The 250,930-nt window shown below is 49.6% G+C and overlaps 14 protein-coding genes, 3 long non-coding RNA genes, 1 other non-coding gene and 2 pseudogenes across 69 annotated transcripts; 16 read left to right on the top strand and 4 right to left on the bottom strand.

Annotated features, from left to right (window-relative positions):
* Positions 1-21,418: 21,418 nt before the first annotated feature.
* On the top strand, positions 21,419-27,581 carry Fxyd3 (FXYD domain-containing ion transport regulator 3). Its single transcript, NM_008557.2, has 8 exons — positions 21,419-21,495; positions 24,481-24,534; positions 25,903-25,935; positions 26,018-26,041; positions 26,750-26,824; positions 26,918-26,954; positions 27,227-27,264; positions 27,396-27,581. The coding sequence occupies exons 2-8, from the start codon at positions 24,495-24,497 to the stop codon at positions 27,413-27,415; spliced, it is 267 nt and encodes an 88-aa protein (NP_032583.1). The 5' UTR covers positions 21,419-21,495; positions 24,481-24,494; the 3' UTR covers positions 27,416-27,581.
* Lgi4 (leucine-rich repeat LGI family, member 4) lies at positions 27,181-39,207 on the bottom strand. 5 transcript variants are annotated; one of them, NM_144556.2, is made up of 9 exons: positions 37,926-38,181; positions 37,494-37,565; positions 36,967-37,038; positions 34,941-35,012; positions 34,760-34,831; positions 34,387-34,556; positions 30,857-31,021; positions 30,268-30,773; positions 27,181-29,239 (listed from the first exon to the last, which is right to left on the bottom strand). In NM_144556.2, exons 1-9 carry the CDS (start codon positions 38,093-38,095, stop codon positions 28,925-28,927), a joined length of 1,614 nt encoding a protein of 537 aa, NP_653139.2. In that variant the 5' UTR covers positions 38,096-38,181; the 3' UTR covers positions 27,181-28,924. The 5 variants fall into 5 exon arrangements, with proteins under 5 accessions (NP_653139.2, XP_006540022.1, XP_006540021.2 ...); XM_006539959.4 differs by lacking the exon at positions 37,926-38,181 and adding an exon at positions 38,188-39,207 and having other exon boundaries at positions 27,194-29,239; XM_006539958.4 differs by lacking the exon at positions 37,926-38,181 and adding an exon at positions 37,794-37,864 and having other exon boundaries at positions 27,194-29,239.
* Positions 39,208-40,401: 1,194 nt separating this feature from the next.
* On the bottom strand, positions 40,402-61,273 carry Gm38984. Its single transcript, XR_881944.2, has 3 exons — positions 60,960-61,273; positions 60,568-60,699; positions 40,402-40,422 (listed from the first exon to the last, which is right to left on the bottom strand). It is a non-coding gene; the product is annotated as a predicted gene, 38984 (long non-coding RNA).
* Fxyd1 (FXYD domain-containing ion transport regulator 1) lies at positions 42,243-46,438 on the top strand. Of its 12 annotated transcripts, none has more exons than XM_030242809.1 (8): positions 42,406-42,565; positions 43,746-43,810; positions 44,191-44,223; positions 44,642-44,716; positions 45,055-45,091; positions 45,939-45,988; positions 46,129-46,183; positions 46,336-46,438. In XM_030242809.1, the coding sequence occupies exons 1-7, from the start codon at positions 42,561-42,563 to the stop codon at positions 46,149-46,151; spliced, it is 288 nt and encodes a 95-aa protein (XP_030098669.1). In that variant the 5' UTR covers positions 42,406-42,560; the 3' UTR covers positions 46,152-46,183; positions 46,336-46,438. The 12 variants fall into 12 exon arrangements, with proteins under 12 accessions (XP_011248952.1, XP_030098669.1, XP_011248951.1 ...); NM_019503.4 differs by having other exon boundaries at positions 42,460-42,565; positions 46,301-46,438; NM_052992.3 differs by having other exon boundaries at positions 42,460-42,565; positions 43,682-43,810; positions 46,301-46,438.
* Positions 46,662-55,601, top strand: Fxyd7 (FXYD domain-containing ion transport regulator 7). The gene is made up of 6 exons (NM_022007.1): positions 46,662-46,760; positions 50,714-50,743; positions 53,089-53,163; positions 53,366-53,408; positions 53,505-53,545; positions 55,212-55,601. Exons 1-6 carry the CDS (start codon positions 46,730-46,732, stop codon positions 55,232-55,234), a joined length of 243 nt encoding a protein of 80 aa, NP_071290.1. The 5' UTR covers positions 46,662-46,729; the 3' UTR covers positions 55,235-55,601.
* Positions 55,785-65,393, top strand: Fxyd5 (FXYD domain-containing ion transport regulator 5). 4 transcript variants are annotated; one of them, NM_008761.4, is made up of 9 exons: positions 55,785-56,026; positions 56,659-56,719; positions 57,859-57,933; positions 59,022-59,078; positions 60,188-60,295; positions 61,600-61,680; positions 62,701-62,730; positions 62,833-62,907; positions 65,098-65,393. In NM_008761.4, the coding sequence occupies exons 2-9, from the start codon at positions 56,659-56,661 to the stop codon at positions 65,145-65,147; spliced, it is 537 nt and encodes a 178-aa protein (NP_032787.1). In that variant the 5' UTR covers positions 55,785-56,026; the 3' UTR covers positions 65,148-65,393. The 4 variants fall into 4 exon arrangements, with proteins under 4 accessions (NP_032787.1, NP_001274146.1, NP_001274142.1 ...); NM_001287217.1 differs by having other exon boundaries at positions 60,185-60,295; NM_001287213.1 differs by having other exon boundaries at positions 56,647-56,719.
* Mir7050 (microRNA 7050) lies at positions 57,799-57,858 on the top strand. Its single transcript, NR_106017.1, has one exon. It is a non-coding gene; the product is annotated as a microRNA 7050 (primary transcript).
* Positions 65,394-69,260: 3,867 nt separating the features above from the next.
* Positions 69,261-108,377, top strand: Gm42377. The gene is made up of 3 exons (XR_881943.2): positions 69,261-69,500; positions 74,419-74,488; positions 108,124-108,377. It is a non-coding gene; the product is annotated as a predicted gene, 42377 (long non-coding RNA).
* Positions 108,378-108,389: 12 nt separating this feature from the next.
* Fam187b (family with sequence similarity 187, member B) lies at positions 108,390-124,322 on the bottom strand. 4 transcript variants are annotated; one of them, NM_001377036.1, is made up of 2 exons: positions 123,841-124,322; positions 108,390-109,136 (listed from the first exon to the last, which is right to left on the bottom strand). In NM_001377036.1, the coding sequence occupies exon 2, from the start codon at positions 109,058-109,060 to the stop codon at positions 108,773-108,775; it is 288 nt and encodes a 95-aa protein (NP_001363965.1). In that variant the 5' UTR covers positions 109,061-109,136; positions 123,841-124,322; the 3' UTR covers positions 108,390-108,772. The 4 variants fall into 4 exon arrangements, with proteins under 4 accessions (NP_001363965.1, NP_780449.2, NP_001229576.2 ...); NM_175240.5 differs by lacking the exon at positions 123,841-124,322 and adding an exon at positions 120,336-121,056; NM_001242647.2 differs by lacking the exon at positions 123,841-124,322 and adding an exon at positions 115,486-116,209.
* Positions 111,776-112,627, top strand: Gm18196 (predicted gene, 18196; annotated as a pseudogene).
* Positions 124,323-124,646: 324 nt separating the features above from the next.
* Positions 124,647-140,346, top strand: Lsr (lipolysis stimulated lipoprotein receptor). Of its 6 annotated transcripts, NM_017405.2 has the most exons (10): positions 124,647-125,036; positions 125,904-126,248; positions 132,028-132,147; positions 135,249-135,305; positions 135,872-136,018; positions 138,802-138,963; positions 139,082-139,141; positions 139,235-139,366; positions 139,496-140,127; positions 140,215-140,346. In NM_017405.2, exons 1-10 carry the CDS (start codon positions 124,943-124,945, stop codon positions 140,248-140,250), a joined length of 1,785 nt encoding a protein of 594 aa, NP_059101.1. In that variant the 5' UTR covers positions 124,647-124,942; the 3' UTR covers positions 140,251-140,346. The 6 variants fall into 6 exon arrangements, with proteins under 6 accessions (NP_059101.1, NP_001157656.1, NP_001157657.1 ...); NM_001164184.1 differs by lacking the exon at positions 135,249-135,305; XM_011250631.3 differs by lacking the exon at positions 140,215-140,346 and having other exon boundaries at positions 124,652-125,036; positions 139,496-140,208.
* An 818-nt stretch (positions 140,347-141,164) lies between these two features.
* Usf2 (upstream transcription factor 2) lies at positions 141,165-152,868 on the top strand. Of its 2 annotated transcripts, NM_011680.2 has the most exons (10): positions 141,313-141,420; positions 141,688-141,734; positions 141,849-141,967; positions 142,116-142,316; positions 142,676-142,826; positions 142,923-143,010; positions 143,314-143,372; positions 151,057-151,151; positions 151,237-151,365; positions 151,447-152,868. In NM_011680.2, the coding sequence occupies exons 1-10, from the start codon at positions 141,359-141,361 to the stop codon at positions 151,534-151,536; spliced, it is 1,041 nt and encodes a 346-aa protein (NP_035810.1). In that variant the 5' UTR covers positions 141,313-141,358; the 3' UTR covers positions 151,537-152,868. The 2 variants fall into 2 exon arrangements, with proteins under 2 accessions (XP_006539796.1, NP_035810.1); XM_006539733.4 differs by lacking the exon at positions 142,116-142,316 and having other exon boundaries at positions 141,165-141,420; positions 151,447-152,121.
* A 1,218-nt stretch (positions 152,869-154,086) lies between these two features.
* Positions 154,087-155,748, top strand: Hamp (hepcidin antimicrobial peptide). The gene is made up of 3 exons (NM_032541.2): positions 154,087-154,219; positions 155,392-155,451; positions 155,535-155,748. Exons 1-3 carry the CDS (start codon positions 154,133-154,135, stop codon positions 155,637-155,639), a joined length of 252 nt encoding a protein of 83 aa, NP_115930.1. The 5' UTR covers positions 154,087-154,132; the 3' UTR covers positions 155,640-155,748.
* Usf2-ps1 (upstream transcription factor 2, pseudogene 1) lies at positions 170,970-172,183 on the top strand (annotated as a pseudogene).
* Hamp2 (hepcidin antimicrobial peptide 2) lies at positions 173,935-175,744 on the top strand. Its single transcript, NM_183257.4, has 3 exons — positions 173,935-174,070; positions 175,361-175,420; positions 175,504-175,744. The coding sequence occupies exons 1-3, from the start codon at positions 173,984-173,986 to the stop codon at positions 175,606-175,608; spliced, it is 252 nt and encodes an 83-aa protein (NP_899080.2). The 5' UTR covers positions 173,935-173,983; the 3' UTR covers positions 175,609-175,744.
* A 7,449-nt stretch (positions 175,745-183,193) lies between these two features.
* On the top strand, positions 183,194-198,941 carry Mag (myelin-associated glycoprotein). 14 transcript variants are annotated; one of them, XM_030242190.1, is made up of 14 exons: positions 183,216-183,297; positions 183,795-183,847; positions 185,237-185,292; positions 185,831-185,923; positions 186,153-186,225; positions 186,347-186,715; positions 188,844-189,140; positions 189,494-189,751; positions 190,950-191,210; positions 196,180-196,467; positions 196,957-197,053; positions 197,379-197,478; positions 197,720-197,764; positions 198,418-198,941. In XM_030242190.1, the coding sequence occupies exons 5-13, from the start codon at positions 186,180-186,182 to the stop codon at positions 197,750-197,752; spliced, it is 1,749 nt and encodes a 582-aa protein (XP_030098050.1). In that variant the 5' UTR covers positions 183,216-183,297; positions 183,795-183,847; positions 185,237-185,292; positions 185,831-185,923; positions 186,153-186,179; the 3' UTR covers positions 197,753-197,764; positions 198,418-198,941. The 14 variants fall into 14 exon arrangements, with proteins under 14 accessions (NP_001333015.1, NP_034888.1, NP_001333016.1 ...); XM_030242189.1 differs by having other exon boundaries at positions 185,831-185,927; NM_001346086.1 differs by lacking the exon at positions 183,795-183,847 and having other exon boundaries at positions 183,194-183,297; positions 198,418-198,936.
* Positions 198,942-211,695: 12,754 nt separating this feature from the next.
* Positions 211,696-216,163, bottom strand: D7Ertd128e. Its single transcript, XR_881941.3, has 3 exons — positions 215,978-216,163; positions 212,386-213,471; positions 211,696-211,897 (listed from the first exon to the last, which is right to left on the bottom strand). It is a non-coding gene; the product is annotated as a DNA segment, Chr 7, ERATO Doi 128, expressed (long non-coding RNA).
* A 1,610-nt stretch (positions 216,164-217,773) lies between these two features.
* Positions 217,774-232,712, top strand: Cd22 (CD22 antigen). Of its 12 annotated transcripts, none has more exons than NR_102722.1 (16): positions 217,774-217,880; positions 218,099-218,187; positions 218,776-218,921; positions 220,009-220,066; positions 220,199-220,677; positions 221,943-222,261; positions 224,697-224,981; positions 225,117-225,380; positions 227,513-227,770; positions 227,997-228,260; positions 228,343-228,606; positions 230,057-230,153; positions 230,259-230,334; positions 230,536-230,654; positions 231,014-231,098; positions 231,454-232,712. NR_102722.1 is itself a non-coding variant. In NM_001043317.2 (16 exons), exons 4-16 carry the CDS (start codon positions 220,030-220,032, stop codon positions 231,583-231,585), a joined length of 2,607 nt encoding a protein of 868 aa, NP_001036782.1. In that variant the 5' UTR covers positions 217,774-217,880; positions 218,099-218,187; positions 218,776-218,921; positions 220,009-220,029; the 3' UTR covers positions 231,586-232,712. The 12 variants fall into 12 exon arrangements, 9 of the variants coding, with proteins under 9 accessions (NP_001036782.1, XP_006539556.1, XP_006539553.1 ...); NR_102723.1 differs by having other exon boundaries at positions 218,085-218,187; positions 220,273-220,677; positions 221,943-222,263; positions 224,697-225,000; NM_001043317.2 differs by having other exon boundaries at positions 220,273-220,677; positions 221,943-222,263.
* Positions 232,713-236,645: 3,933 nt separating this feature from the next.
* On the top strand, positions 236,646-237,548 carry Ffar1 (free fatty acid receptor 1). The gene has a single exon (NM_194057.3). It carries the CDS (start codon positions 236,646-236,648, stop codon positions 237,546-237,548), a length of 903 nt encoding a protein of 300 aa, NP_918946.2.
* Positions 237,549-241,937: 4,389 nt separating this feature from the next.
* Positions 241,938-243,786, top strand: Ffar3 (free fatty acid receptor 3). The gene is made up of 2 exons (NM_001033316.2): positions 241,938-241,987; positions 242,212-243,786. Exon 2 carries the CDS (start codon positions 242,223-242,225, stop codon positions 243,180-243,182), a length of 960 nt encoding a protein of 319 aa, NP_001028488.1. The 5' UTR covers positions 241,938-241,987; positions 242,212-242,222; the 3' UTR covers positions 243,183-243,786.
* The last annotated feature ends 7,144 nt before the right edge of the window (positions 243,787-250,930 follow it).

Raw genomic sequence — 250,930 nt, 5'->3', positions numbered from 1 at the left:
TGAACTTGTTGCATTTCCCTGTACCCAAAGTGGTGCCTGGGGCTGGGGGCTGGGGACGCGGGCTGGGCCTTCAGGATCCACATGAGCTGTGTGTGGAAGACTCTTCATAAGAAAATGAGGCGCTGTTTCCAGAGAAAGTGGACGTCAATGTTCGAGGGACAATAAATATGTCTGCTTATGGGCAACAGAAAACAAAACCTTGTGGGGCAGAGAGGGGTGAGTGGCAAGCCTTGTAAGTGCAGCTTGAAGGGCCGTCCCCTCAGAGACCCACCCCTTCCTGCTCTTCCCCTGCCTGCATCTGCAGACCTCTGTAGCAGTGTAGATGGCCACCAGAGGGAGCTGCAGCCCTGGCGCTTGAGAACTTAAGGCTCTTCCCAGACAGGCTGAAAAAGGCCGGCTCAGCGGGACAAAACACTCAACCTATGCCACTTCTCAAAATTTTAAACATTTCTAAATTTATTTTTGCTGGTTTTTTTTTCTTCTTCTTGTTTTGAGGGGGGGGGCTTTTCTTTTTCTTTTTCTTTTTTTTTTCTTTCTTTTTTTTTGGGGGGGGGGGGACAGAGTCTCACTATGTAGCCCTGGCTTTCCTGGAACTCACTGTGAAGATCAAGTTTCCTTTGAACTCACAGACATCCATTTGATTTAGGATTAAGGGCTTTGTCACCCGCATTCAGCCTTTTGGGGGGATTTGGTGGGTAGGAACCCTAACTGGTCTGGAACTCTATGTCACCCAGGCTGGCCTTCAGTGTGTGACAAACCAGCCTCAGGTTTGCCAGTGTGGGTTCCCAGCCTTACCACTGCCAGCTTAAGATCTTAACTGATAAATGTTAGAATACCACACAGCCTGTTAGCCGCAAACAGAAATATCTTCAAAAACACCCTGGAGGGACTCACAGTCCATTTGTCTGGGAAACATTCTAGCCATGAGCACCTGATCCCCCACAGCCTTAGTAAGGTCGATCTTCAACACTGTATTGCCTGCAAAGAGCCCCCCAGTCCTGCATGTCACTCACAGAACACCAATCCGCCACTGCCCCTCAGGGTTTTCCAACATTGTCTCGTCTGTGGCATTTTGGCGGGTCAATCAAATGTTGGCTTGCCAAAAATGCACAAGACTCCCCTAGCATGCTCAAAGTCCTGGGTTTGAATCCGAGCAACACACACACACAACTGTATACAGAGTTGGAGGGAGGCGACCATAAATGTCCCCTTCGTAATTGTCAGCTGAAAAAAGACACCATTCCTGTGCATGGTGCCCTGTGAAGGGTTTGAACAGATTTGTTTTGGAGGAAGGAGAATGCTTGTGCAGAGGGGACAAATGGAGAGGGCATGGCATGGCCCTGAGAGGTGGGAGAGGATTGTGGCCCTCCCTATTCTAAGGGATCTGGTAGAAATTTAGGCATGTATTAATTTATTTTCCATTGCTACAGTGAGACACCCAAGGGTGAATACTTTATTCAGAAATGGGGTATACAAGCTTGGGGGGATTGATCAGTGGTAAGAGTCCTTGGTGTTCTTCCAAAGGACCTGAGTTCAGTTCCCAGTACTCAGACTGAGAACTCCTGTTAACTCCAGCTCTGGGGGATACAGCGCCCTCTTCTGGTTCCAGGAGCACATGCACTCATGTACACACACACACACAAACACACACACACAGAATTAAGAAAACAAATTTTAAGAGGTGTAAGCAGGACAGGATGCAGCACTCAGGGTATTGAAGTAGAAGGATCAGGAGTTTGAGGCAAGCCTGGGATACATAGAACCTATCCCAAAACAGAGAGGGGAGAGAAGACTGTCTTCCGCAGCACAGTAGGCTGGAATTCCAATAGCAATGAAGCCCATGAACACCCACAGTGACCAGTAATGCTTCAGAGGGGCCTGTGGGGAAAAGATCACAGGAGTAGACTGCACTCAGCAGGGGCTAGTTCTGCCCTTTCTGGAATAAGCATTCTCTTGGGCCCCATCAGAATATATTGATTCCACTTCTGCTGGCTAGTGCTATGTCAACTCCACACAGGTTAGGGTCATTTGGGATGTGGGAACCTCAACTGAGAAAATGCCCTTATCAGACTAACCTGTGGAGAAGTCTGCAGCTCATTTCCTGGATTGATAATTGATATGGGAAGGCCTGGACCACTGTAGGCCATACCCATCCCTAGACAGGTCGTCCTGGGTGGTATAAGAACGAAGCTTGGGCAAGCCATGAAGAGCAAGCCAGTAAGCAACATTGCTCTGCTTCAGGGGCCTCAGCTTCAGTCCCTGTGTTCAGGTTCCTGTCCTGACTCCCTCGGGGATGGAGTATGAGCTGAGTGTTGTAAGATGAAGTAACCCTTTACTCCCCAAGTTGCTTTTGGACATGGTACAAATAGGAACTACTGCAGCAATAGGAACCCTAAGACACCTTTCTCCCAAACCCTTGCTCTGGGCTCTGCCTTTTTGTTTGCTTGTTTGTTTTTGTTTCTTCAAGACATGATCTCACTGGGTAGCCTTGGCTGTCCTGGAACTCACTCTTTAGATCAGGCTGGCCTTGAACTCACAGAGCTCTACCTGCCTCTGCCTCCCAAGGGCTGAGATTAATTGTTTGGGTTTTTTTAAAGATATATTTATTTTATGTATGTTAGTACACTGTAGCTGTCTTTAGACACACCAGAAGAGGGCGTCAGATCCCATTATAGATGGTTGTGGTTGCTCAGGACCTCTGGAAGAGCAGTCATTGCTCTTAGTCACTGAGCTATCTCGCCAGCCCCAAATGCTAGGATTAAATGTGTATGCCACCAGCTGGAAAAGAAGCTGCTGGCTGTCAGTTGCCATAAGTCAGCTGTCCTGGCACAGCTCTGACACTTGCTGTGTCCCCAGCAGCTCAGCCCTCACAAAGAAGCAGGCAGACTCCCTGGTTTGCCAGGAGAGATGGAGCCTAGCTGACAGAGCAGAACCAGGGGCTTCTTGGATGTAGCCCCTGCCTCTGAGAATGACACCTAGGGACTGAGCAGGGACAGCATCCAACACTCACCTCGCCGGGCCTCCCAGCTCAGGCTTCCTGAAGTGAAGCCACATCACATCTCACCCCATCGGGCCAACAATGCCAAAGCTATACACAGCCAGGTGAAAAGGCTGAAGAAGTTGATGATGCAGGCTCACGGTGGCGCTGTGTCTTAAAGGTTCTAACCCTGGTGACCAAACTTCCAAGGGACCACAAAGGGGCGCACTGGGGCGGTGGGGGGGGGGGGGCGGTAAACCGCAGAGGAACACCAGGCCCAGTCCTGTGTGGCAAGAGACTGGGTCTTCACTCTGGGTCTTCACTTCCCCCAGCGCTTTTACTCTCCAGTGCTTCAAAAGACCCCAGTGGGCTCACCTGACAGGAGAGGGGTTCCCTGTCTTGCCTTCTCCGCCTCCAGGATTTTTTTTCTTTACTCCTTTGTTTGCATTGTTTAGAAAACAGACAATTCAGGGTCCCATGTAGCAGAGGCTAGCTCAAATTCTCTATGTAGCTGAGGATGGCCTTGGCTCTTTTTCTGCCCGTCTCAGCCTCCTGAGGGCTGGAGTGACAGACATAAACCCACCCTGCCCTTTCTGTCAGACAGAATCCCTCTGCTTTTGTGAGTTGCTTTTCTCACTGCTGTGACAAAATCCCTGCTATAATTTACGGGAAGGTTTATTCTGGTTCATGGTTTTGGGGTGGAAGATACAGTCTGTCATCATGGGAAGGCATAGTTGGTTGGGACAGCCAATCACGGTGGTGGGAGCCTAAACCCAAAACTCTTCATATCTTGCAAGATCAGGATGCACACAGACAAGCAAACTGGAAGCAGAACCCAGCACCGGCATCACCCCCAGTGGTGTCTTCTCCAGCCACTTCCTCACGAAACGTCCTACAGCCTCTGAGAACAGCGTCACCAACTAGGGACCCCGTATCCAGACACAGGAGACTGTGGAGGACATGTGGGATTCAAACCTTGACTGTAACTCAGGCTGACCTAGAATTTACTACCCTTTTGCCTGGGTTTCTGGGATTACAGACCTGCGCCTCCACACACAGCTGGAACAGTGGGCTCGGAGCAGCGTGATTGTTAGAATCCACCCAGTCAAGCAGAGAGTAATGTGTAGTTTCTTTCTCTCCCTAGCTCTTTCTCAAGTGCAGAGGCTGCCATGATTAGGGAGGGATGTGACGGCCATTAATTTTACATTCAGAAGTAATTGCTGGGAAGGTTCAAATAGTGCGGGTGTGTAGGGAGACGGATTTTTGGTTTCTGCATAAAACGTGGTGTTATTGCAATAATGCGAGTTAATCAAGGAGCTGCTATGCTGCCCTGTGCCAAACAAAACGCCCAAACCTAGCAGGGAGTAATAACCCTCCGATCAGGCTCACTGGATGAGTGGCACAGAAGGTTGGACAGGGATAGCTGTGTCTGCTCCGTGATGCTCTGCCCTTGGTTAGCAACAAAAAGGACTTGATAAGTAGGGACTGTAGAGGCTTCCTGACCCGTGATCTGTGTCTAGGCTGGAGGGCTGGCCTCCATTGGGATGACTGACTCTTCTGAGTAGCTTGTGCCCCTCTCCCATCATGACTGCCTCAGGACATTTGCACTTCTTAAAAGGTAGCCCAGAAGCCGGGCATGGTGGGGCACACCTTTCATCCCAGCACTTGGGAGGCAGAGGCAAGCGGATTTCTGAGTTTGAGGCCAGTCTGGTCTACAGAGTGAGTTCCTGGACAACCAGGGCTACACAGAGAAACCCTGTCTCGAAAAAAAAAAGTTAGCCCAGGGCTCCCAAGTATTTCGGAAGTCTTTGCCTTTGACATTGCAGCCCTGCCTTTGCTTTTCAGCCGCCAGTCTACCTGAATTCTAAAGATAGGGACATAGATCCCACCTTTCAGTGGAGAAGACGTCAAAAAGTTAGGGGCCGTTGTTTTAGAACACCCACTGGATCCAGTTGGCAGCTGACAGAGCCAAGAGATAGTCTCTTTAAAGGTCCAGCCTGAGAGAACTGCCTGATGTGACCCAAAAATGGTTTGACAGGAGAAACAGTTGTCATGTGTGATGGTTTGTATATGCTCTGCCCAGGGAGTGGCACTATTAGATAGTGTGGCCCTGTTGGGGTAGGTATGGCCTTGCTGGAGGAGGTGTGTCACTGTGGGCATGAGCTTTAAGACCCTTATCCTAGCTGCCTGGAAGCCAGCATTCTATCAGCAGCCTTCAGATGAAGATGTAGAACTCTCAGCTCCTTCTGTACCATGCCTGCCTGGATGCTGTCATGTTCCTGCCTTGATGATAATGGACTGAAGTTCTGAACTTGTAATCCAGCCCCAATTAAATGCTGTCCTTATAAGAGTCATGGTGCCTGTTCACAGCAGTAAAACCCTAACTAAGACATCACACAAGTGTGAAGTCCTCAGTTCAAGCCCCAGAACACAGCTGACAAGCTGGGCACAGCAGTGTGCAGTTGTAACCTCAGGGCTGAGGAAGCAGAGAGGGGGATCTTTAGGGATCACTTCCAGACAGTCGGTGTGTTCCTGGTTCAACAAGAGACCCTGTCTCAAAAAGTATGGTGAAGGTCGACAGAGGAAAACATAAGCACGCATGCTTATGTGAAGATCTGCCTTTTAAAGTTATAAGTAACAAAATTGTGGCCATAGTAAATTCTCAATTGCATCTATTTAATTATAAATGTTGTGTGTGGAATGAGTCGCCTGTGCCCAAGGTGTGTGTATGGAGGTCAGAGGACAGCTTTCAGTATCCCAGCTCCCTCCTTCTGTCACATGGGTTGTTGGGACTGAACTGGGCTGTCAGGTTTGACAGCAGAGGCCTTTACCAGCTGAGCCATCTCACCGGTACTTCCAGATAACTCTCTCCTGTGCCTCTTGGTCCCCCCCTGTAACTGTTTCAAATGCTGGAGGACAAGTGTGTGTCATAGCACCCTGTTCCCATTGTCCTCTGCAGATGCATGCCCAGTGCCTGACCCTGGGCAGCCTGCAGCCATGTACCCCTCCATCTGTAACAGCAACGACTCCTGCTCTGTTCTATGCATAGGCGTCAGACCTGTTTCAGGATCCTGGGTGACTTGGAGTGTATCAGGTACCTCTGTGGGCACCAAAGCACCCCAGATTATGGGGGAGCCAGAAGGCTGTTATTGGCATATTCGGGGGGAACAAAGTATCCTAGACAACTCTGATCTGAGTCAACTCAAAGGAGCTTCAACAGCCGGATAAAGGAGTGGCAACTTGGGCACGCTGGGGTTCTGGGTAGCTGAAACATCTTCATAGGGGTCTTAGGTGCTGGGTGACCACTCTACCTTACAACCTGAGGGGTGGACTCTGGGAGGGTCAGGGTGGGACAGAGGTGACTGGTGTACACAGGGGCCTGGGAAGCTCCCATGAACTGCTATTCCCACCCAGTCTGGCTGCTACTGGTCTGGATGTGGACAGGAGAGGTAGAAGAAGGAGGAAGGAAAGAGACAGTATGTCTGGGGCTTGCTCACTAGGTAGCACTATCACAGGCACCCAGGACCCAGAAAGAGGTCAGATCCCTACACACAGGACAGTGCAGGAGTCCAGCTGTTGTTACAGACAGAGAAACTGGGGTGTCCTATACCGTTTACATCACTGAGGCCATGGGGATCCTGCTCTCAGGTTCAAGCACACTCAGCAGATCCAGAGGGTGGTTCCATGGTTGTCTCAATCCATTCAAGTTGGCAATGAAGGTGAACTACCACTGTCAAATGCAAGGCTCTGGGTTTAATTCCCAATACTGGAACAAAACAAGGACCCATGAGATGGCTCAGCAGGTAGGGGGGCTTGCTGCCAAGACTGATGCCCTGGGTTTTATCCCAGGCTCACACTATGGAAGGAGAGAGCCAACTTTCTGTAAGACATTTTCTGACCTCCATATATGCACCACGACACACATACACACACATGCACACTGGGGGCGTGGCACAGTGGTAGAGTCCCTGCCTAGAATCCCCAAGTGAGGGCCTGGGGGCGTGGCTCAGTGGTAGAATGCTTGCCTAACATGTGTCTTAGTTTAATCCTTAGTGTCTCTGTTTCTCTATTTCTCTGTCTCTCTCTGTCTCTCTGTCTCTCTGTCTCTCTCTCTCTCACACACACACACACACACAATGTAATAAAATTTAAAATAATTTTAAAAGATTAGGCATCGTAGTGGATATGTGGCAATGGTTGGTGAGGGTCATCGAACCCTCAGAGACCCTCCCCTAAGCTGTCAGTCACCCTCACCCCTGCCCTGCTGCTGCTGATGTTAGAGAAGAGGTAGAAATACACGCTGTGGGGCTGCCCTGGTGTCCTTCTGGGTTGATGTTAGCCAGCCCTAGAAAGCCTGACAGCCCCAGAACTTAGTTATTTGTCTACCTTGTGGTAAGACACTAGGACCAAAGCAACTTATGAAAAAAAATGTTTAATCCATGACCCACAGTTCCAGGTTAGAGTTCTTGACCATCATGGTGGGAAGCGTGGCAGCGGGCAGGTAGGCAGGCAGGCATGGCACTGGAGCAGAAGGTGAGAGCTTACATCCTGATCCAAAAGTAGGAAGCAGAGAGAGCTAACTGGAAAAGGCATGGTGTGTTTTTCTTTTCTTTTTTGAGATTTATTTTATTTTTATGTGGTGTGTGTGTGTGTGTGTGTGTGTGTGTGTGTGTGTGTGTGTGTGTGCATATGAGTGCAGTGCCTAAAATGGTCAAAAGAGGGCATTGGATCCATTGGAGTTAAAGTTGCAGGCAGTCATTCACCGCCCAACTTGGGTGTTGGGAACAAATTCTGGTTCTTTGCAAAAAGCAATGCATGCTCTTAACTGCGGAGTTATCTTTCCAGCCCCTTCCTTTCCTTTGAGTCTCACTGCATGGCATAAGCATGCGCCATCACAATTGGGGGGGGGGTGGCAAGATACTAGGGATGAGATCTGAGACCTTGTGGGCAACTAGGCCAGCAAGAGCTTTACCACGGAACTACGCTCCCAACCAAAAGCTTTCTTGACAAGATTTCTGTTTCCTTCCTAACACACATAAGCAAAGCCAGTCTAAAGAAGGCAGGGTCACAGCCCAAAGGCTCTAGGGGAGTGTGGTGGTTTGAACGAAAAGTCCCTAATTCTTGGGCATCGGAATGCTTGGTCCCCAGTTGACAGTTTGGGTAGATTTAGGAGAGGTGACCTTGCTGGAGGAAGTATGTCACTGTAGGGCAGGCTTTGAGGTTTCAAAAACCTTGCCCTGTTTCCTGTATGTGACCTGTTTCCTGTTTTCAGTGTGAGCAGTGAAATCTCAGTGGCTGCTATTCTGATCCCTGTTGTCACTCTGTCTGCAACATTAAGGGCCCTAACCCTTTAGAACCCAGAGGCCCAAATTAACCCTGTCTTCTACAAATTGCCTTGGTCATGGTGTTTTATCACAGCTTAGAAAGGTAACTAAGGCAGGGAGTGTCGGGCCTGTCCCAGGAGTCTGATAAGGGCACAGCCCTATCCTCTACATTCTATTGGTGGCTGTGGAGGGACGAATAGGTTTGGTCCCTATAAATTTATATATTTGAATGCTTGGCCATAGGGAGTGGCCTTGTTGGAGGAGGTGTGACCTGTCGTAGGAAGTGTGTCACTGTGGGGGGTGGGTTTAGAAGTCTCCTATGCTCAAGCTAATCCCAGTGTGGGACACAGTCTCCCTCTGCTGCCTGCAGATCATGGGGTAGAATGCTCAGCTACCCCTCCAGCACCTCGTCTGCCTGTGTGCTGCCATGCTTCCCGTCATGATGATAAGAGAATAAACCTCCATTTCCATCATAAACCAGCCCCAATTAAATGTTTTCCTTGATAAGATTTGTCTTGGTCCTGGTGTCTCTTCCCAGCAATAAAACCCTAACTAAGAGAGTGGCCTTGATATGTTCACCTCGGTGCCTTGAGGAGAGTGTTGCAGACTGACACTGGCTTTTTAGTCCTCTGTGACTATTGTCATGCCATATCTGCCATGAAATATGATACCTATGTTCATGCCCAGTTTTGCCTGGGTAGGGACATGGGAGATGCCCTCTGCTCCCATACGGGCTATCTCTATCATGTACATCTCCAATACCCCCAGCTTCACAAGCCAGTTGCTTGCACAGCCTAATCCTCTGAGCTCCACAATGGGGAGGATGTGTATCACTGCCTCCCTACCCAGGCTTGCCATTGAGCTGGCTGGTACATCGGTCCACACGGCAACCTGTATCTATGACCTCTGTGTGCATCCCACTGTTGGGGGTTGGTGTGCTGGTAGAGATTCTGGGCATGCCCAGTGGGGCCAGTGCACAGCCTCAGCATGCAGCCTAGGAGACACCTGACAGCTTGTGGCAAGCGGTACCTGCTCTGGATTCCACCATGCCTATTGTCTCCTTCTACCTGTCAGAGGGGTTGACACCTCTCATGGATGGGGGTGGGATTTCAGCCCTGGTTCCTTCAAGGGCTCCAACTGTACCATCGGCTGCCTTGGTGGCTCTGGATTGCTTCCCATCCTGTTGGCTCCTCCTTCAAACAAACTCTCCCAGAACATGCTTGGCAGAGCCTCAGTTTCTCCCCAGCAAGAGAAAGAGTCCTGAGGAACTCCAAACGTCAGTTCACTGTACCCGGGCTGTTTTGATTGGTTCCTTCTTGAATTTGTCCTGTGGCCTGGGAACAAGAGACTCCAATTGGTATCTGCCTGCACCAGTCTTGGCCTCTGGGGAGATAGCCTGACAGAGGTTGGGATGAGGTTAGTGGTGGCAATAGGTACTGGCCAGTATCCAAAGGACAAATGTCCACTTTCCCTGTTCTTGTCTTGCTGCCAGGCCATCTTTGTCAGAGCATTAAGCAGTCTCAGCAGTCATTGTGACCACAATGTCCAGCTCCAAGGATTAAAGCTAGGGCTGTGTGCATGTAAAACAAGACCTCTACGACTGAACTATGCTCCAACCCCTCACTGGAGAATTGTAGGCAGGGGTGCTACCACTGAGCCATGCCCCCAGACCCTCACTGGGAGATTCTAGGCAGGGCTCTGCCACTGAGCCAGGCCCCCCAGCCCCTCACTGGGGGATTCTAGGCTTTCTACTAAGCTACTTCTCTAGCCCTTTTTGTGTTTTCTATTTTGAGACCATCTTTGCTGATTTGTTCCTGCTGGTTGTGAACTTCCCATGTTCTCTCCTCAGCCTCTGGTGTAGCTGAGACTGCACGTCCACACTGCCAGGATTGGCTATGCTATTATTGTCTCTTTGGTCCCAAACTATGCAGCCCAAGCTTACGTTGATCTTATATCCTCCTGCCTCAGCGTATCCCAAGTCCTGGGACTGTGGTTCGTTCTATTCTAGCTCAAATAAGGAATGCCTCTACTTGCCTGTGTAAGCACTGAGGAACACAGATCCCAAAGCCAGGCTGCCTTAGTGAGAACAAGCCCCACCGCTTTCTGTGTGCACTTGAGAAGCTTGCTTCATACTGCCTGCCCTTTTTCCATTAAAGAAGTGGAGGAAGAGGATGTCACACCCACCTGTGAAATTGTGAAGGCTCCAGGTACCATAGAGAATGTGGGACAAGGGCTCATTGTTGGTGTGAATGACACTCTCAGATGACAAGATACCAAAACACAGGACAGGCAGCAGGTAAAAGCCTGTCTGAAATGCTCCCTTCTGTCACCTCGAGAAGGGGACAGGAAGTACACCACTACCCACAACTGGATCCTGCCACAATGAAGCATGGGTGACTCTTTAAATCAAGTGGAAGTGTAGGGGGTGGGGGGAGGGGTGAAGGCCTGTCAGCCTAGTATTTGGAAGTTGGAGAAAGGAGCTGAGTTTAGGCTACATAGCCCTCAAGGAAACATCAAACCTGAGCATGAAATAATTTCGGAGAGCATGTGGTTTCTCAGCTCCTGAGGCCACAGGGCTGCCCTGACTACTGGATCCAGTGGCCAGAGTGTCACATAGTGCAAACTGGGAGACCTGCCCAGGTCGCTGAGGTGAGATTTGAAGTCAAACAGATGGACTGTAGAACCTATGGATGGGTACTCACACTGAGACAGGTTAAAAACTGTTTGGGACTTGGGCCTGAGGTTCTTAACTATTTCTGACAAGGCAAAGAGTCCTGCAGTGAGAGCCAGGACACAGGCAAGCAAGCAGGCCAGAGGCGGCCCTGCTAAGGAGACCCTGTGATCTCCCAGCTGCTGGCAGGACATGTGGAGTCTTCCAGAAACAGGCCCCACACGATGCAGCCCTACAGAGTTCCTGTCTGTCTGTCTGTCTCCTTCAATTGTGACATTAGGTGCAGCATTGCTCATTTACTTTTACAGCACTGAGGACTAAATCCATACCTCCTGCATGTTAGGTGAGAGAGTTACTGCTGAGAGAGCCGCACCTGCAGCCCTGAAGAGTTCTAACAAATAGCTTTGGACCCTTTGTCAGAGCCCCTGGCACAAGAACCGTGGGGCCATCAGCACCACTGTACTCATTACCATGATAACAACTAACACCACCACCAAAAACAACCCTCACCCCTATCACCACCATCACTGACATCACTATCATAATCACCACCACCACCAACACCTCTACCATAGCCTCCTCCAATGCCTCCACTGTCATCATCACCCTCACCATGGCCACCACATCTTCACACCAGTCCCTCTGCTGCCCTCAGCCCTTTCAACTCCTCTCTGCTCCTGTGGTCCTCTTCTGGTTGGAACCGCCTCCAGCAGAGCCTGCTCACAGAGTCACATAGCCCCAGCTGCCTTCCTCTAGAGCCAACCTGTTTTTCCCACGGCCATTGCTCTGGGACTTGTGTTCTGGCTTCGGTGAACCTTTGATAGGTGCCTGGCACCATATCAGGATAGCCGTCAGTGTGACTTGCGTTTCGTCTAAGTGGCTCGGTCTAGCATGGCTGCCCCATGGGAATGAGTCTACATTCCCACTGACACCTTCTGGCGGTGTGTGAGCCACTCCACTGCTGTGGGCCTTCTGCCTGTACTTACTACAGCATCTGTCCTCTAGCAGACCAGGATAGAGGTGTGGAACTCTTAAGGCCACACACCCTCTCCTGGCACCTGTCATACAACCAGGTGCTCCAACCTCACCATAGTGGTGGGAGGACACTTGAATCCTGGGCCCCTACAAAACTGTCTTTGTCTCATGGGTCCTCTTGCTTGCTGGGCTTTAAGGGAGAGCATGGCAAACACTCCACAGTGTTCAGTGTTGATGGAACCCCGTCTGTCTGTAGAGAGAAGGAACCCTGACCTCACTGAAGCAAGCATCACGGTGCTCAGAGACTCGCCTGCTGACTTAAGCCCAAATCATGCAATGGCTCAGACTCCTGGAAAACCATACATTATACCTCCGAGTGAAAAGCCTCCTAGTGAAAATGCAAAGATTGAGGGTCCACAGAACCCCTTGTATACCAGTTTGGTTGACCAGAGGTACAAGTAACTGTAAACATCATTAAAACAAAACCAAAGGAGTCAAAATTTTAGATTCGGTAGCTGAAAATTGCAGTTCGGGAACCAGGCATGGTTTGATCAAGGTACTAACTTGGTTTCTCAGCTTTTCTCTTGGTCTGTGGCCTTCTGTAATATTAGATCCATGCTCTGGTTGGTAGACAGTGTCTTCCTCTCCCTCAAACCAGAATTTCTTGTTACAATCTTCAAAGAATGTAAACACCCCAGTACTCCTCACTGAGACCTGGGACTTTTGTCCAGGACCCACAGGGCTGGCTGTTTTCCTCCCTGCAGGGCCCTGCCCACAAGGGTTTCTTTGTTGACTGTTGAAAACCCCTACAGCCCCACCCCTCCCACTCCACCCCCTTCCAGGAAGGGAACCAGCTTCCAGAATTAGTCACGCTGTCTGTGTCCCACACAACAGCCCCATTGAAGCCAAAGGGCAGCCTTGCGGGAACTAGCTATTATTATCCCGGATGCACAGAAGGGGAAACTGAGGACCAGGGTGAGAAAGTGTCAGAGATGCCTGGCTATGAGTCCCTTCCTTCCCTCTCCACCTTACTTACCAGACTTCCTGTGTTCTCTCTGAGGTGCCTGACTTCAGGAAGATGGAGGCTTGAGTTACATGCTGTGGGTCTGGACCATAGTAATTCTTAAGTGTGGCTCTCGGGTGCCTAGGAAATAATTTCTGAGCCTTCTCAAACACCTATGCTTCCTATGGGGCAGGTGGCAGCTCATGAGACAGCCAAACCCTGCCTCAGCCCCTTCTAGAAGGAAAAGAGACACAGACAACAGTCAGATACTAAACTGTGTGCCCGGAAGTGATGTCTTAAGCAGGAACATGGTTTTAAAGGCCGGCGAGAGATGGCTCCATTATGGGAATCTAAACATGAGTTCTGTCTACAGCACTCATGTTTAGACAAACAAACAGGGGCTGGAGAGATGGTTCAGCGGTTAGGAGCACTGACTGCTCTTTCAGAGGTCCTGAGTTCAATTCTCAGCAACCACATGGTGGCTCACAGTCATCTCTGACTCCAGCTCTAGAGGATCTCAAGCCTTCATAGGGTCTCTGTGAGCAACGTACACACGCATAGTGCACAGGCATATTTGCAAGCAAAATATACACACGCATACACAAAGGGAAAAAAATCTCAAAGAAAACTTAAAACAACAATAGCAACAAAATAAAATAAATTAAAAAAAAAAAAGCTAGACGAGGCGTTACGGTCTAGGTATCTTGATTTGTTTTTCTCCAGCAGTTAAAGAGTTAAAAGAAATGAAAAATCTCATGCTCCAGAGTCAGAGTCAGCGACAGACAGATCTCCAGCCCCGCAGAGTAGCAGAGTCAGCAGTTGAAGAAAGGCTCTTACTGGGTGTGCGGAAACACCAGTGCAGCAGGAGCGCAGAGTAAAGGGCCCTCTGCAAAGCCTCTCTTTTAAGCCTCGGACTTTTTAAGTCTGAAGCGTCTTCCTCCCTTGATTTAGTTAGTGCCAGTGGGTTTGAAGAAAGACAGGCTGGCTGATTTGGTGCAACTCTTGTGTAAACTCTCCTGATCTGGCCTTGAACTTGTTGAGCCAGTCCATCCTACTGGCAGGAGGAAAAAGCCCCGCCAGACTTTTGTTTTAGAGGCCATCTTTAGTCTAGGGTCTGGAGGAAGGCAAGGAAGGCAGCCATCTTGGAGGTTCATCATCTTCCTTAGCTAGCTCCTCTCCTTATCTGTCTGCCTCCCGGGGAGTCTGCCTCCCGGGGAGTCTCAGTGAGCACCTACGGTCTGAGCCGGGAGAGAAGAAACGAGACAAGAACATCCCTTGGAGGTCACTGGCCAGCAAGTCCAGCAGAATTTGTGGGCTTACGATACAAAGTTAAGTTTCTGATGAAGACAACCAGTGTTAGACAACCTCTAACACACACACACACACACACACACACACACACACACACTGTGATTGATCAAGTGGCCTCACTGGGAAGGTGGTACCTGAGTGGAGTCCAGGAGATGAAAATGAAGGAGGGATAGAATGAAAGATGCTTCCCTGACAGACCCGCAAAGGGCAGGGGACCTGGCTGAGTGGCTGGTCAGGTGTGAGGAGGAACAGGGGAACACCAGGGACGGGCTGGAGTACCGGACCTGAGTTGGTTGGTGGAGATCACGGGTCCAGAGGTGACAAGGGACTAAATGCGGGACTTGTACATGGCCACACTAAAGCCTCAGCTTTTAGCTGGAAGGCAGTGCCTTTGGGGCAGGCCCGTGGGACCTGACTCAGCAGTACAGGTTTCTTCTGGTAGTAGCTGAGGATAGAGTACTCGGGCTACAGACAGGAGCAGGGTGCCAGGCAAAGGCTGTCGTGCCACCGGGGTTGGGGGTGGGGTAAGACGCTGGGTCTTGGTGACAACCTCTGTTGTTGGTGCTGGAGGCAGGAGCCTGCTTCCAAAACACTCCCCCTCTGACCCAGCTGTCTGGGGGGATGGCACTCAGGGCTAAATGGCACTCTGTTGTCCTCTGTCATCTCACTGCTTAAACAGAAGACCTGGGTCTTCCCCTCCCTTCACAGTGGGACTTGGCCCTAAGTGACAAGTCGCTGAGCCAGTCACAGCTAGCCCCAGAGCCACAGTGACTGGGACAATCCTTTGAAAATGCCAAGATAGTCAACAACAACAGGGTGTGCCTCGCTCTGGCTTGCTCAGAGCTCAGGATTAGCCTCTGAGGTCAGTACAGGAGGCCCGGAGTGACTGAGGGTGCTGAGGTGGGACCCAGGCTGCCAAGAGGCAGCACCAGCCAAGCCTCATGAGCTGCACGCTCAATGTTCCCGCAGCCTCAGGCTCTGGCCACATATGCAAGAGGTTAAGTCAGGACAGGGAGAGTTTGTAGCCAGGGGTCACTGGCTGGGAACTGATCCCTGAGCAGACTATGAGACACAGTGGGAGAGCAGGAGAGAACAAAGGCTTTTATCGAGGGGAAAATCAATACATAAGATATTTAATATAAAGAAGTATATTTAATATATAGATCACACATAAATATGATTTCTTATTCTCGATTAAACTCGTTTTAACTTTTAGGTTATTCTAGTCTTCTTTTAAAATACATTTACATTACTTAGTGTGTTTGTGTGTGTGTGTGTGTGTGTGTGTGTGTGTGTGTGCATGCACACTGTGGAAATCAGAGGGCAACTTGTAGTAGTTACTTCTTTCTTTCCACCATGGGGGGCTGGGGATTGAACTCTGGTCTCCAGGCTTGGCAGCAATCACCCTTTCCCCAGGGAACCACCTCACTGGCCCAGGTTACTCCAGCCTAAATGTCTTTGTTCCCACACAGTGTGTTAAAGATGGGCCTTCTCCTCTCCCTCCCCTTCTTCTTCCTCCTCTACCTCCTCCTCATCTTCCTCCTCTTCCAGAAGACTCTCCTGATGAGGACACTGCCTCTGCAACAGAGAACAGCTGGGGCAGCTGCTGCATGCCCTTGTGCCTACCTAACAGAATGCAGTTAAGACATCCAGGCCACACCACTTTGGAAAGCTTCCCCCCCCCCCACCCCACCCCCACCTTGTTGCTTAAACAGTGCAATGCCATCAAACTGAAGATTCTTGTTTTTATACCCTCCCTTGGGAGACAAGTTACGTTGAAGTTTGCTCTGTAGATCAGGCTAACCTCAAACTCAAGGAGATCCACTAGCCTCTGCCTCCTGAGCGCTGGCAGGGCGGCCCCAGTTTCCTAAATGCTTGCCTTTCTGCACTGTGGTTTTGGGTAATGGCTGGTGTGAGAGGTGTTCATCAGAAACCTAGAATTCTATAATTCACCACGTACTGCTTTTCTCTGCCTACACCTAGCAATGGCCAACCGAAGGCTAAAGAGAGAAATCTCTGGTTCCCTTCCCCACCTCGCTCTCTAACTATCCCCAGCCTATAAGTGGGTGGCAGGCTTTGTTTTTTATTACCAGAGACCCTCTCCCAGGTGCCCCCCTATAAACTCTTTGCTGTAGTTACTGTTCCTCCCTTTGTCTGTCTGTCCTTGTTGCCTTTATGGAAAGATTTGATTGTGTGTGTTTATATATTTGTGTGGGTGTAGAGTACACCTTGAAATCTGTTCTCATCTTTCACCATGTGGAGCCTAGGATTTGAACTCAGGTCATTGGGCTTGGCAGCAAACACCTCTACTCGCGGAACTACCTTGCCTACGCTGTTCGATTTGGGGGTGGGGGGTGGGAAGGGGCATGGTCTCACTATGTAGCACAGGCCTGTCTTGAACTCTCCATCTTTCTGTCTCAGCCTCCCCAGAACTGAGATGATAGCCTATGCAGACCATGTCCAGCCCCAGGCATTTTTGTCAGTTAACTTTCCAAGGCCTTTGGGGGTGGGGAGGAAACCCTTATTATTTCCTTTTTTCCTTTGCACTGTGAGCAGACATGTCCTGTTTTCCAGGGCTCCAGTGACATCCTGTGGGGGTTCTGGCTACACAGACATCCCTGAAGATGTACCTGGGGGGGGGAGGGAGGAAGAGGAAGAGGAGGAGGAGGAGAGAAAGCCGCCTCTCTGGCAGTGGGGGTCTGCAGGCAGCTGCATGGAAGAAAAGGGGGAAGCTTCAGAGAAAGGTGAAGAAACCCAAAGTGCCAGGGAAAGACAGCAGGCTTAGAATTTGTGACGGGTATATGAAAGAAAAAGATTGTAAATAAAGAAAAAGGCATGGTTTTGTTTGGTTGGTTTGTTTTTGTTTTGTTTTGTTTTGTTTTGTTTTGTTTTGTTTCTTGTAACTTAGAAAAACTGTCAGGCTGCAGTGTTCACAATGAACCCTTTCAGGCATCCCTACTGAGGAGGGAGTTCTGTGAAGGATAAGCACATCATCGCCTTAAGGGGATAATTATTCCTCCATCTCCTTAGCAGGGCTTTAGTGAATCCACTTTCGAGGGATGATCCAGCCAGGTGATTGACAGGCCCAGCTGGATTAACTCTTAAGGGAGCTGTCCTAGTTAATTTTAACTGTCAACTCAACTGTAGCCTAAAGTCACTGGAAAGTGGCGTCCCAGTTGAGGAATTGCCTAGATCAGATTGGCCTGTGGGCATGTCTGTGGGGGAATTGTCTTGTTTGTTTAATGATGCAGGAGGGTCCACTGTGGGTGACACCATTCCCTAGGCAGCTGATCCTTGGTTGTATAGGAGAGCTAGCAAAGCCTGAGACTGCGGGCGAGTCAAGCAAGCAGCATTCCTCTGTGGTTTCTGCTTCAAGTTCCTGCTTTGATGTCCCTCAATGCTGGACTGTAAGCTGAAATAACCTGTTTCCTCCCCTAAGTAGCTTTTGGTCAGAGAGACAGAGTAACAGCAGCAAAAGCAAGCTGGAGCCAAGCAGGGATGGCACACACCTTCAGTACCAGCACTCAGGAGGCAGGCAGGAGGATCTCTGAGTTCGATGCCAGCCTGGTCTATAGAGTGAGTTCCAGGACAACCAGAGCTACGAAGTGGGGGTAGGTGGGGTGGGTGAAAGGAAGAAAGAAAGATGTAAGCCAGGGTAGGAGGAGACAATGATGTGTAATGTTCTAATCTTTGGAGCAGATCAGAATGTCATGTCTCTACCCAAGACTACAGGTAGATTCCATTCTTTTGACCAGGAGGACCCAGGCTTGGAATGAGAGCCTATGACCCATCCCCTGTGACCTCTAAGGCCAGTTCACTGATACCTGTAGCTTTGACTCTACTTTCATTGCATTCCTGAAAGTGTTGTGATGCTGAGACCAAACGGGTGGTTGATTTTTTTTCCCCTGTTAAGTTAGAATTCCCACAGTATTGAGAAATCAGAGCCTGTTCCAGGCTACAAAGGTTGCTCTGGGCCAGATGACCTCAAAAAGGCAACAGGAGGTTGTTGAGCAGATGACAGCACTAGGAGCCCTTCCTGCTCTTGCAGAGGACCTGAGTTCTTTCCCATTACCCACGGTGGGCAGGTCACAAAAGCCTGAAACTCCAGCTTCAGGGGATCCAATGCCCTCTTCTGGCTTCTGAGGACACTGTGAGCATGCACGCATGCACGTACGCACGCGCGCAGATAAATAAAAATGAAAAAAAAAACATAAAGGAAAGATACTTCCAATAACCTTGTCATCTATATTAATGTATGTTGTTATAGAATATATTGTACATATAATCACCCCTCTACACCTGTCTGTTCTGTGTGGGAGGAATCCATCAACTGTAACAAGTACTCTGGGGGAAAAATGTGTTCTCTGGAGGATGTCTGACCTTCTGACCTTGCAACATGGTATCTGCTACAAATGTGTAGGGCGGCTCTTGTCTTGTGCAGACAAGAGTCTTGGGCAGACACAACTGCCAGGACAACTCTGTATTGTTGAATACAGAGTAACAACTCTACCTAACATTTCCACTGTACTGAGTGTTACAAGTACTGTGTAGGTGATTTTAAATCCATAGCAGACATGGCTAGGTTCTGGGCAAACACTATAGCATTGCAAATAAAGGACTTGAATAGCCAAGCATTCAAGGCATCCTGGCAATATGTGTAGACACTGAACAATGACTGTACGCTCATTTTAGTTTACTATTTTATTTTATCTAATATTTTAAACAATTGAGATAGGATCTTGCAACATATCCTGGGCTAACCTATGACTTGCTTTGTAGCCCAGGCTGGACTCATACTCAAACTCTTTTGGCTTCAGCCTTCCAAATATTAGGGTTACAGGTATGTACCAGACTGCCCTACCACCTCAACAGTTTCAACCAAACTTTTAAAACATACTTAAAATTTATTTTAAATTGTGTGTCTTTGAGAGGGTATGCTGTATGTGTGTGCAGGTGCACTCAGAGGCCAGAGGCATCGGATCTCTGGGAGCTGGAGTTACAAGCAGTTGTGGCGCTGAGGGTTCCTGGAACACAACTCACGTCCTCTTCAAGAGCAGCTTGCACTCCTAACTGTGGAGCCCTCTCTCCAGCCCCCTCACGTAAGCTTTTTAAGAAACAGCACATTTCTCAGTAGGTAAAATGTCAAAGTACAAGTGGGATTACCGATCTCTCCTCTGTCTTCTTCCATATGGGTGTGACTCTCTGGGGATATTTTATCCCTATACAAGTACATACACACACACACACACACACACACACACACACACACACACACTCCACTCCACACCACACCACACACAGACACTGTCTCTCTGCCACAGTGGTATCACCCCCCTCCACACATACACCTCACACACCTCACTTTGGTCCCTTATCAAGGAGACTGAAGACTGCTTACATCTAACCACAGGGTGCCACTTATCTTAGACAAGATAGTCATTCTCACACTCATCCTGCCTCACAATCTGCTCGCGATTCTCACCTGGTCCCTCTAGCATCTGGGTGCACACCCAGGAGGGATGAAGGACAGAAACCCAAGCTTTCCCACTCCCACCCCACCTAGCTCCTGCTCTCTGATGCATGTAGTTCTATGATGTCCAGCAGAGGGAGACACTCTCCTACTCTTAGGACCACCAAGGGTTTTAGATGTTTTCCCCAGAGGCAGTCGAGCTTCTGGAAGATGTGGCTAGGTACAAAGATGCCCTAAGGGGACCTGGAAGTCTCTTCCCTCCATCCCAGGCCAGACCACTGCCAGGCCTGTCCTTCCTCTGTTTGTATCTCTAGCTGTGCTTCTTGCTTTGGTACTGCCCTGAGGGAGGGCTCCGCTCCTTTATGGGAGGCAGGATGCCTTGTCCTGGCTAGGGCCTGAAGATCAGGAGCTACCAACAGGGAACACAGACTATCATAGTTAAGTGAGCTACATCAGGGAGGGAGGCCTTGGCGAGAAGTGGGGAGTCCTTTTCCTTGCCCCACAGACCCTTGGCCCTAAGTTCCCTTAAACTTTCCTCTCCACACCCACAACAGCAACCTCTCCCAAGCCTGGTGCCTCTGGGTCTCCACCCTACCGCCTTCACCATAGTGTTGGGGGTCGTCTGGAGTCCAGCTGGTGGCCGAATAGAAGCCACCCCTTTCCTGGCCCTGCCCCTCCCGGTGACCCCAATCCTCTGCCAGCCACTCAATGGTGCCTTGTTCTCCATCCAGACCCCGGACAAAAGTTCTTCTGTGTAAGGAGGAAGAATTTTGGGGGAGGGGGCACCTCCAGCAGGGACCATGTGGGAGCCTTACAGACCCCAGGCGGAAGGAGTGCCATTTGGACAGGGGGCAGGGAAGGGTGGGGGCTTGTAGAGTACAGGGAACTCATCTGCAGTAGAGGAAGACAACTTTGACATCCACATCCATGCCCACACCCACTCCGTAGATTGAACGTCCACCCGACATCTCCTCATCTCTGAGAGAAACGTTGAAAGTCAGTTCGGTTTTCAGTCTTCTGGGGCCTGGTCTATGAACCCCAAGAACCAGACCTTCCCCAACTTCTACCCACCACTTGAGTGCCTTCTTCCTATTACAACTTTGGCCTTGTCAGTGTCTTTTATTAACCCCTGCCAACAAAGAATGCAGAATGGAGAGTGGGCTTTAGTTCCCTACAAATGCCAGTGGGTGCATCCCCAAACAAAACAACAACTGGTGGTGCATGCCTTAAATCCCAGCCTGCGAGACAGAGATGGGTGACTCTCAACAAGATCAAGTCCAGCCTGGTCTGTAGTGTGAGTTCCCAGGCCAGCCAGAGCTACATAGTGAGAGCTTGTCTCAAACAAATAAAGAAAAAGCCCCACCCCCACTACAACCTAAATCAGAAACAGATTACATGTATGTTCCACGTTCTCCCACATCGTTCCAGGATGATGGGCGTCTGTCATTAAGGACCCCAGAATCTTCCCCGTTCCCAGTCTCCTTTGATGTTTGGGAGATCAGACACACCCTCTTCCCTCCAATCCTCAGCCCACCCTGGTCCCCTTCCACTTTACCTGAGGCTACTATAGTTAAAGAATGAGTAGAACTGTCTCTTTAAGGGAGGAATGGAGTGGGGGCGTCCCTCGCCTCAGGGAGACCTGACTTGTGCCTGCCTGCCCAGGTTTGCTCAGGGCGTGGCAGTGTGGATAAAGGCTGTCCCGGCTTGGCAAGTCCATACTCTGCTTTCTCCCGGAACCACCTCTCAGCCTGTTGAGCTACTCAGGTGAGTGGCCTTGGGGGCCCCTTCCTCCCTGAGCCTCTGCTCCCCCACTCTCTCTAACTCTCCTCTAACTGCACCTATTACATAGAAACTGGGGTTAAAGACCCCTAAAACTTTCCTGCTTAAAGATTCTTTTATGGGGACAGGAGACTACCCGCCTCTGTCAGCTGATTGTCCCAGATGGCTCACCTCTGTGGGACTGGATTATACAACTGGGGGGACTCACCTGATATTCATAGACGGATTGGGGAAGCCTGGGGGAGGTCTGAGAAGATGAGAAGTCTGGGTTTACCTGAGGTATCTGAGGTGTCAGGGTGTACAGGAAGTGACTACATCGTAATATCGTGATTGAGGGTTTCTCAGTGGATGAGAGTAGAGGGGTGTCTAGGGGTAACTAAGTAGATGAAGAGTAATTTAAGTGCCCTGGGGGGAGGAAGCAGATGGAGGTGTGTGTCTGAGCGGCCAGGTATTATTAGGGCACAAGGAAGATAGATGAACACCAGGAGAGAGAAGTCTGATCCAGGGAAGCTGTAAAGCGGGACTTGGTTAGGAGATGGGGACTCAGATGACAAGGGTGTATGCATCCTACCCTGCAGATATGACCATCCACCGTCCTGGAGTAGGGGAAAACACGGAAGCTGCCCTCTGACTAGCACAGGCAGGAAGCAGATGAGGGGTGCTTAGTGTCCCAGCAAGGCTGGTTCTCTCTGTGCTGGCTCCCACTCTGGTTCACTCAGAGATTGTGGTCCTTTGGGGTCTTGGAAGAGTCTGGAGAGAGAAGTGTAAGAGGTGAGATTCAGCAGCCATATTGATAGAGCACACAGCGTTAGGATGAATTCCCATGTGATGGCTGTGTGGGATAAGAACAGTGTCAGCTTCATCAAGCTGAAAAGACAGTATGAGGGAGTCAGGCTGGAACTGAGAAAAATGGCCGCATAGGCTGGGCACTCAGCTGCAACCCATGCATGTGTGACAGAGTATCAGGGGGCAGCCTTAGACCACAAGCATCCATAGCTGAGACCCCTAACCACTACTGGAGCTCCCCAAAGCTTGCTGGGGCCCTAGACATCTGAGAAATAGTCCCCAAATCAACTACAAGAAATATATGTCTAATCTAAACAAATGGGTCCAGGGTATGTGTGTGCATGGTATGTGTGTGTGTGTGTGTGTGTGTGTGTGTGTGTGTGTGTGTGTGAGTGATAAGTGTTAATTAAGTCCAGGGCCTGAAGAGCAGGCTAAGCAAGCCTCCATTGCTAGCCCCTCTCTGAGGGATTCTAAGCAGTGGCTCTACCACTGAGCCACGCCCCCAGCCTCTCACAGGGGGATTCTAGGCAGGGGCTCTACCACTGAGCCACGCCCCCAGCCTCTCATAGGGGGATTCTAAGCAGGTACTCTACCACTGAGCCACACCTCCAGCCCTTCACTGGGGGATTCTAGGCAGGGGCTCTACCACTGAGCTGTATCTTATATCCTTTTTTTTAAAAAAAAAAAAAAACTTTTTATTTTGTGACAATATCTCACTAAATTGTTCAGTCTGTCCTTGCACTTAGTCGTATCCCAGGCTGGCTTGGAAGTAGAATTTCTCCTGCCTCGGCTTCCCTAGTTACTTGAATGGCAAACCTGTAGCATTGATTTAGATTACTAAAGAAGCTGAAGGATTTCTCGGCCTCTGGGATTGGTCCCAGAGAAATGGCAACGTCTGTGTGAGCATGTGGGACTCCCCTGCACCATCGGTGACTGGTGGCTCCATTCCCAAGTATGTGCTTTGGTGTGAATGAAAAAAGGTTAGTTCTGAAGGGTGACATTGGGGCTGCTGGGGATTAAAGAGAGGAGTCACTGTAAAGTCACTGGACAGTGTCCAGCAGGTGGGGAGCCGGGATGAGTGTTTGTGTGTGTGTGTGTGTGTGTGTGTGTGTGTGTGTGTATGTGTGTGTACACGTGCTTACGAGCTCAGGACAGTTGAGCAGGGCAAGCAGGGGAGGTTCACAGGCAGCAGGACTTTTATTACAGGCCTCCAGGGTGATAGAAAGACAGATGGTCACAGCCAGGGCTGTATGGAAAGGGCTCTGTGCTAAGCCTCACTGGAGAACCTGTAGTGTTTGCTGTCAAGAGGGCTGGGGGGAGGAGTAAGCAGGGGCTGAGCAGAGTGAGGGCTAGGGTAGGGGGCAATAACTGGAGTAGAGTTGGGACTGCAGAGAACGCTCAGTGGGGTCTCAAGGGACAGACCCAGGGGTGGGGCAGAAGACAGAGGTCCCTCTGGACATATCCCACCAGCTTGACATTATTTCCCTCATACACGCACCCAGCAGCCCAGGGGGTCAGCTCAGGCCTCAGCTAGAAGCCTGCAGTGTGTGGGCAGAGCCTGGCAGGCTCCAAGCTGTCTGTGCGAGCCACTCCCAGAACCCGGGCCTCCTGCCACCTGGCTCCTGGCACCCTCTTCCCCAAAACACCCCGGGGCCCTCACAGTTCTGAGTTATGAACAGCTAGTTGGGAAAGAGGCATTGTTTAAATTCTGCTTTCTGGATCAAGTCATCCAGGGCATCAACTTTCTTGTATCAGAGCCTCAGTTTTCCCATCTGTAAGATGGGGCTAACAAGCTGGATTTGATGGTGCACACCTATAATCCTAGCCCTTGGAGACCTGAGGCAGGGGGTGGCAAATTCAAGGCCATCTTAGACATAGCAAAACACTGTTCTACCTCCTCTCTCAAGGAAAAAAATCCATTCACAGTAAAACCTAATATCACTGCCAGGAAAATGGCCTCTTTGCACATAGGACCTGTTCCTTCATGGAACCTGAATGCTCACCCAGCCCCCACTTGACTTTGGGGCTTCTTATCTTCCTGCCCAGTGAGCTTCAGGTTCACTGCCAGTCTTCCTGTGTGTACCCTGGGCTGTGTTCCTGGTGAGCAACAGGTGAGACAGAGGTACAAAGCCTTACATCCTGGTCACCCTGCTGAGGTTAGGCCTGTTTTCTGGACTCCTCTAGGTCAAGGCTTTGACATGCAAGAGGTTGTTCTGAGCCTGTTGGTCCTTCTAGCAGGTGAGTATCTGGCCCCCAAACTGCCTTTTCTCAGAGCCTCTCAACGGGCAGACTCTCTCTCCCCCCCCCCCTCTCTCTCTCCCTCCCTGCTTTCTCTCTTCATCCACTGGGGAAATGCCATTTAATCATCAGTGACAACAAGCAAAAGGCTCAGTCCAGTACTGTTGTGCTGTGTGTCACACCCTCCCTACACTGCCATCCCACAAGCAACCAGGAGGCTAGCAGTGATGGAGCAGGTAACCTGAGTACCCTGTGCCTCAGTTTCTCCATCTGTGAAAACACAGAGAAGAATGTCACTTAGTCATAGGGGCTTTGTGAGCCCTAAATGAGTTAATGTTTGACCAGGGCCTGGGTGGAGCAGGCTCCAAGCGTGTGTGCCTAAGAATTAAGCATTGTTTTTCTCCCATTAGCAGAACTCAGGCCCGGAATGAAGCCAGATGAGCTTTCAGCCAGAATTGAGTTCTTCCTCCTTGCTATTGGCATGCTTTTCTCCTTCCTCACCTGCTCTGCCTCTTCTTTGCATGTGTATGACTGTGTGTGTTCATGTGTGTGCATGCATGTGCGTGTTTATTCATGTGGCAGCCAAGGACACCTTTGGGTGTCATACCTGAGGAGCAAGCCACCTTTAAAAAAAATTACTTATGGATATGATGGTTTTGCTTACTTGTCTGTGCTTGGTAACTGTGGAAGCCAGAAGGGGGCATCAGAACCCATGCAACTGGAGTTAGAGATGGTTGTGAACCATTTTGTGGGTGCTGCAGACTGAACCTGGCTCCTCTGCAAGAGCAGTCATTGCTCTTAACCACTCAGCCACCTCTCTCCGGCAGCCCCCACCCTTTTAGATCACTTTTTACTTTACTATTCTTTGGGCACAAGTAGTCTTCTGTTTGGGAAAGGGACGTGGGACTGCTCTCAAGTTGCTGACTGTGAGTCATTTCAAAGGGGAAAGGTCAGAAGACCCGATAACTGTGGGCTGTAGCCATGCTGGGGCCAGCAAGGCGGTTTGTAAGCAGTGCTGGTGTGAAAGAAACAGTCCTGGGAACAGGAGCCATCTGCTCTCTTGAAAAGCAGGCTTCTCCAGCAGGAGGCGTGGCCCGGCCCCGCCCGGAGGCTGGAAACAATGTTTCTGGTGGCAAGTCTCAGGGTCGGGGTGGGTGGGCGAGCCCATAACTCCAGGAAGGTGCAAGCCTGTATCTCCAGGAAGGTCCACCTCCAGATGGAACCAGGCAGAGGTTAAATCCTTTGCACTGTGAGGTGGGGCTGTTCTCCCATGGAACATTGCTCATAGGCAAGGAACCTCCATGGATCCGGCTGAGGGCTCTGCTAAGGCCACCTTAGTCGTAACCTGTTCTTTCTTGTCCCCTGCAGGCCTGCCTACTTTGGATGCCAATGACCCTGAAAGTGAGTCGAAGCCCACCCCCCACCTCACTTTCCCAAGACCCCTACTGTCTTAGATTCATGTGTGTGTCCTTTCTCTTTGCAGATAAAAATGATCCTTTCTACTATGGTAAGAACTGAGTCCTCTCTTCCATTCTTCCTGTCCTGCTCAGTATTTTATGCATGGGAGGATGACTAACAGTTCACAGTGACCCAGGGACCAGGATAGGAGAGATTTTGAGTTGGGTCACTGAGCACCCAGGTTAGGTGAAAGGTATATCAGCTTTGCGGAGAAATACAAGACAGGCACAAACATGACCTGAGTCCATTTCACAAGAAACGTTAGTTTCAGATCAACCACCAGAAAGCTGGTCATGAAAATCTTTCTAGAGAAGATAGGGAATTCTATACCTCAATCTTTTGTGTTTCCAGCTTCCATCAGGAGCTGCACCTTGCCCCATCCCCTCTCTTTCTCCACTGGCCCTCATCCCTGTTCCAGCTCAGGACTTTCGCACCTACAGGTCCTTCTCCCTGGACCGTTTTCTTCCATGTTTCCAGGACCACCTCTGCCTTGCTGCAGATCTCTGGTCCAACGGGACCTCCTCAGAGAGCCCTTGGCTGATCACTCTCTCTAACGACCACCCCCTTGACTTCCCATCCTGATCCTTCCCCCCCCCCCCCCCCATGGACATGAGATATCTTGTTTGCTTGGATATGAACTGCAATGCTTGCACAAAGGGCCTGGGTTTGCTTTTCTCTTTTACTGCCGTCAAGTGAGTTGGGAGATAGGGAAGAAGGAGCTGGGCTAGCTTTGAGGTCCCCTTTGTCTCCCTCTCAGATTGGTACAGCCTCCGAGTCGGCGGGCTCATTTGTGCAGGGATTCTCTGTGCCCTGGGCATTATAGTCCTTATGAGTGAGTACTTGGGAGCTCTGGGAGGGAGGGAGGGAGGGAGGGAGCAGGGAAGGGGCTTCTGTTCTTTCCTCTAACCATGCCTCTCTCCTATAGGTGGCAAATGCAAATGCAAGTTCAGACAGAAACCCAGGTGAGATGGGCTCTGGGCATGCTCAAAAAGGCTCAGCCTTGTGCAAGGTCTGGTGCTTAGGCCTGGGTACTCAGCCCTGGGGCCTCCTGGGCTTATCTATGGCAAATCATCCCGAGAAAGCTTTGGTCCTTATTGGCATGTTTAGCTTTACATAGACATACAGTGGGAAACCAGCCAAGAAACTGTCTGGGCAGCCTGAGACTCCTTTAGCCCTGAGGGAGAGGATAGACAGAAGAGGATTTATTCGGACATTATCTCATTTATTTCCTTAGTCACCGCCCAGGAGAAGGGCCACCTCTCATCACACCAGGTATGACACTTAGGATGGTTGGGGGTGCACTCGGGGGTAACAGTCACGAGTGGAAGCCAGGTGGGTGCGTGCCTGCATCAGAGAGAAGGAACGGGGAGATTCTTGCAAACTGACCCCATTCCCTCTATCAGGCTCAGCTCACAACTGCTGAAGATGGACCAGTTAAAAGAGCACAGGTCCTGGCTCTGAAGGTGGGCTTGAACTCCGAGCTGGCTGTTCTCCTCCCCTCCTGACACTGCCTTCCCCGAGCCTCATCTCACCCCTCGTGGTAGCAGGCTCTTTGTTCAGTTTTTAATATAAAATGATTTCACATCATGCTCAGGTGCCAGAGACTCTGTGTGGAGCTTGGAGTGAGGCTGCGGGCGGCAGGGAGGTGGGCAGATGCTGGGGCAGGCACTGGCATGCAGGAGCTGGTGGCTGAATCTCGCTTAGACCTGCACATCATGCCCTATGGTGGGCATGGGATTTGCCCCTTCCCTCCATGGGCAGCCTTCTGTGCCACTTAAGTTCTAGTGGCAAACTAGGGACACTTCTGGGAGTGAAAAGGAGCCCTAATAGCATGCAGTGTGGGTACACTGGGTGACACTGAGAATAACTATATAATAGGGTCATCACACCATGTTGGGGCCATCCAGATACTTTAGCTGCACCCCCACCCCTGCACTGGTCTCCTTGTTTATGTTGAGCGGCCCCCACTTTATCACCAGACCTTTCCATTCACCCGCTGTCCCTGTAAGACCTGTAATTTCCCAGGACACCACTGATACTCTACAGTGGCCACACAGCGTGAGACCCTCCAGTGACCCCCTAGCTCTCTTGAGACTCCTTTGTATCCATCAGGGCCTCCAGAATGATGCCCATGTGCCACCCTAGAAAATGCTTTAAACCTTTCAAAACAAAATTCCTATCCAGGATCCCATCCAGAGTCATCACCTGCCACTCAACAAGAAGCTCCTGCCTTGAGCCCACAGAGCGGGCAGGTTGTGTGCGCAGGGCATTGATTAACCTCGTACATTCTGTTCTTGCCCCCGTCACATTCTGGAAAGGGGTACCCAGTGATCTCTGTGACGCCTCCAGACTCCTCTTTCCTGCTTCACTTTTACTGCGCACGCGTAAAAGCATTCAGCCTTTGGAAGCAGACATGCGCACAGGCAGCTAAGTACCGGGCCAAGAAACTGCCCAGCAACTGTGACATCACAGAGACCCGTATTCCTCCACGATAGCCAATGGCCAGATTGGGTTTAAGTGGAAAGGAATGCTCTCTCTCGGTACTTTATATGCAACAGGACCAAGGGACGTTGAGGGTGGGGTGTCCAGACACCTTGGAGCTCAGCAGTTTGCCCTTTTGGTTTCTGTACCCCAGCTCCAAGCTGTGTACCAGCCTCAACACCCAAGACGTTGTCTATGGGAGTATCTGTCCTCAGCCAAAATGTGGCTTCAGACTGGAGGGGCCCTAAACATAGCTGGGAATAAAGCCACCACCCACTTGCCCCTAAGGTACAGATCTTCCAAAAGGTGGGCTAAGCCTAACCCAGGCTGATGCACTTGGCTAGTGGTCTGTATCACACAGGACTGGCTGTGACAGCCAGAAGGCCAGGCTGGAGAGGTTACCCAGATATCCCAGAATACCCCACAGCCACTTCCAGGGTCTTTCCCAGCTTCAGGCACTGAGATCCAATTCATGGTGCTGGTAGATCTGCGTGGGGCCCTTGAAGCACGCTGCGAATAGAAAGCGTCTTCCTGCTACGGTGACTTGGGCAAAGGCTCGAGGGGCCACCAAGGCCGGTGGGCCCAACTCCTGTAGTGGCTCCAGGATCCCTTTATCGGACTCAAAGCGGAAGACTTGGCTGAAGGCGAAGTCGCTGCCCAGGATAGCCAACTGGTCTCTGGCAATTAGTAGTGGCTGGAAGACATGGGACCCTCGGGATGGAAGTTGCTGTAACAGTCGGAACATGGAGCCGTCCCAGCGCATGACCTGCAGGATTTAGAAGCAGTTAGAACCTGGAGCCCGCCTGTCATCCTGGATGCTCTGGTGGATTGTGAACGAGAGCTTATAGGTTCTCAGTTTACCCGTAGCCCCTCTCCCTTTTTGAGAGCCTTGCTAGCCTGGCACTGACTGATCTTTCTGCCTCAGCCTCCCTGGTGCTGAGATGACAGGCCTCTGTGACACCAACACTATGCCCGTAACTTTCTTAACTTACAGGTAACATTTGTGTGCTTGGAACGGGGCATTGTTATAGACCTTCCTCTCTGCCTCACAGGTCACACAGAATGCCCATCAATGGTTTGTCAGTCTTAGCAGTCATACGTTATGTGTTTATCCCATATGCTCCAGCTACACCCTGACCCAGCTTCCACCTTCTCTACTCTTGTATCTGTGATCCCTGATTCCCATTCTAATCTCCACTGCTCCCTCCTGGAGACCCCTTGAATAACTGAGTTGTGGGGTGGGTGGGGGGGGGGAGGGTCTGTCCCTGACTGTGCCTTACTCTGAAACGATAATCCTGGAGACGATGAGAAGGTCTTAACACTAGCTTAACCTGTCCCGACAGGAAGTGTGTAGATGGAGTTAACATCCTGGAATGTTCTAAAGACAGGGCCAAGCTTAGCAGAGTAAATTCAGAATCTTGGAGCAGGTCATGTTGGCTTGAAGCCAGCCTGGACTATATATTAAGATTCTAGCTGAGTCTCTGCCTCATAAATCCAAGGGCTGTAGTTTAGTAGGTAAGCTCTCACTTAGAATCACCAGTGAGAGTTGGGAGCCTGGCTCAGCTGCAGTGCTTAAGCCCGGAATTCACTAGAAAGGGGTTGGGGGCGTGGCTTAGTGCTGTCTGCTTGCCCAGAATTCAGCATGGATTCGTCGTGGGTGAGGCTCAGTGGTAGAACCCATTCCTGGAATTCACCAGTGAGGGGACATGCTGAAACAGTGGTCCAGCCCCCTGTCAAATGAGGGTTCAGCTGGTGGGATCAGGCCTGGCTTCCACTGCCTGCCCCCGGCCTCACCATGGAGTCCCCAATGTATCGCGTCAGGCACAGGAACACATCTCCTCCAGCCTGAAAGTGTTTTGTGGCATAGACGTCCTCTGCCTCTGGGATGTCCGTGCGCCTCTCGAAGCGGCCACCAACCCAGTGAAAGAGCACAGGCCTCTGGGAGGCTGAAGCAAGCAGCAGATGCGGTCGGCCATCCAGCTCCAGGGCCTCCGCATCGGTATCGCGGTGCCAGGCGTGCAGGCTCTGGCGTGGGTAGAAGCCCGGCCCATCACGACACAGCAGCGTGGTGCTGCCAGCCTTGGAGGCATCAGCCACCACGAAGCAGGGCTGCCCATCCAGCCAGAGGAGCTCGGCATCATTGGGTCGCAGCAGCCGTTGAGGGGCTAGGACCTGCACGGGGGTCAGACGCAGGTCGGGGCTGGACCGCGACCACAGCTGTGAGCCTCCCCACAGGCGGGCAGCCAGTATGAAGAGGCGTGGGCCCAGCACCAGAGGCTTGCAGGACACCACTGAGGGCGCTGTAAGGGAGAGTGGGACACAGTCAGGCTCAGTGGCAGCCTGGGGATAGGAGGGAAGAGGCTGGGACAGGAGGGGAGCTCACCAGACAGCTCCTCCTCAGGCCTGAAGCGTTGCAGGCTGTAGTCCCACACCAGGATCAGGCAACGGCCAGCGAAGGGCTGGGCCAGGACCATGTGAGGTTCCCCCTGATAGGAGAAGGACTCCACGCTCAGTGCCGACTCCCCAACAGTCTGGAGCCAGGACAGTTCTAGGGGCAGCAAGAGAGTCAGGGGTGCCTAGGGGTGGGCAGGGGACCACATTGCTGAACTTTGGTTTAGCACATCTTTGACATCAGAATGAATAGTGTTCTCCACATAGGGACCTATAGAATGCATAGGGACCTAGAGAACACATAGGGACCTATAGAAGGGAGCCTTTCCCTCTATAGATGTGTTAACTCTCAAAAACTCGAACATCTTTCTTTTCAAACGCTGTGTGGCGTCATCAAATCGTCCCTCGGAAACTGTTTTAGTTAGATGTTGTGGCATATGCTTGTGACTGTAGCCTTGGGAAGCTGAGGCAGGAGGATCTCTGGTTGCTGGTCAGCCTGGGCTACAGAGTGTGACCCTGTCTCAAAAACACAAAACAAAGCAAATGACATGTTTAGTCACTCAACTAAACTTGACAACAGCATTCCTGTGAGCTACACTGTTACTATGAGAATGTGAGGTTCAGTAAGCCAGGCAGTCATCTATCAACAACTTTCATTCTTCCCAAAAGGAGCTGGGGCAAGTCTGTTAACCCAGCTGCTCAAGAGAATGAGGCCTGAGGACTGATGGCTCAAGGCCTGTCTGGGAAACAGGAATCAGGGCAATTTAATAGAGACCCTATCTAAAATAAGTAAAAGGAGGCTGGAAATGTAGGCAGCTCATTGGTAGATTCTCCTGACCAGAGTTCCTCAATGAGGGCCTGGGGGCGTGGCTCGGTGGTAGGGCCCCTCCTTAGAACCCTCCAGTGAGGGGCTGGGGGTGTGGCTCAGTGGTAGGGCCCCTTCTTAGAACCCTCCAGTGAGGGGCTGGGGGCGTGGCTCAGTGGTAGAGTCCCTGCCTAGAATCCCCCAGTGAGGGGCTAGGGGTGTGGCTCAGTGTTAGAGTCCCTGCCTAGAATCTCCCAGTGAGGGGCTGGGGGTATGGCTCAGTGGTAGAGTCCCTGCCTAGAATCCCCCAGTGAGGGACTGGGGGTGTGGCTCAATGGTAGAGCACAGGCCTAGCATACCCCAGTGAGGGGCTGGGGATGTGGCTCAGTGGTAGAATGCTTACCATATATGTGGAAGGCTCTTAGTTTAATCTCTGTCTCTCTGTTTCTCTCTCTGCTCCTCTCTCTCTCCCTCTCCCTCTCCCTCTCCCTCTCCCTCTCCTCTCCCCCTCTCTCCCTCTCCCTCCCCCCCCCCTCTCTCTCTCTCACACACACACACACACACACACACACACCACTTTTTCCGTGAAGCAGGGAAATGACCACCAGGCAACCTAGTTAGAACGTTCCAGCACTCCTACTAACCTACTCCTAAGATATCATGATCAAGTTCACACCAAGACACAAAGTGTGATGTTCACCTCACTGTGTGAACATAACATCCTCGACCTAGCCTCCCTCACCTCCTTTTTGCTGTACCCGAAAGTACAAAGATGTCACAACCTGGCTTGAACCATGAAAACAAAGGCATCAACTAGGGGCTACCCCATCCATGCAGATAGCTCATCTGGCTCCATTTGTGTTCGTGTATGGGGTTGCATGCATGATGCATTTGTGGTCAGAGAACACATGTATGAGAGCTGGTTCTTTCCTTCCATCATATGGGTCCTGGGCATTGAACCCAGGTCATCAAGCTTGGTAGCAAGTACTCTTGCCTACTGAACTACTAGCCTAGAAAATTCTTTTGGGTGGCAGGGGTGAGTCAGGGTTTTTCTGAATAGCCCTGGCTGTCCTGGAACTCACTCTGCAGACCAGGCTGGGCTTGAACTCACAGAGATCTGCCTTTCTCTGCCTCCCTGAGTGCTGGGATTAGAGGTGTGCATCACCACCAGAGACAGTCACACAAAAGGAATCTCTCTCATCTCTCTCCCTCTCCCTCTCTCCCTCCCTCTGCCCGCCCCCCAGATGGAACTTTGCTATGTAGCTCAAGCTGGCCTCAAGTTCACAATCTTCCAGCCTCAGCCCTTCTAGTGCTGGGATTACAAGCATGAGCCACCATGCTCTGCAGAATCTTCTTAAATTTTCCTTTTAGTCATGTCACTTCCTGGGCTGCTGAGATGGCTCAGTGGGCACTTGCCACCAAGTATGATGGAGTTGAGTTCAGTCCCAGAACTTAATAAGATGGAATGAGAGAACCGCCTCCCACGTGTCCATCCTCTACACATGTGCCGTGGTGCATATGCAGCCCCTCGAAACATACAATTTTGAAAAAAAGTGTCACCTGATGTTTAAGCCCTTCCTCACTTCCTTAGTCCCAGCTCTGGGCTTCCTCCGATGCTATGCCTTCTCCAGTTCTGACCGGATGCTTCGTCTGTGCTTCTAACTCCCACACCACCCACTGCCTGCGTATCCTAACCCTGTCCCCAGCCTCTGCCTGCACCTGTCCATTTTGGAGAGATCATTTCTGGACTATTTGGGTTCCCTGACTTTTCCTAAACAGTAGCCTCAGGGAGGGCAAGACCCAGGGTCATCCAAGTTACTGTGGTCCTCCCCTAGGACCCAACACTCAGAAAAGTGTCACAATATATTCTATATATTCGTGGAAAGGCAAAAAGAAGGCAAGCTTCAGGGAAGAGGGAGGGGAGGTACCCACAGCTCCCCGCACTGAATGGGTGCAAAAGAGGGATTCCCAAAAGTGGATGCTTACAGCGTCTTGTAAGGTTGTGTGATGGTGCATGCCTACCAACCCCCACTATCACCCCCACCCCACCCATGCATGGGAGCCTGAGACCAGAGGATTGCTGCAAGTGTTGAGGCCAGCTTGAACTTCATAGTGAAACACTGTCTCTGAAAACAAAACAAAAGTAGCAACCAGTAAGGGTTAGAGAGATGGCTCTGGGTTAGGAACACTTCTGTTCTCGCAGAGAAATGGAGTTCCGTTCCAGTCAGAACCCAGTCAGAACAGTTTGCAGCTGTCTATAACTCCAAATCCAAGAGATCCAACATCTCTGCCTTTAAGAGCAGCTGCACTTGAATGCACACACCCATACACAGACATACACACATACATATAACAAAAATAACAACAACAACAACAATAAAAATAGCCTCTTGTCCCAGGACCGGCTTCAAAAGCTGTGCAAAGACCAAGTGTGATCGTTCATGCTTGCAACTCCAGCACATAGAAGGTGACAGAGGCAGGAGGATCACACGTTCAATGCCAACCTTGTCTGTGAATTGAGATCCTGACAAAAAGAGAAAAAGTCTCGCCCAGTGTTGACCCCTCCCAGAGATCTAGGATTACTGCTTTACAAACGAGGAAACAGAGACACAGGAGTTTACCTCCTCAACCTCATGGCTACCTCCTCCACCATTTTCTATCTGGGGACCTGTTGTCCCTCCCACCCCTGGGAGTTGGGGAGGGGCGGAAGCCTTTACCTGTGGCTCTACACTTGAACTTCTTAGGGTCAAGGTGATTCAGTTGTATCTGAGCAACGGCAGGGGGACCCGCACAGGCCCCTGTGCCCACACTGGCATTCACCGTAGGCATCCACTGTAGCAACCAAAGTACTCTGCAGTCGCACTGGAACGGGTTACCACGGAGGTCCCTGGGGTGAGAATCCAGGAGGAAAGCTGTGACCCGGTTTCTGTGGTTTAGGGGCCGAGTCATCTGAAGGTCGAGGATGGCACCCTCGGATGACAGCAAAGTATAAAAGAATCATACTCACACGATCTACCCAAGAAAGCCCAGATCTCCCCCATGAAAGCATTCCCAAGCCTCACCCTGCCGTCCCCCTGAGACTGAACTCACACATGAGTCAGAGTCTCCAAGCCTCGGAACAGGAATCTGGGTAGAGCCTCGAGGTGGTTGTTGGCCAGGCTTCTGATGGAGCAGGGAGAAGAAAGAGTGTCAGCCAGGGCCAGGAGATGCTATGGCCTTGCGGGCGGGTGGGGCTGCCTATGGTGGAGGGCTGGACTATGGAGATACACACAGGTGGGTGAGTGAGCGAAGTCCCCTCAGGGCGTTCTTGGAGATGGAGCCAATCTTGTTGTCCTCAATGAAGCTGTGGAGAGAGGGCAGGGTGAGGATGAGGCCCACAGAGCTGGATAAACTGGCCCTAGGAAGCCACTGCAAGGCTGGTTTGCCCTCGCCCACCCTGTGTGACCACAAGGAACCAGGGCCACTCTCACAGTAGCCAAGGTCTTGGCTCTCTGGTCATTGTCAAGCTTAGCATAGACACGGCCAACATCACCACCACCACCGGGCACCAGTGGCACCAGGTATGCTCAACGTTACTGCAGGCTTCCCCTGCATGTGTGCTACTCATCATCACTGAGTTCAGTACCACTAATGCCATTAACCCCAGCACCATGCTGTCATCTTGCTCCATCAACACACACTACCATCCCCCACACCGACAACACTCACAGTGTCCCCAATATCACACCTTCATGACCAGAACCAAGACAACTGCCACGACACCAACACTGCCACCATTGTTACACACCTCAGCGGGCACCGGCAGCATCACCATCACCACCAACATTCACACCATTACCACTGGTACAGCCACAGTTTTCATGAATACCACCAGCAGGAGTTTCATCATCCTTGATAAACCCAGAGCCAGCAGCAGCATCAACGCTAACGGCAGGGCTGAGACACAGCTCAGCTAGTAGAGGCAGTTTTGCCCCAGGTTTGATTCCTGGGGTCCACGTAGTACAAGGAGAGAATCTACTGCTGCTGACTTGGGCCACAGCACATGCACTGTGACTCTACCCCCAAAATAAATGCAATTTTAAAATATTTTTTAAAAAGCATGCCACCTGGGCTGAGGTATGCCTCAGAGATAGTGAGTGCTTACCTAGAATCTCCCAGTGAGGGAGGGGCTGTGGGTGTGGCTCAGTGGTAGAGCCCCTGCCTAGAATCCCCCAGTAAAGGGCTAGGGTCGTGGCTCAGTAGTAGAGCCCCTGCCTAGAATCCCTCAGTGAGGGGCTGAGGGGATGGCTCAGTGGTAGAGCCGCTGCCTCGAATGCCCCAGTGAGGGATATGGAACTACTTTCCCAGCTTGCCCAGTTTCCATTCCCAGCACCACAAAACAAACACCACAAACAAATAAAAAAAAAAGGCCCCCAAAACACAAACCTAGAAAACGACCCACATTCCATCTATAGCCATGATCAACATCAGCACATACTATATCACATACCTCTACACTTATAATATGCACAAGCACCAGCCCCATACACCTTGTAGATATTTCTAATAACACCAACACTATTGTGGCAGTCATTTTGGTCGACGTCCCTCCCATTTCATCAGTAGCAACATAACCACCATTTCTCCTCCAACAGTTACCAGGGACAGACCATCATCCCCTACAGACCATCATCCACACCAGCGACACCAGGCTACCAGCAGGACCTCAACCTTGTCCTACAGTCACCCGCTCTGCCATCTGATCCAGCCTCGACATCCCCTACTGTCACATGGTCAATGCATAAGTGGTGTCCCAGTAATTTGACATGTTTGCTGCTGCTGACCTCTCTGTACACTGCCTTCCTGGAGTGGCCCTGCGTCAGGAAAATGGAGTCTGGTCCTTTGTTGAATCTTGGTTTTCTGGGCTAGAACTGAAACCTGGGGTCTCACACATGCTAGGCAAGCACCTTCTCCTGAGATACACTTCTAGTCTTTTAGTTTATTTTATTTCTTATTCTTTATGAGACAGGGCCCAAACAGGCCTTGAATTAGCCATCCTCCTTCCTCGATCTCCTGAAAAAGCTGGGATTGCAGGCCTGAGTACCAGGCCCAGCTTTCTTTCCAACTCTTGAAATACACAGAGGTGAGATTTACTTCTGACCTGAGCTGCCCACACTGCAGACTTCCTCCTAGGAGCCTACCATTGTCCAGGTGGCTCCATCTGCAAACCACCTCCCTCCTTCCCATTCCTCCGAGAGTCACAGAGAGGCTCTCCCATACCTCCAAGCCCACCCTTCCCAACCTCTGGCTATACTCACAGGTACTGCAGGTAGGACAGGCCGATGAAGGCATCACCCTCAATTACAGAGAAGGTATTGGATGTGAAGAGGCTGGGGAAGGGCAGGGCAGTGTTGTCAGAGTTGCAGACCTGTATCTTACTGTACCCTTAGTCCCATCCAACCCAAAGACACACATACAAGCGTGGAGCTATCTGAACTGACACACATGATGCACACACGTCCTCACAGGTGTCTGAAAAGCCCCATGCATATATGTGTGGGAACACACACACATACATGAGCACACACACATCCCACATACGTGCACACACCCCACACACATGTATGCATACGCACCACACACATGAGTGCACGCATATACACACATGTGCACACACACATGCATGAGCACAACACACCCCAAAATACATGCAACACACACCATACACATGCACGCACGTGTACACACACACACAAGTGCATGCATGCACACAGCCTCCCATCCCCAGGCAAGAAAACCTATTCTCTTAAGCAGTGTGTTGTGAGCCCAGCCAGGCCACACTCACAGCAGGTGCAATGACGGCATCTTTAAGAAGCTGCCAGCCTTCAGCCGGGAGACCCCCATCCTGACGAGAGAGCTGGGGACACGATCAGAGATTAGTGAGCAGAAAAAAAAAAACATTCCAATTCTCCTCTCTCAAATCAGAGGCCTTGGCTGCTCTGGAGGCCTTGGCCTGCCATGTTGGCCTGGGGTGTCTCCTATTCCCCCCTACACATGTGGCCAAGGTCCCTGGCAGCATCCAGCCCCTGGATAAGTGCTGCCACTGCTCCCCCTTGCCTTCGGGAACCCCCCCCCCAACCTGCACCTTTCCAAATCTTTCAGACAGGCTGGAATTCTTTGGTGTCCAAGATTCTGAGAGACCTTGGCACCCCACCCCAAATCCTGGAGTCTCAGGTCTCCTCCCTCCCTTTCGGCCCACATAGGGCCTGGCACTCACAGTGACAGGAGCGTGGTGGAGAAGCTCTCAGGCAGCTCGGGGGAGCCCTCACACAGGGTGTTCTCCTTGGAGCAGGAGCAGTGTGGAGGGCACTTTCCTTTGGGGGGACTCCAGGCCACTCCTGCCCCAGCCCAAGCCAACAGGAACAACAAGATGCCCGCCCCTCCCATGCCCCTGCCCCAGCCCAGGCTCCCTCTGTCCCCACACTGCCAGACCCAAATCACTACATCTCCGTGGGATGCCTCTCGATCTTGCTACTGACCAGGCTGTCCTGTGGCTGGCTGGCCTTGTTCCCTCCTCCAGCCTGTGCCTCTCTTCCTGTATCTGGAGTGTGCGATTTTCTATCAATATCTTTCTCTCCCTATCTTTCTATTATTCTATTTCCCATCCTCTGTGATCTCTGCCTTTCTGTCTTTGTCTCTCTGGTTTGACCTTTAGGTCTCTGGGGTGTGTGTGTGTGTGTGTGTGTGTGTGTGTGATGGTCTGTCTGTCTGACTGTCCTAACTCTCACTTCCCTTCCCTGTTTCAAGTTTCCAGTACTTTCTGGGTGTCCTCCCACACTGATCTCACTTGCTGTGGCCTGGGATGTGCCTAGCAGAAGGGTAGGAAGGAGGAGGTCAGAGGCCATCAGAAGAAAAGGCCCAGGAAAAGAATTGAATGGCCTTTGAGGGGGCGGGGCTGCCAAGGCTGCCACCCTAGGCACTTCCAACCAACCCCCTCATCAGAGTCCCCACTCAACCCCAGTTGGGGAGAGTGGGAAGGATGTCCCCAGGGTGGAGACCAGATGGCTCTGCAGACTGCAGATGGGAGGGCTAAGAGGAGAAGCCACTGGGGGATGGGGGATATCCTAGCTGTTCCTGGCCAGCCCCTTCTCTTGGAGGGTGTGGTCCACCCACTCACCAAAGCACCACCAGGCCAGCACCAGGCCAGCTGCTCCCCCTGGTGGTCACCATCGGTAGGACAGCTGCCCTGCCCCAAAGCCAGACCTCCTCCAGAAGATCCCTTGTAATTAACTCTATGAAATCCAAGACTGGATACAAACACTAATGCCACCTCTCTCTTCCACATCAAATCTATCGAGCTTCGTCCTAAAGCTTCAATGTCGTTCTCATGACTAACTTACAGCCCCAGGACGTTGGCTCAGGGCCCCTCCGTATTGTTCTGTGTCCTCTCCTTGGAGGTTGGAATTCAAGGATTTGTGGATAACTGGGTGTTTTCATCCTTTTAGAAACTAAGACAGATTCCCTCTGTCTGGTTTTTTATGTTTTTTTTTCTTTTCTTTTTTTTTTTGTTTTTTGTTGTTGTTGTTTTTTTTTTTTTTTTGGTTTGTTTGTTTGTTTGTTTTTTCAAGACAAGGTTTCTCTGTATAACCCTGGCTGTCCTGGAACTCACTTTGTAGACCAGGCTGGCCTCGAACTCAGAAATCCGCCTGCCTCTACCTCCCGAGTGCTGGGATTAAAGGCATGCACCACCATAGCCCGGTCAGTTTCCCTCTGTTAAACAAGAAAAATTTGTAACTCACACATAACTCACCTAACATCCTGGTCCTTCCCATGCCCCTGTGTTTGTTTGTTTGTTTGTTTGCTTGTTTGTTTTTTATTGTTCTTTTTCTTGCTTGTTTGCTTTTGAGATTGGTCCGTGATTCATTTTGTAGCCCAAGCAGCCCTCAAGCTCAAGGTTCTCCTAGCTTAGCCTCGTAAGTGCTGGATGACATGCCACCACATTCGACTGTGTGCCAGGTTTTCTGTGTGTTAGCCCACTGATGTCACAACAACCTTGTGAGGTGGGGTGTTGCCATCCCTGATTTACAATCCTGGCTCCTAAAATGGGGCAAACTGAGGCATGAGACACATGATCAGCTTCATAGGGCCTGTCGGTTCTAGCTCAGTAGGAGCGGCAGCTTCATTGCCTGGAGTTAAAAGGCTGAGGAACAGGTAGCCTCTTGCCATTGAAGTGCTGTCGGAGGACAGCAGCCAAACAGATCTGGGGTCCTGCCCTGTCCTGTGTTGCCTCAGTAGAGTTACTTAGTCTCTCTGGTCCTCAGTTTCCCCATTTGTCAGTGGGATAATTCATACTATTCATCCATCCCCAGACTGAAGAGAGGACTCAGTGAGGGAACAAAACAGCTTTGAGGATCAGTCAGGTTTGGGGCCAACTTTTTTTTAGGCAGGATTTCATGTAACTCAGGCTGGCCTTGAGCTTGGTACATAGTCAAGGGTGACCTTGATCTCCTGACCCTCCTGCCTCCTCCTCTGTGATATCACTGCCAGGTTCTGTGATGCGGAGGACCAAGCTCAGGACTCCAGGGGTGCTAAGTAAGCACTCTGCAAACTGAGCCACATCTCCAGCCATACACAGGGACACGGATTGAGGTTCAGAGCGGGGATGGCAGCTGTAGTCCCAGTCGTCAGCCGATGAGGCAGGAAAGGTCACAAGTCAGAGACAGACTCAGTTACATAGTGTGTTTGAAGCCAACGACAGGGTGCAGAATAACAGCCTGTCTCCAAACAAACAGGAGAGAACAATTAGAGAGCTTTCTGCTAGGGCCACAAAGGGGCCAGTGACAGGCCTGACCCATTCCAGCAGCACCTCACTCCAGTTTGCCATGAGAAAGATGAAGTGGAAACCTGGAACTTTGTAAATGCAAACAGAAGTTTACTGTGCACCAACCAGGGTTCTTGCTGCTTCGCACGGATTGTTCTAGATAATCACACCACTTCCCTCTGTGGCAAATACTTTCCATTTTACAGAAGGAACAACTGAGGCACAGAGAGGCTAAGTCATCAGCCTAGCGTCACACAGCAATAAAGCATTGTGCTGTCACACCCTGGGGGCAGTAAGCTCTTCAGAGTCACTCTGGCTGGACTGGTCTGGAATTAGCTAACTGCCTGTCTCGCCTCCCTGGCTCTGTGTAAACTCCAGGGTTATCTTTAACCAGGGATACTGGGACACAGGGATCTCTGAGACTAGTGACAGGGTCTGTAGAGCAGGGTCTGGGCTGCTGTTTGCTTGCTTAAGACTGGGGACATTTGGTTGACCAGTCAGATGTCTTAAGGAAAATCAGTTCTGGCTACCTAGACCTCAGTTTACCAATCTCTAAAATGGAGATGACAAGAAAATGTCAAGTTCATGGACCTCTGAGCCTGGCCAGGAGTTGTAGATACGGTATTAGCAGCTTCTCCATTTTGTAGTCCAGGACAGGAGAAGGGATAGTGAGGTATCAAGATCAGTCCAAGGTCACATAACAAGAACCTTGAACCCATGCTTGGCCCCTGGTTTCTCTGTCTCTAAAGCCTTTGGAGTGGTCTGGCCTGGGAGAACATCGGAAGTGATTCCCCACGGTGTTGACACGGCTATCTGAGCTAAGGGCATGGGGGTTTCAAGATGAAATGTAAGTCTGTGGCCTTTGAGGGTATGGTCCTCTGTCTGTGACAGTATAGACAGCTTTTTACTGTGTGCCAGTTTACTGGTGACCCATGCACGGGGTATGTATACAGTGTGTGCACTGCAGACAGCCATGTGGAAGAGGAGCCGCCACGGTCAATTTGTTGTTGTGCTTGTGTTCCTATGTGCTCAGCTGTGTGTTCAAGCTCACAGCCCTCACCTCCTGTGGTGTGGGAATGGGAGGACTGGGTGAGTCTGTCGTTGATGTGTTCCTGCGGCCTGTGTGTGATAGTATCTCACTGTGTGTCATTGCAGACAGAAGCACGGCAATGTAATTTTTTCCTTCTTTTTTTCTTTCTTTCTTTCTTTTTTTTTTTTTTTTTAAAAGAAGGGTTGTATATCTCTCTATGTAGCTCAGGCTGGCCTCAGACTTACTCTACAGGCCAGGCCGACCTTGAACTCTCTATCCTTCTGCTTCTGGTTCCCGAGTCTTGTTACAGCCCAACTATATCACTGCACAGATAGCCTGTGTGTGTGTGTGTGTGTGTGTGTGTGTGTGTGTGTGTGTGTGTGTGTTACTCCTGGTGACTTTGAGTCAGCACAACATACATGCAAAATAAAAGCACCACACATTTAAAATCAAAGAAACAAAACAAAACAACACTCTAGTTATCAAAGGCTGGCAGAACACTGGGTCAGAGGTCAGTGGCCTCGAAAGTACTTAGGCTGTGTGACCTTAGTCCCCAGATGGGCTGATTCCCAGGAAACCTAGCAGAAAACACACTCTGACCCTGGTCTGGCGCTCACGCTCTCTCTCTCTCTCTCTCTCTCTCTCTCTCTTGTGCTCTCTCTCTCTCTCTCTCTCTCTCTTGCGCTCTCTCTCTCTCTCTCTCTCTCTCTCTCTCTCTCTCTCTCTCTGTGTGTGTGTGTGTGTGTGTGTGTGTGTGTGTGTGTGTGTGTCCTCTCATAGTCCAGTCCACACGCAATCACATGCTGCTCCTGGGACTGTGCTGAGAGAGTTAACCTAGCTAGCGGGCCAGGGCAGTCTGGGCTGGGGGCCGCCCCCTGGCCCCCCTCCAGCCTGGGCTCCAGTTTCAGTTGCTCGTTGGGGAGGGCAAGAGTGGGGTGTGGCCAGGAGGGGAGCCTGCGGGGGTGGAGCATCCAGTTCTGGGCCAGGGGGTCCAAAGTGCTTAGCTCCTAGGGTGCACAGCTGGACATTTGGGGGTCTTCTGTCAACAGGGGACAGCGTGAATGGGGTGAGCGTCCCCCAGCCCTCCCTCCGGGCCCCTCAGCTCCCCTAGCTGGGAGGCCTATTTTGGGAACAAGAGTGGCCAGCCTGTGGCTTCTCAGGCAGGCCTGACCCAAGAGGGAGGAGAGAGTGTGGGGACAGGGGTTGCACAGGGGCGGGAGAGTTAGAGACTCCTCCCTTTTTCAGCGGCCACTGCGAGACCCCTGGCAGGGGGTGAGGCTCAGATACTCATTTGTATAGGTCTGTTTCTGTCTCTGTTTGGGGGGCACAGAAGGCCCAGAGCGAGAGAATGTGCTTATGTCTAAACCCTGCGCTCTCTAATCAACAGTTTGGGGAGAGGGTGTTGTTTGCTCCTGTTCCAGCTACACCCACTCTGTGTGTGTGTGTGTACCTGTACATAAATGTGTCTGTGCCCGTATGTGTGTCCCTGAAACAACATCTGACTTCTCTCAGGCATGGGCCGCCTGTCACTCACTGGCCTAAAGTCTTGTTGTGAAAGATGTCACCCAGAGGTGGACAAAGAGAGGGATGTTCCCCCTTTTCTCACAGCTTCAAGAAAAGGAGATGGGGTGGCCTGTAGGGATGTGGCTCCTGGCTGGGCCTCACCCCAGCAGTGTTATACAGGACCCCCTGAGTCTTTGGGGGGGGAGCTGTTGCCATGGTGGCCCGTGTGCAGCAAATTCCTCCCGGGTGAAGTGGGAGATATTTATACCCAGGGTCAGGGAGAGAGCGGGCAGGCGGCCGAGGGCAGGAGAGCTGGGACGGCCTGGGTACAGAGAGACCACTGGTTGAGGTGTGTAGGGGCAGGTGGGGCTGGGCATGTCCTGCTGTATGTCGCCTAGTGTTCCCACCTATGTCCAGAGGCAGCTTGCTTCCCTTACAAGGGTAGGTTTTGAGACTCTGGGACCAGCTAACGGATGGGAGTAGCCTGTGGGAGCCACCCCATCCCCCCAGGACTCTGCCTCTCCCCATCTGTCTTGCTGCTGTGTATGCTGTGGTCTCCTGGTCCCTATTATTGAGTTGTTTTAGGGACATGGTTTTGGGTGAAGCAAGGGAGCCATTCAACTTGAATGGCTGACACTTAAGTCCTTAGGCCGTCCTTGACTTAACCCCACGGGTTCAGATCCTCTTTAGGAGGGAAAGAGAGCAGGGCAGAGGACATTTCTTGACCCTGGCTGACTCCCTAGGGCAATGGCATCTCCCGGCCACATCCTGGCTCTGTGTGTGTGTCTCCTCTCCATGGCCAGTGCAGGTGAGTCCAAAGGAGGTGCTCAGCATCTCAGCCATGTGGGTGGCAGAGGTAGGGAAAAGCCCCCCAAGAAAACCCAGTGAGAGACCCCAAACTAGACACTATGTAACAGGAAATCAGGGGTCTCCTAGGCAACAGCGGGGGTGGATGGAAGGTGGATTCCCGGGGTGACGGAAACATGAACAATCTGCAAGATATCAGGGTGCCGGACCAGTGCTGGAGGTTCCAGGACGCAGAGCAGGCTGGCAGCCTGCCAGTGGCTCAGTAGCACCTAAACTCCCAGTCCAAGAAGATCAGTGGTGCCCCTGAAGGGCTCCCTTATACTTTCCCCTGTTACAGACCCCAGGAGCTACTCTAACGCTGCTCTTTATTTCTCTTTCTAGAAGCTCCACAGGAACCGGATCCATTCACCTACGGTGAGGGGAAGCTACTGTGGGGTTTGGAGAGAGGGCCTGCGTGTTTCTATTCCCTCTCTCTGTCTCTCTGTCACTGTCTCTGTCTCTGTCTGTCTCTCTCTCTCATACACACACACCACATCCTCCACTCTCTCCTGCTCTAGTTGTCTTAGACCCCCTTGCCTGTTTGTTTGACCCCCCCCCCGTCTCATTTGAACTGGTTTATCAGTATCAGGTACCTCAACCTCTACGACCCCCACTTTCAGCAGCATCCTCCTCTCCATCCTTTCCCTCTTCCTACCACCTCCTCCCTGCCTCCTTCCTCTAACCTGTCCTCTCCTCCCCTCTCACATCTGTCCTTTCCCCTTCTCTCTCCTCCTCCTTGAGCTGCATACTATACTCTTCCCCGCTGGTCACCCTCCTCCGGGGCTGTCCACAGATTACCACACCCTGCGGATCGGCGGCCTCACTATCGCTGGGATCCTCTTCATCTTGGGCATCCTTATCATCCTTAGTGAGTGTCTGCACCTGTCTTCTCCATCCCGCCTCCAGCCTTCCCTCCCCAAACCCCACTCCCAGCAACACATGCAGCCTGTGCGCTATTCACGCCCAACACAGGCTCAGTCTCCAACCACTTCTCTTAGGTCCCACCCTGACTCCAACCTCTCACCGCACAGACCCCACCCCCACCTCAAACCACGCCCCTCACCTCCCACCCAGACCACGCCCCCACACCCTACCCTTCTTCAGCCGCGCCTCAGGCCCCACCCCCTGCGGCCTCCCCAGTTTGGAGGAGAGCCTAGGGATGCGGGAGCGAGAGGGAAGCTCAGCCTATACCCTCCCACTCCACAGGCAAGAGATGTCGATGCAAATTCAACCAACAGCAGAGGTGAGTGGTCCCTCTGGGCCTCCCTCGCTCCTTCCGCAGTGGAGAGGCGGTTGGGGCGAGGCAGCAAGTGCACCCATCCTGCAGTGAACATGTATTAAGCGCTTAGTGTGTGTTAAACCCTAAGACAGGCTCCTGGGCCGGAGCGATGGTCAAGCTCCCTCTCTGCCTGGCCTAGCGCCCAGCCAGTGGGGGCGCTGGGCTCCCACCAGCCCCGCAGATGGAAACTCAAGCGTGGTGAGGCGAAGCTGGGCAGAAGCAGCCGCGCTGAAATGAGATCACCTCACAGGGCGGCCCAGTTTAGCTCCAGTCCCGATCCTCGCGCAGGATTCCTCTCGAAATAAACCTTTAAAGCGCAGAAAACGTAGGCATGCCTTCTGCGTGCTAAGATGATCACAGATGCCTCCATGCCGACCCTCTGGCATGCTTGAGTGCGCACTACGCGCCAGGTGCCCGATTCCTTCTCTATTATGTACTCCTTACCCCACCCGGATGAGGTGCGCTCCATCATCAATCCCATTTTGCATATGAGGAAACTGAGGCACGGGGCGGTAAGGTGACTTAGGGTCACTCACTGGACCCAAGTCCCAAGTCTCCCAAGACGCTGTGACCGTCCCTCTCCCAACAAAGTCAAGTACCTTCCCCAATATCCCGGAGGCCTTCACCCGTGACAGGCTGGGAGCACCTCCTGCCGCACCCCGAAACAGCAGCCGGGCGCTCTTGTTTCTGACGGACCGCGTTCATATCAAGTCCACGGTGGGGGTCGGGAAATAAGGCCTGCATTAGGGGGCTTCTCGGAAGCGGCTGCCTCTCCTGGTCCATCCGAATTCCTCTATCTGTTCCTTTTTAGAACTGGGGAACCCGACGAAGAGGAGGGAACTTTCCGCAGCTCCATCCGCCGTGAGTTCGGGGATACTGCGGGGTTTGTGGGGCAGCTGTTTTCAAGAGCCCCCTCTTCTTGGACTCAGAATGGGTTTGGCGGAGAGTTAGCCCTGGTTGCAGACTCCCCCTTACCCCAGAACTCTCTGCGTCCCTCTCAGGTCTGTCATCCCGCAGGCGGTAGAACCTCCACCTGACTCCAGGAAACTCAGCCAGGTTCTGCAGTTGATGGGAGGAAGGAGGGAGAGGGGTTTGGAGGGAGGGAGGCAAGGGGCCCAGTGCCAGGGTGGGATAGTGGCGAGAGCTTGCCACTTACTCTTTTCACCCCCGCAGAGCCCCCTTAGCACCTGACACCTCTCCCCACCCAGATGCTCGCCTGTGACCACCCCCAGCGTTCCCTGCATCAGCCCTGCCTTTCGGACACCCCTTGCTGCTCAGACCTCTAATAAAACTCGGTTTTCCTTCTTGATAGCGCTTGGTTGATATCAGTGCCTCTTGTGCGAAAACTCGGGAGCCCCCTTGGCCCCGGCAGGGGGCGCCCCCACCCTTGGGGAAGGGGCGGGGACGTCAGCAGTGGGCGGGGGCGGGGGCGGGGGGATGGCTTGGACGGGGGCGGGCTCTTCGGGCCCCCATTGGCTATAGGCCCCCACTCTACCAGGGCTCCCCCCACCTTACCCCACCACATCAGTCTGTCCTGCTTCCAGCTGCTGCAGCCGCGCCTTCGCTGCCTCAGCATTCAGCAACCCCCTGCTCAGGCTCAGCATGGCCACCCCAACCCAGAGCCCCACAAACGGTGAGCGTCGCTTGGGGAATGGGTGCTAGGAAAGAGGTGGGGGAATCTAGGAGCTTAGGGGACAGGATGTAGGAAGAATCCCATACGGAAAGGAAGACGAAGGGGAGAGAATCTGCCCCTATCATGGGCGGAGGCCCATGAGCACATTCTTTGACATCCCTTGGGGTTTCTTGAGCACCCTCTCCCAGGAGATATCCTCCCTGTGCGGGACCTATGATTAGAGAGTGACAGTCCCAAGAGAAAGGATGCGCGGACAGGTTGCCATGGCAACCGGGTGCCTGGTCCAGCACAGCGGTGGAAGAGATGGGGTTTAAAGGTGGGAGCTGAGGGATCTGCAGCCAGAAGAGGTTCTGGAAGACTTCAGCACTCCGAGATGGGCCAGCTAAGGGGGGATTCATTATCTCATGTTTGCCTAGTATAGTGTGGATATTTACTAAATTCCTTGACAGGCAGACATGCTAAGGGACAGAGGGACGATTAAAGGGAGAGAGAAGAGGGTGATGGTGGTGGTGGTGATGGTGTGACCAGAGATGGACTAAGAACGCCTGAAAGAGACAGAGACCAAGAGATACAGGAGAGACAGAGGCACAAAAATCCAGGTAGCAAGCTTTCAGAGACGCATAGTTGGGAGGAGACAGACAGACAAACAGATGGACAGACAGAGGAAGGAAGAAGGGCTGAGATAGAGGAACATAGACAAGTATGGAGGGAGGGGGAACGGGTGGGGCTGCAGCACTGCAGTGAACCTGCATGGTGGGGATGGAATGTTGGGGACCCCCCTCCCAGCCCACATGCACTTATGGTTTCATCCTGGAGATACATTTGTCTCCCCGCATCCAGCCGCACTGGGTTTACACTTCACACCCATTAACCCAGATTTGCGTTCATGTTCACGGGCTTAAACACTCTCTGACTCCGTGGTTTCCTGATCTTCCCCCTCTGTGTGTGGTCCTCTGTGGACGAGCTAGGGGGATGCTTGAACGAGGCTGGGTGGGGGGCAGGGCAGAGGACTGGGGGTTGCTGTGGAGTCCCTGATGATGGAGGAAACCCTAATTCCACTCTTACAGCACCTTTCCTCTTTCCCAGCAGGCGGGGTTGGGGGAGGGGGACTGCTGTGCGGAGCCCTAGCTGCAGATTCCCAGGCAGGGCGCGCGGGGGGGGGGGGGAAGAGGGGCTGCAGAGTCTGGGAGCCACCCCAGAGAGAGGGGGTAGGGCTGAGCCAGCAGGTCTGGCGGGAGCCCAGGGCTTCTTTTCGCAGAGGTGGTGGTTAGCAAGATCGATGGCAGCAGACGGGTAGAGGTGGGAGGGCAGATGCCTCGCCAATCCCCTTCTCCCTGTCACAGGCTGACAGGGGACCGCAGGACTTGGGAAACCCCGGGGGAGGGAAAGCTCGGGTGCATTCTTCTTCCCCAGCTTACAGAAACAAATTAATAAATTGTTGAGGGAAAGAAGGGAGATGCGGCTCTTGCCAGAGAGCGGGAGAGAGAACAGAATGGGGATGTGGCCATACCTGGGTCTAGGTCCCTATTTTGGGGAGTGAAAACACTCAGGTTGGCCAGAAGCCAGGTCTCCAGGTGCAAAGAGGGGAGGTAAGATTGCCCAGTTCCAAAACATCACACAGGACCCCACCCAGCCTGGAATACCAGGACCCCACCACCTCGAAAGATGCCCTGGTTTCCATAGCAACCACCTCCTTCCTGATCTCTCCCTGGCAGCTCGCCAAGAGTGGTGTACATTGCTTTTCCTGCCTCCTGGCTCCACCCGTTACTCAGCCACACCCTAAAGACTGGGACTGCTGTGGACAGGGGGATCCTCAGAGGATTTTTGGAGGAGCCCAGCAAGATGCTGGGACAAGCATCTACCTGGACAAGGAATGTATGGGAAAACAACACCTCCATCTTTGGTGCAAATACCTGCAACCTAGGAGGTCCTCTCATTCATTCATTCATTCATTCATTCATTTGCTCACTCATTCATTCATTCCAGAAAACTTCTTGCGAACCAGACTGAATGGCAGAGACCAATTTGCCCACCCTCTGGTGGTGACACTAAGGTGCAGCACAGGTGACTCTCAGACACTGGGTACCAGCTGTATGCTTCTGAGGTTTGCCCTACTAAAATGTTCCTTTTGCTGATGTTTATCTAAGACTTTTCCTCCAGAGAATCGACTTCTTAAAAAAAATACTAGTGAGTTTTATTTTTTTACCACCACTATAAGTGGAAAATTTAGTATTTTTTTTCTCTCTTGCCCTAAAGTGAGGCAAGAAGCAGGTGTGGTCATCCATGCTTGTAATCTCAGCACCCTGGTGGCAGAGGCAAGAGGAATATGAGTTTAAGACCAGCCTGGATTCCATAGTAGGACCTTTTTACAAAGAGCAAAACTAAATCACATTCCCCAAACAACAACTCATTTGGCAAATATTAAAGAGACATCAACACTAAACCAGGAGACCTGGGAAGACACACCATACAAACCAGAGCTAGTTTTGGTCTTGTGTCATACCAGACTGTATCAGTCAGTTTAGGCTCCAGGTAGCACTGGTAACAAATAGAACCAAAAGCCCAGTGGAGGCAGGCCACTAATGTCATTGCTCACTTATGAATGTGCAGGAGGCCTCTACATCCCTAAGACAACTAAAGCACTCACAATCTTGAAAGTTCATTGGTCAGATCCAAAGACAAGGCCCCACCCAGCCCCAGTAGAACCCAGAAGTGGGGGGGGGGGGCAACAAAGCCATTACCCAGCTCCCTTTCTTGTGGCACAAGCTGCAGAATTCTGCTGTCACAGGACAGAAAGTGATACGAGCTGCAGGAGGAAGCTGACAGCTACAGGGTGGATATCCATGGTACCACTGTGTAGTCCTGGCTGGTCTAAAACTCACTTATGCAGATCAGGCTGGCCTCGAACTCACAGAGATCCACCTTCTTATGCTTCCCTAATACTGGGATTAAAGGCATGTGCTCCCGTGACTGGCCAGAGTGGGCATCTTATACGGGAAGGATTTTTTGAGTTCCCCCTCTTCCTGGCAGGGTCTCATTGTAGCCCAGGCTGTCCTTAATATCACTCTTATCTCCTTCTTCCTAGAGCTGGGGTATAGATGTTGGCCACCAGCTCTTTTCGGGGCTGCTGGAAGGGATTTAAAGCAAAGGTGAAAGGTGAAAAAGGGTTACACAGGCACTCATGATTGTGCTTGTGCATGTTCACGCGCGTGCACACACAGTTACTTTCTAAGGTTAGTGGGAATCCACTAAGGGTCTTCTGTTTCACATGATGGAGAAGATTCATTTACAGAAGAGAACAGAGTTGCCACAAGATTGATCCCGACTCACATATGTTTCAGTATAGCTGCCCATACTGCATTTGGTAACAATCAAAGCAGGTAGGAGAGCAGGTGGCAGCCTCATGACCTCAGGGGCCCTTGGACTAGGAAGGTTGAGGGAGTCTTCATGGAAAGCCAATGCATCTATTGGTAGTCCTTTTGTGAGACTGGGCTATCATAGGTCCAGCATGGTGTGTGTGTGTGGGGGGGGGGTGTGTGTTGGTTGTGTTGTGTGTATTTGTGTGTTGTGTGTGTGGCATGGCGTGTGGAGGTGTGTGTAGTGTGTGTGGTGTGTATTTGTGTGTTGTGTGTGCTTCTGTGTTTGGGGGGGTGCGTGCGCATGTGGTTCATAGAATGACTCTAAGGCACGTACCAACTCTCCTAGGGGTCTAGGAGCAGGACAGCTGGGTGGGTTGTGCACCACACAGGGCAGGGTACTGGTTGATGGAGTTAATGGGCCTGATGAGCATCCTATGAGCTCTACGGAGAGGCGGTACTGTCCAGCAGCAAGGAATCTCCTATGCCAAGTCCTATAAAGCAGCACTTGGTCCATCTTGCTCCTCAAAGATGTTCAGAAAGCCAGTGCTGAAACATGTTTCTCCCTGTTCTCTTCCCCTGTCTTCTTCCCCACAGTTCCTGAAGAAACAGATCCTTTTTTCTATGGTGAGTGTTGGGTCTTGTGCCTGGGATAACCTAATGCTGGGATGGAGGGGTGGTTTCTACTGAGACTACCATACCACAGCTATGTGGCTGTAGCTAGGGCTCACTGAGAAGGGGTCTGTGGAGGGCAGAGGCAGACTGGGGAATGGGGTTGGCCTCCTACCTTCTGCAGCCCCTGATGAAGGCTGTGAACCTCATAAAGCCTGTTTTTTCCTTGGGTTCAGGGTAGAGATTAACTGGGGTTTGCAAGACTCCCTCTTTAGAGACTAACAAGAGACCTGGGAAGGGCAAATGCATTCGTTATATCAGCGCTCGATGGACTGTGACAGTCAGGCTAGGCTGCTGCCTGCCTCAGTAACAAATAGTCCTCAACATGTCTGTGGATTACGACGAGGACTATGCACTCGTGCACCGGAAATAATCAGAGAGCAACTTGGAAAGAGTTATAAAACAACTCTGGGGTTCAAATATTGATTTATCCATTCCCTAGCTCTGTGGACTAGGGCAAGCAACTTTTCCTCCATGGACCTTCCTGCAAGTAAGATGTAGTAACGTTTTCCACCACTGAGGAATATGGAGAGAGTTACAGCAATGGTGTCTTTCTGTCATTCCCAAGACACTGAAGCCCTGGGTCTGACAGATCTGAGATCTAGCTTGAATCTTCTTCTTTCTGTTCCCTTGACCCCATCCATCTTTGCTTATGCGTAAGATCCATCTCATAGGCCAAGGTCTTTACTACCTCAGGGCCTTTGGGCTTAACTGTTCTTTCTGCCAGGAACATGACCCCCCTCCCCCCAGCTCTCTACACAGTGAGCTAAGACTCCTTTCCTTTCTGGCCTTAGATCAGATATTGATTGCTCACTAGGAAGCTGTCCCTGAGTCCCCCAGCAGAAGCAGCCATACCTCACCCTGCCATGACTTGGGGATTTGTGTGTGTGTATGTGTAGTTTTGGTTTTTGTTAGCAATTTTTGTTTGTTGATGAATGGTTGATCACTACCTTGGAGCCAGCTGCTGAAGTGGCAGATGCAGGGTGCACTCACCAGGTACCCCAAGTCTCCTCCCTGCAAATATATGCAGTGCCTGTCTGCTGGGTGCCAGGTGCTGCGCCAGGCTCTGGAGACAGCATGGAAGACCAGACTTTTTTGCCCTGGCAGCTCACATCACACATGTATTGGAGACAAGAATCATTCCTGCTAGCATTCAGAAGCCTGAGGCAGGGTCATTGTGAGTTTGAGGTCAGTTCACATTGTGCAGTGAGACCCAGTCTCAAAGCTATGCATTCTTTTATTTTTTTTTAAAGATTTATTTATTATATATAAGTACACTGTCACAGACTTCAGACTCACCAGAAGAGGGCATCAGACCACATTACAGATGGTTGTGAGCCACCATGTGGTTGCTGGGATTTGAACTCAGGACCTTCAGAAGAGTAGTCAGCACTCTTAATTGCTGAGCCATCTCTCCAATTCAAAGCAATACATTCTTATGAAGGAAACATAATGGGTTAGAGAGAGCTGGGAGCATGAGACTTTTAATTGGGACACTTCATTTAGGTCCACAGGCTGATGAGGAAGTCACATATATGGAACCTTTGGGTAGAGAAAGTGGCTGGTGCAAAGGTCCTGAGGCAGGATGGTTGGTATGCTGTAGGAATAGGGAGGCTTAGATGGCTAAGCAGAGGACTGTGGAAAGAGAGGGGTCCCTGAAGCCTGAGTAGGATCAGGATTAGGTCATTCACTGAAGGACTCTCATTTATTACATCAGTGGTAGATAGACTGTGTTAGTCAGGATAGCCTGCTGCCTGCCCCAATAACAAGAAGTACTCAATGTCTCCATTGGGTATGAACTCCATTGACTCCAGGACTATGGGCCTGTGTGCTGAAATAACTGGAGAAGCAACTTGGGGACAGTCGTAAGATGACTCTGAGATATGAATCCTGATTTACCTTGGTTTCTGCTTGGAATCCTGTAAGGGCAATAGAGAGGCCTCAGGGGGCTCCTGCTCTGACTGGAAGCAATGGAGTTCTCATGGCCATGGGAGGGAAATGGAAACAGGGCAGCAGGACCAGTGAGAGGTCTGCTGGGATAGTCCAGGCCTTGATCATAGAGGGCAGGATCAAGATGAGGATCTGGGAAGAGGCAACTGATAGAACTTAGTGTGGAGGTGAGAATCCAGAAGGGCAGCATTGGGGGAGGGGGTGCACAGAGGTTCTGGCCCAGGCAGAGTTTGGATTCTTATTCCCTGATGGAATTGGTGGCTCAGGGACTAAAGGCATGCTCTCTTGTTCTGCTGAGGCACGGACTTGGCTGGGGCTGTGCTGTCCTGAGCTTCCCCTGTCTCCCTTAGACTATGCCACTGTGCAGACTGTGGGGATGACCCTGGCCACTATCATGTTCGTGCTGGGGATCATCATCATCCTGAGTAAGTGCCCTCCCCACCTGTGGGTCCCCACCTTAGAGGCTTTCCTGCCCACCCCACCCTATCCCCACTGGTAAAGATCCTGATCTTTGATCTTTGAGGGTTTCCTGCTGGTCCCACCCCATCCTTATCCTTGAAGGTCCTCTGCCTGCCCTGCTCTGTCCTCTCACACCCCGATTGCTCCCTGCTGTCTCTCTCCTAACAGGCAAGAAGGTGAAGTGCAGGAAGGCGGATTCCAGGTCTGAGAGGTGGGGCAGCCTGGGGTCCTGGGATGGAGACCCCTAACCTAGGGCTCGGGAGCATCCCCTGAAGCCTGTTAAGCTTCCTCTTCTCTCCCTATACAGCCCAACATGCAAATCCTGTAAGTCGGAACTGCCCTCCTCAGGTGAGCATGGTTCTGGGGGACACTTAGAAGTAGCAGGATCCTTAGAGGGCTACGTGGGTGGAGGCAGTCTGGGGGTTGGATTCCAGGTCCCTCGGAGGTTGGGGTCACAGAGGGAGAGTTCCAGAAATATCTCAAGAAGGTCCTAAAGAAATGCAAGCCTCGGAAAGCTTGGTGGGGTGTGGCTGGGGAAGTCTGAGAAGTTGGAAGAGGCTAGCACCTGAGAAACCCACACAGGGAAGGGCAGAGCAGGGGAGAGAAGGGAGAGGGAGGGCAGAGCGCAGGCTGCTGAATAAAGACAATCAGAAGCATGGAATACACATTTAAAGATGGGAGTGAGGTGGGCAAGGAATGGTGGTACATACCTCTAATCCCACCACAGGAGGGTTGGAGTGAGAGGGGATGGAGAAAGGGTGAATCTCTGTGAATCCCATACCAGCCAGGATACATAGTGAGACCCTGTCCTAAAAGGGGGGCGGGGGAGGATGCTGCTGGGGAGGATGCTCGAGGCCCCAGGTCTAGTCCTCAGAAATACCTAAACTGCCTGCCCATAATCTCAGCACACTGGAGGTGGAAACAGGAGAACCAGGACTTCGAGGTCAGTCCTAGCTATAGAGAGCATCTGAGAGCAGCCTGGCCTACACACAAGACTGTGTCTCAAAAACAAGCAGAAGAAAGGGTTCTGTCTGGAAGGAAGTGCGGGGAGGAGGAAACTGGTGCAGAAGACAGAAGGGAGGGTCAGCGCATGGAGACAGGAAGACGATAAGATGGAGTGAGAAGGAGGAAAGTTTCGAGGGGCATCCATGGGAGACTTGTTTAAATTTTAGAGTTGTTTCCTTTCTAAGGACTTTTGGGGAGTAAAAACTCTCTTCCTTTTACAGTGTCTTACTGTAGTTCTGGCTGTGCAAGAACTCACTGTGTGGCCCAGGCCAAGCTTACACTCAGAGTCATCCTCCTGCCTCAGCCTCCCAAGTGCTGGGGTTACAGGTGTGAACTATTGAGGTGGCTTCCCATTAAAATCTTATGACAGCCAGGTGGGAGCTGTGCATGCCTTTAGTCCTAGTAGGAGACAGAGGCAGGCAGGTCTACAGAGAGTCCCATGACAGCCAAGGCTACACAGAGTAACCCTGTCTCAATGGGAGAAAAAAAATAAACTTATGACAACGAGTAGTGCTTAAAGAACTAAGTATAAATGGGGGAGACTTCATGAGAAAACTACATCATGTTTCATATATTCTTAATGAGATTTAAGAACATCACGGGTATCTCTCTGTGGTGCTGGAGCAGGATGGAAGGAGGTGTTTGGTCCAGCCTTAGCTGGGCAGAAGAACAAAGGTAGCCTGTCCTGGAGGACACCTGCTAGATGCCTAGGTTGTCTGGAGCATATGTAGAAAAGAAGCCTGGAGTATAGCATGAGGTGGGGGCTCTTCCAAGGAGACTTTAAGCCTCCCAAAACACTCAGGTCAGCCTTGGGTGTCCACCACAGCTGGATTCCCTTTCTCCATTGCTTGAGATGGGGCAGACAGTAGCTATGAAGATTTCCCTGCAGTGACCAGATATCAGGAGTCAGGAAGACATGAGGATCCCCCAAGAGCTAAAGGGCAGCCATCCTTGGACTCTGATTCTTTCCCTCCTTAGGTCAGTAACTTGAGTTCTCTTCTGTTCCTAGCCCCTGGAGGTGGCGGTGTGTAGGATCCTCTGCAGATTTCCACTGCTGTCCCTGGCCAGAGTGCAGGAACCAGAGGACCCAGAGAAGGCGGTGGGGACCCAGCCTGGCGCCAGGGAGTGTGCCCCCAATCAGCCGCCAGACCCACCCCAAGGCCGGAGCCAATGCACCCCGCTCTCCCTCCCCAGGCCTTGGCAACAACGATCCTATTTGTACCCTAGACCCAGAGACTCAGGCCTCCAGCTCCTGGGATCCAGGAGTCCATCCCCAGTCCCCTGGGATCCTAGTGTCCCTCCCTCCTGCATCTCCTGGTCTCCTTCTCCAGGACCTTCCCAGCTTCCCCTCAGGGTCCACATCTTGAGCTTAATAAATGTGCATTCGTTTTTTCCCCCCGTTCTGTCTGTGTATTGTCGTCTGTGGGCACCAGAGGACTGGGTGGGAGGCTGAGTTGATTGTCCTTTTCCCCCCTCCCCACTCCCCCCTCCTTCTCTTCCTCCTCCTCCTCCCTCCAGGGTCTCCTCCCTCTCATTACATCCTTCCTTCCACACCTCACCCAAGGGTCTTCCCTTCTCTGCACCTTGCCCCCATCTGCGTCCCTCAGATCCTCGAGTGGAGGCCACCGCCTTCAGTCCCCCACCATCCTCCTCCTCCCCAGCTCCCACCCCTGCCTGTGGGGCCTGGAAACGAGAGAGGAAATGACTGGGACGCTCTGGTCCCCGCCTGCCTGCGTCCGCGCCCGCCCGTGGCCACACCCTCCACCCTGAGGCAGCTCCCACGCGGTACTCTGACACTTCAGTCTGGAGATCTCCGGCTCAGATGTAAGTCCCTCTTTTGCTCTATTGCTCTGGGCCACACACGCAGGTGGGAAGCTGCTTGGGAGGAGAAGAGAAGGATCTCGATGCCTCTCTGCCTCGTATTCACTCTGTGGGCACCTTTTCTGCCTCAGTCTCCCTAGAGCGCCTCCATTGCGGGCAGACAGGTCCCTCTATGATCTGCCCATCACGGGTGCTGGGCGCGGTGGTGCCTGCAGGGCAGCCGGACACCAGCTCACTTTTTCCTTTGAGAGCAGCCCTGCGTTAGTCACCCTTCCTGTTCCCCTCCTGGCCCCGCTGCTCTGGGCTCCTGCCCTCGAGGGAGCAGACACAGCGGGCCACTGGCTTCCTCCACTCAGGAACCATGGGTCGGGAGGATCAGTTCCAGCTTTAGGAGGAGGGAGCGGCATCTTTGCCTCAGGGGTGTCAGGAAGCCAGGCTCGCCTGATGCTTCTGGCTTTCTTTGGGGATCAGCTCCTGGAAGAAGGGGATGGTGGCCTGAGACGGAAAAAAAAATCTCTCCCCAAAGGCAGATACCAGAGGGTCCTTGAGACCAGACGCCTGCTCCAAAGAGGCTGCGAGGGGGTGGGAGGGTGCGGAGGGGCTATGCCTTACCTTTGCCTCAGCTTGTCCCACAGATGTCACTGTCCAGTCGCCTGTGTCTCCTCACTATTGTCGCCCTGATTCTGCCCAGCAGAGGTAAGACACCACCACCACCACCCCTCGCCCCAATCCAGCTCCAGGAGGCAGCTAGATGGGTGATTGCAAAGCTCAAATACTGGGTACCATCTTCTCACTCTACTCCCTCGCCAACCCCCACCGAGTGAGCGAGCACCAGGAAGTGGGATTGGCGAGGCAGGCTCTGGGTAGCACCCTCTTTGGACACTTTTGAGCTCGGGTGATCCAGAGGGTCTGACTGGAGCCTGTCCTGCTGAGCATCCTCCCTTTCACCTCTGAGAAGAACTTGCTGAGTTTGACTTGGCTGGGAGATTGGTGTCAGTTTTCTACTCGGCCGCCAGGAAACCCCAGGCTCCAGGCAAAGCAGAACTGATGGGTTTTCTGAGAATACAGTTGGGCAAAGGGGTCCAAGCTGGGGCTCAGAGACCCTCACTCTGGCCTGGAAAGTACTTGTAAAAGTGCCCAGGTGGGTGGGCAGTTAGTTCTGTTCTGTGCCTCGCCATGCCCATTTTGTGGATGGAGAGAACTGTTGTTCAGTGAGCACACAAGGCGGGGTGGGGCACAAGAAGAAGAAGGAGCTGCTGATAAGCCCAATGAATCTGAGAGTCAGTAGAAGACTGGGTTGGGGTGAAATCGATAAGAAGATGTGGGACCAGGTAAAAATTGTGGGCTCTGAGCCTGCAGGGTCTGTCTGTCCTGGCATGGGTGTTCACGGGTGACTTCTGGCTGCAAAGGCTGCTAGGCATCTCGGGGGGGGGGGGGAGGAGACAGGGTCTAGCCCATGAAGCATGAGGAGCAAGCCCGTTCCCTCCTTAGCTGTCTGTCTATGGGGCAGAGAGCCCTGCTCCTTTACTAGCTCGTGCTTTTCAGATGAGGCAAATGAGTGGCTCAGGTCACGGAGCGAGGAGGAAGTGGTCGGGAGTGGAATGTGCTCCAAGGCCCTGGTTTACCCCAAACACCTGCACTCTCAATGAGGCTGTCCTGCAAGGGTGTGCAAAGGTCCTGCGGCAATAGGAAGACTTCAGTCACACTCAAGACTGTAGAGTGACCCAGTTAAAGCTGATTCCCCTGGGTCTTCAGTGGGTCTGGCGAGGTGGGACAGAAGACAGGAGAAGGGGGTGAGAGACTCCCTCCTGAACTCTCAGCCTTTATCTCCCCAGGGCAGACACCAAAAAAGCCCACATCCATTTTTACAGCGGACCAGACTTCTGCGACTACTCGTGACAATGTCCCAGGTAAGAAAAGTGATCGAGGGCTGGAGAGATGGCTCAGTGGTTAAGAGCACTGACTGCTTTTCTAGAGGTCCTGAATTCAATTCCCAGCAACCACCCAACCATCTGCAATGAGATCTGATGCCCTCTTCTGATGTGTCTGAAGATAGCTACAATGTGCTCATTCCCATGCATAAAATAAGTAAATCTTTTAAAAGAAAAGAGAGAAAAGGAAAGGAAAGTGATCAATGAAATTCTCACCGTGGACAACACCACCACCATGCTTAGACCAAAGAGGGAAATTTACATTTGTGTAACTGGGAGGAAAAAAAAATAGGGATAAAGATTCAATAATGGCTTGATCTAGGTGCTTAAAAGCTACTACGAGGAACCTAGTACCAACTCTTGCTTCCAGTTGTTCTATGTGGGGTTCAGTCATCCCAGCCAGCTAAAGCTCCATCTTGCTCTGCCATCAGTTGCCCTGTTTGATGTCAGAGGAGGAGGAGGAGTCTCCAACCAGGACCCAGCCACTGAGTGCTGGGCTGACAGGCACCCCTCCATGCCTGGCCCAGGAGTCCTGATTAGAGCAGGCAATAGTGGTTTGTGGTCAGGGAGGTTTGGGAAACTGAGTCAAACACCTTTTTTCCAGGGAAGGCGTCTGAGTCCTGCTAATGGGTGTGGAGGCAAGGGAGATCCAGGCATCCTACATGAGTGCTTATCAAGGAACCTGAATTCCTCTCATGGCCTCAACATGGACCATGTTCAACCATGAGGACCCCAGTTCAATCCCCAGAGCTGTTATATAAGGCCCGCCATAATGGCATGTGGTTGTAAACCCCAAGGTGGGGAGACAGAGGCAGGTGGATCTCCAGGGCTTGTCAGCTTAGCGTACTTGGTGAGTCCAAAGAAGATGAGAGAGCCTGTCTCAAAGAAGGGAGGGCAGGTGGCTCTTCAGGAAAGACACCGCAGAGTGAGTGCCTCTGCCCACCTTGCACACTGTATAGGCAGTTAAGAAAAACATCGAGTTGCTATGGAAACTCTCCAGTCTTCACCTAGGGAAACTCTCTGCTGCTCCCTTCTCACTTCTCTCTCTGACCCTGTTTTTACCCCAGATCCAGATCAAACCAGCCCAGGAGTCCAGACCACCCCTCTCATCTGGACCAGAGAAGGTGAGTGGAGGGGGAGGGGCAGAACCCACACTTGCATCCTTACCCCTGACAGCTGCTGGTCCTCACTCCCTCCAGCACACCCCAGCTCTAGACCCTTGCCAGCTGCACTCTATCCCTTACTTATTTTGTCCAGACATTACTATTTTGTAGCCCAGGGTAGCCTAAAACTCAGGGCAATCCTTCTGCCTCAGCCTCTGGAGTGTTGGCATTGCAGAATGTGCTGCCTGTGTCTATCTACACCCAATCCCATTGACTTAAAAACAAAAATCTCTTTTTCATTGACCCATTTTTAAAAGTTGAGCACTAGATGTTTATAAACACTTCCGGTGAGTGCTCAGCCATAGCTTCTGTTCAGGTCTGGATCTCTTTAGATTTTTTTTTTCTAAATAATAATTATACTTTTTCTTGGAGTATAATATAATTTAGAGTACTTCTTGTAATTTCTTCAGTTAATGATTAGTGATGCTGAAGGCATGGCTCAGTGGTAGAGCCCCTACCTAGAATCCTCCAGTGAGGGGCTGGGGGCGTGGCTCAGTGGTACAGCCCCTGCCTAGAATCCTCCAGTGAGGGGCTGGGGGCGTGGCTCAGTGGTACAGCCCCTGCCTAGAATCCTCCAGTGAGGGGCTGGGGGCGTGGCTCAGTGGTAGCGCCCCTGCCTAGAATCCTCCAGTGAGGGGCTGGGGTGTGGCTCAGTGGTAGAGCCCCTGCCTAGAATCCCCCAGTGAGGAGCTGGGGTGTGGCTCAGTGGTACTGGGCTTATCATGTACAAGATTCTGAGTTCAATCCCAGATAACATAAAAGTTGTTTTATGCCAGCACAAGGAGGCTCTGGCAAGAGGATTAAAAGCTTAAGATCAGCCTGAAGAGACCCAATTTTATCTCGTTTTGTTTTGTTTTTAAAACTACCAGGTGAAGACTGGTAGTGGGCGCACATTTAATTCTCCTGGACTGTTCAAAGAGAGTCCCTACTCCATCCCAGCAAGGTGTCACCTGGTATTTCAGCCTGGAATACCCCCATGTGGAGGGAGCCCTGGCAGGCAGGTCTGGGGAGCTGAGCACATCTCTTCCCCTCAGTGCTCACCCTCCCCTCCTTTCCTTCCACCAAAGCAGAAGCCACAGGAAGCCAGACAGCAGCCCAAACCGAGACCCAGCAACTGACAAAAATGGCCACCTCGAATCCAGTGTCAGATCCAGGGCCACATACAAGCAGCAAGAAAGGTAGAGCCCCAGCTGGCAGTGTTTAATTTCCTCTGTTTGTTCTCTCTCTCTCTCTCTCTCTCTCTCTCCCTCTCCCCCTCTCCCTCCCCTCCCCCTCCCCCTCTGTGTGTGTGTGTGTGTGTGTGTGTGTGTGTGTGTGTGTGTGTGTGTGTAGATGTTTGGAGGATTCTGGGTTAAAGTCAGTGATTCTTTGAGAACGACCTTCTCGGGTCCTTGGTGAAGCTAACTTCATAGCAATCAACTCCACGTTGGAACATTCTAACATGCCTTACCCTAGTATAATAGTTGAGCCGACTGGCCAACTGGCCATCCGTTTCTCCATTGCTGGGCTGGTACTGAGAAGTGGAGTTGTGGGTTTCCTTTGTGTCTTTTTTCTGTTACAACAGGAGCTTTTTAGTTGCAACCTTTAAAAAAAAAAAAAAAAAAAAAAGATGTATTGGCTCAATTCTGTAAAACCTGAAGATAAGATGTCAGGCATAGCTAGATAGAGGAAATTAAGCACAGTCAGTATGTCTAAATTGCTTGTTGTGCCTCTTTTGTCTTCTTTCACTTTTCTTCTTGGTAGTCAAAATGCCCCATGGTCGCCCAGCTCAGAGCCACACAACTTTCCCATAAGCCCCGCCTAAAACCTGGGCTTGACTTTCATTGGCCCGGTTGAGCTCACATGTCCTTGTATGATCCAATGGAAGCCTGAAAGCAGGCTGTTCTGATTGGTCGATGAAGCCTCAATCCTCACTGGAAAAGTCCACACAGCCCAGAATCAGGAAGGAAGTAGTGTCCTCGGGACAAGTAGGTTAGTGGTGGCAGCAGGTGTGTGGAAAGAGGCTGAGCTGAGACTAAGGCAGCAGATGACCCCTTAACCTTTGTGTGACGTCAGAGCTCAGGAGTGAGAACATGAGGCCGGCGTGGGGTACATGGCAGACCCTGTGTCCAACATTTTAAATTAAATTAGAATTAAGAAGAGAATGCCCCGCTATTTTTTGGTCCAAAAGTAGAGAGGATGTTCAGGATATTTTAAATAAGTATCTCTAGGCTGGAGGGACAAAGTCGGTGTAATCCTGTCCCCTGCTCTCGGGTTGTTAGCGGAGGTCCAAAAGAGGGACCCGCCTGGGCTGAGCAGCTGGTCCAGCCTTGGGGGGCGGGGGGTGCAGGCAGGTGCTTGTTGCCATAGTGTGGGTGGGAGGTGCCTGTGCTCTGCACCCCAGATGTAGCCCTGTTATTATATCCACATCCCTGGGTCAGCCCCTGATGCTCCTCCTGCCTTCCACTGTCTTCTGACCATTTTTTCTGCCTATCACCTGAAGGTACCCCTGCAGTCTCCAGGATCGAGCCTCTCAGCCCATCCAAAAACTTCATGCCTCCATCCTACATTGAACATCCACTGGGTTAGTACCTCTTCTTCTTGACCAGAAACAGGCACTCTGTAGTTTCTTTACCGTGTGGGTAAATCTTCAGGGCTCGTGCTATGGAGGAAACTGTGCTGTCAGACTGGGTGGTAGCACATGCCTAAGTGCCATGGAGCCAACCAGGTCATCATGTGGATGGCTAGGAGGTTGCTTTCTGAGCTCTAAATTTTCAAAATTGAAATTAAGGCTGGGCTCAGTGGGGCAGATCTTCTGGTCACTATAGATTCACTTATACAACTTAAGAGCAGTTGTAGACCAGCAGGGGCTCCATTTGGTCATCCTGATTCTTCCCCTCTGATATCCCCCCTTCCTGCTTATTGAACCCCCACTGATGACATAGACATGCCCACATCACCCCTTCAACTGTGTATTCAGCGTGGATTCATGCGTGTGCCAGACAGCCATGAACAAGACAGACAAATATCTTTGCTATTGATGGGTGTGGTGATGTATTCCTGTAATCTTTGCACCTGGGAAACAGAAGGAAGATGGCAGCAAGTTTGAGGCTAGCCTGGACTACATAGCAAGTTCCATGACAGCCCAGGCTACATAGTGGGACCCTCTGAAACTGACACTGTAGTGGAGGAAGACAGCAGATAATAACTGGAATACTTACATCAATCATCAGATGATTTTTAGTTTGCTAGCAAGAAAAATAGAGCAAAACTCAGGATTAGAGAATGCTCATGTACAGAATCAAAGAAGACTTCCAGTGAAGGAGGTGACTCTCCTCCGGGAGAGGGAACGGCAGTATAGAGGCCCTGAGATGAGTGGCTGTCGAGATGGACTCAGGAGCAGGGAGGCAAGTGGGTGCTGAGAGAGGCAGATTGAGGAGAGAAGATCTAAAGACTTTGTAGCGTGTCACATTGAGGACTTCCACTTCTGTTCTGAGGTCTTAGGAGATGAGGCTCAGGTGTCCCCAGCCCTACTTCTGCATTTCACTTATTCACTCCACAAATGTCCACCCAGCTCTGACTTGCATGTATCTGTCCTCTCTAGATTCGAATGAGAACAACCCCTTCTACTACGGTAAGTTACCCCGCTCCCGCTCTCCCCTCCCCACCCCCGCACCGCTGGAGATAAGTGGGGAGAAAAAACAAAGACCCCGCCCCTCCATTTCTCTCTTCACAGATGATACTACCCTCCGGAAACGGGGACTGCTGGTGGCTGCGGTGCTGTTCATCACGGGAATTATCATTCTCACTAGTGAGAGTCGGGCATGGGCAGAAAGGGCAAGAAGGGGCTGGGGGCGGGCTGGGCTGCATGGTGACTGAGGATCAGGGTCTTGAAACCCCCTGGGCAAAGCTGTGCAAACTCAGCACCCCTACAAACCACCCCAGGGATGATTCTCGGCCTAGCCTGCTGGTTGCATCCAGCTGGGCGGTTGTTCTGGTTGCAGCAGGGGGCGCTGTTCCTAGAGTGCACGTCTCTTCCTCTGTTGTCCTTTTCTTCCTGGGCTCGGTCACGTGGTAGTGCCCCGATGAGCGATACAGAGACACACAGGACAGAGATATGCAGACTCAGATGACTGCTAGTGGATACTACGTTATGCTTCTTTACAAGCCAAGGGTCGGCTTCATTTGTGAGAAGAGAAAACAGGACTTCATTCATCCTTTTAAGACAGGGTCTCACTGTGTTGCTCAGGCTGGCGTCAAACTCACAATCCTCCTGCTTCAGCCTCCTGAGGCTTGAGGTTATAGGTGTGCCAAGCTGATCAGCAGTTTTTGGGTTTATTTTGTTTTGAGACAGAGGAGCATGTCGACCAAAGATGGCCTTGAATCTGTGTGTGTGTGTGTGTGTGTGTGTGTGTGTGTGTATGTGTGTGTGAGTGCAGAGGCCATGACAGATGGAAGAGAGTTGGATACCCTGGAGCTGGGAGTTTCAGACGATGTGAGTCTCCTTAGATAGATGGTAGGAGCTGGATGTGAGTAACCACTGAACCACCTCTTCCACCTTAACCTTGAACTTCTGACCCTCCTGCCTCTACCTCCCAAGTGCTTAGTTATAGGTATAGGCAGTTAATGCAGCACAGGGAGTCAACCCCATCACATTGTACATGCCAGGCAAGCACAACCGAACCACAGCCCTCTGGACCTGACTTCTTTTATTCACGAGAGCTCTGCGGGTTGCTGTTCTCATTGTGACCAAATACCGGACTGGAATCAATTTCTGGAAGCGTTTATAGCTTAAGAAGAGATCCATGGGTTTAGGAGGTATTGGTGGGCAAAGTGCTTGCTTGAGGACCTGAATTCAGAGGCTCAGCCTGGGTATCTGGGTGACACCCACCCATGCTGAAGAGAGAAAGGAGCCAGCCCAGCTGCATCAGTGTGTGCCAGGTTCAGCAAAGAAGACAGAGTCCTTTGACTCTGAAATACAGTGCAGCCCAACCGAGGAAAACACTCCACGTCTACCTCTGGTGGGGGAGGATGTGTGGTCAAAGAGGCTGAGTAACAAAACAGGAAGTAAGAGAGAAGGGAGGAGACTGGCTGGTCTTTCTATGACAGCACACCCTCCCGAGGGCTAACTGATGGGCAAGCAGAGCTATAACTTCCTAGGTGACCCTAGACTCTGCCTCTCAAAGGCTGCCCACCCTCTCCGTCCCAACCCTGAGTACTAAGGACCCAACATCAAAGACAGACATTGGAGGGACACACCCAAACCACACGCACTAACAGTGGGAAAAGCCAGGGAGACACAGACAGGGAGAGCAGAAGGGGAGGCCTGAGAGGCAGGTGGCTGCCATCTTCTCATGGCCCCGTGCCTTTTTAAACTCTACGCCATCTCCAATTGACTCTAATCCAGGTCCCAGCTTCTCTTGCTCATGTTCTTCCATCTCACGTCCGCCCTTTACCACAGGGATGTTTGCACAGGCTGCTCTGCCCCACCACAGCCCTGCATTTGTTCATCTCAGTGTGTGTGTGTGTGTGTGTGTGTGTGTGTGTGTGTGTGTGTACATGTAGAGATCAGAGGACAATTTCCATGAGTTGGTTTTCTCCTTTTTTAAAACAAAGATTTATTCATTTATCTTATGTATATGGGTGTTTTATCTGCATGTATGTCTGCACACAAGACGAGGGCATTGGATTCCATGGGTCTGCAGTTATAGACAATTATGAGTGTCTATGTGGATGCTGGGAATTAAAACCAGGACCTTCTGAAGAGCAACCACTGAGCAGTCTCTTTAGCCCCTGGTTTTCTCTTTTTGCCCAAAACTCAGGACATCTGGCTCAGCAGCAAACACCTTTACTTGTTGAGCCATCTTGCTGTCCCCCTTCACTGGGAGCTTCCTGAGGTCCAGATTGATCCCCCACCCCCACCCCCCAGCCGGTCTCCAGTGACTATGTGATAATTAGTACTGTTTCCAGCTCATGGGCAAACTGGTTCTTTTTCTTCCAGGTGGGAAGTGTAGGCAGTTGTCTCAATTTTGCCTGAATCGCCACAGGTGAGTGCGGGCCAGCACCCTGATGGGCACCCCAGCTGGAGCCTCCAAACTACACCAACTCACCACCCCCTGCCTCCTCCCTCTACCCCAAGAGCCTACAGAGTGATCAACATGAAAGAATCCTGAAAGGAAGAGGCCACTGGAGGGAGTCAGGCTTAAGGCTAATGGTCTTCCCACCCTGGGGAGAGAGGTCTCCCTAGGCACTGCTGTGGCTGTTCAGATAAATCCACATGGTCTCTCTTCCATGGCCTCTGTCTTCTGTGAATTTGTGACAAAGGAGTGGGAGGAAGAGGCAGGGCTGGACTTGGAACCCTAGGGAGTAGGGTATGGTTGTTACACACTCAGACAACAGGACAATATGATGGGGGATAAGGGGAGGCCTGGTGTGTTCACGGAAGGAGGGTGTGTTTAGGGTCTGTCACGATTAAGAGACAGGACCTCTGTCCAGGAGCCTGGCTTACAGCATACCTTGGTATCGATCAGAGCATGAGTAAGCATGATGTGGGGACCCCGGTGCAGTCACCCCTTTATCTTCACATGGCCAGTCACTCTGCCCCTCAGGATACCTCATGCATAGCTGTGAAAATGCAGCCCACACTCTCAAGCTCTGTCTCCTGCAACAACCCACAAGTTGGGCTTCAGGAGGACTGCTTGCTTAGGGCATGTCCACCAGGGAGGCTGTGGGGCTCGGGGATGGGCTCTGAGCAGAGAGGGCCTGGGAGGAGGGATGGGCTCTAGCAGGCAATTCCTGGAGTTCCTTGGACTCCTCCTTATTGGGAGGGAGCAACCTAGTGCAGCTATGCAGGCCTTTTCAGGCTCAGGGTGCTGTGGGGAAGGATAAGTGTCTTCTCCAAGATTATGGGCAGGGTCACAGCACAGACAAGAGACCAGGTCCCAGGCAGCGGGGCGGGGGGGAGGGGGTTGCATAATGCAGTTGCAAGAACTTCAGGTCAGAGTGAACTGGGGATTACAAAATCATTTCATCAAGCCACAAAGCACGTGGAAATAAGGGGAAAATACGTCACAAGAAAGAAGAGAAGCTCTTGGGTGGGGTGTGCAACTGAACCGCATGCCTTCCCAGTACGAACAGAAGTTTCAGTTTGAACTGAGCATGCCCAGAATCTCACGACTTGTAAGGTGGAGGCAGGAGGATCAGAAGTTCAATGTCCTTGGCTTCATATCTCAAGTTCAAGTCTAGCCTGGGCTACAAGACTTCCTGTCTTAAAAATAACTAAGTAGGTGGGATGTGGTGGTGCCCCAGATCTGGGGGGAGGGGAGGTGCAAAGGCAGCAAGATCTCTGTGAGTTAAGTCCAGCCTATCTATATAGCAAGTTCTAGGCCAGCTAGAGCTACACACATAGTGAGACCCCGTTTCAAAAACAATTTTAAAAAAACGAAACTAAATAAATATTAAAAGAAAGAAAATGTCAGAATGCTTCATATAATAACTAACTCAGCCTGGGAAGATGGTTTAGTAACGGGCGTGTGCTCACTGGAGGACCTGTGTTTTAGTCCCCAGAAGTCACAGAAGAAGCCTGGGACAAGCCAGGCAGTGGCATTGCATGCCTTTAATCCCAGCACTCGGGAGGCAGAGCCAGGCAGATCTCTGGAGTTCGAATGCAGCCTCGTCTACAGAGAGAGTTGCAGAACAGCCAGGGCTACACAGAGGAACCTTGTCTCAAAAAGCAAACAAAAGAGCCAGCTGTGGGAGCTCACACCTGTAGGCAGAGCATTGAGGAAGGGGGTACAATGGCAAGCTAGTCTATGGGAAAAATAGGCCAGGCTCAGTGAGAGATCTGTCTCAAAAAAAAAAAAAAAAAAATATATATATATATATATATATATATATATTAGAGAGAGACAGAGAGAGAGAGAGATATGGGACCACCCAACACAGGTATTGGGAACTGAATCTGAGTTCTCTGCAAGAGCAGTTAGTTCATGCTCTTAACTGCAGAACCAGCACTCCAATCTTTTTTTTTTTTTTTAATTCACTTAAGTGTATGTGTCTGTGCATTTGGAAAGAGTGCCTATGGAGGCCAGAAGAGGGCGCCAGATTTCCCAGGAGATGAAGGTAGAAGAGGTTATGAGACACCTGGATATTGAGGCTGGATTCAAACTCCAGAGATCTGCCTGGCTCTGCCTCCCGAGTGCTGGGATTAAAGGTGTGCACTGCCACTGCCAGGCTTATCCCAGGCTGCTTCTGTGAGTGCTGGGGACCCAAACACAGGTCCTCCAGTGAGTACACACAGTTACTAGACCATCTTCCCAGGCTGATTTATTTATTATATGAAACATTTTATATATATATATATGTATATATGTATATATATATATATATATATAAAATTTAGTTTTTGTTTCAGAATTGTTTTTGAAACAGGGTTTCACGATATATTTATCATAAACTCAGGAAAATATATACAACCCCCACCCACCCACCCCCACCCCTCCGCGCGCCCACACACACACACACACACATAAAATCAAATCATCTGAAAATGTTTTTTTGTTTTTATTTTTGTTTTATTTAAAGGAAGACCTGTCTCTGAAGCCCAGGCTGGCCTCCACCTCCCGAGGGCTGGGCTTACAGACATGCGCTGACTCACTCAGTTTTATATGGTGCTGGGAACAGAACCCAGCATCTCCTTGTGCTTGCCAATCACATTACCAGCTGAGACCTATTTATTATTGTCTTTTTATTATTTTCAGTTCTGAGGCAGACTTATTCCTTAGCCCAGGCTGGCCTCATACTCAATGTCCTCTGTCTCAGTTTCTCTGGGATTATAAGTGTGTACCAACTGTGTCTTGCTGACTTAAATACGTTTAGCCTTAAAAAGTTAATATGCAATGATAATGAGATGAAGTGTATTCCCAACTGTGGGTCACTTTATTTTATTTTATTTGAGGCAGGGTCTCTCTATTCAGTCCAGCCTGTCCTGAAATGCACCCTGTAGACCAGGCTAGCATTGAACTCACAGAGTTCCACATACTTCTGCCTCCCGAGTGCTGGGATTGAAGGCATGCACCACTACAAACAACTATGGGTCACCTTTTAAAAACATTGCACAGCCCTAGGGGAGGAGCATGCATATTGTCACAGAGAGAAAATGCCCCACAGAATTGGAGAAGCTGGTCCTGGTTTTGCCCCTGGCTGAGCAATCATGCCAGAATGCAGATGTTCTAGGATGTTCATAAGATGGTATTTCCCGAGCATCAGCCATCATAGCCCCTCCTCCAACCTTACCCCATTCTCACACCACCTGTACAGCAAGCACTTTTCATGTGAGGCCCAATTCCTCCTTTTATTATTTTTTTTTTATCTTTCTTTTTAGTTTATTTTTTATTTTTATCTATTTATACTTTTACATCCTAATCGATGCCTCTGCTCCCGGTCCTGCCCCCCCCCCCCCCCCAGTCACAGAGCTCCACCATCCTTCCTCCCTTCTCTTCTGAGAAGGTGGGGCCCCCATGGGTATCCCCTCACCAGGGTGCATCAAGTCTCTGCAGTGTTTGGCACATCCTCTCCCACAAGGTAGCCCTGTTGGGGAATGGATTCCACAGACAGTTAAAAGCTTTAGGGACAGCCTCCACTCCAGTTGTTGGGGATCCCACATGGAAACTGAGCTGTACATCTGCTGCTACATATGAGCCGGGGACCTCAGTCCAGCCCGTTGCATGCACTTTGGTTGGTGCCTCACCAACTCCTCCTTTTAACTTAATAAATTTATTCTAAAAGCCAGTCCTGTGGGAAGTCGATACTGTTCGATATAAATAGAAGATAGCCATTAAGATAACTGCAGTAAAACCATATGAGGACAAAGAATTGTATCGCCTTCTCACTGTGTATCAAGTTGCTGACCAAGGGCTCTGGGCCAGAGGCCGTTCTTCTCTATTGGATGGGGACCATCAAATATCAGGGATGTGATTGTCATCCTGATATCCAAAGGGACAGCAGAGTTTGGAGGCTCAAGAACACCCACATTTCAGGTACCAGTTGCAAGTTTAAAGGTGCCTGAGAAAACCACTGGTCCTGTGGTTTGTGGAAAAGTCATGTGGGTTGAACGTTTAGTCACAGCTATTGACGCTGCTGAGAGGTAATTGGATCCCAAGGGTGTCAATTTCATCAATGGATTAAGCCCATTGGTGTAGTCAGTGCTGGGCGGGGCTGTTAGGGGGTAGGGTCTGAGAAAGTAGATTTCCGGGGGTGTGGCTTGCCCCTGCATCCTTCCTGTGACTGCTTCCTGACTTCACTGATGTGAGCAGCCTTGTTTGTATCACGTTTGTCATGTTCTGCTGTGCCACAGACCCATAGCAAGGTGGCGGCTGAGGACACCCGGTTAACCCCTCTGAAATCGTGAGTCAGAGTCAATCTTTCTCCTGGAAGTGTTACCCTCTGGTAGCTTGTTACAGTAACAGAAAGCTGACATCCATGAGTCTGACCACTCAGGAATCACAGAATGCACTGGGTAATGTGAGCCTTACAGTCGCAGAGTTTTTATGTAATTACATTACAGGTATGGGTATTTTGCCTGCATATATGTCTGTGTACCATGTCTGTAGTGTTGCAGAGGCCAGAAGAAAGCATTGGATCACCTGGGCCTGGAGGTTATGAGACACCATATGGGATATTAGCCTGTTTTTCTGGAAGAGCAGCCAGTGCTTTTAACCTCGGAGTCACCACACCAGACTGTGGTCACAGATTCTTACAGCAAAAAAGAAACATGTTAAGATCTGCTAAGGAAACACTCTAGGGGTCCACACACAACACTTCCAAATGGCCATTCCCGATGCAGTCGTTTGTGGACAGTGTTAACTTCTTCAAGTGACAGAATGTGCCAGGACTCATGGGATACTGCCAGTTCTCATGGTGGAGATATCATATGTTCCCCCCCACAGCCTTATGCTTGTAATGGCATAACTCTGGATGGTTCTAGAAACACAGGGCCACATTGGAAGGAAGCTGGCATCAGTTATACTTTTCAAAGTGATGTGCTGTGTGCTGGCCCCTCCCTTAATCTCTCTGCTTCCTGTCCACAAGGAAGTGAGCAGCCTTGGGCACACAACTGCCACCATCAGGATGTCCAAGCTCATGGGGCTGAGTGACCAAGGACTGATCTATCCGAAATCATGATCCCAAGTGACCCTAGCCCCTTTAAGTATCTTCTCAGTTTGCAACAGAACGAACTAACTAACCAACCAGGGATACCACCTCCTCAGCAGCTGGAAGCTAATACCAGGCATGGTGGTGGGGTTGAGACTATGTAGCATATAGTTTTGTGCTACCCGGCCTTTAGCTCTGGGAAGTGGTCACACTACCAGCCCCCTCCCAGCTTCCCTTGAATCCATGGATAAAACACACACACACACACAGAGTTTTCATTTTCAACTTGCCTTCTTGGCACAATTGCTGGACACTACTATCTCCCATCTGGAAAATGAGCCCTTATCATTACTCTTAGCTCCGCTCCTCCCATCTGCCCTGATCTTAGTTGGTCAGTTGAATCTAGTCCCTGCTAGACATCTCCGACAACTCACCTATAGAAGCAGCCAAGGCCACAGCTCCTCCCAAGACCTCACATGGTTGCCTGATTCTCCTCTCTCCAAAGCATGTTGAACCACATGTCCCTCCTTCCTTGGGTCTCTTTTTTCCTCCAGGGACCCAGAAGTACTGCCTATACCTTCTACCTGGCAATTGGCCCATGGCTTTCTTAACTGATAGATTGAGAAGCAATTGTGGAACAAGACTTCAGCATCAGAACTACCCTTACAGATTGTGTGACCCTCACTACAAACGACACTGTTACAACCCCTCTAGTGACATTCTTACCCTCCCCCTCCCAACCTTCCCCATCCCCAGACAGCGTTTCCCTGTTTTTCTCCAGTTGTTCTGGAACTTACTCTGCAGACCAGGCTGGCCTTGAACTCATAGATCCATTTGCTTCAGCCTCCTGAGTGCTAAGATTAAACACATGAACCACCACTCCTAGACAGACCATAGACAGCTTCTTTTGAGCATTTTGTACCCTGAAATTCTTCTGGTGAAATGTGAACAAACATCTATTCGCTCAGATAGGGCACTGCCGATAGACCAAGTAACGATTCCTCCACCTGAGTCTGGTTTAGTGACTCTGTGAGTTTATGTAGGTTGCTTACAGGAGTAGAGCAAGAGGCTATGAAGAGCAATATGGGTGATTTAAAAGCAGCCAAATCTCTGACAAGCCTACTCAACCTGGGTGGCAACTCCTTGAAGCTGCCTGCTTTACTTGTAGGCAGCTTAGGGCCCTGGAAGAAAACACTCTCCAGCTGTTGTTACAGGCTCTTTAACCCTAGGAGAGAGGCCCTGTGAATCTTGTAAATTTCAGGAGTTTCTGAGATGTCTGAGTTGATTTTACAGAAGCAGGAAGCAGAGAGCAACTGTAGAAGAAGCGGCTGGGCTAGAATCTTTGCCTATGTGTTGGGAGCTGGGAATGGAACTCAGGGCCATGCACATGATAGGCAAGAACTCCATGCTTAGCCACACCCTTGCCCCTCACTGGGGGACTCTAGACAAATGTTCTATGGGATATAATCCTCAAGGGCCTTCGTCTGCCAAACAGGCTCCACCTTCTGATGGGCTCAAAGTCTCCTACAATAGCTCCACCACCATTTCAGATGGTGAGCCTGGTGTGTGTGTGTGTGTGTGTGTGTGTGTGTGTGTGTGTGTGTGTGATCTCAGATTCAGACCACAATAACAGGAAAACATAACTTTCTTGTATGGAGCGAACCAGGCATTGATGGACAATAGTAAGACCTGCTGACCATGTCATGTGGCAAGAACTCTGCAGTCACAATGGCTGCTTAGAGATGGCATTTATTTCTCTGACACATCACAGAAATTGAAGTATGGTTGGGTCTATAGAAAGGTGTTCTCTCTCTCACTCTCCCTCCCCCTTCCTCTGCCTCCCCACCCCCTCCCCTTCCCTCTTCTGTATGTGCAGAAGATGGGGGCTTCCTTTTATTCAAATGTAAAAAGAAAAGTATATCTTGACACTGCAAGTTCTTGGGACTTTCAGGGCTCAGCCACACAGAATCTCCAACTTGGAGAACTTCCAGAAATCTCTCCTGGGCTTCCCAGAGGGTTCTCAATAGCCACCCTAATGCTTCAGAGCATAAAGCACCTTTTTTTTTTTTCTGTCGCCCTGTGGTCTGCCCTCCTCCTCCAGTCTGAGTCGAGGTGTGCTGAGTGGGACTCTTGCCAAAAGTTAATGGAGTTGGTCTTGTCATTCATCCAGCCTCCTGCATACAGTCGTCAAGGCATTTGCTTGGGAGGACTTAAGGCCAGATTGCACTAGCTGGAAAGAATCTGTTTAAAGGGAAAGGTGACTTTGTCACTGTGCTCTCTTGGGACTTTTGGGGCTCAGGCACATGAGCCTAGATGTTCCCATGTGAAGTATGTATGGACCTCCCACACCAGCCTTGGTGCAGGATGCTAGGTCTCTGGCAGGCTGGTGAATGACTCTGGCTCTCAGTGATGAGGGATAGGGTAAAGGATTTGAAACAGAGTATAAGCTGTGTGTAGTGGCTCACACCTAGGCTGGGAGACAGCTCAGTTGGTAAAGTGCTTACCCTGTGTCTTAGCTAGGGTTTCATTGCTATGAAGAGACACCATGACCACAGCAACTCTTATAAAGGAAAACAGTTAACTGAGGCTGCCTTATAGTTTCAGAGGTTTAGTCCATTATTATCATGCCGGGAAGCCTGGCAGCATGCAGGCAGACATGGTGCTGGAGGAGTTGAGAGAGTTTTACATCTTGTTCTATAGGCAGCAGAAGGAGATTCTATGTTATACTGAGCATAAACTTGAGCATAGGAGACCTCAAAGTCCACCCCCACAGGGACTCACTTCATCCAACAAGATCACACATATTCCAACAAGACCACACCTCCTAATAGCTCCACTCCCTATGGGCCAAGCATTCAAACACATGGGTCTATGGCAACCATTTTTACTCAAACCACCACACTATGCAAGTATGAGGATGTGAGTTCAATCCCCAGAACCAAAATGAAAAACCTGGATGTGGTGGTGGTGGTGGTTTATAAACTTAGCACTGGACAGTTGGTGGCAAAAGGATCTCAGGGGCTCCTGGCCAGCCAGGCTTGCTGGAACAGTGAGTTCCAGGTTCCATAAGAGACTGTCTCTTTTTAAAAAGCCACACATTATTTAAGGTTTGCTCTCTCTGCTTCCTGCTTGGGTTTTAAGATGAGAGTACCCAGCTCGCTGCTTGAGTCAGGTGCTTTCCTGTGTCCAAGCTTCCCAGACACCATGGTCATGGACTCTAATTCTCTGAAACTGTAAACCCAAATGAACTCTTCCTTCTGTAAGTTGCCTTAGTCATGATGTTTATCATAGCAGTAGTAAAGTAATTAAAACACAGGGGCATGCACACACACACAGTCTACACTGACAACACAGCCATTCCATGGTACGGTTAAGAGGAAGGTTTTCACATCACAGTTGCAGTACAAAACAAAACCAGGTAGATGGTACCTGGAGATACAAGTCAAAACTATCTTCTGACATCACATGTATTCACATGCAAATGTATATCTGCACGTGCATGTGCATGCACATACATGCACACCCAAGGAAAGCAAGCAAGCAAGCAAGCAAGCAATTGAAAACCATTCCAAGTACCATCACAGTAGTAACTTGGCTATTTTAAACTACATTTCCCAGAATTCTCTCCACCCAAATGGTGTTCTTTCCCTTGATCCTCCTTCAAACCTTTCCAATTCCTGAGTGTAACTTGTGTACTTGGCCATCTGATTGCTCCAGCAAGACACCCACACTGTTTGTTAGTTGTATAGGACACTAATGTGTCCTAGGCCAGAAGCCCAACTATGAGTCCAGACTAATCCAGGGCTAGCTCCCGACTCTGAAAACACAGACAGGAAAAATTAATGATCCAGGACTAGAGAGTTCATCAGCAAAGGGACTCCAGAAAGTCAAACACACAGGGGTCCTCTCCTTTGTGTTCACAGGCCAGACAAAAGTCCTGCAATTATATGGCCACCTGGGTCATTAGCTGATGTTGGTCAGGTAGAGCCTTTTCAAGATAAGCAGTTATTGTTGCCTAGGGGTGATTTAGGCTCTAGTCTCAAGCCATTGACTTGTCAGACCTGTTGCTCCCGAGATCCCCGTGAGAGCAGAAGAGAATGAGAAAGAAGAGTCTCAGACCCAAGGAACAACTGGCACTTGAATAACAGCTGCCTCTTGTGTCTTGTTACAGCACTCTAAGGTCAAAGGCATCGCAAACTGACTGAAGTGGCCGGCTCAGTTCATCCTGCCTGCTCTAGTTTGTATGTGTGGGTTCTAAGTCATTCTTCACTGTCCTTGACCCCACCTGCCTGATCTGCTCTTGGGCTTTGAACTCTAACACCATCCCAGGGGGGCACAGCTTTAAAGAGTCTCACTAACTCCAGCTTGTTCAAGGCTAAACTGTGTATGTGTGTGTGTGTATGTGTGTGTGTGTGTGTATGTGTGTGTGTGTGTGTGTATGTGAGTGTATAGTGTGTGATATGTGTGTGTGCATGTGTATGTTGTCTGTGTGCATAGTATGTATATACTTTTGTATATATGTATTGTGTATACATATGTATGTGTGTCTTTATAGCATGTATATATGTATGTGTGTGTCTGTGTATATAGTATGTGTATGGTTTTATATATGTATATTATGTGTGTGTCTTCATGTGCAGAGTCTGTGTATACTTGTGTATTTATGTACATGTATGTGTACATAAATATGTGTGTATCTGTGTATAGTGTGTATATAATGTGTATGTGCATGTATGTATCTGTATCTAGCATGACTATATATATGTCCATGTGTTTATCGGTGAATAGTGTGTATATATTGTTTGTATCTGTTTAGTATGTATATATGTGTGTGCATGTTTGTATCTGTGTATAGTGTGTATATATGTATGTGTGCATGTGTGTATCCGAGTATAGTGTTTATGTGTGTCTGTGCACGTGTGTGCATGTATCTGTGTGTGAGTTAAAGATTAAGTTTTGCTGATACAGAATTTGGTATTCAGAATGGCTCAGAAGAACAGAGTTTCACTGGGGGTGGAGCTCGGTGGTAGAATGTTTGCCTAACATGCATTCCTGGGTCCCAGCCCCAGCATCAGCAGAGGGAGAGAAGGAGGAAAAGGAGGAAGAAGAAAAAAAGGAGAAGGAAGAGAAGGAGGAGGAAGAAGAAGGGGAGGAGGATGAACAGGAGAAGGAGGAAGAGGAGGAAGAAGAGGAGGCAGTCAGAGAAGAGAAGGAAGAACTCATAGATGAGCCTTGGGCTCTCTGGGACTGCTCTCTGACCTAATTAGATTTAAAGGTGTTCCTTCATTGCCCTGTTTCCAGTGAGAAAGGGGACGTTAATGGCCTATGGCAGGAGCTGGCTAATTGTTACTCAGGCACCAGTACTTTCCTCTATCAGGTTCCTGTAGACCGCAGGCTTTATATGACAGAGTTTTTGCCCCCACAGACACCTCAGTGAGAAGTGACATATGGGAGGGGGGTCTCACAGTGTGGCAGAGTTGAGGGATGAAAATGATGAGTCCGGAGCCTTAAGGCTCTAGTTCAAGTTCTCCCAGCCCAAGCCTGCTTAGCTTTGGGGACCAGATGAGGTCAGGGACATATGCTCCAGAGCTGCATAAGGGATCTGAAGCTCCCTGTAGACTTTCTACCTGCGCTGTGTTTCCCAGAGTCATGTGATTCCAGGTTAGAATAAGAATGGCTCCACAGGCTCATATATCTGAATGCTTAGTCACCAGGGAGTGGAACTTCTTGATGAGATTGAAGGATTAAGCTTTGCTGATAAAGAATTTGACACAGACTAAGAGATGTGGCCTTGTTGGAAGAAATGGGTTGCCGTTGTGAGACCTTGAGGTTTCAAAAGCCCCAGCCAGGCCCAGTCTCTCTCTGTGCTCATGGGTCAGGATGTAGCTCTCAGCTACTGCTCCAGTACTGTGCCCCCCACCCTGATGGTAATGGACTGACCCTCTAAAACTGTAAGCCAGCCCCCGAGATTAAATGCTTTCTTTTATGTGTTGCCAGGAGTATGGTGTCTTTTCTCAGCAATAGAGCACTGACTACGCCAGCTCTGAAAAGCAAATACCGAGTCTGATTTCTAGAATGGTTCACTTACAACAAAACCTGAACTTCCAAGCTTACGTATGCTATTTGTCAAAGTCTGGGCATGGGCTGAGAGGAGATGTGATCCTGACTAAAGCATGGGAACATGGGATAAGATTCCAGTATACCTGGTATCTTACTTAGCTACTGTGTATTATGGCTGGGAAGAGACACCATGAGAGAGGCAACTTTAAAAAGAAAACATTTAGTGCCGGGCGTGGTGGCACACGCCTTTAACCCCAGCACTCAGGAGGCAGAGGCAGGCGGATTTCTGAGTTCGAGGCCAGCCTGGTCTACAAAGAGAGTTCCAGGACAGCCAGGGCTACACAGAGAAACCCTGTCTCGAAAAAACAAAAAAAAAAAAAAAAAAAGAAAAGAAAACATTTAATTGGGTGCTGGCTTACAGTTTCAGAGGGTTAGTCCATCATCATTGTGGTGGGGAGCATGGTAGCAGGCAGCAGGCTTGGTTCTGAGGCAGTCACTCACATCCTGAACTGGAAATGTTGAGGGAAGAGAGAGGCAGAGGTGAGGGGAGAAGGGGATGAAAGTGGCTAGTTACTTAATCACCAGTATCTTTGGAAATGGGGGCCATGTTGATGTGAATGGCCAGTGTGGCCACCATGCTGGTGTCCATGATCTATGCTGCTGCCAAGGGCCATGTCTAGGCCTGTAGCCCTCCTGTAGCCAGGGCCGTATTGGTGTCCAAGGCCCGTGTTACAACCCAAGGTCATGTTGATGTCTATGGGCCATGCCACTGCTGGGGACCATTGTATGTTCATGTGAGTGGCCTGAGCTGCCACCTGAGGTCAGGTTGATGTTTGTGGTCTGTCTGCTACGAGGTCCATGATGGTCCATGGTCCTGGGGCAGCTGGGGGTCGTGTTAGTGTTCATGGCCCATGTTGCCACCGGGAGTCAGGCAGATGTCCATGGTGTAAGCTGCTGCCTGGAGCCATGTGGGTGAGTGACTGTGGTCTGTGCTGCCACCTAAAGTCATGTTGATGTCCACGGGCTGGGCTGCCATGGGGGACTCTATTGGTGCCATCGTCCATGTTGCCCAGGAGGCCACGTTGATGACCTTGGCCTCTGTTGCTGTTGAGTACTAGGACGGTATCTGTGTCCCATGCTACAGCAGAGAACTGTGTTGATATGCATCGTCTGTACGGCCCTGGAAACTGTGCCGAAATCCATGGCACATGCTATCGCCAGAAACCACGTGGAAGTCCATGATTTGTGCTCCTGCAGATTGTAAAAGACAAGGAAGCTACTTTGACAGTGACATTGATGACCGCAGATGCACAGTTGAGAAAGAGGGACATGGATGGCTTCTGTGACAAGCCCTACTCTTACCCTACCCCCACCCCCAAAAAGAAACAGTCTAGACAGAAAGCTGTCAAAGAGAACTCTTAAAAATTGTGATAAGGATGCTGAAGTGTATCTCTTCAGAGTTGATGGCTCCTGGAGGGGTTGTGAGTTGGGAAGAATCTGATTTTTTTTTAAGGGGTTGGCCCCTGGGAGTTTGACCGTGCTCCAGTGAGTATATGAGCAACACAAATTGGACCTTCTCCTACTCTTCCTCTGCAATCTCCCCCTCCTCCCCCTCCTCCCCCTCCTCCTCTCTGTCCTTCCTTTGAGAGATGGAGGTCACAGTGGTGGATGATGGACCTGGGAGGACTGGGAAGTGAGTGTGATTGGGATGCATGATGTGAGATTCCTAATCAATAAAACTATTATTTTGAAGAAAAAAAGAAAAAGAGAAAAAAGAAAAAGAGGGACAAAAAGGAAGAAAAAAAAAAACCTTAAAGTCCACTCCCAGTAACACATCTGCAACAAGGCCACACCTCCTGATCTTTCCCAAACAGTTCTACCCACTAGGAATCAAGCATTCAAACATACACACCTGGGGGGGGGGCATTCTCATCCAAACCACCACACCTGGGGATCACAACATCTAGGTCCTTTTGGGGGGGGGAGGTTTCCATCCCCACATGCAGGTGTGCCTTCCATTGCCTGGAGCTGCTGGCACAGTTGGTTTCCTGGAGTGGTTGCCTTGTGGGGTGCAGATGATGCTCTGGAAACACCCCTTTACTTCTTCTCAGACCTGCTACTAGACTCCAGGCTCAACCAAACTCAAAGGCTGAGGGAGACTCGAGTAAATGATGGTGACTCTGTTGTGTTGTAGAAACTTACTCCCAATCCGTGGTTTCTACCCCTCCTTTGGACCATTGAGTTCCCAGATAAAAGACACACACACAACCTTAATTATAGGAAGCCTTAAACATCACAAGAGCTGGGCAGAGGTCTACCCTCTATGTTACTAAAATCTCCTTCCTATTGATAACCTCTAGTTATTACTTACTAATGCTTTATCTGGACTACTCTTTACTCCAATTGGCCAGCCCTCAGGGCCAGTCTTCATGACTTCCCCTAACCCATGGCAGCTTCTCCATTCTCCTTCTTCTTCCCCATGGTTCTCCTCTGACCCACCAAGCCCAGGAACTGTAAACCCCACCTATGTCTCTTCTGCCCAGCCATTGACTGTTGAAATCTTTATTCACTAATCAGAAATAATTTGTGGGCAAGATCACATAGCATCTACCTGCAGACTCTCTTGTCTCTAGTGTAACCAGTCTTGAGCAACTAATATCAGCATTAGAATACAAGCATCATCAGGCCAACCCACTAACTGTATTGTGGTGTTAGACTCACTTAGGCACACGCGCCAGAATGGCTAAGGGGCCACTTTTCACTGTGGGCTTAGAAATAAATGTATGAAGTGACTCACAGGCATCTTTGACGTGCTCTGAAGAGGTCCTTTTGTAGGTCAGAAACTCTAATAAAAGGACAACCATTAAACTGGAATTTCCATGGGGGGCAGTTATGGGTAGGTATGTGCACGTATAAATGCACATGCATGTGTGAGTGTGTGAATGTACATGTATGTGTGAGTATGGAGGTCAGAGGTCAACACTGAGTGCCATTCCTCAGGAGCTATCCACTTGTTTTTAGTTTTTTTTTTTTAATTGTATTATGGCCAGGTATGGTGGTGCACACCTTTAATCCCAGCATTTGGGAGGCAGAGGTAGGAGGATTTCTGTAAGTTTGAGGTTTACATAGTGATTTCCAGGCTAGCCAAGGCTTTATAGTGAAACCTTGTATTTTAGTTAAAGGTTACTATTGCTGGGAAGAGACACCATGGCCATAGCGACTCTTATAAAGGAAAACAAGTAATTGGGGCTGGCTTACAGGTCCAGAGGTGTAGTCCATTATCATCATGGTAGGAAGCATGGTGGCATTTGGGCAGACATGGTTCTAGCGATGGAGTCAAGAGTTCTATATTTGCATCGGCAGGCAGCAGGAAGAGAAGGACACTGGGCCTGACTTGAGCATTTGAAATCTCAAAGTGCACCCTCAGTGATACACTTCTTCCAACAAGGCCACACCTCCTAATAGTGCCACTTCCTATGGGCCTATGAGGACCATCTTCATTCAAACCACCTGGCTCAAAAAAAATTGTTTTTGTGTGTGTGTCTGTCTGTCTGTTGTGTGTGTGTCTGTCTGTCTGTCCTCTGTGGGTCAGAGGACAGCTCTTTTTCCACCTTCATGTGGGTTCTGGAGGGCAAGCTCAGGTCGTTAGCCTCACCCAGCACTTTATCCACCAAGCCATTTCTCCAGCCCTTTGAACGGAAAATTTTAAATGGAGACGTATGTAAGGAGTCTGGGATACCAAGGGTGCTGTGGAACTCTGCTTATTGATTTGTTTACTTAGTTATATGAGACAGGATTTCACTGTATAGCCCTGGCTGGCCTGAGAACTCACAATGTAGACCAGGCTGGCCTCGAGCTCACAGATCTGCCTGCCTCTGCTTCCCGGGTGCTGGGATTAAATGGGTGCAACCACAGTGCCAGGCTGCGTGGTGCCTCATTGCAGAGACAAGGCGAGCAGGTTCCTACAGAGGGTAGTGAAGCCAAAATAGCAAGACGAGCTCTCTGACTCACAGGTGCAGTTGGCGTCTGTGGGTTTATGTGAGATTCCTAGAAAGGAAACACTCCATCCGAATGGGTGGGTTCTGGGTCCAGAATCCTGAAATACTACCCAAACCACAAAACAGAAAAAAATCAGAGCCTCCAATCATTTCCCACAATTGGATCTGTGACTGGAGAAGAGGCTGGGTACCCGTGAGGAAGGAATTTGGCATGCTGCCAATACCTGTCATGCTGTCTGCCTCTCTCAGATACTCTTTCTCCAGATAGAGCTGTAGGCATATAGGGTGGAGCTGTGCAGCGGAGAGAGGGAAATAAGTCAGCTTTCCAAAGTTTATTGCACTCGGGGCCTGAACGCCACTTATTCCCAGGGAGTCAAGTGTCACTGTGGTCTGCTAGTGGGGGCACTGGGGAGTAGTGGGGGTGGGGTGGGGAAAGCCTATCTTACAGAGGCTCCCCTGAATCCACTCTGGTTATTTACACACACACACACACATGCACGCACACTATGGTTATTTGAATGAGCAGTCCCCACTAGTAGCAAACATTTGAATATTTGGTCATGCTCTTTGGGGAAGGCTTAGTAGGTGTGGCCTTGCTGGAGGAAGGTGTGGCCTTGCTGTGTCACTGGAGCAGGCATTGATTGTTTAAAGGCTTTTTCCTATTTGCTCTCTCAGCTCCATGCCTGTAGTTCAGGATGTGAGCCCTCAGTCTCCTGTTCCTGCTGCTAACATCTCTGCTCCTCCATTATGGACTCTGACCTTCTGGAACTATATGCTCAAATAAGCTCCTTCTCTTGTTAGTTCCAAAGGAAACTGGATTCTCTAAACTCCAAAAGATAGCCCAAATATCCAGAAATGAGCTCAACCTGGGCTGCAGGAGAATTTCTGTGGGTGTCCCCACTCTAATGAATCGTTGGCCAATGCTGTCCACAAGGGCAGTGGGAGCAGAAACGTCAAGAGGGAGGGGGTGTTGGGAAGCCCTGTGAGTATGTATGATGAATACATCACACGGGGATCCTCAGTCAGAAGGCAGATCAACTTTACTTAGGGTGACTGAAGGCTTATAACATTTTGGGGGACTGAGGGTAGGGACATCCAGGATGGGCACAGGTCATTGGCTGGGGGCTGAGGGTCCCTGGAATGCTTCATGGGGAAGCATTTCAGAAACCTCAGGTGATGGCTGCACAGGTTTTGTCAGGAGAGAGAAAACTGATCCTATAAATTGAGGTTACACGAGGTGTCTCGGGAAGAGGTGAGGATGGGAACTCAGAACGCCTAGACAAGGTCAGAGGAGGAGAAACCCTCCTAATGAAAGGAGTCCTCCAACACTCGAAGAGCTCCAGAAGGCTGTCTGGTCAGTGGTAGATTATGGAGAGCCTTAACTAGCAAAGTTTTCCCACAGATTTTGATAGTTAGATAAAAGCCAGCATTCCTCAGAAACTGGTTCCCATCTACCAAAAGGAATCATTACCTCTAGCAGAGGGGTGGATGGCTATCTGTGGGGCCTATCAGCAAATCAAAGAGCTTGCTGGGCTCCAGGCTCCCTCTGTATCACAAGTACCTGTTACACATCCTAACCCTTCTCAGCCCCCCTACTAACACACCTAGCTTCTTGCAAGTTTCTCTTCCCATATAATTCTAGTATTCTCAATGTGTTCTCTCTCTCTCCCTCCCTCCCTCTCTCCCTCTCTCTCTCCCTCTCTCTCTCTCTCTCTTCCTCCCTCCCTCCCTCCCTCGCTCTCTCTCCCTTGCTCTCTCGCTCTTTTTTCCTGCTTCTTTCACTATTTTTTTCTATTCTCTATCCCTCACCCCATTCTCCCTTTTCTCACAGATATCCCTGGCCTCACCCATCCAGTCTGCTGGCCATGCACAGTCCACTTCTTTCTTGCTCTACTCTGGACTCTTCCAAGTGCCTCTGGCTGTTCCTTCATAACTACAATAAAAACTTTCCCTTTAACCATTCAATGGAACAGTCATATCATAAGTTTATGCATCTATAAGTTGTCTTGGTCATGGTGTTTATCGCAGTAGAAAGGTAACTACACATGGGCGGGGGGGGAGTCAGGGGGAGGGGAGAACAAATAAATAAATAAATTCAGAAAGACTGTCAACATTGGTCCCCTGACTCCTGCAGTGAGGGACGTTAGGGTAGGAAAGGACTGGCGAAGAAGCCATTCTGATGCTCTCCACCCACAAACACAGTGAAACAAAAGCAATGCCACACTCCTAGTGGGGCCATGCATGTTGGTGCCACCACGAGGGACTGGAACCAGTTGGTAAGCTCTCACAAGCAAGTCAGCCGGGATTCTGATGGGTGTTTGCAGCCCAAGGCCTCTGGAGAGAAACCAATGCTCTTAACTTCTGTGCTGACCCTCCAGTCCCTCTCCAAAGAGTTTTAACTAACGCAAAAATATAGCTTTGAAGGTGAGTTAATGTAGGAGTTTGCTTCTAAAGGGTACAAACTAAACTAAGATTTGAGGACCTACAAAGTCTGGGGCCCTGATTACATTCTACACTGGTCTTAGTGAGTTAGTCAAATCATGGACTTATCCTGTTTTAGTTTAAGATGCAGAGCCTAGCTGTTAATCCAGTCAGAGTGAGAATAGAAGGCCCAGCCAGTGCTGATAACAGACTCGTTTGCCAGGGTGACCAAGAGAACAAAAACTGGTGCCAATTATGTCCCCAACTATGGCAAGGTTTTTTTAATTACTCCTGATCAATTAGCATAGAAACAACAGGTTCCTCCCAAAGCCATACGGTTTTCTTTATCTCATGAGAAGCCTTAAGCCTCTCTGGTTTTGTAGGGCCATTTCTGCGAGGAAATTTAACTTGTTTTCAGTGAGAAACAGAAGCATAAGCCCTGCTTTGCCTGTTTTCTCAGTTTAGAAAGCATCAGAAGAGGTACATTCAGTCTAACCATCAGTACACATCCACCGGGTGCTCTCAGGGACGCAATGATGTTGTCCAGACCAATTCACCCAGAGTAGCAGGTATCAGAATAAGAGGAATGCTTAGGTTAAAAGTGTTGGATACTAGACCTTTGTAAGTCCTCTAATGTGTATTTGGGCTGCCCTGAGTCAGTGAGTTTCGTCAGTCAAAGGGCTGACAGTGCGGTTAGTTCCTATCCCTGTATAGCACGGGGACCACGTGTCTAAGCATAACCAGAAATCCTAGCCAATTTTGTACCAAGTGCTTTAGAGGGGAAAATTGGCCAAGGTTTTGCCATGGATAGGAAATCTCTAATAAGACCCTAAGTCTGGGGACCCAGAAGGGCAGGGGTTTTTTTTTGGGGGGGGGGGGTAATAAACCTGTCCTCAGGTTATTCCAATGGATATAGAGTCTATTTCCTCAGGTTTTTCTTGTTTCCCAAAGGCCAGACTCTTCCTTCCAGACCTTTAATTTTATCAGCATTGGATTACATTGGCATTGAACGAGCTGAGGCCTGATGAGAGACCTTGATTTTCCACAGTCCATTTGGCGTTGGCAGCTGTCTGTGGCTTCTGCTTTCTTGACCTGGTCCAGTGGATTCATGGTGTAATGCCAGCTACCTTCATAGCCATAGGAGTGGAACAACATCACCATGTAGGGCCCTTTCCAAGTCAGTTCCCTTTGCTTGATCCAGACAGCATCACGGGCCTCAAACAAAGGGATACTGCTGGTGGACTCAGAGATTGGCTGGGCCTCTCAGAGAGACGAGTGCCAAGCCTTTATGAAGGACTGGAGGGCCTTAGTGACTTGAGAAAGAAATGGTTAGAGTTCTGCAAACTGCTGGTCTCCAAGCCTAGGAAGCAGTGGGGGAGGTCTTCCAAAAATAGGGGATAAATCCCTTGCTATATGGGGTGCCGTGGGTGGAAGCAAAACAAGACCTGTCTATCTACTGCTGGACTCTAATGAGAGTTTTATAGAGGGGATTTTTGTTTTGTTTTTTGGTGGTGTTGTGTTGTTTTATGCCCTGTTCATTTTTTACCCCAGGCCAGGACTTTGAGGCCTATATGCACAATGAAGTTTTTACTCTATGTCAAAAGCTTTAGCTATTAATTAAGAAGTTTTTCCTATGAAAGCCAGGCTACGGCCAGACCCCATTGCTAGGGGGAAGCCTAGTCAGGGGATCAGTTCCCGGAGGAGCTTTCTAGTTACTATCTGAGCAGTGTCTGTTTGGGTGAGGAACACTACTACCTACCTGAAAAAGGTATCTTTAAAAACTAGCAAGTACTTTTATCCTCCCCTGGCAGGCTGATCTTTGTGAAGCCAGTGTTCCCAGAGTTGGCAGGTGTGTTGGTCTCTCATTTGGACCCCTTCCTGGGTAAAGGTTCTATGTTTAAGTTTCACTTGAGTACAAGCCTGGCATCTGGCTGAGACATCCTGGGCTAGGCTGACTAAGTGCAGGTGTAACAAACATACTGTGATCTGAGTAACTCAGTTCTGTGGACCCCAGATGAATAACCTGGTGATAAAGGTCAGTTACCAGAGTCCTGCCAGTTGTTCCTGGGAAAATGGTCTTTCCCTCTGGTGTTCTCCATCAACCTGTGGGTGTGAGTTGTCCATTTCTTTACCAGAGTCTCAGGCAGTACCAAGTAGTATGTCATCTGAATATCAACAGGCCTGACTGGTCTTAGGACTGTTTGTCAGACAGCCAAGTCAGCAGCCTGGCAATGGACGACAGAAGCCAAATAGCCTCTAAGAGGGCCAAGATTTTTTTTTTCTTAATGTCCTTTTACCCAATGGTGAGAAGCCCTCTTTCTTTATAGATCATACCCCTTAGTAAAAGCACTGAACGTGGTGTATATGGTGGCCGACTTTCCTTTTCGCTATCTGAGAGCCTGTGTCAGATCGATCAGTTCTGCTCTCTGAGCTGAGCCACCTGGCTTCAGCCCAAATCATTTCAGTTAACACAACAATTGCAGCTCCCATGCAATTGAAAGTTTTATCTTTCATCCTCTGACATACCTGACCAAATGGTTGGACCCTCTGGCCACAGGATTGGCCCACCTGTCTAAGAGCTATGGTGGCTACTGTTAGTCTAATGAAACTAAGGGTCAGGATCTTATAACTCATAGCACCCCATATGGTTGGGACCCTCCTCCGGGGAACACCAGAACACCAGCTGTCTAAGGACTGCATGACCCAATACTCTTGGACCACCCTCGAGTCTAGTTTGAGAATTCCACCACCATTAATCCTGCTACCCTCTTTCCTAATGATGACCCACAGGTGTTCATCCATGACCGTCACAAGCAAGCACTTCTGCTCCCAGACAATAAAGGTCCCCCTCCCTCAACTCTGGGTGACCTGGCAGAGCCAAAAGGATTCAGGTCCCCAACAGGAGGAGGCACAGGTCTTAAGCAGGGTTGTGGAGGGGTCTCACACCAGAAAAAGACACTGATCAATACAAGTGTCTTAGTGCCCATACCCACAGTGACACACCCATTCCAACCAGGTCACACCTATTCCAACAAGGCCACACCTCCAGATGGTGCCACTCCCTGGCCCAAGGATATACAAACCATCACAACAAGGAAACAAAATTGGCAGAAATACATAGACACACACACACACACACACACAAACACACACCCCTGGGGGGGGGGGGCAGAGAATAGGAATGGCCCTTATAGATTCCTGTATTGAATGCTTGGCCATAGAGAATGGTGTGGCCTTTTGTCAGAATTGCATCACTGTGGAAGCGGGCTTTGAGGTTGTACATGCTCAAGCTCCACTCAGTGTGGCACACAGTCTCCTTCTGCTTAGAACACTCGGCTCCTCCAGCTCCATGTCTGGCTGCATGCTGCCATTGTCCCGCCATGATGATAATGGACTAAGCTTCTGAAACTGTAAACCAGCCCCAATTAAATGATTTCCTTTATAAGAGTTGCCGTGGTCATGATATCTCGTCACAGCAATGAAACTCTTTTTTTTTGTTTGTTTGTTTTGTTTGTTTGTTTGTTTGTTTGTTTTCGAGACAGGGTTTCTCTGTATAGCCCTGGCTGTTCTGGAACTCACTTTGTAGACCAGGCTGGCCTCGAACTCAGAAATCCTCCTGTCTCTGCCTCCCAAGTGCTGGGATTATAGGCATGTGCCACCACTGCCTGGCAGCAATGGAACTCTTAACTGACATACACAGGATGGGGGACAGAGAGAAAAAGAAAAAGAGGGGGAAGAAGGAGGAGGAAGAGGAGGAGGAGGAGGAGGGACAAGAGACTGGCTAATAAAGACTTTCTATTGGCTTAAACCTGTGTCTAGGCAGTCTTATCAGGTAAATACCTCACAACATTTTTGGAGGTCCCACTGAGGTCCCAGAGCAAGTTCTTGAGACACAGTGGGAGGCTTGGGGGGGTGTGTCTCAGAGAAAGAGAAAGTAAGCACAACGGGGGTGGCTACCACACTTTTATATACCCGGACAGAGGAATCCAGCAGCTGAGGCTGACCTCTATGTGTAGAGACAGAAGGTGTCTTAACCAGATTTACCTCTGGAGGTGACAGAACAGGTGACTTCTTTTTAGTTTAGTTTTGTTTTTTGGTGGGGTGGTGGTGAAGGTGTCAGACTCCTCCAAAGTGTTAGGCAGCAATTGACTAAAAGAAATCTTTGGGACCTGGACCTCAGGTTGCACGCCCCCTAGGGGTCCCCTGACCACTGCACTCATCCTTGCTCCAAGGGGTTCTGAGACACCATCCCTCCCCCCAAGCCACCCACTGTGTCTCAAGAACTTGCTCTAGGACCTCAGTGGGACCTCCAAAAATGTTGTGACGTATTTACCAGGTAAGACTGCCTAGACACAGGTTTAAGCCAATAGAAAGTCTTTATTAGCCAGCCAGGGACTACAACACTCTGTGCTTGGGATCCCAGTATACCAACAAAAACCAAATCCTAAGTTGACATACTTATTAACAACAGTTAGCCAGAAGTAGAACTTACAGAAGCCAAAAAGCAAGGTTACTACATTTGGAGACTTTCCCAGAACTATGGGCTTTGATGGACTAGGTATTTTAGTTTTGGTAGGTGCTGCTGTCTGCGTGCTGAGCTTTACAGCCTGAATGGCTCTTCCATCATGGAGTCAGTTGTGCTAAGGTCTGGGGTCCTGTTACACTATCAAGCATAGTACTTTTAACCCTGAGCCATCTCTCCAGCCCTACACCTTATTTTAACTCATTAAGGTTTAGAAAAGGTCTCTCGATGGCCGTGGAACTCATTGATTTGGCTACACTGGTTGGCTAATGAGCTCAGGGAGCCCACCTGTCCCTGCCCCCTGAGGCTGGAGTTAGGGTGCATGCTGCAGTGCCTAGTGGTTATTAATGTGCTGGGGTCAGGCTCTGAACTCAGGTTCTCAGGCTCATATGGCAAACGCTGTATAGGCGTATCCTCTCAGCCCTTTTGTTTTTTGAGATGAGGTCTTATATAGCCCAGGATGGTCCCATACCAGCTATCTAGCTGAGGATAACCTTGAACTCCTGATCCTGAGTGTTGGGATTGCTGGTATGTGCCATCACCCCTGGCTGCCCTACATTCTTTATCCCATTAAGTCTCCTCACTCTAAAGTCCCCAGTGAATTTCCTGTCCCAGGGAAGCCTTGGGGCGGGGCGAGGCGGGGCAGGGGGGGCTCTCCAGTATCTGTTACAGCTTTACTGAGTGGGAAATGAATGAATGAATCCCAAGTGCTGGGATTAAAATCATGAGCCACCATGCCTGGTTGAAATTAGATTTTCAAAAGCAAAGATACAGCCAGGTGGTGGTGACACACACTTTTAATCCCAGCGCTTGGGAGGAAGAGGAAGGTGGATCTCTGGGTTTGAGGCCAGCCTGGCCTACAGCACAAACTCCAGGGCTACAACGGAGAAACCCTATTAAAAAAAAAAGTCAACCAACCACTACCATGAACAAAACCCAAAAAGCTTAGATACAGCATTGTCACCAAGTAATTGTATTTATGATGAAGTAGATACTGGCCCTCCATGCACTCAGACAAAATGTGGTGAATTCTAGTTCCTGCTTTAGGTGGTAAGAAGCAAGAACAGAGGAGGCTAATGGGAGACAACAGGGTGGAGAAGCAGACAGATCCACACAGGGGTTAACACAGTCACAGGGCTGATGGGTAATCAGCTCCTGGGAGATTGAGGCGCCTCAGCTGTTTAAGATGCCTGCTGCCAAGCCTGGTCAACCCCGAGTCCAAGCCCTGGATCCCACATGGCAGAAGACGAGAACCAACTCCTGAAAGTTGTCCTCTGACCTCCCTTATGTACACAGGAACTTATGCTCTCCCCCCTAATCCCAGCACCTCAAAGGCTGGGGCAAGGAGAGATCACCAGTTTGAGGATAGCCCGGGTTACCTATTAAGAACCCATCTGAGGGGTAAGACCTAACAAGTTTGAATGAGAGACTTGGGAGTCCATGTCTCTGATTCTCCATCATGAAGGCCTCACCCAAGATTCTAAGTTTCTGGGAAGGAAGGTGTCCAGAGAGGCAAGTGAGGAGACCGTGGATCTCCCCCAAAGCGCCGGCAGCCACATCCCCAGCCTAACCCCGAGATGAGTGTTCAGCCTGGAGCTTCTATCTAGCTGTCCTTGTCTGAGGACATCTCGGTGGGCTGGGAAGCAGGCAGGGGACAGCCCTTAGCTCACCCTTGAGTCCAGAGGTTGGACTTGGCTGGAGGTGAAGGCAGGCAGGCTCAGGCCGTGGGTGAAGTCACATAGCCTGCCGGGAACTCTCTCTAGATTGTATTTAGCTGAACTAATTACATCATAAATCATTTTTATATTCCACCCAGAATCTTGCAGCAGACTAGTGTCTGCATGAGCTCATTAAGCCTGCACCACAGCCTGTGTAAGTGAAAGAGACAGACACAGGGTGTGTGCTTGTGAGTGTGCTGATGCTGACCCCCTTTTGACTTTGGGTCTAATGAGGGGTCTATGCTTCCTATTGAAAACAGCTTCTAAATGTCTGTTATAGAATGGAGGAGGGCTGGCGAGATGGCTTAGTGGGGAAAGGTGCTTGCCGACAAGCCTGTCGACCTGAGTTCAATCCCCGGATCTCACACCATGGAAAGAGAGACCTAACTCCTGCATGTCATCCTCTGACCTCCACATGAGCACAGTGGCACGCGTGCACATGCACACACAGAATAAATATAACCAAACAATAAGTACAGTTAAAGGGCAGGAAACCGAGGGACAAAGGGCAAGAAGTCACATGGGAAACAGCATGGGATTAGGAGTTTGGTGTGGAGGAGTTCTGAGCTGCTGGAGTCTCAGCCCCAGACTCTGCCAGACCCTGAGGTGACAGCTGACAACAGCAGGTCCCCCCATACAGTAACTTCCAAGAGAGGATGAGGAGAAGTAGGGTGCTGTGACCTGCAAAGTAAGTGCTGCTGGGGAAGGGGCGTGGCTCTGAGGAAGGGGTGGGGGGAATGGGACAGAGCCAGGCTAATTTGAAGGGGGGTTGTTCCAGACAGAGGGAAGAACAACCACACACTGTACAGAGGCCAGAGGCCAGGAGGAACTTGGTGAGTTTGAGCCAAAAAGAGGAAGAGAGGATGAGGTGGCAGGGAGAGGGGAGGGAAGGGGAGGAAGGGGGAAGAGAAAGGAAGGGATGAGAGGGGAGGGGGGAAGAAGGTTGGGGGAGAGAAGGATTTACAAGGGATGTTCTTCAGGTAGCTCAGCTACCTCTAGGTGTGATGCCCACTTGTGACCCTAGCACATAAGATGATAAAGGCGTGGCAGTGTGAGTTTGATCCCAGCCTGGGCTGCATGGTGAGACCCTGTCTCAGAAAAGGGAAGGAGGGGGGAGAATGAAAAGGACAGAGATAAGGGAGGGAGAAGGAAGGAAGGGAGGGCAGAGAATAAAGGGCATCCCTCTCCTTCCTGTCCTGGCAGATGACTTTATCTGCCCTGACCACTTCTCCTTTAGCTTCTCTTTATACTCAGCTCATCATGAGCACCTTCTGAGTAGTCAAGGGTCTTTGCACAGTCCCAGCCTATGGCATTTATCAATCCAGCCATAATTCATTTATCTGTTTATCATCCATCCATCCACCCACCCACCCATCCATCCATCCATTATTCATCCATTCACCCACCCATCCATCATCCATCCATCTGTCATGCATCTATCCATTCATCCATGCTGCCCACCCTGTTTTCCGACAGATCAACCCTTGCTGATTTTCTACAGGTCTTTTGTCCCATCCTTTTTACTTCCTGTGATGGCTCTCTGAGAAGCCTTCCTCGACCACTTCAGCCACATAGTCCTATGTTCCTGCCAGCTCTTCATGGTCAAACAGGACACAGCTTGTGCTGTTTCTGTGAGCAATCTGCTTGCCTCATGCATTCAATTCTTCCAGCCTCTCCTCTCCTTGATCTGTGTAACTTGCACACAACCAACCCCACTCTCCAAATCTCAAATAAGCATGTTGTCCAAGTGAAGCCAATGGGAGAGATAACTGCAGGAAAGGTCAGAAAAGTGGCCCTTTCCTTATGATGCTAAAGTACGGTTGGGGTTGCTGGACGCCATGTTTGCCTCTAGGAGGAGATAATATGGATGGATGGATAGATGGATGGATGGATAGATGGATGGATGATGGATGGATAGATGAATGATGGATAGATGGATGATGGATAGATGGATATCTAGGAAGCAATCAATATTAAAGACAGGAACAAGAGGGCTGAGAAGGACAGCAGGGAGGGGAAGGAGAGGGCTCAGTGAGTTACATAAACATTTGGATCCAGCCATTCCTGAAACCCACACTCCCTTGAGTTTTCCATAAAAAACAGTAAATTCTCTTCAGTGCTGCATTTCCATCACTTCTGATAGAAATCCTGATTCCTGGTAAAACCTCAGAGATCTGCAGAAGCTGTAGCTGAGGCACTCTCGCCTGGAGGGATGTGGACAGAGGCTCCCTTCTCTCAGAAACCACTCCGACCCCAGGGACTACAGCTCTCTCAGACCTGAGTAGTTGACTTTCACTCAGCCTGGGGCTGCAAGTCAGAGCTGAAGTGCAAGTTCAGAGGTCAAAGCCTGCAGAAGCAGCCGGAGTAGAGAGCTCAGAGCTTTCCATCTTTCATAAGCACGTCCATTTCCCTTTCCAGGGATAGCCCTAACTTTATTAGTATGCTTATTAATTCTGGCAACTATTCAGGAAAGGTAACCTCTATCCCTATGTGGTCCACCCCACCCCACACCCCTGCCTCCTTAGTGGTGATTTATGCTGGAAAAGGTTGTCGTCCATGCTGGTCAAGAAGATGGAAAAAGAATCCTCCTGGGGCTGGTGGATAAGAGGCTTTAGGGGAGACATGTTTTTGTGTTTGAAAAGTAGTGTGGCAAGGGGTAGAGAATGGGTGGTGCTGGAGAGATAGCTTAGCCCTTAAGAGCACTGGCTTCTCTTCCAGAGGACCGAATTTGGTTCCTGGCAACCACATAGTGACTCACAATCATCTGTAACTCCAGTTCCAGGGGATCTGATGCCTTCTTCTGACTTCTGCAGGCACTAAGCATGCATGTGGTGTACACACACACATACACACACACACAGAGTTAAAATATATTTTTTAAAGTAATATAAGAGAGATTCAGGTGTGGTGATACATATCTATGATCCCAGCACTTTCAAGTTCAAGACAAGTCCAGGTACAGTGTGGGCAACTTAGTGAGGTTCTTCCTCAAAAGAAAAAATAAAAACATGGCTGAAAGCATGGCTCAGTGTTAGAGTCCCTGCCTAGAATCCCCCAGTGAGGGGCTGGGGTGTGGCTCAGTGGTAGAGCCCCTTCCTAGAATCCCCCAGTGAGGGGCTGGGGGTGTGGCTCAGTGGTAGAGCCCCTGCCTAGAATCCCCCAGTGAGGGGCTGGGGGTGTGGCTCAGTGGTAGAGCCCCTGCCTAGAATCCCCCAGTGAGGGGTTGGGGGTGTGGCTCAGTGGTAGAGCCCCTGCCTAGAATCCCCCAGTGAGGGGCTGGGGTGTGGCTCAGTGGTAGAGCCCCTGCCTAGAATCTCCCAGTGAGGGGCTGGGGTGTGGCTCAGTGGTACAGCACCTGCCTAGCAACCACCAGGCCCTGGATTCTACCTGCAGTACTAAAAAAGAAAAAGAAATCTCCTCTTTCCCTCCTTCCTTTCCTCCCTCCCTTCCTCCCTCCCTCCCAGCAGCCATGTGGGAATCAATAGCTTCTGTGGAGCTCTCTCCAGCTCCTCCTCTACCTCAGACTGACATCTTTTCTTTTCTCCCATCTGTGTGGGAGGTGAGAGGATGGTAATAACATTCTTCTGATTTAGCAGAGGAAAAAGAGACACTAATATTTACCCCTCTGAGTCTATTCGCCAATTTCAATATTACTCTGAGGGCAAGAGGAAGACAACTGTTCCCAAACACAGCTTTGTAAAACTCAGTTTCATTTCACAAGATGAGCTGATCTCTCTGAAGCTCCTGAAGAACAAGGTTGTGTGGGATGTGGGCAGGTGTGTTTGCAGAGGCCAGAGGAGGACACTGAGTATTCTCTATCACTCTCTGCCTTACTCCCTTGAGACAGGGTCTCACTGAACTTGGAGCAAGGGTAGAGGTCTGTCAGCTCCAGCCATCTTCTCTCTATACCTTCATTTTGTGTAGTGATTTTCTCTGAGTTGAAAACTCCTTAAGACTCAAGAAGGAAACAATTCAAAATTCTTAGGAAGTTCCTGAATGTGAGCAGGCACAAAAGTTCCCTCCCACTCCACAGGTAATAAGCAATAAGAATGCTGAGGAAAGGAGACTCTCTGACCTATTGAATTCTCTGTGAGTCCCAATGGGAGCCTCAGGGATGCAGCTTTGGTAGTCATCACCCCATGCAGTAAGCATGGTGATGTGGCTGCTTCTGAGTCTTGCATGCTCGTGTAAGTAACTCCAATCAACTCCCTACTTCACTAAGTTGGACTTCTTAGTGACGGCTACTTTGGTCTGTGTTGGTGTGGAGGTTTGAGTAGGAATGGCTCCCATAGACTAATGTGTTTGAATGCTTGGCCCACAGAGAGTGGCTCTATTAGGAAGTGTGGCCTTGTTGGAGGAAATGTGTCAGTATGGGGATGGGCTTTGAGGTCTCCTATGCTCAAGCTCCACCCAGTGTGGCAAAAGCTCCACCCAGTGTGGTAAACAGTCTTTTTTTTACCTTCTGTGCATCCAGATGTAGAACTCTTAAATACCTCTCCAGCACCATATCTACCTGCGTGCCACCATTCTTCCCACCATGATGATAATGGACTAAACCTTTGAACTGTAAGCCAGCCCCAATTAAATGTTTTCCTTTATAAGAGTTGCCAAGGTCATGTGTCTCTTCACAGCAAAAAACACTAAGCCAGTTGGGTTCCTTATCTGGGTTGAGTAGATGTTTGTTGAGGTCTCCCCCTTAATTACCTACCATGGAGAGAAAAATCCAAGAAAGTGAACATTTAGAAGAAGGAGAGAAGATGGACAAAGTAAAGTTTGTGCAATAAATGGATAAATATGGTTGTAGTATTTTGCATCCATGCAAAATGATGACCTGGAACCATGAGAAACATTTTGCCACCTGAGGGACAACATAACATGTCAAAGAGACTGAGTCCATAAAGATGTGTCTCAGTCAGTACACCCACCAGTGGGAGCTTCCTCTCTTCCCTGGGACCATCTGTATTGTAAAATAAAAAGCTCCTTAGTCCTTTGGAATTTGTTCCTCCCTCATTTACAGACACGAGTTTCTCACATGATGTAGGCAGGTGGGTGATGCCCGTGAAATGTGGATAAACTAGCATAATGAAGGAAATTAAACATGTGGCTCAGATGAGTGACCTCTTTGGGGATGCTCTTTCCTGGCTCCTTCCTGCACTCTAAGCCCAGTCATAGTTGTGGATGATAAAGGGGACCCCATATAGAAGGGAACTGTAAATGTTTTTTTTTTCTCCCTAGAACTGTCCCAGCTTGTTTTCTATTATTGTGATAAACACCATGACCAAAGGAACTGGGTGAGGAAATAAATTTTACCTCACAGATTATAATCCATCACTGAGAGAAGTCAGGGCTAGAACCTGGAGACGGGAACTGATTTAGAGGCCATGAAGGAGTGATGCTTACCAGCTTGCTCCTCGTGGCTTGCTCAGCCTGCCTTCTTATAGAACCTAGGAGCACTTGCTTGGGGATGATACTACCCACAGTGGGATGAACCCTCTCAAACCAACCACTAACCCCCCCCCCCAAAAAAAAAAACAAAAGAAATGCACACAGAACTGTACACAGGCCAATCGGACAGAGGCATTTTCTCAAGTGAGGCTCCTCTTCTCAGGTGACTCTAGCTTGTGTCAAGTTGACTGGAAACAACCAGGTAAAGCACTAATCACAAAATCTAATCATGATTGCTGCTACCACAGCTTATTGTCAACCCCGATAGTTAAACAGTAAAGTTATAAGCATAGCAGAACCTCTGGGGTGCACCAGGGTTGGGGATGACCTTGGATGAAACATAAGACAGCTTTATAGCTGATGGAAATATCATTACAGGGTTTAGATTATGTAAACGGTTGCTAGGTCAGAACTCAGACAGCGTGTATGTTTTTTATTGTTTTATTTTTGTGGTGTTAGGGATTAAACACAGGGCTTTGCACATATTAGGCAAGGACTTGGTCACTGAGCCATGCCCCCAGCCCCTCACTGGGAGATTCTAGGCAGGGGCTCTACCACTGAGCCACACCCTCTGAGTCCAATTCTGTCCTTGAACATGACAAGGATAATTAATAGAAAAACATAAGTAAGATCACCTTCAAAGAGCCATTGCCAGCCCACTAGCCTGGTGGAGCACAGCTGTGGGCACTATGGTTTGTGTCAATTACCTCATTTCTCCTCTAACTTGAGAGGTACGTGTGGGTCTTCCACCGATCACTGTGCCCCAGCAGGGTACACGGGACGGGCTGGGCAGTAAATGGAAACCTGCCTTTGGAAACAGGAAGTCAACAAAGAAAGGCCTTATGGGTAACAGATGAATCACACACCACCAAAGGCGTAAACATCTTGCTACAAAAATCACTCACCACAGAAGCCGGGCCTGGGAGGAAGGAAGGGGTGGTTAGGGAAGAGATGGAGTGGCATGCACTGTGATAAGGACAGAAGGCCGAGGTCGTGAGGCCTGGAACCTGCAGGGCCCCCTGTTTGTGCTTGGCCTCACTTCTCAAGCATCCATATCCTCCTTACGATGGCTGAAGCCAGGGACATCAAAGTCAGAGGTGAAGAACGAGGCTTGGGGACTAGCCTGGGCACTCAGAAACAGGGCCTCCTAAGACCTGGAATATTCCATACCCATTGTCTTGGTAGGGTTTTACTGCTGTGAACAGACACCATGACCCAAGGCAACTCTTATAAGGACAACATTTAATTGGGGCTGGCTTACAGGTTCAGAGGTTCAGTCCATTATCATCATGGCAGCATCTAGGCATGGTGCAAAGAGTTCTACATCTTCATCTGCAGGCCTCTAAGAGAAGACTGACTTCCAGGCAGCTAGGATGAGGGTCTTAAAGCCCACGCCCACAATGACACACCTACTCCTAACAAGGCCACACCTCCTAATAGTGCCACTCCCTGGGCCAAGCATATGCAAACCATCACACCTATTCAGCCAGGTAGAGCTCTCCAGAGGCAGGCTGAACAGCCACAATTCACCAGCTATAGGAACCATCTACTAGGTCCATGCCCACGTGTGTCCATCCTCTCCTTCCCCAACATAAGACAGTAGGAGCACGAACCTTCCTTCACATCCGGAAACCCAGAGACAAAGAACGACGATGCTACCAAAAGCCTTGTACCAGGGACCCCTCCATGTATCCCGTCCCTGAGGACCAACCAGCATCAGCCCCTCCATGGTTGAGGACTGCTGACTCATTCGTTTCTCATGCCGTCTCTTGACGTTGAGCCACACGGAACCTGGCACGGGTAAGGGCACCAGAGACACCAAGGATGGACCACACAGTCGCCTGGTTGCTGTGTGTGCCTGGCCTCCATCTGTAGACTGGGGCTGTCAGTGCTGCTTACTACAGAGTCCAGCAAAGCCTCATGGGAACCTCACCTGGATTTTTTTTATCATGGGAGCCCCTTAAATACCAGCTCTTGTGACAAACAACATGTTGGCCTCCATAAGAGAAGTAAATTGAACAGAGTAACCCGCATCTGTAGTTGTAGCTACTAATCTGGAAGCTGAGGCACAGGGGACATGGTCGGGGGAGGGATCACTTAAGCCACAAGGTGGGTGACCACATTGGGCAACATAATTAAACCCTATTTAAACAACCATGGAGCAAGGAACAATCTAGGTGTGGAAATATACATCAATAATTCCAACATTCCGGAGTCTGAAGTGGGACATTCTGAGTTCAAGGCTAACCTGGGCTAACATAGTGGGATCCTGACTCAAGAGGGGGAGGAAGAAGGGAGGAAAAGAGGGAGGGAGGGAAGGAGAGGGAGGCAGGCAAACAGACAGACAGAACTAGAAAGTAGTGAAAGAGGAGGGAAGACCATGAAGAGGTAGAAAGGGCAACACTTTACCAACAAAGAGGAAGATGTTGAGATGGGAGGGAAGCTGGAGATAGGTGAAGGAAAACCAGAAAGCCTGGCAAGGATGGAATATTTCCAGAGAATTCTGGGGAAAAGACTTCAGTTGCCTAAGGAGTTGATGGCCATTTGGTGATTAGAGGCTTTTTGCTCGTCAACTGTCTCTATGATTTCTGTTTTACCCACCTGTGGCCATGTGGCTAAGAGGAAGCAACCGTGCCTCTCTGAGACCCAGTCTCCCCACTGGAAAATGGAGAACACAGTCTCATCCACATCTGCAGGGTGGCTGGGGAAACTGAGCCGTGCAGCCAAACTCCATCTTACCTCTGTGGAGCAGCAGGCAGCTTTCCACATGGAGATGCTGCTGCGTCCGTCCACCAGCTCACGCTTGGCAGACAAATCAAAAGGCTATAAATAGACACGTCTCAGTTCTCATAAATGGGTTAAATATGACTTGGCTTCCTGCCCAGGCTTCCTGTCAAGGCAGTGGGCAGGGACTGTTCCCTGCAGGGGTCTGCTAGGCGCCAAGGTCACTTGCAGTGGAGGAGGCAGGGACTGGAACAATATCCAGGTGATGTCCCTCCTAGACACAAGCTGCTACTAGCCCTCTGAGCCCTGACCACAGCCCTGCCCAGTGACTCAGGCTGGGCCACTGGCCCGATTGCCTGGACTCACCTCTCTGGCTCAGCCTGCATTAGGTCAGCCTGTCTGCAAATGAGTCCTGGGACTCTGAGCAGGCACTGGGGGGAGGGGAAAGAAGCAGGAGGCAGCACAGTGGTCTTAGAGAGCCTGGACTGTCCTGGGACCCCCTGCCCATCTGACTGCAGGAGTATCTCAAAAGTGGAGCTCGCCCCTAACGCCCTGACATGCAGAAGTACGTTCTGGACATGGCACTGGCAGGTCCCCAGTGCCTGGGTTCAAGTCTCAGCTGCCTCAGTTTCCCCATCTGTGGAAAACAGAAAATAACAGTACCTCCCTAAGAAGGCAAGGGCATTCCTGGCTCTCGGCATCGAGTTGGGGCAGAGTATCTGCTCTGGATGGGAGAGGGGTATGCCACTACTATTTGTTTTGTTTAAATTTTGAGACACTGTCTTACAGTGGAGCCCCTTGCTGGCCTGGGGATCACTATGTAGCTCAGGCTGGTCTCAAACTCATGAGGTCCACCTGAGCGATTAGAATAAAGACATGCACCGCCATGCCCTGTGCTGTTGTTGTTCGTTTATTATTTTTTTTTTGTGTGTAGGTGTGTTTGTACATCTGCTTGTCTGTATATGCACCACATGCAAACAGTGTCAGAGCACCCCAGAAGAGGATCTTTTGATCCCCTGGAACTAGGGTTATAGACGATTTGAGCTGCCCCGTGGGTGCTGGGAATCAAACCCAGGTCTTTGGCAAGAGCATCAAATGCTCTTAACTGCTGAGCCAACTCTCCAGTCATTAATTTGAGACAGGGTCTCACTGTAACCTAGGTTGGCCTTGGCCTTGAAATCCTGACCCTTCTACATGCTGGGAATATAAGAATATGCCACTCTGCTTGGGTTAATATGACTGGTTTGTTTGTTTGTTTGTTTGTTTTGGCTATAACTACATGTAACTCAAAAGCAAGGACCATAACATGGATAAAGTGAAGGCCATGTCTGTAATCTCGGTGGTTGGTAAACATAGACAGGAGGGTCAGGGGTTTAAACTGTCATCCTAGTCTACATAGCAAAGTCAATGCGGGGCTATCTCTGACATTCTCTGAAGCAGAAAATAAACAAATGAAAGTAGGATTCTAAAGCCACCAAATTGGGTCCAGTACCCAGACCCAATACTTCCAACTAGTGTCCCCTTAGATGTGGATTTAATTTCTCCATGTTTCTATTAATCATCTGTAACGTTAGAATGCTAGTTATTTATGATGTGCTATGAAAATTAATAATGTGTACTAGTTAGGTTTCATTGTCAACTTAGCACAGCCAAGACTCCTCTGAAAGGAAAAACCTCAACTGGGAAATTGCCTGGATCAGATTGGCCTGTGGCCATGTCTATAGGGGGTCTGCCTTGATTGTTAGTTGATGTGGGTGGGAAAAGCCCACTATGGGCAGCACCATCCCTAGGCATAAAAAGATCTAGCTGGGCATGATGAGCCTGGGAGCAAGCCAGCAGTGTTCCTCCATGGTTTTTGCTTCAAGCTCCTATTCTGAGTTCCTACCTTGACTGTCCTCAGTGGTGAACTGTAACCTACAAGTGTAAGCCAAATAACCGGTTTCCTCCCCTAAACTGCTTTTAGAGTGTTTTGTTACAGCAACAGAAAGGAAACTAAAACAATCTGTACTTAAAACAGTACTTAGCACACAGTACCCAGATATGGTTATGGACCCTGTTGGTCATATTGATCTAAAGGTTTGCTCTCTCTCTCTTGAGACTGCCAGGCTGTGATGTGTCAGGAGCCATAATGGGACAAGCTAATAACTAGCAGATGATCATCCTGAAGTGGCCTGCTTCGGATTATTATATAATCTGCAACAGGTGAGCCTTCATTAAGCAAGGCTGTGATGAGGGACTCATTTTAGGAAAGATTCCTGCTATTAATATGCTTGTCCTGTTATTATTAAACATATATAACAATCACTAAGTACTAGCACACCCCTTTGGCACAGAACTCTGCAGATCCACAAAGATGTACTATCTTGTAATGATGCTATATAGTCAAATTAGATGACTTAAGTCTGTGTTTGTTTGTTTGTTTGTTTGTTTTCTCTGTGTAGCCCTGGCTGTCCTGGAACTCACTCTGTAGACCAGGCTGGCCTCAAACTCAGAAATCCACTTGCCTCTGCCTCCCAAGTGCTGGGATTAAAGGTGTGCACCACCACGCCCAGCTGATGACTTAAGTCTTGATGATGATCCTTAAGAATTGCTAAAATTATATCTGTGGTTATTAAGCTCTTTCATTTATGGGACTGCTATTAGGTCCCTTTCTGATAGTCAAAGCTGCAAGGAGAACTCAGTCTCCCAAGCGTCACCAGTTAATTGCTCTTAGAGAGTAACCAGACTTTCTCCTACTCAGAGCATATTCCAAGAGGTAACCAGAGGTCACAAAAAGGGAACTAACGATTTATTATAGGTGCTAGGGCAGAAGATAAAATATTGACTGGGTTTATCTATATAAAACTTCACTAATCACTTAGTTCTGGTTTTAACCCTTCAGTGAACCTGTGGAGCTGAGACAGGTGATGGATGTTTAGCCAGATAATTACTCCTAATGGATATGCATGTAAACATTCGCCATTGTAAACTTCTATTTCAATTTATGATTTGATTTTTTTGTGTGAATTTGTGATGAACTTTGTAACATATGTGTGATGGCCTGAGTTTGAATCCCAGCACCCATGTTAAAAAGCTGGATTAGGCTGCCCGTGCCTGTAGTCCCAGCATAGAGGACAGAGACTGGTGGGTCCTGAAACCTCACCTGCCAGCCAATGAGGCTGAAACAATCTGGTTCCACCATCGATCCTGCCTCAAGGCAGTATGGAGGAAGAATGATAGAGAAAAACCCCAAATTCTGCTCTGGCCTCTGCATACGTGCAGAAGGTTGTGCACACCCACATACTCACAATTTATGACATCATCCACGGATGAATCCACTCATCAGCTCAGGCCCTCATGACCCAGTCACCTCCCTTGGGTTGCATCTGAAAGCTGGAGACCAGGCCTTCTTGGAGACACTTCAGGTCTAATGCAAACTATCAGCTGAGCCCAGCCTGTAACAAGTCAGCCTGCACCACAATGGGGAAGCACTTTCCTACTATTTGAAGGGGATAAATTTGGGCCGGACTCTTACATGGTAGTGGGTAATTATTACATCTGGCTCATTCCAGTGTTGTCAGATGTTAGAAATATCATCTGATGCCAGGTGGTGGTGCACACCTGTAATCCCAGCACCTGGGAGACAGAGGCAGGGGAATTTCTGTGAGTTTGAGGCCAGCCTGGTCTACAAATCAGGTGTCAGAACAGCCAGGGCTGTTACACAAAGAAACCTGTCTCAAAAAGAATTTTTTAAAAAAAGTTAAAACACATACACCCCCTCTAATGGTTTCTTTTCAAAGGTGTCTGTAGCCAATTTAGGTCCAGCTCCTAGCAATGGAAACATTAGACTGCTGCCAGCACCTCCTAGTTTGGCTATTTCCCACCATCCAAACTTTACTGAGTAACACCCCTCTCCCCTTACCTCCCTATCCCCCCCCAATACAAACTAGAAGTTGAGAATAGAAAAAAAGGGGGGGGCAGGTGGTGGTGGTGCATACCTTTAATCTCAGCACTTGGGAGGCAGAAGCAGCAGATCTCTGTAAATCTGAGGCCATTCTGGTCTACAAAGTGAGTTCCAGGACAGCCAAGGCGACACAAAGAAACCCTGTTTTGGGGGGGAAAAGTCTTGCCTACAAGGTCATGTTTCTGATAAATGTTAAAATAAACACGGAACTGGAAATTTTCTCAACAGCTAAGAGTAGGCATTGCACTTGCAGAGATCCTGAGTTTGTTTCCCAGCACCCACATAGAGTTGCTTACAACTGCCTGTAATTCCATTTCCAGGGGAGTAGATGCCCTCTTCTGGCCTCTGGGGGCACTGCAAGTATGTGGTGCACATAAATTCCTGAAGCTACACATACACGTACACATAAAAATAGACAAATCTTTACAATAAAATAGTGGGGCTGGAGAGACAGCTCAGTGACTAAGAATACTGGCTGCTCTTGCAGAAGACCTGGGTTCAATTCCCAGCACCCACATGACAGCTCCCAACCACCTCTAATTCCAGTCCCAGGAGAGCCAGTGTCCTCAGCTAGCTTGTTTGAGCACTGCATGCACGTGGTGCACAGACATGCATTCATATACATGAACGAAAATAAAATAGAGTGCAGTTGGCACACACTCTCAATCCAGCACAGGGGAGGCACAGGCAGGTGGAGCTTTGTGAATTTAGGGCTAGCCTGATCTACATATTAAGTTCTGGGTCTCCTAGGGCTACATAGTAAGATCCTGTCTCAGGAAATAGAATAAGGAATCTCAAAAGAAAGTTTAAAAACAAAATAACCATGAGGCTGGGAAGAAAGCTGAGAAATTGCAAGCCCACACTGCCAAGGACCTGAGTTCAGTTCCCAGAACTCAAGCTGGGTTGCTTACAACCACCTGTAGCTCCTGCACCAGAGGGATCCAATAGCTCTGGTGTCTGCAGGCACCTGCACTCAAGTGCACACACGTAGGCTTAGATTTTTCAAAATCTACTTTAATAACAGTTCTCAAATGTTTCAACTCCCCCTACCTCCTAGCCCTCCATCCAAACAAAGGTAGGGGAGAAACGATGGTAAATAGGACAAGGGGATGTGGACCTGTTTAGAAGTAGTTCTTTGGGGCGATTCTAATCTCTGTTCATCACAATACCAGCAGTCCAGTTCAGCAGTGTCAGGATACCAAACACAAATCAGCACAATCCAGCAGAAACAGCCAGGCCTCTGCTGAATCAGCAGGACTGACCAGAACCAGCCAAGATGCCAGGAGAAGTTCCCCACTGTGCTTCTCTCAAGGAAGTGAAGATCAACGAAGACCAACAAAGAGCCGCATAGCTCAGGCGCCATGCAAGTGCGCCATCACTGTCTGTTGAGTCCTATTTATGCTCTCTCTAGACATCACATGTCTTCCCTCTGGGCTAGCCTCAGCAAAACACCATGTGTACTGGCTAGTTTTGTGTCAACTTGACACAGCTGGAGTTATCACAGAGAAAGGAGCTTCAGTTAAGGAAATGCCTCCATGAGATCCAACTGTAAGGCATTTTCTCAATTAGTGATCAAGGGGGAAAGGCCCCTTGTGGGTGGACCATCTCTGGGCTGGTAGTCTTGGTTCTATAAGAGAGCAGGCTGAGCAAGCCAGGGGAAGCAAGCCAGTAAAGAACATCCTTCCATGGCCTTTGCATCAGCTCCTGCTTTCTGATCTGTTTTTCAGTCCTGACTTCCTTTGGTGATGAACAGCAGTATGGAAGTGTAAGCGGAATAAACCCTTTCCTCCCCAACTTGCTTCTTGGTCATGATGTTTGTGCAGGAATAGAAACCCTGACTAAGACACCATGTGAGTCTGCATCACATGACACAACCAGAAACTTCCATTTCACCTACACAGACATATACACACACACACATAAAAATAATAAAAAATAAATATTTAAAATCACAGTAAACAGGACGTAAAGTGAAGCCACGCATAGATTTTTGTTGAGAGAAAAGAAAACTGTAGGCTACAGAGGGACAGGAAGCTCTCGTTGGTGATGCATAGGATTCCCCTGGCTACTCCAAATGGGGAGCAAGGACCCTGTGTTAGGGCTTATTACCTGTTCTCTGTGCTCAGTCATCATACATGCCATTGTAGGCTGATGCCTTACACCTTCCAAAATCCTGAACTTTAGTCCCAGGCCCCACCCTGGAGACGCTGTGTTAGGTTGCACTGAGTCCCCGCTCCCCACCTCATATGGCCTCGAAACTTTTAATTTTCTTGGATGTCTGCCACCACATTTGGACAAGTCTGGGTTGCCCTGCTAGAAAGACCACATGAAAACTCAGCGAATGGCATTCAGCTCCCAGATGAGGACACCCTGCCAAGCTCAGGGAGAGCCAGCCTATGAGGGCTAACTTACCAACTTGATTGGATAAAAACCTCTTAGGAGATTAGTGGGCCCACCTCTGAGTGTGTCCGTGAGGATATTTCCAGGGACAGACTGTGAAAGGTCTAATCGATGGAGAGATTCAGCATTTAAAAGGAGGGAGCAAGAGAGATGGCTCAGTGGTTAAGAGTGCTGGTTCACCTTCTGGCTCAGCCACCCACACTGGACAGCTCACAACCACTTGTAAGTCCAGTTGTGGAGGATTGGGCACCCTCTTCCAGCCTCCTCTGGCACCTGCACGCACATGACATACATTCAAAGGCGTACACACACTTTAAGAATTAATAGACTCTTGGGAGGTAGTGTGTGGGGCCAGCGGAACCGTGTCACCAGACAGAAAATCTGGGAAAGTCAAGCAGATTAAGAAACCCTGGCAATTCTCATAATTGAGAACAGCAGGTGGTTGAATCTCCTCCAAACCAGATTCCTGCTGAAGCACATGATCGAGACACCCCACTAAGAGGTCCTTGGCAACTGGTCACATAGCAGAGAGCCCAGAGTTCTCCATCCCAAAGAGGTATGTAGATTGGCCCTGAGGGTTTGGCCTATAAGCTTCTCTTCCCAGACATCCCTTCCTCTGGTCCACCCTGAATAAGTCATATGCATCCATTTTCCACCATGAATAAACAGTTTGGTCAAGCAAGGACTGTCTCTCTCATCACGAGAACCACCTTGGGGGCGGGAGCCGCTGTTACCTAGCCTATCCTCAATGACCTAGGCTCCTGGCACTCACCCTGTGCTAAGCCAAATTCTCGCCTCACCCCCACTCATCTCAGGCCTGTGGGCCTGTTCTCAACTCCTCGTGGTTCCCAGGCGCCTGCCCCCCCCCCACCCCCACCCCCGTCTTAGGCTGCATTCTGCCTCCCAAGCAGTGTTGGCCTGCCATGAGCTGGTGCCCCAATTGCGGGGAGGAAGGACATTTTGTCCCCCACAAGCAGTGTCTCAGCACCGCAGTGACCAGACCAGGCAGAACACAGACCCCCAGTAGTGTGACTGTTGACATTGGTGCTTGGTTAGAGGAAATGAACAATGGGAGTGGGGGGTGCTTGAGGGGTGGGTGTACCCTCCCTGTTCTGCTTTACTTCCTGGCTGGCAGGAGGGTTACAGATTTCCTGTGGTACCCTTCTGTCATAATCTCTCTGCCGTGCTATTTGTCCTCACAGCAATGGGGCCAACAAGCCATGGAACCTCCGAAGTCAGTAGCCAAAATAAACGAGATAGCTTGTAAATTCTCTCAGGTATTTGTCTCCATGACAGAAAAATAGAAAATCTACCCAGAGCTGCTGATCAGAGAAGTGTGCACATTCCCAGAGGGCTGTCCCAATGACTTGCAAATGTGTAAAGTGTATTTTTATTATTATTTGAAATCTCAGAGGTGTGTTTGACTTTGCAGCCGCAACTGATACATGGCCCATTTACCCATAGGAAAAGGAATTCACCTTTCTGGGTCTCCACTTCCTCCCTAGACTCTCACTGTATGCTTATTGGGTCCCTATGTTCCAGCTCTTTCAAAAGTTGGGCATACCATAGGGAAATAACAAATTTCTGACCTAGAACTCTGTTTAGCTAATTAGTGAAAAAAAAAACATTAATTTTATGAAAGTAGTAAGTTTTGGAAGGAACATGTATCAGTCAGGATGAACCAGGCTGTGCTGTGGTAACAAACATCTCCCATGTCTTAGTGGCTTACAATCACACCAGGTTACTTCCTGGGGGCCACATCTGTTGTGGGTTGGCTGCAATTCTGGTGGATGGTTAGCCTTTATCTCCAGCACGGGGGGGGGGGGCTCTGCAGAGAGCAAGAGAACCCTGGGTTCCTGTCCCCTCTCTCATTCTCTCTCTCTCTCTCTCTCTCTCTCTCCCTCCCTCCCTCTCTCTTAGTCTGAAAGTGTCTCATGTTAACCCTTCTGTACCTAAGGAGATCAGAAATCACCTTATCCTATGCTGAGGATGTAGAGACAGGAATTACGGGAGCTTCCCCAACTGTTCTAAAATTATCTATGTCCTGGGAAGACTCCATGGTGTTGACAGAACTCATTTCTTGCTGTCTGTATAGCTGAGAGATCAGGCTAATTGCTGGCCATCAACTAGAGGCCATTGTGAAGTCCCAGAGGCCATTTACAGAAGTCCCTATGGTCCCTAGCTCTGCAGTTCCTTGTCACACAGTTGATGAGGGAGTTGGCCTTCTTACTGTGACAAAATGCCTGCCTGAGATTATCAGCTTATCAGGAGAGAAGGTTTATTTGTGACTAACAGTTCCAAAGGCCTGGGTGCAGGGTTGGCTGCTTCAAAGGCACGTGACACAGGAAGTTGCTTACTTCCTAGCAGCTGAGAAGCAAAATGATGGAAAAGCACCAACAGCCCTTCAAAGACGCAATCCGTTCCCCTCTAAAGGTTCCGTTTCCCAGTGGCGGCACAGGCTGGGTACCAGGCTTGGCCAGGTGACTCTATGGGGGGCATGGATTGAAATCACAGCAGCTGTGCATGGCATCAAGCCATCAGACACTCTGCAAAAGTCTGAGACGGAATTATGTGCTGCCACCTCATTGTGACAATGACGGCCCAACACCTTTGTCGGAAAGTCAGAAGCAAGGGGCCCAGAAAGACAGTTCAGCCGTTATGCACACTAGCTGCTCTTCCAGAGGATATAGGTTTGATTCCTAGTACCCACATGGCAGCTCACAACCATCTATACTATAGATGTGCAGACATACATGCAGATAAAACATGTATAAAATAATGCATAGTATAGTTAAAAGATACAGCCCATCATGTTGGGAAAGGCACAGGGACAGCAGCATGTGGCAGCTGGTCACATTGCATCTGCAGTCGGGAAGCAGAGAGGAATGACCACTGGCACTCTGATTGCTTTCCCCTTTTATGGTCTGGAAACTCGGCCCCTGGAGTGGCAGCTATCCACAGTTAGAGTTAGGTTTTACCAGAAATCCCTTTGCAGACTCAACACAGAGGTACGTCTCCTAGGTGATTCTAAACCCATCAAGTTGACAGCCAATCTCAGCCATCATGTCTAGTCCACACTTAAAGCCCCACACAGAGATGTGGGCACCAAGAGGTGGAAAGTCACAGGTCCCATTGGGGTGCTAAGAGCTTCCACTTTGGTTAGGAACCTTCAGGGCTGTGTAGACAGGCCACTAACTCAATGAAGAGGCTTCAGTTGGTTGTCACTTATCCTTCTCAGGCTACCACAGTGGGGGCTACTGCAGGTAGAGGATACCTAGGGGTAGATAGAGGTTCCTGCTGGGGAGGGTGCTGGTGTGTGTGTGTGTGTGTGTGTGTGTGTGTGTGTGTACAGGTGAGTGTGCAGGTGTGTGTACAGGTGTGTGTGTATACAGGTGTGTATGTACAGGTGTATGTACAGGTGTATGTGTATAGGTATGTGTTCCCATGTGTATAGGGCAGTGTCCCTCCCTCCCTCTCTCCCTTCCTCCTTCCCTCCCTCTCCCCTTTCCCTCCCCCTCCCCCTCTCCCCTATCTTATTCCTTTGAGACATGCTCTCTCACTGAACCCAGAGTTTGGCAGCCAAAACCCCATACCCTCCTGTATAACCTGAGCCCCAGTTCTGAGGTTATAGGTACACAATGGACACACCTACCTTCCTTTTTTTTTTTTTTAACATAGAACCAAACCAAGTCTTCATGATCTTACCCATTGAGCCATCTCCGCAGCCCCTGAGGTCTCTTGAATAACCCATCTATTAACCGCCCTTTCCCCAAGCTCACTGTATGACCCCAGGCCTTAATGTACCTTCTGTGCCTTAATGTTCCCAGCTATAAAACAAAAGGCGGCTGATAGTAACAGCTGACTAGTGGTGGCTTGCGGGGACACGATGTTTATGGAAAAGTTTATGTTTTGGCACATGAAGAGGACCAAAAATATTGACTATTTTTATCATTGTTATTCTCAGCTTCTGCTTCCCCAGCCAGTCCCAACAGACTCTTGGGAACCTTCTCTCATTCTGCAAGAACCTTTGAGTCTGGTGTGTCATGTGAAGCCTTTGGTGTGTGGTGCACAGAGGGAGCTTAACCCTGATTTCCTGGGCCTACATTTGGCCCTGGGAGCCCTTCCTGTGTGCCCTGTCAAGACTTCACCATGTGAATGTAGGGCAGTGAGTCTTAAGAGGCATTAATATTTCATGTCTTGCTCTTGGGTTCTGCTAAACCGTGCGTGTAGTTTCTGGGAACAGCCAAACCCAGCCGTTCCTGCTGTTCAGCTGAGCAGGGCCCAGCATCTTGTCCCAGAGCAACAATGAAGGTTCTTCCCTCCCAAGAATATGCAACAATAGCATGTGTCTAAGCTAAGGGGATGTGTGTGTGTGTGTGTGTGTGTGTGTGTGTGTGTGTGTGTGTGTGTGTGACAGCGGCTATGTCTGTGATGTAAGAGGAAGGTGCCCTGGGGGCCAAGCAGGGAAAAGCACTAGGGATCCATTGCAGACCAAGATGGGGAAGAGGTGGGGCTGGGAGATGCCCATCTGTGTCCTCCATCTTGTCCCTGGAAGAGAGGGCTGAGTGATGAGGACACAATATGCAACAGAGACACCTGTTGTGATGTTATCAATATCCCTTTCCAGCTGGCATGTTCTTTTTAGGAGGAGGAAGGAAGACCCAGACTCAGGAAGCTTGGACCCCCTCCCTGTGGCTGCACAAACAGCGACCATTCTCTGGGGAAGAGCAGACTCTTCGATGGAGCTGTCTACAAGTTGTACAGAAAGTCTAAGAAAGCAGTTTTCATGTATGACATCACCTATGCTGGACCTTTGGGTGATGCAACTACTTTAGAGTCACCCTTGCTCATATAAGCACCCCTCATTCTCCTGTAAGGAACTCCAATAAAGTCACTACTTCACCAAACCAGTTTCATGTAGTCATTTCTTTAGTCTGTCATTAGTGTCTGATCTGGGAAGAACAGATGGTTGTTCACAGCTGCCCAGAGAAAGTCACACCACACACCCTGAGAAGGTTCCCTCCTTCCCTTTCTCCTTCTAAGGAACCCGAGAATTCCAAATCTCCAATCACTAGACAGACTTCCCTCAGTTTTCCTATCTGTACAATGGGGGTGATCAATAGGTAAGCCGAGCAGGGCACAGAACAAAGAGTGAAGTGGCCACTAGATCTTAATCCAGGTCTTTGTTGGCTCACACACCTCCAGTGGCTCATGTGGTGCCACTTATGGATGGCTAGAGCTAAGGATGGGACAGTGGAGAGATACCAGGTCCTCTTGGCTACAGAAGGCTCAGTTTATTTCACCAGGAGGACCTGACTCCTCTTCTTGCCGCAGACAGGACGGAAAACCACCTTACAGAGAAGCCCTCCAACGGCCAGTACAGAGATACTCAGCACCATCAACTTCAATCTCCTAAGAACGGAGTCTGCCTTGTCTGGCTGGATTCTGGGCTGCCAAGGGTTCTGGGCTTTGGATTGTCTCTCAGTGGGGTTGAACTGGGCTATGAGCTCCTGCTCCACAAAACATCTGTAAGTGGCAGGCTGGAAGACCTTCAGGTGCTGGCCACCACTGTGCAGGTCCATGATGGTGCTGACCGTCTGGCCAGAGAGCTGGTCCTGCCATGTCAGAGGGCTGTTGTCAGCTTCCCAGTGGACAGGCCTGCATGGGAGGAACATAGGGTCAAAGTTCAGGGTCCTGGAGAGAACAGCTTCATGTTCCCTCTACGGAACACTATAGAAGTTACCATGGGTGCTCAGGAAGTATGGCCTGGGAAGCGTCTACCTCTGACTGGCTGGGTGGCCTGAGCCAAGGACACTAGTTTCTTGAGTAGCCCTCCTAAACATCACAATTTGTTCACAAGGCCCATCCAAACTCTATGCATTTCCCAGAATCTCAGAATGAAACCTTATTTCGAAACTGGGTTATTGTCAATGTGTTGCAATGACATCATATTGGGGGGTAGACTGGCCTTGAGGTCCAATATGCCCAGTGACTTTTTAGAGCCAAGGCAGATAAAGACTTCCAGGATGAAAGCCAAGAAAAGATGGAAGAGAGATGAGCAATGAAGCCTCCAGCCCAGGAACATCAAAGAGCCTCTGGTTCTCACAGAAGCTAGAAAAAAAAAAAATCAGGAATGGATGCTACTCAGCATCTGAGAGTGTGAGCAGTAGCTACTCCCCCAGTGCAATCCCTGAGACAGCTTGCTTCTGACTTCCAGGCTCCAAAGTGGGGAGAAAATACAATTATTCATTATTGTTGTTGTTATATCATTATTTGGTTTTGAGACAAGGTCTTATTATGTGGCCTTGGCTAGCCTGGAACTCACAGGGATCCACCTGCCTCTGCCTCGCAGTGCTGGGATTAAAGGCATGCACCCCCAAGCCCAGCCAAGTTTTATTATCTTAAGCTGCAGTACTTTGTGCTAGTAAATGAATACAACTCAGGGTCAGTCCTATTTCTCATTGTGGGGCCAACATATCTGAGAAAACAAATTAAGGAAGCCAGGAAGCAGAGAAGAATGGGAAGGCGGTAGAGACAAGTCTGTCTCTCTCAGGCACACCCTACTGACCTACTTCCCCCAGCTTAGTCCCCACTTTTTCTACCATCTCTCAATAGTGCCATTCAATTATGACTCCATCAAGGAATTAGTCTCAGAACCCAATAACTTCTCTAAAAACCTGTCAGTTGGTAACCAAACCCTTAACACATGGGCTCTTGGCAAGGGGAACCCTTAATATCTGAACAATAACAATTCACATTTGCTCTTCACCAGTTCATGCTCACCTTAAAGCCAAGAGTGTTCATTTAATCCATACCCAAGAGTCCCCAACAGTTAAGTGTGTTCATGGATGTGTGCATGCAATTGTGCACGTACATACATACGTGTGCATACATGAATGTGAGGCCAAGGGACCATGTCTGGTATCTTCCTCAGTCTACTTTTATTTTCTTTTAGGGCTTCATTCATTCATTCATTCATTCATTATTTTTATGTGTATGAGTGTTTTGTCTCCGTCTATGTGTATGCACCACATATGTGCCTGGTTTCCACAGATTCCTGGGTCTTTAGATCCTCTGGAGCTGGAGTTATAGACAGTTTTGAGTAGCCACGTGGGTGCTGGGAACTGAGCCTGGGTCTTATGCAAAAGTACCAAGTGCTCTTAACTGGTGGGCCATCACTTGTGTCATGTCTGTGTACACGTGTGCAGAGTGCAGGTGGCCAAAGAGCAAGGTCCCTCTGGAGCTGGAGTTACAGGTACTGGTGAGCCACCAGACATGAAGAGTCAAACTCAGAGCTGATAGAACAGTAATCATTCTTTACCACTGAGCCCATTCCTCCAGATCCTCAACCTTTATTTCCTGAGATAAGGTCTCCAAAACTCTGCCAGGTTGGCTAGCCAATGAGCTTCAAAGATCCACCTATCTCTATCCCACCCCCTTCCAGAGCCATTGTTACAGATGTCTGCCCTCAGGCCTGGTGAGTGTTGTATGGGACAAGTATGGGGCGGATCTCAAACCCCCATAACCTGTCCTGCAGGCATGTTATGGATAGACGTGGCCCTAATATGGATCTTTCAGACAGCAAAGCTGAAGGCAAAGGAGCCAACAGAGGCCAATCCGTGGCTGTAAGTGTAGCAGCAGCCACAGGGGCAAAAGAAAAACTTACTCTGCTGAGACTCCCCTCCCCAATATAACTGACAGCCAGAGGCAGGAGCAGGCAACCCAAGGGTGTCATCACTGGAACACTGATAATTTTCCACACCTCTGTAGAGACCAAGACCAGAGCAGACCAGAGCAGACCTGACTTGAAACTTTCAGCAATTTTTGCTAGGTCCAGGGTTCTTCATTCTCTAACCAAGTCTGACAACTCTACCCTGATTAGTCCTATTCCCACCTTAGTTGCATAGGCACACTCAGCCAATTGAGACCTACCTAGCTGGTGCCCTGGGGCCTCTCAAAATCAGCCTCTCTGCAGTTTTACCAACAGCATGGCTACAGGAGTCAACAGAGGACAGAGAGAGGGAAAACTGTCTCTCCAAGACTCCTAGGAGCACATGAGCTCACTTCAAGACTCTGGTAGTAGCTGCAGACAGAGGGGCTATTGCCTGCCTCTGCTTCCAAGACGCCCAGACTCCTTTGGGCTACAGAACTGAATTCGTGCCTGCAGTGGCTTCCCATCCTCCAAGATCCACTACTGAGGCCAGCAGTGCAGTGCTTTGAGAGCTGCTGCTACAGAGACCTGCAAGTGCTCTAAACCTCCTATAGGCTCCTCTGACCTTGCTGGCTGTTTCTCTGTCTATATTCTGACACTGACAGATAACACCACAGTTAGAATCAATTATTCTTGAACCACAAACTCCATACACCCATGTCTTCCTTCTGCTTTGGTCTCTCTATCCTGGACCTCTGTTTTACTCCAAGCACCTTCCACCAGACCACCAGATCCTTGGGAATCCCTAGGGCCCAGAGAAGTTAGCCATACTTGTGTGAGCAATCCAGCTTTCTGTGGCTTTAGGATTTGAGCTCCACAGTGTGTGTGTGTGTGTGTGTGTGTGTGTGTGTGTGTGTGTGTGTGCACGCGCGCGTGTGTGTCCAACACTGGAGGTTGTGATGCTATTTCTCAACCTTTGCATTATGGAGCCATCACACACTCAGAGATCCTCTGGCACTGGCTACCGTGGCTCAGATCAGTGGTTTTGTGGAGTTTAGATCACCTCTATCTTCCAATTGCCTCGGGTGGGGGGGGGGGCGTGGTATGTAAAGCCTGAAATTACCTGTGCAGGCACAACTTTCCTGGAAAATGACTCTCCACAGTTACTGCCTTGTGTGTGGTCACACTGATGGGACTTGTTTTGGTCTCTTATGTCAGCATTGTTAAGGGTGTGCTGAGGGGAGGACCCATAGAGGACATGGGGAAGGCCTTCGGGACTTGTGGGTATCACCTCATTGCTGGGCTTTTATTCTTTAAGGCTACATATCTGTCTACACTCACCCTCGAAACGAGTTCACAGGGAGTCACGGGAAACCCTTCCTCCTGGCTCTATCCTGTAGTGATGCCCTCACTCGGTCCTCTAATCGATACCTTGAGGAGTCAAAGTCCAGTGGGTGATAAAAAGGTTGGTGGCCAAAGACTCAAGTTAAGCAGAAAGAACACCTGATGCACATCAAGGTCTTGGGGGGCGGGGGTTGATGCTTTTAGGCCTTATCTCATTATTATGGTTTCGATCAGCCTGAAGAGACGGCTCAGTATGTAAGAACACTGGCTGTTCTTCCAGAGAACCTGGGTCTGGTTCCCAAATCCACATGGCAGCTCACAGGCATCTGTAACTTCAGTTCTAAGGGATCCAATGCCCTATCTGTCCTTTTTAGGCAGCACACACACACACACACACACACACACACACGGCACACATGCATACATGCAGACAAAATACTCATACATATCAGATTTAAAAAAAAAATCACTATGGCCTAAGAGTTTGCTGCATTTCAGCGGTATCTATTCTTGCTCTCCAAAGAAGGAGGTGTCAAAGTTGGAGAGATGGTTCAGTGGTTAAGAACACTGGGTGCTCTTTCAGAGGACTGAGATTAGGTTCCCAGCACCCTCATGGCAGTTTAAAACCATCCATAACTCCAGTTCCAGGAGACTTGACACTCTTCTGGCTCCCAAGGGCGACACACACACATACACACACACACACACACACACACACACACACACACACACACACACTGAACATACATAGATGCAGGCAAAACAACATATAAAAACAATACGTCTTTAAAAAAAAAAAAAAAAACACCAGAAGTGTTTTCTGGGATTACATTAACTTGGGCCTTCTTCTGACCATTCTCATATACAAAGGAAGTGTGACCACTGATACACAGGAAGGATCAATCTGCGAGAGAGAGGAGCTGAGTCTCTTGTGCATCCTTCATCAGTCCAAAGTAGGTTTCAATCCCCCTCCTTTTTGAGAAAGGGTCTCACTATGTAGCCCCAGCTGGCCTAGAACTGGCTATGTAGATCAGGATAACCTCAGACTGAGAGATCTGCCTGGCTCTGTATCCCAAGTGCTGGGACTAGACACATATACCATCATACTGACTCAGCTTGCAGTCCCTTCTGATCAGCCTCTTTGGTATAACACTGTACTCTGACATAGTATACACACACACATACACACAAAATGTTGCTACTAATTCTGAATATTTAAATATCACACAATACATTAATAAACAACAAAAACGTTTCTCTTTGTCACCTAGGACATATTTTAACATTTTATAGTTTGAGTGAGATTGTTTTTCTTTGTGTTGACCACAATGACTTTATTTGTTCTAAGAAAATGCTTAATATATCCTTAGCATTTTTTTCCTTTTCATGTGTACGTGTGTGGTGTTTGTGTGTCTGTAGGTAAGTACTCACCTGTGTGCAGGTGCATGTGTGTATGTGTTTGTGTGTGTGTGCCCAAAATTGATGTCGGAAATCTTTCTCAATTTTTCTCCTGCTTTGTTCATTGAAGCAAGGTCTCCCAGTAGAACCCAGAATTCATCGATATGAGAACTTTCTCTAGCCAGGATAACTAGGCTACTCTTCTCCAAGTACTCCCTGTCTCCACTTTCAAAGGCTTAAAGAACAGGCCAGCCACCACACCACCCGACATTTGTGTGGGTTCCGAGGATTTGAACTCCTTACAGATTGCACAGAAGATGATTTAACTGTTGAGATATCTCCCCACCTCCAGTTTTGGCCAGATAAAAAATGTAAAACATTAGTCTTATGAGATATGAACTCATGAGGCATAGGTAGGAGGTCTCGATGCATCTGAGGCTAGTCTGGTCTATATTAGTTCCAGGATAGCCAGGGCAACATAGTGAGTCCCTGTCTCAAAAAGAAAGCAACCCCCCCCAAAGAATACTAAACTAACAAACAAATAAAACAAACTATTTGCTTTGGGGACCACAGAGATGATTCAGTGGTTAAGAACACTTCTGCTCTTGCAGAGGACCCAAGTTTGGTTCTCAGCACCCATGGCAGGGGGCTTAATATTGTCTAATTTGAGCTCCAGAAGACCTGACCTCTGCAGGTACCTTCAACTAATGTGCACATAACCCCAAACATACAGACACATACATGCAATTTAAAAGAATAGGAAATAATAGTAAATTTAAATCGTCACACTGCTTTCAAAACATTGTCAATCTTAGCTCACAAAACTCGCTCTTAGTGACATTGCATATAACCACGGACTATTTCGTAAGCAATGTTCCATTTAAAATGCTTTTAACAGAGAGTAATCCTATAGATTCCTTTATGTGAATATTATAAGCTGAGTTAAACTACCAGAGTTAAGCAGAAAAGCAGGACTTAACTGGAAACCCTCAATGAGGCAACGGGAGCCTCGACAGAAGCCTGCCCTTTGTTTAAACCAGCATCATGAATGATGTCACGATGCTGTCACAGTCCAGAGAAAACTTCACTGGTTTGTCTGGAAAGCCACGTTGCCAGTGAGCAACACAGTTCCCTTAATCTTTGAAGAACCTTATCATTTCAAACAATAAATAGAGAAATTAGTAAGTGTGAGACTCTTAAGAAAGCAAAGCAAAGCAAAAAACCCTATTCCCCGGGCTGGGTTAAGATCACTGACTGCTCTTCCAGAGGTCCTGAGTACAATTCCCAGCAACCACATGGTGGTTCACAACCATCTGTAATGGGGTCTTGATGCCCTCTTCTGGTGTGTGTGAAGACAACTACAGTGTACCCATATACATGAAATAAAGTAATAAATCTTTTTTTTTAAACCCTCCTCCCATAGTCTGTATCCTTTCGGACACACATTCTTGCTCTATGTTTCAGACTAAAGGGATGCATCCAGCATCCCTAACTTCGTCATTGCTTTCAATGGATTGACCTACCAAGATGCCCCTACTAGCCTGGCACAGATTCACCATGAAGAACCCTGGGGACAAGGGACCAGGAACAGAGCTGGTGTAAAGGTCCCATCACCTGTAGATGGATGCGAAGGGACAGGTAAGCCGTGCTGATCCGGACTCCTCTGTGAGCTTGAAGTTATCGAAGATGACGTAGTCTCCACCCGTCAGATGACCTTGGCACCCCACAAAGCAGATTTCCACCTGCATCTCAGGCCTTATTCGGGCGTAAAACATATTTGCACCCCACAAGTAGAGCCCACAGGGTACAGGCTCCTCTAAGGGCTCCTTGATGTAGCAGTAACCCAGGCGTTTGCGCTCTCCCTGTCTCCCACAGTTATTGCATCTCTGCCAAGGTCCCCATTGGGTATACACTACCTCTCTGTGACTCAGGTTCAGTGTCTCATTCATTAGGGGCTTCTGACCCAGGTTTGTATGCGTGGCATGCAGCTTGGTGATATCTTGGAAATCAATCTTGTAACTGGTCACTTGGGTTCCATACTTGTCCAGGCATTGGTAGAGGCCCGTGTTGGAGGGTAATGGGTTGTGGATATGGAGACCACCTTCTGGGCTCTTTCTTATATTGGAAACACTGGATAGGTTGACGGGCTTACCACCTCCACTGAGCCTAGAGAATAACCAGTTTGTATCGGAGATAGTGCATTCCAAGAGCACATCATGGCTGGAGAGGAGAGCCAGGAAACATTCCTTGGCCTTGGGACAGCTGACGGGAGTGTGGGGCCCCAACACTGGGAGAGCAGAGCTGAGCAGTGTCCACAGGATGGTAAGCATGGTGGACTGGGAAGATGGCTGTGTACTGGCCACCAGCCTGCACATTGTGACAGCGGGGTGAACTGAGAGGCTATGAAGCCACCAGCTCCCTTTGTGACAAGTTGAGATGTAATTTGCTTAGTTGGGTCTTTCTCTATTACCTGCTATCCTGAGAGGTGAGTTTCAGGCCCAGGTACTGGTATATGACACATGTGAACATTAAGCAACTGTTCCTATATAGGTAGACTGTGTCCCAGACACAGCCTTACTGTAGCCCTGGCTGGCCTGGAACTCACTGTGGAGCCCAGGCTGCCTTGAACTCTGTTTGGCTCAGCTTCGCTGGAACTTGAGTTACAGACAGTTATGAACCTCCATGTGGGTGCTGGGAACCAAACTCAGGTCCTCTGGAAAAGCAGCCAGTGCTCCTAACCACTGAGCCATCTCTCCCTGACACACTTCTATTTGTTTGTTTGTTTGTTTATGTTTTTTTTTTTGGACAGGGTTTTCTATGTCGCCCTGGCTGTCCTGGAACTCACTCTGTAGACCAGGCTGGCCTTGAACTCAGAAATCCACCTGCCTCTGCCTCCCAAATGCTGGGATTAAAGGCATGTGCCACCGCTGCCTGGCCCTGACACACTTTTTAAAAAAAGATTTATTCATTTAGTATACAATGTTCTGTATGCACATATGCCTGCACACCAAAAGAGGGCACCAGATTTTATTATAGATGGTTATGAGGCACCATGTGGGTTCTGGGAATTGAACTCAGGACCTTTGGGAAAGCAGCCAGTGCTGTTAACTGCTGAGCCATCTCTCCAGCCCAACAAAGTTGTACTTCCTAACCCTGGGGATGGAGCAGTAACCAAATTCTTGCTGGTCATGGTTCTGACTTCCTATATCTCTCTGACCACCCCAGCCATATTAACTTCTGTCCTGTTTTCCTGAGCATTCCAGCCAAGCACAGGCATGCCTGCTTTAGGACCTTCACATAGACTGGTTCCTAACTCTTCCTCCAAGATACCTGCAAAGTGCATCTTAAATAAAAACTGTTTGTGGTTTCTTCCACCCCCAATCCTTTTTCAAACATCTTCTCAGACTAGCCTAGATCAGTGCCATGGATCAACTCTGACATGACCCAGACATGATTGCCTTTGGTGTCTCCTATGCACAGGTGTTCGGTGACTATCAAGGGCCAGCCATCACTCAAAGAAGCAAGGCACCTGCCACCTTTGCCACACACAAGATCACACACTACCAGCTATGTCAGCCATGGCAGTGACTTTTTAGAAGGCTACCAGGCTGATGAATGTGGACTAACCGTTCCTAAGGCAGACAGGCCCTGGTCATCCTCATGGCTTCAGCTGGTCCATACAGAAACGTGCTTTTGTGGAGATTTTTTGTTGAAAGCTACCTGATTTTTGTTTTCATTTGTTTACTTTGGATTTTGTCATTTTTTATTTGTTTTCACGTATTCATATGTGTGTGTGTTGTATGACAAAGCTTTTCCTGGGAAGTCACCATACACACATGTCTCCTCATCCCAGACAGGGAACACACAACCAAAGGGCAGATGCCACCAAGCTGCCTCCTTAGGATTGGGGTTGCTTACAGGAGCTGAAACAGCTCAAAGCCCACCCCAGTGTGGGTGACAGGTCACAAAACTGGGAGACTGGTGAACTTAGCAGGTTGGAGGGTGTCCTTTCCAGGTGCCTCAATTGGCTTAAAGCTCTTCCAGGCTGCTCAGCTGGTTTCTGTTTCCTCCAGGCAGCTGGTCCAGTCTCAGAATCTTCTTTGCAGCTTTTATCGTTTACTCTGGCAGGAAGGGGCCTAGTGAATCTGGTCAGTTTCAGGGACTTCCTGAAACTATTTTTGAGCTTAACGAGCTTCCCTGCAGGATGGCATGTTTCAATCTGGGGGGGAAACTGTTGCGCAACAGCTGTTGTGTATGTGTGCCTCCACAAGCATGTGTATGATTCCAGACACACACACGTGGTGACTGTGGGCAGGGTGGGGGGGGGGGCAGAAGACAACTTGTCAAAGACATTTCTCTTTCTCCACTATGTTCTCTTTGGGGACTAAAATGAAGTCACTGGATTTGGTGGCAAGTGCTTTCACCCACTGAACCATCTGGAAGTTCTTGTTTTGGTTTTTGAGACAGAGTCTCACTGTGTAGGCCTAATTGGCTTGGAACTCTCTGTGTAGACCAGGCTGGCCTCAGAGTCACAGAGATCTGCATTCCAAGTGCTGGGACTAATTTAAAATAACTTAAAAGGAGATATTAGTACTGCTCCTAACAATATAAAAAGATAATGAATGGAGCTAGGAATGGTATGTGTCTATAATTTCAATACTTAGGAGGCAGAAGCAGGAAGATCCTGAGTTCAAAGCAAGTCTGAGCTACATAATGAATACAAAGGGCTGGGGATAACTTAGTAGTAGGATGTTCTCATAGAATGCATAAAGCCTTGAGTTCCGTAGCCACAGAAAAGAAAGCAAAAACAAAACCATACTATAGCTACATACACGTGTCTTTTCTATTCTACATTCAGGTGTCAGTTTCCATTACTGTGACAAGACACCATGGACACAGCAACTCTTATGAAGGAAAGTACTTAATTGAGGCTTACTTAGTCCACTGTCATCATGGCAGGGACCAAGTGTTCAAACACTCAAGTCTGTTGGGGATATTTCTCATTCAACCCCTCCAGAATAACAATAAGGAAACACACAGGCCCTGGAATAAACACCCACTGGAAAGTGGGGAGGGACCTTCCAACGACCTTCACATGCCTAAGTAGATATATACAGTCAACATTTTCATTATAAAGGAACCATTTAGGGCAGTGGTTCTCAACCGGTTGGCCCTAACCATCAGAAAACACATTTCCAAAGGTCTTAGGAACTGAGACGCCACTCAGTAGAAAAAAAAAAATCTACAGTTATAAAGTAGCAATGGAAATAACGTTATGGTTGGGGAGGGGGTCACAACATGAGGAACTGTATTAAAGGGTCACAATGTTAGGCAAGTTGAGAACCACTAATTTAGGGGCTAGAGGGGTGACTAAGCCATCAAGACCACTAGCTGATCTTCCAGAGGACCTAAATTCAATTCCCAGCACCTGCAGGAAGGGTCACAACCTCTGTAACTCCAGTTCCAGGCAACCCAGTGCCCTCTTCGGGCCTCTGTGAGCACTGCACACACGGTGCATAGACATACATGCAGGTAAAAACACCGATACGCATAAAAGACAAATATATAAATCTTAAATAAAAAATAAAATAACTGTGATTCTTATGAGAATTAAAAGGAACAATTAAAAAGAACTAAAATATCACCCACGGTTGTGAAAACCAAGGACATTCAGCAGGAAACATCTGACGAGCTGTCTTCCAAAAAGTTTTCTAAGTCTAGGTTTGGGGACTGATTTTAGTTCGTTTTGTTTTGCTGATTTGTTTGTTTGGGGCCTTATTCTTTACACAGGGTCTCAGTACATAGCAGATTCGTCTACGTTTTTGCCAATAGTTTCTGCACGCAATACCTATAGCTGTTGCAATTTTTGTCCAATTATTATGATGTCATGTCACCACCCTTTGCCATGGACAGTCAGAGAAACAAACTCGTGCCAGGTGTGGTGGTTCACACTCTTAATTTCAGCATCCAGGAGGTGGAGGGAGGCAGATCTCTTGTGAGTTCAAGGTCAGCCTGGTATATAGCCAGTTCCAGGCCAGCAAAGACTACACAGTAAGACTCTGTCTCAAAAAATAAAAAGAAGGGAAGAAGCCTAAGACACCGTGCCATTGGTGAAGGACAGAGGGACAAACCACACCCCTCGGGATCCAGCAGCAGGACCTCACATCAGTGTTTGCATTGGCTAAGTCTCAGGCTCCAGACTGCCTGTGTGGACTGGTAATAGGTCTTTCTCAGTCACCACCTTTCTCTGCATCCTTTGCCCAGCTCCCAGCTCAGACATTATTTCAGGTGTGGAAATATCTAAGCAAACCGATCCCTCTAGACTCTGACCATGAAGGCTTCTGGGTTGGGAAGAAGTGCTGGCTTGTCTATTAACAGAGACCCCTAGCACCAGATAGCTCTGGAGACTGGGTTTAGGTGAGGACCAAGAGAAGAGCTGTGAGCATCCTGCGCCTGCTCATTACCTGTAGATGGAAGCCAAGGGACACTTGAGTCGAGCATTGCTGTTGGGTTTGTCCAGCAGATATGTGTCAAAGACAAAGTACGGCTGGTTGGTCTCCGTGGCGGTGTCACAGGGTACCTGGCAGGCTTGTAGCTGGAGTTCAGGCCTCAGGCGGCTGTTGGTCACCTTCTCCTCTCTCAGGTAGAGCCAGCAAGGCATGGGCTTTTCTTGGGGCTCCTCCACATAGCAGTAGCCTAGACGTTTGCGCTCACCTGGCTTTTGGCAACGGTTACAATCTTGCCAAGGATCCCAGCGGGTAAAAACAAGAACCTTGCCTCCCAGGTTCATGCTCTCATTTCCCATGGGCTCTTGGCCCAGGTCTTTGTGAGTGATGTGCAACAGAGCTATGTTCTGAAAGTCAATCTCATATTCTACCAAACGGGCCTTGTGATTATCCAGGCAGCGGTAGAGGCCTGTCTGGGAAGGCTTAGGGTCAGACAACTGCAGGTCGCTCCCAGGCAGTACCCTCCCATCAGGCTTGGAGTTGACCAGGGACAGTTTGTCCTCTAAAGATGAAGAAAAATACCAAAGTGCTTTGGGGTAGTTACACTGCAGTATCACGTCACTGCCTGAGAGCAGGGCATACTGACACACATTCTTGTAGGGACAGCTGATTAGTCTCTGGGCCCACAGCATGGGAAGAGAAAGACCAACCAGCCACAGAGTAGCCAGCATGGCTGACTAAACTAGACAAGGAACTTCAGAACCTTCTTGGGTACTGTGACGTCACCCACAGAACTTGGGCACCACCGGCCCTGTGAACTGTGGTTCAGCGAGTTTCTCCACATGTACATCAAATATAACAACCTGGGCTGGAGAGATGGCTCAGCGGTTGAGAGCACTGGTACCTTCTCCTGGGGACCTGGGATGGACTCCCAGCACCCACATGGCAGCTCATAACTGTAATTCCAATCCCAGATCTGATACCCTCTTCTGCTTCTGCAGGCACCAGATACACCTGTGATGCACAGACCTATATGCGGGCAAACCGGTGACTATAAAATAAAAACTCAATAAAGGTGTGTGCTATCTATATAACTTAAAATGTCCCCAGGAAATAGAATTATTTGCTCTCCACACATCCAGTACACAAAGACACTGGTGTGCTTTCATATAGACATCCTCTTAAGTTCATATTTTTGGATCCCAGATGGTGGTGTGAATTTATTTATTTATTTATTTATTTATTTATTTATTTATTTATTTTGGTTTTTCGAGACAGGGTATCTCTGTATAGCCCTGGCTGTCCTGGAACTCACTTTGTAGACCAGGCTGGCCTCGAACTCAGAAATCCACCTGCCTCTGCCTCCCAAGTGCTGGGATTAAAGGCGTGCACCACCACCACCTGGCCAGTGGTATGAATTTTGCTGGTACTGGAAACCTTAATGTTGATCTCACCGAACAAGAATAAAGACCATTACCCAAATTCTTTGGTCAAATGAGGCAAGTTTTATTTTCTGTCAGATGGGGCTATAGGTCTCTAAAGTGGAGTTTGAGAAAACCGCATCAAACCCAGGAAAAGGTGGGCTTTATACTAGCTCCAAAACTTCAAGGCCAGAGGGCTTTCAAGGGGTTTTGGTTATGTAGGACCTCAGAGGAACAGTTCAAAATTATTTGGCAGAGCATTTCATCAGGGTGGAGGTCACAGTATTTATAAGAGGTGGAACATGCACAAGAAATGTGTCAAATCATGATCAAACGCCAGTTTTATAGAAATCGGGAATGACCTTGTAACAAGATGGCTCTTAATTCTTTTCTGAAGATTTATTTATTATATGTAAGTACACTGTAGCTGTCTTTAGACACACCAGAAGAAGCCATCAGATCTCATTACAGATGGCTGTGAGCCACCATGTGGTTGCTGGGATTTGAACCCAGGAGCTTCGGAAGAGCAGTCAGTGCTCTTAACTGCTGAGCCATCTCTCCAGCCCAGCTCTTAATCTTAAGATGGCATCATGCTGGTCCACCACTGGGACATGGGACCCAGGTAGCAGGACTACAACTGTGTCCTTAGGTCTATATTGTCCCTGTCCTCTTCCTGTCTGCCTCTCTGTGTCCTGGCCTCCATGAAGCAAGCACTGAACTTGGTTCTGTGCCTCTCCCACCATGCAATGCAAGCCCCAGATGATGCAGCCTGCCAGCCGTGCCCAGAAACCTTTGAAACCATGAACCAAGATTTAAACAAATAAGCAAACAACACCCGTTTCTCACCGGCTGGCATGTGTCACAGAGATGGAAAGTACCTGACATGGGAATGGGACAAGGGCTTCATGTCCATTGGAAGGGGGAGGGAGAGGTCCTGGTCTCTACTGTTTCTGAAGTCCAGTGGGAAGCCATGATGAGGGCCTCCTCTCCTGTAGTAATAAAGACTCTCCAGTCATCAACAAACCGTCCCCTTGGTGTAGCTGGGACCTACTGACTGGGACAGCCTAGATCCCATAACCTAAGAAACCCATTCTGGAATCTTAGCTTCGAAACTCTATTCTTTTCTCACTCTTTTATGCCCAGCATTGGCTAGTGGAGAGTGCTCCTCCTCAAGGGCCCCACAGATGCCATCTGAAATATTTGCTGTGGCAGGAGAAGGGGGCGGGGTCTTGTTCCACACACTGGCTATTAAATGTTCTGGCCTGGGAGGGGGGACCCTCCTCACTTTTGCTTATATGCTACTCGGTATAACTGACAGGATAGCCCCAGCTAACTGCAGAAGGGCCAGGAAATGGAGGGATGGAATATTTGCTAAGCAATGTTGTCTTTGGGACGGAATAAGATAGGTGGTAAAAATCTTATTAGTAAAATATCAGATGACAGTAAATGGTTTGAAGGGAGGAAAGTGGGCGAGAGAAGTTGGGGATAAGCCTGCCCTGGGGTATATGCTGAGATTCTACTCTCAAGAGTTCTACGTGGAAGACGTTATCTTTGGGGATGGTAAAAATGTTGAATGAAAGTGATTAGTGTGGGTTCTAATCAAAAACAGATTCTTTTTTTCCTACGTTGGAGATGATGACCAAGTTTTAGGTATTGATAACATATTGATAATAATGACATCTACAAAACACAAAGTAACACATGCAACTGGTTTAGGATTACAAGTGGTAAAAATGACGGCAGTGGCGATTTCCTCTATTTTTTAAACCATGATTTTTAAGCCACATGGGAACAGGGTGAAATTTTATGAGACGCCTTTGCCTTTAAAAGCGGCCGTAGGGGAAATGGTAGCAGGTGTCCGCAACAGGAAGGGAATTCTGGTAGCTAAGCCTGCCATATGTGAAAACCTGATCCAGGACCAGCTAGGCCAGTATGGCTGAAGTCAACTAAGAAAAGTTGGCTGGGGAAAGTCAATCAGGCCAATGTACTTTGAATTTTGCTTGAGAGGGAACACAGCAAAGTTCTGAGCAGAAGAATGTGACCTGACACCATTTACAAAACAGAGAAGAAAATGGTAGGAAAATGGTAGGTTCCCAACTCACCAAGCAGTGGCCAGTTCAGTCTCCCAGAATGCGTTTCCTCTCGGCGCCACCAGGGAGCAGCAGTGTTGCGCTGAGAAGGAGGAGAGCTACGGGCCGCGCCCGGGGTGCAGGTGAGGCCTGGGAACCTTTGATCCGAAACAGATCTGTTGGTCTCCAGTCTTGGCTCAGAGCCTTTAATCATCAGAACTTCGAAGGCCTGACCAAGAGCGAGGGATACCCGAGCGGGAGGTGGAAAAGAAACCACAAGTTAGGAAATAAGGGAAGTAGGGAAACTGCCTAAGTACGACTGCAACTTTTTAAGAGGTGCAGTCCCCACGAGCGTCCCCTAGGGGGCCAGAGCATCTTTTCTAGTGCGACCTCATTGATTCCTCGAATCATTCAAATGTGGAGCCCAGAAAGACCGCAGCACTTCCCCCACCAGGGCGAGAGTGGGAAGGCAGGCTGCGTCACCGACATTCCCCTGGCAGCTGGGACCTGGCTCTGCTTGGCACCTCCCTACAGGGCGCACCTAGGCGGGTCCATCGGCTCCCGGGACAGGGGTGTGGACCAGCAGCGAACAGGTGCGCACAAGGCCCGGCCCCTCTCGGCAGGTGGAGCACGCCCAGAGGGTCTCTGTCCTCAGGGAGTTCAGTCCTTTCAACTTTGACTAGAGCAACAGGTGGCTGCACAGGTCGCCTATGGTGCAGACGCCCTCCTGGCAAAGCGGTCACTTGGTTCAGGCCCTGGAGGCAGGAGCGCACCTGAGTCAGCCCACTTCCGGGGAGGGAGGCCCGCAAGGCCCGCCCCCGCCGCCCACCCCCAAGTCCAGCCCCCGGGCTCCCACCCTTGTGTACCTGGGCGGTTCCATTCCCGGGAGTGCGCAGGGGGTAGAGTGACCCAGAGAGCCACCGCGCGCCGGGTCAGTTGTCTTCGGGAAGCCGAAGGCATGAGCTTCGTCCAAGTTCATTTTGTAGGTTAGAACTCCCCCAGTGCGAGGAAAATGGACTTGGAATAGGGGCCGGGCGCAGCACGCACCCTTCTCGGCCCTGGTGCTCGCCGCGCCCCCTACTCTCTGGATACTTGGGAGGGGACGCGCGGGCACCGTCGCTGCTAGACGGCCGCGATGGCGCCGGCGGCCAGCGCGTGTGCTGGGGCGCCTGGCTCCCACCCGGCCACCACGATCTTCGTGTGTCTTTTTCTCATCATTTACTGCCCAGGTAAGGATTGGGGTCCCTGGTGCTGTGGGACGGCGGGAGGGCGCTACCGGAGGTGGATGGAGGGCTGTGGTTCTCACCGGCCTTGGAGGACCCGAAACCAAGTGGTGGGGAGTCGTGAGTGATGGTTGGTGCGGGAGTGCAGATTAAAGATCTCCAGAACCCGCCTGGTTGAGGAGACCCCTGTGTGCCCAAGGAAGGGAGTTTCTTGTGGCGCCCAGTCCGGTCCTCCGCCTTTGTCGGAGATAACAGGAAGTGAAAACTCTGGGGATCTTAAGGCTGAGCGCTGTATGGAGAAGGGGACCCTTTGTGGTCAGGAGCAAGGCCTCCCGATCGTGAGATAGGCCTGCCATTGGGATCTTGGACGCACCTCAAGATTTCTAAGTGTTGGGGTAACGGGGAGAGGTCATTCCCGGACTGGATCAGGCCAAGAGCTCGAGAAACAGTGCCCTGGCTTGGAGTGGGTGTGGAATTGGGGACTCCCCACCCCACCTACATCCCTGGTATCTGTAGAATGGACTTTTGAACCTTAAGTCATCTTCCGCCTAGATTGTTGAATGTTAGCTTAAGTGGGGGCCTAGGGGTTCCATCTACATTTGGATGTGCATTTTGAAGAGTCTCTGGGTAGGAGGATGTGGACAGAATATTCTAGGGACCTAGCCCGGATGGCTACATACTTACCACTTTTCAGCCCCGGAGGTGTATAAAATGGGCATGATTATCAGATCTGCCTCGCCAGTCTCGGGGATTAAGGAACAATATGCTAGGTGCTCTGAAAGACTGCATATACTGTCTAAGTGGTGTGGCTCATTGCTGTTGTGGTACCTCCCTGGGTTTATCTATCCCTGCTGACTATACTCTTCTTCTCAGACCGTGCCAGTGCCATCCAGGTGACCGTGCCTGACCCCTACCACGTAGTGATCCTGTTCCAGCCAGTGACACTACACTGCACCTACCAGATGAGCAATACCCTCACAGCCCCTATCGTGATCTGGAAGTATAAGTCGTTCTGTCGGGACCGTGTTGCCGACGCCTTCTCCCCTGCCAGCGTGGACAACCAGCTCAACGCCCAGCTGGCGGCTGGCAACCCCGGCTACAACCCCTATGTGGAGTGCCAGGACAGCGTACGCACTGTCAGGGTGGTGGCCACCAAACAGGGCAATGCTGTGACCCTGGGAGACTACTACCAGGGCAGGAGAATCACCATCACAGGAAGTATGTGGGGCAAGGCGGGAGGAGGCTCTGTGGGTGGTGGGAGTGAGACTGTTTGAGGGTCCTGTCCTAAATGGGCCGATGAAGGAAGGGATCCTTCCATTTACCCACCTGGCCACCCACTCACCCATCCACACATTCATGCATCCATTCACTTGCCTACCCACACATCCATCTACCCACATATCACCTATCCATCCATCTATATCCTTCCATCCCATTATCCTACAATAAAGCCCAGACTGTATACCAAGTTTGTTCTAGGCTCTGGGAACATAGAAATAAAACCATCAAATAACCCTCTTACAGAGTTTAGGGTGTTATAAAGGAGACGGACTAAATACACAGTGTCAAAGGCTTGCAGATAGAACAACAAAAACTGAGTAGAGATTAAAGTGAGGATTTCCTTTATAATACTAAATTGCCAGCAATAAGAAGTAATACTTTAACCAGCTGTTATAGCAAACCTATAACCGCAGCACTTGCAGGGCTGAGGCAGAGGATCTTGAGTTCAAGACCAGCTGTATGCAGTGAGACCCAAGGCCTGCTTTAGTTTGGCCTGGAGTGGGTTAGCTCAGATAGACCACACAGTAATTGAGTAACTCCATTCTATTATTGTCATTTTTTTCAGAGGTCCCTAGAGTCAAGCGTCTTGCTGGAAGTTAACAGCTGAGTTTGAATGCCACCACTGTAGACCCAGTCTCCAATCATTCATTCATTCATTCATTCATTCTTTCTTTCTTTCTTTTTGTTCTCTAATGGTACTAGATATGGATGGAACTCAGGGCTTGTCATGTCCTAGATAGAGTTACATGGCTAGCTCTACCTCTAAGCCACGTCCCCAGCCCCTCTCTGGGGGATCCTGGGCAGGGGCTCTACCACTGAACCTCACCCCCAACCCTTCGGGGGGTGGGGTGGGGGTAGGATTCTAGGCTGGTGCTCTACTACTGAGTTATGTCCATAGCCACTGACTTGATGTTTGTCAAGGATCGACTGTGTCCCTGGTGCTCTTAGAAGCATTTAGAAAAGGGTGGTGAGTAGAATAGCCCAGACCCTGTCTCTGCCCCAGGTTGCCTTCTAGAAGTGAGACTGGCGGTGAGAAGACCTAGGAAGAGCGGGCACACCTCTGATCCTAGCATGGGGAAGGTGGAAGTAGATAACGCATTAAAACCACCTTCAGCTATGTAGCAAGTTGGAGGCCAGTCTGGCTACATAAGTGCTTAGCTCAGGGGTTTATTTAAAAAAAAAAAAAAAAGGTTTTGGAGATTTCAGATAGTTTTTACAAGCTACGAAGAAAATAGCTTTGGGTGATGTGTGGAATGACTGGGTGCGCCATCTTCGCCAGCATGATTTTTGAAGAATCCCAAGGATGGAGGAAAGCCATAGAGACAGCAGTGAGCCAAAGATGCAGGTTTCCCTGGGTAAATGGAGGTGTCCAGGATTTGCCTTACATGATTGGTTTTAATTCTGTGTGGGAGCACAGGAAGCGGGTGGCTCTTGACTGTAGAATGTTCCCTCTGTCCCTGGCAGGGCGCAGGTGAAAAGCAGGGTCCCAAGGGATCAGACTTGCCTTGAATCCCCATGGAAACTCAGCTCTAAGCTTCCGCTGCCTGTGAAGCTGGGGAGAGAGCGGGCTTCTTGGGAACTCCCACTGGGCCTAATAATGATCAGGACATCATCAATACAGAGAAGTCCTTGAAGGCCGCCTGCAACTAGATGTGCAAAACTCAATAATGTTCGTCAGGATATATCCTGGGGGAAACCTCATAGCCCACAGCCTTCTAGCTGGCTTATCTCAGTAGTGGTACTTAAGTTCCAGTAGCCAAGAGAGCCTCCCTTCTCTTCAGCTTTAAGGACAAAGTATTTAAGAGGTTAGTATCCCAGAGGCCACCTGCTCTCCTACTTTTTAAGAGTGAAAGTAAGTGTAACCTGTCCCCAGCTACTCAGGAGGCTGAGACAGGGGTATGTATGCATATGTGTAGAAGTTCAAGGTTCAAGGCCATCATGGGCCACTTAGTGAAACTTTGTCTCCAATAGTGAAAAGAGGATTAGGATGTAGCCGGGTGGTACAGTGCCTGTCTAGTATGGTTGAATGGCTGATAGAAAAAAAAGATACCCATCTCCCAGGGTCTCCTTTCCACTCCTCTTGCTTTGGGAGCTGTGGGTTATTATAGCAGAGGGCCTAGTGTTAACTTCCGCCGGCTGCTTGGAGCTATTCCCCCCCCCAACCCCCTTGACCCCATTCTGAGCTGTCTGAACAGGACCCTGAGGGCCTCTGAAATCATGAGGCATCCCTTTACTGTGTGTAAATAAGGAGTCAGGACATAGGCCAGGCTCTGTTCCCACTGGAGTATCTTGGTGTATCTTGGCCTCTCACCTCACACATGGAATCATTGTCCAGCCCCTGTGATCTTGGGGGCCAGCAGGGACCAGGAACAGGGTGTGCCCCACAGGAAGGAGGTGGGCCCAGGCCTCAGGAGTGATCAAAAGAAGCCGGAAAGCCTCCCTTTTCATGGGTTCTGCAAACATCTGACGGGCCAAGTACAATATAGCAAGGCCCAGATCTGGTCCTGGAGGTCCCTGGTTTTAATGTCTGGCCTATGTAATCATTTCCCATGGCAGGGGGTTCCTGTTCACGCCTTCGGCTTTGGGAGAGGTCAGGAAGGAGTAATGAAAACCATAGGCCCATAGGAGAAGAACAGTTGGGTGAGCACCACAGCCAAAGAGCTTTCCTACCAACCAACCCGTAGGTCCCGGGTCCCCTTGAACATTGAGCATCTTGGTCCTACAAGAGCAGTGCTCCAGTTCACAACACCCGACACCCACTGTTGGACCGTAGACACCTAAGTGGGAAGTCATGAGTTCAGAGAGCAGTGCAGCAGAAAAAAAACAGGAATATTTAGGGCAGTCTTAAGGGTTCTGTGAAAGGCTGGTGTCTACGATAGAGGGGGATCTGTGCATAACACAACCGCAATCAACAACGGCTTGAAGCCTGACCTTGGGCTGGGAGTAGTCTTTGCCTCGCCAAGGTTACCCCGGGCAGCTTTCCCAGAGCTGTGCAGCCCCCGCTTCCATGCCTGGCACTTGCTGTCACTCCTAGGGCATTGCCCTTTACACTGCTCCTCACCATTTGATAGGCAATACGTGTTTTAACTCCAGGAAGGTTCTAGAATCTTCTCAGGACTTCTGAACTGTCTGACTACTGAAGAACTCTGCGAGCTTTTGGTGTCTCCAGGAGTTCACTCTGCAGCCCAGGCTGGCATTGAACTCACAGTCTCATGCTTCAGCCTCCTAAGTGCTGGGGTTAATACATCTGTGCCATCACATCTGTGCCACCACATCTGGCTCAAACTTTTGTTTTTATAGTTAACAAACTACCCTGAGTTCTAGGCCAGCCAGTCTCAAAAGAGAAAATCAGCCAAAGAACTGAACATACCTTTTATGAAAAAAAAAAAAATCCAAAACTAAAAAAAGAATTATTTAAATGAAGTAAGAGGTGGCATTGTTTTTTAATTTTATGTGTCTCCTTGGCCTAGCGCAGTAGAAGCAAGATTTTCCAAGCAGCTTTGGTCGGCTATGAGGTCACATGTCACATGGAAAACTCTTTTGAACGTTCCTGAGAGGTTGAGGGGGAAGGCTGTAAAATAAGTGTGGCCTTAGGATCCCCTGCAAGGGCCAGGGAACTCCAGGGTACCACCCCCACCCCCACCCCACCCCCTGCCACACTGTGAGAATCTCTGCTTTCTAAGGAGGGTTCGTTACACGCTTCCTAGAATATTCAGTGCATTCTCTGGTTTTTGTTCATTGCGGTCCAGGGGTTGAGGTGATCTCACTGTAGTCCAGGCTGGCTTCAAGCTTTCTGTCTTTCTACCTTAACCTCCCCAGAGCTGGAGACATCTGCCGCCATACCCTCAGCCATGTTGAATGCCGCATGAATAGATCTGGTGTTTATTTGATAACCAGGTGGCTAGAATCTTGGGACAAGCAATGCAAAGCTAAGGAGAGGGACAGCCTTCCACAGAATCAGAGTTGGCTGAGGCTGACTCCGTTCTTCTGCCGTAATGTTTGTCAGAGGTGAAGACAGAATTAGCATGGGAGCAGGGTGAACGAACAGCTTCAGTGGGCAGGAGATGGAAGTTGAGGTAGCCAGGGGGTGCTTCTCCAGGTTTAAGCCTGACTAACCAAAGGAACCTACCTGGAGGGACACAAAAGATGAGCTGAAGGCCACTGAGATCGTGGGGGTGACATTGACTAGCTAGTATCCAGAGAACCTGTTGAGGGCTTTGCGGGCCTGGGGACTGTGCTTGCATGATCTGGGTAGAGTCTGGAAAGGGCTTGCTTTCTCAGGAAGCCTTAGCGCTTAATAGCTGGTGTCTCAGTGGGTACCACGGATTTAGGCACCCAAAGTTAACTGCTATCATGGGTGTGGTGGGCAGGTTGTCATACAGGCTCCTGGGCCCATGGGATCAGGTGGCGGCAGGCAGGCCATCAGGAGCCTGTGGCAGAGAAGACCAAGGTTATGACCCTCTGGGATTCTGTTGGCTAAGACACTAAGATAGAGTCTCTAAAACAGAGGCTTCCCTGTCCCGGCCTTGCTAGGTTGATTAAAGGATCTAACTAATTAGGGCCTGAGGAGTATAGAGGAAACCGGATGTGCTAAAAGACTTTCATTAGTGGTGTAATTAGCAGGCACCTTGCCTGGGGCTGCTTCAGACCAGAGCGTCCCCAAGCCCTGGGACTGACCTGGAATGTGGGGACTGAAAAGGAGGAGATGGGCTTGAAACTGGGAGTATCTGGGAGTGTCGCTGGCTCTCCCACACCCACTCCTTGGTGCGCAGGCATCTCCTATCTGGGATCTGGCCTAGTTAGCTTGGTTGCCTAGCTTTGCACACCACCCTCAAGGCCTGATGATGGGAGATCAGACTTGGCTTGGTAAGAAGCAAGTGTCTAGGATGAAAGCAACAGGTTCTGGAGGCAGACTGTCCCCACCACTGGCTGGATTATGTCATTGCTCCACACCAGATGTCTCACCCCCAAAACCACAATGATCGTTATGTTCACCTCCTAGACTTGGTTTGGGTTTCTTTGTTTTATGTCAGTCCTGGGGATCTAAGTCAGGCACTCTGTGTGCTAGGCGAGCATTCTACCACTGAGCCCCAGGCCTAGCCCATGTTTCTTTATTTTGTGATAGGACCATAGTACATAGCCCAAACTGTTGTTCAGCTTGAGAATACACTGCCTCAGCCTCTTGAGTGCAGGATGAGCAACCTGTGCCACTGTGACGAGCACCCAGACAGAATAGTACATAAAAAGTAGTGTGCTCCTGGATGAATGGTTTCACTTTAGCTGGTAGGTACTTGTCTGAAATCCCAGCACTTGGCAAGTTGAAGTGGGAGGGTTTTTCGGTTCAAGGCCAGCCTGGGACACAGAGTGAGATACTGTATCAAACAAAGAAAACCTAATGATTTGATACTTATTTCTGGGTATAAGTGGTTTTTTGCCTGTTTATGTCTGTGCCTGCCTGGTGCCTGGGGATGTCAGGGAGGAGATTGGATCCCCTGGAACTGGAGTTAGAGATGGTCGTTAGCATCATGCGGGTCCTGGGAGCTGAACCCTGGGTCCTTAGCAAGAGCAACAAGGGCCTCCTAACTGATGATCCATCTCTCCAGCCCCAACCAATGATTTACTTTTGATCCCTCCTTAAGATGTAGGGGGCTCAGCCCCTGATGATCTTAAGAGTACCCTCCCTGAGCTGCCTTTACACTGTCTCCTCCTGACCCAGATGCTGACCTGACCTTCGAGCAGACGGCCTGGGGAGACAGTGGAGTGTATTACTGCTCCGTGGTCTCAGCCCAAGATCTGGATGGGAACAACGAGGCGTACGCAGAGCTCATTGTCCTTGGTGAGTGAGGCTGGGCTCAGAGGGCGCTGGGAGCAGGGGAGCGGGAGCTGGTATGCCCTTTGTCCACTCTTGTGTGTCCACCCTCTGTCATCCAGCTGGGCCCTGTCGCCTGCTTTGCTCCTTCCCTTGCGGCACTGCCAGTCACTTGGGCTTCTCCATGCCCTGCACCCCAGATAGGACCGTTCCTAAATCTCAGGCATTGTAAACCAGCCAGAATCAAAGTTAGAGTGAGCTGAGGAATCTACCTCTAGCCAGTCTCTGGTTCTAAACCACACGGAGGCAGGCGTGGCGGCTTATGCTTTTAATCCTAGCACTTGGAGGCAGAAGCAGAGGCAGGTGCATCTCTGAGTTTGAGGCCAGCCCAGTCTACATAGCAAGTTCAAGGACAGACAGAGCTACAAAATAGAGAGACCCTGGGCAGAGTTAATTGGTAGTAAGAACTTCCCTGATGTGGGGGTCTGTTGTTTTGGGTCCCTATGGAAAGTAGTGGCCTGCTCACATGAAATCAGTAACCTTTTCACTGTCCAGGGCTACTTAGAATACCTGATAAAAAGTATGTTATAGTGCAAGTTGTTATATTGTCACTGAGGAGATAACAGCAAGAAAACAAGTCTGTACATGTTTATTAAAGTCACATATTTTGAAAGGGTGGTGGCCCATTTGAGAGGCTGAGTCAATACAATCAAGAGCCCCAGGTCAGGGGCTGGAGAAGTGGCTCAGCGGTTAAGAGCACTGACTGCTCTTCCAGAGGTCCTGAGTTCAAATCCCAGCAGCCACATGGTGGCTCACAACCATCTGTAATGGGATTCGATGCCCTCTTCTGGTGTCTGAAGACAGCTACAGTGTACTCATATAAATACACCTTTAAAAAAAAAAGTTCTAGGCCAATCTTGAGCCACATAGTCCCTTTCAGAATGACCTAGGCTACACTGAATTTCAGGCTCATCTGAGCTACACAGTGACTTTCTAGCTAGCGTAGGCTAGCTGTTTAAAAAGGGAGTAGAGGGGAATTTTCTTTTTAATATTTCCAATGTATTCTGGTTCTGGAAGTCTAGCTATATACCTGAGGTTGGACCTACCTTCCTACCTTCTGCCACATCTCCAGGGTCACAGTATACCCTGAGTCCCTTGTCCAAGCACAAATTTGTCTTTTGCCCCGGGGGGTGGGGGGGAACGGTTGTAGGCGACTTAAGCAGTGTGTGAAAGTTTTGAGTGTGTCTAAAATGTGACAGGGGTAGGGTAGAGCGTCCTCAGGGTCTCCAGTCTGGCCAGGTGGCTTCCTTGCCTGGGCCAGTCAGAAGCCAGCTTGTAGTCTTTCATGCCATGTGCTGGATGCCAGAGAAGCTTCAGCCGTGCAGTGCCATCCTCATATGTAAACAAGTGCCTGGTGGGAACAGGTCCAGAGGGCTCAGGCCACAGCCCAAAGGGCAAATGGTGGGGTCGTCCCTCCGATGACCTCGGGACCTCCGTTGGCATGTACTTTCAGCAGTTCTTGGAACCACTGAGGACCTCATGAATTCTGTGCCATGTTTGTAGTTTCTACCTAGTTGTTTTTAGTATTAAAATTGAACTAGGATTTTTTTTTCCTTAAATGGGGTCTCGCTGTATAGCCCAAATTGGCTTAAAGTGGCAACCCCCGTATCCCCAGTATCTCGACCCTCTTGAGTGCTTAGATTATAATTATAGCACGTGTCACTACAACTTGTTGAAACTCAGAAGCTTTTAAAATCCCAAGATAATTCAACTGGGAGATGGTAGTTATCAAGGTGGTAGTGTTGGTGTGTGAGGGAGGGAGCCTGTGCAAAACCCAGCTGTGCTCTCCAAGGAAGAGGGAGTATACCTACTGTCATGATACAAAGTTTTGGCTTCTTGAAGGAAGTTTTTGTTTCTTGTTTATTGTGAGCCAGAGTCCCATGTAACCTTCAATTCATTATGTAGCTAAGGCTATTTTAAACTCCTAGTGTTCCTGCCTCACCCACCAAGTGCTGGGATTAGAGATATACACCGCCACGCCCAGCTGCCAAGGGCACGTATTGGTGTGGAGTGTGAGTGTGAATTTGTGTGTATATGCACACTCTCCCGATACAATGCTTGTTGGGCACAGGGCCTCTACCATGCCCTAGAGAAGGGTCTTGAAACTTACGTGTGTGACCTGATTTGTGAACAGAACTCAGATCTTCCTGGGTCACGGAACCAGGTCCATCTATGATTTTAATGTGCCTTCATGGCCCTTTACTCCACTGAAAATAATACTGTGGGCTGGAGTGTAGCTGGGTAGTGAAGTACATGCTTAGCATTAATGAGGTCTTGGGTTCAAGCCCAAGCACTTCAAAAATAGATACATTGTATTTTACAATTGTGTCACTATAAAGAATTCATTGTGATATACTTGGTATCATTTCTTTGTACTTTACTATTTAACTTTTAATGTTTATTCTTTGATAATTTCATACAGGTATGTTTTGGTTACATGCATGTACATAACCCACTCCCTACCTCCAACTTGCCCCAGATACCCCGAACATGTTCCCCTTCCAAATTCATTCCTTTTTTCTTTTTTTTTAATAGCCTACTGAGTCCAGTTATTATTGACTCTGTGCTCACGGGTATGGGGCCACTCACTGAAGTATGGGCAAACCTACAAGTAGCCACAGATTCCCCTTGTAGCCCTAAGTTGCCCAAAGTTCCTCATTTTGAGCCCTGAGGGGTGGCTCATGCCTATAATCCTAGAATTCAGGAGACTGAGGCAGGATCGCTTCAAGTTCAAGACCAACCTGAACTACAGTGTGAGACTGTTTAAAAGAATAACTTTTTGGTGGGCTCTAGGGTTCACATACTTCGCCTAAGAGGACCTGTGTACGTGGGAGAGATGGAGTGCCAGGCTGAGGTCAAACCCTTAGCATCCATGGTGTATGTGATGGGGCTCCTGTGGCAAGGTGGACGGTATACACCTCTGGCCTGGACTGTCCTAAGTCACCATTGTCTCCTTTACTGTTTGGGACATGTTTTCCACTGACCAGTTGAAGCTAGCTGGTCTTAAGGGCAGTGGCTTGGGCTGGCGATGGCCAACATAATCTTGTTTTCTTTTTTTGTCCCTCCAGGCAGGACCTCAGAAGCCCCTGAGCTCCTACCTGGTTTTCGGGCGGGGCCCTTGGAAGGTATGGGGTGGAATCCCTGGTGGGGCTTCTCTTGCCCCCCCCCCATAGACTGCTTCTGTTTCTAGTTACCCTCCCTACCCCCCTAACTACTTCTCGCTGGAGACCTCCACTAAACCTACCCCATTCTGTGACATCTAGTGGCCTGGCTGTGGGCTTGGGGTGGTCTGGGCTGGTTGAAGAGGTTCTGGGGCATAGGCAAAGGACTCGAGTGACTGGTGCCTGCTGTGTTCTTCTGGGTATGGGCTGTGGCTCTTTCCCCTCCTGAAGGCTACTGTTTGTGTTGCTCCAGCCAGACTCCCTCTTGCTCTGCGCTCTGTCTATTTAAACTCAAGATAAGGTCTCTGATGTGGGGACTGAAGCAGGCTGTCCCGGGGTATCCCTCTGTTGCTATGCCCTAGTCTTGGGCACAGAGAACCAAGCTGTAGTTGCAGGTTCTCTGAGGAGCTTTGCAGATAGTCCCCTGTCCCAGCGCTGGCTCCATAGCACCCTGTGAAGACTGGGGGCCCTGTCCATCCCTGTTATTCCTCAGCCCACCCAGCTCAGGGACCATTCTTCTTCTTCTGCAGATTGGCTCTTTGTGGTCGTGGTCTGCCTGGCAAGCCTCCTCTTCTTCCTCCTCCTGGGCATCTGCTGGTGCCAGTGCTGTCCCCACACCTGCTGCTGCTATGTCAGATGTCCCTGCTGCCCAGACAAGTGCTGTTGCCCTGAGGCCCGTAAGTGCCCCTCACCTGCTACCCCCACTGGAACTCTGCTGGGCACATTAGCCCGCCTTCCAGATTTGGAGAGTAAGGCAGTGTGCACAGCAGACCGTGTAGAACCTGTTACTTTCCATCACTGTTCACTTACTTTAGCTTTTAATTTCCTGTGTTTTGAGGCTTCTCTTATTCTTGTGTTGGGGATTGAAGCAAGGGCCCTGTGCATAGTAGGCAAACACTGCCACTGAACTACAGCCCTAACTTGTGAGGTTTTTCCTTTGAGAGGCTAATTTTATGGCTGTGGCTCAAAAACAAGACCACCAAAAATAATCATGCCCAACATTCCAAGATATTATTGTAGATAATATCACAGGAAGGTAGAAGTCTGAGGCTAGCCTGGGCTACACAGGATCCTGTCTCAAACAAAGCATAAACCTCACGTGGAAAGGTAAGTTTGTAAGCTAAGCAGCACACAACCACTCAAGCTGCACATCTTGTGTAGAGCCTCTGTATTAGATATATTCCTCACATCCAAGTGGATACCTGTGGAGGGTTGGGAATAGGAACTGGGTAGAATGAAGACGTAGATACATAAAGCAGTGGAAGAGAGGATAAGAAAATGGGTAATTCCATCTCTCGGTGCCCTTTAATTCCCCCCTGGGAGGCTGTCTGGGTACCCCTGTACCCTGGTACATAACCCACAGAAGAGAACGGGCCAAGTGGGGCTTGGAGGCCAGCTAGGTACCTGATGGGCTGATGAGGTTATAGCAGAGCTCTGCACAACAGGAACTTGGAGGTTTGCATGTGGATAGCATTTGGTGGGACCCACATAACAGGCACCACACCTGCCCCTGTTGGACAGTGCTGTGAACTGATACACAGGTCGGGGGGTTTGTTGTACACTCTGTGTGTGACCTGAAAGCCAGGCTCCCATCTCTATTAGGGTCCCAACTTCTTGGCTTCCAAACACTAAGAGACAACTGTGAAGGTGCCAGGATGAACCAGCCAAGCTGTATGCTTGAACCACTACTCTCAAGGAGAAGCCTTCCGTGCTCTGACTGTCCTAACATGGGCTGTGGGTCCATATTATAGATGTGGATATAGAGAACCCCAGGAGCTGTGAGCACTAAGACTGGAGCTGGGTCCATCTAGACTCCATTGTCACATACCTAGGAATCCAGTGCTTCCCCATGGGAGTTTCTTCCTGTCTTCTCTGCCCCAGTTCCTTACTGCCTTATTGGAAGTATTAGCCTGCTGCTAATTATAACCCAGCCAGTCAATTAATGAAGGGACTCCTCGTGGAGAGAGCTGAGCACTTAAGTTTTCTGCTCCCAAATTAGAGGAAGCCTGTAGGGTTCCAAGAAGAGTCCAGTAACTTTTGTATTGAACAAGCATGCTTAGCAAGCACTCTGCCACTAACCTATATCCCAGGTCTCTTTTTACTTATTTCAAGACTGTCTTCCTAACTCAAGCTGGCTGGTCTTAAAACTCTGGAGCCCTTCAAGACTGGAGAGATTAGCTGGGTGTGGTGGAGCACACCTTTGGCCCTGGTGCTCTGTGCGTTCGAAGCTAGCCTGGTCTACAAAGCAAGTTCCAGGACAAGCCTGGGCTGTAACACCGAGAAACCATGCCTTGAAAAAGCAAATAAAGAGCTCAGTGGTTAAAAACAAAACAAACAAAAAAACCAACCAAACAAAAAAACACTTGCTCCCATAAAGAGGGCCAGAATTTGATTCTCAGTTCAGCACTTCCCACTTCAGAGCTATTGTATTCCTCTGGCCTCCACAGGCATCTATACTCAAATGCACATATCCACGTCCACAACCCCCAACACACACACACACAAAATGGAAGTCTTAAAAAAAAAAAAGTCCAGGGCTAGTAAGGTGGTTGGTTCAGTTAGTAAAGGCAGCAGCTCCAAGCCTGCAGCGGAAGTCTGATCCCTAGGACCCCTGTGGTGGATGGAGAGCAAATTTCTGCAAGTGATCTTCTGACTTGCACACACACAATGAATGTGAATGTGAATGATGGGGAGAACACCCAGCCTCTAGCCTGAGGACAGTTCACCCTTGAACTGTCAAGCGAGACTCAGCCGGGTGAGTAAGGCCAGTAGTTAGAAACCCGCAAGGGACTGCATTACTCTAGGGTGCAGGCAAGGTAACTTCTGGGGCTCCCGTGTGTCTGCCTTACTCCACTTACTACATCTGGGAGGTGACAGGATGTTATGGACCCAACAGACTTGACTTTCCCACAGTACAGGCTAGGCTGCCCAGCTTATGGGGACAGTAGCTAGCCCAGAACAGGGGCTTTATATAATGACAGTGACTTTGCCTACTAATGCCTTTAGATACAGACCTGCCCTTCTTGGTTTATATGACGGCTGAGGCAGGAGGACCTCAAGTTCAAGGTTTATCTTGGCTACAGAGTTTAGGGTTCTTCCTCAGCCACTTAGGAGTCCTTGTCTCAAGAAGGGGGGAAGGGGCTGAAGTTGGGAATGTAGTTCAGTGGAAAGACACTTAGTCCTAGTACCCAAACACAGACTACTGCTCTGGATTTTCACATGAAATCTTTCCCTTGTCAGCTGTTGGCAAACCACCATGTATGGATTGGGCCTCTGATGTATCAGTGTACACCGCTGTTCTCAACTCCATGAGAAGTCAGATAGAACGTAGGGTGAAGGCTGTGTCCCTAGTCTAGAGTACTGCATGGGTGGTATGGAGGGCAGAACCATGTCCCAGAATCCCATTCCAGCATGGGGCCACACAGCTTCTGATCATGCTCATGCCATTCTGCCTTCCCAGTTTATGCTGCTGGCAAAGCAGCCACCTCAGGTGTGCCAAGCATCTATGCCCCCAGCATCTATACCCACCTCTCTCCTGCCAAGACTCCGCCACCTCCGCCTGCCATGATTCCCATGCGTCCTCCCTATGGGTACCCTGGAGACTTTGACAGGACCAGCTCAGGTGAGGCCTTGGGGAATCCAGACAAGAGGTGGGATGGGGCTGGAAGGGAGCATGGGAGATTGGGAGTGCCCAACTCTGCTCCAAATGGCAAGTGTCACTGATAACCAGTCTCTATTAGTTGGTGGCCACAGCTCCCAGGTGCCCCTGCTGCGTGAAGTGGATGGGAGCGTATCTTCAGGTAAGATGCTGTGATTTTGAAGGGGTCGTTGCCTGGAGGGTTGATTCACATGCACATCCCCTCCCAAACCAATCACCTTGTTCCTCTCTTCAGAAGTACGAAGTGGCTACAGGATCCAGGCTAACCAGCAAGATGACTCCATGAGGGTCCTATACTATATGGAGAAGGAGCTAGCCAACTTCGATCCTTCCCGGCCTGGCCCTCCCAATGGCCGAGTGGAACGGGGTGAGCTGCAGACCTGAGTCTAAAGGGGATGAAGCATGCTTGCCTGTGGTGCTCCCCGGGGAGGGTGTTAGTGTATGGGTGACAAGATTGGACCTGTCTTAGTACCAGTGATATCTCCCTTCTCTACAGCCATGAGTGAAGTAACCTCCCTCCATGAAGATGACTGGCGATCTCGGCCTTCCAGGGCTCCTGCCCTCACACCCATCAGGGATGAGGAGTGGAATCGCCACTCCCCTCGGAGTCCCAGAACATGGGAGCAGGAACCCCTTCAAGAACAGCCAAGGGGTGGTTGGGGGTCTGGGCGGCCTCGGGCCCGCTCTGTGGATGCTCTAGATGACATCAACCGGCCTGGCTCCACTGAATCAGGAAGGTCTTCTCCCCCAAGTAGTGGACGGAGAGGGCGGGCCTATGCACCTCCGAGAAGTCGCAGCCGGGATGACCTCTATGACCCCGACGATCCTAGAGACTTGCCACATTCCCGAGATCCCCACTATTATGATGATTTGAGGTCTAGGGATCCACGTGCTGACCCCAGATCCCGTCAGCGATCCCACGATCCTCGGGATGCTGGCTTCAGGTCACGGGACCCTCAGTATGATGGGCGACTCTTAGAAGAGGCTTTAAAGAAAAAAGGGGCTGGGGAGAGAAGACGCGTTTACAGGGAGGAAGAAGAAGAAGAAGAGGAGGGCCACTATCCCCCAGCACCTCCGCCTTACTCTGAGACTGACTCGCAGGCCTCGAGGGAGCGGAGGATGAAAAAGGTGAGCCTAGACCCTTTGACTTCAGATCTTCAGGACGCCTCTTCCTCCAGCCCGTACAATTAACACTTTTTCTTTTCTCCTTTGCAGAATTTGGCCCTGAGTCGGGAAAGTTTAGTCGTCTGATCCCACGTTTTGTTATGTAGCTTTTATACTTTTTTAATTGGAATATTGATGAAACTCTTCACCAAGCCTAATAAAATTCCTGATCACAAGATCTAAGCCTCTTGTTTTGCTGCACGAGTTGAGAGGAGGGGGACCAGCAAAAGAAGCGGCCAGACAGGCCTTTAGCCTTCTTCATAGCCAGCCGCCTAGAGTACGTGCCCCTTGCCGCCTCCGCCCTGCCCCGCCCCGACGTGCGCATGCGCCTTCGGGAGCGCGCGAGCGCGCAACCCGGCTCCCCAACCTCCGGGCTCCTATACGACCTACTTTTACAGTCTTCAAACCCTGTGCCCCGGCGATCTGAGCCCCGCATCCGTGTTGCCGGCCTTCCAGCCGGGCCTGCGTTCCAACCGGTGGTGGTCCCGTGTAGAGTCCCCGGGCCTATGTGTGTGTACGCGCCCGGCCGTCACCAAAGACAGACAGCGCGCGCGTTCCCTAGGGCCTGCCCTCTCCCGCGCGCGCGCGCGCGCCCGCCCGCCCCGGGATCGCGCCGTCGCCGCCACCGCGCGCGCGCAGCTCCAGTAAAGGAGGAAAAAAAAAAAAAAAAGGAAAAAGAGAAGGGGGGGGGGTGATAGAAAGCGGCGGCAGCTGCAGCCACAATCCGCCGCCGCCGGACCGGGCTAGGCCGGGCGGCGGGCGCGGGAGCTGGCGATCTGGGCAACAGGGCGGCCGCCATCCGGGCAGGGCCCTGTTGAAAAAAAAAAAAAAAAAAAAAGCTCAAGTCGCGGCGGCGGCGGCGGCGAGCGCTCAGGGAAGCAGGCCCCAGGCCGCGTGCGGCGGGCCGGCGGGCGGGGGGCAGCTGAGCTGTGGCCCGGAGCCTCGCACCGCCCGGAGCCGGCGGCGGGCGGAGGCGGCAGGAGGAGGCGGCAGCTGCAGGAGTAGCGGCGGCGGCGGCGGCGGCGGCGGCGGCATCTCCTCCTCACATGACCCCACTGTTTGTCCCCGTGATCAGCGCAAGCGGCTCCCGTGTCTCCTCCGTCCCCTCCTGCCGCGCGGCGTGAGCGCCGGGCTCGGGCCCCCCCGGCCGCCCGCCCCCTCCCCTCCCTCCCCTCCCCTCCCCCCCGCCCCCCCCATGGACATGCTGGACCCGGGTCTGGATCCCGCTTCCTCGGCCACCGCTGCTGCCGCCGCCAGGTAAGCGCGCCGACAGCTCGCGCCCCTCCGCGCGCCCTGGGCCCCGGCCCCTCGAGCCCCGCGCGCAGGGGCCGCCATGATCCCGAGCGGCCTCTGGGCCCGGCTCAAAATGGAGGCCGCGGGGAGGGGATCCGGGCGGCCGGGGCTCGGCAGCGGTGCTGACCCTAGCGGGGGCCGGGCCTGGAGGGCGGGCGGCGGGCCGCTGCGCCCCGGCGAGGGGTGCGGGCCTCGCTGACCCCGGGCCCTGCCCCTGGTGTGCCCCCGCAGCCACGACAAGGGACCCGAGGCCGAGGAGGGCGTTGAGCTGCAGGAAGGTGAGTGTTTGCGGGGGCCACGGGGGCTGCGGCCCGCGCCGGGGTTGCAGGCCGGGGACGCCGGGAGGCCCCGCGCGCCCGCTGAGCGTGCCCCCTGCCCTGCTGCCCCCACAGGCGGGGACGGCCCGGGGGCTGAGGAGCAGACGGCGGTGGCCATCGCCAGTGTCCAGCAGGCGGCGTTCGGCGACCACAATATCCAGTACCAGTTCCGTACAGAGAGTAATGGAGGCCAGGTGAGGCGGCCGTGGGCCGGGAGCCCGGAGGGCCAGCGCCGGGGTGAGCTGAGGAAGGGCAGACGCGTGCGGCGGGACAGGGAGAGGCTCCGACCTGTCCCCCACTCGGGCCCCAGCGTCGGTCTCGTCGCTCTGCCGCCCCCTGCAGGTGACATACCGCGTAGTCCAGGTGACTGATGGTCAGCTGGACGGCCAGGGCGACGCGGCCGGCGCCGTCAGCGTCGTGTCCACCGCTGCCTTCGCGGGGGGGCAGCAGGCTGTGACCCAGGTGGGTGTGGACGGGGCAGCCCAGCGCCCCGGCCCTGCCGCTGCCTCTGTACCCACAGGTCCCGCAGCACCCTTCCCGCTGGTAGGTGGCCCGCGACTTATGGGGAGGGGCTGGGGAGGGGGAAGGCCCAGGGGGTGGGGTGTGTGACACACACATGATGTTCTCTGGGCTGGCCGGCTGTGTAAGGTCTGGTCAGAGTTTTGCACAGGCGTTGGATAGGGTCTTTTGGAGTTACTTTTCATTGCAAAACTGGAAAACTTCTTAGAGGAAAGAGTAGAGCTAATGATGGTTGAATGGTGTCAGAGACGAGATTCTGTACAGAATGGCACACACAGTAGGCTACGCCCTTGCCTCACCGTATAGTAAACAAACACCGATACCAGTAACAAAGATGGCATAGCAGGGGTGGCTAAGGATGGCCTATGTGTACTCCTCCCTAGGCTGTAATTCAAAATCCATTCAGCAATGGTGGCAGCCCGGCGGCCGAAGCTGTCAGCGGGGAGGCACGATTTGCTTATTTTCCAGCATCCAGTGTGGGCGATACCACAGCTGTGTCTGTTCAAACTACAGACCAGAGCCTACAGGCCGGAGGTAAGGGGAAGGAAGGGTTCTGAGGTAAAGCTAGGGAAACCATTTAAGCAGTTCCAGCTTGACCCATTACTGATGTTCGCTGCACATTCCCTGCAGGCCAGTTCTATGTCATGATGACACCCCAGGATGTGCTTCAGACAGGCACACAGAGGACAATTGCACCCCGGACACACCCCTATTCTCCGTATGTGCCAGTCCCATTGTTGGAGCCAGAGGGAAGGGAGGGTTTCAGGGCTGGTCAGCATACAGCAGGAGTGGGGTATGGGTTTTATGAGCTTCTGCTTCGGAAGTATCAGTTTAAATTTTTTTCATCTATTTCCACCCTCTCTTCACGGGGATTTGCTTTGAAAGATAACTGTGAAGAGCTAACCCAATGGTAGCCTAGCATTCTGCGAAGCCCTGGGTTCAATCCCCAGTACCTTAAAAACAAAGGTGTTTGTCAAGTCTGATAGCTTGGTAAATGCTGTCGTTTCCCCTTCTGCTTTAGGAAAATTGATGGAACCAGAACTCCTCGAGATGAGAGAAGAAGAGCTCAGCACAATGAAGGTAAGGATGGCGGAGTGCTCCTGGGTGCCTTGAGCCCATTGCCTGACATGTCCAGATGCTGGAGACGTGCATGCTGAGTGGTTAGGTCAGTGCTGATTGGCGGAGGACGGCAAGATGTTGGGAAAGATGGAGGGCGTGCATTCAGTTTGGCCAGATATTTCCTCTTGCCCGCCTATGATTTTGATTTGATTTGTTGGCCATCCTCTTGAAGTGGTGGACCCCAGATCTGCACATGGGGTTTGACCTCATGAGCAGGCTTCCATTTCTACCTGGGCAGCCTCTGGCCAGCTGAAGCCAGAGCCTCCTACCCTTCCCGGAAGCTCCATGTTCCACCCTGAGGTCTTTTGTCCTTTAGTGCTGTCCTTTGGTCTCCCAGCCTTGATAGGTCACCACTGCTAAGCACATAGCAGCCCTCAGTGTAAGGTAGTTCTAATACCCAAACAGCCATCACTCAACAAATATTTACTGACCCTGGATCCCAGGCAGGGCAGGGCAACACAGCACAGGCCCTGTGCCAAGTCTGCAGCCTGGCCTAGGGAGTCCGTCAGAATTGTGAAGGACAGCTTGTGGCTAAGGGATTGCTAACGTGCTGAAGTGAGGTCACCCCAGGAAGATTTTTCCAAGAACTTGGCCAGTAGAGGGACACACAGGCTGATGAAGAGTCAAGTTCTTTCAAGGGGATTGTTTGCTTGTTGCTAAACTTCTGTGCACACTCTTTAAGAATGAGCCAGGGTGAAGCCTCAGATGTCTAGACAAGGCCCTAAGACTTAGGAGTGCTTTGATGTCAATGGTGGGGGCCACTGCTGTTCTAAGTGGCAAGTTCAGACTTTCAGCCAATAAGTACATACCTATACCAGCTCCCCATCTAGACCTCAAGTACACAGAGAGACAAGGTCTGGACTCTCACCACTCCTTGGTAGGAGACAAGCTGCACATATTGCCATGTGCCCCCAGCATGCCGGAGTACTGGAGGAGAGGAAGCTAAGCAAGAGGAGCAGACTTGTCAACACGAGCTTCAGAGGCCTCTCTCGGGGATCTGGGGACAGCACAGACAAGTGTCTAGGCCAGGGGCAGACACACTTTTAAGTTTGAGGAAGAGCAGAATGGGGAAGGGAAAGAGGAAGCTTCATCCTAGTGCTGAGGGGAAACCTACCAGGCTGGCTCACGCGGGGTCTCTAGGAGCTCTTCCCTAATTGGTTTTCCTGATCCTGGGGATGTAGTCTGACCACGGGGAAACCCTCATGGGGCCTGTGTGTGGATGCAAACTGATAGGATGATGAGGAACCGAAACCCAAGAAGTCTGTATTAGTCCTGTATCTGGGAAGGGAGAGGCCTGGTCTGAGGTGTCGGGATTCAGAGGATGGGCATACGGAGCCAGATTCGGGGGGATCTGCTAGGTTGAGGCCTAATGCCTAGGTCAGGTGGCTTTGAAGGAAAGGGTAAACTGAGCCTTGAGGTTGTTTTGGATGTGATTTGGGGACAGTTAGATGTTTCTCTAGTGGGTTATTCAGGCTGTGACAGCTCCTCCACCCAACTCAGGTCTGGTTTTCCATCTTTGCAGCTGTGTTGTCTGATGTAAATGATAGTAACACAACCCTCAGTTTCCACAAACCCTGGCCTCACTGCAGCTGCCCGCCTCGGAGTGGCCTCAGGCTGTGGCAGCCTGGCTAGCAGGCCGGGAAGGGTCACTGTGCCTCACCCGGGGTTGTTTTTCACCCATAACCTCGCCTCTCAGTCCAACCCTCTGGCGTCTAACCTGTAAAAGGTTTGAACCTCCACCTACCTGTCCTCCGTCCTCCTTGGAGCTTGGCAGTCTAGCCTACCAGGCTGGCCCCATTGAAGGTCACCTGTGACAACGTCATTGCCAAATCTTCTAGCTTCTTTTCCAGTCTGAGCTCCACACATCTGCTGTGACTGCTAGCCTCACCCCACCTCCACCCTTGGGGATGTTCATTGTTTGTCCCTCCCTCCATCCCTGCAACAGCCTGATATTCCTCACAGGCTTTCCAGGCTGAGCCTGAGGGTCACCGCAAGGTCCCTGGGCTGTCTTTACAGAGAGGTTCTCATAAATGAGGAGCAGCATGGAGTGTTTCTTAAGGCCTGGGCCTGAGTTCTTTTCCATTTATTGTAAGCGCCGGCCGCAGGTGCACCGAAGCTCTAGTTGTCACACCCCTAACATCCCCGGCACCAGAGTCTTTTGTTCCTTTTATCCAAAAAGGTGATAGTTGCTTCTTCCCATCCTCTTGGGGCTTGGCGCGGTCCAAAAGATGCAGTTTTTACTTCCTGGTCATCTGAAATTGCCACTCAGAATCTTGGCATGTCTAGCTGTCCATGAGACTTCTCATACCTGTGTTGTCCTTATAGCACACACTGCCTGCCTTCCTGAGAGGCCCCAAAAATGCTCCCTGCCAGAAACAAGGCAGGGTGACTTTCAGAGCTCTACCCTTTCCTTCCCAGGGCTCTGTGCTGACAAGAGTCTCCATGTAGCTTCTCCGTCTTTTTCCCCTGTGGTTTTTCTGTAGGGTGGGTTGCAGAGGGTACTAGCAGGGGCCTGAGGAAACTGCACATTTGTACCAAGGGACCTGTCGGGAGCCTGAATGAAAGGGGTGGCTGGGGAGCCTGTTGTTAATGGTGATAGCAGTGCAGGTCTTGCCATGAAACCTGTCTTTAAGTGCTGGGCTGGACAGCTCTTTCTGCTTTATTGGTTTTCACTGTAAGAGGGTCCTGCTTGGGTTCTTCATTATGGTGGTGCATGGGGTTTTGCCTTGTGGTTTGTTTTGTTTTGAGTTCTTTGTTTATGGCGCTGGGACTATAACCTAGGGCCTGGAGCATGCTAAGAAAGTGCTCTGCCAGCAACTATACCCCTAGAGTCTCACTGTTTATCCGGACTGATCTTGTACTTAGAAGCCTCCTGCTTCCGCCTGCCTAGTAGCTGGGATTACCAAATCTTTCTTTTAAAAGATGAATATCATGGTATGCTCTTGTAATCTCAACACTGGTGAAGCTGGGGCAGAATCCAGCTGGGCTGCATAGGAAGACACTGTCTTAAAGAAAAAATAAACGAACAAACCTTTTCCTGATGCAAAACCAGAGCTACAGACTTCTGACTGTAGACTTCAGGCCCATTTGGACAAATAGGTTTTTTTATTCTGTTTTGTTTTTTTTGTTTTGGTTGTTTTTCTAATTTGATTCTCGCTCTCTTTTTTTCTTGTAATAAATTATTATTTATATTCACTTTATATCTAGACCACAGTCCCCCTCCCTCCTCTGCTCCCAGATCCCTCTTGGCAGATCACACACACACACATTGCCCCTCCTTGGGTACCACCCCACCCTGGGGCATCTAGTCCCAGCAGGACTACATCCTCTCTCATTGAGGCCCAACCAGGCAGTTCAGGTAGGGGGAAGGGACCCAAAGGCAGAGAACAGAGACCAAGACAGCATCCCCCCCCCCCCCGCCCCCTACACACACACTTGTTAGGAGGCCCGCCTGAAGACCAAATTGCACATTTGCCACAAATGTGTAGGGGATCTAGCTCCATGCTCCCTAGTTTGTAGCCCAGGCTCTGAATTCCCATGGTCCCAGGTCAGTTGACTCTGGGTCTTCCTGTGGTATCCTTGACCCCTCTGACTTGCTCACTTCTATCCCCTACTCTTCCACAAGACTCCCCAAACTCCACCTGATGAGTGTGGCTCTCTGCATCTGCCTCCATCCACTGCTGGATGAAGTCTCTCAGGAGACAGTTATGCTAGGCTGCTGTCTGCAAGCACAAGAGTATCATTAGTAGAGTTAGTTAGTTAATTAGACTCTCTCACATGGGATGGGTCTCAAGTCAGGGCAGTCATTGGATGACTGTTCCCTCAGTCTCTGCTCCATCTTTATCCCTGCACATCTTGTAGGCAAGACAAATTTTGGGTTAAAGGCTTTATAGATAGATGTCCCCCTGCCTCTTCTGGAAGTCCTGCCTGGCTACAGGAAGTGGCCCTTTCGTCTCTACATCCCTCTCTGGTAGGAATCTCAACTAGAGTCACCCCATAGACGCCCTGCATTCTCCCAACGATTCCCATTCTCGCTCCCAGCCCTTGCCTGCCCACTCCTCTCCCCACACCTGACTGCCTCCTTGCCCCCTCTCCTACCCAGTTCTCTCTTTCCATCCACCTCCAATGACCATTTCATTTCCCCGTGTGAGTGAGATTCACACATCCTTCCTTGGGACCTCCTTATTATCCAGTTTCTTCTGGTCTGTGGATCATAGCTTAGTTATCCTGCACTTTATGGCTAATGTTCACTTATCAGTGAGTACATACCGTGCATGTCTTTCTGACTCTGGGTCACCTCACTCAGGATGATGTTCTCAAGTTCCATCCATTGTCTGCAAAGTTCATAATGCCTTTGTTTTCAGTAGCTGAGTAGTACTCCATTGTGTAGAAGTGCCACACTTCCTTTCTCCACTCTTCAGGTGCGGGACATCTAGGTGGTTTCCAGTTTCTGGCTATTGCAAATAAAGCTGCTATGAACACATGTGAGCAAGTGTCCCTGTGGTATAGTAGAGCATCTTTTGGGAATATGCCTAGGAGTGGAGTAGCTGGGCCTTGAGGTAGAATTATTCCCCGTTTTCTGAGTAACTGCCAAATTGATTTCCAAAGTGGTTGCACAAGTTTCACTCCCAACAGCAATGTAGGCGTGTTCCCCTTGCTCCACATTTCACCAGCATCTGCTGTCCCTCAAGTTTTTGATCTTAGCCATCCTGACTGGTGTGAGGTGGAATCTCAGGGTCATTTTGATTTGCATTTCCCTGATGACTAAGGATGTTGAACATTTCTTTAAGTGCTTCTCAGCCATTCAAGATTCCTGTTGAGAATTCTCTTTTAGCTCTGTACTTCATTTTATAATTGGTTTATTTGGTTTGTTGATGTCTAATTTCTTGAGTTGTTTCTGTCAGATGTAGAGTTGGTGAAGACCCTTTCCCAACCTGTACACTGCCGTTTTGTCCCAGCTGGCAGAGTTGTTTGCCTTACAGAAGCTTTTCAGTTTCATGGGATTGAGCAAATGTTGATATTATCATTTATATCAAAATATTTTCCAGTTCTGTGATTTTCTCTTTGACCCTAGGTTGTTCAGGAAGCATGTTGCCCAATTTGCAGACATGTAGTAGAGCTCTGGATCTCATTTTTGTTTGATTTCTCAGTTCTCTGTAGTCAGAACACAGCAGACATGGTTCCAGTTCTTTGAGAAACTTAACCTGGGCTCTGTGAGAGGACAAGCCTGGAGAAGGAGCCACGTGAACCATGGTGGGTGGTACCTGCCGCTGTGAAAGGGCCTCTCCTCTACAGGGAGGCAGCTTGACTGAGGGAGCCAGGGGGACCCAGCCTCCTATTTTCTTGCTTTTCTTGGTGATGGAGAGAGGCGTGCTAATGGCTCCTGCTCCTGCTCTTCCTTTGGTCCTGGAAGGTTGTGCTATGAGGTGTGGGGGTTGGTTGGTTTGTTTGTTTTAGAAACAGTTTTTCTATATGGCCTTGGCTATTTTAGAACTTATTCTGTAAAGCAGACTGGTCTCAAACTCACCAATATCCGCCCTGCATCTGCCTCCTGAGTTATAAGATTAAAGGTGTGTGCTACCACACATGGCTGTGAGAAGTGTTTTAAGTGCTTTTTTCTAACTACAGCGCTTCTCTGATCTAACTGGCTTCTGCTGGTCCAGCTTGTCCTAATGGTTTTTACAAGCCAGGGACCTAACAATGTTACCACCTGGACACAGGCTATGAACACACACATACACACACACACACACACACACACACACAAGTGTTTATTGTCTTTCCTGTGGTCCTGATCTTACTTTCCATCTGCCTTCAGGTCCCTTCTCTCTGAAACCCAAGTATTTCTTGTCTCTGGGAATTCTGATTGTGGGCTGTATCCAGAAAGCATTGCTGCACCCTGCCCTTCTTTGGGCATGTGTACTGTAGGTACAGGGTCCCTATTGTATATCACTTCACAGTGGCATCATGAGTACCAGCCAGGACAGAGCCAGGATTGAGTCCACTGGATGCAGCCACACACCTCTACATTTTGCAAAATTAAATGTACACAAAGGAACTCTGCCTTGCACATCTACTCTTAGCCTGAGGGTTGAGGTGTGTCTGTCAGAGGAAGGTCCTGCCTGGGGCCCAAGCCCTAGAAGAGAGGAAGGTGGAGAACTACTCAGTGAGGCCTGTAGAACCCTAGAGATAGAGCACCCAGCAAGGGACTACAGTGGGTGTGCTTCTAGGCCTTGACTAGACTCAACTATGCTGCTGCAGTCCTCCACCAAGTTCCCAAAGGATGGTTCCAACTTGGTGGTGACATAAGTGAGTTAGCCCAGAGCATAGTGGACACATACCACAGCACTTATGAATTCAGCATGACCAAGTTGTTGTCAGGACATTGGAAAGATGGCACAGGAAGAATCATTGCTGTGAAAAGGATAGGGCAGAGGAGAAATATGAAGTCACTAAGGCCAAATTGGGAGGCACCTGACAGAGTGACCAAGCAGAGGCAGTAGGCTCCACCTGTTCCCAGACCCTGAAGTCCCTTAAGGGAATGGGCAAGGTGTGAGGACAGTTCTGAAGAGAGAGGTGACTGCCCTCACCCACCCCTCTCACTTAAGGCTGGGCCAATTTTCCACTTTTCCCGACCTCATGAGGAAATGCCACTTGCTGTTTCCCACAGCCCATCAGGCTCAGGGCCCAGCTCCCCTCAGACGTAGCCAGCCACTGCAGCCCTCCTGACAAGAGGATGGAGGGCTATGAGATTTGGGGTGCCAGGTCTTGTATATCCCAGCAGTAGGAGGACTGTGCCTGGGGGTGATGCAGGGCTGGGAAGCCTTGCTAGAGCGAGCTGTGGAACTGGCTCCAGTCAGGAGGCTCCTGGCAGGTCTCCTGAGCATACAACAAGCCAGAGGAAAGCACAGCTGTCTGCCAGACAGTTGTCACTCAGCATAGCTAACAGTAAGAGGTATGGCCTCTAAGGTATGGTGTTCACATTCCTGGGCGAGGTGAAGTCCCCTGGGTCAGGGACTCGGGCATAGCTCTTGTATGGAGACTGGAGCTTGCCAAGGCTGTGGAGAAGGATTTGAAACAGGGGCGAGCCATCGTCGGATTTTCACATTAAAGATGAAAAGGAGCTGGGATGGAGCTCAGTTGGTAAAGTGTGGCCTTCCTTCCCAGCACTGAGTAAAACTTCGCAATGGTGGCTGCTTAAGGAATGTAAGAAGTTCAGATCACCCTTGGCTACATACTTTGTGCCCGACCTGCCCTACATGACACAATTCCCAAGGGAACAAAAAAATAAAAAAGAATGAAAAAAGCAAAATTAGAGAAGCCAGAGTTTGTGAACAAAGAGAAATGAGACATAAGGGTTACAGGGGCCGTGGGGGTGCTGGATCCTGCATAGGGGGTGATATACAAGTTCCAGACCTACATTTTCAGTCTATGGTGTGACACTGTGTGCAGCAGTCCTCGTGGCTTTCTGTCCTGACAGCATGGCACTTGAGGGTTGCCACTTGACTGGGCTCCTCAGGAAGCAGTGTGGCCCATGAGGAGACAGCAGCCGGGGTCCTCGCTTAGCAACATGACTGGGCAGCCTATGCCATCCTAGTTTCAGTGAGTCTGTCCATAGAATGCTGATTTTACTGTTTTCCTGCAGTGGAACGGAGAAGGAGGGACAAGATCAACAACTGGATCGTCCAGCTTTCCAAAATCATTCCAGATTGTCATGCAGACAACAGCAAGACAGGAGCAGTAAGTGTCCTCAGTCTCTTCCAGAAGTCGGGCACAGGAGCCGAGCTGTTCTGTCCTCCTGACTCTTGTCTGCCCTCCACTCCAGAGTAAAGGGGGCATCCTGTCCAAGGCTTGCGATTACATCCGGGAGCTACGCCAGACCAACCAGCGCATGCAGGAGACCTTCAAGGAGGCAGAGCGGCTGCAGATGGACAATGAGCTCCTCAGGCAGCAGGTGGGTACAGGCCTGGAATCCACGGGGGCCCAGTGTGCCAAGGCCTAACCCTGGCTCCCGTGTCCCCCATGGTGCCTGCAGATCGAGGAGCTGAAGAATGAGAATGCCCTGCTTCGAGCCCAGCTACAGCAGCACAACCTGGAAATGGTGGGCGAGAGTACCCGGCAGTGATGCCCGCCGGCTCACCCTTCAGCTGCTGTCGGCCTCTGCTGCCCCTCCCCCAGCCCTTAGCACAGAGAGGGAGATGCCCCTCCCCAAGCTGCGTTTTTTTATAGTAGATTTTTAACAAAAACAAGGAGACATAATGCATTTCTGTTGATACGTTGCCCACTACCCTCCTCCATGCGAAAACGATGCCCACCTGCCCATCTGTCCATCAGCCTCCCTTCTCGGTCCTCACCAGCCCATCACTTATAGTGGGCTCATCAGGAGGAGCAGGGGAGGAGGACAGAGGCCCCGCTGCCCGCTGCCTCCTTGGTCTCTAGAGGTATTGAGACAGGGTGCTCATGGGAAGGAGGGAGCTTTGGGGATGCGGGCCTTCCCTGGGGCTTGGACCTTTGCAGGGAGGCCATGCCCGCCACCCCTCTTGTTCTGGATCCCTGCTCCCCTCTGGGTGTGTGGGTGTGTGTGTACGTTTGGGTGTGTGTGTATGCGCGTGTGTGCGTGTGTGTGTTTTAATTTTCTTTATGGAAAATGGACAAAAAATAGAGAGAGAGGTATTTAACTGCAATAAACTGGCCAGTGTGGCCCCGCCTTGTCTGTCTGTGTGTCCATGTTGGGCATGGGGTTGGGTAGGGTTCCTAGGGTCTCCCTGATATCTAAGCTACAGTTATACTGTAGCTGTGTGACAATGGCTGGGGGCATTAACTGAGGCCCTGGGGTGCTGATTAGGGGTGTGGGAGCTGAGGTCAAGGACATACCCCTGCTGTTAGAGGGGAGGCTGGAGTATCCCTGGGCTCTGGGGCTGAAGCCCTCCCTCTGTACCAGCCAATGATGAGGGCTGGCCTTGAGCCCCCCACCCCCAAGAGAGGGCAGATGGCCAGAAAGCCAGGCTTGGCCCGGCAGTCTGTCGCCTCAAATTGTAGCTCTGGCGCCTGTGCTGTGACCCTTGTGGCCCTTGGCTGATGATGAAACCTGTCCTGAGAAGCCACAGTGATGGTTGGCGGGGTCGGGGAATACCATCATGTCCCCAAGAGATTGGCTCACCATTCCCAGGATGGAGGCCTGCGCGTCAGGTTCCCTTTGCTACACTTTGTACCTTGCCTCAATCTAAGTACTCCTGTTGGCCCCTGGTGTCTTGAGAACCCTGTCTCGAGCTGGAGAGATGGCTCATCAGTTAAGAGCACCTGCTGCTCTTCCATAGGTCCTGAGTTCAATTCCCAGCAACCACATGATGGCTCACAAACCTCTGTAATGGGATCCGATGCCCTCTTTAGTGTGTCTGAAGACATCGACCGTGTACTCATATAAATTAAGTAAATAAAACTTAAAAAAAAAAATGAACCCTGTCTTTGGCCTTACCACTTCCAAAAGTCCTCTTTGAGGAAGCATGTGGAACACATGAACAGCCCAATGAGCAGCAACAGAGGGGTAGAAGCCTTCCCAGGTTCTGGACAGAACTGACTGGATGCTCCCTGTGTAACTCAGGAATGCCGTCCAGTAGTTTATCTCTGGAGTCAAAGTTTGATAATATCTCAGGCTGCTCATACCAAGGGGTCCAGGTAATAGAAAGAGCACCACACAGGCTTTAGTAGTACTCCAAGAACTAGCTATAAAAGCCCTGGTGTAGGCTGTGTACCAATCTCTGTGGTATATGTTGTCCAAGTGGCATGGGGAGGTTCTGGCATAATCCCACTGCACTTGGAGCTGAGAGGGGGCACAGTCTGTTCCTGCTAAGCCAAGTGTCACACAATACTGTGTCCCCTGTGCTTAGAGGGAAACCATTTGAGGAATACATCGTCAAGCCAGACCCCTGCATCAGTGACTGGAAGGCAACTTTCAGCATAAACAACTGTAGAGCCCAGGAGGGAGTAGGCAGCCACTTAGAGGCCAAGTAGCACCAGCTGTTAACACAAAAGTGAGTTGGCACCGGTGGTAAAGACACAGAATCAGTACTCACTGCCATGTGAAACCAGTGTGTTTTTTATACACGAGCTTGTGAAATGCATTGGCTCTGCCTATGATTAGTGACTGCTGCCTCGGGAGGCAGAAGGGGAATCCAACATGACAGCTACATCATATGGTCTTCACAGTGGTCTCCACGGTGGACTCCAGGGCTAATGCTGACACAAACTCATGGGCCTAAAATGCTGGGATGCACCCTGCACATGTGTACGACATTGCTGGGTCCTTCTGAGAAACCCAGTGAGTAACAGCCATACTGAAGGCACTGATAGGGGTAAAGGTACAGTTCTTCCACTCACCAATCCAATCACTGTTTAGGGGAAAGAAGGGGAATTTTTCTGAGAGCCACAGTGTGACATCACAGGTGGCTGGCTGCAGGCTTGTGTCCCTGGTTCTGTCTGCCCCACCCTCTGGATGCACCTCTGCTGGCTGTAGGTGACACAACCCTGTCCCCTGTCACTGTTCCCGCTTATCTCTCCCGCCTGTTTGGCGCCACTATTTTCTTGGAAATGAGTCAGAGCAAAATGGGGGTGGGTGAGGCGCAGGTGACCCTCCTCCCACTAGTCCCATAAAAAGGACTGGGACTGGCTCCTAGACAGCCACCACACAAGTCCTTAGACTGCACAGCAGAACAGAAGGCATGATGGCACTCAGCACTCGGACCCAGGCTGCCTGTCTCCTGCTTCTCCTCCTTGCCAGCCTGAGCAGCACCACCTATCTCCATCAACAGGTGAGCACCCCAGGCCCATTGTGGTGGGAGAGCCAGGTCCCAGGCAGGCAGGAGCTGCTCACCACTGAGTAGTTAGAATGGCTCAGGAGTGATGGCAGCTGCTGACAAGGAAGAGGGTGGTCCTTAGTGGGAGCTGGGAAGCTGCACAGGTGTCCTTGAATAGCTACTCTGTTGTCCTACTGTGGAAAATGAAGCATGGTGGGAGCCAAACAAAAGTGTTCCTTGGCTGTCCCACCCCGTCAGGGCATTCTTTAAGCAGCCTTTACATGAGTATTTTATAAAGAATTACTGTGGATAGTACAAAAGACAATGGGCAGAAAAACTCTAATGAGGAAGGACCAGAGGTGGGGCTAAGAGGCTGACAGCCAGGCAAAGTATTCTATGAGAAAATGATACAGAAGTCGGGCAGTGGTGGCACATGCCTTTAATCCCAGCATTTGGGAGGCAGAGGCAGGTGGATTTCTGAGTTTGAATCCAGCCTGGTCTACAAAGTGAGTTTCAAGACAGCCAGGGCTACACAGAGAAATCCTGTCTGAAAAAAAAAAAAAAACAAAAAAAGAAAAAAAAAATGATACAGAAGGGTCTGGAGAGATGGCTTAGCTGTTAGGAACATTTGATGCTTGTGCATAGGACCTAGAGTCAGTTCCCAGCACCCATGTGGTGGATCACAACCATCCTGAACTCTACTTCCAGGGTACCTGATGCCTTCTGCCCTAGATGGCAGTCAGCAGTAAGCATGCATATGATACACATAGGCACTCAAGGCAATCACAAGACCCTTGGGGACTGTAGGGTCTGATAAGTGAAGCCAGTGTTGGCAATAAAGGGCTGTAGAGGTTCTGCTGTGCCGAGCTTTGTGGACAGCTGTGCAGATGATGATCTGTCCTGGAAAGCCACAATCCAGATGAATGTGCTATAAGCCTTTGTGCTATGGGGTGACCTGGTTATAAGAGATAAGATGCAGGGAAAACTGTCCGGAGTGTGCAAAAGCAAAGAAAGTGGGTGCTTTTAGGAGCATCCAAGGAATGGTGAGGGGACACAGGGCAGTAGGAGCCCTTCTAGAAATTCTGTCTAAGCACAGTCCCTAAATCTCTGGGGAGAAGCTGGCAGAGAAAAGTCAGGAAGCTATGCCGGGTACTCCACAAGATTCAATACCTCTTCTGCTTTCACAGATGAGACAGACTACAGAGCTGCAGCCTTTGCACGGGGAAGAAAGCAGGGCAGACATTGCGGTAAGAGCATCTGGGACTCCCTCCCTGATCCCCAGCCTCTCCCATGCCCAAGCTAGGCTGCTTACCTCTCTTTCTTTACACAGATACCAATGCAGAAGAGAAGGAAGAGAGACACCAACTTCCCCATCTGCATCTTCTGCTGTAAATGCTGTAACAATTCCCAGTGTGGTATCTGTTGCAAAACATAGCCTAGAGCCACATCCTGACCTCTCTACACCCCTGCAGCCCCTCAACCCCATTATTTATTCCTGCCCTCCCCACCAATGACCTTGAAATAAAGACGATTTTATTTTCAAACCTAGGTGTCTAGGTTTTTTACCCTTTTTTTTTCTTGCCAAAGAAATGGACTTTTTGCAAGCCCTGCTGAGGACAGGCACTGAGCTGGGTTTACAGGTCTATGTACAATGAGGCTGCTGGAACGCTGGGGAACAGCATTTCTTGTCTGTTCTTCACTTTGCTTCTTATTTCAAAAGATCTGGAGTTTATGTAGCAGCCTGGAAGGAACCTGAAAAGACTTTCCTTAGTCTTTTTCTGTCTTTCATTCTTCTTAAAAGTTTTTTACAAATGTGTGTATGCATGTGTGTGTGTGTGTGTGTGTGTGTGTGAGAGAGAGAGCACATGGAAGAGCCAGAGTAGCCCCAGCTGATATGAAACTTGCTTTGTCAAACTCAGAGATCATTTGCCTTTGCCTTCTAAGTCTTGGAATTTAAGGTGTGTGCTATATCTGCCATCAGTTTATCTTTCCTGGTTTTTTGGATGTTTGTTTGTTTGTTTGTTTGTTTGTTTTGAGACATGGTTTCTCTGTATAGCCCTGGCTGTCCTGGAACTCACTCTGTAGACCAGACTGGCCTCGAACTCAGAAATCTGCCTGCCTCTGCCTCCAGAGTGTTGGGATTAAAGAGGTGTACTACCACGCCCGGATCCTTTCTTTTTATTGATTTATATTTAATTCTGTGTGTGTATGTATGTATATGTTTGTATATACATGTGTGTGTGTGTGTGTGTGTGTGTCTGTGTGTATCTGTGTCTGTGTGTGTGCATGCTTGTGCACGTTTTGGTTTTTGATACAGGGTCTCTCCCTGAACCTGGAACAAATACCCCATAAACTGTATAAGCATGACTCTAGGATCAATCTGTCTCTGTCACAGCTTTGTAATGTGGATGCTAGCACTCAGCCTACACAGCAAGTAATTTACCCACTGAGCCTTCTTTCAATCTACACTTAATAGGGACACTGATACACAATTCCCTATCGTCCCGGCTTGTACAATTTCAACAGCCCTAATGATGAGAAAAAACATTGGTCACTTGGCCTCTGTTGGATCCTGGAAGAGATATATTAGTCTAAATACATGACAACTGGGAGCTGGCCACCATGTCCAGAGGCATGCAAAGAAGGACTTCTAATTTTGTCACGATAGTCTGGAAAGCCTGTTTGTGAGATATACTAGTACTTTAAATATTAGCAACTAAGCCAGGTATTGTAGTTCAAACCAGTAGCAATGACATTAAGGAGTTCTTCTATCAAGTGCTCTTCTGTCCCCCGAGGACTGATAATCAAACGCAGGCCTCACATAGAACAGCCAGATACTTACACAACTGACATACACCCTAAGCAAGGAGAGAGAGATTTATTTATTTATTTATCTATCTATCTATTTATTTATTGTAGGCAGGGTCTTGTGTAATCTAACCTGGTCTTGGACTCCCTAAGTAGCCAATGATGACCTTAAACTTCTATCTTTCTGCCTCTACCTCTTGAGTTCCGGGATTATCAGCTAGCTTTCGTGCAGTGCCTCGACACACACCCAGGGCCTCTTGATTTCTAGCAACCGCTCTACCATCTCTATCCCTATATCTTTATCCCTGGTTTGTGTTTGAGAAAGGGTCTCCCTCTATATGTATCCCAGGCTGGCTTTTCAAAACTTGCTGCAATCCTCCTGCCTCAGAACAACTAGAATTCAAAAAGTCTATCTTTGGGACCAACTTAACCAAACTAGAAGCCAGCAACTACCTCCCCACCACATCCTTTTACATCAGAGGCTGATCATCAGAGGAAGCTGAAAAGAACAAAGACACCCCACCTTTGCCTACTCTTTTACAACCTTGAAACTTGGTTTCAAGGACACCCTGGTTTCTCTTGGTGGCTTTGTTTAATGGAACAAACATGGGCTTGATTGGGCACTGTCAAACCAGAGGTGCTGATCATAAGGCTAAGGCTGTTAGGGTTGAGTCCAGAGACAAGGAGCATACACATTATGGCAGAAGCAAACCCTCCCCCAACAACAACAATGAGGTCATAGCCCCTGATTATATGCGAAGACACTCACACATAGCACAACCCATGTTCTGGAAAATATTGGACCTTATGAAGAGCTCAGCCCCCTGGCTTGCTCCACTCCCTATCTTGCTCTGCCCCCTGACTTGCTCCACCCCCTGTCTTGCTCCACCCCCTGATTGCTCCACCCCCTATCTTGCTCTGCCCCCTGGCCCTTTCACACTCTTCAGAAGTCCCTCTCCTCTCACTTACAGTTTTAGGATATGACTTGAGTATTTCAGAATGAAGGTGATCCAGAGAAGCCAGTCAGTCACCCCTGGGTGAATACCGGTCACCATATTACCTAGATTCGCAGTTTGCTCAACCCACTGGAAGGTCCTTTTTCTTAAGACTCAAGCAGCCTGGGAGTTGTAGGAGACAAGGGCCAGAAGCAAGTTAGGGGGGTCCTGAATGAAGTCAGAGGGGCATGGAGAAGACCCTGCTATGGTCAGCTTGGCTCTCCACAGCACTGGTGGGTGCTTCTGCCTGTTGAACTCAGTCAAGGAGAAGAGTGTAGATTTGTTTTGAAAACTAACAAAATGCTCCCAAATGTGAACAATCAGTACAGACAAGGGGGAAGAAAAGGTCTCTCTCACTCCTTATTTTGTTTTGAAAATAGTTTCACTGTAGCCCCAGCTGTCCTGGAACTTGCTAGTAGATTAGGGGGCTGGAGAAATGACCCAGCAGTGAAGAGCCTGTACTGTTCTTCCAGGGTCTGGAGTCAGGCTTCCAGCATCCAGGTCAGGCAGCTCACAGCCACCTCTAACTCCAGCTCCAGGGTGTCTGAAGCCATCTCCTTTGAAACTCCTCTGCCAAGAGGGCATAGTGTAGGAAGAAGGAAATGTACAGACTGAAGCCCAGGAGAAGAAAGATAAGGCCGAGGGAGATTAGCTTGTGCACCTGCGAAGGCTGGAGGAGCAGGCATAAGGGATGTTAAGACCAGGAATCTGAAGGCCAAGGGCTGCTTCAGGTTGTTGGACCCTCTGCTACTGTTGGTAATAAGTCTCAGTGCATCTGAGACGTCATCACTGTTCTTGCTGAGACCACCCGAGAGACTGACTTCCTTCCTCACAACCAAAACAGTCCTGCTGGCCCTCTGCCCTGCACTGCGGGATTCTGGAGTCGTTCTGTTCTCACTTGTGGCCGAGTTTAACTTATGTATAATAAACCCTCTTCCTCACTGTCTCAAAAATAAAAGGGAAAGAAGAGAAGAGAAGAGAAGAGAAGAGAAGAGAAGAGAAGAGAAGAGAAGAGAAAGGGAAGGGAAGAGAAAAGAAGAGAAGAGAAGAGAAAAGAAAGGGAAGGGAAGAGAAGAGAAAAGAAAGGGAAGGGGAAAGGGAAAGGGAAAGGGAAAGGGAAAGGGAAAGGGAAAAAGAAAGGGAAAGGGAAAGGAAAGGGGAAGGGAAGGGGAAAGGGAAAGGGAAAGGGAAAGGGAAAGGGAAAGGGAAAGGGAAAGGGAAAGGGAAAGGGAAAGGGAAAGGGAAAGGGAAAGGGAAGGGAAGGGAAGGGAAAGGAAAGGGAAAAAGGAAAGGGAAAAAGGAAAGGGAAAAAGGAAAGGGAAGAAAAGGAAAGGAAAGAAAAGGAAAGGAAAGAAAAGAAAAGGAAAGAAAAGGAAAGGGAAAAAGGAAAGGGAAAAAGGAAAGGGAAAAGGAAAGGAAAAAGGAAAGGGAAAAAGGAAAGGGAAAAAGGAAAGGGAAAAGGAAAGGGAAAAAGGAAAGGGAAAAAGGAAAGGGAAAAAGGAAGAGGAAAGAAAAGGAAAAGAAAAGGAAAAGGAAAGAAAAGGAAAGAAAAGAAAAGAAAAGAAAAAAAGAAAAGAAAAGAAAAATGAAGTAGGGCAGTGGAGGTCTGCCTTTGAAGGTTCCTGGTCTTCTAAGATTGATGGTGGTGACCAACCATTCACAGGGACCTCTGAGACCATAAGCTAAAACCTATCCTTCCTCCGGTTAGCTGTCATCAGGGGTATTCTGTCACATCGGCCGTAGTGACCACTATATAGCATTACTGATTACACTCAATACCTATGGAAATTCCTCTCTCACTTCTGGACACAGTTCTCCAGAAGGTCCTAGAAGTGAGGATATGAAGGAGAGGGATTACAGTTTTAGTGTTCAAGCCTGGGTAGTGGTGGTGCACACCTTTGAACTAAGCATTCAAGAGGGATAGTCATGCAGGTCTCAGAGTTCCAGGCCAGCATGGTCTTCAGAGTGAGTTCTAGGCCTGCCAGTTCTACACAGAGAAACCTTATTTCTTGAAACAAACAAAACCAAAACAACAACTTTGGTGTGTATCAAGGGTGGATCTTATACAAACCTATTCAAATGTTTACTGCTGAGCCCCAGCCCAGCGTTTCCCATTCAGTAGATGGGCGAGGCATAGAAGTTGTTGGTTTTGAGAAAAGGTCTCAGTCTGTATTCCTGGCTAGCCTGGAACTCACTATGTACACCAGGTTGGCTTCCAATTTATATTGATCCTCCTGCCTGTACATATTGACTACTGAAGTTAAAGGCTTGCGCTGCCATGTTCGGCTTGCTTTATTTTGTTTTATAGGGTTTCTTTTTCATTTTCGTTCCGATGTGTATTTGTATGAGTATCTGCAGCATGTGTGAAGGCGCCTTCAGAGAGCAGAAGGCGGCACTGCGTTCTCTGGAGCTGGAGCTACAGGAGGCTGTGAACTGAATAGCTAACGTGGGCACTGGGAACTGAACTGGAATTCTGTGGAAGAGTGTTACATGCTCTTAAGCACCGCACCACACACACACACACGCACCACACACACACACACACACACACACACACACACACACACACACACACACCCCACAAGTGTTTATTGTCTTTCCTGTGGTCCTGATCTTACTTTCAATCTGCCTGGGGTCCCTTCTCTCTGAAACCCAAGTATTTCTTGTCTCTGGGAATTCTGATTGTGGGCTGTATCCAGAAAGCATTGCTGCACCCTGCCCTTCTTTGGGCATGTGTACTGTAGGTACAGGGTCCCTATTGTATATCACTTCACAGTGGCATCATGAGTACCAGCCAGGACAGAGCCAGGATTGAGTCCACTGGATGCAGCCACACACCTCTACATTTTGCAAAATTAAATGTACACAAAGGAACTCTGCCTTGCACATCTACTCTTAGCCTGAGGGTTGAGGTGTGTCTGTCAGAGGAAGGTCCTGCCTGGGGCCCAAGCCCTAGAAGAGAGGAAGGTGGAGAACTACTCAGTGAGGCCTGTAGAACCCTAGAGATAGAGCACCCAGCAAGGGACTACAGTGGGTGTGCTTCTAGGCCTTGACTAGACTCAACTATGCTGCTGCAGTCCTCCACCAAGTTCCCAAAGGATGGTTCCAACTTGGTGGTGACATAAGTGAGTTAGCCCAGAGCATAGTGGACACATACCACAGCACTTATGAATTCAGCATGACCAAGTTGTTGTCAGGACATTGGAAAGATGGCACAGGAAGAATCATTGCTGTGAAAAGGATAGGGCAGAGGAGAACTATGAAGTCACTAAGGCCAAATTGGGAGGCACCTGACAGAGTGACCAAGCAGAGGTAGTAGGCTCCACCTGTTCCCAGACCCTGAAGTCCCTGAAGGGAACGGGCAAGGTGTGTGGTCAGTTCTGAAGAGAGAGGTGACTGCCCTCACCCACCCCTCTCACTTAAGGCTGGGCCAATTTTCCACTTTTCCCGACCTCATGAGGAAATGCCACTTGCTGTTTCCCACAGCCCATCAGGCGCAGGGCCCAGCTCCCCTCAGACGTAGCCAGCCACTGCAGCCCTCCTGACAAGAGGATGGAGGGCTATGAGATTTGGGGTGCCAGGGTCTTGTATATCCCAGCAGTAGGAGGACTGTGCCTGGGGGTGATGCAGGGCTGGGAAGCCTTGCTAGAGCGAGCTGTGGAACTGGCTCCAGTCAGGAGGCTCCTGGCAGGTCTCCTGAGCATACAACAAGCCAGAGGAAAGCACAGCTGTCTGCCAGACAGTTGTCACTCAGCATAGCTAACAGTAAGAGGTATGGCCTCTAAGGTATGGTGTTCACATTCCTGGGCGAGGTGAAGTCCCCTGGGTCAGGGACTCGGGCATAGCTCTTGTCTGGAGACTCTATCTTGCCCAGTCTGTGGAGGAAGATTTTAAACAGGGGTAAGCCATCATCAGATTTTCACATTAAAGATGAAAAGGAGCTGAGATGGAGCTCAGTTAGTAGAGTGTGGCCTTCCTTCCCAGCACTGAGTAAAACTTCGCAATAGTGGCTGCTTAGAGAATGGAGGCAAGCAGGTCAGAAGTTCAGAATCATCCTCGGCTACATAGTTTGAGCCAAGCCTGGTCTACATGAGACTATTTCCAAGGGGACCAAAAAAAAAAAAAGAAAAGCAAAATTAGAGAAGCCAGAGTCTGTGGACATAGAGAATGAGCCATAAGGGTTACAGGAGCCGTGGGTGTGCTGGATCTTGCATAAGGGGTGTTTTAGTAAGGGTTTCAATTCCTGCACAAACATCATGACCAAGAAGCAAGTTGGGGAGGAAAGGGTTTATTCAGCTTACACGTCCACAGTGCTGTTCATCACCAAGGAAGTCAAGACTGGAACTCGAGCACGGCAGGAAGCAGGAGCTGATGCAGAAGCCATGGAGGGATGTCCTTTACTGGCTTGCTTCCCCTGGCTTGCTCAGCCTGCTCTCTTATTGAACCCAAGACTGCCAGCCCAGAGATGGCACCACCCACAAGGGGCCTTTCCCCCTTGATCACTAATTGCGAAAATGCCTTACAGCTGGTCTCATGGAGGTACTTCCCCAACTGAAGCTCAACCCCAGCCTGTGTCAATTTGACACATCAAACCAGCCAGTACAATTGACCCCTTGTCAACTTGACACACAAACACATCACTAGTAAGCCTCAACTCTTAGTTCTTATTCATCCCCAAGATCTAAACAACTTTAAAAGTCCCACAGTCTTTACATATCAAAAGTTCAATCTTTTAAAAAAATCCATTTTCTTTTAAAATTCAAAGTACCTTAAAATTCAGTCTCTTAACTCTAGGCTTCACTAAAAAAACTTCCTTCAAGAGGGAAAAACATCAGGGCACAGTCACAATCAAAAGCAAAAATTAAACTCCAACTGTCCAATGTCTGTGATCCAACTCACGATGCTCTGGGCTCCTCCAAGGGCTTGGGTCACTTCTCCAGCCATGCCCTTTGTAGCACACACCTTGTCTTCTAGGCTCCAGCTACCTGTACTCCACTGCTGCTGCTGTCCGTGGTGGTCATCTCATGGTACTGGCATCTCCAAACACTGCTATCTTCCGCAATAACTAGGCTTCACCAACAGCCTCTCATAGGCTCTCTTCATGGTGCCAAGCCTCAACTCCTTTGCATGACCCCTTCAGTCCTGGGCCATCAACTGCAACTGAGGCTGCACCTTCACCAATGGCCTTCCGTGGCCTCTCACAGTGCCTAGCCTCAGCTGCTCTGTGTGATCCCCTCATGCCTTCAAAAACAGTACCACCTGGGTGACTCTTACACATTACCAAGTCCTGCTGCGGCACGAGGTACAACTTTGGTTCTCTCTGGAACACAGCCTCGGTGCTCTCAGAAAACACTTCCAAGAAGATGTCACCTCAATGATGCTGGTCTCTGCTTAATCACCGCTAATTTCTTAGCTCCAGCTAACCAGAATCAATAGTCCCAGTAAGGAAAAGTTTTCACTTTAGTAGTTCTGGTATCTTGTTAATCACAGCTGATTCTTCAGCCCCAGCTAAACAGAACCACAGAATCTTCACAATCCAAAATAGCAATGGCCCTGAAAAGAGTCTTTAATTTTCCCTCTGAGATTTCACAAACCAGACCTCCATCTTCTGCACTGTTCTCAACATTAACATCCAAGCTCCTACACAACGTCTGACAGAGCACTTAATACCGATCTTCTAGCCCAAAGTTCCAAAATCCTTCCACAGTCCTCCCCAAAACATGGTCAGGTTGTCACAGGAATACCCCACTATGCTGGTACCAATTTGTCTTAGTCAGGGTTTCTATTCCTGCCCTGTTGGGAGCCGCGCCCACATTCGCCGTTACAAGATGGCGCTGACAGCTGTGTTCTAAGTGGTAAACAAATAATCTGCGCATATGCCGAGGGTGGTTCTCCACTCCATGTGCTCTGCCTTCCCCGTGACGTCAACTCGGCCGATGGGCTGCAGCCAATCAGGGAGTGACACGTCCTAGGCGAAATATAACTCTCCTAAAAAAGGGACGGGGTTTCGTTTTCTCTCTCTCTTGCTTCTTGCACTCCTGCTCCTGAAGATGTAAGCAATAAAGCTTTGCCGCAGAAGATTCTGGTCTGTGGTGTTTTTCCTGGCCGGTCGTGAGAACGCGTCTAATAACAATTGGTGCCGAATTCCGGGACGAGAAAAAACTCGGGACTGGCGCAAGGAAGATCCCTCATTCCAGAACCAGAACTGCGGGTCGCGGTAATAAAGGTTCCCGTAAAGCAGACTGTTAAGAAGGATTCAACTGTATGAATTCAGAACTTTTCAGCTGGGGAACGAGAGTACCAGTGAGTATAGCTTTACGAGGTAAGCCTGGCCTTGAACTTTCTAAGGAAATTCAAGACAGTCTATCAGAAGTAAAGTGGAAAATGTTTGGCCTTGAATTTTTTCTAGTGTTAGAAGCCCTTTTGTTCCTTTTCACATGTTATCAAGTGGTTAAGGCAGGGAAAATTCTAGAGGAAATTCAGGACAAGCTATCAGAAGTAAAGTGGGGAGAGAGAGTAGGAACAAAGAGGAAATATGGTACACAAAATAAGTATACAGGCCTTTCCAAGGGTCTTGAACCCGAGGAAAAGTTAAGGTTAGGTAGGAATACCTGGAGAGAGATTAGAAGAAAAAGAGGAAAAAGGGAAAAGAAGAAAGATCAATTAGCGGAGGTCTCTAGGAAAAGGAGCCTGTGCTCATCGCTGGATGGGCTCGGGGAGCCAGCTCTTAGTAGCTCTGAAGCAGATGAAGAATTCTCCTCTGAGGAAACAGACTGGGAGGAAGAAGCAGCTCATTATGAGAAAAAAGGGTACCAGCCAGGTAAAGTGCTAGCTAATCAGTTAAGGAAGCCAAAAGCGGCTGGCGAAGGCCAGTTTGCTGATTGGCCTCAGGGCAGTCGGCTTCAAGGTCCGCCCTATGCGGAGTCCCCGCCCTGCGTAGTGCGTCAGCCCTGCGCAGAGAGGCAGTGCGCAGAGAGGCAGTGCGCAGACTCATTCATTCCCAGAGAGGAACAAAGGAAAATACAACAGGAATTTCCGGTCTTTGAAGGAGCCGAGGGTGGGCGTGTCCACGCTCCGGTAGAATACTTACAAATTAAAGAAATTGCCGAGTCGGTCCGTAAATACGGAACCAATGCTAATTTTACCTTGGTGCAGTTAGACAGGCTTGCCGGCATGGCACTAACTCCTGCCGACTGGCAAACGGTTGTAAAAGCCGCTCTCCCTAGTATGGGCAAATATATGGAATGGAGAGCGCTTTGGCACGAAGCTGCACAAGCGCAGGCCCGAGCAAACGCAGCTGCTTTGACTCCAGAGCAGAGAGATTGGACTTTTGACTTGTTAACGGGTCAGGGAGCTTATTCTGCTGATCAGACAAACTACCATTGGGGAGCTTATGCCCAGATTTCTTCCACGGCTATTAGGGCCTGGAAGGCGCTCTCCCGAGCAGGTGAAACCACTGGGCAGTTAACAAAGATAATCCAGGGACCTCAGGAATCCTTCTCAGATTTTGTGGCCAGAATGACAGAGGCAGCAGAGCGTATTTTTGGAGAGTCAGAGCAAGCTGCGCCTCTGATAGAACAGCTAATCTATGAGCAAGCCACAAAGGAGTGCCGAGCGGCCATAGCCCCAAGAAAGAACAAAGGCTTACAAGACTGGCTCAGGGTCTGTCGAGGGCTTGGGGGACCTCTCACCAATGCAGGCTTAGCGGCCGCCATCCTTCAATCTCAGAACCGCTCCATGGGCAGAAATGATCAGAGGACATGTTTTAATTGCGGAAAGCCTGGGCATTTTAAGAAAGATTGCAGAGCTCCAGATAAACAGGGAGGGACTCTCACTCTTTGCTCTAAGTGTGGCAAGGGTTATCATAGAGCTGACCAGTGTCGCTCTGTGAGGGATATAAAGGGCAGAGTCCTTCCCCCACCTGATAGTCAATCAGCTTATGTGCCAAAAAACGGGTCATCGGGCCCTCGGTCCCAGGGCCCTCAAAGATATGGGAACCGGTTTGTCAGGACCCAGGAAGCAGTCAGAGAGGCGACCCAGGAAGACCCACAAGGGTGGACCTGCGTGCCGCCTCCGACTTCCTATTAATGCCTCAAATGAGTATTCAGCCGGTGCCAGTGGAGCCTATACCATCCTTGCCCCCGGGAACCATGGGCCTTATTCTCGGCCGGGGTTCACTCACCTTGCAGGGCTTAGTAGTCCACCCTGGAGTTATGGATTGTCAACATTCCCCTGAAATACAGGTCCTGTGCTCAAGCCCTAAGGGCGTTTTTTCTATTAGTAAAGGAGATAGGATAGCTCAGCTGCTGCTCCTCCCTGATAATACCAGGGAGAAATTTGCAGGACCTGAGATAAAGAAAATGGGCTCCTCAGGAAATGATTCTGCCTATTTGGTTGTATCTTTAAATGATAGACCTAAGCTCCGCCTTAAGATTAACGGAAAAGAGTTTGAAGGCATCCTTGATACCGGAGCAGATAAAAGTATAATTTCTACACATTGGTGGCCCAAAGCATGGCCCACCACAGAGTCATCTCATTCATTACAGGGCCTAGGATATCAATCATGTCCCACTATAAGCTCCATTGCCTTGACGTGGGAATCCTCTGAAGGGCAGCAAGGGAAATTCATACCTTATGTGCTCCCACTCCCGGTTAACCTCTGGGGAAGGGATATTATGCAGCATTTGGGCCTTATTTTGTCCAATGAAAACGCCCCATCGGGAGGGTATTCAACTAAAGCAAAAAATATCATGGCAAAGATGGGTTATAAAGAAGGAAAAGGGTTAGGACATCAAGAACAGGGAAGGATAGAGCCCATCTCACCTAATGGAAACCAAGACAGACAGGGTCTGGGTTTTCCTTAGCGGCCATTGGGGCAGCACGACCCATACCATGGAAAACAGGGGACCCAGTGTGGGTTCCTCAATGGCACCTATCCTCTGAAAAACTAGAAGCTGTGATTCAACTGGTAGAGGAACAATTAAAACTAGGCCATATTGAGCCATCTACCTCACCTTGGAATATTCCAATTTTTGTAATTAAGAAAAAGTCAGGAAAGTGGAGACTGCTCCATGACCTCAGAGCCATTAATGAGCAAATGAACTTATTTGGCCCAGTACAGAGGGGTCTCCCTGTACTTTCCGCCTTACCACGTGGCTGGAATTTAATTATTATAGATATTAAAGATTGTTTCTTTTCTATACCTTTGTGTCCAAGGGATAGGCCCAGATTTGCCTTTACCATCCCCTCTATTAATCACATGGAACCTGATAAGAGGTATCAATGGAAGGTCTTACCACAGGGAATGTCCAATAGTCCTACAATGTGCCAACTTTATGTACAAGAAGCTCTTTTGCCAGTGAGGGAACAATTCCCCTCTTTAATTTTGCTCCTTTACATGGATGACATCCTCCTGTGCCATAAAGACCTTACCATGCTACAAAAGGCATATCCTTTTCTACTTAAAACTTTAAGTCAGTGGGGTTTACAGATAGCCACAGAAAAGGTCCAAATTTCTGATACAGGACAATTCTTGGGCTCTGTGGTGTCCCCAGATAAGATTGTGCCCCAAAAGGTAGAGATAAGAAGAGATCACCTCCATACCTTAAATGATTTTCAAAAGCTGTTGAGAAACAGTAAGAAACCCACTTAAAAATGGGATTGTGGTATATACTGATGGATCAAAAACTGGCATAGGTGCCTATGTGGCTAATGGTAAAGTGGTATCCAAACAATATAATGAAAATTCACCTCAAGTGGTAGAATGTTTAGTGGTTTTAGAAGTTTTAAAAACCTTTTTAGAACCCCTTAATATTGTGTCAGATTCCTGTTATGTGGTTAATGCAGTAAATCTTTTAGAAGTGGCTGGAGTGATTAAGCCTTCCAGTAGAGTTGCCAATATTTTTCAGCAGATACAATTAGTTTTGTTATCTAGAAGATCTCCTGTTTATATTACTCATGTTAGAGCCCATTCAGGCCTACCTGGCCCCATGGCTCTGGGAAACGATTTGGCAGATAAGGCCACTAAAGTGGTGGCTGCTGCCCTATCATCCCCGGTAGAGGCTGCAAGAAATTTTCATAACAATTTTCATGTGACGGCTGAAACATTACGCAGTCGTTTCTCCTTGACAAGAAAAGAAGCCCGTGACATTGTTACTCAATGTCAAAGCTGCTGTGAGTTCTTGCCAGTTCCTCATGTGGGAATTAACCCACGTGGTATTCGACCTCTACAGGTCTGGCAAATGGATGTTACACATGTTTCTTCCTTTGGAAAACTTCAATATCTCCATGTGTCCATTGACACATGTTCTGGCATCATGTTTGCTTCTCCGTTAACCGGAGAAAAAGCCTCACATGTGATTCAACATTGTCTTGAGGCATGGAGTGCTTGGGGGAAACCCAAACTCCTTAAGACTGATAATGGACCAGCTTATACGTCTCAAAAATTCCAACAGTTCTGCCGTCAGATGGACGTGACCCACCTGACTGGACTTCCATACAACCCTCAAGGACAGGGTATTGTTGAGCTTGCGCATCGCACCCTCAAAACCTATCTTATAAAACAGAAGAGGGGAATTGAAGAGATTTTACCCCGAGCACCAAGAGTGTCTGTGTCTATGGCACTCTTTACACTCAATTTTTTAAATATTGATGCTCATGGCCATACTGCGGCTGAACGTCATTGTTCAGAGCCAGATAGGCCCAATGAGATGGTTAAATGGAAAAATGTCCTTGATAATAAATGGTATGGCCCGGATCCTATTTTGATAAGATCCAGGGGAGCGGTCTGTGTTTTCCCACAGAATGAAGACAACCCATTTTGGATACCAGAAAGACTCACCCGAAAAATCCAGACTGACCAAGGGAATACTGATGTCCCTCGTCTTGGTGATGTCCAGGGCGTCAATAATAAAAAGAGAGCAGCGTTGGGGGATAATGTCGACATTTCCACTCCCAATGACGGTGATGTATAATGCTCAAGTATTCTCTTGCTTTTTTACCACTAACTAGGAACTGGGTTTAGCCTTAATTCAGACAGCCTTGGCTCTGTCTGGACAGGTCCAGACGACTGACACCATTAACACTTTGTCAGCCTCAGTGACTACAGTCATAGATAAACAGGCCTCAGCTAATGTCAAGATACAGAGAGGTCTCATGCTGGTTAATCAACTCATAGATCTTGTCCAGATACAACTAGATGTATTATGACAAATAACTCAGCTGGGATGTGAACAAAAGTTTCCGGGATTGTGTGTTATTTCCATTCAGTATGTTAAATTTACTAGGGCAGCTAATTTGTCAAAAAGTCTTTTTCAGTATATGTTACAGAATTGGATGGCTGAATTTGAACAGATCCCTTCGGGAATTGAGACTTCAGGTCAACTCCACGCGCTTGGACCTGTCCCTGACCAAAGGATTACCCAATTGGATCTCCTCAGCATTTTCTTTCTTTAAAAAATGGGTGGGATTAATATTATTTGGAGATACACTTTGCTGTGGATTAGTGTTGCTTCTTTGGTTGGTCTGTAAGCTTAAGGCCTAAACTAGGAGAGACAAGGTGGTTATTGCCCAGGCGCTTGCAGCTCTAGAACATGGTGCTCCCCCTGATATATGGTTATCTATGCTTAGGCAATAGGTCGCTGGCCACTCAGCTCTTACATCTCACGAGGCTAGACTCATTGCACGGGATAGAGTGAGTGTGCTTCAGCAGCCCGAGAGAGTTGCACGGCTAAGCACTGCAATGGAAAGGCTCTGCGGCATATATGAGCCTATTCTAGGGAGACATGTCATCTTTCAAGAAGGTTGAGTGTCCAAGTGTCCTTCTCTCCAGGCAAAACGACACGGGAGCAGGTCAGGGTTGCTCTGGGTAAAAGCCTGTGAGCCTAAGAGCTAATCCTGTACATGGCTCCTTTACCTACACACTGGGGATTTGACCTCTATCTCCACTCTCATTAATATGGGTGGCCTATTTGCTCTTATTAAAAGGAAAGGGGGAGATGTTGGGAGCCGCGCCCACATTCGCCGTTACAAGATGGCGCTGACAGCTGTGTTCTAAGTGGTAAACAAATAATCTGCGCATATGCCGAGGGTGGTTCTCCACTCCATGTGCTCTGCCTTCCCCGTGACGTCAACTCGGCCGATGGGCTGCAGCCAATCAGGGAGTGACACGTCCTAGGCGAAATATAACTCTCCTAAAAAAGGGACGGGGTTTCGTTTTCTCTCTCTCTTGCTTCTTGCACTCCTGCTCCTGAAGATGTAAGCAATAAAGCTTTGCCGCAGAAGATTCTGGTCTGTGGTGTTTTTCCTGGCCGGTCGTGAGAACGCGTCTAATAACACTGCCCAAACATCATGACCAAGAAGCAAGTTGGGGAGGAAAGGGTTTATTCGGCTTACACTTCCACATTGCTGTTCATCACCAAGGAAGTCAGGACTAGAACTCGAGCACGGCAGGAAGCAGGAGCTGATGCAGAAGCCATGGAGGGAGGTCCTTTACTGGCTTGCTTCCCCTGGCTTGCTCAGCCTGCTCTTATAGAACCCGACTACCAGCCCAGAGATGGTCCCACCCACAAGGGGCATTTCCCCCTTGATCACTAATTGCGAACATACCCCACAGCTGGATCTCATGGAGGTACTTCCCCAACTGAAGCTCAACCCAAGAATGTGTCAAGTTGAAACATAAAACCAGGCAGGACAAGGGGTGATATAGCACCACCCCCAAAATACGAGTCCCAGATCTACATTTTCAGTCTATGGTGTGACACTGTGTGCAGCAGTCCTCGTGGCTTTCTGTCCTGACAGCATGGCACTTGAGGGTTGTCACTTGACTGGGCTCCTCAGGAAGCAGTGTGGCCCATGAGGAGACAGCAGCCCGGGTCCTCGCTTAGCAACATGACTGGGCAGCCTATGCCATCCTAGTTTCAGTGAGTCTGTCCATAGAATGCTGATTTTACTGTTTTCCTGCAGTGGAGCGGAGAAGGAGGGACAAGATCAACAACTGGATCGTCCAGCTTTCCAAAATCATTCCAGATTGTCATGCAGACAACAGCAAGACAGGAGCAGTAAGTGTCCTCAGTCTCTTCCAGAAAGTCGGGCACAGGAGCCGAGCTGTTCTGTCCTCCTGACTCTTGTCTGCCCTCCACTCCAGAGTAAAGGGGGCATCCTGTCCAAGGCTTGCGATTACATCCGGGAGCTACGCCAGACCAACCAGCGCATGCAGGAGACCTTCAAGGAGGCAGAGCGGCTGCAGATGGACAATGAGCTCCTCAGGCAGCAGGTGGGTACAGGCCTGGAATCCACGGGGGCCCAGTGTGCCAAGGCCTAACCCTGGCTCCCGTGTCCCCCATGGTGCCTGCAGATCGAGGAGCTGAAGAATGAGAATGCCCTGCTTCGAGCCCAGCTACAGCAGCACAACCTGGAAATGGTGGGCGAGAGTACCCGGCAGTGATGCCCGCCGGCTCACCCTTCAGCTGCTGTCGGCCTCTGCTGCCCCTCCCCCAGCCCTTAGCACAGAGAGGGAGATGCCCCTCCCCAAGCTGCGTTTTTTTATAGTAGATTTTTAACAAAAACAAGGAGACATAATGCATTTCTGTTGATACGTTGCCCACTACCCTCCTCCATGCGAAAACGATGCCCACCTGCCCATCTGTCCATCAGCCTCCCTTCTCGGTCCTCACCAGCCCATCACTTATAGTGGGCTCATCAGGAGGAGCAGGGGAGGAGGACAGAGGCCCCGCTGCCCGCTGCCTCCTTGGTCTCTAGAGGTATTGAGACAGGGTGCTCATGGGAAGGAGGGAGCTTTGGGCATGGGGGCCTTCCCTGGGGCCTGGACTGTTGCAGGGAGGCCATGCCCTCCACATTTCTTGTTTCTGTATCCCTGCTCCCCTCTGGGTGTGTGGGTGTGCTTGTGTGTGGTTTAATTTTCTTTTCTTTTCTTTTCTTTTTTTCTTTTTGGTTTTTTTGAGACAGGGTTTCTCTGTGTAGCCCTGGCTGTCCTGGAACTCACTTTGTAGATCAGGCTGGCCTCAAACTCAAAACTCTGCATGCCTCTGCCTCCCAAGTGCTGGCATTAAAGGCATGTGCCACCATCACCTGGCTTAATTTTCTTTATGAAAAATGGACCAAAAAATAGAGAGACAGGTATTTAACTACAATAACCTGGCCAGTGTGACCCTGCCTTGTCTGTCTGTGTGTCTTTGGGCATGGGGTTGGGTAGGGTTCCTAGGGTCTCCCTGTGGTCTAAGCAACAGTTATACTGTAGCTGTGTGACAATGGCTGGGGGCATTAACTGAGGCCCTGGGGTGCTGATTAGGGGTGTGGGAGCTGAGGTCAAGGACATACCCCTGCTGTTAGAGGGGAGGCTGGAGTATCCCTGGGCTCTGGGGCTGAAGCCCTCCCTCTGTACCAGCCAATGATGAGGGCTGGCCTTGAACCCCCCACCCCCAAGAGAGGGCAGAAGGCCAGAAAGTCAGGCTTGGCCCAGCAGCCTGTCGCCTCAAATTGTAGCTCTGGCACCTGTGCTGTGGCCCTGGTCACCCTTGGCTGATGATGAAACCTGTCCTGAGCAGCCACAGTGATGGTTGGCAGGTTCGCTGAATACTATCATGTCCCCAAGAGACTGGCTCACCATTCCCAGGATGGAGGCCTGCCTGTCAGGTTCCCTTTGCTACACTTTGTACCTTGCCTCAATCTAAGTACTCCTGTTGGCCTCTGGTGTCTTGAGAACCCTGTCTTTGGCCTTACCACTTCCAAAAGCCCTCTTTGAGGAAGCATGTGGAACACATGAACAGCCCAGTGAGCAGCAACAGAGGGGTAGAAGCCTTCCCAGGTTCTGGACAGAACTGACTGGATGCTCCCTGTGTAACTCAGGAATGCCGTCTAGTAGTTTATCTCTGGAGTCAAAGTTTGATAATATCTCAGGCTGCGTACACCAAGGGGTCCAGGTAATAGAAAGAGCACCACACAGGCTTTAGTAGTACCCCAAGAACTAGCTATAAAAGACCTGGTGTAGGCTGTGTACCAATCTCTGTGGTATATGTTGTCCAAGTGGCATGGGGAGGTTCTGGCATAGTCCCACTGCACTTGGAGCTGAGAGGGGGCACAGTCTGTTCCTGCTAAGCCAAGTGTCACACAATACTGTGTCCCCTGTGCTTAGAGGGAAACCATTTGAGGAATAGATCATCAAGCCAGACCCCTGCATCAGTGACTGGAAGGCAACTTTCAGCATAAACAACTGTAGAGCCCAGGAGGGAGTAGGCAGCCACTTAGAGGCCAAGTAGCACCAGCTGTTAACACAAAAGTGAGTTGGCACCGGTGGTAAAGACACAGAATCAGTACTCACTGCCATGTGAAACCAGTGTGTTTTTTATACAGGAGCTTGTGAAATGTGTTGGCTCTGCCTATGATTAGTGACTGCTGCAGAAGTGACTCCAACATGAGAGCTACATCATATGGTCTTCTCGGTGGACTCCATGGTGGACTTCAGGGCTAAGGCTGAGACAAACTCCTGGGCCTAACTCATGCTGGGATGCACCCTGCCCATGTGTACGACATTGCTGGGTCCTTCTGAGAAACCCAGTGAGTAACAGCCATACTGAGGGCACTGATAGGGGTAAAGGTACAGCTTTTCCACTTACCAATCCAATCACTGATTAGGGGAAAGAAGGGGAATATTTCTGAGAGCCACAGGGTAGCATCACAGGTGGCTGGCTGGAGGCTTGTGTCCATGGCTCTGTCTGCCCCACCCTCTGGATGCACCTCTGCTGGCTGTGGGTGGCACAACCCTGTCCCCTGTCACTGTTCCCACTTATCTCTCCCGCCTGTTTGGCACCACTATCTTCTTGGAATTGAGTCAAGGCAAAAGGGGGGTGGAGGAGGCTCAGGTGACCGTCCTCCCACTAGTCCCATAAAAAGGACTGGGACTGGCACCTAGACAGCCACCACACAAGTCCTTAGACTGCACAGCAGAACAGGAGGCATGATGGCACTCAGCACTCGGACCCAGGCTGCCTGTCTCCTGCTTCTCCTCCTTGCCAGCCTGAGCAGCACCACCTATCTCCAGCAACAGGTGAGCACCCCAGGCCCATTGTGGTGGGAGAGCCAGGTCCCAGGCAGGCAGGAACTGCTCACCACTGAGTAGTTAGAATGGCTCAGGAGTCATGGCAGCTGCTGACAAGGAAGAGGGTGGTCCTTAGTGGGAGCTGGGAGGCTGCACAGGTGTCCTTGAATAGCTACTCTGTTGTCCTACTGTGGAAAATGAAAGGAAGGAACATGGTGGGAGCCAGACAAAGTGTTCCTCCAGCTGTCCCACCCCAGTCAGGGCATTTCTTAATCAGCCTTTAAGTGACTATTTAGTAAAGACTTACTGTGGATAGTACAAAAGACAATGGGCAGAAAAAATTCTCATGAGGAAGGACCAGAGGTGGGGCTAAGAGGCTGACAGCCAGGCAAAGTATTCTATAAGAAAATGATACAGAAGTCGGGCAGTGGTGGCACATGCCTTTAATCCCAGCATTTGGGAGGCAGAGGCAGGTGGTTTTCTGAGTTTGAATCCAGCCTGGTCTACAAAGTGAGTTTCAAGACAGCCAGGGCTACACAGAGAAGCCCTGTCTCAAAAAACAAAAACAAACAAACAAAAAAACAAACAAAAAACAAAACAAAAAGAGAGAGAGGAAAGGAGAGGAGAGGAGAGGAGAGGAGAGGAGAGGAGAGGAGAGGAGAGGAGAGGAGAGGAGAGGAGAGGAGAGGAGAGGATATAGAAGGTTCTGGAGAGATGGCTTAGCCATTAAGAATTTTTGATGCTTGTGCATAGGACCAAGAGTCAGTTCGCAGCACCTGTGTGGTGGATCACAACCATCCTGAACTCTACTTCCAGGGTACCTGATGCCTTCTGCCCTAGATGGCAGTCAGCAGTAAGCATGCATATGATACACATAGGCACTCAAGGCAATCACAAGACCCTTGGGGACTGTAGGGTCTGATAAGTGAAGCCAGTGTTGGCAATAAATGGCAGTAGAGGTTCTGCTGTGCCGAGCTTTGTGGACAGCTGTGCAGATGATGATCTGTCCTGGAAAGCCACAATCCAGATGATGGTGCTATAAGCCATTGTGCTATGGGGTGACCTGGTTATAAGAGATAAGATGCAGGGAAAACTGTCCAGAGTGTGCAAAAGCAAAGAAAGCGGGTGCTTTTAGGAGCATCCAAGGAATGGTGAGGGGTCACAGGGCAGTAGGAGACAGAATTCTAGGAATTCTGTCTAAGCACAGTCCCTAAATCTCTGGGGAAGAAGCTGGCAGAGAAAAGTCAGGAAGCTATGCCGGGTACTCCACAAGACTCAGTACCTCTTCTGCTTTCACAGATGAGACAGACTACAGAGCTGCAGCCTTTGCACGGGGAAGAAAGCAGGGCAGACATTGCGGTAAGAGCATCTGGGACTCCCTCCCTGATCCCCAGCCTCTCCCATGCCCAAGCTAGGCTTCTTACCTCTCTTTCTTTACACAGATCCCAATGCAGAAGAGAAGGAAGAGAGACATCAACTTCCCCATCTGCAGATTCTGCTGTCAGTGCTGTAACAAACCCTCCTGTGGTATCTGTTGTGAAGAATAGAGAGCCTAGAGCCACATCCTGACCTCTCTACACCCCTGCAGCCCCTCAACCCCAGTATTCATTCCTGCCCTCTCCAGCAATGACCTTGAAATAAAGAGGATGACTTTATTTTCAAACTATGATGTCTGCATTTTCACCTTTTGTTTGTTTGTTTGTTTGTTTGTTTGTTTGCCAAAGAAATGGACTTTTTGCAAGCCCTGCCGAGGACAGGCACTGAGCTGGGTTTACAGGTCTATGTACAATGAGGCTGCTGGAACGCTGGGGAACAGCATTTCTTGTCTGTTCTTCACTTTGCTTCTTACTTCAAAAGATCTGGAGTTTATGTAGCAGCCTGGAAGGAACCTGAAAAGACTTTCCTTAGTCTTTTTCTGTCTTTCATTCTTCTTAAAAGTTTTTTACAAATGTGTGTGTGTGTGTTTGTGTGTGTGTGTGTGTGTGTGTGTGTGTGTGTGTGTGAGCACATGGAAGAGCCAGAGTAGCCCCAGCTGATATGAAACTTGCTTTGTCAAACTCAGAGTTCTTCTGCCTCCTGAGTCTTGGGATTAAAGGGGTGTACTGTATCTGCCATCGAGTGTTTCTTACCTTTTTTTATTTTTTTATTCTCTCTCTCTCTCTCTCTCTCTCTCTCTCTCTCTCTCTCTGTGTGTGTGTGTGTGTGTGTGTGTGTGTGTGTGTGTGTGTGCCTGCGCATGTGCATTTTAGTTTTTGAGACAGGCTCTCTCCCTGAACCTGTAGCTAATTCCCCATAAACTGTCCAACCATGACTCTAGGATCCATCCATTTCTGTCACAGCTCTTGTAATGTGGATGCTAGCACTCAACCTGCAGGGCAAGTACTTTATGCACCGAGCTTTCTTTCAGCCTGATTGCTCTACGTTTAATAGGGACACAGATACACAATTCGCTATCGTCCCAGCTTGTACAATTTCAACAGCCCTAATGATAAAAAAGGACATTGGTAACTTGGCCTCTGTTGGATCCTGGAAGGGATATATTAGTCTAAATACATGACAACTGGGAGCTGGCCACCATGTCCAGATGCAAGCAAAGAAGGACTTCTAATTTTGTCACGACAGTCTGGAAAGCCTGTTTGTGAGATATACTAGTACTTTAAATATTAGCAACTAAGCCAGGTACTGTAGTTCAAACCAGTAGCAATGACATTAAGGAGTTCTTCTATCAAGTGCTCTTCTGTCCCCCGAGGACTGATAATCAAACGCAGGCCTCACATAGAACAGCCAGATACTTACACAACTGACATACACCCTAAGCAAGGAGAGAGAGATTTATTTATTTATTTATCTATCTATCTATTTATTTATTGTAGGCAGGGTCTTGTGTAATCTAACCTGGTCTTGGACTCCCTAAGTAGCCAATGATGACCTTAAACTTCTATCTTTCTGCCTCTACCTCTTGAGTTCCGGGATTATCAGCTAGCTTTCGTGCAGTGCCTCGACACACACCCAGGGCCTCTTGATTTCTAGCAACCGCTCTACCATCTCTATCCCTATATCTTTATCCCTGGTTTGTGTTTGAGAAAGGGTCTCCCTCTATATGTATCCCAGGCTGGCTTTTCAAAACTTGCTGCAATCCTCCTGCCTCAGAACAACTAGAATTCAAAAAGTCTATCTTTGGGACCAACTTAACCAAACTAGAAGCCAGCAACTACCTCCCCACCACATCCTTTTACATCAGAGGCTGGTCATCAGAGGAAGCTGAAAAGAACAAAGACACCCCACCTTTGCCTACTCTTTTACAACCTTGAAACTTGGTTTCAAGGACACCCTGGTTTCTCTTGGTGGCTTTGTTTAATGGAACAAACATGGGCTTGATTGGGCACTGTCAAACCAGAGGTGCTGATCATAAGGCTAAGGCTGTTAGGGTTGAGTCCAGAGACAAGGAGCATACACATTATGGCAGAAGCAAACCCTCCCCCAACAACAACAATGAGGTCATAGCCCCTGATTATATGCGAAGACACACACACATAGCACAACCCATGTTCTGAAAAATAACTGGAGCTCATGAAGAGTTCAGCTCCCTGGCTTGCTCTGCCCCTGCCTGCTCCACCCCTGACTTGCTCCACCCACTATCTTGCTCTGCCCCCAGGCTTGCTCCGCCCCTGACTTGCTCCGCCCCCTGACTTGCTCCACCCCCTTTCTTGCTTTGCTCCTTGGCTTGCACTTTCACACTCTTCAGAAGTCCCTCTCCCCTCACCTACAGTTTTAGGATATGACTTGAGTATTTCAGAATGAAGGTGATTCAGAGAAGCCAGTCACCCTTGGGTGAATTCGGTCGCCATAATACCTAGATTCGCAGTTTGCTCAACCCACTGGAAGGTCCTTTTTCTTAAGACTCAAGCAGCCTGGGAGTTGTAGGAGACAAGGGCCAGAAGCAAGTTAGGGGGGTCCTGAATGAAGTCAGAGGGGCATGGAGAAGACCCTGCTATGGTCAGCTTGGCTCTCCACAGCACTGGTGGGTGCTTCTGCCTGTTGAACTCAGTCAAGGAGAAGAGTGGTGTAGATTTGTTTTGAAAACTGACAAAATGCCCCCAAATGTGAACAATCAGTACAGACAAGGGAGGGAGGGGTAAGGTCTCTCTCACTCCTTATTTTGTTTTGAAAATAGTTTCACTGTAGCCCCAGCTGTCCTGGAACTTGCTAGTAGATTAGGGGGCTGGAGAAATGACCTGGCAGTGAAGAGCCTGTACTGTTCTTCCAGGGTCTGGAGTCAGGCTTCCAGCATCCAGGTCAGGCAGCTCACAGCCACCTCTAACTCCAGCTCCAGGGTGTCTGAAGCCATCTCCTTTGAAACTCCTCTGCCAAGAGGGCATAGTGTAGGAAGAAGGAAATGTACAGACTGAAGCCCAGGAGAAGAAAGATAAGGCCGAGGGAGATTAGCTTGTGCACCTGCAAAGGCTGGAGGAGCAGGCATAAGGGATGTTAAGACCAGGAATCTGAAGGCCAAGGGCTGCTTCAGGTTGTTGGACCCTCTGCTACTGTCGGTAATAAGTCTCAGTGCATCTGAGACGTCATCACTGTCCTTTATGAGACCACCCGAGAGACTGACTGCCTTCCTCACAACCAAAGCAGTCCTGCTGGCCCTCTGCCCTGCACTGCGGCATTCTGGAGTCGTTCTGTTCTCACTTGTGGCCGAGTTTAACTTATGTATAATAAACCCTCTTCCTCACTGTCTCAAAAATAAAAGGGAAAGAAGAGAAAAGAAGAGAAGAGAAGAGAAGAGAAGAGAAGAGAAGAGAAGAGAAGAGAAGAGAAGAGAAGAGAAAGTAAAAGGAAATAGGTCAGTGGAAGCCTGTCTTTGAAGGTTTCTGGTCTTCTGAGATTGATGGTGGCAACCAACTATTCACAGGAACCTCTGAGACCATAAGCTAAAACATACCCTTCCTCCGGTTAGCTGTCATCAGGGGTATTCTGGTACATCGGCCGTAGTGACCACTATATAGTATTACTGATTACACTCAATACCTATGGAAATTCCTCTTTCTTTTGGGCACTGTTTTCCAGGAGGTCCTAGAACTGAGGATATGAAGCAGAGGGATTACAGTTTTAGTGTTCAAGCCAGGGTATTGGTGGTGCACATCATTGATCCAAGCATTGAAGAGCCAGAGGCAGGCATGTCTCAGAGTTCCAGGCCAGCATGGTCTTCAGAGTGAGTTCTAGGCCTGCCAGTTCTACACAGAGAAACCATGTCTTGAAACTAACAAAACCAAAACAACAACTTTGGTGTGTATCAAGGGTGGATCTTATACAAACCTATTCAAATGTTTACTGCTGAGCCCCAGCCCAGCGCTTCCCACTCAGTAGATGGGCGAGGCATAGAAGTTGTTGGTTTTGAGAAAAGGTCTCAGTCTGTATTCCTGGCTAGCCTGGAACTCACTATGTACACCAGGTTGGCTTCCAATTTATATTGATCCTCCTGCCTGTACATATTGACTACTGAAGTTAAAGGCTTGCGCTGCCATGTTCGGCTTGCTTTATTTTGTTTTATAGGGTTTCTTTTTCATTTTCGTTCCCATGTGTATTTGTATGAGTATCTGCAGCATGTGTGAAGGCGCCTTCAGAGAGCAGAAGGCGGCACTGCGTTCTCTGGAGCTGGAGCTACAGGAGGCTGTGAACTGAATAGCTAACGTGGGCACTGGGAACTGAACTGGAATTCTGTGGAAGAGTGTTACAGGCTCTTAAGCACTACACACACACACACACACACACACACACACACACACACACCATTCTTAATCTCTCCCTCGATTCCTTGCCTCTTTTTTTCTGAGACAAGGTCTCTCTTAGCCAAGGCTGAACTCTCACTGGATTTTATGCATACTAGGGAAGCATTCTACCAAATGAGCTGTAATCCTTTGAACTTGCTCTAAGACAAAGTGCTGCTGCTGCTGCTGCTGCTGCTGCTGCTGCTGCTGCTGCTGACCTGAGGACCACACTGTGGTGAGCTTGACATGAAAGAGCCAGTCCTGATTTCATGAGCACAGCAACTCTGGGCTGGCCAAGACCCAGGCCCTGGCCCAAGATGGGGTTAAGGGATAAAGTGACTAACAGGACCATATTATCTGGAGATGCTTGCTCTAGTTTGAATGCTATTTTGGATAAAATTTGGCTAACGAGCAAAAATCATTACACTATACAAAATTTCTATGACCACATTTATATACGGATGTCTTAAAGCCCAGACTGTACCTTAGTTACAGATGGGATCTTTTTTGAGGGAGTGGGGGGTTAGACAGGTCCAATGTAGAAGAAGATGACCTTGATGTGATCCTCCTGCCTCCACCTCCGGAGTGCTGGGATTACAGGGGTGTGCCTCCATGCCTGGCTTTGGTGGTAAGTCTTTACTGAGGCTAACAGTTTTAATGAAATCCTTGTAATGGGTCCTAATCCAATATGGTTGATGTCTTGGTAAAATGGGGAGATTGGAACAAAAGCAGATCCGGTTAGAACAAAGGGCAAATATTCAAAGTCCAAGTCCAAGGTTGAGGGGGGCTGGGGGAGGGGCGGGAGTAGATCCTCTCCTCGAAGCACAGAAGGAAGTAACCCTGCTGCTACTTGATTCTGAAATTGAAATTGAAGCCTGAAAGGATGTGATGTAATACATTCTAGTTTGGACATTTGTCCCCAGCCCTCAGCCCGCAGCCCTTGCAGATCAAATACCTACTTTCTTGAAGGCATCAGCTGATTTGTGTAACAGGTAGCCCCTCTTACCCAGCTCCCCTCTGGCTCTCAGTCCATCTGACCCTCCCTTATGGATAGGCTCCTCCTAATCCCCTGGCTCAGCCACAGACTCTCAGTGGGACTCACCTGCCCCTGTTTCCCCTCTCCAGGGACTGCCTCTAGTTCATACCTGGAACTGACACAGTACCCACTCCACACCAGGAACACCAGCTCAGTGAGACTGGTGTGGTTGGACATCTGTGGCACAGGGCACCTCAGAATCTTCCTATTCACCCTCAAAGTCCAGGCACCAGGTCCCTCTCTTCTCCGGAACCCAGGCTTTCAAGCCCCACCCCACTTTCAATGGACCATTGTCTCAGACTGGGAAAGGCACGGGCAGAGTCTGACATCATGAAGCCTGAGGTGGGGGGTGTCACTGCTCCCCAGCCCCAGTCTTCCTGACGCCTGATCCACTCCCCGGTCTAAGGGATTTCCCTGCCCTCACTCCTGGAATAAAAGACTCCCCGACCCCCAACCTCTGCTTTGGCCTCTGCAGGGCCATGAAACTGCTCAGTTTCACCTCTAACAAACACCCTGTCCACCTTGCAAAGCCCGTGCCTGGATTCCACCCAGAGAGTCCTCACTCAGCTCAGAAAACCACCGTGGCCCCGTGCACACAAAACCTAGCTTTAAAGATCCCAAGCAAATACCTAGGCAGGCTTCTGTGGGAAGCACTCTCTCAGAGCTCCAAGCTAGATGTAATATTAGGCAGGGACAAGACAGGATCCCCAAGAGCAGGGTGGCCAGCTTCAGTCATGTTGAGTTCTATAGAAAGAAAGGACTGTTTCTAAATGGAAGGGCAGGGACCACACGTGGTGGCACGCATCTATAATATTAGCCCTTTGGAGACTTAGGCATGCTGTAGTCAAGGCTAGCCTGAGCTGCATAGTGAGCTGGAGGTCAGTCTGAAGAGAGTCACAGAACAAATTAAAAAGAGGGGAGGGGGCATGGAGTGGGCCAGCAAGATGGCTCAGTGAGTAACAGTATCAATGCCAAGCCTGATGACTGAGTTAGATCCCTGGGACGTTCAAGGTGAAAGAAAAGAACTAAGGTACATTTGCAAAGTCACACATAGACAGAAAGAGAGAGACAGAGAGAGACAGAGAGACAGAGAGAGGGAGAGGAAGAGAGAGAGAGAGAGAGAGACAGAGAGACAGAGAGAGGGAGAGGAAGAGAGGGAGAGGAAGAGAGGGAGAGGGGGGAGAGAGAGACAGAGACAGAGAGAGACAGAGAGAGGGAGAGGAAGAGGAGAGAGAGAGGAAGGGAGGAAGGAAGGAAGGAAGGAAAGAAGGAAGGAAGGAAGGAAGGAAGGAAGGAAGGAAGGAAGGAAGGAAGGAAGGAAGGAAGGGAGAGGGCAAATGAGAAAAAAAGAAGGAGCTGGAGAGATGGCTCAGTAAGTAAAAGCACTGACTGCTCTCTCACAGGACCTGGGTTCAAGTCCCAGCACTTACATGGTGGCTCACAACCCTCTGTAACTCCAGATCCAGGGGATCTGATGCCCTTGTCTGGCCTCCATGAGCATCCGAAAGTGGTGCACAGACAAGCATGCAGGCAAAACACCCATACACATAGCACAAATAAATCTAAAAGAAGTAAATCAATAAATGTATTTTTTTTAAAAGAGGGGGAACCGCTGGCTCCAGTGTTAAGTGCTATGCTTCTGGAAGAGCAGGCTGGGGTCGGCAGGATGGTGTGAGGACAGCTTTCCAGGAATGAGAGTTAAGAATGACATCTCTGAGTGCCAAGGTGCCACAGGGCATTAGAAGAATAGACATGAGCACTTATTTTCTGCTTAACAGGTGGAGACAGACTCAGAACAATAGACAGCGTCCCTGTCCTTACCAAGGGAAGGTCGTGATCTCAAGGAGACAGCAGCTAATGTCATCTCAGAGGACAAGAAGTGTTAAAGAGAAAACAGACCAGGAAGGAAAGCATTTGGGGGGGGGGGCAGTGATTCTCAGCAAGGTGGAGGTGACTTTGGAGCAGAACTAGGAGAGGGTGTGTTTCCTCTTCCTGACAACCAGTCTCTACCTATCTCTTGGGACCAAGGTCACAGTGTTGCCACCAATTAATTCCTCCAAGACAACAGGTTCCACCTTTTAGCCTGGAGCTTTCAGAAAGATGAGGCCACTCCTCCCTCCTCAACTCCCAAATTGGGGTGTATATTAATGGAGGAAGGGAGGAGCAAGGCAGACCCCCATCTTTTCTAGGAAGGAGCTAGTAGGACCCAGGAATCAAGCTGCCCAGTCCCAGCCCTAGCCCGATGGTGACAAGGGCCCCTTTGTGCCCCCCTCCCCCGGGGGCAGGGAGGAGCTGGGCCCTGGAGGCAGGCGGCCCCTGGCACCCAGGGGGCAGAGGAGGGGCTGGCAAGTGGGGGCCTAGACCCTGGGAGCCCAAGGGACTGTAAGCCCGGCCAGCCGAGCAGAAGGTGCAGAAGTCAGATCGTCCAAGTGAGTACTGAGGCAGAGAGGGCTAGGGTGAAAGACCCCCAGGGGGTCGGGGGCGCTGGACATCAGGGCATGTGCAAGGCCAGGTATGCCAGCAAGCAGAGGAGGGCCACCGTGAACCGGAGGGCCACTTGCTTCGAACAGGGCAGGGTATTGCTTTGGAATGGGCTTCCAAACCAACCAAAGATCTTAGTGGAGGCAGTGGGGGGGGGGGGGAATCAGAGATAGCAATGAGGCCTTGAGAAGTGACAGAAAGAAAGGACAAGGGGACCTCATTCCTGGACCTACCTCATCAATGGTGGGAACTTCTGCAAGGCCAGCTCCCCTGGGGTTTGCAAAATTGGGAGAGATGGAACAGTGATCTGGATTGGGGGAGAAGGGGTGGTACAGAGCCATCGGACACGGGGATCCACCACATGGATGTGGATGAGGCCAGCAGGCTGTGAACACCTGGGCACACAGTGAGGGTGACAGTGTGTGTGTCCTCCTCCCCTGTGCAGCCTTCTGTGTTAGCGTTCCTCAGCTCCTCATTGCAGTTCCCTGAAGAGACTTGGTAGGTGTGTTTTTCCCTATCTCCACCCCTTCGTTGGATTTGTTTGTGTTTGTTGAAGTAGGGCCACTCATAGCTCAGACTAACCTCCAACTTGTTAATGTAACCAAGGCTGATTTTGAACTCTTGATCCTCCTTCCCTCCCTTCCCAAGTTTGGGGGCGACAAGTATGCAGTCACTGCTCCCGGATTCTCCAATGGAAAGCTAACATGATGGATGTGGGATCTGTTTGTCTTGCAGATAATTGCCTTGTGGCTCTTTAGAGGGCTTTTTTTCCCGTTGTCCTAGCTGAGATTGCTTAGGCCCACATCGCAAGATCAGAATTTGCCCCAGAGGAGAATGCACCCTGTGCATGACTGTATCACCCATCTGCTTGTGCTGAGTTGATTGGTCCTTACCTCTGGGTATCTCCCGTTGCTTCCAGTCACAGATGCTAGGCCCACAGCTGCCCTGTGCCCACAGATGTGTCTGGGTAGAGCTCTCTGTGTGCGCAGGTTCTTGTGACTTGCACACTTGCGAGCAGGAAATCCAGAGCCATGACTACCCAGGTGTGCATGTCCAAGACTGAGGACAGTCAGGTGGTCTCCGCATGGCCTGAACCAGGATGCTTCTCTGTAGACACAGGGGTCTCAGGGTAGGGGTGTGTCCTCATGGGTCTCCAAATCTCTGTTCTGTAAGTCTGCTCTTGCTGGCTGTCACATTTCCTACTAGCGTTTGCATGTTTCTGGGCATGCGTCTGCATCTGTGGGAAGAGGGCAGCCAAGGCCGGGAAAAGCAGCTACTTCAAAATCCTGGCTCTAGTCCAGATCGACCCACAGGGCAGCGGGGGCCAAGGGGCCATCGCCTCTGGCTTCTCCTGGCCCCTTGCAGACCCCAGTCAGGAGCAACCAATCTCACTCACACTCCACCTACCCCTAGGAGGTCTCTAGGATGGGGCACCCACACCCCCAAAGGAACAGGGCTCTTTTGTATTGGCTACTGGCCTCTGGTGAGGGTGGGGACACCCTGAGCCTGCTGCGGGTGGGAGAGGGCGGCAGGAATTCACACGGCATGCTGGGAATGCTGATGTTGTGAAACCCAGTCATTGATGGGGCTGGGTCCTTGCCTGCCTGCCACCCCCAGGCCTCATCTGCTCATGGACTCACCACTTTCTGTTCCCCTCATCTTAGAGCTACCATTCCCTTCCTTCCCCATGGCACTCCCACGCCCCAGCTGGGGCGTGGGGTGTTGTGGTGGTACAGTATCTTTGAAGCTGTGTGGGAGCATCCTGGGTATCCACGGGTACCAGAGACTGTGGGGATGCCCTTACAACACGGACACCGCCCATAGTATACATGGAAGAGCAGGGTGGTGGGCTTTCACCCCATAACCCCTGACTGACTTATGTTCTAGGTTGAAAGGCCACTTCAAGTGGAATCAGGAGACATCCCCAACTCAGGGAGACTAAGGTGAGTGGTGAGATACCACTGCTTTCCTTATCCAACTAACCGATTCTTATCTCAGGAGGAGAGCTGCTTCTGCCTTTGCCTAGCACTCTCTGAGGGACGGAGAAGCAGGAATGCTTACTTAGATCACTACTAACCTGCCCCAACCATGCAGCGACAGCACAGCTTGGCTGCTAAGTCTGTAGACCAGCTATTTGACCTTAGGCAAGCTATGCACCCTCTGGACTTTAGAGGCACACAGTCAAGCTCACCTACCTCAATGACATCAGAGTTGTAACCCCAGTGCCCACTTGAGACACAAGAATGACAGACACAAGGCAAACATCCCTAAACCACCTAGCTGAAGAACGGTGACATCTATTACTCTAAAGATCTCTGCAGTTACAGGCAGGGGAGATCTGGGGTCAGGGATGAGGTGTCCGGGCCCGTGTTTGGGCTGGGTGACTTGGAGAAGTTTATTTAACTTCTGGTTTCAAGCCTGGGGGCTGTGCCTGGCTTGTAGCACCCAGCTCTGACTGATGGAATGTGGGGCTCATTGCAGAATGAGAAGGATGACATTTATAAATGACAGCAGCTAACCTTGGCCCAGTGTCCTCCACCTCCTGCGGTCTTCTAAAGATTTTATTTATTTCATGTATGTGAGTACACTGCAGCTGTCTTCTGACACACACCAGAAGAGGGCATCGGATCTCATTACAGATGGTTGTAAGCCACCATGTGGTTGTTGGGAATTGAACTCAGGACCACTAGAAGAGCAGTCAGTGCTCTTAACCACTGAACAATCTCTCCTCCCCCCCCCCACCCCCCCCACCCCCGGTGCAACTCCTGTGGTCTTCTAAAAGCCTGCTCTTGTCCCTCTGCAGCCCTAGCTCAATCACTTGCTAAACAAGATGATATTCCTCGCCACCCTGCCGCTGTTTTGGATAATGATTTCAGGTAATGGCTGGGGAGACGTGTCCCAGCCCCAACATTCCAGGCCAGTGGCCCACGATGGGAACTGTTGGAGATGATGGGGTGGGCTCTGTCCCTCAGCTTCTGTGCTCCTGCCCATCTACAGCTTCTCGAGGGGGCCACTGGGGTGCCTGGATGCCCTCGACCATCTCAGCCTTCGAGGGCACGTGTGTCTCCATTCCCTGCCGTTTCGACTTCCCCGATGAGCTCAGACCGGCTGTGGTACATGGCGTCTGGTATTTCAATAGTCCCTACCCCAAGAACTACCCACCGGTGGTCTTCAAGTCCCGCACACAAGTGGTCCATGAGAGTTTCCAGGGCCGCAGCCGCCTATTGGGAGACCTGGGCCTACGAAACTGTACCCTGCTTCTCAGCACACTGAGCCCCGAGCTGGGAGGCAAATACTATTTCCGAGGCGACCTGGGTGGCTACAACCAGTACACCTTCTCGGAGCACAGCGTCCTGGACATCGTCAGTGAGTCGGGTCCCTCAGGGTTGGGTGGGCTCCAAAGAGCTACAGCAGTGCTGAGAGGGAGGGTCTGATGGGTGTCCTCAGCACCTGGGCCACCAGCTCTGAATGACAGACCCAGAAATGGACAATTTAGCTGGGTGCAAACCCCAGTGCCCACGTGGGCCATATGAATGACAGATATAAACAAAGTGGGCCCTAAGTGGTCCGGCTGCCCTCTGAGATCACCCTTATTATTCTAGAGTCATCTAGAGCTAAAGACGGAGGGCTGGGGTCAGGAATGAGGCTTCTCGATGCCTGCTTTAGATGGGTGACTTTGGGTACCTTGATTAAGTTTTCTGGCCCTTTGTTTCCCATGCACAGCCAGCAGGTAAATGGCTTTAAGGCTGGGAGCTGTTTGCAACACCAGATCTGAGTTCTGGCTGGTAGAGGCAGGACCCCTCCTGTGCAGGCACACTGTTTGCAGTAGAAACCAACACTGGAAATTTGGGGCTAACAGCTGAGTTCATGCACTTGCCTTGCATGGTTGTATTCCTAATAAGACGGGGGGGGGGTAGGGGGGGTATCACTAAAATGGCGCAGTGGGTAACGGTGCTTGTCCCCAAGTCTGACAACCCAGATCTGATAAGTGGAACTCACGTGGTAGAAATGGTGGGAGAACCAACTCCTGCAGGTTGTCCTCTGACCTCCACAGGACATGCACATACACACACATATATGTGTGTGCTCACACACACACACGCACAAATGTAAAAAGAAAGAAAGAAAGAAAAAGAAAAGAGGGAAGAAACAAAGAAAGGCAGACAGACAGACAGACAGACAGACAGACAGACAGACAGACAGACAAAGAGAAAGAAGAGAAATAAAAAGACAGGGCCTGATGGTGTAGGCCTTATTCCCAGCCACTTGGAAGACTGAAGCAGGAGGACTACAAGCCTATCTGGGATACTGAGTTAGTTAGAGGCCAGCTCTAAGAACTTAATAAGACCCTCAAAATAAAGAGTAACCAGAGGGATAAGGATGTATCAGGTCCAAGAATTGATCATCAAAGTGGGTTAGGGGGAGGAATGGGGGGAGGGGAGACAGATAGCTGTGGCCAGGTTTGGCAGTTAAAATAGAGGTCCCTGCCCGGCCTCAGGGACTCTCAGTGCCTGATTTCTGAGAGGCATCCCTAATTAGAGACCTTAGATTAAGTTTCCCAGCAGCGTTTGGTCTTTGTGAATACGCACACTCCAGCCCTGCCGTGGAAAGAGACCACATCACACACCTCATGCCCAGCACACCAGAGTGTAATGGAGCACACCCCCAAACCACACATGTGCACCCACAGAAAACATGCAGCTCCCCACCCCTATACCATACCCGGCTTAGCTTGCTTTCTATAGCTGCGGTAAACACAGTAACCGAAAGCAACAGGGCAGGACAGGGGATAGTTCAGTTAAGGCTCAGGTCAGAGTCCATCACTTAGGGCTGGGACAGAGGCTCAAGGCATGAACCCGGGGCAGGAACTGATGTAGAAACCACAGAGGGATGCGGCTTCCTGGCTCACTCCTCAACCTCACATTCAACAACTTTTTTTATACCTCCCAGGACCACATGCCCCACAATGGCTAAATCCTTCTGCATCAATCATCAGTCAAGAAAATGCTCCGCAGACTTACCACTCGGGCCAATCTGATAGAGCCATTTTCCCAATTGAGTTTCAGTCTTCCCACATGACAGGTTGATACAAAATCAAACAGGACAGTATCACATACCTATACATATACGTCACACCCTGACAACTGTCCCTCCTCCCCAACACAGTGGCCCTCCCAGGTTGGGGATATATACAGGGACCACAGAGGAACTTAAGTGAAATAGAAGGTCCATGTGCCACAGAAGCATCCTGATAGGCTGTGTGAAGTGCTTGGGGGGGGGGGGATGTGAGTGTGTGTGTGTGTGTGTGTGTGTGTGTGTGTGTGTGTGTGTGTGTGTGTTGGGGGGCCGTGACCAACACCTGGAAAGGGTGTAGCTGATGCGGTGCACTGGGCATTCAGAGGGATAAAGTCCCAGGAGTGGAGCCGGACAGGTGGGCCAGACGACAGCCTGAGACTGCTCCTAGAACCCTTCTTTTTCTCCTCCTCCTACACAGACACCCCCAACATTGTGGTTCCCCCGGAAGTGGTGGCAGGAACGGAAGTGGAGGTCAGTTGTATGGTGCCGGACAACTGCCCAGAGCTGCGGCCAGAGCTGAGCTGGCTGGGCCACGAGGGGCTGGGAGAGCCCACTGTGCTGGGTCGGCTGCGTGAGGATGAAGGCACCTGGGTGCAGGTGTCGCTGCTACACTTCGTGCCTACTAGAGAGGCCAACGGCCACCGTCTGGGCTGTCAGGCTGCCTTCCCCAACACCACCTTGCAGTTCGAGGGTTACGCCAGTTTGGACGTCAAGTGTGAGCCTGGGTGCGGGTTGGGACAGGGGCGGGGACTGGAAGAGACGGGACAAGGAGTGGTAGGACAGGGAGACTGTGGGCGGGGCTTGGATGGCTAGGACTTGGGGGCGGGACTCTGGAACAGGACCCCGTTCGGAAGATGGGGGGGGGGGTACCTAGAGGGAGGGGCTTGGGGCGGGGTCTACGCTGGTTGAGTTAAATTAGGTCTGGTGGGTGGGTCCTGGAGCGGTAGGACCCAGGGAAGGGGGCCTGGAAGGTGGGACGTGGGGCGGGGCCTGGGCTTCTGGCGCAGTCCAGGATTTGATGCACCCATTAATCAGCCGGCTGACCCTTCGCCTTATCCCGGGCCTCAGACCCCCCAGTGATTGTGGAGATGAATTCCTCTGTGGAGGCCATTGAGGGCTCCCATGTCAGCCTGCTCTGTGGGGCTGACAGCAACCCGCCGCCGCTGCTGACTTGGATGCGGGATGGGATGGTGTTGAGGGAGGCAGTTGCCAAGAGCCTGTACCTGGATCTGGAGGAGGTGACCCCAGGAGAGGACGGCGTCTATGCTTGCCTAGCAGAGAACGCCTATGGCCAGGACAACCGCACGGTGGAGCTGAGTGTCATGTGTGAGTCTCCACCTGGGGCATCCATACACTCCTGGAGGAACTACTAACCTTAAACTATAGGAACTTACTTGCATTTTGCAGTGGTAGTTTAATGGAAGAGCTGAGGACACCCCAGGCATCAATCAGCCTCATTGCGAGGACCTGGCTGTAATAGGAGAAAGATGCTATCAGAGCACGACCCTTAACTGAAAATCTAACACAAGCCATTCATGCATGTATTCATTCATTCATTCATTCATTCACAAATATGTATCGAGGCACAGTGCCCAAAAAAGACAGTCGCAGCCAGTGTTCACTCAGCTCTCCCTGACTGGCTTCCTCTACGCCTCCTGCTCAGCTCCCAGAAGCCTTCCCTCACCATCCTTCTTAGAACCATGACCACCCGATTCCTCCTCCCTAAGATTTTGGGTTTTTTCCATAGCACAAATCTCTGGCTGAAAATGTATTTTATTTCCTTGCACAGCATCTCTCCCAAAAGGGACTTGCTCAGCTAGAATAGCTCTTGTCACTGGGCAGGGTCTTGTCCCATGTTGAATGATCAACCCTATTCTATGAGGCTGGAGTTATTAAGCCCATTTTCAAGATGGAAAAAAAATGATTCCAGCGTTAAGACACAGGGTCTGCATAACTAGGATGGGGTAGCGCCAGCATCCAAAGACAAGTTCCTAGACCACACACATAATTCCAACATTCAGGAGGTTAAGGCAGGAGAATTATTTGCCATGAGTTCAAGGCCAGTCTGGACTATATAATAAAATAAAAGAGCAGCCAGGGCTACATGGCAAGAACCTGTCCCAAAAGAAAATGAACAAATAAACAAACAGCATTAAAAAGGAAAAAAAGATAGGGTGGCAATTCACATAAATAAGACAACCAGGACGGGGTGGGATTGTCGGGGTCACATTTGGTGGTGGTGGGGTGGTTGACCAGCAAATCAGCAGGTCCCATGGGTTCTGATTATTCTTAAGACTTGTGAGTGCCTCTTTTTCTTTTAAATAATTCATTTGTTTTTATTTACGTGCATTGGTGTTTTGCCTGCATGTGTATCTGTATGAGGGTGCCAGATCTTGGATTTACAATCATGAGCTGCCACGTGGGTGCTGAGAATTGAACCCCAGTCCTCTGGAAGAACAGCCAGTGCTCTTAACCGCTGAGCCATCTCTCCAGCCACAGGTTATGATATTTCGTCTCCCCGCAGATGCACCTTGGAAGCCCACAGTGAATGGGACGGTGGTGGCCGTAGAGGGGGAGACTGTCTCTATCCTGTGTTCCACACAGAGCAACCCGGACCCCATCCTTACCATCTTCAAGGAGAAGCAGATCCTAGCCACGGTCATCTATGAGAGTCAGCTGCAGCTGGAACTCCCTGCAGTGACCCCCGAGGATGATGGGGAATACTGGTGTGTGGCTGAGAACCAGTATGGCCAGAGAGCCACTGCCTTCAACCTGTCTGTGGAGTGTGAGTGCCCCTCCCCCTCCGCTTCTACCCATGTGTTCCAGCCAGGGTCAGCTTTGTCTGTGGCTGATGAGGATGGGGAAGAGGAGGGGAGCTGAATCCATGCTAAGAATATGAATCTCCCATCGAGGATACTGTGTTTCGGTGTTGTGGGATTGAAAGGAGCTTTGACCAAAGGAGTTCAGAATCCTGTGGTTACTGCTCTTTTACAGATTTAAGAAGGGAACTCTGGTACTTGTCCCTTGGAGAGCATTGCTAGGTACCAGATGTGGTTGGATGTGCTATATGCAGGGACCCATTCCATCTTCGTTCCATCAGTACCCTTGTTACAGAGAAAGAAACAAACTGAGGCCCAGAGAAATTAGGACACTTGCCTGAGGTCACACGGCTAAAGAGTAGCAGGTTTTAAGAATCAAACCCAGGTAGTGTGGCTCTGCTCTGCACAGCCTAGAGTCGATCACCCTGAGCTCATACACTGAGCTGTTGCGGTGTGCTCCTGCGGGGTGGGGGATGGGACCAAGGAGATGCCAAGCTTATTAGCAGACACCACACAGTCAGAGGAATGTTGACACACACATAAGCTAACGTCCTAGAAGTAAAAGCAACTATACACTGCCAACTAGCACCTGGCCTGAGCTCTCTGTGGCCGACTACTTCACCCAAACCTACTCCCGCGTTCACTGCAGGTGGTAGCAGCCAAGTTCCAGTTTTGTTTTGTTTTTTTTTTTTGCTTCTTGTGCTTTCTAAGAATTTCCAAACAAAAAGTGCTATCTCCTTGTTTCCAGTTCCCAGGTTTCCTTCTCGGCCTTGTCTGGCATATAGCACTGACCTCTAAACGGTTCCTCTTACAGTGCTGCCAACGGAACTCAGGGCTTTATGTGTGTCAGGGAGAGGCTCTACCACTGAGCCACGCCCCCCAGTCCCTCACTGGGGGATTCTAGGCAGGGGCTCTACCACTGAGCCACGCCCCCAGCCCCTCACTGGGTGATTCTAGGCAGGGGCTCTACCACTGAGCCACGCCCCCAACCCCTCACTGGGGGATTCTAGGCAGGGGCTCTGCCACTGAGCCACGCCCCCAGCCCCTCACTGGGGGATTCTAGGCAGGGGCTCTGCCACTGAGCCACGCCCCCAGCCCCTCACTGGGGGATTCTAGGCAGGGGCTCTGCCACTGAGCCACGCCCCCAGCCCCTCACTGGGGGATTCTAGGCAGGGGCTCTGCCACTGAGCCACGCCCCCAGCCCCTCACTGGGGGATTCTAGGCAGGGGCTCTGCCACTGAGCCACGCCCCCAGCCCCTCACTGGGGGATTCTAGGCAGGGGCTCTGCCACTGAGCCACGCCCCCAACCCCTCACTGGGGGATTCTAGGCAGGGGCTCTGCCACTGAGCCACGCCCCCAGCCCCTCACTGGGGGATTCTAGGCAGGGGCTCTGCCACTGAGCCACGCCCTCAGCCCCTCACTGGGGGATTCTAGGCAGGGGCTCTGCCACTGAGCCACGCCCTCAGCCCCTCACTGGGGGATTCTAGGCAGGGGCTCTATCACTGAGCAACATGACCAGTCCCAGTTCCTTTTCTGCAAAGGGAGATGACAAAACCTCCTCAAGAGTAAGATGACTGTGAGGACGAAAGGAACATGTCCTGTGCATTCTTAGATATCTGTGTCTTGTCCCATTAGCCTTTCTTTGGGACTCAAATGGGTGTTTGTCACTGCAGCCAAAGATTTGTCTGCTCCCTCCTCTATGCAGAGGTAAATATTTATCTGGGATGCTAAGCATTTCATACCTGTCTTTGGAGTCCCATAGCCTCTTAAGATTTATTTATTTTCATGTATTAGTGCTTTATCTGCAGATACACCTGCATGGCAGAAGAAGGTATTGGATCACATTATAGCAGGTCATGAGCCACCATGTGGTTGCTGGGAATTAACTCAAGAGCTCTGGAAGAGCAGTCAGTACCCTTAACTGATGATCCATCTCTCCAGCCCAGAGTCCCCTAGCTTCTTGTGAGCTAGCAGCACCTCTCCCTTCTCCAGGAACCAGGAAGGTTGCTCAGTTGGTGGAGTGCTTACCTAATATGTATGAAGCCTGGGTTCCATCTACAGGGTCGCATAAACCCCACATGGTGGCCTGGGCCAAGCCTGAGTGTCTTGTTTGTTTGTTTGTTTGTTTGTTTGTTTATGGTGTTGATGATATAGTGTCCATCCTCTCATGAAAACAACCTAAGGGAGGCATGTTTATTTCACTCATCTTTCCAGGCTACAGCCCATCATTTTGGGGATAGCATGTTGACAGGAACTTGTTGGAGCTGGCCATATCACATTCACAGCCAAGAGCCTGGAGATTAATTGGCTAATGCCGAGCTCAGCTTTCTCCCCTTTTCATTCAGTGTGTGTGTGTGTGGGGGGGGTATGAACTAGTGTTGTTAACATTCAGGATGGGTCTTCCCTCCTTAACTCAATTAAGAAAAATCCCACTCTGGCATGGCCAGCCTAATCTAGGCAGTCCCTCACTGAGACTTCCTTCCCACAGTGTTGAAAATTAACACCATGACACTGGGGTACCCAGGACTCTGACTCCCAAAACCCAAAACCCCAAACCCAAAGTCTCCCCTCCACCTTTCCGTCTCCATCCTGAAGGCTCACCGGCCACACTCTGCCAGTAGATGGCAGAGTTGGGATGCCAATGCCAGGCACCCCCAAACTCCCCATTCTTTGAAATTATATCAAGGGATTGTATACTTCTTCTGGAACTTCCTGGAAGTTGGAAAGATACTAAGTACGAGCACAGGCTGGGTACCAGCACTCGAGCATCTGGAGTGGACACTTGTCACCAGTGTGTTGGTTGTGATGTCCTGAGTGGGAGTGGTTCAGAAATGTTCTAGAATGGTCTTTTTAGTTCAGATTTGGTGCTACTCATGGCCTCTGGGCTGAGCTGACTGCTCACCCCTACAGAGAGCAGAGTGTGTATGCATGGTACCTATTTGCTTTGGCTTTGCAGAGACGTGCACTGAGACTCCAGCCAGTTACCCAGCTCCGGTGCACACTTATCTGCTCCTGGGACTTGCTGCCTACCATTGTTACTGGCTCACTCCTCTGGGCTTGAAAATGGGTGGAGTGAACCAGCTGATGGTCTTTTGCCTGCGTGAGTGGATTTAGGTCAGAGTTCACTCAATACCAGCGCTTTGGTCTAGAACCAGCAGAGAAGCGTTGGATAGCTTAAGACTGATAAAGAACATAGTCTTAAAAGCATAATTTAGAGGCTGGGGAGGTGGCTCAGTGGGTTATGTGATTCTGTACAAGCAGGAGGACCTGAATTGAAATCCTATGCACCATGTTAAAAGAAACATGCACCTGTAATCCTAGTGCTGGGAGCAGAGACAGGATTCCAGGGACTGCTGGCCAGCCAGCTGGTGGTGAGCTTCAGTGTTAGCGAGAGACACAGTCTCAAAATGTAAGTGTAAAGTGATAAAGAAATGCATCCAGTGTCACTCTCTGACACCCACATGTGCATTCATCTATACATGCACAACTGTACAGAACTGCACATATATCATAACTCTCTCTCTCTCTCTCTCTCTCTCTCTCTCTCTCTCTCTCTCTCTCTCTCACACACACACACACAAACACACAAATGCATCATTTAGCTGAGCATGGTGGCTCAAGCCTATAACCCCAGCACTTGGGAGACAGAAAACCACAGAGAGTTCCAGGCTATTCAGAGTTATATAACAAGACTCTGTCTCAAAAACAAACAAACAAAAGCATCACTCAGTGTTCTAGCGTAACATCTATTCTGGGGAAAAGAAGGACAGAAACCCATTTTAGACGACATGTATAATCAAAGCTATGAGTGCAAGGCTTGGTGGAGGGGGGGTTGGAGGTAATGAAGAAGGGGCTCAAGATTAAGGGGTCTCCAGGAGGGGGCATCATCAGGGCCAGGGGAGAAGGAAGGAACTTGCCAAAGGAGGCTGTAGCTTGGATGGGTCAAATGGATAAAGCCCATTGGTCCCTCTGGAAAACAGTACTCCAACCATTGTGATCAGAGGCCATGACCAAAGTTAGAGATGGTGCAGATGGGAAAACACAGCTATTTTGTCCCATATGGAGGCTGGGTTCACCTCAAAAGCAGAGGCAGGAGAGTCTCTCACAAGGAACATCCCAAGTCCCTGAGCTAATATGGATTGGGATTCCAAAGAAGAAAGAATCCTTGCGCCGGGCGTGGTGGTGCACGCCTTTAATCCCAGCACTTGGGAGGCAGAGGCAGGTGGATTTCTGAGTTCGAGGCCATCCTGGTTCATAGCATGAGTTCCAGGACAGCCAGGGCTACACAGAGAAAGCTCATGTCAAAACCCAAAAGGGGTGGCAGGGCAGGGAGTGGAGAAAGAAAGAAAAAATAGAAAGAATATTCAGATGGTACATTGGTGGATGTTGGGTGTCACAGTGACCCGTGTAAAGCGTCTATTAGGAGAGCTTGTGTGCAAAGGGGGCTGTGATATCCTTGTTAGGTACAGAGTGGGAAATGAGTGTCCTTCTGAGGTCCCGCCATGTTAAATTCAAGTCTATCTCTTGAATCTCCCTATGACTGTCCTCAAGCCCAGAGGCCCTGGTGGTATGTAAGAGTATAAGTATGTTGGCTTAGGCTGATGGATTTCTCTGTTTGAGACAGGATCTTACTATGTAGCCCTGGCTAGCCTGGAACTCTCTAAGTATACCAGGCTAGCCTTGAACTCACAGAGATCTACCTGCCTTGCCTCACCAGTACTGGGATTAAAGGCATATACATACTATCACATCCAGTGCTTTGCTGCAGGGTTGTATTCGGTCTGACAATACAAAGTGGGCAGGGTTACAAAGTGGTTGAGAGTTCCAGGTTCCTGGGCCAGGACCCATATAGAGCTATCGCACCACCTGGCCTTGCCCCTACCCAGGAGTCCTGGAGGCCCAGCTTCACTCTTAGCCTTGGTCTTAATTTTGCAGTTGCCCCCATAATCCTTCTGGAGTCACACTGTGCAGCGGCCAGAGACACCGTGCAGTGTCTATGTGTGGTAAAATCCAACCCGGAACCCTCTGTGGCCTTTGAGCTGCCTTCCCGCAACGTGACTGTGAATGAGACGGAGAGGGAGTTTGTGTACTCCGAGCGCAGTGGCCTCCTGCTCACCAGCATCCTCACGATCCGGGGTCAGGCCCAAGCCCCACCCCGCGTCATTTGTACCTCCAGGAACCTCTATGGCACCCAGAGCCTCGAGCTGCCTTTCCAGGGAGCACGTGAGTGATGTGATCTGGGGGTGGGAGCCACAGGAAGAAGGGGGACCCTCTTGGATCCGCCACACCCCTACTTTTGCTTCTGATCCAGCCACTGAGTATGGGTCAGCTATGTAGATGATAAAAGAGAGAAAGATGTTATCTAGATTTGCCATCCCAGCTACATGGGAGGCTGAGTTCTAAGCCTGTTCAGGAAACTTAGGAAGACTGGAATTGGCTCAGTGGTAGAGCCTCTGCCTAGAATCCCCCAGGGAGGGGCTAGGGCCCAGGGATGAATCATTTACTTAGTACTTAGGAGGCCATGGGTTCAAACCCCAGCACTAAAAAAAAAAAAAAAAAAAAAAAAAAAAGAGAGAGAGAGAGAAAATAAATAAACTCTCTGTTTGTAACTGATGAGTCAAGGCTGCCTAAAAATTTGGGCTCTGACTCCCTGTGCCATCCTCATGCCTACCAATATCCCTGAGGGCTCCTGGTCTCGTTCTCTACCCTTAGACCGACTGATGTGGGCCAAAATCGGTCCTGTGGGTGCTGTGGTCGCCTTTGCCATCCTGATTGCCATTGTGTGCTACATCACCCAGACGAGAAGAAAGTGAGTGCCCGCCAGGCTGATCTGGGGACGTGGAGTCTCCAAGTGGGCTGGTAGGAGAATGTGGAAGGCTGGGGTGAGGAGCAGGGGTAGATCTGTATGTGCAGGGAGGGCAGTTGCCATACGAGAATGTCTCCCTGGGGACACATGTCCACGTTCTATGCTCCAGGCTCCTTGAAGTTTCCCACCTGGTATAAACACCGGAGCCCTGGAAGCAGGGAAGAGAGGAAGCCTTTCGTGTGTGTGTGTGTGTGTGTGTGTGTGTGTGTGTGTGTGGAGAGGGTGCCCGGAGTCCCCAGTAAAACTGATGTTTCATGCCTCCCTGCAGAAAGAATGTCACGGAGAGCTCCAGCTTCTCAGGGGGAGACAACCCTCATGTCCTGTACAGCCCCGAATTCAGAATCTCTGGGGCACCTGATAAGTATGAGGTGAGAGGGCCACACCCCTGTGGCTCCCACTTAGCTTGGGAAGGACAGGATGGCAAGGTTGCTAAGGGTGGGGGTGGGACAAAAGGGAGGCCAGACTCATGGGTGTTTGTAGGGCTGGGCTGGGGCTAGAGTTTGGGGAGGAGGCTCCTTGCTGAAGTTATGCAGGAGGGTTGAGGGAATGGGGCCTGGGTAGCCCTGCCCTCCCTGCCTGTGCCTGTGACTGCGTTTCCTTCTTCAATAGTCCAGAGAGGTCTCTACCCGGGATTGTCACTGAGAGCCCCAGGAGGTAGGTCCCGGGGGCCTCAGTGTGCCAGCCTCCGGGCCCTAGCTGGGCTTCGGGGTTGGTGTGCATGTTTGTGTGTGTTCCAGTCATGTGTCCTCAGCACTCTTTGGTTAATCCCAGCCTTGCTCAGCAGCCCTGGCCTTGTCTTTTCTGTTCCTTCGCTGATCCCCTTTTTCTGTCTGTGGCCACTGCCCTATTGTGTGTCCAAATGCTAGTGGGGTGGGGGTCAGGAGTAGAGAGCTGGAGAAGTGGGGAATCACACCACCAGGATCCCCTCAACTGAGAGAAGCCCTATCATATCCAAAGAGAGAACGGTTTACTGAATGGGGCTCTTTGCAAGCTTCCAAAAGGGTGGTCCAACCAAGATTTAATCTAGAGAGGTGTTCTGGGTCCAGTCATGCACCCTTAAAGTTATTTTCTCAAAGAGTGCTTCTTGGAACCTGGGATTCCTAGGGCAAACATCAAGGTGAGCAGTGAGATAGTGGTTTTACTGGCATCAGCACTTGCAAAGCCCCTCCCCCCACCCCCAAGTAGGACATGATGACTGTAGAACTCCCTGAGCTGGTGGCCCCTGAGAAAAAGGTGCCAGCAGCCCAGCCTTTGCATGGGACCGTCAGAGAGAGCCACGCTGACGGGTTGTCTTCTCCTCTCCATAGAGTGAGAAGCAGCGCCTGGGATCTGAGAGGAGGCTGCTGGGCCTTCGGGGGGAATCCCCAGAACTGGACCTCAGTTATTCCCACTCAGACCTGGGAAAACGACCCACCAAGGACAGCTACACCCTGACAGAGGAGCTGGCTGAGTATGCAGAAATCCGAGTCAAGTGAGGACGCTGGGGGCTGGCCCTGTGGCTCACCCCCCATCAAGACCCTCGCTGGCCCCCACTGGCTGTGGGCTCCCTTTCTCTTGAGAGTAGTAGGGGTGAGGGCGGGAAGGGGCAGGACAGGAAACAGTGAGGTCCTGGGGGCCTGGCCTCCCCTCCTTCCCAGCTGTTCCTCCTTGCCAACATTCCTTGCCTACATTAGAGCTCCCCTCTCCCTTCCTTTTAACCTCAGCTGTTGAGAGGGGTGCTCTGTCTGTCCATGTTATTTATTGCTATCCCTTTCCTGGTCTCCTGTCCCTTACCTGGCCCCAGGACCTGTACAAAAGGGACATGAAATAAATGTCCTAATGACAAATGCCAGTCTAGACCCATTCTTTGGAGGAAATGGGGTGTATTAGTAATACTTTTCTCATCGCTGCAACAAAATACTGGACACTTTTGTAGTTACTTTTCTGTTCCTGTGGAAAAATCGCATAAGCATAAGCAACGTAGGATAGAAAGGTTTGTTTGTTTGTTTAATTTGTCCGTCTTTAAAGATTTATTTATTTCATCTTATGTGTATATGTGCTTTGCACGCATGCATAGAAATATACCACGCCTGGGGCCTGCAGAGCCAGAAGAGACCATCAGATCTCCCAGAACCGGAGTTACAGACAGTTTCGAGCTGTGATGTGGGAGCTGGGAATGGAACCAGTGTCCTCTGGAAGAGCAATGAGTAACCACTGAGCTCTCTCTCCAGACCCAAGACAGTGTTTTGGCTTATGATTCCAGTATAGACTTCATCCTGACAGGAAAGACTTGACAATAGACATGAAGGCACAGGAAGGAGAGAGAGAGAGAGAGAGGGAGAGGGAGAGGGAGAGGGAGAGGGAGAGGGAGAGGGAGAGGGAGAGGGAGAGGGAGAGGGAGAGAGAGAGAGACCACTTGCCAGAGAGAACAGGAAGTGGGGTTCACACCTCCACCATGAGCATCACCAGTTAGAGACCATGTGTCCAAGGACATGAGCCCAGTGGGGTAATTCTTTCATTCAAACCACCCCAGCAACTTAAGAAAAAAGGGGGTGTCTTTTGGCTCATGGTTTGAGGTCCATTACTGCAGAGACTGCATGGCCATGGGACAATGAGACACTGTTCCCATGGCAGCCGCAGTCCGGAAGGAGGGAGGACTGCTACTTACCACCCAGTTCACTTTCTTTTTATTTGGTCCAGGACCACAGTTCACACCATGGTGCTTACATTCAAAGTAGGTCTGCATAGCTCTACCTAGAAGTGTGTCTCCTAGGTGATTCTGAACCTGGGCAAGCTGACAATGAAGATTAACCACCACGTTAATCTTCCATTGTTTCTGGAATGATCTCAGCTTTGCCTTTACCTCTGCTGGGCTCTGCGTTGGGGCAAGATCCTGAACTCACACTTGGCAAGCGAAAGGCTTGTCCTGGTCTACCGCCTAGTTGTCATCTAAGGATTGTGGCTGGTCTTCGAGACTTTGTGGGTTCTTTTTCCCACCCTTTATCCTCCCCACCCCCACTCCCATTTCACTCCCTAACACTAGACAGGAGAGAAACAAGGATAGAGGGGAGAGAGAGAGAGAGAGAGAGAGAGAGAGAGAGAGAGAGAGAGAGAGAGAGAGAGAGAGAGAGAGAGAGAGGAATGAGAAAAATCCCTGACTCTAATTTCTTTCCTTTAGTTTCTTCTTTGACCATGGCTACTGACAAACCACAACCAACCTAAGTGACCAACAACCATTCCCTCCTCACCTCTCAGGGCTTTCTCTCATTTATATACCCGCTGAAAAGTTCTCAGAATTCCAAACGCCACACAACTGTAGAAACCATCTGCAGCTGGCCAAACAACACCTTTGCGAGAGCACGAGGCAAATCATAGCCAGCTGCTGCGAACAGTTTGAAGCAGCCCCAGATCCCCACATCTGGGCTTAAAATGAAAGCACATTCTTATGATATTTCTTCTTCTTCTTCTTCTTCTTCTTCTTCTTCTTCTTCTTCTTCTTCTTCTTCTTCTTCTTTTTCTTTTTTTAGAGAAACCAAAATTCTGAACTTCTCAAAATTGTCACAACAAGGATTGTCATTTCTGCTTTAGCTGTGGTCATGTTGACCACCTGGCAACACTTTCTCAGACTCTCACCAATTAGGAAGAAATCTGCCCCCTCTGAAGAATTCAGCCTCCCTGAGTGCTTCAGTCCCCACCATTCCCTGTTGTGGGCACCTTGCTGGCTTTATTCCCTCACTTCCCTTACTTGTGGCCATTGCAGGTAAAGTGGGAACCATAGACCCAGCACCTCACAGGTGTGTGTTGGCTACACTGTTGTCCCTATTCTGCCACACTGCACTTCAGAACTTCAGCTTTAATTAAGCCCTAGCTGTATACTGAACCCCTGTGGGAAAATGAGGCTGTTGGGAAAAAGGATAAATCCCCACCCAAATGGCTACGAAGAGGTTCAGTAACTCTAAATGGGGAGATGTGTACAAACATCTATTTACTCTAGACAGGGTACCTAGAACAGACCAAAGAAATGGCCTAACTCAAGCTCAGTGAATGAAGGAACTGACTGTGGTTAGGTACAGAAGCGGGAGACAACTGCACCATTGAAAAGCCCAGCATGGGGCTGGTGGGATGACTCTGTTTAAAAGTACTAACTACTCTTCCAGAGGTCCTGAGTTCAACTCCCAGCAACCACATGGTGGCTCACAAGCATCTTTAATGGGATCTGATGCCCTCTTCTGGTATGTCTGAAGACAGGGAAGAGTGTACTCACATATATAAAATAAATAAATCTTTAAAAAAAATAAATAAGGGCTGTAGGGATGGCTCAGCAGGTAAGAACACTGACTGCTCTTCCAAAGGTCTTGAGTTTAAATCCCAGCAATCACATGGTGGATCACAACCATCTGTAATGAGATATGATGACCTCTTCTGGTGTGTCTGAAGACAGTGTACTTATGTATAATAATAAATGAATCTTAAAAAAAAAAAAAAGAAAAAGAAGGCTGGGTGATGGTGGCACACACCTTTAATCCCAGCACTTGGGAGGCAGAGGCAGGTGGATTTCTGAGTTTGAGGCCAGCCTGGTATACAGAGTGAGTTCCAGGACAGCCAGGGCTATACAGAGAAACCCTGTCTCGGAAAAAAACAAAAACAAAAATAAAAAAGAAAGAAAAGCCAGGCCTGAGTGTTATCTCAAAAGAGCTACATGTCTGGATATGCAGGCAGCAAGCATGACTAGCCAGAGTCTTATGAAGCGGTCCTGTGAATCCAGCAGCATCGATTTGGGGACTTATTAGGCAGCTGAGTCCCCACCCCACCCCTCCCCCATCCCCGCAGGACTCAAAAACTGCAGCTGTCTGCAAAAGCTGGCATCATTGTTGTTTGAGAAGTAGGAGTTGCCTGAGCCTGGGGGTTTTAAGCGGCTTCTCTAAATTTCTTCCCTTGTGGGTACCTATAGAGTCCAGTTTTGAGCCACAAGCTTTGTCTCTAAGGCCATTCTGTTACCACTGTGCCTCCTGCCATTTTGGCTGGAACCACCAGCAATGTACAAGGTCTCAGATCTTCCCCTGCTCTAGGACAGCTTACAGTCTTCTAGAGAAGGACATGAAGCCAACAGGCTTATACAGGAGACCAAACTGAAACTTGTCAGACCTGCGCCTACGGAGATGTGTGGGGCTTTTGGAGTAGGGGACAGAAGTGAGGCTTAAGGTTTTAGGGGTCTGGGGATCTGCAGGAGAGTTCAACTGTGTCAAGACCCTCCCCTGATAGTGGTGGCATGGCTTGTAAAATCCCAGAAGATAAACTGGGTGTGGTGGCACATGCCGATAATCCCAGATCTCAGAAGCTGAGGCAGGAGGATCATCATGAGTTTGAGGCCAGCTGAACTATATGGCAAGACCCTACCTCAACCCCATCCCCAACCCCAGAAGCTAGAACCAGGGCAGCAAGGCAAGATGAAGCTGGGGTAAATTTGTCTTTTGAGACAGCTGTGGTGGAAGTTTGGTCCAATTCCCACACGCACACCACTTGTTGGTGGGCACACCCTGACACACCTTACCAACAGACCCTGGCTCCAGCTGGTCTGGCCTGGTAGAGCTGCATCCTGAGGACTTTGCCCTTGGGAGAAGAGCAATGTCAATAAACAGGCTTGAGGGGATAACCTCCACCTGACCAAAGTACAGTCTAGATTCGTGGTTTTCAATCTTCCTGATGTGGCGACCCTTTAATACACTTCCTCAGGCTGTGGTGAACCCCTCAACCATGAAACTATTTCATTGCTACTTCATATCTATAATTTTGCTACTTTTATGAATCATAAATATATGATATGCAGGATATCTGATATCTGACCCTTTCACTGCAACCTCTGTGAAAGATCCTTTGTCCCCTCCCCTCCCAAAGGGGTGTGACCCATAGGCCAAAAAATCACTAGTCTAGAGCCACGCTGGTGCGACAGATAAGTCTAGAAAGGGTGTCCTTGTGGAGGTCTTATTTAGGGTCTACCAAAACAAGAGCATCATATTGAACCAGTAGTTCCTTAAGCAATAAAAACACAGGAAGAGATCAAGTTTAAAAAGAAAAGTTAAGGGTCTGGAGGGATGGCTCAGTGATTAAGAGCACCGGCTGCTCTTGCAGACCTGGGTTTGGTTCCCAGCACCCATGGTGGCTTCATGAGCTACAACCATCTACAACTCCAGTTCTAGGGGATCCAGCACAGTGCACACATGTACATGTAGGCTAATCACTCATACACATCAAATAAAATAAAAGAAGAGAAATAAAAGTCAGAACCAAAAAACCCAGCCAAAAGAGAAAAAAAAATCAAGGAAATTGGGGGTGGTGGTACAAGCACTTAGGAGGCTGAGGCAGGAGGACCTGAGTTCAAGGTCAACCTGGGCTACATAGTAATATGATGTTACAATGCAGTACAATACAGTATAGTACAGTACAATACAATACAATAGTGAGTTGAAATTTGTTTTTTGTTTTTTTTGCTTTTTGTTTTTTGTTTTTGGTTTTTGGTTTTTGGTTTTTCGAGACAGGGTTTCTCTGTATAGCCATGGCTGTCCTGGAACTCACTTTGTAGACTAGGTTGGCCTCGAACTCAGAAATCCGCCTATTTTTATGTGTCTGTGTGTTTTCCCACTTGTCTGTATGTGCACCCAAGGAGGGAGGCCAATTCTCCTAGAACTGGAGCTGCAGGAGTTGTGAGTCACCTACGCTGGGTAATGGGAACTAACCACAGATCCCCTGCAAAGGCAGTATGTGCTCTCAACTGCTATGCCATCCCTCTGGCCCCTTGCGTGTGTTGGTTTAAAAGAACAGAATAAGTGTAAATTGTTCAGATCATTTCCAGACGGGACCACAGGGATTGAAGGCTGTGAACAAACCTTCAGGGTTCATGGTCATTGATGGAGAAAGAGGACAGTGGGGGTCAGGACCCATGGAGGAGGACCCAGTGGGACTCAAGAATGCCCAAGAGAAGACAGGAGTCTAAAATGGCCCCGTCTACTTCCTTGGATGTCAGAAAAAGAGAGGGATGGGGGAATTCTAAGAATGGTTTCCTCTGGCCACGTCTGGGCCTGGGGACAGGAAAGGCTGATGGTGCCCTTCCCTTGAGAAATACCAAGGGAGCAGAAGTGGACACCAGGACACAATGACTTACCACCATAGAGAACCAGGGATGAGGTGGGGCTGGCTGGAAGAGGACTAGCAGGGTCTCCTGGTCTCAGACCAGGAGGGGTGGGCTGCATAAGTTATATGCAGGATCGCCATCACCAAACCGTGGCTACGACTCAGGCCTCTCTGTTCCTTGGCTTCCACCAGCCTCCTGAACATTCCTGGGTGCAAGGTTCAAGAAAGACACTGAGATTGCTGTGGGTAAAAAGTTTATTAAAAGGGTTATTTTAATGCCACGAGCAGACAGACAGACTACAATGTCAGGGGCTCTGAGTTAGGGTTCCTGAATCCGAGATAGACAGCATAGTGCAATCTCTGACAAGAGGAACTGGACCCACATGGGGAGTTGGGTACCTTATCATAGCTTTTTGAGGAAGGGGTTTTTACAGCACAACCCTCCAGCCAGGATCTCTGATTCCCAAGCAACAGTCAGGGAACGCGAGTGAGGGCAGGATGTGTGTCTGGCTGTACCCCTTAGGTATGAATGTATGTTTCCAGGTGAGCGATCCCAACACGTGGAAGGAACTCTGTTAGCCGCAGAGTCTCAGTGTCTTGGTGGATCCCTGCAGGTATCTGTGCAAGAGGAGGGGCCCGCAGGCATTGTGGCCTGAGCAGCAGTCTGGTCTGGATTCTATTCCTGAGTCACTTCTAGCTGGGGTGATGTAATTCAACCCTAACCTGCCCCTATCCCTAGATACTGGCCGGGGCAGGCACATCCATTATCCTTGAAAGGACTTGCTTGAAAGGCACAGGAAAGACCTAGACCATATTCTCAGCACAAAGGAGATTGATTTGCCCCAGAGGGACAAAGGGAGGGAATAAGAGACAAAGACAGGAGACAGAGGAGGAAGGAGGAGAAGGGAACAGAGAAAGGGAGGAAGGATATTTGTCCTGAGGGACAAAGGCCTGCTTCTGGATATGGGGGGACAGACGAGGCCTGTAGGCAACAGCGGTTTATAAAGGGGAAAGGGGAAACCCTGGGTTAGGGTGGGGTGTTTAATTTTAACTGGGCATGTTAATTAAGGAGGCCAAAGAGGATTTTTGATAGCTGGACCTCAGTGGTCAGCCCCAGGGGGAAGAAGTGGCCAAATAAGGAAACAGACCTTGGTAGCTAGCTTTAGGAATGTGATCTAACAGGTTTTTAGCAAGGCAGCGGGAATGGGGAGAAGGGCAAGGTCTGCTAGAGCCATATTTGCCATGCTCCCTCGGGGCAGCTAGAGCCCCTTCATTCCTCACTGTTAAAAAAGGCTGCAGGCTACATCCAGAACTTTCCTGAAGCTTGGCTGGCTAAGCAGGGCTGGGCTCTGGCCACAATGGAGGGAGGTGGGAACTCACAGCCCAGAAGTACCATGTCCCTTCTTCCCCACCAACTTTGGTCTCTCAGACGCATCTGCTTACCTCACAGGCAGGGGCAGCAAGATGGCAGGCAGGGGTCACCGCCCCACCCCTAAAGTCAACCTTTCTGAGCTATCTTCCCTGCAGAGTGAGTGGAAAACCATATTTTAGTCTCCAGGGTCCTCCTGTCCAACTTAGTAGTCAGAGGTGTGATCTGTCAATGCGACCAAACATCCCATAGAAACAGGTCAGGGGAGGAAAGGGTCACTTCAGCTGATGGTTTCACAGACATTTCTGCCCATCATGGTGGGAAGAGGTATGGCATTACCAGAGTCTCCTCACATCCCGCAGGACCAGGAGGTAGGGAGTGAGACAAGGGCTTGGCTACGTAAACCTTCAAGGTCCACCCCTAGGGTCCCTCCCACTTCTGCCAGTCAGATCAGACTCCGGCTTCTGGAAGCTCCACACATGACCTTTCAAAACAGTACCACCAACTGGAGACTGAGTTCAAAATACAAGCCCGTGGGGGACATAACAGCCACTAGGAGGTCACAGGCCACCGAGCAAGTGACACATCTGCAGTAGCATCAGCTGCCTTTTGCACCCATACATTTTGTGCCACAGACACACGGGAAGCATTTCACGCACTTGTGATTTGGAAAGGGTGACCACACAACACACCCTTAAAGTCGATCACACCAACATCATCACTGTCCTTAGACCAGAGGCAGAGATGTCACGGAGGGCAACTGGAAACGTGGAATCTAAACCCCAGGCCTGTTTACCGCGTGCTGTGCTATTCCCTGTAATGTTGTAAAGCATTATGACCCTGTAAGCCCTGGGGAGGGGCACCAACATCATTCACGTACCGTACGTAGTTCTGTCCAGGAGCCTGGGGGTCACAATCAGATTTAGAGTGCCCGCCCTGAGCGCTCTCATTTTCCTGCCTCCATTGCTTTCTTAGTGAGGATGTGACAGTCAAGTTGCCCTAAATGGAGATCATTTATCTCACTGGAAGGAAAAAGAATAATATCAAAGCGACTGTTCCCAAGAGTCCTGCCTCCATGCCCTGGACTTTTCCAGAACTCTTTGGTTACCCTAAGACATCTATGACCTTTTTCCTCCTGTGCAGTCTCAGCATCGTGGGTGGCAGAAAACCCAGGCTTCCCTCCGGGAACCGAGATGGATTCAAGTCCAAGAAAGTCCTCCACCTAAGGCTGTTGTAATTTGGACGTCTGGTCTGGAGTCCCACTCTAAAACAAATGTTTTATTTTTATTTATTTATTTTTTATCCTCTTTCCTTTCCAACTCTGTCTCTCTCTTAGTTGGGACCTCCTAGGAACCCTTGCATGCTATAAAAGTATTTTACCACTGAGCCCCCTCACTGGGAGATTGTAGGCAAGTGTTGTACTGCCGAGTTACATCCAAACTTCACTTCTAATTCTGTGACAACCTCACCAAGTTACTCAGAAGAGCTTTGAACTTACTTTGTTGCTCAAATGGTCCTTGAATTTATGAATCTCCTGCCTCAGCACCTGCACCACCAGGCCTAGTTTTATTTTTTTACTTTTCTCAGCTTTCTATTTTTAAGTAATTATCAACACAGGAAGTGGCAAAGATAGAGCATAAAGGTCTGTGTGGCAGTCACCCAATTTACATAATTACAGTACAAGGTCCTCGGCAGGGACCTCACAGTGGGAATGCGTGTGTACAGCTCCACAGGGTCTCATCTCACAATTTTACATGTGTGTGATAGCCACACACAGTCAATATGCAGAGTCTGTGACCACTAAGACCCTGCTCTCTTGTGCTAAAACCTCATAGTACAACACTCCTTCTCCCTGTCCTGACACCCTGGCAAGGGTCATTTCACCTTGTCCTGATGCCTGGGCAATGGGTCATGTCACCTGCATCTCCATCATTCCGCCACCGTGGGAAAACTGTGAGCCGTTGAGGCTGACGCTTTCACTCTGAAAGGATCTCCAGAATCACCAGGGTTTCTCATTCTCACAGTGCCTCATTTTTGAAAAGATTTCAGCCTTTGAAAGTCTCATACATTTATGCATTGTATATTGGCCATGCCATCTCCCTCCAACTCCTGTTGCCCAGTACCATCGTCCCCGGCTCCATGAGTGTCCTTGACTTTTAATTCTTCCTTGGCTGTGGGATGATGGCTCAGTGGTTAAGAGGACTTGTCTCCTCTTGCAGTGGATCTGGATTTATTTCCCAGTGGCTGCACTACGGCTCATAGCTATCTGTATGTCCAGTTCCAAGGGATCCAACATCATCTTCTGGTCTCCGAAGGTACTGCATGCACATGGCACACATACATATACGCAGGGAGAACACTCATATACATAGAATTAAAATATTTTAAAATATTTGGGTTGGGTTTTTTTTTTTTTTTTGAGACAGGGTTTCTCTGTGTAGCCCTGGCTGTCCTGGAACTCACTCTGTAGACCAGGCTGACCTTGAACTCACAGAGATCCTCTGCCTCCTAAATGCTGGGATTAGAAGTGTGTGTCACTGTGCCTGGCCTAAATTATTTTTTTATTGCTACATGTTTAATATGGGTTGTTGTTGTTGTTTTGTTTGTTGTCATTTTTGTTTGAGGCAGGGTCTCACTATGTAGCTCTGGCTGCCCTGAAACTCACTAAGTAGACCAGACTGGCCTTGAACTCACAGAGACACCTGCACCCACACCCCAGATACTACACCCAAGTGTTGTCTTTTGAGACAGTGTCTCACTGTGTAACCCTGGGCTAGCTGGAACTTGTTGTGTAGACCAGGCTGGCCTCAGGCTCACAGAGGCTCCTTACCTCTGCTTCCCAGATGCTCTGAGCAAAGGCTAGACCACCACATCCAGCTTCCATTGCTTCATAGAATGACCTCAGTATCTTCAAAGTCCACAGCCACAGATGCAACAAACTGTGGATCAAAAATACTTAAACAAGTTGGGAATGGTGGTAAACACCTGCAATTACAGTACTTGAGAGGCTTTGAAGCAGGGGGATTGTGAATTAATTTCAGGGCAACTTGACTGCATATAAGGAAACTCTATTTCAAAACAAACAAACCAAACCAACAGCAACAACAACAAAAACAACAGAAAAACCCAAGCAACCAAACAAAAACAATACTCTGTATTGTCACTCCATAACAATGTGGTATGATAACTATTTTTCTAGCATTTACAGCATGATCCAAATTATAAGCAACCAGAGAGGAGTGAAAAGCAGACAGGGGAGGGGGTGGTATAGCTCAGTGGTCAAGCACTTGCCGAGCACTTGCAAGTCCCTGGGGTTGACTCCTAACACCACAATAAAATAAAATAAAGTAAAAGGAATGAAAATAAATGCAATAGGGGCCGTGCGTGTACGTTACAGGCAATGTTTCTATGATCAGACTGAGCATCCCTAGAATTTGCTTCCTGAAGAGGATCCTGGCTTAGTTATCATAGGTATTATTAAGGAACAGCTGGTCTCCATGCTACGGACGCAGCTCAGTTTGTTTAGCTACTCACCCATGGAAGGGCGTGTTCATTTCCCCCAGTGTTTGGCTGTCACAAAGAGAGCAGCAGTGAGTAATTTGCACAGGTTTTTGTACACAGACATATTGTTTTATTTATTGAGGACAGAAGGCCTAGGATGTAATGGATATGTCAAGGACAGGTACAGCTTGCTCAGTCTGTGAAGAAACTGGCGAACCATTATCTGGGGTGGCTGTGTCAGTTTACAATCCCACCTGCAGTATATGAATGATCAGGCTCCTGAATCCTCAACAGCATCTGATATTGCTATCAACATCATCATCTTCATCATCGTCGACATCATTGACAGCAATGGTGGCATTGTGATCATAGTCATTGTCATCACCATCAGGGGTTCATTCTGTAACCCCAGCCTTGGAAGGTGGAGACAGGAGGACCAGGAGTTCAAGACCACCCTTTCCTATATAGCAAGTTTAAAGCCAACCTTGGATAGAAGAGACTATGTATTCTTTCTTCTTCTTCTTCTTCTTCTTCTTCTTCTTCTTCTTCTTCTTCTTCTTCCTCTCCTTTTTCTCCTTCTTCTCCTTCTTTTCTCCTTCTTCTCCTTCTTCTTTTCTCCTCCTTCTCCTTCCCCTCCTCCTCCTTCCCCTCCTCCTCCTCCTCCTCCTCCTCCTCTTCCTCCTCCTTCTTCTTCAGTTGGGACTGCAAATTGCACTCCAAGCCCAGTCTAACCGGTCAATGTGTTTTTATTTGAGTTCCTCTGATAGCTTGGTTTGGATTTACCCTATGCCTAATGATGCTGAATGTCCCTCCTGGTGCCTCTATGCCATTGTGCATCTGTTGCCCTCAGTGAAAAGCCTCAAATCATTGCCCATTTTCTGACTGGGTTGACTTAACGACTCACCCACCGTACATCACATACATTATAAAGGACACGGCGGTGATTTAAATTTGTGTATGTATTTATTTGTGTGTGGCTGCCTTGTCTATGTGTACATCTGGGCACCACATGCATGCACATCCGCTGCCCTCGGAGGTCAGAAGAGGGCGTTAGACCTGTGAAGACTAGAGTTGTGAGATACCATGTGGGTGCCGGAACTAGAAACTTTTTCTGCAAGAGAGGCCAGCGTTCCTAACTGCTAGCCTTCTGCCCAGCCCCAGTTCAGTGGTTTAAAGTATATAAATGGAGTTGTGAAACTATCACCACCTCCAGGTTTAGAACACTTGCTCCCCCCTGACCAACCCTGTCTCTTGAGCATTTGTTGCCCATTTCCTGCCAGCATCTCCGCACGGCTCACCAGCTAACCACTGAATCTGCATTCTGCCTCAACACCCTTTTACGGGACTTTTCACATCAGTGGCACTGATTCTGTGGTATCAGGTGGTTGGTGTCTTCCCAAGAACACGTTCCAAGTTCCTTCACAGTGTTTTTCTTGCTAGGGCTCCGTTCCTGCTGCAGCTGTCAGGAACAGTCTGCGCTCTGGATTCACTGGGATTTTGTCCCTTCCGGCTCTCCCGAGGGACGTCTGGGCTACTCCTCTTTACCATTTATTAATAATGCTTCCCTGAGCATGTGCTGAGGTTTTGAGAGTATTTTCACTTCTCACACAGATCTAGTTGGCTTGGGGTGGAGCTGCAGACAGATTCAATGCTTAATCTTTAAACAACAGTTTTGAAGTAATTTTTTTTTTTTTTTTACATCTACTCTGGCAACAGATAAAACATTCCACTTTGGCACAGGCCCCCAAGCTTTTCATATGGTTATTTCATTTTGTTTTGGTGGTTTTAATAGGTGCGTCATGGTGATATCTCGATTGTCTTTCCCTAAAGGTTAAGTAATGTTGAAGGCCTTTCCTTCCCCTCTTTCTCCGCCCCTCTCTCTCTCTCTCTCTCTCTCTCTCTCTCTTTCTGGTCTCACCCAGCCCAGGCTGACCTTGAACTGGGTAGGTGGCCTTGAGAATGACTTGTAACTTTTGTTCCCACCATCTGAGCAACTGAGATTTCAACACACCTAGTTGTTTCTGCAGTGTGAGAATGGAACCCAGCACTTCCTGACCACTAGGCAGTCACATCCCGCCTTGACTATTTCTATGTGGTTATTTTCTATCTGTAAATCCTTTTTGGTAAAATCTCTCTTCATGTTACTGTGTAGACCTGGATGGCCTGGAATTTGCTATGCAGACCAGGCTAGCCTCGAACTCACAGAGATCTGCTTGTCTCTGCCCTTTGGCATTAAAGGTGTGGCCATCATGGCCAGGTGAGAGTTTTAAAGTTGCTTTCTTTCTGGTTTTCTTAGCAAAAGTGGGGATGGAATGCAGGACTTGTGGATGACACACAGACCACCTACACTGACTCGGGCCCTCAATTTTTTCTTCCTTCTTCCTCTCCCTCCTCCTTCCCCTCCTCCTCTTCTCTTCTCTCACACATTACAACGTTCCATCCCTACTGCATTTTCTCCTCCTCTCATCTCAGTCCCCTGCCCTGCCCCCTCCCCTGCCCCAACCCAATCCCTTCTGAAAAGAGCAGGCCTTTCAGGGATATCAAACAAGTTATAATAAGACTGGGCACAAATCCTCATTTTTATTTATTTATTTATTTATTTATTTTTGAGACAGGGTTTCTCTGTGTAGCTCTGGCTGTCCTGGAACTCACTCTGTAGACCAGGCTGGCCTTGAACTCAGCAATCCCTCTGCCTCTGCCTCCCAAGTTCTGGGACCAAAGGTGTGAGCCACCATCACAACCGCCTTGACTTTCTCTCTTTCGTTTTTGAGATAGATCAATCTTGAATTTGTGATCTTCTTGCTTGAGCCCTGGAGTGTCGGGGTTATGAGCAAGCATCACCATTAATTAATTAATGTAATTAATCCTTAAATTCATAGAAAGCCTGTTGCCTTCAGCTCCCCAACTGCTGGTATATTAGCTATTAGCTACCACACCAGGCTTACACTGAGCTCTTAATGTTTAATGTATGTATGTGTGTGCAGACAAGGTTTTCATATGTAGCCCTGGCTGTTCTAGAACTTACTATGTAGTCCAGGCTGCCTTCAAACTTACAACAATCTTTTCTTTGCCCCACTTCTCCCCCCTCCCCCAGTGCTAGAGCAATGGATGAGCACCCTCAGGCCTGGTTCTTAAGAGTTCTTTTTAAGGATTTCTATTTATTATTTTTATTTATGTGTGTATGTGTCCATGTGGGTATATGCCACATTCAGACAGTGCCCCCCTCCCATCCCCCCACCCTCCACTCCCACCACCACCCCTCCCCCCATCCCCACACCCTTCCCCCCTTTAACTGTACCTGCTTCATCACAGCCATGAAAAGCGATCAAGGCAGCCACCTTCCTGCCTCAGGCCCATGAGTGTGTGATTCTTCTTGAAGTGTTTTTTTTTTTATAAAGGCATCGTTGAAGTCTTTGTCAGATAATTCTAACCTCAGTGTCATCTTGAGGTTGGTATCTGTAGATTATCTTTCCTCTGTTGGCTTGAGATTTCCTTGACCTTAGTGCATTTTTTGCATTATGAGCGCCTGAGCTGAGGTCTTATGACTTTCACTTTGGCAGTCACCTCCTGCTGTTCCCAAGAAGCAACATACTGGCTCATCCCTTCGCAGGGCTGTAAATCCAGAGTCTCCATGCAGCCCTCCCTCATGTTATTGAGAGCTCAGGATGCTATTAGGTTCCTGCTAAGACCATCCAGCCTTGGAAGGAGAAATGTGTCACATGGCTGTTCCCCTATGGCTGCCAGTGTCACTGAGGAATGGGAAAAGAGTGCTACCTTTGAGTGGGGATGAAAGGCCCGAGTCTCCTTTAGGCCTCCTCCTTTGAGTGGGGATGAAAGGCCCGAGTCTCCTTTAGGCGGGAGGAGAAGAGGAGGGGCTCACTGCCCTCTGGAGGATGGTGGTCCATACTGTACTGAGGGAAGAAGGTCTCAGCTTCATCCTCTGTCTTCTCTGGGCTGAGCGTGGAGAGGACGCTTGACACTTCCTTACGGCCTGACCGGGGTGAAAGTCTACAGCCACCAGACCTTCTCCAGCATAAACACACACGGACGTGAAGTTGTTGGAGTTTTCTGTAGTATTTAGCGGGCACACAGAAGTTACCGATAAGAGTCCTGTCTCTGAGGGTACCCTTCTCTTGCTGTTCTGGGTAAAAAAGCAGGGTTTTGATGGAACGTTCTAGCCGTGTGTTGGCTTCACCAACATGCAGTCTGGTTTTGGTGAGGCAAAGAGAGAGCTGGGATGGGACTCAGCAGAGTGCTTGCCTTGCATGCAGGAAGCTGGATTCAATCCACAGCCCCACATCACAGGGAGATGGTCCACATCAGGAGTTCAGGGTTATCCTTGACTCTATAGAAAGTCTGAGGCCATCCTGGGCTACATGATACCCTACATCAAGAAAAGAAGCAAAGAGCCAGGAAAAGCAACTGCTGGACCATTCCTTGGGGTTCAGTGTGGTACAACCAGTTTAAGCTTATCCCTGACTAGCTTAAAAATAAATGAGACTCAGGTTATGGTTATTTTATTTGGCTTTGACAATTATTTGGGGGTGGGGGTGGGAATAACCTCTAATCTATTTTGCTAACTGTTGGCCTGGCTGCCTCCCTACCATTCTTTGCTGATCAGCATTGGGCTTTGCTGATGTTTGTCTTCTGATGATGCTGTATGGTACTGGTTCACCTTGCTACTCTTTGCTGATCATTGTTATGACTTCAAAGGGAGAAATGCACCAAAGAACTTCTGGTGGTGTTCTGGCAGCTTCTTGCTGCTTCCATGGACTCAGGCCAATTGGCAGAGCCTTGAAGTTTCTTTGTGATCAATCTGCTGTTGCTGATTTATGAATGGTGTTTGCAAGTGGATCAAGCTGCCACTGCTGATCCAAGTGAACTAAACTCCTGATATCCTGACAACACAGATTGGATTTACTAAAAAACAAAACAAAACAAAACAAAACTAACAACAAACAACCCAAAAAAACAAAACAAAGCCAAAAATACCCCATTTCTAAACAAGTCCATGGGGCTAGACAGATGGCTCAGCGGTTAAGATCACTTGCTGCTTTTCCAGAGGTCCTGAGTTCAATTCCTACCCAGAGATTCTGAGCTCAATTCCCAGCATCCACATGGTGGCTCACAACCATCTATAATGGGATCTGATGCCCTCTTCTGGTGTGTCTGAAGACAGCTCAGTGGACTCGTATTAAATAAATAAATAAATAAATATTTTAAAAACAAACAAACCAGGTCCACACCCTCCTTTGCCCTATTAATCTTTCCTTTCCACTGCCTCTGGTGGGTGGTGGGCTAGAAGGGAGGGTAAAGCATTTAAGAACCCTTATTAAAGTTGGTTTTAAAAACTATCAGCCTACATCTCTCCTCTCGTTCTTTGCTTTCCACCCTGCTCACTTGCCTCTAATCCCTCCAGTAGTTCACTGCAGCCACTTTTATTTAACCAGTAGTTTTAAATTAAGGCACAAGGTTTGCTCAACAAAAGCTTGTAAATGCAAGGCCTAGATCTTCAGATACAGAATTTAGCATTACAATAAATACATAGCAGCAGACTAAACCTCAAGGATTCAGGGTGTCAACCTGGCTTGAGCTGTCTCTCTGCTCTTCTGAGCCTTCCAGTGCTTCCTAATAAAGCCCCAGAGTTTCACTGTACTTAGCAGAAGAAATAGGGAGAAGGAGAGTCGGTCTTTCATATCCTCCACCTTGGAATCTATGGATTCAGCCAAAAATGGATGAAAAAATATTATTAGTCCTGGCACTAGGGAGGGAGAAGAAGGATGGTCTCTGTGAGCTGGGGACACTCCTGGTTTACACAGAAAGTTCCAGGCCAGCCGGGGCTACATAGTAAGGACCATTTCAAAAAATGTAATTAGAATCTAACATAGATGGAGAGGGACATAATGAGGCTTCACCCCTCCTGAAGAGTTCCTGGTTGTTAATTAAAGTTCCTGGTTGGGTATGGTGCACCACCTTACCCAGATAGCTTCTCCTTTTCAATCCTAGTTCTGGTCAGAGACCAAATCTAGCTCTCTGCTGTTGATTTGTGGAGTTTCTCCACCTTGGTTGTGCCCTCCTCCATTGCCACTTTTGGGTGAGGCAGTCTGGGGGTTAAAAGTAGGTCCTTGCACATGTTAGACAAATTCTCTACCACTGAGCCACACCCCCAGGCCCTCACTGGGGGATTCTAGGCAGGGGCTCTACCACTGGGCCACGCCCCCAGCCCCTCACTGGAGGATTCTAGGCAGGGGCTCTACCACTGAACCACGCCCCCAGGCCCTCACTGGGGGATTCTAGGCAGGGGCTCTACCACTGGGCCACGCCCCCAGGCCCTCACTGGAGGATTCTAGGCAGGGGCTCTACCACTGGGCCACACCCCCAACCCCTCACTGGGGGATTCTAGGCAGGGGCTCTACCACTGGGCCACGCCCCCAGGCCGTCACTGGGAGATTCTAGGCAGGGGCTCTACCACTGAGCCATGTCCCCAGCCCCTCACTGGGGGATTCTAGGCAGGGGCTCTACCACTGCGCCACACTCCCAGCCCCTCACTGGGGGATTCTAGGCAGGGAAAAGATTCTACTCTTCTATCATACTCCCAGGTCCCATTTTTCATTTCAAGACAGGGTCTCATTAACTTGCTGAAGCTTGTCTTGAAATTACTCTGTAATCTAGGCTGATCTTGTACTTTTGATCTTCCTGTTTCAATTTCTTGAGTGGTTGGGAAGCAGTCCTTCTACATCCCGCTCCCCCCTCCCCCATCACTATCTTCTGTAGTTCTTCTTAACTCTTTCTGATGCTGTGTGTTTCTAGCTACCCTCAGGCTACTCCCATGTCTAGTAACATAGAGCTCTTTAGCCAGCTTCAGAAGGACTACAGTAAAGCCTACTTACTATTGTGTAGAGGGGACACGCCATTCCGTCTTCACAGATAACACTGGAGAAAACAGGAATGTTGTAAATACAGGGGTGTCTCCTCTGTTTTCTACCCAGAAAGTTAGGAGTAGATATTATTAATAAGCCGGTGACCTTTGCTATCTGTAGAGCCAGACTTCATCCAAATCCCCCGGAATGTTTATCCCAGACTTTCCCCTCCCTAAACCATTATCCTTAGCTCTCAGTTAATAGAGAACCAGGTGGGATGTCATGTGTCCCCTATACATTTTGGAGCTCACTGACCTCTACCTATCTCAGTGGGAGACCCCACCAGATCCTAGGCTCTTAAGCTACAGAATCCATCTTCACGGTCACATATACTTTGCAAAGGAGTTTCCTGCCTCTTGGCGGTTCAGTTTTCCTCCCAGCCATGAGTGGCCCCTGCACGTCTGCACTCAGTTTTTCCTGACCAGCCATGACCTTGAAGACATTTTTGTGCAGCACATTCCCTGGGCCTGTAGAGCTGAGGTCAGCTCTGCCCTCATGTTCCCTGCCATCTGTAGAATTTGCATCTCTCTGCTGGCTGCTGCCTAGCAAGTGACTCAGTTTCAATCTCAAGACTTTCCCATTTGCAGGGCTGCCAGATGGTTCAGTGGGTAAAAGTGGTTGTGGGCAAGCTTGACAACCTAAGTTTGACCCCTGGAACCCACATAAATGTGGAAGGAGAGCGTTCCACAGGTTGTCCTCTGATCTCTACACACACACACACACACACACACACTACACATATATACACACACCACATACATATACATGTACACAACACACACACTCACACACAATACAACACAAACACACACAACTCATACACAAATACAGACACCATACACAAAAACATACAACACAAACATATACAACACTCAAATACACATAATATACAAACACATACTCTCACATGCCACACACATACCATATACATATACACTCACAAATACACACCACAGACACCACAGGCATACTACACACACCACACACATACACATGTACACACACACCACATATGCATAACACACACAAACACACACAACACTCAAAAACATACAACACAAACACACAAACATGCACAACACTCAAATATACAAACACACACACAACACACACATATACACAAACATAACACTCACCTGACACACAAACACACACATACAAATATACACTTGAACACACACAATGCTCAAACACACAACACACACACATACACACACACACTCATGCGTCTTGACACGATCACATATAAATAAAAAGGGAGTAAAGAGTTCCCATTCAGCAAATCTTTCTTCCCCAGAGCTCTGGTCCTCCCCTCGCCCGTGGAGCTGCTAAGGTATTCATGTCAGTGCTAGATCACTCTGCTCCTGCCTTCGGTGTGATTGCTAGCAATAAGATGTATCAGCAAGCGAAAGCCACCTTCAAGAAGACCTGTTCCTTCCCCAGCCAGCTGGGAGCTCTAGCTCTGGGAAGAAGGGTTCCTGAATGGGAAGTCTTTTACTTCATTATTACTTATTTGTGATGGCGCCCAGGTGCATGAGTATATATGTGTGTGTGTGTGTGTGTGTGTGTGTGTGTTTGATTATTGTGTGTTCAGGTATGTATTTGTGTGTTGTCTGGCTCTAGGGAGCCTGGACAAAGCAGCATGGAAATTCATCAGACATGGAAGACACCCAAGCCAACACGTGACTGCAGAGAATCAATCTGACCCCAAACTTGTGTTCTCCACCACGGCCTCTCATCCACACCATATCTGCTGGTCTCTCGCAGAGGCCCAGAGAGGAAGGGGGCGTGGCCAAGCGTGTGAGACTTTTCTTAGTTTTCTTACTCTCAGATCCTGCTAGGGATCCTGAAGATCGAACACAGGAGGAAACAGGTAAAACCATTTCAATCTTTTCTCTTGTTCTCGACAAGTAAATATGGAGTGGATATGGAGTGGCCTCTGTGTGCTGGCCTCGAGGGCCTGCTGTGTTTTTTCATCTACTTTACAATAGGCACAGACAAACCTCACCCTCCAACGCCTAAACCCCCAACCCCAACCCCTCATCCCTACCCTGTTCTCCCCATCCCTGTCGTTCAGTGTCCCCTTTCCAGGCTTTCTGGGTCTTCTGAGGTAGAAGAAGCTTTTGAGTGCCAGGGAGGAAATGATGGGACCAGGAAGCTAACCTTGAGGCTCTCAGAAGGTGAGCAGATCACAGTTCTTGGCCCTGTTCTAAGCTTCTGGACTTAGTAACTGTTGCTGCTGCACCCTGCTCTACCTCTTCACCCGTCCGGGCCCCAGGCTCAGGTCCCTGCTTCTCATGCTGTAAATTCCTGGGGTTCAGAGCTTCACTCTGGAACTGCCTGCTTCCTGCTCAAGCTTGAGTTCTCCAGCCAGGCTCTGCTAAGGATGTGGCTGGAGGGGCTGCCGGACAAACAGGGTGGTCCAGCACCCAGAGGCTGATTGTCACCACAGCCCTTGTTATAGCAACCCCACCGGTGTGTTAAAGTGTGTCCTCCAGAACAGAGCTTGCAACCCTGCAACGCTTTCATTGGAAAAGATTAAAATAGAGCTCGTGGCCAAAGAAGCATGGCCACTGCCTGTCTAAGCTCTTTAGACAACTTAAGAAGTCCTGCAGTGAAGCCTCCTGTTGAGCTCTGCTTTTCCCAAGTGGCTGTGACTTTGAAGACATCTCTATGTGGTGCATTCCCTGTACCTGGGAAACTAAGATAAGCTCTTCCTCAGATGATCTGCTCCAGCCTCAGCCCACAAACCTCTTATATACACCCAGGCCACACCACCCCCAACCGTGGAGGCAGAACCCAGCCCACGCTCAGCAACTGAACTGGCTTTCCCTACACCTGTTCCTGGTCACCCAGAAGTCCTTACTACCTGTGCCCTGCGGCCTGGGAGAGAAATAGCAGGAGAGAGAGGGAGGTGAGGATGCTGTGCAAGGTATGGGAAACCTTGGGTGGGTGGAAGGGAAGGGAAGCGAAGGGACACAGCTCTGCTCTCGGACACCGGAGACACACTCTGTTGGCACATCCTGCAAGATCCCTGGGGACTCACACAGAGATCACAGCCACATGAATAGAGTTAAATTGTTAAATTTAACTCTACATAAAGTGTAGGATGGTGGAGGCCAAGCTTGTTGGAGAGAGAGAGAGAGAGAGAGAGAGAGAGACAGAGAGAGAGAGAGAGAGAGAGAGAGAGAGAGAGAGAGAGAGAGAGATAAGAGTTGTAAATTAGTTGCCCTTAAATTGATCCGTCAGGCTAGAGCTGTATGCTACTACTTATTTAATACTACTCATAATGACTTGGTAAGCCAGACTAGCTTCAAGCTTGTATTCATAGATCCAGGCTCCAAAATTCTGGGATTTTTAGGTATATACCACTATGGCTGGTCCTATGTATTGCTTCTAAAGCAAGACATTTCTCATGACAATCTGGCTTCTTCCTTATGGTCAGACAGTGGGTGATCGGACAACATGAGGTCCCCATTCCCACCTGCTAACGACTGGCTGTTGTTAGAAAAGGGATGCCTGCCCCTTGCTCCCTATCAGCACCCAGGGCTCAGGAGGCAATCGCTCAGATTTCTCGCTGCTCTAAGGCTTTCCAACTTCCTCCAAATATACTGCACTATGAGTTTAGTTTTACTTTTTGGGCTAGTACTAGTACAATTGAATCTAGATCCTGTGCTTGTTAGGCAGGGGCTCTACCCACATCTCTATCACTATAACTAGACACACCACACACACACACACACACACACACACACACACACACACACACACAAAATCAGGAAGAAAGGGGCCAGAACTCAGGGGACAACAAACAAGATAAGGGAGCAACAAGATGGCTCAAAGGCAAATTCCTTTTGTTGTTCTTGTTGAGACCGGGTCTCAGAATGTAGCCCACGCTGGCCTCAGACTCATAGCAATTCTCCTTACTCAACTTCCTGAATGCTGAGATTACAGTCACATGCTAACACATCCAGTTTACAGACTAATTCTTCCTTCTTTAGGTCCCACCCAGACGAGACACCATGCGCGTCCATTACCTGTGGCTCCTCTTGATCCTAGGTAAGTGCTGAGGCCCAGGCTGGTAGCTGGGTCTGGAGATATCAGTGGATAATGCAGAGAGGGGATGGACCTGGGGCATTGGAGGGGAACCGCAGAGATTCTGTGCTCCTGCTCCACCGTGTGTCTCCCCAGTGTCTCCCTCTCCTACTTCCAGTGGAAGTTCTCACCCCTCAGTAACAACTTCTGACCAGAGTTGTGGCCTTTAGGACACGTGGCTTCGGCTCGGTACAGCTCAGCAAATGATTGGACCGTTGACCATCCCCAAACCCTCTTTGCCTGGGAGGGAGCCTGCATCAGGATTCCTTGCAAGTACAAAACTCCACTACCCAAGGCACGTCTGGACAACATCCTCCTTTTTCAGAACTATGAGTTTGACAAGGCCACCAAGAAATTCACAGGAACTGTCCTGTACAACGCCACAAAGACTGAGAAGGACCCAGAGTCTGAGCTGTACCTTTCTAAGCAAGGGAGAGTAACATTTCTGGGGAACAGAATAGACAATTGTACCCTGAAAATCCACCCGATACGTGCCAATGACAGTGGGAATCTGGGGTTGAGGATGACCGCAGGGACTGAACGATGGATGGAGCCCATTCACCTCAATGTCTCGGGTAAGGCATGGGGAGACAGCCAACTGTTCTAGCGGCAGCAAAGAGGGACCTGCTCAAACCCTGGAGCAAACAGCCAAGGTGCCTATTTAACATATTAAAGAGGGCCTGGCACCAGATTCTCCCAGCATCCCTCAGTCCCTACCTATTACAAAGAATGGCTGGCTCCTGGCCCCCACTCTCTAGCCCATCTCCCCAGCCCAAGAGCCGGGCTGCCCCTCCCCCAGGCTCTTCCCTATATAATCCAGCCATCTGGGTAGCCCACCCTCTTTTACCTCTAGCCCATTTCCTTGGCTGCTGTACCTGGTTCCCCTCTCCCACCCTTCCTCACCTGGCTCGGGGTCATATCCACTCTGGACTCTCCCAGATGTGCCTGCCTCTGGCTATGTTCTCCCTTTTATCTACAATATAATTTCTCTTCCACCACACCTAGGAGCAATCATGTTCTTTCCTTTTTATTTCTCCTTTTCATTTGCTCACCAAATAGGAAGCTTTGATGCACACACACACACACACACTCACTCACTCACATAACTCTCTCACACACACACAGCCAACTGCAGCATGAGCAATTGTCCTACCTCAGGCTTTCTCTCCTCAGCTTGTGTCTGTTCTGGAATCCGTTGTCGAGGCTCTCAGGTTTTCTGAAGCTTTCCAAAGCAGAGAGAGGTCTGGATTTTCAAATCTCTCAGTGTGTTAATGACCAAATTCTTTTAGGCTAGAGGAGAGCACAGGGCTCAGACATGACCTCTAACAACAGCCAGGGGCCTCTGCCCTAGACAGTATCATCACTCCACACTAGAGCTGTCCATGCTGCGTCTCTTGGTGTCACATCATCTGTCAGATGGTCTGGCATGGTGGAGATTTGAGCCCAGGGCCTCAGGATCACCCCACTAAAGGAATGTTGTGCTTGGCTGACTCTAAGTCTGAGTCTGACAAACAAACACGTGCCACCAATGATACATGGAGAATTAAACCAATCAATCAATCAATCAATCAATCAAATCAAATCAAATCACCCTGGGTGATCCTGAGGCCATTAGGAACATAATGGAAGGAGAAAGTGAGAAACAAAGTCAATGTTAAACACAATTTCCCAGCAGGCTTGTGTTCCCAAGGCCTTCCAGAGTAGTCGAACTGACTAAAGAAAGGCTAGCCTTGAAGGGCTTCTTCTGGGGTCACATGGGAGAGGAGGCCTGAAGTCAGGGGTGGACAGCCAGTCTGTGTCCCATCTCCAGCAAGCAGGCCTCTCTCTTCTTTCCCCTTAGAGAAACCGTTCCAACCTTACATCCAGATGCCATCAGAAATCCGGGAATCCCAAAGTGTCACTCTGACCTGTGGACTGAATTTCTCCTGCTTTGGGTATGACATCCTCTTGAAGTGGTTCCTAGAAGATTCTGAGATCACCTCCATCACCTCTTCTGTCACCTCCATCACCTCTTCTGTCACCTCCTCCATTAAGAATGTCTATACAGAGAGCAAGCTCACCTTCCAACCAAAGTGGACGGACCACGGAAAGAGTGTGAAGTGCCAAGTCCAGCACTCCTCCAAAGTGCTCTCAGAGCGCACTGTGCGTCTGGATGTTAAGTGTGAGTCTCCGGGTGGGAAGGATGCTACCTGTCACCTTCTTCCTAAATCCTGTTGCGTTGTACCCAGGGTGGGAAGAGCCTGTGTCCGCTGAAGGTTTAGCTGTCAGTCACCTGTTTCTGCGGTGGCACAACTGTCTCTTCTGTTAGTCCTGTGTCTCAAGACACAGGTTCATTTTAGCCTCTGCCTTGGCCTGAACAATAAGGCAACCCAGTTAAGTGTGGTAATGCAGGCCTGGAATCGGGCACTGGGCAGGGGAGTAAAACACTGTGGTCTCAAAAACCAAGGGCTAGAGATGTAGCTCAGTGGTATGGTGCTTGCTTAGCACTTGTGAGACCCAGGACTAACCTCCAGCATCAATCAATCCATCCATCCATCAGTCAGTCAATCAATCAATTCTGAAGCCACATCATGCTTTGAGGATCATCTCCTTAGAGTTCATTGTTCTCCATACATGTAAGTTTTCACATCATTATTTTATGCTTCATTCACCCATTCATTCACCCACTGAATGAATATTTACTGTGGGGCCTGGCATGGTGCTACATACATTTAAACCCAGCATGCATGAGGCAGAAGTAGGTGGAGTTCTGTGAGTTTGAGGTTAGCCTGGTCTACATAGTGAGTTCTAAGCCAATCAGACCCTACCTTAAAACAAACACCCAAGCTTGTGAATTGATTGGGTGCCAGTCTTGTCTTGAATGCCAGCTTAGGCTGAGCACACAGGTTCTGCCTGTGTGGATTAACAGTTGAAATGGAATAGACACATAAGAAACATAGAACAGAATTGCCAGGAGGAGATATGTATATTAATAGAAAAAGAGGTCTGGGTAGATAACTCTGAATTTGTCTAGCCAATCTAATAAACCCCCTTTGAATTATTTTTTTTAAAGCTTAGTACTATGTGATATACTGATTATTCAATTTTAAAAGACTTTTAATTTTTTATTTGTATGTGTGTGAGTGTTCTGCCTGAATGTATGCCAGTGCACGGATCACAAGAATGGTGTTTGTGGAGCCCAGAAGAGGGTGTTGGATGCCCTGGAACTGGAGTTACAGACAGTCGTGAGCCTCCCTGTAGATGCTGGAAACCCTAGTCCTCTGGAAGAGCAACCAGTGCTCTTAACTGCCGAGCCATCTCTCCAGCCCCATAATATATTTTTTTAAGTACTTAGGAAAGATAGTTCAATGGTTTAGAGCACTTACTGCTCTTGCAGAGGACCTGAATTCAATTCATAGCATCCACACCAGGCAGCTGACAACCACCAAGAGCTGTCTCTCCATGGGATCTGAGGCCGTCCCTCTGACACAGATACACACAAAGAAAAGAAAACAAACTTTTTTTTTAAATGTATTTGCCTTACAAGAATGAGGACTTGAGTTTGAACCCCAGAGCTCACATTCTTTTTTTTTTTTTTTTTTTTGGTTTTTCAAGACAGGGTTTCTCTGTATAGCCCTGGCTGTCCTGGAACTCACTCTGTAGACCAGGCTGGCCTCGAACTCAGAAATCTGCCTGCCTCTGCCTCCTGAGTGCTGGGATAAAAGGCGTGCGCCACCACACCCGGCTCAGAGCTCACATTTTAAGCGTTGAATGTAAGCAGCGTGTGGTGTAATCCTAGCACTTGGGAGGCAGAGGCAGGTGGATCTGAGTTCGAGGCCAGCCTGGTCTACAGTGTGAGTTCCAGAAACCCCCGTCTGGAAGAACAAAAAGCCAACAAAACAAAACAAAACAAGTTGGGTATGGTGGCCTTTGCTTGTTGTCTCAGCCGTGGGGAGGCAGATCCGGGTGGATCCTTGGGCTGGTCTAATAGAGCTCCAGATCAGCGAGAGACCTGGTCTCAAAAAATGTAAAAACAAGATGGATGGTTTCTGAAGCACAACACCCATGGCTGTCCTCTGACCATAGTCACCTGCGCACTCGCGGGCGCGCACAAATACCTCAAAAACCGGTCAAAAGGAGGCGGGTGATTAGAAGGATAGAGACTCATGTGAGGAAGGTGCAGACCTCAGCTGACATGATAGAGAACAGGCAAAGAAGTTCCCATGGAGAGAAAGAAATAAGCACAAAGGTCCTGAGGGGGAGCATCGTGTACCCACGGCAGTGGCCGAGGACCGGAGAGGAGTGTGGGTCAAGCCTGAGCCTTTTCAGCTAAGCAGGGAAAGAAGTAGAGAGGGCTGGTCCCCTGGGCTGTACAAGCCCAGTGGATAGACAGCTTCAGTGCCAGTCTTTGACGATGCTAGGGATACTCGGGGTGCCGGCAGAGACAACAAGGGTAGGGGACAGGAGAAATGAGAGTAGGCAGACAAGTGAGGAGCTGGGGCAGTCACCTGGGTGGACATAGGAACCACAGATGTGCGTGCTACTGCTGTCGGAATAACAGTGCAGCCACCGAGCATTCCCTGTGCTCTCCGCAACTGCTTCTCGTTTCCCGCAGATACCCCGAAGCTGGAGATCAAGGTCAATCCCACAGAGGTGGAAAAGAACAATTCTGTGACCATGACATGCCGGGTTAACAGCAGCAACCCGAAACTCAGGACCGTGGCGGTGTCTTGGTTCAAGGATGGGCGCCCCCTAGAGGATCAGGAACTGGAACAGGAACAACAGATGTCCAAGCTAATTCTGCATTCAGTGACCAAGGACATGAGAGGGAAATACCGGTGCCAGGCTTCCAACGACATAGGCCCAGGAGAGTCGGAAGAAGTGGAACTCACGGTGCACTGTGAGTTTCCTTGAAGCTGGTGAGGGAGGTGCGGAGTTAGCAGGATCCTCAAGGGATGATACCAGAGGTTCAGGTGGCTGCCTGCCCACATTAGCAGGCTCTGCTCACCTGTCCTGTGGCCATACATTCTTTCAGATGCTCCAGAACCCTCCAGGGTTCACATCTACCCTTCCCCCGCTGAAGAGGGACAGTCAGTAGAGCTGATTTGTGAGTCACTGGCCAGTCCAAGTGCAACAAACTACACCTGGTATCACAACAGGAAACCTATACCTGGAGACACCCAAGAGAAGCTCCGCATCCCTAAAGTCTCCCCGTGGCATGCTGGGAATTACTCTTGCTTGGCAGAGAACCGTCTGGGTCATGGAAAGATAGACCAGGAAGCTAAGCTGGATGTCCATTGTGAGCGGCCAACTGACTTCTGGGTTTTGGAGGAAAGAGGGAAATAAGGAAGGCAAATAGGGAGGGTGTAGGGGTGAGGGGTTGTGGGAGTGAGGGGGTGTAGTGGGTGTTGAGTGTGTTGGGGTGTGGAGGTATAGGGAGTGATGGGTGTGGAGGTGAAGGGGTGTACTGGGTGTAGGATGAGGGGGTGGGAGGGAGTTTGGAAGACAAGCCACCAGGCACCTGGAGCTTCACAGCTGCATTCTAGACAGTGACCAAGAGCCTCAGCTTATGGCACTTACTTAGTAGATGTTTGTTGAATGAATGAATGAATGAATGAATGAATGAATGAATCTCACCAGCCTGGTGGCCCAGATCTGTCATCCCAGCTACTGGGGAAGCTGAAAAATCACAAACGTGAGGCCTGCCTGGGCAGCAGAGTAAATTCAAGTTCAGCCTAGGCAACTTAGTAAGACTGGCTCAAAAGTAGAAAGAGGACCAGAGATGTAGCTCAATAATAGAATACAACCTACAATATACCAGTAAGGTACTCAGCAACCAAACACTAGTCTGGAATCCCCCAGTGAGGGATCTGGGGGCATGGCTCAGTGATAGAGCCCCTGCCTAGAATCTCCCAGTGAGGGGCTGGGGGCATGGCTCAGCGGTAGAGCCCCTGCCTAGAATCCCCCAGTGAGGAGCTAGGGGCGTGGCTCAGTGGTAGAGCCCCTGCCTAGAATCCCCCCAGTGAGGGGCTGGGGGCATGGCTCAGTGGTAGAGCCCCTGCCTAGAATCCCCCAGTGAGGGGCTGGGGGCGTGGCTCAGTGGTAGAGCCCCTGTCTAGAATCCCCCAGTGAGGGGCTGGGGCCGTGGCTCAGTGGTAGAGCCCCTGCCCAGAATCCCCCAGTGAGGGGCTGGGGCCGTGGCTCAGTGGTAGAGCCCCTGATTAAAATCCCCTATAGAGAAGTTGGGGGTTTGGCTCCCTTGGTAGAATACTTAGCACACATACAGCTCTGGATTCATCCAGCCCCGCATAAAAGAAACAAATGTAGTGGCACATACCCGAAATCTCAGCACTTAAGACACAAGGCAGGAGGATCATAAATTCAAGGTCACCTTGGCTCTATAGCAAGTTTGAGGCCTGCCTGGGCGATGTGAGGCATGGAGATCTAACATTCGTAGGCAACGGGTGAGGCCCTGAAGAAGTCCTGATAGATCTGAGAGCCAGAGGGACCATCTCACCATTCTGCCCCACTGTTTGGCATTCCTCGGCACTGCACAGCTTGCCTTGGAGATGCTTCCAGGATAGTGTTTGTTGGGTACCTAGTGGCTTGGATACAGACAGGGCTACCCATACTCTGAACATCTGAACAGCAGTAGTATCACACCACTGGCTGCTCTAAGGATATCCTTTGGGAAGATTCTAGAAGGCTAGGTGCCCAACTTGATAGGGGTCTACAGGCCACCATCACACAGCTTTAAACAGCATGGGCTCTGCTTCACAGGTGCAAGAGGGGACAGGAGAGGGGACAGGAGAGGATGCATTCAGGGACAATGTGAAAAGGTTCTGTGAAAACCAGCCTTGCAACTGGCCCAGGGTGGTGCAAGTCGGCCTTTTCGCTTATTCAGGGGCTATTCAAGTTCAAGGCTGACCTGTGCAAATTAAGAAGACTGTGACTCAAAAATAAAAGGTTAAAAAAGAAAAATAGGGAGCCGGGTGTGGTGGCACACACCTTTAATCCCAGCACTCGGGAGGCAGAGGCAGGTGGATTTCTGAGTTCGAGGCCAGCCTGGTCTACAAAGTGAGTTCCAGGACAGCCAGGGCTACACAGAGAAACCCTATCTTGGAAAAAAAAAAAGAAAAAGAAAAAAAGAAAGAAAGAAAGAAAGAGAGAGAGAGAGAGAGAGAGAGAGAGAGAGAGAGAGAAAGAAAGAAAGAAAGAAAGAAAGAAAGAAAGAAAGAAAGAAAGAAAGAAAGAAAGAAAGAAAGAAAGAGAAATAGGTTAGGGCTAGTGATATAGTTCATTCAGTGGTAGAACTCTTGCCTAGCCCATGTAAGACCTCACGTGTGGTGTCTGGTGCTTGCAAAGGGAAAGAAAAGAAATCATTCTTTGCTTGCCTCTCCATCTTTGCTTGCCTCTCCATTCTACCCTAAGATGCTCCCAAGGCGGTGACCACAGTGATTCAGAGCTTCACACCAATCCTGGAAGGAGACAGTGTGACCCTGGTCTGTAGGTACAACTCCAGCAATCCAGACGTCACCTCCTACAGATGGAACCCTCAAGGTTCTGGGAGTGTGCTCAAACCCGGAGTGCTGAGGATTCAGAAAGTGACATGGGATTCCATGCCTGTCAGCTGTGCTGCCTGCAACCACAAGTGTTCGTGGGCCCTCCCTGTCATCCTGAATGTCCACTGTGAGTGATATGGGGTGCCCAGGAGGAGGTCACATTGAGATCTGTGGGTGGGAGAGTGAGGGGAGGGGATGGGGACTCGGGCCACAGGCCAAAAGAGAGGGTTGAGGGAGGACGCACAGGGCTCAGCGCCAAGGAGACAGGGTGTCCTAATCAAGGGGACAGGAAACTTTGGGGACATCAAGAAGGGAAGAAAACCAAAACATCACCTGAGGCTGTGGCCCTGCAGACGCCCCCAGAGACGTGAAGGTACTGAAGGTAAGCCCCGCATCAGAGATCCGCGCTGGGCAGCGTGTCCTCCTCCAATGCGACTTCGCAGAGAGCAACCCGGCAGAGGTCCGCTTCTTCTGGAAGAAGAATGGGAGTCTCGTGCAGGAAGGGAGGTACCTGAGCTTCGGCTCCGTCTCCCCAGAAGATTCTGGAAATTATAACTGCATGGTCAACAACTCCATCGGAGAGACCTTGTCACAGGCCTGGAACCTCCAAGTGCTGTGTGAGTGGCTGGAGCTGGGGCCTAAATGAGAAGATGATGAGGTGACCCGCTGCCCCGGCCTGACTCGGGGTCTCCTTTACAGATGCTCCTCGGAGGCTGCGTGTGTCCATCAGCCCTGGGGACCATGTGATGGAGGGGAAGAAGGCCACCTTGTCCTGTGAGAGTGATGCCAATCCGCCCATCTCACAGTACACCTGGTTTGACTCCAGTGGCCAAGACCTCCACTCCTCAGGCCAGAAACTGAGACTGGAACCCCTGGAGGTCCAACACACGGGTTCCTACCGCTGCAAAGGGACCAATGGGATAGGCACAGGAGAGTCACCACCCAGCACCCTCACTGTCTACTGTAAGTTCCCCTTGCTGTCTTCCCTTGGTCCCTGTCCTGTCCTGGGAGCTGCAGTCCCTTCCCTCTTCCTTCTCCTGTGTCTAGCTCAGACATACCCTGTGACCTGAGTGGAAAGTCCCCTGCTCTTCCGGCCTGCCTTCCTCCTTTCTTCTACATGCCAATCTCGCCCTTGATGGATAAGACACTTAGTTCTTTTATTTTTTTTTTAATTTTTGTTTTGTTTTGTTTTGTTTTGTTTTTGCTTTTCAAGGAAGGGTTTCCCTGTGAAGTCATAGCTGTCCCAGAACTTGCTCTATAGACCAGGCTGGCCATGAACTCACAGAGATCTACCTGCCTCTGCCTCTGCCTCTGCCTCTGCCTCTGCCTCTGCCTCTGCCTCTGCCTCTGCCTCTGCCTCTGCCTCTGCCTCTGCCTCTGCCTCTGCCTCTGCCTCTGCCTCCCAAGTTCTGTGACTAAAGGTGTTGGCCACCACCACCCAGCTAAGATCCTTATTTCTTATCTTTTGATATTTTAGTGTTTTAAACAAGATAATACTAGCATATAGTTTTTTTAAAAAATCTTTTCAAGCACAAAAAGGAAGCTGAACAGGGCCTTGAGAGGTTGGAGTGGCGATGCCATGTGAAGGCCAGTGCCAGCCTGGGCTATGTAGAAAAACAAAACAAAAGAACCTCATCTCCTGGGCTGGAGAGATGACTCAGCAGGTAAGAGCATTGACTGCTCTTCCAGAGGTTCTGAGTTCAATTCCCAGCAACCACATGGGGGCTCACAACCATCTGTATGGGATCTGATGCCTTCTTCTGGTGTGTCTGAAGACAGCTTCAGTGTACTTACATATAATAAATAAATCTTTTAAAAAAAATCTCCCTTTCCTACAAAACCCACCCACACTTTTTTGTTTGAGATAAGAGTCTTGCTATGCAGCCCAGGTTGGCCTTGAACTCCAGGCTCAGCCTCCTGAGTGTGGGGATTACAGATAGGAGTAACCATGCCCAGTTTGTGCTGGCCTCTTTCAAATGACTGTAGCCCATCCCATCTCCCTAGCACCCTCTTCAAGGCAGAGACGAACTGAAACCCTTGCTGTGGACACACCTGCAAGGACAAGCCAGGGACCAGGCTTGTGTTGGAGCAGAGTCTGTCTGGGTGCACTTTAAGTTTTGACTGTCTGATCAAACTGTTCTCAGGGTTGCAGGGCAGCAACCAACTCAAGGGTCACAGGCTTTCTGTGAGAGCTGACTATGGAGTAGCTCTTGCTAGAGGCAAAGATTTGTCTCTTCTCTGCTATCAGGGGTGGAAAGACAGGGACTTCTTCTCCATCCTCTTCTCTATCCATCTCCCATATGAGGAGGAGATCTGCAGGCAAGAAGGACCAGGCTTCGTGAAAGGATAAGGACAGAATGCTCTCTCTCTGCCTTCACAAGGCAGAGTGGGCCTGTTTACCTTTCTTCACCAGACAGTCCAGAGACCATCGGCAAGCGGGTCGCCTTGGGACTAGGCTTCTGCCTGACTATCTGCATCCTGGCCATCTGGGGGATGAAAATCCAGAAAAAGTGAGCCCTGTCTGTCTGCTGCCCCTCCTCTTCCTGTCCCCTCCCCACAGCCCGCAGCCTGCCAGGATCATCCCCACCTGCCCTCACAAACCCCTTGATCCTTAGATGGAAGCAAAACCGCAGCCAGCAGGGGCTTCAGGAAAATTCCAGTGGCCAGAGCTTTTTTGTGAGGAACAAAAAGGTAAGACGAGAGGAAGATGAGATCCAGGGTAGCCCTTGGAGACAACAGATGAGAAAAGGGCTTGAGGGCACACGGGCATCTGCAGTCTCAGTGCTGGAGAAGCACTGAGAAAAAGCCTCCAGGGAATTGTTGGGGTCAAAGGCCAGGGGCAAGGCATGGGGTCAGAGAAGAGAGCCATAGCTTCCACTTTGCATCTTCCAGGCTAGGAGGACCCCTCTCTCAGAAGGCCCCCAATCCCAGGGATGCTACAATCCGGCAATGGATGACACCGTTAGTTATGCCATCTTGCGCTTTCCAGAGAGTGACACGCACAACACTGGGTAAGGAGGGTACTGGAGTTTGGTAGCTGTAATTCCCAAGGGGTGTGGGAGGAAAACAGTGTGTCCTAGTCTGCCCTCTTTGTGCCGGACCTGTACAAGGCTTCACCATACACGTACACTCATTCCCTTATTCTTGCTGCATGACAAGGTAACAGGCCTCAGAAGGGACGTGTGTCTTTAGTTCAGAAGCTGGTGTCCAGAGCCAGGCTGCACGGCAGGTTGACAGTGTTGTGATACATTCACACAGCCATTTTCATTAGCTGCTGCTCTGGTGCTGTGCACAGAGAAGTCCTCCCCTAAGGGGCTGGGGTCGAAGCGCTGCTGGGAAAGCTCATGTGTAGCCATCTCCTTTCTCTCAGAGATGCAGGGACCCCAGCAACACAGGCTCCTCCTCCAAACAACAGCGACTCGGTCACTTACTCGGTGATACAGAAGCGGCCTATGGTAAGAGGGCAGAGCTATGGAAGGCTGGGGTCTCAACTGAGAGCTGGTCATGGGACACACAGACAGTGAAGTTGGGAATGGTGGCAGACTTAAGTCTATTTTCTATTGCTATAATTGAATATGCAAGACCCGGTAGTTTATAATGGAAAGAAGCTTATTTCACAGCTGGGGCATATGCCATAGAGAACTCAACTCCCTAAAACAGTCTCTGCCTTGATTATCTATTAACCCATCAATATAGTCACCTCCCACAGACCCCACATTTTGGACATTGGGGACCCAGTGGGAGAAGGCTTGAGAGGGAATGGAGGAAGGCTGGTCACCCCGGCCTGCCTCACCTTCATGTGCTTTGCAGGGGGATTATGAGAATGTGAATCCGAGCTGCCCGGAGGATGAGAGCATCCATTACTCAGAGCTGGTTCAGTTTGGGGCTGGTAAGCGGCCCCAGGCAAAGGAAGACGTAGACTATGTGACCCTCAAGCACTGAGGTGGGTAGCAGCTGCTGTTTCAGGTTCTTGAGCCTAAAGAAGACAACTCCTTCAGCTGCTGCAGCTCAGATGCTAAGGCACCGGCAGCTCCCTGGGCACGGACTCAGGCGTGCATGTGGCGCACGCCTTTAACGCCAGCACTCAGGAGGCAGAGGCGGGCGGATTTCTGAGTTCGAGGCCAGCCTGCTCTACAGAGTGGGTTCCAGGACAGCCAGGGTTTTTCAAGGAAACCCTGTATTGGAAAAATGAAAAACCAACCAACCAACCAAACAAAAAACAACCTGTGTCTGGCCAGACCTGACCGGCCTTCTCTGGCTGGTGATCCTCCCTCACGCATTGTGCCACGTCTGCTTCTCCAACCCCAGGCACCCACCACCATCTGCTCCATCCTGTGCCTCACTGCAGCTGGATGTGTTCCTGTTGTAATCGTCACTAACACTTCTTCTCTGACCCCTTGATACTCTACCCCGTTCACTAATCTTACTACCCACTTTCTGGCCCTGGGGAGAAATCCCCAGGAAGGACAGAAGTAAGGAAGCAAGAGGCACTGTCCCCAGTTGGCTTTTCTTCTACAAAGATGTTGGACCTTCTGTGGAGATGGTGCCTTCCCTCGGGGGTCCTGGACGCTGAGCAGACAGAACGGAATGGACATATATAATTCAATAAGTGCTTCATATTAAAAGTGGCGCAGCTGTCACATGAACTCCTTTGTATTGGTGATTGATCACACTGGAAACATGGAGATGGAGATGGCTTCTTGGTGCCTAGAGGGAGGGGAAAAGACTCAGGGTAATCTCATTATCAAATCAGTCCCTAGAGGCACCATTGTCTCACAGTGTTGGTATTGAACTCAGGGTTTCATGCATGCGAGCTGTGATGGTTTGAATATGCTTGGCCTAGGGAGTGGTAATATTAGGAGGCGTGGCCTTGTTGGAGTAGGTATGTCATTGTGGGCATGGGCTTTAGCCAGTTTTCTCCTAGCAGCCTTCTCCTAGCACATGAAGATGTAGAACTCTCAGCTCCTCCTGCACCATGCCAACCTGGATGCTGCCATCCTCCTGCCTTGATGATAATGGACTGAACCTCTGAACCTGTAAGCCAGCCCCACTTAAATGTCCTTATAAGCGTTGCCTTGGTCATAGTGTCTGTTCACAGCAGTAAAACCCTAACTAAGACACATAGCAAATACTCTAGAGTCACATCTTCCTCACTTGAAGTAGGCAGATGCTCTGCCACTGAGCCACACCCTCTGCCCCCTCACTGAAGGATTCTAGGCAGGGCTCTACCACTGAGCCACACCCCCAGCCCCTCACTGGGGGATTCTAGTTCTAGTACTGAGTCATACTTCTAGCCTCCTATTTATTGTAAAATAGTATCTCAACTCACTCTGTAGCTCAGGCTGGCCTGTAACTTAGAATTCTCCTGCCTGTGCCTCAGTGTTACCCCCACTGAATAGAAGCCAAGTGCAGAAGGCAAAACTCCTAAAACCTCAACCCCAAATTCCCATCACGAGTTTGAAGCCAACCTGGACTACAGTTAGAGACACAGTCTCAAAAACAACAACAATGGAATGAGGGGAAGTGGATTCCTCCTTCCAGCGGTCCCCAGCGGGGACCTGCCAGGTTCTTTTACCACCTAAGACCTAAGTTCAGCCTAAGGAGTGAGTGAGGTGTGCTTGACCAACCACAAAGGCAAGGACCTGCAACTCCTGTCACCCAGGAGGGTCCCCTTCCTTCCCTTCCTTCCTCCCTTCTCATCTTTCCCCAGAGCCAGAGGAAGGTGCTGATTTCTTCTTTGTCCCCAGGTTGATCTCAGGTGAGCACTGTTAACTTCTCTGGAGGCCAGTGGGACTTTTTAATTTTATTTTATTATGTTTGTTTTTTGTTTTTCGAGACAGGGTCTCTCTGTATAGCCCTGGCTGACCTGGAACTCACTCTGTAGACCAGGCTGGCCTCAAATTCAGAAATCTGCCTGCCTCTGCCTCCCAAGTGCTGGGATTAAAGGTGTGCGCCACCACTGCCCGGCTAGGGACTTTAAATGCTGTTTAAATGAAGGGCTGATGAGAAGGCTCTGTGGTCAAAGGTGCCTGCCTCCAAAACCCAACAACCTGACTTTAATCCCCAGGGCCCACGTGGTAGAAGGACAGAACTGACTCCCCCAAATGGTATCTGCACACTCTGGCATGTATGCACACATAGACACACACAGATGTAAAATAAATATTTTGGGGGCTGGAGAAGTGTCTCAGTAGTTAAGAATGTTCAATACTTTCAGAGTGATTTCTTCAGGTATCCCCATTTTTTAAAAACATTTATTTATTTTTACACTAAAACACAAAACAAAACACTGTTTAAATGAGAGAAGGAAAGTTTTAGGGGCTTCTATACTCTCAATGAAGTTAAGCAATATTCAACTACTAATTAATTATTCATTAATATTTATGGCAAGCATTTGGTGAGTATCTATTCACACACTGGCTCAATGTGTAGAGCATCTGCCTCACAGGCACGAATCCATTTGTTCTATGTCCAGCACTAGATAAATCGGGCATGGTATTGCTGCCAATAATCCTAGCATGGGGAAAGTAGAGGGCGTAGAAAGTTCAAGGTCATCTTCCACTACCCAGCAAATTTGAGACAGACCTAGACTGCTTGAGACTTGATCTCAAGACACAAAACAACAATAATAAAACGAACCCCACACATGGCAGAGTCCATTGTTGGGGTGCAAGAATTAGAAAGCTCAGAGCCAACGCCGTGAAGCTTTCAATCAAGCCTGAAGTCTCCAAAGACCCCTTGAGGGCAAGGTCTTCTCCAAGGAGCAGAAGGCAGCCCTGAGGCTGATGAGGTCTGGATTAGGCTTCCTGGCAACCATCAAGTACCTTCTTATCCTGTTCCCAAGCCCAGCTGCTGATATAAAGCTACTTCATGACCCATTGACCACGAGATGTGGCTGTCAACAGCTTTGCTGAGGCGTGAAGAGCAGGTGGCCAGGAAGTCCAGAGGCCCGGACTCCAGAGCACAAGCAGGCTTTCGCCCTAAATTAAGCCGTTACCCCAGGATCAGAGCACCTATGAGGCACCATGAACCCATCAGACCTCGGCACACATGAGGACAGCCTTTTAGCAGGGATAGCAGATACAGGGTCGTATGGTCAGAGGGACAGTGAAGGGCCACAGGGCAGCTTGCATAGGGAAGATTGCAGACCCTTAATGAAAATGTCACTGTGTAGAATTAGACTAGAACTGCCAATGTGTGTATACGCAGGAGAAACAGAAATTAATAAAAAAGCAACTGTGGGTCTAGGCATGGAAACCAGGACCTTGTGTATACTAGGAAAGCACTCTACCACTGAGCTGTGCATACCCCCAGCCCCTCATTCATAGAGTCTCCGCAGGTGGTGTACCACCAAGCCATGCCCCCAGCCCCGTCATTGGTACTTATTTTGAGACAGTGTCATTAAGCGCTGTAGGCTGAACTTGAACTCACTCTGTAGCTCAGGTTGGCCTTGAGTTTGTGATCCTCCTACATCAACTTTCAGAATAGCTAGGATTACAGATCATAGCACCAGGCTTAGGCCACTAAGAGATCCTTTTGCTGTTCTTATATGAATGACAGCATGTACCTCCTTTGGGTGACTGAAGTCTCCAGAATTATTGTTGTTACCTAGAAATGAGTCAATAAAGTGGGGGATCTGCCTATGAACTCATCCAGCAGTGGGGCAGAATCAGCTCTCAGTGGGTCTGGACGGGCAGTGGGTGCATCAGGATGGTACAATGCCACACCCCATGAACCCTGCTTCTTTAAGGTCTTCACCCAAGTCAATCATACCCCTATCCTTCCTCTTGCTCCTGGGTCCACCCTCATCTCATGCAGACCAGCATAGGATGCCCCATCAGCTGCTCATCCAGGCTGCGAGCACTCCAGCTAATGGCCACCCCCGCCCTTCTCTCCCTTCCAGCTCACTGCCCATCCCTGGCATCACCCAGAATCCCAGCAAGGGGACTCCTGAGTCTCAGAGACATCCGGCAACACTGAGAGGTGAGTCCCGTTTTCAATAGCTCCTCTCTATTCTGGGTTTCTGTGCCTAAGATGTTCCCTGGGGTGTAATATACTGATGGGAACTGGCCTGGCCTGCCTTTGGGGCTGTCTATTCCCTTAGTACCTGCTTTGCCTGCCTCTCCATGCCTAATGCAGCTAGTACCCAACACTGCTCTCGTTCTCTCTCTCTCTCTTTCTCTCTCTCTCTCTCTCTCTCTCTCTCTCTCTCTCTCTCTCTCGCGCGCGCGCGCGTGTGTGTGTGTGTGTGTGTGTGTGTGTGTGTGTGTGTGTGTGTAGCACTAGCTGGCTACAACTTGCTCTGTTGACCAGGCTGGCCTCAAACTCACAGACATCTTCTTGTTTCTGTCTTCTGAGTGCTGAAATTAAAGGTGTGCACCACCACTCCGGGCTTTCTCTCTTAAAACCAAAAACAACTGTATATGTGTGTGCAGTTATGGTGACTGTGAGTGACTGATGTGGGTGCCAGGATCCGAACTCAGGTCTCCTGGAAGAGCAGCAAGCTCTCTCTAACTGCCGAGTCATCCCTCAAGGCAGCCCCTGATTTCTCTGGTGAGGGTTCTTTCCTTTTGAAGGGGTACAGAAACTCTGGTCACAGAGTAAGGGACAAGCAGTGAACTCGGGGTCTCTGTCGCCCCATACAGCCTGGTTCTGACTTCCCTCTGCTCCTTATTCCCCAGAGTCTCTGGGATCAGACATCGTTGCCTTGGTTCTGGAACCTTCTTTCTCTTCCTGTTACACCCAGTCGTTATCTTCATCCTAAGAGCGGTACTGTGGAGGAGCAGCTGGGGACTGAAAGCTTGGAATCCTTGATGCTGACCCGAGTTCGGTTGCTCTCCGGCGGCCATTTCCTTCTGTGGGCCTTGGCATCCTCAGTGACTCTAGGACTGGCTTCTGGTGCTCTGGGCAGGAGGAACGCCAGTTGTGACATTCTTTTCTCTGCAGATGAGCTGAGTACAGTGAACAGGAGGAACAGTGGCGACCAGCACCCACTCGGCCTCATGGACCTGCCCCCACAGCTCTCCTTCGCTCTCTATGTATCTGCCTTTGCGCTGGGCTTTCCATTGAACTTGTTAGCCATCCGAGGCGCAGTGTCCCACGCTAAACTGCGACTCACTCCCAGCTTGGTCTACACTCTCCATCTGGGCTGCTCTGATCTCCTACTGGCCATCACTCTGCCCCTGAAGGCTGTGGAGGCCCTGGCTTCTGGAGCCTGGCCCCTGCCGCTCCCCTTCTGCCCAGTCTTTGCCTTGGCCCACTTTGCTCCCCTCTACGCAGGCGGAGGCTTCCTAGCTGCTCTCAGCGCTGGCCGCTACCTGGGGGCTGCCTTCCCCTTCGGGTACCAAGCCATCCGGAGGCCCCGCTATTCCTGGGGTGTGTGTGTGGCTATATGGGCCCTTGTCCTCTGCCACCTGGGGCTGGCCCTTGGCTTGGAGACTTCCGGAAGCTGGCTGGACAACAGTACCAGTTCCCTGGGCATCAACATACCCGTGAATGGCTCCCCGGTCTGCCTGGAAGCCTGGGATCCCGACTCTGCCCGCCCTGCCCGTCTCAGTTTCTCCATTCTGCTCTTCTTTCTGCCCTTGGTCATCACTGCCTTCTGCTATGTGGGCTGCCTCCGGGCCCTGGTGCGCTCAGGCCTGAGCCACAAACGGAAGCTCAGGGCAGCTTGGGTGGCCGGAGGCGCTCTCCTCACACTCCTGCTCTGCCTGGGGCCCTATAATGCCTCCAATGTGGCTAGTTTCATAAACCCGGACCTAGGAGGCTCCTGGAGGAAGTTAGGACTCATCACAGGGGCCTGGAGTGTGGTACTCAACCCACTGGTCACTGGCTACTTGGGAACAGGTCCTGGACGGGGAACAATATGTGTGACGAGGACTCAAAGAGGAACAATTCAGAAGTAGCAGCCACCTCTGGGGGCAAGGGGCACTGCGTGGAATTGGATGACTCTGACTCTGCCAGGCTCCCAAGAGGGCAGATCCACCACAACTCAGGAGGCCTGGCCCAAAGCCATCGCAGAAACCACTCATGGGAAGGGTTCCACCTGGAGAGGACAGCGTCCTTGTACGAAGAAAGTGGAGGGCAAGTGCTGGACAACAAGAGACAGTACGTCTGCCTTACACACCTCAGCCTGCTCCCAACTGCTTCTGGCCTGTATTGTCCTAACTGCCTGCCGTAGGCGGTGCGCAGTCCTCTCCTGGGGGTGACGGGAAGCTCAGTTCTGATCTGGAGGAATACCACCATCATGACCCAGTTTTGGAGTGTTTCCCTGAGATAAGAACATTTTCATGTCTGAAGAAAAGAGGCAGCATCATGGCCCTGCCATACCACGCTGAATCCACTAGGGGACAGCACTGAACGTTCAGCTTCAGCGAACCGGGGATAGGGGGTGGGGTGGAGGTGGGAGGAGGGGGCGGGGGTGGTAGGAGGAACTGGCTTGAAACAGGGAAAGAAAGGGCTTTGCCGGCCTGAGCTCCATCAGAGGCAACTGCGGAGAGGAGTAGGTAGTTGCCGGTACCACTCAGAGTCTCATCCTTCAGGGTGTCTCATTTCATCGTCAAACAACCCTTCTGTGTAGCACCCCTCCCTCTTCGTGCGTGTGTGTGTGTGTGTGTGTGTGTGTGTGTGTGTGTGTGTGTGTGTGTGTGTTATTGGAGATAGAGTCCAGAGCCCTAGGCAAGTGCTCAATGCAGCCACTGACTTTATTCTTTATTCAGCAGCCCTGATCTTTATCCAGGTACTTCACCACCACCACTCCATACATACCACACACACACACACACACACACACACACACACACACACACACACACATGTGCACCATACACATTTGTTCTAGCAGACAAGAGTTTAGGTGTGGTCTTGAACTCCTGAGCCCAAGTGATTCTTCTGCCTCAGCATCCAGACAACCTGAGACTGTTGGCACAGGACACAGTCCCCCCATCTCACTAAAACTGTTGATTTCAGCCAGGTGCCCAAATGGGCAGGTTGTGAGCCAGACTCAGTGCCCAGCAGGGGGAGCCAACACCCATGCCATTCTGTAGCATGTTTGCTTGTCCAGGGAGCATCTTTTCAGATTTGAGCTGACACCACACACTCCTTCAGCTAACTGCTCTGGGGTGCAAAGCAGTACTCCCAGACAAGGGATGCCTTCCCCCAAATACAGTGTGAATTAGCTATGGTGCTGACCACCTTCGTTTTGGAGATGGTAGGAAGCTTTCTTGATGTCCTATAGCATAGATGAGCTGGAATGTGGTTCTTCCAAGTAGGACCCCTAAGGCTTAATGGACATGTAGAAAAACTAGTGGTGTCAGCTATATTGGTCATCATTTGGAGAAGGAGGAGAAGCACACCCCAGCCCATGAAAGGGAGGCCAGAGGAGAGTGGCCATGAAGGAGACAGACACTTGGGCATCTCCGGGGAGGCCAGGTATCAGAATCAAGTTTGTTCTTCTCATGAGAATAAAGCCTTTAATGATGATTAACAGAAGAGTAGCCAGAGCACCTGAACTGGTTCATACAAATTATTCCTTTGGGCAAGTGGACCTCTGTGAGGTCAAAGCCATCCTGGTCTACTTGGTGAGTTCTAGGACAGCCAGGACTACATAGTGAGACCCTGTCTCAAAAACAAAAACAAAACAAAACAAAACAAAACAACACAAGAAAGAAAGAAAGAAAGAAAGAAAGAAAGAAAGAAAGAAAGAAAGAAAGAAAGAAAGAAAGAAGGAAAAAAAAAACGACCTCTTTGAGGCTTTAAATTCATTTGAATGTAGGGTTTTTGAGCAGTAGATCCACAGCACTTAGGAAACAGAGCAACACATAGTAGGCATTCTGCAATCAGCATGTAGTAGGTGCTCAGCAGTTCTGTGTTGCTTATTTGGTATTCTGTAGAGAGCAGGACTGTAGTAATGGCTGGGGTGACTATTTAACATATCAAGGCAGATGCTGGCCAGCTCTCCCAGCATCCCTCTGTACCTGTGACTCCTCTAGCACTTCTCGGCCTGCCCCTACCCTAACCTCCCAGGGCCTGGGCTTCCCTTCCCCTAGCCTGATCCCTATATAGCTCAGCCACCTGGCTACACCAGTCTTTTGGCCTCTTGACTGGATCCTCTTTGACAGGGGCTCTTCTCTTGCTCCCCTCCCGCTCTCTCCTCTCACTGTCCAGTTTAGTCCGCTGGCCACCGTCAGCCTGGACTCTCTCTTCCCTCTGTCTGCTTTCTCCCTTTTATCTACAGTAAAAATCTTCTTCCTCCTTTAGAGTAGTCATGTCCTCCTTCTTTAAGTTCATGTTTGCATTCACCATGAAAGCCAGAAGTAATAGACATGGCCCCTGGGCAGTGAGGGCACCAGAGACTCTTGGTAAAAGGTTGGGGCACCTGCTGGGGTGGAGCCACTGCCCCCAGTTACCTGGCCTTCCTCCCACTTGGGGGACAATCCACTTCCTTCCTGGGGCCCATGAGAGCAGAGTGATTCACTCAGGCTTCCTCTGCTGAGTGGAGCCAACCCACTTCCAACTAGATCTCTTGATATCCAACTCCCCCAGGAGACAGAGCCTCCTTTTAGCATCTACATCTTTATTATTTAGTCATTCACTTAATGCAAGCCCCAAAGCAATAAAGACTGCTTGGCTCACAGTAGCACCTTTAACAACGTCAGGAAATTTATCCATGCTAAGTATACAACCAATCTTTAAAAATAAATTTGCAAATATGTACTCTATTTTCACAGCCCCAGAAAAATCCCTTCTGTTTCTTACACCATTATCTCTCTATCTCCCAATTACTAATCTACTTTCTGTTTTAAAATATTTTCCTATTCTGGACATTTCATGCAAATGAAACTGTGTGAGACAGAGCCTGCTATGCCTAGCTTGCTTCACTTAGCACACATTTTAGGGTTCATCCATGTGGTGTGCTTGGGTAGTTCACCCCTGATTATGCCATTATCCCGATGCATCTGTCTGTTGAGGGGTCATTTCCGCCTGTGAGCCAAGGTCACTAGGTCTGGGATGAGGATGACGCATGAGCCAGTGTTTGAGAATGTGCGCGTGTTCAAGCCTCTTCAATAAATATTCATAGCAGAATTATTGGTATTGTGTAAATGTATGTTCAACTTTTTAGTTGAACCGAATTGATTTCCAAAGTGCTATCCCATGGTGCGTTCCCCTCAGCCATCAACAAACACTGCGCTGTCCCTCCATCTTTGCCGGAACTTGGTTCCGACTAGTGTTCTGCTGACAGCCATTCTGGTGTGCGCTTGTTGGTTTGGTGCTCTGTTCCATAAGTATGTGAGCAAATGGGTATGCTATCTTTGAAGATAAACAGAGCCAGATGCAAAACATGTTCCCCCACCCTACCCCACCGAAGGGATGCCTAAGAAGGAAGGGGACCTGGAGAGCCACCTCCCTGTCATGAGCGAAAGGATGGTAGACATAAAACAGTGGTACCCTGAGGGCCTGTTGTGGATTATGCCCCCATTGAAAGATAACTGCTGTCACTATTATCTGCACCAGCACCAGCACCTTCACCACCATCATCCCAGATCTTTTCCTGCACCACAAGGACCCCTGCAGGAAGAGAGGCAGACTCTACTTTATATACTTAGCATGCTTCGTTTTATTTGGGACAGGGTTTCATTTAGCCCAGGTTAGCCTCAAACTGTGTGTAGCTAGGAGTTGATGGTGACCCTGAACTCCTGATCTTCCTCCCTAACGTCTGGGTTACAGGTATGCACCACCACACACACCTGCTCTCTGTGCTGGGGCTGGAACTCAGGGCTTCAGGCAGGATCGGCAAGTGCTCTACCAACTGAGCCCAGTCTAAGTGCTCTTTCCACCGAGCTATATCCCAGGCCAACGTGCATGCTTTAATCTATGAAATTAAATTAGTACCTCTGTTTTATAGAGCGGGAGACACAGGGTTGAGCTCATTCCTTCCCAGATCACAGAGTTAGCAGGAAACAGAGCTGACTGCAAATCCCAGCCCTCCATTTGTGCCTCCTACTTCCCACTCTGATGAGCACTAGATATGCATCGTTCTAAAGAGGCACATGAGAGATCTAAGAGAAGGAGATAAAGGCAAAGCAGGATGGAGGTAGGTCCTCTCTGCTACTGACCATCTGCGCAGAGATGCACACATCCTTGGAATTTGTCCTTTCTTTTTGCATATGGACACAGCCCTGATAGCTAGCTCAAAGCATCTTTTGTGCAGTTCTGCAGCGAGTGGAGTGACGTCATAGGCACCATCAAGTCTTTATCATTTCTGCTGGACAGCTAGCTTACTAGCCTGGTGCTGCAGGAGCCAGCCGGGTGCTGGGCAGCAGAGTGCCAGTTGTCCAATACTCTGGTGAGTGTGGGGCTGAGGGTTACACACAGAGGTGGCACCTTGGTGATGTCGACACTGGGTGAGGGACAGGAAACCAGGGAGGTAGGCAGGACCACCTGCAGGGGAGAGCATGTGGAGCTATGGTGGTGGGGTGTAGGCAGTGTAGACAGCAATCTTGCCTGATGGGTAAGAGTCTCCCAGTGAGGGAACCCCAACTCTCAACACATTCCTCTCTGTCTCATTAGCATCTGTGACCATGGGGACAAGCTTCTTTCTTGGCAATTACTGGCTTTTCTTTTCCGTCTACCTGTTGGTGTTCCTCGTGGGACTCCCCCTCAACGTGATGGCCCTGGTGGTCTTCGTGGGCAAGCTGCGCCGACGCCCAGTGGCTGTGGACTTACTTTTGCTAAACCTGACCATTTCGGACCTGCTCCTGCTCCTCTTCCTGCCGTTTCGCATGGTGGAGGCAGCATGTGGCATGAGATGGCTTCTGCCCTTCATCTTCTGCCCCCTTTCTGGGTTCCTTTTCTTCACCACTATTTACCTCACCTCCCTCTTCCTGACGGCGGTGAGCATCGAACGTTTTCTGAGCGTGGCCTATCCACTGTGGTACAAAACCCGGCCCCGGCTGGCCCAGGCTGGTCTGGTCAGTGTAGTCTGTTGGTTCCTGGCATCGGCTCACTGTAGTGTGGTTTACATCACTGAATACTGGGGAAATGCAACCTACAGCCAGGGGACCAATGGAACCTGCTACCTGGAATTCCGGGAGGACCAGCTGGCCATCCTCCTGCCTGTACGACTAGAGATGGCTGTGGTCCTTTTCATGGTGCCCCTGTGTATCACGAGTTACTGCTACAGTCGCCTGGTGTGGATACTGAGCCGGGGGGCCAGCCGGCGCCGGCGCAAGAGGATAATGGGGCTTCTTGCAGCCACACTGCTCATCTTCTTCGTCTGCTTCGGCCCCTATAATATGTCCCATGTGGTGGGCTATGTCAGCCGTGAGAGTCCGTCCTGGCGGAGCTACGTGCTCCTCCTCAGCACCCTCAACTCTTGTATCGACCCCCTGGTTTTCTACTTTTCTTCCTCCAAGTTCCAAGCCGACTTTCATCAACTCCTGGGGAGGCTGCTCAGAACTTGTGTGCCTTGGACTCAGCAAGTCAGCCTGGAACTGAAGGTAAAGAATGGAGAAGAGCCATCCAAGGAGTGTCCGAGCTAGAGAAAAGAGTGGACCGCAGGAGGGGGTGGAACCATTGGCTCAGTGCTATGGCTGGCGGAGAGCTCTCCAGGGGCAGGCAGGAGTAGGCTCCAGCGTGTCTGCAGGTCATTCCCTAGCTCAGACGGACTAGAGTGCACTGTGACAGGCTGCAGACATTGCTGTCACTCAGATTGCCCTGAGTGCACTCACAAGGACTCTCCTTGCCGCCCTCCTTCCTATCCTCTCATAAACCCCGAATTTCACTCTGAAAAGTTGTGGGGATTAGAGACTTCTCTAGAAGAAAGAGCCAAGCCTCTGCCTTGGCCATCCAGCTTCAAGGCCTCCCTGGGTGGAAGAGGAAGGGATTACCCAGGGCTGGAACTGAGCTGGGAACTTGGGGTGTGGGTGTGTAGGGGTGCAGGGTGTGTGTGTGTGTGTGTGCAAGCCGCTGACTCCTCCTAGCTCCTCAGAATGGGGGAGGTGGGATTCCAGGGATTGGGGAACAGCCTGCCCTTGTGAGCGTTTTCCAGACAGTTCTCACTCTTCTGTAAATTCACATCTTCTGGGATGCGTATGAACAATGGTAGGCAATTAGAAAAATTATCCAAATAAATTCGGTACCTAGGAAAAAGAAAATAATGTTTCCTTATCTCCTTGGCTTTTCTGGGTAAGGTATGTGGTGGATGGAAGGACCACTCACACGCTGAAGGAACGGAATGGAACAAAAACCCAGGTGCCTGCAGAGGATGGGGCTGGAGGGATAGAACTTTACTTTTTTATTTTATTTTTTTTTTAACGTAGGGCTAGGGATGTAGCTCATTTGGGGACTGAAAATGGGCTTCAGTGTAGAAACCTATATAGCTTCTCTGTGGGTGAAAAAAGGAAAGGTGTATTCCACGAAGTGCCAAGGCTGTCTCCTGGGGAGCAAGGAGATGGGACAGGGAAAAGATTCTCAGGGTTAAATGGGACCTGGAGACAGGGACTGTGGGGGAGCTTACGCCTCAGCCCAGCTCCCCAGCCAAGAGCGATTCTAACTCAGGGCATGAAGCAGGAGTGTAGATGCTTGCAGAAGCCCAACAGGATGACTTACAAGGCTGGGAGAGCAGGGCTTTGAGGCTTCCACTCCCAGCCAACCCCACCCTTTCTGATAAGTGTCAGCTGGAGGGTCTCTCTGCTTAGACCCCACAGTCATCTTTCCAACTCCTGGCTGTTGTTCTTAACTTCCCCAATGCTGCGACCCTTTAACATACTTCCTCGTGTTGTGGTGACCCCAACCTTAAAACTACTTTGTTGTGACTCCATAACTGTAATGCTGCTACTTTATGAATCAAAATGTAAGTATCTGTGTTTTTCCTGTGGTTAGGTGACACCTGTAAAAATAAGGGGTCTCCACCCACAGGTTGAGAACTGCTGCCTGAGAGTCATCACCAAAATAATTCCAGGCAGAGAATAGAGGTAGACACCTATCAGGATCCTAAATTTAAGGATAGCCTGGGCTACAGATTAAGACCCTGTCTCCAAATAAAATAAGGGCTAGGAATAGAGCCCCATCATGGATTCCTTGCCTAGCAAGTACAGGAACCTCAATTTGATCCTCAGTGTGGCTGAATAAATAAATTAACTCTTATTTATGTTAGCATTTGTCTAGGCTTCACCCAACAGTTACCTAACAATGATCAGGTACAAGCCTGGCTCCCTATAAGAAGACTATTTGGCCTCCCTCTGTTTCTCTCTTTCTAGACTTTCTCTCTCTCCCTTCCTCTCTGTCCCCACTCCCTTCTCTCCCTGGGTGTTCCTGGCTGGCTTTTTTCCCTTCTTTCTTTCTCCCCTCTCTCTGTCTTTCTCTGTTCCCTCTCTTTCTCTGCCTTCACTCCCTTCTTAAGCCCCACCTCATGCCCCCCCCCCCCAAAATAAGCGCCATTTTATATTAGATCTATTGTATGTCTGGTACTCAGGGGGATGCCTCAGCATCCGATAAGGCACCTCCTCGTGCCGCATACCGTGTTTCACAAAACACATCAATGGTCCCAAGACCTGGGTTCATAAACTTGAAGGTTCACAGTCTTGCTGCTGCATGGATTTTCCAGCCATCAGATTGCTAAATCTCTCCATCCAAACATCAGCAATTTGGTAATCTACCCCACTGGTTGGTGTAAAAGGCCTCTGGTCCCAAGGGAGGGCTGTTGAATTCCTAGCCACCCTCTGGTGTCCTTGGGGACGAAGGTATTCACAGTCTCCAAGGCTGACCCTTCTCAATGATCCCCTGCCTTAGGGCCTCTTAGACCCTTGGGTGAGCTTTCTCTTTTCTCGAGACAGGGCTCCTCCCCTTTTACTCAGAAATCCCAGCACTGGGTGATCTGGTCTCTGGGGCACCAACCCCCAGCCTCTAGTTGTCACATGACAACCTGGCAATCTAGCCTGTGCAGCAGGTTCTGTTATTAGTCTACCCTTGGGTCACCTAGGGATAGAAATAATAACTTTTATTCTCATTCAATGGGTATCTCCTCTTTGACATTACCTCCAGACTCCCTATTGGGACAACTTCTAGACTTAAAGGCTTCCAAATTCACACACTAAATACCCACTAGATAATAACTCTAAGTGGCCACTTAATTGCACTTTTGAAAGAATTTTTACAGCTCTTGCCAGTGGTCCAGAAAAATGGAAGGTTTTCTATGTACAAGCTTTTTTCTACCTCACTCCAAACCTCTTTATTCCTCCTGATCCCCGACTCAGGTCCTATCCTTGATCCAAGTAGCTTCTTCTCTCATTCTCGCTCCCAGTTCCCAAGACTCTAAAAACACTCTCCAGATCTTGTTTCAGACTTAACTCACTCTGCCTCACCCTGCTGCCATCTGTTTACTCCAGTGGGGAGTCTTAAAGCTCTACTTCCTGGGAAAGTTTTATTTCTGATTTCTTTTCCATTCTGGTTTATACCAGCTCTTAGCCAGCTGTGGCAGGAAAAGGGCTGGGTGGTTGCTAGATCCCTAGGCACACAAGCAACCCAGCCTCTGCAGTATGCTGGCCTAGACCTGCCTAGCTGCTGGGACTGACATGGCATGGCAGTAGAGGCTACTGCGTTGGTAGGGTGAGATCTCCTCACATGCACATAATGCCCTGCTTGTGTGTGGGGGGGTGTCTATTTGTCTATATGTCTAACTATTCATCTCATAGCCACACTTCTGTAAATAAATGCCATTCCATTCTAGGATGTAACATGTGACTTCCACCATCTTTTGTAAGTAAGGGTAGGGGAGGAGAGGCATAGCTGTAGTTGCAACGCCATCTTAACTAAGGGTAATCACATGACTGACTTTAGTTTTAGTGCCATCTTAGTTGAAGGCAGTCACATGACTGTCCACCATTTTTATTATGGGCAGTCACTATTTCACCACCATCTTACTTTAGAACAATCTGACTTTTAAAAACAGATCTGCAAAGACACTATTCAGTTAAGATAAGATTTTCATATAGTTTCTATCCTGCCTTGGTAAATAGTAATTTTAATATTACTTTAAAGGTTTACAACATTAAAAAAGCTGAAGATCACTGTCTTAAAGATGTTTAGCCTTATTTTTGCTACTGTTATTAAGTTACAATGTAGCTTCTTGTTTGCTAGATACAATCTAGAGCAAATAATTAAAAAATTGTCTAACTCAGATATACTTACTAGATACTGACTCTTAATCTTGTCAGAGATCTGCTAAATATAATGTTACTGTTTAAGCTTAATGACAGACAAAGACTCCCAAATCCTAACAAGACCTAAAGGTCTGCAAGAAGATATGGGCACAGCAATAAAGGACTCTCCCTGGATTGTGGTATGATAACCACTGAGGAAGACTGCCCCATTGCCTTGTCCATTATCAGGACTCGGTCTAAACTGTGGACAAACAGAGAACACCTGGAGAATTAAATGTCTCATATTGCCTAGGACAAGGTGAGTCATTTCTCCCGTGTTTCTCCTTCACTGGAAAAGGCTTCTTATCTTCTGGGCCTGATGGCCAGACTGCCTCTGCCTAAGTTGTGATGTAGACCATAGGGACCTGGGGAAAACTGTCTAGGGAGTGGACTATAGACCAACACTGTCATTTTAATTAATATATAACTTCTAGATTATAACTTATTCTTCCCAGATTTCTGATTACGTTGACAGGTAAACTACCTGCAGCTTGACAGCTAGAAACCAAACAACTAGCTCCTTACCTCAAGGTGATCCAGCATGTTAGCTCATTAGTCAATCTGTTAGCTAGTTAAGACTACCAGATCTCTTATCAAACAGGCAGACAGGTTTGCCTTGTTCACAGGCTTCGTGATAAAAGATGGACAAGTTTCTTACCTAGCCTTTTGCAGATGTAGCCTTCTGCCACTTCCTTATCTTAAAAAAACCAAGTTTGTAGTGACTGCTTCCCAGTGGTTAACCCTACGTCTCATGGTAAATAATCAACTAAAAGGCTTAAATTATGAAGATATAAATGAGGGTCTAGGAAGGCGTTTTAAGATCGGTAATCTTAAGATATAAAGGTTGACAGACATACAAACTTGAATGATGATAAATGATTTAAGGTACAGCATGCTTCATATTTCTTCCCTTCCTATGACACTGTTATACTGAGACTTCAAAGGTTCAAAATCCTAACATCAACCAATGGAGTTCTGAAAAATTAGCCTAACCCTAATAAAACATTCCACTATACGATCCACTTTCATAATCACAAGTTCAAATTTTAAGTTTCCTTTGGTTTACTTCTAACTATATACTTAAAGTGTTTCTCATGCTAAATCTATATGATCAACTATCATAGTTACAAATTTAAGTTTCCTTTCGTTGTCTTTTAACTATAGACTTAGAAACTAAGGTGTTTCTCATGCTTAATCTATATGGCCAACTATAGCACAAGGTCAAATTTTTTAAGTTTCCATTGTCTTTTAAATGTAAACTTAAAAATGTTTCTCATTCTGCTAAATTAATATACATTCAGTCTTCTAGACAGATGAAGAAAGCCCCTGTTGCCCCTTCTGCTCCACGAAAGGTTTTGGTCTTCCCTCAGCTCACCTTAAAGATTGTTCGTGTTGTTAACAAATTTATCTCTTTTGTAAACTTCTAAGCTCCCGGGAACACACTCAGATCCACCTCTCATAGAACAAATAGACTCCATCTAGATAAGTACATCTGCCAATCAATAGCCTAAGTTCCTACCTGTTGCCAATTCCAGAGGTTAGGATTCCTCCTCTGTTTTCTGGTTTTGGGACTCCCCTCACCCCAACCACCAAGACCTAAGGGTTTCAAATGTATACCTAAGAAAACATTTTTTTCCTCCCAAACCTACTTAACTTTATTTTCTGCCTCTAATATATATGTAAATTTTAACAACTTGCCAAGTCCAGGCATTTACTCAAAAAACGACACCCAGGACAGCTCTAGAGAAGCAGCCCACAGGTGCTCCAGTCTGCTCTCACAGGTGCTTCTACTGGGCCTGCACCTTCCTACCAACAGATGGTTCCACAGACCCTGGACACCCAGGAATCAACCAACTCTCCTAAGACTAGACCAACATGCCCATCCCAATTTTCTCAGGTTCCCAGAGACAAAACAGTCACACCAAAGACAGCAGGAAGGAGCCAAAGATCATGATGACCCTTTTCCCGCTTGAACATCACCTCTCTCTAGTTTCTCATTTTAAAATTAAACCACCAAAATGGAGGAATGTTAATATTTCTTCTAGGCACAGCCCAACAGTTACCTAGCAACAGCCAGGTAGGAGCCTGGCTTGCTACTCTCTCTCTCTCTCTCTCTCTCTCTCTCTGTCTCTCTCTCTCTCTCTCTCCCTCCCTCCCTCCCTCCCTCTGCCTCTATCCCCCTCTTCTCTCCCCTTCTTTCTCTCTCTTCTCTGTCCTTCTCTGACCCCTCTCTTTCTCTGCCTCTGCTCCCTTCTCAGCCCCCTTTCCCATGTTCTCAAATAAACTTCATTTTATACTAGACCCATCGAATGGCTGGTACCCCAGAGGATGATGTCTCAGCATGGGCCCCCACATTACAAAACACATCAGCTTATTCTCTGAAAGTTTAACCAGAGCACCACCGTCCCCACCCACTGCCCTGCAGGGGACCCTCCTCCCTGCGGCCTCTTTTTCCTGCTCTGTTTGCTCTTGAGCTCCAAGGAGGACTCCACCTTCATTGTTTCAACTATCCTTCTTTTATGGGGTATTCCTAGACAGGAAGCAGATCAGTGGCTGTCATGGGCTTGGAATAGCAAAAATGGAGATACAGACAGGGGGGATGCCCCTGGGACATTATAGAGCAATGGAGAAATGCTATAACTCTATAGAGCTGGAATGTCAAGTCCTGAGTCAAAGCCATTAAGTTTAGAGTGAATGAATATTCTTGCCTCAGTAAGGTTGAGTGTGTGTATGAGTGTGTGTGTGTGTGTGTGTGTGTGTGTGTGTGTGTGTGTGAAGGGAGTATGTGGGTGAGGCGTATTTGTGTGTATTTGTTTGTGTATGCCCATACATATGCACGTGAATGTCAGAAGTTGACATCTGGTATCTTCCTGCCTGAAAATCTGAATTTGTTCCCAGAACTCACACGGGAGGGAAGAACTAACTAAGTTGTCCTTTGATCTCCACACACACACAGACTCCCCACCTCACCCAAATAAACAAGTAGATAAATATCTCAAAACTAAAGTTAAAATCTTCTGTCTTGTTTGACTTTTGAATTTTGGTCTTGTGTATCCTGCAGGCTGGCTTCAATCTCAGCCTGTAGCAGAGAATGACCTTGAATGCCTGACTCATTCCTTCCCTTCACCTTCTGAGGGCTGGGGTCCAGCAGACCACACCCAGGAACAAAACTTCCTACGGTGCTTCGTGCTCATACCCGACCCTGTGCATCTTGCAGATTTGGAGCGTTGTTTTATTGTAATGGTCGACAGTGTACCATCTGCTCATTTTGGAGGAGTGTGTGTGGTGCGTATGTGGAGGCCCATGCTGGTGGGAATAAGCTCTCTCCCTGACCATGTGGGTCCCTGGGGGTTGAACCCAAGCGACCAAGCCCTGCAGCAAGCAGCTTCACCTGCTGACAGCCATCCCACAGGCCCCTTATTCTGAACCAGAATCTTGCTATATAGCCTGGACCGATGCCAAACTCATCAAGGTCCCCCCCACCCCCCCGCAACATCCTAACCCCTAACCCCCAACCTCCCAGGGGCTGGAGTTGTAGGCTTGAGGCATCAAACAGGTAGTTGTGTCTTTATTGCCTCAAAAAGCCACATGGAGGGACTGACCTTGACAATGGAGCTTATGTGAGTCACTCTGTGGTGTCCACAGGCCCCTGGAATCCACTAACTCGGTTTCTCGGAACACGTTCTCATTGTTAAGTGGGGCAAGGAACATGCTGACTTTTCAAAAGTGTTCTTGTGTCTGTTCTCAGGTCAAAGTCTCTGCTCACCCTGCAGAGCTTCTCTGAGGACTGTATCTCTACTCACGGAGATGGCTATAGAAGACACACACCTGTGTGAGTGTGTGTGTGTGTGTGTGTGTGTGTGTGTGTGTGTGTGTGTGTGTGTGTGTGTGTTGAGACAGAATCTCACTGTGTGGCCCAGCCCAGGCAAGTCTCAAATTCACAATAATTACTTCAGTACCATAAGTGTACATACCAGATTTTCTTTCCTTTCTTTTCCTTTCCTTTTCTTTCTTTCTTCCTTTCTTCCTTCCTTCCTTCCTTTCTTTCTTTCTTTCTTTCTTTCTTTCCTTCTCTTTCTCTCTCTCTC

Source organism: Mus musculus, chromosome 7 (genome assembly GCF_000001635.26).
Source record: "Mus musculus strain C57BL/6J chromosome 7, GRCm38.p6 C57BL/6J".
In the NCBI taxonomy this organism is placed as follows: domain Eukaryota; kingdom Metazoa; phylum Chordata; class Mammalia; order Rodentia; family Muridae; genus Mus; species Mus musculus.
The sequence above is the reverse complement of the archived record's forward strand: the minus strand, read 5'-3'. Positions and strand labels throughout refer to the sequence as shown.

Bases quoted from the DNA above. Each gene is read 5' to 3' on its own strand.
- Mag (XM_030242188.1), top strand. From the start codon at position 186,180: ATGATATTCCTCGCCACCCTGCCGCTGTTTTGGATAATGATTTCAG. The intron at 186,716-188,843 runs GTGAGTCGGGTC...CCTCCTACACAG, and splicing joins CAGCGTCCTGGACATCGTCA to ACACCCCCAACATTGTGGTT. The intron at 197,054-197,378 runs GTGAGTGCCCGC...GCCTCCCTGCAG, and splicing joins ATCACCCAGACGAGAAGAAA to AAAGAATGTCACGGAGAGCT.
- Ffar3 (NM_001033316.2), top strand. From the start codon at position 242,223: ATGGGGACAAGCTTCTTTCTTGGCAATTACTGGCTTTTCTTTTCCGTC.
- Fxyd5 (NM_001287217.1), top strand. From the start codon at position 56,659: ATGTCACTGTCCAGTCGCCTGTGTCTCCTCACTATTGTCGCCCTGATT. The intron at 59,079-60,184 runs GTGAGTGGAGGG...CTTCCACCAAAG, and splicing joins TCTCATCTGGACCAGAGAAG to CAGAAGCCACAGGAAGCCAG. The intron at 62,908-65,097 runs GTGAGAGTCGGG...TTTTTCTTCCAG, and splicing joins GGGAATTATCATTCTCACTA to GTGGGAAGTGTAGGCAGTTG.
- Ffar1 (NM_194057.3), top strand. From the start codon at position 236,646: ATGGACCTGCCCCCACAGCTCTCCTTCGCTCTCTATGTATCTGCCTTT.
- Fxyd3 (NM_008557.2), top strand. From the start codon at position 24,495: ATGCAAGAGGTTGTTCTGAGCCTGTTGGTCCTTCTAGCAG. The intron at 26,825-26,917 runs GTGAGTACTTGG...TCTCTCCTATAG, and splicing joins GGGCATTATAGTCCTTATGA to GTGGCAAATGCAAATGCAAG. The intron at 26,955-27,226 runs GTGAGATGGGCT...TTATTTCCTTAG, and splicing joins AAGTTCAGACAGAAACCCAG to TCACCGCCCAGGAGAAGGGC.
- Fxyd1 (XM_011250648.2), top strand. From the start codon at position 43,014: ATGGGCCGCCTGTCACTCACTGGCCTAAAGTCTTGTTGTGAAAGATGT. The intron at 43,352-43,745 runs GTGTGTAGGGGC...CTGACTCCCTAG, and splicing joins CAGAGAGACCACTGGTTGAG to GGCAATGGCATCTCCCGGCC. The intron at 43,811-44,190 runs GTGAGTCCAAAG...TTCTCTTTCTAG, and splicing joins CCTCTCCATGGCCAGTGCAG to AAGCTCCACAGGAACCGGAT.
- Cd22 (XM_006539490.1), top strand. The intron at 222,264-224,696 runs GTGAGTCTCCGG...CGTTTCCCGCAG, and splicing joins TGTGCGTCTGGATGTTAAGT to ATACCCCGAAGCTGGAGATC. The intron at 230,335-230,535 runs GTAAGACGAGAG...TGCATCTTCCAG, and splicing joins TTTTTGTGAGGAACAAAAAG to GCTAGGAGGACCCCTCTCTC.
- Fxyd7 (NM_022007.1), top strand. From the start codon at position 46,730: ATGGCCACCCCAACCCAGAGCCCCACAAACG. The intron at 50,744-53,088 runs GTGAGTGTTGGG...TGTCTCCCTTAG, and splicing joins AACAGATCCTTTTTTCTATG to ACTATGCCACTGTGCAGACT. The intron at 53,409-53,504 runs GTGGGGCAGCCT...CTCCCTATACAG, and splicing joins GCGGATTCCAGGTCTGAGAG to CCCAACATGCAAATCCTGTA.
- Usf2 (NM_011680.2), top strand. From the start codon at position 141,359: ATGGACATGCTGGACCCGGGTCTGGATCCCGCTTCCTCGGCCACCGCT. The intron at 141,421-141,687 runs GTAAGCGCGCCG...GTGCCCCCGCAG, and splicing joins ACCGCTGCTGCCGCCGCCAG to CCACGACAAGGGACCCGAGG. The intron at 142,317-142,675 runs GTAGGTGGCCCG...ACTCCTCCCTAG, and splicing joins CCGCAGCACCCTTCCCGCTG to GCTGTAATTCAAAATCCATT.
- Fam187b (NM_001242647.2), bottom strand. From the start codon at position 116,201: ATGCTTACCATCCTGTGGACACTGCTCAGCTCTGCTCTCCCAGTGTTG. The intron at 109,137-115,485 runs GTGATGGGACCT...CCTCCCATGCAG, and splicing joins CCCTTCGCATCCATCTACAG to GCCTGTCCACTGGGAAGCTG.
- Lgi4 (NM_144556.2), bottom strand. From the start codon at position 38,095: ATGGGAGGGGCGGGCATCTTGTTGTTCCTGTTGGCTTGGGCTGGGGCA. The intron at 37,566-37,925 runs GTGAGTGCCAGG...TCGTGTCCCCAG, and splicing joins TCCACCACGCTCCTGTCACT to CTCTCTCGTCAGGATGGGGG. The intron at 34,557-34,759 runs GTGAGTTCAGTC...TTCTCACCCCAG, and splicing joins TTGGAGACTCTGACTCATGT to GGACCTCCGTGGTAACCCGT.
- Hamp (NM_032541.2), top strand. From the start codon at position 154,133: ATGGCACTCAGCACTCGGACCCAGGCTGCCTGTCTCCTGCTTCTCCTC. The intron at 154,220-155,391 runs GTGAGCACCCCA...CTGCTTTCACAG, and splicing joins CCACCTATCTCCATCAACAG to ATGAGACAGACTACAGAGCT. The intron at 155,452-155,534 runs GTAAGAGCATCT...TTCTTTACACAG, and splicing joins AAAGCAGGGCAGACATTGCG to ATACCAATGCAGAAGAGAAG.
- Hamp2 (NM_183257.4), top strand. From the start codon at position 173,984: ATGGCACTCAGCACTCGGACCCAGGCTGCCTGTCTCCTGCTTCTCCTC. The intron at 174,071-175,360 runs GTGAGCACCCCA...CTGCTTTCACAG, and splicing joins CCACCTATCTCCAGCAACAG to ATGAGACAGACTACAGAGCT. The intron at 175,421-175,503 runs GTAAGAGCATCT...TTCTTTACACAG, and splicing joins AAAGCAGGGCAGACATTGCG to ATCCCAATGCAGAAGAGAAG.
- Lsr (XM_011250631.3), top strand. From the start codon at position 124,943: ATGGCGCCGGCGGCCAGCGCGTGTGCTGGGGCGCCTGGCTCCCACCCG. The intron at 132,148-135,248 runs GTGAGTGAGGCT...TTGTCCCTCCAG, and splicing joins CGCAGAGCTCATTGTCCTTG to GCAGGACCTCAGAAGCCCCT. The intron at 135,306-135,871 runs GTATGGGGTGGA...CTTCTTCTGCAG, and splicing joins TCGGGCGGGGCCCTTGGAAG to ATTGGCTCTTTGTGGTCGTG.